The 284278-nt window shown below is 47.8% G+C and overlaps 6 protein-coding genes and 3 non-coding genes across 14 annotated transcripts in view; 2 read left to right on the forward strand and 7 right to left on the reverse strand.

The window, feature by feature from the left end:
- Positions 1-1938: 1938 nt before the first annotated feature.
- Positions 1939-25606, reverse strand: FLOT2 (flotillin 2). Of its 3 annotated transcripts, none has more exons than XM_049772121.1 (11): positions 25460-25606; positions 15587-15668; positions 10855-10945; positions 9819-9942; positions 5784-5902; positions 5581-5694; positions 5360-5479; positions 5063-5277; positions 4262-4445; positions 3196-3345; positions 1939-3098 (listed from the first exon to the last, which is right to left on the reverse strand). In XM_049772121.1, exons 1-11 carry the CDS (start codon positions 25506-25508, stop codon positions 3060-3062), a joined length of 1287 nt encoding a protein of 428 aa, XP_049628078.1. In that variant the 5' UTR covers positions 25509-25606; the 3' UTR covers positions 1939-3059. The 3 variants fall into 3 exon arrangements, with proteins under 3 accessions (XP_049628078.1, XP_049628084.1, XP_049628092.1); XM_049772127.1 differs by lacking the exon at positions 10855-10945 and adding an exon at positions 13069-13159; XM_049772135.1 differs by lacking the exon at positions 10855-10945 and having other exon boundaries at positions 25460-25486.
- On the forward strand, positions 18104-18210 carry LOC126025955 (U6 spliceosomal RNA). Its single transcript, XR_007501545.1, has one exon. It is a non-coding gene; the product is annotated as a U6 spliceosomal RNA (small nuclear RNA).
- Positions 25607-26033: 427 nt separating the features above from the next.
- Positions 26034-33716, reverse strand: DHRS13 (dehydrogenase/reductase 13). Its single transcript, XM_049772307.1, has 5 exons — positions 33500-33716; positions 33288-33406; positions 32403-32526; positions 31897-32208; positions 26034-26625 (listed from the first exon to the last, which is right to left on the reverse strand). The coding sequence occupies exons 1-5, from the start codon at positions 33624-33626 to the stop codon at positions 26186-26188; spliced, it is 1122 nt and encodes a 373-aa protein (XP_049628264.1). The 5' UTR covers positions 33627-33716; the 3' UTR covers positions 26034-26185.
- Positions 33717-35448: 1732 nt separating this feature from the next.
- LOC126027962 (U6 spliceosomal RNA) lies at positions 35449-35552 on the reverse strand. Its single transcript, XR_007502355.1, has one exon. It is a non-coding gene; the product is annotated as a U6 spliceosomal RNA (small nuclear RNA).
- A 2475-nt stretch (positions 35553-38027) lies between these two features.
- On the reverse strand, positions 38028-100689 carry PHF12 (PHD finger protein 12). Its single transcript, XM_049771405.1, has 15 exons — positions 100609-100689; positions 99866-100047; positions 73574-73646; positions 69216-69609; positions 66210-66330; positions 61548-61680; positions 55848-56012; positions 48953-49111; positions 47319-48093; positions 45105-45230; positions 44362-44505; positions 41284-41382; positions 40432-40514; positions 39596-39734; positions 38028-39313 (listed from the first exon to the last, which is right to left on the reverse strand). Exons 1-15 carry the CDS (start codon positions 100672-100674, stop codon positions 38979-38981), a joined length of 2994 nt encoding a protein of 997 aa, XP_049627362.1. The 5' UTR covers positions 100675-100689; the 3' UTR covers positions 38028-38978.
- A 5439-nt stretch (positions 100690-106128) lies between these two features.
- SEZ6 (seizure related 6 homolog) lies at positions 106129-163075 on the reverse strand. Of its 4 annotated transcripts, none has more exons than XM_049771433.1 (17): positions 162879-163075; positions 138425-139075; positions 137791-137924; positions 124371-124566; positions 116378-116563; positions 112294-112462; positions 112028-112194; positions 111038-111232; positions 110653-110791; positions 110346-110542; positions 108948-109142; positions 108388-108579; positions 108094-108291; positions 107814-107852; positions 107461-107578; positions 107274-107376; positions 106129-107100 (listed from the first exon to the last, which is right to left on the reverse strand). In XM_049771433.1, exons 1-17 carry the CDS (start codon positions 162934-162936, stop codon positions 107071-107073), a joined length of 2967 nt encoding a protein of 988 aa, XP_049627390.1. In that variant the 5' UTR covers positions 162937-163075; the 3' UTR covers positions 106129-107070. The 4 variants fall into 4 exon arrangements, with proteins under 4 accessions (XP_049627390.1, XP_049627382.1, XP_049627407.1 ...); XM_049771425.1 differs by having other exon boundaries at positions 106129-107116; XM_049771450.1 differs by lacking the exon at positions 107814-107852.
- Positions 163076-226540: 63465 nt separating this feature from the next.
- On the forward strand, positions 226541-251192 carry PIPOX (pipecolic acid and sarcosine oxidase). Its single transcript, XM_049772786.1, has 8 exons — positions 226541-226719; positions 232980-233128; positions 246178-246391; positions 246629-246798; positions 248391-248556; positions 249061-249219; positions 249775-249850; positions 250747-251192. Exons 1-8 carry the CDS (start codon positions 226561-226563, stop codon positions 250857-250859), a joined length of 1206 nt encoding a protein of 401 aa, XP_049628743.1. The 5' UTR covers positions 226541-226560; the 3' UTR covers positions 250860-251192.
- LOC126032206 (small nucleolar RNA SNORA51) lies at positions 229420-229552 on the reverse strand. The gene has a single exon (XR_007503829.1). It is a non-coding gene; the product is annotated as a small nucleolar RNA SNORA51 (small nucleolar RNA).
- A 19781-nt stretch (positions 251193-270973) lies between the features above and the next one.
- The window catches only part of MYO18A (myosin XVIIIA), a 120928-nt gene continuing 107623 nt past the window's right edge, over positions 270974-284278 (reverse strand). The window contains 5 exon segments of the mRNA XM_049789422.1: positions 270974-271666; positions 279283-279405; positions 282171-282215; positions 282918-283057; positions 283378-283563. Coding sequence (XP_049645379.1) covers positions 271522-271666; positions 279283-279405; positions 282171-282215; positions 282918-283057; positions 283378-283563 — 639 coding nt within the window. The 3' untranslated portion in view covers positions 270974-271521.

A 284278-nucleotide genomic window follows, 5' to 3' on the forward strand; every position in this document is an offset into this window, starting at 1 on the left:
CAAACAAACAAACAAAAAAAAACCCAAAAAACAAAAAACAACAAAAAGATCATAGGTAGGATAAAATAGGAAGCAAGTCTTCCTGTCACATACACTCCCAACCCGTCCCTCCTGCCCCTCCACAAGCAATGAGCTGGGGAGATGTACCAGGAGTGGTCTCTAAACAAAACAAGAAGCTGACATTTATTTTTTTTTATTTTTTATTTTTTTTGGTTTTTGGGCCACACCCGTTTGACGCTCAGGGGTTACTCCTGGCTATGTGCTCAGAAATCGCCCCTGGCTTGGGGGGACCATATGGGACGCCGGGGGATCGAACCGCGGTCCGTTCCTTGGCTAGCGCTTGTAAGGCAGACACCTTACCTCTAGCGCCACCTTCCCGGCCCCGACATTTATTTTTCTATTCAATTTTTTTTTGCCTTTTGGGCCACACCAGTTGTGCTCACGGTTTTCTCCTGCCTCTGCACTCAGGGATCACTTCTGGCAGTGTTGGGGGACCACATGAAGTCCTGGGAATGGGCTTCACACAGGGTAAGCTCCTTACTAGCTGTACTATCTCCTCAGCCCCTATTTTTTTTTTTTTGACTTTTGGACCAAATCTGGTTATCAGGAATTGCTCTTGATAGAGCTCAAAGGAGTGCTAAAATTTAAACCCTGGAAGTCTGACTCCAGAGTTTGTGCCTTTTTCTTTTTTCTGGGAGGCCCATATTGATGGTTCTGAGGATTACTGAAGGTTTTGGTCCACATCCAGAGGTACTCATGGGTTACTCCTTGCTCTGCACTCAGAAATTGCTCCTGGCAGGGTTGGAGGACCATAGGGATGCTGGTGATCAACCCAGGTCGGTTCCCAGGTAGGCTAGGTGCAAAGCAAACACCCTACCTGCTGTGCTACCACTCTGGCTCCAGGTTAATACCTTTGTGATACTGAAGGGACAATGAGGTGCAGGGATCAAACTTGGGGCAACTTTACACAAAGCCCTTTGAGCCACCTTCCCAATCCTCAGTATTGCTGACCACTCTGCTTAGGGTTGGCATAGGTACAGGAAAGTCCGTAGGTTTTGCTTGTTTCTTTTCCTCCCTCCCCCCTCCCTCCCTCCCTCCCTCCCTCCCTCCCTCCCTCCCTCCTTCCTTCCTTCCTTCCTTCCTTCCTTCCTTCCTTCCTTCCTTCCTTCCTTCCTTCCTTCCTTCCTTCCTTCCTTCCTTCCTTCCTCCCTCCCTCCCTCCCTCCCTCCCTCCCTCCCTCCCTCCTTCCTTCCTTCCTTCTTCCTTTCTTCCTTCCTGGATTTGAACCACTGACCTTCTGCATGAAAGGCAAACTCCCTACCTTCATACTATCTCTCCGGCCCCATTCTTGTTTCTTATTTATTTATTTATTTTTGCTTTTTGGGCCACACCTGGTGACGCTCAGGGGTTACTCCTGGCTATGTGCTCAGAAATCGCTCCTGGCCTGGAAGACCATATGGGGCACCGGGAGATCGAACTGCAGTCTGTCCTAGGTTAGCGCGCGCAAGGCGAATGCCCTACAGCTTGTGCCATCGCTCCGGCCCCCTATTTTCTTTTCCATTTCTTTGTTTTGTTTTGTTTTGTTTTGTTTTTGGGTTACACTCAGCGATACTTAGAAGTTGCTCCTGGCAGGCTCGGAAAACTATATATGGGCTCTGGGGTTGTCGTGTGCAAGGCAAAAGCCCTACCGCTGTGCCCCAGGTTGATTTTCTGCCTGCAACAAGCCTGGACTCCCAGAGCCTTCTGGCTGCAGTAATCTTGACCCATCACCAGTCAACACCACTATGCCATTGGGAGCAAGGCAAGTGTACTGGTGCCCTCTAGTGGCTGGTGTGGAGAGGAACAGAAAATGTGTAACCTTGAAGATGTCCAAAGCTGGGGGACCTAGTTGGTTCAAGGTTGCCAACTTCTCTCCTTAACAGAAGACACATTGCAGGGTGAGGGCATAACATATTTATTTTACCATAAGGGTCAGGCAGTGGGGCAGTGCAGCATCCAAGCCCCAGACCAGACATGCAGCATCCACATGCAGAACAGCTACATAGGCTGGGGCAAGGCCAGGGATGAGGGGCTGGGCTCAATGGCTACCCCATAACTCCCTGCCACCATGCTTGAGTCCTGGGCTCTCTGACTCCACTAGAACAAGGAGAGAGAGGACTGGCTGGAGTCCAGTGACTGGCCAGTCAACAGCACTGTGTCAGGACAGCCTTGCTCACCAGAAGGGACAGACACTTGGGAAGATGCAGTCCTAGCAGGAGGGTCTAAACACTTTCTAGTCCCCCACAGGGGTACCCCCCATTCTAGAAAGGCTGCGCAGAATTAGGACTGAGCCCCTCCCCCCGCAGGGACATGTCCATGAAGGGGACTTCCCTGAGCACATGCAGGGCCCTCGTAAGGCAGTAGTAAACCAGGGGGTGGGGGTACAGAAATTAGGAAGCCTTGCCTCCGTGCCACAGAGAATGGACAGGAAGAGGTAGGGGGTGTGAGCAGGTCTGGGCAGTACAGCTGAAGGGAAGGGGGATTCCCCTTTCTTGGCCTGCAGCTATAGCCACTTTCCCCGTAGGGATAAGACTAGGGTAGTTGGGTTCTAGGGGCTGAATTTAGGGCCAGGGAGACCGGGCCAGGAGAGAGGAGGGTGCTGACTTTCCCAGAACCCCTGGACCCAAGGTGGGTGCTGGCCAGTACGATGGGGAGAATGAGCAGATGCACAGAGAACTTCAAGGCACCAGGATTGTTAGGAGCGGCAGTGCCATCCCCCGAGACGGACAGTGATTAGAAGAAAATTCTTCAGCTTCGACTACATGATGAGTGTACAGGGTGGAAGGAAAGAGACAAACACAGGAAGAGGGGAATAAAACCCAAGGAGTTGAGGGTGGAAAAGATGAACAAGATGAACATGGCAGTGACAGAGAGGGTGTGGGCGGAGAAGAGAAGGGGAGACAGCCAGAGATGGCCTCAACATGCACTTCTGGTCCCTACAAAATAAGGCACCAGAGTCAGCAGCGCTCCGGTTGTCCCCGTGGCACAGAGACTGCTGAAGGGGGCTTCCCATGGACGTCTCACACCTGAGCACCGGTGGCCTTCTGGATCAGGGGGATCTGCAAGGATGGGAAAGGTCATGAGGCTGGGCTCTGAGGCCCATCAGGAGTCTGCCAGGCTGCCCAGAAAAGTCTCCCAGAGCTTTCGAGCACACACCTTGGACAAGTCAACGCCAGTGAGGGCATGCACGGAGGCAGGCAGCTCGGCCAGCAGCCGGTTCACTTCAGATGTCACCTTGCTGTTGTCTCCGCTGAGAACCACGATCTCATCGACTTTGGTGAGGGGGGCAGCCACTTTGGCTGCAATCTGAGAGAGAGAGGAGAGCTTGGTTGCAATCCTGATGTCCTCCAGCATCTCTCCCTCCCATGCATCCAAACCCCAAAGAGGCCAAGAGACCCTTCTTTCTATATAAACCCTAATGAGTGAGGCCCTGTGGGCCAAGGCTGAGTTTGTGCCTACTGTGGGGCTTCAACCTCCCACTTATTTTGGGGGTGGGGCTTACACCTGGCGGTGCTCAGGGTTTACTCCTGGCTCTGCACTCACAAATCACTCCTGGCAGGCTGGGGGAATCATCTGGGATGTCGGAGATTGAACCTAGGTTGGTCCTCGGTTGACCAAATGCAAGGCAAATGCCCCACTTGCTGTGCTATGGCTCTGGCCACCAACCTCCTACTTTTATTTTTTTGTTTTGTTTTTGGGCCACACCCACTGACGCTCTGGGGATCAAACCGAGGTCTGTTGTAGGCTAGCTTGAGCAAGGCAGATGCCTTACTGTTTGCACCACCGCTCTTGCCCCAACCTCCCACTTTTTATATATTTACTGGGTTTGGCCATACCTGCTCGAGGTGCCCAAGGGACCTGCTCAAGGTACCTCTCTATTTTTTTTTTTATATATTTTTTTGTGTTTTTTGAATAGGCTTAATTCTCCTATTCAATGCTTACAGCTGGTTTGCCTCAGTTCTGGTTTGCTTTGTTCTGTTTTGGCCATACCAAGCAATGCTCAAGGCTTACTCACATTTGCAGTCAGGAATTACTCCTGGCCGTGCATGGGGGGCCACATGGGATGCTGGGGATCAAACTGGGTCAGCAGTATGCAAGGCAAGTGTCCTACCTACTGTACTGTACTATCTGGCCCTGTCTCAGTTTTACTGACCAAGGTGCAGAGAAATGATGGCACAAACCTACTAGGGCCAGCCTGGGGGTGGGGTGCAGCAGGGCTCACCTGGGGCAGTGCCTCCAGCACCAAGGCCATCTTGGCAGATTCTCCATATTTCTGGTAGGCCTCAGCCTTGAGCTTCATCCGCTCGGCCTCAGCCTTGCCCATGGCCTCGATGACTGCTGCCTCCGCCTCCCCGATTTTGCGTATCTTCTCAGCTTCTGCTTGTGCCAAGAGGACCTGCTTCACCCTGGGGGAGTCCAGGCCAAGCAGGGTTGGTAAAAAGTGCCAAGGTTCTCTCACATCTTGCCTGGGGCCTAGTGAACAGGAAGCCCTCCATTCTGGCAAGTGGCAGTGGTAGGGAACCCCCAAAGGGTCTCCAACTCTGGCCATGGTCCCCCAAATGCAAGTGAGAGATGATTAATCAGGGTGTGCTCTGGGCTGCGCACATACAAGGCCCAAGAGTCTTTTTTATCTAATTTCAGGCTTCCTTACACCAGTGACAGGAGGGAAGTGGGGGGGGGGCTTTCCTCCCACAATGAGCAGGCAGGTCTGGGGGAGAGGTTGCTTTCAAGATGTGACCAGGAGTCTAGAGGGGCTGAAAAGACAGTAAAGGCCTCCTGCCTCAGCTTGGCTCCGGGGAATACTCACTTTTCTTTTTTTTTTTTTTTTTTTTTTTTTTTTTGGTTTTTGGGCCACACCCGGCGGTGCTCAGGGGTTCCTCCTGGCTGTCTGCTCAGAAACAGCTCCTGGCAGGCACGGGGGACCATATGGGACACCGGGATTCGAACCAACCACCTTAGGTGCTGGATGGGCTGCTTGCAAGGCAAATGCCGCTGTGCCATCTCTCCGGGCCCGAATACTCACTTTTCTCCCTCTGCAATCTGCTGGATGCGGTGGGCCTCAGCCTCAGCGGGGCGGCGCACAGTGGCGATGAGTTCCTTGTCTGTTCGCAGGATCTCCTGTGCCTCCACAGCAATCTGCTTCTTGCGCTGCACCACCTCGATCTCTATCTCTTCCTGACGGATCTTCTGCTGCTCTCGGGCCCCCTGGAGCTCATAGGCCAGCTGGGCTTCGGCTGTCTGAGGCAGGAATGGGTGTGAGCGGACAGTCAGAGGCCCTGAGCCAGGAACTGGCTTTGTCCCTCCCTGTAGGGCTCCTCACCTTGATGTTGACCTCCTCGCTGAAGGCTGACTTCTGTAGCTCGAAGGCCCGCTTAGAGTCAGCAATCTTGGTGTCTGCCATGAACTTTACGTCCAGCATTTCCTTCTTGCACTCGGCTTCCTAGGAAAAAGAAGGGCAGGTGCTAAGGGTTTCCTGAGCCACCAGAGGTCTCTCACCCGTAAGCTAGCAGTCCCCAAGGATAAGGGGGAAATCCTGAGTACCCGAATGCCTGCGTCCCGCTCAGCCTCAGCCACCCCAATGTCGGCATCTCTTTGCACCACAGCAGTCTGGGTCTTGCCCAAGGAGCTCAGATAGTCCACTTTGTCGTACACGTCCTGGGAAAGAAAGGGAGTGGGTTGTAAGCAGGGAGCTGCCTTCCCACCAAGAGACCCTCTCGGGCTGCAGAACTCCCCCGACACCGCACCTTGATGGTGAAGCTGAGGATCTCGATGCCCATGCGGCCAACATCGGGGGCCGCTACCTCCCGTACCAGCTTGGCAAACTGGTCCCGGTCCTGATAAATCTGCTCCACGGTCAGAGTCCCTGGGGGGAAGATTGGGGACATGTTTGGTTGCTGAGAGGAAGGGCAGAGGCATGCAAGGAGAGGTCTGAGTGTCCAGAAGGGCTGTGTACTTGAAGTGGAATCTTCTTGGTTATAGTTGGGTTTCATTTTGGACTCACTCCTGGCTCCATTCACAGAGTGTCCCCTGCATATAGTCAACCTGGCTTCATTTTTTTTTTTTTTTTTTTTTTGGATTTACTTTTTAGGGAGCCATACCTAGTGGTACTCAGGGTGTACTCCTGGCTTTGCACTTAGGAATCACCCTTGGAAGTGGTCAGGGGACCTTATGAGGTATTAGGATCAAACCCAGCTCTGCCACATGCAAGGCAGCACCTACCTGCTATACTAGAACTACAGCCCACACTCTTTTTTTTTGAAGGGGGGGTTACACCTGGCAGCGCTCAGGGGTTACTCCTGGCTCTACACTCAGAAATCATTCCTGGAAGGCTTGGGGGAAACATGGAACACCAGGATTCGAACCACTGTCCTTTTACATGCAAGGCAAACGCCCTACCTTTCCATGCTATGTTTCTGGCCCAGCCCCACACTTTTTTTATTTTTAAGGAAAGGTAGACTGCCACATGCAGTGCCTCATTTGGATGTGTCTGGAGTCATAGAAGCTTGACTACTTTATGTTCTACTACAAATAGACCCTCCCCGAGGGCTTGTTCGGAAGTTCAAAAGAGGAGCATAGCTACTTGTAAACCCTCAACCAAAAACAGTCTGGTTTGTCTATATTTAAGGAAGATTGCTGTCCTCTTTGACCCAGGGTACAGCCATGGGAAGAATGCACATGGAATAGTGAGGAGGAAGGGGACCCCTGCACAGACAACCAGATCAATTGGTAATCAATAGATGTCACAGCCTGATTATTCCTCCATATTTGTTTTGTTTTTTGAGTCACACCTGATGATTCTCAGGGATTACTCCTGGATCTATACTCAAAAATTATTCCTGGCAGTTCTTGTGGGACCATGTGGGATGCCAGGGATAGAACCCAGGTAGGTTGTATGCAAGGTAAATGCCCTACCTACTGTGTTATCAATCTGATCCTTCACTTTTTTGTTTTTGATTTTGGGTTATACTCGACTCAGAAATTACTCCTGGCAGGCTCAGTGGACCTTAAGAGATGCCAGGGATTGAACTCAGGTCGACTGTGTGCAAGGAAAATGCCCTACCCACTCTGCTATTGTTCTGACCTCTCTTTTTTGGGGGGTCAGGGGGAGGTCACACCAGCAGTGTTCAGGGGTTACTCCTGGCTCTGCACTCAGAAATTGCTCCTAGCAGACACAGGGGACCATATGAGATGCTGAGATTCATCCTGGGTTAGCTGTATGCAAGGAAAATGCCCTACTGCTGGGCCGGAGAGATAGCATGGAGGTAGTGTGTTTGCCTTGCACACAGAAGGCCAGTGGTCTGAACCTGGCATCCCATATGGTTCCCTGAGCCTGCCAGCAGCGATTTCTTAGTGGAAAGCCAGGAGTAATCCCTGAGTGATGCCGGGTGTGACCCCCCCAAAAAAAAAGAAAGAAAGAAAAAAGAAAGAAAATATCCTACTGCTGTGCTATTTCTCTGGCCCCAATTTTTGTTTTTGTTTCTTTTTTTTTTTTTTGGTTTTTGGGTCACACCCGGCGGTGCTCAGGGGTTACTCCTGGCTGTCTGCTCAGAAATAGCTCCTGGCAGGCACGGGGGACCATATGAGACACCGGGATTCGAACCAACCACCTTTGGTCCTGGATCGGCTGTTTGCAAGGCAAACACCGCTGTGCTATCTCTCCGGGCCCTTGTTTTTGTTTCTGGGTCATACCCGGCAGCTCTCAGGGGTTACTCCTGGCTTTCCACTATTTTTTGTTTTGTTTTGTTTTGTTTTTGGGCCACACCCAGCGGTGCTCAGGGGTTACTCCTGGCTGTCTGCTCAGAAATAGCTCCTGGCAGGCATGGGGGACCATATGGGACACCGGGATTCGAACCAACCACCTTAGGTCCTGGATCGGCTGCTTGCAAGGCAAACATCGCTGTGCTATCTCTCTGGGCCCTGGCATTCCACTAAGAAATCGCTGCTGGCAGGCTCAGGGGACCATATCAGATGCTAGGATTCAAACCACTATCCTTCTGCATGCAAGGCAAACACCCTACCTCCATGCCATCTCTCCAGCGCCCCCAATTTTTTTTTTTTTTTTTTTTTTTTTTTTTGGTTTTGGGTCACATCCGGCGGTGCTCAGGGGTTACTCCTGGCTGACTGCTCAGAAATAACTCCTGGCAGGCATGGGGGACCATATGGGACACCGGGATTGGAACCAACCACCTTTGGTCCTGGATAGGCTGCTTGCAAGGCAAATGCCGCTGTGCTATCTCTCCGGGCCCCAATTTATTTTTTTATGCTGTGGTGCTTGCTAAGGGTCACAGACCTTTTGGTGGTGCTTACATACCAGACTGTGGGATTGGGCGAATCACTCGCAGTTCTGAGCTTCACAGTCAGAAGAGCTGCCAGGACCATGCTCAGCACCAGTGGGGCACTGAAGAACTGAGCTCATGATGAGAAGTTTGCAAGGCAGGAGCTCTGAGTCCTTGAGCTTTCTACCTGTTTTGTTGTTGATGCATTGTCAGTGTTTTCTGCTGTGTTAGGAGGCCATGGACAGAGGTCCTGAGGCGGGGGGGGGGGGGGCGTTTTGGTTCCAGAGATTGATCCCAGGGCCTTACAGGTGAGGCATACATTTCAGGGTTGGAACTGTTCTTAAATGGATAATGGTTAAGCACCTGCCTTGCAGCCATGATACTTGGGTTCAATCCAAATCCAGCAATGCAAATGGTGGTTTTGGGGCAGGCAGAAAAGGTATGCTCTTGTCTGAGTATCCTTAGTCTTTGCTTTGGCTTATTTCAGCAGTGTTTAGTACCAAGCTTCCTCCTGAAGAATGCTGGCTGGGGAAGGAAGTTCTCAATGACTTCAGACCAAACAAGGCCCCATTTGCTGCCCCTCAACACACCTCCCTTCTTTCAAGTAACCTGAAGTTTTCATTCACTTTTGTTTTCTTTATTTTTGTTTTTGGTCACACCTGGCAGTGCTCAGGGGTTATTCCTGGCTCTGCACTCAGAAACTACTCCTGTTAGACTCAGGGGATTATATGGGATACCAGGGATCGATCCTGAACCAGGATTCATATGGCTTACTGGCTATGCTATTGCTCCAGCCCCCACTTTTGGGTTTTGAGCCACACCTGGAGGTATTCAGGGGTTATTCCTGGCTCTGTGCTCAGGAGTTACTATAGATGGTATTTGGGGGACTATATGGGATGCTGGGGATCAAACGCAGGTTGGCCGTGTGCAAACAAATGCTTTACCCACTGTACTATTTATTGTTTCAGTCGCTAAACTAGCATTTCTTTTCTTTTTTGGGGTGGTTTTTTTTTTTTTTTTTTTTTGCATTTTTTTTGTTTGTTTTTGGGCCACACCCAGCGGTGCTCAGGGGTTACTCCTGGCTGTCTGCTCAGAAATAGCTCCTGGCAGGCACTGGGGACCATATGGGACACCGGGATTCGAACCAACCACCTTTGGTCCTGGATCGGCTGCTTGCAAGGCAAACACTGCTGTGCTATCTCTCCGGGCCCTGGGGGGTGTTTTTTTGGTCATATCCAGTGGCATTCAGAGGTTACTCCTGGCTCTGTGCTCAGAAACGCTCCTGAAGGCTCGGGGAACCATGTGAGATGCTGGGAATCAAATGAGGATCTGTTCTGGGTTGGCTGCGTGCCAGGCAGATGCCCTACCACTGTGTTATTGCTCCGGCCCCTCAGCTAGCATTTTTCAAAGGCAATACCTGAGGGTGAAATTCTAGCTCTTCAGCTAGAAGCTCAAATGGAACACATGGCCCCTGGCCTGCCCACCCCTCCTGGCTGCCCTCACCAAGGATGGAGCGCAGGTGGCCCTCCAGTGTCTGCAGAACGACGTTCTTGATGTCCTGTACATTCTTGCCCAGGAACTGCTCGCAGGCCACAGCTAGGAGCTCCATCTCCGTCATGATCTTCACCTGCCAGTGATCACAGCGGTGTCTGAGCCAGGCTGGGGGAGGCAGAGAGAGCCCTGCCCACAACCGTGGAGGGGTTCTGTGCCCCCGCCTTTCTCAGACCTGGAGGCACTGGGTTGGGGTGAACCAGGGGCCTGGGAGAGAAACATAGGATTCTTACATTGGGAGATTTCACCTTTGTGGCAGCTGGACCTGACATGGTGTTTCTCCTGGGCCATGGGGCTTACCTTCTACCCCTCCAGCCCCCACTTCCCTCATTAGCCAATTCTTTCTTTACTCCCTCCACCCCCAGGAGGATGAGCTGTAGGCTGAGAGGTAGAGAGAGCAAAAGAGTCAATGAGAAAGAGGGACACAGACAAAACTAGAAAAATGAGTGCAGACAGGTAGGCGAAGGTTTGAATGGATGCCACGGAGGGTGGGCATTCTCCTGAGGGATGGAGCCAACAGGCCCTCCCCGAGGACCTACAAGGTGGCTGAACCTCGCTGCTCTGTGATGATGCTGGTAGGGGGGATAGGATGGGAAGCCCCTAAACCATGCGTCAGGTTGAACCTATAACGCAGTCTCTCCTGCCTCCATAGTCTGGAGCGTCACTGTTCCCCTTCCCCTAACCCCCCAGCCCAGCCTAGGGATCACAGCCTTTCCGACACCTGTAAAGAACGGCGTGGGGTTAGTGAGACTCTGTTCTGAGAAGAGAAGGGGTGTCAGTCAGTTAGTCCTGCCAGGAGGGCCCAGGGCGGGCCCGTTCAGTTTCTGGTTGCATGGTGATGACAAGCCTCTTCTGGAGGAAGTGGGTGAAATGGGGGGCACCGGGGAGGGTCTGCCCCTGACTGGTGTCCTCTCCTCCTCCCTCCGAAAGCCCAGCCCGGGGACGGAGCGGCTCAATGGGCATGCGTGGGGCTGCTGAGTTACTATACCTGGGCGACACCCGTCACAGTTAAAGCTACCCCCTCGGCCGTCTCTACGTCCTCGCAACGGGGCTGCAACGTCATAATCTCTAGGGAAATCCTGCCAAGAAACGCAAAACAGGGGCATGGGTCTGGGGGCCCAGGGACTCGAATGTTGGAAGAGTCCCATCTGTTACTGTTCTGGCTAGGGTGAGCTGGGGGTTCCACTGAATTTAGATGGGGCCATGGCTGGGACTGTGCAGCATAGGACGCAAGCTGGCCTCCACTGTAAGAAGGGTAAATGGGCTACCCTCGGGCACAGCCTCTGCCCTACCAGCCTCTGCAGAGAAGGCAGGAGAGAATGAGAAATGTAGGTGGGAGTCCAGGTATAGCTGCATATGTCCCCAAGAGCAGGTGAGAGCAGGCCCCTCTGTGGACACTCTATAGGGGCCTTCACCTATTTCTTGCTCAGTGACCCCAGAACACACAGAGATTACTGCCTGAAAAATGGGCCTGCTAAGAGAATGAGCCTTGCTGACCAAGATAGTGATGATTCTAAGGTGATTCTACAGCTGCTCCTTGCAGGGAGATGCCCCCCACATCCTGCCACCTGCACAGGCAGCTCACATGGAGAACCTAGGCTGAGACCATAATTCCTTCCTGGCCTCAAAAGCAGGTCACAGGTCTGCATCACATGGGTAACAGGGTGCTGGGTGCCTGTGATTGTGTAAGTAGTGAGTGTATGTGAGAGGAAGTGCAGAGGGAGGCAGGAGGCTTTCTCCATTCATAGGGTGCTCTGTGTTTTTCTCAGGTGTCCCCCCCCTAAAAGCCCACTGTCCTTTGTTTTCTGGAGCACTTGAGATAGGGTAGTGGGTATGAGGGAGAGACTGGATGCTGATTTTACCTGGGGAGCTGAAGGGCTTTTTTTGTATAGAGGGAAGGTTCAGGGTAAAGGGACAGAATTCGGCCCCGGAGAGATAGCACAGCGGCGGTTGCCTTGCAAGCAGCCGATCCAGGACCAAAGGTGGTTGGTTCAAATCCTGGTGTCCCATATGGTCCCCCATGCCTACCAGGAGCTGTTTCTGAGCAGACAGCCAGGAGTCACCCCTGAACACCGCCGGGTGTGGCCCAAAAACCAAAAAAAAAAAAAAAAAAAAGGGACAGAATTCTCCCAGTCTGGACACTTAGCAGCAAGTGAGTTCTGTGGGGTTCGTGCTACTCACGGTGGGACCCACAGGACCTGAGAGCAAGAGGAGCACCTAGAGAGCAGGTGCATGGAGACATAAATGTGGGAACCTACACCTGTAATCACCAAAGGCCCTGGCTTAGGACTGGACTTTACCAGCGATAGCATGACATTGGTCCTTTGCTATTCAAGTAGGGCTATATTTGTTCCCAAGCAAGCTTGGGCTCTTGAGCACTCCCCTTACCCCACAACTTACACTGGCCTACTGCTTTACTTGTCTGCTTTCTCTCTCTCTACAAGGCACAGAGAATGACTCTTTTCATTTCAGGGAGAGAGAAACTGAAGCTGAGACAGGGGGTAATTGGCTCAAAGGTGTTCGGGGCAGAGTGAGGGGTGGGAAATGGGCAGGCTCTGTTGTCAGTCCTGGAAGGAGATTAGAGGGGGCCACAGGGCTATGGGAACATGACAGTCCATGGAATCTATCTTGCTTGGGGCCTTGCCAAATCTGGGGTATCAGTCTGGGGAAGGGCTAGCAAGGGCTTGGTTGCGCTTGGGGTATGGGACTTAGCAGGAAGTTAGGAATAAAGGGTCCCCATTACCACAGCCCAGCTGTTATGGAAGGACTCTCAGAGGGCCTCCTCAATTTGCGATGGTCTGAAGGGTAGCATCCAAGTCACCAGCCAATCAACTGCCAACTCAGGCAGATTTATTTTTTAGGGGGGTAACACTGGCTACTGACAGTCAGTGCCTGGGGGATCATGTGGTGCCAGGGATCAAATCATCCAGGGTGACTGTATGAAAGGAATATGCTTCAGCCTTTTGAAGCCTCTCCCCAGCCCCAGAATAACCTCACTCTGTGCTCGATAATAGTTCGCCAGGAGAGGACAAGGAAGCTGGGAATCTATGGGGTCCGCCCTGGACCCCCCGAACAGCAGAGGTGTGCGCCCAGGGAGGAAGGCATACTCTCAAAGAGCATCAGTTCCATTCCGGCCTGCCAAGCCCCGAAGGGCGAGGAGAGAGGAGGTTAGACACGGAGGAGGAAGCAGGTGGGGTATTACCTGTGCAACCCCTGTTACGAATAGCGGGACCCCCTCCGACGTCTCAATATTCTCACAGCGACACAGGATGGTCATTACCTCCAGAGACAGTCTGAGGAGCAGCCAGAGGGCAGGGAGAAGGGGGGACGGGCAGGGGTAGGAGGGGACACAGCAAACACACACAGTGGTTACCAGACCAGCACAGGCTTGTGCCTGGGGTGGGGTGGGCATGCTCAGTTCTCAGGGCACCCCCAATGCCAACTTTGTAGGCTGGGAAGGGTACAGAGACACCCTCCTGCTGGCCTGACATCTCCACGTTAATTCTCGATTCCCCAAACCCTTCTCATGAGCGGGCCAGGGAAAAAGCCTGTGGAAGCCCCGGGCCATGACCTGTGCTCAACACTTAGCTTCTTCCAGAGGATCCTGGCAGGATCTGGGAGACAACTCAGTGCCACCCTTCCAGCACAAACAAAGCTGTGTTTACTGAAACTCAGGGGCCAAGGCCAGGGTCAGGGGGACACCTTCCTGGGGATTAATCAGCTATGATAAATGCTGAGTATTACTTGGAAGCACAGACCCAAGAGATATCTCACTGAGAAGGCATTTCAGGGGGCTGGAGTGATAGGACAGGAGGCAAGGCTTCGCATATGGCTTGCATACGGCTGACCTGGGTTAATTCCTGGAGCCCCACGTGGTCCCCTGAGCACTACTAGAAATGATCCCTGAGCACAGAGCCCGGAGTCAGCACTGAGCACTGCCGGAATTGACTCAAGCACCACAAAAGGCATCTTAGATCCAGAAAAGCTCATAGAATATTCTAGATTTTCTGGTTTGGGTGAGGTGACAGTGATATGGATTATGGGAGGCTGGAGGAGAAGGTATATCTCTGGAAGATAACAGAGCTCATACTGGGATCTCCAAAGTCTGGCACAGGGAGAAAAGAGAGCGGTGACACACGAAGCTTCTGTGAAGCTGAAGCTGCCTGGTCTACCTAAGCAAGCCTGCATGGACAGGGGTGTGTGCAGGATGGGGGCCAGGAGGAAGCTGGCTGTGGGCACTGGTGGAGGTTTCCTGGCACCAGAGGAAAGGACAGAGGCTGAAGCAGGTAAACTGGGGAGCAGTAGGAAATGGGGAAGCCCCACCTCCAGGCTCAGTCATGCAGAAGGGCACAGGCTGCCTTCACCTGTGATCTATCATAAGCAACTCTGGACCTGGCAAGGGCAGGAATGCACCAAACTCTCATGGGGAAGGAAAGAGGGAGTAGGAGGGGAGGACGGGGAAGGCAGGAGGCTGCAGCTCAGATGCCAGAGGGAGAAGAATTGCTCAGAAAAAGGACAGGGCTGTTGCATCAGGGCTAAGGGAAGGGCCAACAGGAGGGAATTCAGGAGCCTGCAGGGAGGGGGCTGACACGGAGCAGGGGGTGACACCTAGGATGGACTGAATGGTGCCATAAGAAGGAGGCTGAGAAGCTGGTTCTGAAGCCAGCAAAGTAAAGGTCCAGGCTGGGGGTCTATCCCCAAAGCAAGCTATGGTCCAGGGAGAAAGGACTATGTGAGATGGATTTTGGCAAGGCTCTGTCTGTTCCTCTCTCCTGAACATGTCTAGCTAGGGAGCGGCAGGGGCTGCTGCTTCAGTAAGCAGATCTTGGGAGGGAAACTAAGACTGTGAGACAGACAGGTCAGGTCTTTAGTTTAGTCATAAGCGCGCCTGCATGAGACACTTTGGCCCGAACTGTAGCATCAAGGTGGCTGTGTCTCGAGACAGGACAGCTGGGCTACTCCTATCCTAGGGGGTTAGGATAGCCTGAGAGGACAGCAGTATGGGGTAGTTCCACATGCAGTGTGTGGGTGCACAGTGAGGGGAGAGGTCAGTGAGTGCAGGGAGCCAGTGGAGTGAGGAAGCTGTGATGTGCCCCAAGAGTCTCAAATGCCAGCTGCTCAGTGCAGCCAAGATGCTATGCTGCTCTCTTTGGAGTGGTGGGGTATTTCCATGGGAATCTCCACTACTTTCCCTCAGGGACCCTGTCCTCCTGCCCCCACTGCCCCATCTGTGACTTGGCTGGGAGGATGCGAATCCTTTGCCCTGCTCTACTGTCATTAGGAGGGGTGTGGGGAATAGTTGTGGGGGTGCAGCTGCTGGCATGGCCTTTGAACAGCTCCCATTTCCCTTTCACTGTTAAGTCTTTCTGGACTGGCTGAAGAGGTGGAGACCTGTTTGGCCTGACCCCTGCACCACTTCCTCAGCTCCCACTTCAAATCTCTAACCCACTGTGGTCCCAGTACCACTAGGGATTGCACAGCCATGCTCTGCCCTGTAGCCTGTGCCAGAACCCTCCAGATGGGGCAGAGAAGTGAGGCTTTCTGGAATCAAGATATGGGGTTTTGCCCACGAGACTGAATTCTCTGGGACAGATGCGGTGATGCTTCACCCCCTGCTTCCTTGAAGCCCCTTCTCAGAAATATGGCCAGTGGGAACTACTCTTGCTGACTTTCAGGAGTAATGGGGGGAACTCAGGAACACCCCCCTTTCAGAGTCTTACCTCTGTGTGTCGGAGATGCACCACCAGGCCCAGGCCCAGCCGCCAAACACATATTGTTTATAGTCGGAACCACAACAGCCCCCTGGAGAACAAAGCAAACCACTTTGGGTCAGTCAGTTCTTTTATTTTAGGGGTGGGCCAGACCAGGTGTTGTTCAAAGGCTACTTCAGCTCTGTTCTCAGGGTCACTCTTAGCAGTGCTTAAGGGCCATGTGCTGTCAAGGCTGAAACCTGGGTGCAATGCATAAAAGTGCTCTTCCCCTCAGTGCCCTGGTCTGTTTTGGGGGCTGGTCTGAAACCCAACAGAAATCTGTTCAACAGAAGCTGTAACCCATTACCAGTTGTTATAATAATAATAAGTAATAATTTATTTTTGTTTTTTGGGTCACACCCGCCAGCACTGAGGAGTTACTCCTGACTTTGTGCTCAGAAATCACTTCTGGCAGGCTCGGGGACCACATGGGATGCCAGGATTCAAACCACCATCTGTCCTGGGTTGATGCTTACAAGGAAAACACCCTACCACTGTGCCATCTCTCCGGCCCCTAATTATTATTATTATTATTTTGGGCAATATTTGGCTTTACTCAGGTCTTACTCCTGTCTCTATGCTCAGGAATCACTTCTGGCAAAGCTTGGTGAACCATCACAGTGCCAGGAATTGAACATGGGTCAGTCGCATTCAAGGAAAGTGCCTTACCTGCTGTACTATCTCTCTGCCCCATAAACATTCATTAAAACGGAGTAAAAGAAAAAAAAAAACCAAAAAAAAAAACAATGGAGTAAAAGGCATTTTTCAGGCTTTGTGAGGTTGTACGGGGTTTAAGGCATATTAGCTTTGCATGTAGCTGGCCCTAGTTTGATCATTGGCAGCACAGATGGCTTCCCCCACCCCTTTACCCTCTGTACTACTGGATATGTCCTGCCTACCTAAACCTTCTGAGTATTTGTACTCAGAATACAGTGATAGTGACTGTATTTTGTTTGTTTTGTTCTTTTTTTTGGGGGGGCACACCCAGTGGTGCTGAGGGATTACTCCTGGCTTTGCGCTGAGAAATTGCTCCTTGCAGGTTCGGAGGACCAGATGGGATGCCGGGAACCAAACTGGAGTCAGTTCCAGATTGGCTACATGCAAGACAAATGCCCTACTGCTGTGCTGTCACTCAAGTCCCTGAATTTCTACTATGAAGGATATGAGATTAGTAGGAGCCTTTTCTCGAGATGATTGGACTATCCATGGTTTATTTGTTAGAGCTAAGCTGAGATAATGCAGGGGGCTGATAATGGAAGCCTGATGGAGCCAAGGAAAGGGAAAGAGCCTGCTCAGGCAGGGCAGGCAGATCTCAGTAAGTATATGGTTCTGTGTTCCCAAGACTCTGGAGTGGCTTTATTCAGTTTATGAGAGTGAAAGGGAAGGGAAAGGTTCAAAACAAAGCCCAAGGGCCAGAGAAATAGTACAGCAGGTAAAGCACTTGCCTTGTAGGATTTGGCACCACATATGGTCCCCTGAGCCCTGCCATGAGTGATCCCTGAGCGCAGAGCCAGGAGTAAGTCCTAAGTACAGTTTGATGTGGCTTCCAAAACAAAACAAAACAAAACAACAACAATAAAAAAACAGTAACAAGGGGCCAGAGAGATAGTATGGAGGTAAGGTGTTTGCCTTGCATACAGAAGGTTGGTGGTTTGAATCCTGACATCCCATATGGTCCCCTGAGCCTGCCAGGAGCGATTTCTGGGCATAGAGCCAGGAATAACCCTTGTGCACTGCCATGTGTGATCCAAAAACCAAAAAACAAATAAAACAAACAAAAAACAATAACAAAAAACAGGCCAAAAAATATACACTCACAAAAAACCAAAAACTAAAGTCCAAGTCATGGTATCAATGAGAAAAGGGAAAAGGTCTAAAAAGGAAATGGTAACTGGAACCTATATGAACTAAGCAGAATTATTGCATCTGGCAATGACTCAGGCTTATGCTGTAGACATGTCCAGCATGCTATACAAGAAAGGAGAAACCAGGCGCTGGATCTGTGGCATAAGTGGTAAGGCATTTGCCTTGCACGTGGCTAACCTATGACGGACTGCGTTTCGATCCCCTGGCATCCCATATGGTCCCCCTGCAAGCCAGGAGTGATTTCTGAGCGCATTGTCAGAAGTAACCCCTGTGCGTCACCAGGTGTGGCCCAAAAAGGAAAGAAAGAAAGAAAGAAAGAAAGAAAGAAAGAAAGAAAGAAAGAAAGAAAGAAAGAAATAAAGAGAGAGAGAGAGAGAGAAAGAAAGAAAGAAAGAAAGAAAGAAAGAAAGAGAGAAAGAAAGAAAGAAAGAAAGAGAAAGAGAGAGAGAAAGAAAGAAAGAGAGAAAGAGAGAGAAAGAAAAAGGAAGGAAGAAAGAAAGGAAGGAAGGAAGGAAGAAAGAAAGAGAGAGAGAGAAAGAAAGAAAGAGAGAGAGAGAAAGAAAGAAAGAAAGAAAGAAAGAAAGAAAGAAAGAAAGAAAGAAAGAAAGAAAGAAAGAAAGAGTGCTCGCTTCGGCAGCACATATACTAAAATTGGAACGATACAGAGAAGATTAGCATGGCCCCTGAGCAAGGATGATACGCAAATTCGTGAAGCCTTCCATATTAAGAAAGAAAGAAAGAAAGAAAGAAAGAAAGAAAGAAAGAAAGAAAGAAAGAAAGAAAGAAAGAAAGAAAGAAAGAAAGAAAAAGAAAGAAAGAAAGAAAGAAAGAAAGAAAGAAAGAAAGAAAGAAAGAAAGAAAGAAAGAAAGAAAGAAAGAAAGAAAGAAGAAAGAAGAAACTGATTTGGAGCAATAGCACAGCGGTAGGTTATTTGCCTTGCATGCAGATGGCCCAAGACGAACCCAGGTTTGATTCCCGGCATCTCATACGGTCCCCCACACCTGCTAGGAGTGATTTCTGAGCGCAGAGCCAGGAGTAACCCCTGAGCACCATAAGGTGTGGCCCAAAAACTAAAAATAAAACAATTAAATGGAATTATTTTGGGTTCTGGTCTACAGCAGGAGGTGGTTCAGGGCTTACTCCTAGCTCTGAGCTCAGGTATCATTCTTTTTTTTTTTTTTTTTTGGTTTTTGGGCCACACCCATTTGACGCTCAGGGTTACTCCTGGCTATGTGCTCAGAAATCGCCCCTGGCTTGGGGGGACCATATGGGACGCCGGGGGATTGAACCGCAGTCCGTGCCCAGGTATCATTCTTGAGGGCGCTCAAGGAACCATATAGGGTGCTAGGGATTGAACCTTGGTTGACTGCGTGCAAGGCAAGTGTACATACCTGTTGTACTAATATTGTTGTATATAAAAACATTTCCATAAGATTATTCACACACACACACACACACACACACACACACACACAGAAAAGTTGGTCAAAACTGGAGAGATGGGGCCAGGCGGTGGCACTAGAGATAAGGTGCCTGCCTTGCCTGCGCTAGCCTACGACGGACCGCGGTTCGATCCCCCGGCGTCCCATATGGTCCCCCAAGCCAGGAGCAACTTCTGAGCGCATAGCCAGGAGTAACCCCTGAGCATCACCGGGTGTGGCCCAAAAACCAAAAACCAAAAAAAAAAAAAAAAACACCAAAAAAAAAAACCCTAGAGAGATAGTGAACACAATGCAGAAACAAACAGGATGCACATGATTCAAGGGAAAGAAGATCTGGGACTATGATATCCCCACAAGATAGGTGCCGTCATTTCTGTGTTCACAGGCCAGAAGCAATTTTCTGAAGCTTGGTGGCTTTAGTGTCCCTGAGGACCTGTGTCAGGAGACAAGGCAGGTGGAGGGGCTAATGGTGAATTAGGAGAGCTGTGTGTACGGTGGGGTAAGCGTGGGTCACACCAGATTTTAAGGTAGAGGTAATCAAATTTCATTTGCATTTTATATTTTGATTTTTGGGTCACACTGGGCAATGCTCAAGAGTTACTTCTGAAAAAAAAAGTTACATCTGGCTCTGCACTCAGGAATTACTTCTGGGGGTGCTCAGGGACCATAAGCAGTGTAAGGGACTGAACTCAGGTCAGTCTCATGCAAGGCAAGTGCCCTATCCATTGTACTAGAAAAACCTTCCTATAGCTGACCCTAGATTGATCCCTGCCTTCACAGCCAGTACCCTAATCACTGTCAGCAGTTAGGAGTAAGCCCAGAGCACTGATAACTGTGGTCCAAACCTTCCCCTTTCCCCCCAATAAACAAAATATCACTTTGCAAGAAGAAGATACTAGAATTAGGGAAATTAGATATAACCACCCAGGTAAGATAAGAATTGAGAGGCTAACTTCTAGATTACTCTCACCCAAAAGAATATTCTGTGAAGGTGAACATGTCCAATGGCTGCACACAGTGAAAGGGGGCCACTTGTGGCTACTTAGCACTTGACATGTGGCTGGTATGGTTGCAGTTATTTTTTATTTTTTCTTTTTTTTGGTTTTTGGGTCACACCCGGCAGTGCTCAGGGGTTACCCTGGCTCTCTGCTCAGAAATCGCTCCTGGAAGGCACAGGGGACCATATGGGATGCCGGATTCGAACCACCATCCTTCTGCATGCAAGGCAAATGCCTTACCTCCATGCTATCTCTCTGGCCCCGGTTGCAGTTATTTTTTAAATTATTCTATTTTGGGGGGCTAGAGTGATAGCACAGCAGTAGGGCATTTGTCTTGCATCCTGCTGATCCAGGACGAGCCTGGTTCTATTCCCAGCATCCCATAAGGTCCCCTTGAGCCTGCTAGGAGCAATTTCTGAGCACAGAGCCAGGAGTAATCCCTGAGCACTGCTGCCAGGTGTGGCTCAAAACAAAAACAAGGGCCCGGAGAGATAGCACAGAGGCGTTTGCCTTGCAAGCAGCTGATCCAGGACCAAAGGTGGTTGGTTCGAATCCCGGTGTCCCATATGGCCCCCCGTGCCTGCCAGGAGCTGTTTCTGAGCAGACAGCCAGGAATAACCCCTGAGCAACGCCAGGTGTGGCCCAAAAACCAAAACCAAAACCAAAACCAAACAAACAAACAAAAAAACCAAAACCAAAACCAAAACCAAAACCAAAATTATTTAATTTTTTATTTTCTTGGGCCATCCCCAGTGATGCTTAGGTTTAGTTATACTGGCTTTATTTTATTTATTTATTTTTTGCTTTTTGGGCCACACCTGGTGGTGCTCAGGGGTTACTCCTGGCTACATGCAAGGCAAAAACCTTACCGCTGTGATATCTCTCCAGTCCCTATACCTTCCTGGCTTTATACTCAGAAATTCCTCCTGGCAGGGGTTGGAGTGATATAGTATAGTAGGTAGGGCATTTGCCTTGCACATAACCAAACTGGGTGCCACTGGGTGTGGCTTCCCCAAAAGAAATTACTCCTGATAGTCGTGGGGACCATATGGGAGATGGGCATTGGATTTGGGTTGGCTATGTGTAAGGCAACTGCCATACCTGCTGTACTATTGCTCTGACCCAGCTTATTTCCTCCCCCTTTTTTTTTGTCGTTGGGCCACACCTAGCAGTGCAAGGGATTGAACCTGGTTTAGCTGCATACAAGGCAAATGTCTTGCCCACTGTTCTATCACTCTGGTCCCTGACTTCAAACTTCTTATTTCTTTTTTTTGTTTGTTTGTTTTTTGTTTTTGTTTTTGGGCCACACCCGGCGGTGCTCAGGGGTTACTCCTGGCTGTCTGCTCAGAAATAGCTCCTGGCAGGCACGGGGGACCATATGGGACACCGGGATTCGAACCAACCACCTTTGGTCCTGGATCGGCTGCTTGCAAGGCAAATGCCGCTGTGCTATCTCTCCGGGCCCTGCCCTTGCAATTTTTAATACAATTGACTCTACTTTAAATAGCCACATGTAGGGGGCTGGAGTGCAAGCCTTTAATGCATTGAGGCCAAATTTTATTTCCAGCACTTTTATTTATTTATTTATGTTTGTTTTATGGGTCACACCTGGCAGCACTCAGGGGTTACTCCTGGCTCTACACTCAGAAATTGCTCCTGGCAGGCTCAAGGGACCTTTTGGTATGCCAGGATTTGAACCACCAACCTTCTGCATGTGAGGTAAACGCCTTGCCTCCATGCTATCTTTCTGGCCCCGATTTCCAGCACTTTATGGCTCCCAAACATTGTACTGCTGCTCCTGCCCCGCTACACCTGACCTTTGGCTGGTGGCTTCGGTATCAGACAGTGTAGTTCAAGTCTGCTCTGGATGTTGTAGGCTGTGAGGCCAATAGCCAGAACAAACCAGGCAAGTCCTAAGTAGGCAGAAGAATGGAACTAAGACTCCAAGAGTGTGGCGGGCGATCAGTTTAGAGATGGGCCTCTGAGAAGGCTTATTGGGAGCCCCAGAGAGCACCAAGCAGTGTGAGGAGCATCAAGAGGCAGGCTCAGTATCTGCTGGATTTTCTCGGGTAGAAGTACCTGAGGGGAGGCTAAAATGAAGCTTATGGGAAGCCACTGCAGGCTTCTTTGCTCTGGGAAGCACAGGCAGGTGGCCACTAAGGACAACACAGTCAGTCTGAAACCTAAACTACCTCAGGAGTTATGAAACTGGAAGAGGGACAAAAAACATTGCAGGTTCCGCTTCTCGCCTGGTGGGGGCTGAGGCATGGTTGGCTTCTCAAGGCCAGGCAGGAGTGGTGTGGGTCTCAGGTGGGTGTCCATCTCTTATCTTCAGTTTACTCTTTGACCTTTAGAGCAGGCTGTCACGACTCAAGTTGAGCCTTGGCACATCGTCATATGGCCTGGTTCCTGGGGGCAGCAACAGGAAACTGAGCCTGCCAGTCTGCTCCACCCCAGCAGCCTCTTTCCCCGAAAGGCATTTCGTCAAAACTTCCTGGTTACCATTCCATTCCTAGCAGAGGGCAATTCACTGCCTTTTCCCTGACCTTCCTATCTCTCATTGTCTTGAGACTCACAAGTTTCTCTTATTTTTATCTGGCCTTTTCCTTTTTGAAGGGGTTTGCTTTATTTATTTATTATATATTATTTATTACTAGGAGTAATTCATAAGTGCACAGCCAGGAGTAACCTCTGTACACTGGGTAGCCCCAAAACAAAAACAAAAAAGTATTTTTTTTTTTTTTTTGTTACACTTGGATCTTGCTCAGGGATCACTCCTGGAGTATTGGGAAATTAAATAACACATCAAGGATAAAATCTGGGCTGGCCATTTGCAAGGCAAGTACCCTACCTGCAGTACTATCGCTCCAGCCCTGTAACATATATCAATTAAATCACTGCAAATGATAAATTTATTCATGATTTCATTTTTGGTGTACATGCTTTATACCAATTCTTTTACCAATGTCCACTGTCCTCTACCAGTGTCCCGATTTTCATGTGCCCTCAACAATTCTTTTTTTTTTGTTTGTTTTTGTTTTTTTTTTTTGGCCACACCAGTTTGATGCTCAGGGATTACTCCTGGCTGTTGGGGGGACCATATGGGATGCCAGGGGATCGAACCATGGTCCTTCCTTGGCTAGCGCTTGCAAGGCAGACACCTTACCTCTAGCACCACCTCACCGGCCCCACCCTCAACAATTCTTTCTTTTGTTTTGCCACACCCTGCAAGTCTCAGGGGTTACTTTTGGCTCAGGAATCAATCACTCAGGGGGTCATATGGGATGCTGGGAATAGAATCTGGGTTGGCCACATGCAAGGCAAGCGCCCTAACATGTTGTGCTATTGCTCCGCCCCCTCACAACAATTCTTGATAGTATTACCAGATATATTTTTCCTACCTTACTGAAGGGTTGTGTTTTATTTGCTTCTTTGTTTTGGCTGGGAAACACACTCAGCGCTGTACTGTAATCAGCCTGTAGCTCTCACATACAAAGCATGTGCTTTAACGCTTTGAACTATCATCCCAGCTATACAGCAATTTTATAGGTACCCTAAAAATAATTTGTTATTAACGATTTTGAGGTTAAGCTTCTGTTTATGGCCACACCTTGAACATGTCTATCTTGTCTGAAATTAAACTAGTTATTATAGCTATCATTATATTTTATTTGATATGTTAATAAAAGGCATATATTACTTACTGTTTGTCACATAAAGTAATTTTATAATTGATAACTTTTGGGCCAATCATGTAACTACATCCCAGATTAATTTATAAGTGCCAGGAGTAGACCTCTGTGTACTGCATAGCCCAAAAGCAAAGGAAAAAAATGTGTATATGGGGCTGGAGAGATAGCTAGAGGTAAAGCATTTGGCTTGCATGCAGAAGGTCATTAGTTTGAATCCCGGCATCCCATATGGTCCCTCTAGCTGGCCAGGAGCGATTTCTCAGCGTGGAGCCAGTAGTAATCCCTGAGTGCTGCTGGGTGTGACCCAAAAACCAAAAAACCCCCCAAAAATGTATATAACAGAGAAAAAAAAAAAAGAACCATTACCTGTGTTCACAATCACACAATCAGAAAATGTCTACATTTCAGTTAAGGGTAGTGAAAATAAAAATGTGCCTCTCCATCTGAATTCAGATCTCTTAAATTCCAACCACAGATCCTCAGGATACAGCTCAGTGATAGAGCACTTGCCTCATCAGTTAAGAGTGAAGTCCTGGGTTAGATTAGATCTCTGGCACTAGGGGAATAAAAACTGGGGCTGTAGAAACAGTTCCAAGGATTAAACATGTGGGAAGCCTAGGTCTATTCCCAGCCACAGAGTTCCCAGAGCTGGGTGTGACCCAGAAAAACAAGGGTTGGGAGCCAATAGTACCAACGGTTAGGCTCCCCTTATCTGGCTGACCCAGGTTAGATCCCTGGCATCCCTTATATTCCCCAGAGAAAGGCCAGGGGTGATCCGTGAGTGCAGAGCCAGGAGTAAGCCCAGAACAGCCCTGGGTATGACCCGAAACAAAACAGACCTTCAGAACCTTCCCTAGGCCTAGAGGGGCGGGGACAAGCTCTGCTGACCTCAAAACTAGCCCGATTCTGGTAAGTGAAGTATCTAATTTCTCTCGAAGGCGTCCAAGTCAGTGAGAGAACTGGGATTTCCCAAGCCATTGATTTTTCGATGCAAGCAAGGTTCTGGGATTAAAAAGTTCCCAGGGAGGCTGGTCATCCCTTTCAAGGGTGGGCAGCTCTGAGGTCGGGCCTAGCCCAGGGCCACCTCCCCACCCAGCGGCCAGCCCTTAGAGACTCAGCCAGCACACTGCTGCAGAGCAAGCAGCTCCCGGGGGTGGGGGTGGGGGGAACCGAACAGAAGGGGTGCAGGCGGGTAGGAAGAGTGGGGCCCCTCCCCAGCACCTGTGAGCTGGGGCTTGCACGTCTATGTGGGGGTCTGGCAAGACTGCAGCCATCTTCCAGAGACCCAAATAATCCCATAATCATCCTCAGGCAGCTGGATCTAAGGCCACAGAATGTGTGTGTGTGTGTGGGGAATGTCTCTCGCCCCTTCCCCAGAGTGCTGCATCCCACGAGCACCCCCACAAGATCCCTGGGAAATTCTCGGTGCCTGAAGCGTTTTGCAAAACCCAAGACCCAGCCCTGGAGCCTGGTTTCCCAACCTGTAGAGGCCGCGCCCGTGTGTGTCTTCCCGGACGTTCGTGCCAGGCAAGCCCCGCCTGCGTGGAATTAACGGGTCTGAAGGCCAGTCTTTGGGAACGGTTCCAGGACCTTTAGGGACCCCCCAAAGTCACAGAGGGGGTCGAGAGGAAGACAGCCTGATCTGGCCAGGGAGGGAGGCGGTGGAAAGGGGGGGAGTCAACAAGCGCCCGAGCCGCAGCAGGAGGGGACAATCCCGGGGCTTGGGGGTGCAGGGCAATGCCTGCAAAGGTGCGGGGCAGGAGCAGGAGGGTCCCTCCTAGAAAGGGGGGCTCTGGGTGGGGTCCCAAACACCCCGCATGCCCTCCCTCTACCCGGCCCCTCACCTGAGACCACCAGCGCCTCGTTGGGCCCCACGGTGTGGCAGTTCCCCATGGCGCCGCGGGCCGGAGCTTGGTTCCGAATGGGGCGCGTGGAGACCCGACTCGAGCCGCGGGCCGCGCCCAGCCCCAAGCCGACACCCGCCCGACCGCCCGCCCGCACCCCTCGGCCGCCGCAGCCCCGCCGGAAGTGTGCGCTGGAAGGCGGGGCCGCGCAGGAACGACGCGAGCCGGGCAGTCCCCGCACGCTTTATTCCGGGGTCCCCCCTCCTGCGCCCAAGGCCGCCTCCTGGGTCCGGCCCCCCAGGCCCCGAGCCCCCCGCAGTCCGATCAGGCCCCTGAGAAATCAGAGATTTTTTTTTTCACCTCCCTACCCTGGTCGCTCAGGGCCAGGCATGGCCAAGTGTTGGCAGCGCCTTCCACGACTCATTCCCAGGCCCTTTGACAACTGAAAGCAACGCTCAGGGGTCTAAGGAAGGTCTAGGTAGGAAATAGAACTCAGAAGCAGCGCTTGGCACTGCCCACCTGTCAGATTGGGGTGGCTGAGTCTCTCTCTTAGGGTTAAATCACTCTCCATTAGTTCCTTCTATCCAGAAAAGAATGGTCCAGGGCTCACCTTTCTGCACAGCACCAGGGAGGAACTATGGAGGTAAAAATGACAAATGCCCAGGGTAAGAGGCTGGCACCCTACACACCCTTGGTTTCCAAGTGCTTCCAAGGGCAATGGGATATTTAGGAGGATTGGGGCTCAGGTTCAGCTTTCGTCACATTCCGGTGTGTGACTTTAGTTAAGATGGGGCTGTGGTGGGATTCAGAAACTGTGGGTTCCTCAGAGTGGGGTATCCTGAGAGAAGATGAGGATTCTGTGTCTTCAGGTTCTGAATCTTCATCCATTTCAGTCTCTTCCCCAGTCTCAAGCCCTGCCAGCTTTTTGCTGGCTTCCCACAGTCGGTGGGCTGCCCGGTCATCTCTGGCTGCTGGGGACACCTCCTCCACATGGCAGTTAGCAAAGTATCTTCCGCTGAGGGGCTCAATGCCTTCCTGGAGAGCACAGTACAAGGGTGTCTGGGCTCCGCCTCTTGGTGCCCTCAGCACCAGCCAAGCCAGGGGACACAAAAGTGGGCGCAGCCATCCAGGAACGTGGCGCAGGAACAGATCCGAATTTACAGGCCCTGTGAATAGGAAGAAAAGAGAATGGGGAGGACAGTATATAAGGTCCCAAAATAAGAGTGACAAGAGGGCCAGGGAGATGGAGAGATGGCCAAAGGGCCCTGCTTATAGATTTTGCATGACAGAGTCCTGAGTTCCATCTCTGGCACTGCATGGCCCCTCACTAAATTGGGAATAGCCCCTGAGCATGGTCAGGTATGTCCCCAAAACTGAAACCTTAAAAAAAAAAAAAAAAAAAAGGCAAGCAAACAAGCAAACAAAACCAGGGTTAGGTGCCGGAGAGATAGTACAGCAGGTATAGTATAGTGCTTGTCTTGCAAGCAGCTGACCTGGGTTCAAACCTTACCACATCTGGTCCCACCAATAATGGTTTCTAAACAGAGCAGGAGTAAGTCCTGACCTGAGCAGAGCGAGGCGTGGCCCCCAAACAAACAAAGCATAACAGGGCTAGAGGGGAGTAGAGAACACAATTGGGTTCCAGGGAAAGCAGAGTAATATTTAGTGCTTAGCATCCAGTGCTTCCACAGACGACCTCATTCATTCTTTTTTCTTTGTTTTTTATTTTTATTTTTTTGTTTTTGTTTTTGGGTCACACCAGGCAGTGCTCAGGAGTTGCTCCTGGCTCTATGCTCAGAAATTGCTCCTGGCAGGCTCAGGGGACCATATAGGATGCTGGGATTCGAACCACTGACCTTCTGTTTGCAAGGCAAATGCCTTACCTTCCTGCTATCTCTCCAGCCCCCTCATTTATTCCTAATAGCAAACCACTGCCTCTCCATCCAAACTGCTTGTAATCTCTACCTCCACTTCCACAGTTACTCAGTTACTCAGGACACTCAGGCAGTGCCCCTGCCAAAAACAATGTTCTCGGGGCTGGAGGTATAGCACAGTGGCAGGACATTCGCCTTGCACGCGGTCAACACAGGATGGAGCCTGGTTCGATTCCCGGCATTCCATATAGTCTTCCGAGCCTGCCAGGAGTGATTTCTGAGTGCAGAGCCAGGATTAACCCCTGAGTGCCATCTGGTATGACCCAAAAATAAAAAAAGAGGGGCCGGGAAGGTAGCGCTAGAGGTAAGGTGTCTGCCTTGCAAGTCCCCGGCGTCCCATATGGTCCCCCAAGCCAGGGGCGATTTCTGAGCGCACAGCCAGGAGTAACCCCTGAGCATCAAATGGGTGTGGCCCAAAAACCAAAAAAAAAAAAAAAGAAAAAAGAAAAACAAAAAACAATTCTCTCTCGAACTTTTTTTTTTTTTTTTTTTTGGTTTTTGGGCCACACCCGGTGACGCTCAGGGGTTACTCCTGGCTATGCGCTCAGAAGTCGCTCCTGGCTTGGGGGACCATATGGGACGCCGGGGGATCGAACCGCGGTCCGTCCTATGCTAGCGCAGGCAAGGCAGGCACCTTACCTCCAGCGCCACCGCCCGGCCCCTTCTCTCTCGAACTTAACTTTTCTCTCTCTCTTTTTGTTTTTGGTCCACATCTGGTGATGCACAGGGGTTACTCATGCATATTTGCTCAGAAATTGCTCCTGGCTTGGGGGATCATATGGGACACTGGGGATCGAACCCAGGTCTGTCCTGGGTCAGCTATGTGCAAGGCAAATGCCCTACCACTGTGCTATTGCTCTGGCCCCACTCCAATTTTTTATTTTATTTTTAAAACTTTATATCTTTATTTATTGATTGATTTCTGGCCCACACCCAGCGGCGCTCAGGGGTTACTCCTAGCTCTGCACTCAGAAATTGTCCCTGGCAGGCTTGGGGGCCATATGGGATGCTGGTAATCAAACCAGATCCCTCTTGGGTCAGCCTCATTCAAGGCAAATGCCCTATTGCTGTGCCATCTCTCCAGCCCCCAACTTTTTTTGTTTTTGTTTTTGTTTTTGGGTCACAGCCGGCAGTACTCAGGGGTTACTCCTAGCTCTACGCTCAGAAATCACCCCTGGCAGGCACAGCGGACCATATGGGATGCAGGGATTCAAACCACTGTCCTTCTGCATGAAAGGCAAACACCCTACCTCCATGCTATCTCCCCAGTCCAAGGATATTTCTTTCTTCTTCCTTCCTTCCTTCCTTCCTTCCTTCCTTCCTTCCTTCCTTCCTTCCTTCCTTCCTTCCTTCCTTCCTTCCTTCCTTCCTTCCTTCCTTCCTTCCTTCCTTCCTTCTTTCCTTCTTTTTTTTTTTTTTTTTTTTTTTTTGGTTTTTGGGTCATACCCGGCTGCGCTCAGGGGTTACTCCTGGCTGTCTGCTCAGAAATAGCTCCTGGCAGGCACGGGTGACCATATGGGACACCGGGATTTGAACCAACCACCTTTGGTCCTGGATCGGCTGCTTGCAAGGCAAACACCTCTGTGCTATCTCTCCGGGCCCCCTTCTTTCCTTCTTTTCTTCCTTTTTGTTTTATTTTGGTCACACCCAGCAGCACTCAGGGATCATTCCTGGCTCCACGCTCAGAATTCACTCCTGGCAGTCTCGGGGGACCATATAGGATACTGGGATTCGAACCACCAACTTTCTGCACGCAAGGCAAATGCCTTACCTCCAAGCTATCACTATGGCCCAACTTTTCTTTTTAAAAAATTTTTTTGTGGTTTTTGGGTCACACCCGGCAGTGCTCAGGGGTTATTCCTGGCTCCATGCTCAGAAATTGCTCCTGGTGGGGCCGGGCGGTGGCGCTGGAGGTAAGGTGCCTGCCTTGCCTGCGCTAGCCTAGGACGGACCGCGGTTCGATCCCCCGGCGTCCCATATGGTCCCCCAAGAAGCCAGGAGCAACTTCTGAGCGCATAGCCAGGAGTAACCCCTGAGCGTCACAGGGTGTGGCCCAAAAACCAAAAAAAAAAAAAAAAAAAAAGAAGTTGCTCCTGGCAGGCACGGGGGACCATATGGGGCGCCGGGATTCGAACCGATGACCTCCTGCATGAAGGGCAAACGCCTTACCTCCATGCTATCTCTCCGGCCCCTCTTTTTAAAATTTTTTGCTTGGTTTGGTTTTGGGCCAACCCTGGCAATACCCAGCGGTCACTCATGGTTCTGCACTCAGGTATCTTGTGAATGTGCATGTTTAGTGGATGCTGAGGATCGAATCTGGATCAGCCATGTCTAAGGCAAGGGCCTTTTCTTTGTTTTTGTTTGTGTTTTTGTTTTTTTGGGCACACCCAGTGACGCTCAGGGGTTACTCCTGGCTATGCTCTCAGAAGTCGCTCCAGGCTTGGGGGACCATATGGGACGCTGGGGGATTGAACTGCAGTCTGTCCTAGGCTAGCGCTGGCAAGTCAGACACCTTACCACTAGCACCACCACGACGGGCAAGGGCCTTTTCTTTTCTTTTCTTTTCTTTTTTTTGTTGTTTTGTTTTTGTTTTTGTTTTTTAGGTCACACCCAGCAGCACTCTGGGGTTACTCATGGCTCTACGCTCAGAAATCACTCCTGGCAGGCTCATTTGGAGGACCATAAGGATGCCGGGATTCGAACTAATGACCTTCTGCATGAAAGGCAAATGCCTTACCTCCATGCTATCTCTCCGGCCTAAGGGAAGGGCCTTTTCTGATGTACCATCTCTCCAACCTTAGCTCTCTCCAACTTTTCTTCTTGTTCAAGTATGTTTTCTTTGTTTAACTAGAAAACATTTATTATTTTTATCATTTTTGGTCTTGGGGTCATACCTAGCAGTGCTAGGAGCTTTTCTTGGCTAAGATCAGTGGGGATGGGTAGAGCTGGTGATCTAGCTATGGGCTTCTGCTTGTTTTTGTTTTTGTTTTTGTTTTTGGGCCACACCCGGCTGTGCTCAGGGGTTACTCCTGGCTGTCTGCTCAGAAATAGCTCCTGGCAGGCACGGGGGACCATATGGGACACCGGGATTTGAACCAACCACCTTTGGTCCTGGATCGGCTGCTTGCAAGGCAAACGCCGCTGTGCTATCTCTCCGGGCCCGGGCTTCTGCTTGTATAGTATGCAGTCCAACTCTTTGAGACAATTCCTCATGCCTCATGCCAGCAAATATTTATTAACATCTATGGCACAGGAGGTAAGGCATATACTACACATGTTGTCATCCTCAGTTCAATCGCTAGCACCTCATATGGCCCTCTAAGCTCTGCCAGAGTCCACTAAGCACAGAGGCAGGAAGAACCCAAGTACTGACAGGTACTAATTTCCCTGCTCTGACAAAACAAAGAATACCTATTCATTTATGGTAGACCAACCACTGTCTTTTTTTTTTTTTTTTTCCTTTTGATTTTGGGCTATACCTGATGGTGCTCAGGGCTTACTGCTAGCTCTGTGCTCAAGAATCACTCTTAGCAGAGTTTGGGGACATGAGGGATGCTAGGGATCAAATGATCAAACCTGAATTGGCTGCATATAATACAAACACCCTACTTGAACTATTGCTCTGGAACCAGACCAATTGTTATTCTCTCTCTCTCTCTCTCTCTCTCTCTCTCTCTCTCTCTCTCTCTCTCTCTCTCTCTCTCTCTCTTTCTCATTCTTAGTTCAGTACTTAGTCCTGATTCTGTATTCAGGGCAGACTTGGGGTATGGCACTATTCAGCCATATGCAAGGCAAATGCTTTCCTGCTGTACTATCTCTCCAGTCCATAGATGCTTCTTGACTGATGGGTCATTAGTTGCCATCATGTTATAGACATTTTAGTCATCTAGATGGCTCCTTAAAGTGAGAATTTGACCCTGATTTATTGCCACAGTCACCCAAAGCTTGTCATGTGACAGAAGAATAATCTAGACAAAGTCAGGATCAAATAACAGCAAGAGTAAACAGGGTGGGTCAGAGAGATAGCATGGAGGTAAGGCGTTTGCCTTGCATGCAGAAGGACAGTGGTTCGAATCCCGGCATCCCATATGGTCCCCCGAGCCTGCCAGGAGCGATTTCTGAGCATAGAGCTAGGAGTAACCCCTGAGCACTGCCTGATGTGACCCAAACACAAACAAACAAACAAAAAAGTAAACAGGGGGACAGTTCCAAGTTACCCATATTTAGAGATCCCTATGGTCTGTGCCTGGTGTACACAAAATCCTGCTTTGATCTCTGGCACTGGAAGGCCTAGGGAGCACTGCAAGGTGCCCTAGTAGGCCCCAGAATCTCGGAAAAGACCCCCTCAAAATATGGATCCAGTATCAGCCAAGAAATAGATCTTTTCTTGAACCATGCAGCCTTCCTATGAAATTATAAGAGGTTGGGGGTGAAAGAATGGGGATGGGGAGGTGAGAAGAAAGACAAAGCCAAGCCAAGCTGTCAAGGTGAGCCAGGTCTCACCTGGGTGGGCTGCATAGCAGGTAATGCCAGTGCCTTCGATCTGGTTGGCGAGCTCCCGGACAAACAATACGTTGGCCAGCTTACTATCAGCATACGCCCGCAGCTCCTGCTGCCAGCCCACCACCGGACGGTCCAGGCGTTTGAAGTCGAGGCGTCCACGCCGGTGTGCCGCAGAGGAGACCACTACCACTCGGCTGGGGGTACATGTCTTCAGCCGAGGCAGCAACAGATGTGTGAGCAGGAAGGGGCTGACATGGTTCACTCGCAGCAGCAGATTAAAGGGTTCACGGGTCCGGCCACAAGAACTGATCCCTGAGGCAGGGGGGCAGGCCAGGTGTGAGTACTGCTCCAGGGGGAGCCCCACAGGCCTGTGTTTCTCCATCTGTGAGATGGAAGTAGGGGGTATCCTTCCCACATGTCCATTGGCCCCCGCAAGACCTGGCTAAAGGGGATGGCTGCCCCTGGCCACCCGCCAACCCCCTGCAGGCCTGCTGCCCTTCCCTCACCGGCATTGTGGATGAGGATGTCCAGCCGTGGCTCAGAGCTCAGGAAGGCAGTGGCAAAGGACCGCACGGAGGCCAGACTGGCCAAGTCCAAGGCCATGAAGATGACCTCATTGTTCCCACTCTCCTGTGGAGTGGCAAGGGCTGGGCTTATCACCTGGCCTTTCTCTTCCTTCTCCCCAGGCACCACATTCTAAGAGACCAGATCCTCTTACCAAGAACGCCCCTGTGCACAGTAAGGAGTAGATACATTGGACGCTGGATGCAAATCTTGACTCGGCCTTGATACTACTAATGTGTGACCCTTTAGCAAGAAATTTGGTCTTTCTGGGACTCAGTCCTCTCGCTATTAATTGGGAATAATCCTTACAATAACAGCTTTACAGATCTGTTGTAAGGACAAGTCAGCCACTATCTGCTACCTAAAGTCAGAAACAGTTGGCGCTTTCTAGCATCATTCATGCTGCCGATAAAGGCTGACTCTAAAACATACAACAGGCTTCTCTCTAGTCTCTTCTCATCCACTCTCGGCCCTTCTGTGCAGGCACTAAACTGTCATTTCAGGTTAGTTCCAAATGGCTGCCTCCTCACGGGCTCTTACTGCCCAGCCTCTAAAACCTAAGGGTTTTTCACATTTTATATTATATTTTTATTATATTCTTTCATTCTTTTGTACGGTCCAGTCTCTTGGAAACTTTTTATCTTTTCGCTTTCTTTAATCCTAGCAACTCTCTTGCCCACATGCTGTTCCTATTCCTCTCCAGCAGCACCTCCCAACGAAACGCCCCTCTGTGCTGTCCAGCGCTGGAGCCTCCCTGCTCATGCCCAGCTCCAGTCCGCCGTGCTCCTCCTCCCGCTCCCGCTCCCGCTCCCCGTCGCGGCTCTCACCCGGCGGAGATCGAAGGCCGCCGCCTCCCCGCGCTCCCGGCTCCGGCAGGCCAGCACCACGCGCGCGCCCCGGCGTGCCAGCTCCAGCGCCGTCATCTTCCCGATGCCGCTGTTGGCGCCTGCGGGAGGGCGGGCGGGCGGGCGCCGAGCTGAGCCAGCCACCCCGAGCGATCGCGGCCCCGCCCGCCCGCCCGTCGCCCCCCATCACTCACCCGTCACCACGGCCGTGCGGCCCCGGAGGCTGGCGAGGCCTCCGCACAGCGGGGCCTTCACCAGGTTGTAGTAGATGAGCACGTAGGCGCCCAGCAGCAAGCCCGCGCCCAGCAGCAGCGCTTCCATGGCGGCCCAGGCTCCGCGGGGCCCGCGATGGCTCCGGATTCGCTCCGCTCCGACCTGGAAGGAAGCCGACAGCCGGCTCGGCCTCCCCGGAGCGGGGCTGGGAGCGGGTGTGTGTGTGCGGATGAGGGCGCGGGGGACCTTCGCGAGCGCCCCCTAGGCGCGCGTCTGTCTCGGGCTGAGCTGGTGCCAGGGGTGTGTGCGTTGGCGACCTGGGAGCGCCCTCTAGGTTGGTGCTGGCCTGATTGACTGCCAGGGCGGCCTAGGTGTGTCCTGTCTAGCTATACACTCCATGTACTGTAGGTAATTGTTGGCAAGGTGCCTGGCATTGCTTTTTCAACCGACTCCCCCGGGCATGCCTGTGTTAGCCCCCTTCTGTTCGTGCCCAAGGTGGGCTGAGTTCCCATCGTGTAGATCTGCAGAGTCTTGAATGAACATCTTTGAGTCCTTTGGGCTTGCTGGAGTGAAGAGGTGGGTGTGTTGGAGCCATCTGGGTGTCGGCATTTAAATCCGTTTTTGGAAACGTGTCCATGAGTGCTCCTCAGAGTTTGGATGCTTTATACTATATAAAGACTTGCCATTTTTTATTCTAGTCTCCGGCTTCTAAATTCTTCCCCATTCTTCCTTCAGAGCCAGCTCACCATCAGGGAAGGAGCTTACAGGACTCACACTCCTTCACTGCTATTTTCCAGCCTGTAACCTCACTTCTTCCATCTCTGGAAAGCGGGAGAAAGTAAGAACCTGTCACCTAAGCTTCAAGAAGAATTGTATCTGGAATGGAACTCACAAGTGGTAGCAAAATGATTAGATGACAGATTCATAGGTTGGGATAGCTAGGAGGTATGGGTAAAGTATTCCTCCGGATGCCTAGCTTGAAGAGTCTAGCCTCAAATCCAAGACAAATTAGCACCTGTTTTTTTTTTTTTTTTTTTTTTTTTTTGGTTTTTGGGCCACACCCGGCGGTGCTCAGGGGTTACTCCTGGCTGTCTGCTCAGAAATAGCTCCTGGCAGGCACGGGGGACCATATGGGACACTGGGATTCGAACCAACCACCTTAGGTCCTGGATCGGCTGCTTGCAAGGCAAACACCGCTGTGCTATCTCTCCGAGCACCTGTTGTTTGGCTCTTAAGGTGTGCTAACTGTGGTTAGCATGAAACAGTAGAAAAATATAAGGTTGTGCAGTAGGGAGTTCACGGGGCCTGTCAGGGCAGGGGAGCATTAGAATGGCGGAGACAAAGCGAGACAAGTCTGTTTCCTGGGGAAGTAATGAATATATTAACAAAACAGATGCATTTCTACCTTAAGGCAAATCCTGACACAAACAGTTACTAACTTGAACAATGCTAGGAGTGATACAGGTGCTTTCTAAGAACAGGAGACTTAGGAAAAACCCTAAAAAATTACTCCCACCTATGTGGAAAGTGTGGTTTAATAAGGTTCTCATGGTTTTAGAGAATAATGATAAACTCATCTTCTAAAGGAAGGAACTGCCGTTGTAGAAACTGTGATTTCATGTTTTTTTTTTAGTTTTTGGGCCACACCTGTTTGACGCTCAGGGGTTACTCCTGGCTATGCGCTCAGAAATCGCCCCTGGCTTGGGGGGACCATATGGGACGCTGGGGGATCGAACCGCGGTCCGTCCTACGCTAGTGCTTGCAAGGCAGACACCTTACCTCTAGCGCCACCTTCCCGGCCCCTCATGTTTTATTTTTTATTTATTTCTTTATTTTGTTTTTTGGTCACACCCGGCAGCGCTCAGGGGTTACTCCTGGCTCTCTGCTCAGAAATCGCTCCTGGCAGACTCGGTGGACCATGTTTTATTTTTTAAATATGGAACACTTCACAAATTTGCATGTCATCCTTGCGCAGGGGCCATGCTAATTTCTGTATCACTCCAATTTTAGTATATGTGCTATCAAAGCGAGCACTCATGTGTTTTGTACTTTGACTGGGCCTAGTTTAATTTTCTTGAATTGGGGATATGGCACAAAGGGTTAGGGTGCATACCTTGCATATTGTGGCTCAGGGTTTGAGTTCTAGCACTATATGGTCCTTTAAACATTGCTGTGTGGGGCACAAAAACAAAAAACAAGAGATCAGAAATTATTGCTTCCCCTACCCCCCAGTAAGGGCCAGCTATAGCTCCATTGACTGATTACTGGAGTGATTTAGCCTTAAACTCTAGCACAGGCTGGACAAAGGAGGTATTCAGATGAAACTAATGCTCCATATTTGGCCAAGGCTTATAGGGAAAGAACAAAACTAAGTGTTAGAAATTTTCCAAAATCAATGAATGCAATAGCAAACAACTGAAACCTAAAGAAGCCCTAAGGGGCTGGAGAGATAGCATGGAAGTAGGGCATTTGCCTTGCATGCAGGACAGGTTCGAATCCTGGCATCCTTTATGGTTCCCAGAGCCTGCCAGGAGCGATTTCTTAGCATAGACCCAGGAGTGACTGACCCCTGAGTGCTGCTGGGTGTGACTCCCCACCAAAATAAAAGACCTCAATTCCTTAGGTTAAATCTTTTAGACAGGGGCTGGAGAGATAGCCTGGAGGTAAGGTATTTACCTTTCATGCAGGTCATCTGTTCGAATCCCAGCGTCCCATATGGTCCCCTGTGCCTGCCAGGAGCAATTTCTGAGCACGGAGCCAGGAAAAACCCGAGCACTGCCAGGTGTGACCCAAAAACCACACACACACACACACAAAAAAATATTTTAGGGGCCAGGCGGTGGCGCTAGAGGTAAGGTGCCTGCATTGCCTGCGCTAGCCTAGGATGGACCGCGGTTCGATCCCCTGGTGTCCCATATGGTCCCCCAAGCCAGGAGCGACTTCTGAGCACATAGCCAGGAGTAACCCCTGAGCGTCACCGGTGTGGCCCAAAAACAAAAAAAAACAAAAAAAATCTTTTAGATCAGATTGCAGATGCCATGCCAGTTCCAAAGAACTTTTGGGAGGAGAGCAGGGGTTTGTACTCTTGGACTCTTTTTGTTTCATTTTTTGTTTTCTTTTTTTAAAAACTAGGATCTTGTGACTGGAGAGATAGCATAGAGGTAAGGCATTTGCCTTGCATGCAGAAGGACGGTGGTTAGAATCCAGCATCCCATATGCCCCCCCCCCCCCAGTCTGCTAGGAGTTATTTCTGAGCTTTGAGCCAGGAGTAACCCGAGTGCTGCTGGGTGTGACCCCCAAAAAATAACTTTATTTAAGCACCCTGATCACAAACATTTGTAGTTGGGTTTTCAATTATAAAAAAGAACACCCCCCTTCACCACCAATGCCCTTCCCACCACCAATGCCCCAATTTCCTTCCTCCACCCCTTGCCCGTATCTGAGACAGGCATATTACTATATTGTCATGATAGTTGTTAGTGTAGTTATTTAACTGCACTCACCACTTTGTGGTAGCTTCATATTGTGGTCTGTCCTTCCAGCCCTCATCTCTATTATCTCTGGGTATTATTACGATGTCTTTTATTTTTCTTAAAACCCATAGATGAGACTATTCTATCTCTCTCCCTCTGACTTATTTCACTCAGCCTAAGTTTCCATGTCCATCCATGTATAGGAAAATTTCATGATGCCATTTCTCCCGATAGCTACATAATATTCCATCATGTATATGTAACAGTTTTTTAGCCACTCATCTGTTGTTGGGCATTTGTTTCTATTCTGTAATTCTATTCTGTAAATAACACTGCAATGAATATAGGTGTGCAGAAGGCATTTGTGTTCCTGGGCATATAACCCTAGGAGTGGTATTTCTGGGTCATATGGGAGCTCAATTTCCAGTTTTCTGAGGAATCTCTATATTATTTTCCATAAAGGATGGACTAGACGGCATTCCCATCACCAATGATAGTTCCTTTCTCCCCACATCCCCACCAGCACTGATTGGTCTTGTTGTTTGTGATGTGTGCCAGATCTCACGGCTAATTTTGTTTTGGGGCCACATCACTTCTTGCAGGCTCGGGACCATATGGGATGCTGGGGCACGAACCCAGGTTGGCCACATACAAGGCAAACAATGCCCTATCCACTGTACTATTGCTCTGGCCCCCAACGTGGACTCTTACAGAATTATTAAATGCCAAATAATCAAGTCCTTTGTAGCAATGGTTTCCAACTACCACTAAGCGGGTACAAATGTTGAAAACCATGGCTCTACCCCTCTCAAGTAGTAGTACAAAGCTGTATACACCAGCTTCCCCTGCAGGTATTCCCCTTCCATGTTCTTTCACCCATCTTCAGTTTTCTCCCCAAACTCCTATTCTCCTGACCTCTCTGGGGGATTAAGACTTACTCAATGAGATTGTGGAAGCAGGAACTGGGGGGTGCGGGTAGGACCCCTCGAAGGGTGATGACAGGTAGGACAGACAGGCAGAAAACATAATTTGAAGTATTTTTGCTTTTTATATACAGAATACAGGAAAGTTTCTGTAAAGTCTAAAACATTACAATTACTATGTACATTGGTACTAGTTGTTGGGGTGGGAGAAAAGGAAGGAGTCAGGGTGGGAGGAAGAGAAGTGGCAAGAGAACAAAAAAGGAGACAAAACAGGTTTACGACAAAAACATTTTTGCTACAATAGACAATTTGAAGAAAACGCTCTACCACGTGTAGTACTGTACAGTTCTTAAAAACATTGAAAAAATGTCATCACTAGATGTATTTACACAAAAATCCAAATACACTTTTCCTTATTTGAAATAAAATAGATGGACAGCCAGAAAAAAAATTCATTTTCTCATTTGTCCATAATACACAGTAGCTACCTGTAGTGCAACCGTTGCAGAAGGGAAAATAACTTGGAGGAAAATAACGGGATCTATGGAAAGAGGGTGGGAAGCGATCTTTATATTAAATAAAACAATGATATTGTATAGAGTTTGCTGTATGAAAACTGTATTTCTTTTAATATAAAACTATTGTCACTGCCACAAAATAGAACAAGTTTCTGATTATTTACAACGGCGGGCGAGGGGGCGGGAGCAGGAGGTGGATGGGGTGCGGGATTTGTATTGGAGGAAATGCCCAGACCATCGGCCTTCCCCTCCCTGCCCACTCTGTTCCACAGAACAGCTCGGGTCTGCCGCTTTCCCATGAAATGTTGAGTACAAATATATGTGCAAATGCCCCCTAGAACTTGAGAAAAGGAAAAAAAAAAAAAAAAAAGGATTAAAAAAAAAAACAGTCAAAAGGTTTTCTTCATTTCATGCAAAGATTGTAGTTGAAGGGTTTCTGGTGGAGTTGAGAATAAAAAAAACAAACCCAGGTTTAGTTTGTGTACATTTTTGCATTGTAGGAGTCTTGGGTTGGGTGGACAGCAGGTGACAGGGCAGCCACCAGTCCTAGGGAACGGAGTTCGAGCGCAGCACAGGGCCCTGGTGGGGCTTCAGAGAGAGCTTCTCGGCCAAAACCCCATCCTGCAGCAGGCCAGCATCACCTTTGGGCTGTTTGGTCGCAAACTCAGTTATGCTGAAGACAAACTGCAGGCACCCCAGCTTGATGTAGCTGCCGTGGTGCAGTAAGGCTGTGCCTTCCCAGCCAGCCCCACTGCCCCCAATCAAGCTTGAGCTGCTGGCTTTGCAATTGCAGGGTCTCCGCTGTGGCCCCTGGGCCTGGGAGCTCATCATGATGGTCTCCTCACTTGGCTCTTCATCTTGTTTCTGGTGCCTGCGGCGCCCTGGGAAAAAGAGGATGGTCACTGGAAAGGAACAAGGGTGGAGTGGCTGAGTTCCCAGCCCCTCCCCAACTGACTGCTGCACGATGAGGGCTAACGAATGCTCAGAAAGGACTTGCAGAGCTGAAGACCCCAAGTAGGTGTAAATAGACCTGGTGGGTGGATATACTTCACTTGCCCTGGACTCATGAGCAAGCAGAGCACTGCCAAAGGGACTGGGAAGGAAGGTTAAGAGAGGACAGGCAGCCGTGGACTACATGGCCACAGGCCTCTGCTCCAACTTACTGATGACACTCTGCACTTTGGCAACAATACTGCTGGGGGGTGTTGGCGGGGTCTTCTCAGAGAAGTCACATGAATACAGCACATTGTCCACCGTTGTCCCGTGCTCACTGTAGTTTAACAGCTCATAATGTTTGGTATTCTGAGGAGGAGGAGGGAAGGTAAGATGTGTGGTCTGCTGCGTGGGGCCTGGGCTAAGGGGAGAGAGGACATTTGGAGAAGGCTGTGCTACTCTACCTGGGGCTACTCCCCCATTTCCCCATCATGCCTCTCCTTCCCTCACCTTTAAGAATTGGATCTGAGGGAAACTTTAGTTTCTAATCCCGTCCCTACCCACTCCTTTGCTTTGCTTTGCTTTCTCAACACTGGATTCCCTGGAAATAATTTTCACCGGTCTACCACAATGATGAACCTCACTGGGGCAAAACCCAGATTTCAATCCTTTTATTTTTTGGAGGTGTGGGAGGGCACATACCCAAGGATGCTCACAGGTTGTTCCTGACCCTGTCTGTACTCAAGATTGACTACTGGGGAACCTGGGGGACCATATGCCTGGGATTGAAACTGGGTCAGCCAAGTGCAACAAAAGCTCCCCACCAACTGTATTGTTCCTTGAATTCTGTCTCTGATGATCATCTTCCGATTTTGGATGACAGCCCCTGCTGTGTCCATGTTAGCCCTGTACCTGGGGAATAGCTAGCTAGGGAGGGAAGACAAGGATCCTCACTACTTTTCTCTTTAGGACAAACTGAAAAAAAAAAAAAAAAAAAACACCACCAAACAAACCAACCCAGGGCCTAGAGGTTAGTAGTTTCCCTCAATCCCATTCTCACCCTCACCTCATCATAGAATATGCAGGCATGCTTCCCAGACACGTAGTTACAGTGACCATAGTTTGTAAGGCACACATCCATGTCAGCTCCTACAGGGCAGCAGGAATAGAGAGAAGGAACAGATGGTAAGCCGTCTGTCTGTGGGGAGAGCGGATGGAGTTAGCTGTTGGGTGGGCACTAGCATAAAACCCAAGGAGTGGGGGTAACCTATTGTCTCTTTGTTTTTTGGGTCACACCCGGCAGCGCTCAGGGGTTACTCCTGGCTGTGCTCAGAAATCACTCCTGGCAGGCATGGGGGACCATATGGGATGCTGGGTTTTGAATCACTGTCCATCCTGGATCAGCTGCGTGCAAGGCAAACGCTGTGCTATCTCTCCAACCCCTATTTCTGGCATACAACATAGCACATATCTAGTGGTGCTCCAGGTCTCCTAGAGGTCCGGGAGGATCAGGGATGGAGGGGTATGTGTATGTACATGTCTGTGCATGTCTCTAAGCTTCTGCACTGCAGAGCATGCCCTTGACTCCTTTCAGCTTTTTAAGCTGACCTGCTTAAAAACATACTTGTGCCCAGACAGGAATAGTGAGCTTCTAAAAATGATGGACTATTTCAAGAACAAAATTTCTAGGACTAATCCTTTTTTCTCTGTATGAGAAGGCCAACTAAAGTTCAGGTAGATTTGACTTCCAGATAATTTCCAAATAAATAACATAATTTTCAAACAAATAATTTTCCCGTCTGCATGATTAAATATCTCACTGGAGTAAGGGAGGTGCTCATGCCTCTTTTCTTGGTTACTCTTTGTCCAAGATACCTGCTGAATTGAAAATGTAGGGTTGAATACGCTGGCCACTCACCTGTCCCGATGTAGAGGGTTCGATAGCACATATTCACAGCTCCTCCCAATCCCAGGAGAGGGTAAAACACAGCTCGGGCCTGTACCTCCCTTTTCTGCACTACAAAACAAATGGAATAAGATCATTCAGAAATTCAGAACCTATGTATGATAATCTTCCCAAACTGTTATCTGACATTGAATTGCTTCTGGTGAAGCCTTTTTGTCCCACTTACAGCATTTTTCAAGTGGGCAAGAGGGACTTAATAAACATTAAAAAAATTTAGTCACCATGATTTAAGAGTTACATATTATTATTATTATTATTACTATTATTTTTGGTTTTTGGGCCATACCCGGCGATGCTCAGGGGTTACTCCTGGCTGTCTGCTCAGAAATAGCTCCTGGCAGGCACGGGGGATCATATGGGACACCGGGATTCGAACCAATCACCTTTGGTCTTGGATCGGCTGCTTGATAGGCAAACGCCACTGTGCTATCTCTCCGGGCCTGAGTTACATATTATTAATTATTGGGGTCGGAGCGGTGGCACATGTGGTAAGGTGTCTGCCTTGCATACACTAACCTAGGATGGACCGCGGTTTGATCCTCCTGTATTCCATATGGTTCCCCAAGCAAAGAGCGATTTCTGAGCGCATAGCCAGGAGTAACCCTTAAGCGTCACCAGTGTGTGGCCCCCCCAAAATTATTATTTATTAATTTTTTTTTTGGTTTTTGGGCCACACCCGGCGATGCTCAGGGGTTACTCCTGGCTGTCTGCTCAGAAATAGCTCCTGGCAGGCACGGGGGATCATATGGGACACGGGGATTCGAACCAACCACCTTTGGTCTTGGATCGGCTGCTTGCAAGGCAAACACCACTGTGCTATCTCTCCGAAATTATTAATTCTTAAGTTTCAAGTATATAATATACAAAATCAATCCCATAACTGGCCACTTCCTTCTACCAAGAGGGACTTTTTTTTGGGGGTTTTGGGGTACACCCGGTGGTGCTCAGGGGACCATTTGGGATGCCAGGGATTGAACCTGGGTCAACCCCAGTTGGCCACGTGCAAGGCGAATACCTTGCCATTGTGCTATCACTCTGGCCCCCAAAGGGATTACCTTTGAAGGTGGTCACAGAATTAAAGCTCCTGGGGTGCTTGCTGTGGATGAACTTTTTATTTTTTTTTGGTTTTTGGGTCACACCTGGAAGCACTCCTGGCTCTACGCTCAGAAGTCACTGCTGGCAGGCTCGGGGGACCATATGGGATGTCGGGATTCGAACCACCATCCTTCTGCATGCAAATCAAACACCCTACCTATGTCCTATTTCTCTGGCCCGCTGTGGATGAACTTAAATGAACCCATTAACCCTAGAATCTAGTTAAATAAAGATCTTAATGTGGTCTTTTGTTTGTTTGTTTTTGGGTCACACCGGGTGGTGCTTAAAGGTTACTCCTGGCCCAAAGGACCATATGAGATTCTGGGATTTGTCTGTCTTGGGTTGGACATGTACAAGGCAAACATCCTACAACTGTGCTATCTCTCCAGCTCCAATGTGGTCTTTTTTTTTTTTGGCCACTCCCAGCAGTGCTCAGGGATCACTCCTGAAGATGTTTGGGGATTGGGTCAGCCTTATTTGAGGCAAGTATTTTATCAACTGTACTATCTTTCTGGCCTATAGAATCTTTCTTTCTTTTTTTTTTTTTTTTTTGGGGGGGGGGACGACACCCGGCAACACTCAAGGGCTACTCCTGGCTCTACACTCAGATTCCGATTCTGTAGGTCCAATGTGGAGCCCGAATACGGCACTTCTTCTTTTGGATAGGGCAGGGCTACACTCAGAGGTGCAGTTCTGGAGGTAGACTGGGGCTGATTCTAAGCAGTACTCTAACACCTATCTGTACCTGGATCTTTGTATTTGCGGGAGTGGGGTGAAACACATACATCTAGCAGTGCTCTCAGAACTTAATCATAGTTCTCTGCTCAGGGATCATTTTTACAGATGCTTGGGGAATCATATGCATGATACAATCCTGTGGGGATTAGTCAGATGCAAGATATGCAAGACAAATGTCTTGAGTATCTCTGTAGCCCTTTCGATTTCTGAGTGTATGGGATGCCGGAATTCGAACCACCATCCTTCTGCATGCAAGACAAATGCTCTACCTCCATGGTATCTCTTCAGCCCCTGGTCTTTGCTTTAATGGGCCACTCAGTGGTGCTCAGGGCTTACTCTTGGTGGGGTCAGGAGATCCATATCATGTGCCAGGGGTCAAATCTGGGTCTGCTGCATGAAGGCAAGTGCCTTTGGGCCACACCCAGCGGTGCTCAGGGGTTATTCCTGGCTGTCTGCTCAGAAATAGCTCCTGGCAGGCACGGGGGACCATATGGGACACCGGGATTCGAACCAACCACCTTTGGTCCTGGATCGGCTGCTTGCAAGGCAAACACCGCTGTGCTATCTCTCCGGGCCCAAAAAGCTTTTCTAATTCAACTGTTTAGAAGCATCTAAACAGAAAGCATGCCATGTACACTCCAAAGTACTCAGAGCAGTTTTCAAGGTAAATATGGAATGGATGAAAGAAAGTTACAGACTTCTGTGTCTGATCTGAAAGTTACAGTTGACATTTTGTCCCCCCACCTCTTTGTGGGCCCTTCTGATAATAATCTGGGCTTACTTATTCCTGGCTCTCTAAGGAGTCACTCCTGGCTATGCTCAGGGTACTATATGGGATGTTGGGATCAAACCCAAGTTAGCTGCATGTAAGGCAAGTGCCCTATCTGCAGTACTATAGCTCTGGCTCCTTGCTCCTGCCTTTTTGTTTTGTTTTGTTTTGTTTTTTTTTGGGTCACACTCGGGGGTTACTCCTGACAGGCTCAGGGGACCATCCAGGGTTGGCTGCATGCAAGGCAAACACCCTACCGCTTTGCTATTGCTCTGGTCCTGTTCCTGCTTTTTGAGGGAAAACAAAAAAATCTAATGCTCTAAGGAATTCACGTGAACAACTGAGATATTGAAAGTTGAGATTCCTCATAGAAGGGAGCCAGCTGTTGATCATAGAACAAAGATGTAATAGGATGTGTCCATGCATACCTTCTGTGTGGTGCCCTCCAGAAGACAATGGATGTGCCCCAACACTGCCCGGTGACATTTGGACCCGGGAGGGGAAAAGCTGATGTATTCTCTGCAAGGCCAGAAACTTGATCAGCTTCTCGTCCAGCATATTTATCTCGATTTCTATAAGCAAAAGAAAAGATTAAAAAATAGTGAAAGTAGGCGGGGATCATAGAACAAATAGTTCAAAATTTCTAAAATTCAGACAGGTGATTTTTTTCAAATTGTTGATAATCGAGGCTTGGAATTCTAATCTTCCTCTTCTGCTCCATTTCTTAATTTTGGGGTTTCCCACAGAAGATTGATTCTTCCTTTAGTTCAATTCTTAGGCCTCACCTGATGATATCAGGATCAAACCTAGGTTGGCTTTGCACAGGGCAAATGCCTTATCTACTAGGCTATCTCTTTGGCCCCTCAATCCTCCCTTTGGGAAAGAGGTTTCTTTCCCTCAGCAGGTTCCAGAGCTCTGTGTAGTTTTGTTCTCTCATTGGTTACATGTGGCTCTGCTCTCCCTTAATTTCTAATTATGTAAACATGATAGCATAGGTGAAACTAGATACTTGGCTATCTTACTCTTACTAGTTTTATGCTACCTCCAGAATTATTCTGGAGAATAATAATAAATAAAAAAATATCTTTTTTTGAAAGGAACCAAATGCTGTATAGAGGCAGCACTGACCAGAATATAGAAGTGGTGTACAAACAGCTGTTTACTCACTCACCTCCATTGACATCCATAAATGCTCGAAGTGAGTTGGTGAGGTCCACCATGGCAGTAGAGTTGGCTGGGAAAGAGGGTACGGTTAAAGCGCTTCCTATGGATAACGTGCCGGGGCTGACCTTGCCATCTGGGGACGGAGCAGGAAGACGGTTACTTACGTCGCCTGAGGGAAACCCACGGGTCCAATCCCCCATTGATGACAGGTCTGGGTTTCGGACCCAAGGTGATGTTCCCTTCTTGATTCTCACCCCATAGGCTCTGGAACTCCTAGAGCTAAAAACGTGTGGTGAAGAAGGGTAGATGGAATGATACTATACCCGGGCACACAGGAGTCTCCAGAGCAAAAGCAGTGACATCTATAGCTCTGGGAACAGAGTGAGGTCACTTCCTTCTTTGAATCTAGATGACTACTTCCCTGTGGTATCATTCAGTCCCGGAAGTAACTCCTGTCCCTGCAATGCCTGTCTACTCCTTATGAGTGAGAAATCTGGGGCTGGGGCGATACACAGGGGGCAGGGCATTTGCTTTTCAAGTGGCTGACCAGGCTCAATCCCTGAGTGCAGAGACAGGAGTAACTCGAGCGCCAGGTGTGGCCTCAAAACAAACAAAAAGGATGAAAAAATCGATCCACATTGGTACTTTGAAAGGAAGAGTGAGAGCAGGGATCATCCTGGGACTAGGGCTCCAGACAGACAAGTCTCATGGTTTCAGAGAGAACCCAAGTAACTGATCAGGAGGATAGATGGCTTCAGCTCGGAGAGAGTGATCACAGAGGGTATGATTCCAGCAGGGTCTGAAGCCTAGTTCAGATGCTGAGGTCAGCAACCTGGAGACCCTGAGTGCTAACTGAGGAGAGTGGAGAGCAAGTTCAGGCCATGTATGAAGTAAGGGCCATTCTGATGGCACGTGGCCTGAAGACAAGTTTGGGGCATACCAACATCAGTGGGCATCCCACTTCCAGCTATTTTGAAAGACAGTGTTTGTAACTCTGTTTTCCCTGACCTGAAAGTCCTTTCAAATGAGCTTGCTCCGAAGTTCAGAACACTGACTTCCTTTAAGGTAATGAAACTAAACAGGCACAAAATTAAGTCTACAGCAGGTGTGGGAAGGTGGAATCATGAGACTCTGGTAATAGTTCTTTTTTTTTTTTTTTTGGTTTTTGGGCCACACCCGTTTGACGCTCAGGGGTTACTCCTGGCTATGTGCTCAGAAATCGCCCCTGGCTTGGGGGGACCATATGGGACGCCGGGGAATCGAACCGCGGTCCTTCCTTGGCTAGCGCTTGCAAGGCAGACACCTTACCTCCAGCGCCACCTACCCGGCCCCTCTGGTAATAGTTCTAATCCTGCTGGTGACCTGGTAAGTCATCTTAAGACAACTACTTGGGGGCCCGGAGAGATAGCACAGCGGCGTTTGCCTTGCAAGCAGCCGATCCAGGACCAAAGGTGGTTGGTTCAAATCCCGGTGTCCCATATGGTCCCCCGTGCCTGCCAGGAGCTATTTCTGAGCAGACAGCCAGGAGTAACCCCTGAGCACCGCCGGGTATGGCCCAAAAATCAAAAAAAAAAAAAAAAAAAAAAGAAAACTACTTGGGGAAAAAAAAAAAGAAAAAAGAAAAAAAAGAAAACTACTTGGGGGCCAGAGAGATAGTATAGTGGTAGGGCATTTGCCTTGTACGAGGCCGACCCAGGATGGACCTGGGTTTGATTCCTGGCATCCCAAATGGTCCCCCCAGCCTGCCAGGAGTGATTCTGAGCGTAGAGCCAGGTGTAACCCCTGAGCGCCGATGGGTCTGGCCCCCCCAAAAAAACTGCACACACACAAAAGAAAACCACTTGGAGCCATAGCAATAGTAGTGGGTAAGGGACTTGCCTTGCACACTTGGGTTCAATCCACTGCACCTATATGCTCCTTCAAGCAGTCAGGACTTATATCTGAGCACCGCTGGGCATGACCCCAAATCCAAAATAACAACAATAACAACAAACCCAAAACCACATAAGTTCTCAGACCTGAAACAGAACTACTAGAAAGAGGGAGGCAAGTTATTGTGTTTTCTTCTATCACAGGGACGAGGGAGAACAAATAATATAGAGATCAAAGTCCCTTGAAATTTTCATGGGGATAGTAAAAAAAAAATTTCCCCCTGAATCTAGCATTTGCCAGGAAGAGCACAGAATTAGTGCAAATCATCCTGAGTCTGAGCAGCACTTACCTGATGATGGTGCTGGTGAGCAGAATCGTTGGTTGGTTCCCGTGGTCAAGACACCATCTCCTGCAGCTTGGGGGGGAGTAAGCACCCGGGTGGCACTTGGGGGTGAGCCCAATGGCCTTGAATCTGTCAATGGAGGTCCTATCTGTGATTGAACAGTCTTTCTTTGCAAAGTGCTGGTGTTCTCGATGCTGGCACAAGAGCTGGGAATGGAAGGGGGCAGGCTTGGGACTGAAACCAAACTCCTCTGGGGGCAAGAGCTGGTGCCAGTAACGTTTTCTGTCTTCACAATGATGCCAACTGTGTGGTTCTGGAGCCCCCCAGCCGCTGGAGGCGTGAGGGGTCGAGGCCAGCCTTGCCGGTGTGAGAAGCCTGGAAGTCGCCGGGGGTCTGTGGAATCAGTGGGGCTGCTGTAGAAGTGTGGGCCATTAGCTTTCACCTCTGTGTTCACTGGCCCGTTGGCAGTCCCACAGGGGGCTCTCTTGGATTTTTCCGCACAAGAACTGCAGCTGATGTCCTCTAGGGCTGGGGGCTGGTGGGGTGGAGAGCAGCTCAAGGAATTTTGGGAGCTAATCCCGGAGGGGCAGGACAAGGGGTAGTGGGAAGGTATAGGTGACTTGTCAGTTGTTTGCAAGGAGGTGGTGATTGAGCTGTCAGTCACAATAACAGGCTTAATATCAGCCTTCTCTGTCTGTTCAGAGTCCCAATGCGAAGGCATCTGCTTAGCAGATAAATGTTTCAATATGCTGCACTGGAGCGCAACAACACTACAGAGCCACTGCAACGGAAGGAAAGGAGAGGAGAGGAGGGTGAGGAGGTGAGAGGTCTGGGAGGCCGCAGGTCCTTCCTGTCACAGCAGCCAGGGCTACAGCAGAGCTGACAAGCACTGTCTCCAAGGTCCTACTGAGAATGCCCAGAGAAAGAAAGTGCTTGACTCTTTTTTTTTTTTTTTTTTTTTTTTTTTTTTTTTTTTTTTTGGTTTTTGGGCCACACCCTGTGACGCTCAGGGGTTACTCCTGGCTATGCGCTCAGAAGTTGCTCCTGGCTTCTTGGGAGACCATATGGGACACCGGGGGATCGAACCGCGGTCCGTCCTAGGCTAGCGCAGGCAAGGCAGGCACCTTACCTCCAGCGCCACCGCCCGGCCCGAAAGTGCTTGACTCTTGATAGGATTCCATTTCCAAACCCTCCCACCAAGTAAGACTTGTTGATATACTTAGCAGACAGTACCCTTATCAGCAGACCTTGGATTCCCATTTTAGCTTTGCCCTTAAGGCTCACCTTGACCAAATATACCAATTACCCTATACACATTCGGTGTCTCGGGCACTATCTCCTAACCTCTATATGGGTTTGTTGGTCTTTCTATAAGAAAAACTGCCCATCTCACAGCACACTGGCATACTGACGGAGAGAAGCATGCTGGTTGACTTTGCAGTTCTCCCCTAATTGATCTCCGGATCTGATCCAGAGGTTCTCTCTGGAATGTTCAACTCCTGGAGCTGGGAGAAGGGCAAGGCTGTAGGATTAGGTGGGGCTGTACAAGATGGGGATGAGAGTGACTGAGATCTCTTCCAGTAATAACTGTAAGATGGAAGGAAAATTGGATTTGGAATTGAAGCCCTGCCTTTACTTACCTCTTGCTGCTCTGCCTGGGTGGCTAAGTGCTCAGAGTTCAATAGGTGCAACTGTGATTCCTCGGGGATCCCGTTGCAGATCAGCTCCCCATCCCGAATGGCCGCAGGTGCAATGAGAGGGGGTGGAAATTGGTACTGAGATTTGATAGCATCCGGAACCTGTTTAGGATACAATATAAAGAAGGAGACTGTAACAACACGGTGAGTTGATTCTGTCTGGACATACTCTTCTGTCCATGGTGCTGATGCCAAGGGACCATCATATACACTGGGGTACACTGAAAACAAGAAGGCTCGGTGGGCCACATCAGTACTGTGCTCTAATCTCCCAAACCCTGACACACATAGAGGACCAAAAAGACACAGCAATCATGAGAGAAGGCACATTCTTCACTTTCCTTCACCAAAGTCAAAGGCCTACAGGAGCCAGAAACCAAAGCTGTTTTCTGCTTGGCTTAAAATGTGTTAAGACTCGGGGCCCGGAGAGATAGCACAGCGTCGTTTGCCTTGCAAGCAGCCGATCCAGGACCAAAGGTGGTTGGTTCGAATCCCGGTGTCCCATATGGTCCCCCGTGCCTGCCAAGAGCTATTTCTGAGCAGAGTCAGGAGTGACCCCTGAGCACTGCCGGGTGTGGCCCCCCCCCCCCAAAAAAAAAGTATTAAGACTCACACTAGACAGGGATTAAGAATAGAAATCTAGGCGCTTGTAGTTCTGCATCAAGTTTGGGAGATGGATGTGCAGTGCCTGAAAACTACAATGCAAAAAAAGTCACATCCAGGGGCTGGAGCAGTGATAGCACAGTGGCAGGACATTTGCCTTGCATGCATATCTAGGACAGAACTGGGTTCGGTTCCTGGCATTCCATATGGTACCCTGAGTCTGCCAAGAAGCAATTTCTAAATGCAGAGCCAGGAGTAAGACCTGAGCACTGCCTGGTGTTGCCCCCCCAAAAACAAAACAAAGACGTCAAATTCATTTTGGAGAGATTTACTCAATAGGCTGAGTGTCTTCTTTGTATTCCCAAGGATTGCCAGGAATATCCTGCAAGCAGTCATTCAACCAGGACTAGTCCCAGAGCATCACCGAGTATAGCCTCCCCATGTCCCATCCCCAACAAAATAAGACCAAAAAGAGGTCACTTTCTGTTGTTGTTTTTTTTTTTTTGGTTTTCGGGTCACACCTGGCAGCGCTCAGGGGTCCCTCCTGGCTCTATGCTCAGAAATCGTCCCTGGCAGGCTCGGGAGATCATATGGGATGCCAGGATTCGAACCACCGACCTTCTGCATGCAAGCAAATGTCCTACCTCCATGCTATCTCTCCAGCCCAAGAGGTTACTTTCATAATGGAAATCCTTGGGTGTGGCCAGGTTCATGAAAAAAACAACCAGTATCACTTATTTTTATTCGTTCATGTGTTGATTTATTAAACAATTAAAGACTTCTTTGTTACATAAGTACAGAGACAGACTCTGAATCACACCATATAAGAATAGAAGAGCCACACAGCAAAGAATCATTAATACATTCAACCAACTTTTACTGAGTGCTTCCTGAGACTGGGCACTGTGCCAAATCCAAGAGATTCAGAGAAGTCATATTTAAGCCTTGCCAGCAAGGAGAACACAGGCTACAGGCAAGACAAATGGAAAACATTTTAAAACAAGATGATGGGTCCTAGAAAAAAAGGCATGTTGAAGAAGTTATTTAAAAAAAAAAATCATGGGCCAGAGATAGCACAGTGGTAGGGGGTTTGCCTTGCATGCAGCAGATTCAGGACAGACTGCTGATTCAAATCCTGGCATCCCATATAGTATCTATCCTGTGGCTGCCAGGAGCTATTTCTGAGTGCAGAGCCAGGAATAACCCCTGAGCACCAATGAATGTGACCAAAAAAAAAGGGGGGGGAGGGGTAGAGAGATAGCATGGAGGTAAAGCTTTTGTCTTGCATGCAGAAGGTCAATGGTTCAAATCCCAGCATCCCATATGGTCCCCCGAGCCTGCCAGAAGCGATCTGAGCATAGAACCAGGAGTAACCCCTGAGTTGCCGGGTGTGACCCCAAAACAAAACCAATAAAAAAAGGGAAGAAATCAGAGTGGTGTCAAAGAGAAACTCTAAGGGCTAGTGCATATGCTTTGTAAATAGATGGTAGAAATTCAATCTCCAGCACTTAGTTCCCTGAGCACCACCAGAAGTAGCCCTCAAGCAACAAACCCCTGACAACTGCTCAGTGTGGCTGAAATTGCAATCCCTGCCCCTCCAACTCCCTCCTCCCAGAGAATACTTAATTCCAGGTTACTTTCCCCAGAAAGGAATAAGGAAGAATCTGTGTTGAAATTCAGATATTGACAAGCAATTTCCAGGAGAAAAAGGAGTAACAGGAATGAGAAATAGTACCACCACGTAAGGCATAGAGGCAAGAAGATACTGATTTTGGAAAACATTTATGGAACCAATAAATTTGGTTAACAAAGTCCTTAGAGAAAGACTGAAAATAGTTCCCAGACCTTTGGCTTGGGATATTGTCTGGAGATAGCTGTTATGCACTGAAATCAATAACATAGAGGAAGAAAGATTTGGAAGCCAAGGATTTTGATATTGGGTAGGTAGACACCGGAGAATGTGGGACAAAATGTGGATTCATGAGGAGGGAGAGAAGAAATATGGATTTTAAGAATCATCACCATTTATAGTGCTGGCCAAGTACTATAGGCTTCTCCGAGGTCACTCAGAAATGAGAAGAGGAAGGAGTGGTGGGTTATTTTATGCTTAGGTGAGCTATGAAGAAGTGAAGAAATTCACTCCCACACAGAGGCCATGTGCTTCACAAGATCCTGACCAGGGAGCAAAAATGGGGATCCCAAGTAAAAAAATAGGGTCCTGTTGCTGTGACACCTTAGTTTCTTGGGACCAAGGTAAGTTAAATTTATTTTTATTTTTATTTTTTTGGGTTTTGGGCCACACCCAGCGATGCTCAGGGGTTACTCCTGGCTTTCTGCTCAGAAATAGCTCCTGGCAGGCATGGGGGATCATATGGAACACCGGGATTCGAACCAACCACCTTTGGTCCTGGATCAGCTGCTTGCAAGGCAAACGCCACTGTGCTATTTCTCTGGGCCTGGTAAGTTAAATTTAAAGGTGAACCAAGAGGAACCAGCAATGAAGATACAAAGTTTTTATGTTTGTTTGTTTTTTAGTTTTTTGGGTCACACCGAGCAGTGCTCAGGGGTTACTTCTGGCTCTACGCTCAGAAATCACTCCTGGCAGGCTTGGCGGATGATATGGGATGCTGGGATTCGAACCACCATCCTTCTGCATGAAGGGCAAATACCCTACCTCCATGCTATCTCTCTGGCTCTGATATGAAGTTAACATATTGTGCACTACTATATATCAAAGGTAAAGACTTAAGTATTAGGAGAGTTGAAGCAATTTTCCATCCCTGTTCTCTGAGGTTATAGTCCATATTTGTGTTTTATTTAGTTTTTAATTTTATACCACATCCAGCATTGCTCAGGGGACCATATGCAGTACCAAGAATCAAAAAGAATTGGTGGGCCGGGTCGGTGGCACTAAGGGTGAGGTGTCTGCCTTGCCCGCACTAGCCTAGGACAGACCATGGTTCGATCCTTTGGCATCCCATATGGTCCCCCAAGCCAGGAGCAAATTCTGAGTGCAGAGCCAGGAGTAACCCGAGCATCACTGGGTGTGGCCCAAAAACAAAAATAAAAACAAAAAAAGAATTGGCCATGTCCAAGGCAAGCACCTTAACCTCTAAACTAGTTCTGTGGTCCTTGTAGTCTTTATTTTACTTACAAATTGTCCAAGGACAAAATTCAGGTAACTCATGACCTTGGATTTTCCTCAGGAATTGGAGAAACGTTATTAAAGAGATGGAGGTTGGGTTGGAGAGACACCTCAATAGACTAATTGCATGCTTTGCACGCAGTGTGTCTGAGTCCTGTACGGACCACGTACAATACCAGAAGTACCACTAGGAGTGAACCCTGAGCAGAGCCAGGAATTGCCTAAGCACTACTGGTCATAACCCCACCAAAAAAATAAAGGCGGTGGGGTAAGGGGGAGACCTGCCCATCGTTAAAAAAATGATTTGTCAAGGCATCCAGGTTTGCTCACTTTAGCAGCCAGACTCTAGCAAATCTACAATGCATATCTATTTTTAAACCTGTTTCATTAAGAAAAGAGGCATGCCACCACTAACATATTGTACCTGCCACTGAAAACACCTTAAGTTTAATTTTGGAAAACTGGTGTTTCCACTGAAGTATAAATATTTACACAGAAGTTTGTCATACAAATTTCTACAGTTAACATCTTGCTAGAGCTGACACCCATTGAAATGATGGAAGCTGTGAATGACTGTAAAGTGTGGCTGCCACCTAGTGGCCTCATCTGAGAATTGCTTATTTCTATTGGTACAAAATACTGTCATCATTCGTGAGAAAAATCCCAACTCCACCAAATACAATTATTAATTTATTTTTGGGCCACACTCTGCTATGCTCAGGGTTAACTCCTGAGTTCAAGAAGTATTCCTGGGGGCCGGAGAGATAGCATGGAGGTAAGGCGCTTGCCTTTCATGCAGGAGGTCATCGGTTTGAATTCCGGTGTCCCATATGGTCCCCCGTGCCCGCCAGGAGCAATTTCTGAGCCTGGAGCCAGGATTAACACCTGAGCACTGCCGGGTGTGACCCAAAAACCACACACACACACACAAAAATATTCCTGAAGATGCTCAGGGGACTATATGGGGAGCAATGGATTGAACCTAGGTTAGCTGTGAACAAAGTTGCTGTGAACAGTGGCTGCTGCACTGTTTCAGCCCTTTCCCTGGAATGCTTTTTTTTTTTTTTTGGGTTTTCGCACCACACCCATTTGATGCTCAGGGGTTACTCCTGCTCAGAAATTTGCCCCTGGCTTGGGGGGAACATATGGAATGCCGGGGGATCGAACTGCGGGATCGAACTGCGGTCCTTCCTTGGCTAGAGATTGCAAGGCAGACACCTTACCTCTAGCGCCACCTCACCAGCTCCCCCTGGAATGCTTTTTACTGAAGCATTTCTTTTCTTTTTTTGGCTTTTGGGCCACACATGGTGATGTTCAGAGTTTGCTCCTGGCTATGTGGTCAGAAATCAGGTTCCTGGGGGCCAGAGATAGCATGGAGGTAGGGCATTTGCCTCGCATGCTAGAAGAATGGTGGTTGGAATCCTGACATCCCATATGGTCCCTGGAGCCTGCCAGGAGTGATTTCTGAGTGTAGAGCCAGGAGTAACCCCTGAGTGCAGGCGGGTGTGACCCAAAAACCAAAAAAGAAAAAAAAAAAAAAAAAAGAAATTGTTCCTGGCTAGGGGATCGAACCAGGTTTGTTGTCCTGGATCTGCCGTGCAAGGAAAACACCCTACCACTATGCTATCGCTCTGGTCCCTAATGAAGCTTTTTTTTCTTTTTTTTTTTTTTGGTTTTGGGTCACATGCTCAGGGGTTACTCCTGGCTCTATGCTCAGAAATCACTCCTGGCAGGTTCAGGGGACCATATGGGCTGCCAGGATTCGAACCACTGTCCTTCTGCATGCAAGGCAAATGCCTTATTGCTGTGCTATCTCTCTGGCTCCCTAATGAAGCTTTTTTTTTTTGGTTTTTGGGCCACACCTGGCGATGCTCAGGGGTTACTACTGGCTGTCTGCTCAGAAATAGCTCCTGCCAGGCACAGGGGACCATATGGGACACTGGGATTCGAACCAACCACCTTAGGTCCTGGATCGGCTGCTTGCAAGGCAAACACTGCTGTGCTATCTCTCTCCAGGCCCTAATGAAGCATTTTTTTTTTTCTTTTGGTTTTTGGGCCACACCCAGTAATGCTCAGGGGTTACTCCTGGCTATGTGCTCAGAAGTTGCTCCTGGCTTGGGGGACCATATGGGACACCAGGGGATCGAACCGCGGTTCGTCCAAGGCTAGTGCAGGCAAGGCAGGCACCTTACCTTTAGCGCCACCGCCCGGCCCCCCTAATGAAGCATTTTTAATAAAATAAATAATCCACCTCATTTATTTTTTTATTTTATTTTATTTTTTTTTTTGGTTTTTGGGCCACACCCGGCGGTGCTCAGGGGTTACTCCTGGCTGTCTGCTCAGAAATAGCTCCTGGCAGGCACGAGGGACCATATGGGACACCGGCATTTGAACCAACCATCTTTGGTCCTAGATCGGCTGCTTGCAAGGTTAACGCCGCTGTGCTATCTCTCCGGGCATTGTCAATCTCTATGGAAGCACTTTTGCAAATGTCAAGGGCACACAAATAGTAGATATAATTATAGCAATGTCACAATTTTGGGTATTGGTGATATAGTATAAACCTGGAAAAATTGATGTTTTGTTTTTCACAACAATCAGTGGTGCTCAGGGATTATTCCTGGCTTTGGGCCCAAGAATCATTCCTAGGTGTCTCAGGGAATCATATGTGATATGGGGGCTGGCAATGTGCAAGGCACACTGCTTGGAAAAATAGATGTGATGCTCCTTTAAACATTTTCCTTCTAAGTGATTCAGTTGGGATAGCTTTTCACATGACTCTCTGCTTAATCAACCCCAGATTTACCTCACCAGTTGGCTAATAGTATGAGTGCGAGAGTTCTATGCATGTGCTCAGGTGAAATTAAAACATCCCAAGGAGAACTAAAAGCATGCAGAGTTAAGGTTTGGCCTTGACATACTAAATCACATCCTCAAGTATTAACATGCATGGGTCACATTCATCACTTGCTGAAGCAGCACAGACAAATCCCAGGCTTCTACTTCCCTAATTTATAAAACTGGTAACACGATCCTTATCTGTTCCAGGAAGACAAACAAGAGACTCTATCTTGCCTAATTATGACTTACCTTCAAACTTCTTCTTTTGACTGACTGAAGCACTCGGCGGTTAGGAGGGTGTTTCTTATGAATCCGGTTTAGAAAGTCCACTTTAACCACGTGCTGGGAAATGGCATCCTGGAAACGGTCAAACACCTGGCACCGATTGCTCAGAGTCATATTCTTCTGGTTCAGCTGGGGAAAAACAGATGCACTCTTGTGGTGAGCTTCAAAAGTCCATCTCTACTCCTCAACTAATCTCTACCAAAAAAGGCTTTAGATAAAATGGTTTCCCTCTGCCAGAGGTACACTTGGTCAGCAGGAATTTATACCACTTTTCTCCTCAGGCCACCCCAATCCAGCAAATGAGAAAAAATTAGTATGTTCCCACTTCCAAAAGAAATTGAGGTGCAGACTCTGTTTCTAGTAAGGGGGTCTCTCCCACAGGAAGCAGAGAAGTTTGTCTCACAACTAGACGCAGAACCAGAACCGTATGTGTTCTGCCTATTCCTTCCAGATAGAAAGTTTTAGTGAAACCAAGTGTTAGTAAACCATCCAGATATCGTTCTTCCTTTAGGGCAGACACAAAGCCCTGCATTGATTTGTTCTTTTTAAGGACCACATCCAGTAGCACTCAGGGCTTACTCCTGGCTCTCTATCTCTGGGATCACTATTGGCAGGCTTAGGGAACCCTTTAGGATGCTGGGGATCAAACCAGGGTTGGCTGCTTGCAAAGTAAGCGCCCTACCTGCTGCACTATAGTCCTGGCCAATCCTGTATTGCTCTTAGGGTCAAAGAGAAGTGTCTGCAGCACCATACACAAGACAACGGCACTTCTTTTTTTTTTTTCTTCTGTTTTTTGGGCCATACCCAGTGGTGCTCAGGGGTTATTCCTAGCTCTGCACTCAGAAATCACTCCTGGCAGAATCAGAGGACCGACCATATGGGATGCAGGGAATTGAACTGGGATCTGTCCTGTGTTGGTCGCATGCAAGGCAAATGCCCTGCCGATGTGCTATTGCTATTGCTTCGCCCCCAACAAGGGCACTTTTCTTTTTTTGGTTTTTGGGCCACACCTGGCAATGCTCAGCGGTTACTCCTGGCTGTCTGCTCAGACATAGCTCCTGGCAGGCACGGGGACCATATGGGACGGCCGCTGTGCTATCTCTCTGGGCCCAAGGGCACTTTTCTAAGTGGCTAATATAAACCTTCCTATTTGGATTCTTCCTGGTTAAGGAATAACTCCTGGTGGTGCTTGGAAGACCATAGAGTGTATTAGGGATCAAACTTGGGTTGATTGTGTGCAAGGCAAGCACCCCAACTATTGTACTACCTCTCCAGCCCCTAATAGGTTACTTTTTCATCAGCTGGTAAGCTGTTCTTTTATTTGTGTTTGGGGGCTAGAGATGCACTGTTGGGTGTGGCCCCAACAACTCCTGCCTTGAACCCAGAAATATCTGGGTAGACTTTCCTGTTTGCCTTTTTGTTTCAGAAGGCAAAATGAGACAATCTAGGGAGGGGCACTTTCTCCTAGATAAGGCTTTTTTCATGGCATTGGTCCACAAAGAGGCAAAGTAATCTATTTCACATGCAATATTCAGTGTATGGCAATTAGCAGGTTGTCAACATGGAGGGTCAACAGTCAGTGTGTGGTGACTAGCAATCATTTATTTTATTTTATTTTTTTTATTTTATTTATTATATAAATCATGTATTTAAGCAATCATTTTTGTTTGTTTGTTTTTGGGCCACACCTGGTGACACTGGGGGATCGAACCGAGGTCCAACCGAGGTCCGACCTAGGCTAGTGTCTGCAAAGTGAAGTGCAAAGCAAACACCCTACCGCTTTGTGCCACCACTCCGGCCCCTTAAGCAAACCTTTTCTTCCTTTTTTGTACTGCCAGGAATTAAATCCAGGGTATCACACACGCAAAGCATATTTTCTACCATTGAACCACACCCCTAGTGTTGAAGCAATGATCTTGGGTGTATACAGGAGAGCTATATGAAAGGGGATGGTATTTTTGGCTACCCTTCAGTAGTTCATAGACCAGGGATTAAACTTGGGTTTTTACTTGCAAAACATGTGTTCAGCCCTTTGAGCTATCTACTTGATCTCAGCAGTAATTCTTTTTTTTTTTGGGGGGGGGGGGAGGTGGAGGGCCTATTCCTGGTGGCATGCAGGGATTATTTCTGGCTCTGTGCTCAAAAATTGCTCCTGGCAGGCTTGGGGGACCCTATGGGATGTCAGAAATCCAACAGGGATCTGTTCTGTGTCAGCTGCATGCAAGGCAAATGCCTAGTGCTGTGCTATCGTTCTGGTCCCCAGCAATAACCTATTAATTTATTTATTGTGAGAGGGCACACCCGATGATGCTCAGGGGTTAGTCCTGGCTATGCGCTCAGAAATTGCTCCTGGCTTGAGGGACCATATGGGATGCCAGGGATCACATCAAGGTCCATCCTAGATCGGCCACATGCAAGGCAAATGCCCTACTGCTGTGCTATCACTCCAGCCCCAATAACTCTTTTATTCTTATTTATTTATTTATTTATTTATTTATTTATTTATTTATTTGTTGTCTTAATTTTGGGGGCCCACATTTGGTAGTGCTAAGGTCTTATTCCTGGCTCTGCATTAAGGATCACTCCGGACAGGGCTTGGGATACCATATGGAATACTGGGTTAAAAATTAAAGAAGGCAGGGGCCGAAGAGATAGCATGGAGGTAAGGCGTTTGCCTCTCATGCAGGAGGTCATCGGTTCGAATCCCGGCGTCCCATATATGGTCCTCCCGTGCCTGCCAGGAGCAATTTCTGAGCCTGGAGCCAGGAATAACCCCTGAGCACTGCTGGGTGTGACCCAAAAAAAAAAAAACCACAAAAAAAAAAAAAAAAAAAAAAAATTAAAGAAGGCAGGGGCCGGGCAGTGGCTCTAGAGGTAAGGTGCCTGCCTTGCCTGCGCTAGCCTTGGACGGACCGCGGTTCGATTCCCCTGGCGTCCCTTATGGTCCCCCAGGCCAGGAGCGACTTCTGAGCGCATAGCTAGGAGTAACCCCTGAGCGTCACTGGTTGTGGCCCAAAAACCAAAAAAAAAAAAAAAAAAAAGAAGGCCATGTGCAAAGCAAGCACCCTGCCTTACCATCACTGTAGCCCCACAATAACTTTTTAAAAACTATACTTTTTATTTTGGGCCACACCTGGTGATGCTCAGGGGTTACTCCTGGCTATGTGCTCAGAAATTGCTCCTGGCTTGGGGGACCATATGGGACGCTGGGGGATTGAATCAAGGTCAGTCCTAGGGTAGCGCCACCACGCCGGCTGTCTTCCTTCCTTCCTTCCGACCATATGGAATCACCATTCCTTCTGCATGTGAGGCAAATGCCCTACACCTCCATGCTATCTCTATACTTTTTATTTTTTGGGGTACATAGCTGGCAGTGTAGGGGGAAGGACAGCGTGTTTAACTCCTGATGACACTTGAGGGATACAGTGTTGGGGATTAAACTTGGAGCTACATGGGCCCGGAGAGATAGCACAGCGGCGTTTGCCTTGCAAGCAGCCGATCCAGGACCAAAGGTGGTTGGTTCGAATCCCGGTGTCCCATATGGTCCCCCGTGCCTGCCAGGAGCTATTTCTGAGCACACAGCCAGGAGTAACCCCTAAGCACCGCCGGGTGTGGCCCAAAAACCAAAAACAAAAAAACAAAAAAACAAAAAAAAAAAAACTTGGAGCTACAGCATGCAAAACGTGTGCACTAAAGGCTTTGATCTCCCTTTCTCCTTATATATATATATTTTTTTGTTTGTTTTTAGAGTCAGGCCTGTAGAGCTCTGAGTTACTGCGCTGCTTGGGTCTTCTACTATCTTATTTTATTTTTTTTTTTTTTTTTTTTTTTTTTTTTTTTTTTAGGTCTCACCCGGCAGTGCTCAGGAGTTACTCCTGGCTCCATGCTCAGAAGTCGCTCCTGGCGAGCACGGGGGACCATATGGGACGCCGGGATTCGAACCGATGACCTTTTGCATGAGAGGCAAACGCCTTACCTCCATGCTATCTCTCCGGCCCCTACTATCTTATTTTAAAAAATAACCTTCTATTGTCACTATGTACCTTAAATATTACCATGAAAAATTCATGATTCACTTTGGTCAGGATAAAATTATTAAAAACAAAAACAAAATAACCTTCTAAGAGCAGAATGATATAGTACAGTGGGTAGGGCACTTGCCCTCACACCACTAATCCTGGTTTGATCTCTGGCATCGCCTAAGATCCGTGCACCACCAGAAGTGACTGCGAGTGCAGAGCAAAAAATAAGATCTAAGCACTTACTTGAATAATTTGCAAGTGTGACTCAAAAAGGTGGTGATGAGGAAGCCAAACACCCAAACAAACATAAAAACCCTTTTAAGTTTATTTTTGCTTAATCTTTGGTTTAAATCTTTTTTTTTTTTTTTTTTTTTTTAGTTTTTGGGTCACACCCGGCAGTGCTCAGGGGTTACTCCTGGCTCTCTGCTCAGAAATAGCTCCTGGCAGGCACGGGGGACCATATGGGACACCGGGATTTGAACCAACCACCTTTGGTCCTGGATCGGCTGCTTCCAAGGCAAACGCCACTGTGCTATCTCTCCGGGCCCAATCTTTGGTTTAAATCTTTTTTTTTTTTTTTTTTTTTTGGGGGGGCCACACCCGTTTGACGCTCAGGGGTTATTCCTGGCTATGTGCTCAGAAATCGCCCCTGGCTTGGGGGGACCATATGGGACGTCGGGGGATCGAACCGCAGTCCGTTCCTTGGTAGCACTTACAAGGCAGACACCTTATCTCTAGCGCCACCTTCCCGGGCCCCTGGTTTAAATCTTAAGTTTATTTTTGCTTAATCTTTTGGCCACAGCACACGGCTCAGGGGGCCAGGTGTTGTCCTAGGGATTCAAACTGGGGTCCACAGCATATAAAGCAAGAGTCTTATTAAATAACCATTTAAATTGGGAAAGGCTGCTCTCATAAAGTGCCTGCATATGGAACTTTGTGAGTCATTATTTTAACTGCTAATAAGGAAATGTCCTTAAACTCCTTTGAAAATGAGATAGCAAACTAAATCTCTGTTCTCGTCCCAGGAAGCAGTCTGGAAAATGCAACTAAGATACCTAGGAGATAAAGTAACAGCATCTTCATACTATTTATTCAATTCAACAATTACTTATTGAACATCTATCATATGCCACAATTAGATAATTATGAATTTAAGTAAGAGGCACAAACTGGTGTTCAACAAAAGGTTGAGTATCTGAAATACTGTTGTCAAATTTTCAATCCTCCAAAGTTATGGACCTTTAACTGACAATGATAACTCCTGAAATATGAGGATAAACATTTTAGAATTTTGTCAGTTTGTCCCCTCAAAAGTAAGTGGCAGGAAAATATGGAAGCAATTATCATGACAACAGATATTTCCTTAAGGTTGGACCTAACCAATTCCCCTTTAGGGGCTGTAATGAACCATCATTTGCTTAACTCACTGTGACAGAAATTCACGAACAATCAAGTAACAATGGTTTAACTGCCGATAAAGCCAAAACAAGGTATCAAGAGAAAAGAAAAAAGGTAACTGAGGTACAGCAAAATAACAGCCATCCAATCAAATAGTATTACCTGTAGAACATAACATCTGAGAGACCAGAGAACCTTGGAATAAAGCGAACTTAATGTGCTTTCTGCTCCCATCAGTACCTACCGCCACATGTTCAATATGATTTGGGCACATCCATCTGCCCAGGGGCATGGCAGTGAGTGGTGGCTCGAGGCAGTCCATGTGGAACAGGAGGGGACAATAGTCACACTGGATGAGAGGGGCTACACGGCAACTCCTGAGAAAAAGAAACGCAGGTCATTTCTGTGTCAAGATGGAACTTTCTTTTTTTTTTTTTTTTGGTTTTTGGTTTTTGGGCCACACCCGGTAACGCTCAGGGGTTACTCCTGGCTATGCGCTCAGAAGTTGCTCCTGGCTTGGGGGACCATATGGGACACCGGGGGATCGAACCGTGGTCCATCCAAGGCTAGCGCAGGCAAGGCAGGCACCTTACCTTTAGCGCCACCGCCCGGCCCCAAGATGGAACTTTCAACCAACAATTCACTAAGGAACAGCCTTTTCCCTTCTGGCCTAACAACCTTTTCCCCATCTCCCACAATGATTCAGTTATATTCACATTAGGAAGGAACAAGTGGTGGTTTACCACCAGACTCTCCTTTATCTTTATTATGTTGTTGTTATTATTATTATTATTATTCAGGGGAAGCAGTGCTAGGGATTGAACCCTCAACATATGCAAAGTAAGTGCTCTTTTTGCTGAGCCATATCTTGGTCCCCATTATTCTGTCTTCTAAGAGGAATGGGTCTAAGAGCAGAAGTGGATGTTTATTTGGAGAATAGCTAAAGTGGCTGTCAAGAATTGGAAAAATCAATGTTCAATGCCAACTAGGGGAAGGCTGCCCTATTTATTTCCTTAAAGAAAAACTATCTTATTAAGAAGAAGGTGAAAAGAAAAATGTGGGCTGGAGAGATAGTACAAGCAAGTAGGGCTCTTGTCATGACTTTGGCAAAACCGGGTTTAATCATATTCCATATGGTCCCTCCAGGAATGACGCCTGACCAGAGAGTCTGGAGTAAGTCCCAAGAACTACTAGGTGTGGCCCCAAAACCAACCAACCAATCAAAAAAATCATTAGCACCTTTTTGGAAATTATATTACAGCAAGAAAAGATTTCTCTTCATGAAGCACACTACAAACTGACAAGACAGAGATGTGATAAAAATGTCTTTTGTGGGGCCAGGTAGGTGGCACTGGAGGTAAGGTGTCTGCCTTGCAAGCGCTAGCCAAGGAAGGACCGCGGTTCGATCCCCCGGCGTCCCATATGGTCCCCCCAAGCCAGGGGCAATTTCTGAGCACATAGCCAGGAGTAACCCCTGAGCGTCAAACGGGTGTGGCCCAAAAACCAAAAAAAAAAAAAAAAAGTCTTTTGTAAAGTACTCAAGGAAGTATATTATTGAGGGAGGTGGCTGCAGCAAATGCAAATCAGGAATTCTAACTATACTTCTTTTCTTTTTATTTGCTCAGGGGTTACTCCTTGCTCTAGGCTCAGAAATCGCTCCTGGCAAGCATGGGGGACCATGTGGGATGCTGGGATTCAAACCACTGTCTGTCCTGGATCGGCTGTGTGCAAGGCAAAAGCCCTACCGCTGTGCTATCTCTCCGACCCCATAACTATATTTCTTGGAGTACCGAAGATAGTTCCAGTGATCCTGAACCAGTTTGAACATGACTCAGAATTCTGCTAGTCTATCATCTACTTCTCTATAGTTTTGCTGTGAAACATTTTGGAGAGGAGAGAGGGTTTGATCATTGGGGGTTAGACCATATCCAATGGTGCCCAGGGAAATCATATGGGGTACACCAAGGACAGGAGGTGGTTAGGGTAGGCTGGGACCAAACCAATAGCTCAGTAGTGTTATACCTTGCTGATGTTCAGGGGACCATATAATTCTGAGACTAAAATCCAGGGTTCCTGTATGCAAAACATGCACTCTGCCTGCAAACCTGAAATATATATGTATGTATTTGTTTGTTTGTTTGTTTTTGGGTCACACTTGGTGGCTCTTAGGGGTAACTTCTGCTCTGTGCTCAGAAATTGCTCCTGGCAGGCACAGGGGACCATATGGGGTGCTGGGATTCAAATCACCATCAGTCCTGGATCGGCTGCATGCAAGGCAAAAGCCCTGCTGCTGTGCTATCTCTCTGACCCTGGAATATATATTTTGGATAGTTTCCCTCCCTGCTCTCCTGTTCCTCTAAAAAGTCTAAGCCAGTAAATCTAGATTCAGTGAGTGAAGTAACTGGTTACTGTCACTGAACAGATATTTTGTTTGTTTGTTTTTGGGTCACACCCGGCAGTGCTCAAGAAACCATATGGGATGCCAGGATTCGAACCATCGTTCTGTACACAAGGCAAATGCCCTACACCTCCATGCTATCTCTCCGGCCCCTGAACAGATATTTAAAGGAAAGTAGTCCAGACAGTTTCTTCACTGAGGCCCCTATTAAAATTTTTTGAGGATACAGTATTTGCTTAAGAAATGTGGGGCTGGGCCCGGAGAGATAGCACAGCGGTGTTTGCCTTGCAAGCAGCTGAACCAGGACCTAAGGTGGTTGGTTCGAATCCCGGTGTCCCATATGGTCCCCCATGCCTGCCAGGAGCTATTTCTGAGCAGACAGCCAGGAGTAACCCCTGAGCACCGCCGGGTGTGGCCCCCCCCAAAAAAAACAAAACAAAAAAAAAAAAAAAAGAAAGAAAGAAAGAAAAAAGGGCCCGGAGAGATAGCACAGTGGCGTTTGCCTTGCAAGCAGCCGATCCAGGACCAAAGGTGATTGGTTCGGATCCCGGTGTCCCATAGGGTCCCCCGTGCCTGCCAGGAGCTATTTCTGAGCAGACAGCCAGGAGTAACCCCTGAGCAACGCCAGGTGTGGCCCAAAAAACCAAAAAAAAAAAAAAAAAAAAAAAAAAAAAAAAAAAAAAAGAAACGTGGGGCCATGAGGCCGGAGAGATAGCACAGTGGTAGAGCATTTGCCTTGCACATGGCCAACACTGAACAAACCCTGGTTTGATTCCTGGGATCCCATATGGTCCCATGAGCCTGTCAGGAATGATTTCTGAGCACAGAGCCAGGAGTAACCCCTGAGAGCCACCGGTGAGACCCTAAAAAACAAACAAACAAACAAAAAACAAAGCAAAACAAAACAAAAAAAACGGAAAAAGAAAAGAAAAGAAGGGGCTGGGCGGTGGCGCTAAAGGTAAGGTGCCTGCCTTGCCTGCGCTAGCCTTGGACGGATCGCGGTTTGATCCCCCGGTGTCCCATATGGTCCCCCCAAGCCAGGGGCGATTTCTGAGCGCATAGCCAGGAATAACCCCTGAGCGTTACCGGGTGTGGCCCAAAAACCAAAAAAAAAAAAAAAATAAATAAATAAAAAAAAAAATAAAAAAAAGAAAAGAATAGAAGAGGCTGGAGTTATAGCACAGTAGTAGGGCATTTGCCTTGCATGCGGCCGATCTGGTATGGACCCATTGGATTCCCAGCACTTCATATGGCCCCGAACCTGCCAGGAGGGATTTCTACAACTCCTGAGTGCAGCTGGGTGTGGTCCAAAAACAAAATAAAAAAGAAACAAATAGGGGAATAGGAGACCGGAGAGATAGCATGGAGGTAAGGCATTTGCCTTGCATGCAGTTGTTTGCATTCCCCTGAACCTGTCAGGAGTGATTTATGAGCACAGAGCCAGGAGTAGCTCCTGAGTGTCACCAGGTGTGGCCCAAAAAACAAAAACAAAAACAAATCACAGCCGAAGCAATAGCACAGCAGTAGAGTGTTTGCCTTGCATACAGCTGACCCAGGATAGACCTCAGTTTGATCCCCCAAACCACGAGCGATTTCTGAGCACATAGCCAGGAGTAACCCCTGAGCATCAACCAGTATGGCCCTAGAGGTAAAGCGTCTGCCCGCAAGCACTAGCCTAGGATGGACCACAGTTCGATCCCCCCCCACATCCCATATAGTCCTCCCAAGCCAGGAGCGATTTCTGGGCACATAGCCAGGAGTAACCCCTAAGTGTCAACAGGTATGGCCCAAAAACAAAACAAACAAAACAATTCATGGGCTGAATAAATAAAATAGTACAGTGCTTATGGTGCTTGCCCTGCACACTGCTATGAGTTTAAATATCTCAAGCTTTCAAATCTAATTCTTATTGATCCAACATCTAAAAACATAGTTATGGGCCAGAGAGATAGTTCAATGAGTAGAGGGCATGCTTTGCATATGAGAGGCTAGGGTTTCATTCCTGACATTGCAGAGCCCTCTTAACTCTAGTGGGAGCAACCTCCCTCATCTCACCTGCAAGAGTTCCTGAGCACTGCAAGGTTTGACCCTCAATACCCAAATGGTTCCCCAAACCCTTCCAGGAGTGATCTATGAAAACAGAGCTTGGACTAAGTCCCAAACACCAACACTTCCCCCTCTCTCCCCTCTGCAACTCCTCTTTAAAAAAGGATAGTTAAGATTGGCCATTTAGTCACTTGGACTTACATCATCAGTGTATGGATCATCACACTTATAGAGTTTAAAAAACTGATAGAAAAAAAGGGAGTATGGGCCGGAGAGATAGCATGGAGGTAAGGCATTTGCATTGCATGCAGAAGGTCGATGATTCAAATCCCGGCATCCCTTATGGTCCCCTGAACCTGCCAGGAGCAATTTCTGAGCATAGAGCCATGAGTAGCCCCTCAGTGCTGCCGGGTGTGACCCAAAAACCAAAAAAAACAGTCTTTCATCATAGAAGAAAAATACCTGTTACATGTGAAGCAGACTTTGACTGGTAAGGGGACGAGACCATTGTGATCCAACTCATGTTGTGCTTTCTTAACGTTTTTCCCTGTTGTTTCCTCCTTTCTTCTTCTCTTGCTAGAACCTAGAAGAGAAATTGGTGGTATTGAACTAGTTTTGGATACAGCAGTTCCTCGCCTTATATACATAAAACAACAGTTAAATAAAGGAATAGATCTTAGTTAAAAATCTATACCATGGTAGACAAAGGATTTTTCTTCTTCTGTTGTGGGATCAAACCCGTTGATGCTCAGATAACTTCTGGCTTGAGAGACCATATGTGGTGTCTCAAGCCCAGGTGCACATGTGCAAGGAGAGCCTAACCTGCTATGCTATATCTCTGGCTTCAATAAAAAACCTTTTATGAGGCTGCATAGGCTAATTTCATGTGAGAAAAAAATATAAGAAGGGAGAAAAGGTTAAGACATGCAGAACCATGGCAGAAACATATAAAAATGTTCTGCGTGACAGAAACAACAGTACAGTGGTAGGGTACTTGTCTTGTTTGTAGCCAACCCTGGTTTGGGCCCTGAGCACTGCCTGGAGTGATTCCTGAGCACAAAGCCAGGAGTTATCCCAAAGTATCGCTGGGTGTGGCACAAAACCAAAACCAAAAGGTTTTTAAAACATAAAATGGTTGAGAATCTATATTAGATACTAGGCAAACTTAAAACACAAACGTCCGCGTTAAAAGATAAAAAGACTATTTTGGAGGTGGCTGAGAAAAATATGCTACAACATTTTTTATAGAAATAAGTTTTGATTCTATATGTAAGACCAGTAGTGACCATGCTTCTCATACTGGTTAATTTAATTTTTTCCCCTTAAAAAACATAAAGCACAATAGGATTTAGAATCCTTGTAGTCGGGGCTGTAGCACAGTGGTAGGGCATTTTGCCTTGTAAGTAGTCGACCCAGGACCGACGTTGGTTCAAATCTCAGCATCCCATATGCTCCCCCCTCCCGCCTACACCAGGAACGATTTCTGAGCACAGAGCCAGGAAGCCAGGAGTACGTAACCCCTGAGCACCAATGGGTGTGGCCCAAAACCAAAACAAACAAACAAAAAAGAATCCTTGTAGTATCAAGTAGAAAACATAAATGTATCTGACGTGGGTTCTATCCCTGGCACCATATATGGTTCCCCAAGTCCTGCCAGGAATGGTTCCTGACTGGAGACCAGGATTAAGCCCTGAGTATGGCCAAGCATGGTCCCAAGACCAAAACAAATCCCCCCCGCAAATACACATACACGCTCTAATTTAAAAAGTAAAAAGGTTAATTTGTTAATTTAAAGTTATATTTTTTGTTTTATATCCCATATATAGCTCCATACACAATGATGTAGTTCTAAAGTTATGATATTAATGGAAGATTAGGAACCTGAATGTCCATCAACAACTGATTAAATGAAATACAGATATTCCTCGCTTAAAGACCAAGTTCCGTTAAGCGAACTGGTAGTTAAGTGAGGAACTGCATGTACTGTATACAGTAGTACAGTATATGCATAGTACTTGACAATACAGTATTCTGAATAAGTAAAATAACGAGAAAGATCAAACTGAAACTTCCACTTGTTTTAATTTGCATAGGTTGTGTAATTTACACAGTACTGCAATGTATTACAGAACATAAAGTTAGTAAAGTAGGTAATCAAAGCACCAAAAACCACAGTACTGTACTGTAGAGTGTACAAGATGGAGAAAGGATATTTAAAATAACAGTGAAGAGATGGTCGTAAGTGAGGAGTATCTGTATAACATATTTATAAAATAGACTATGCAACCATTTAAAAACATAAATGTCTGCATTAAGTAGGAAGTTCTCTGACATACTGTGCAGCAATAAAAGCAAGGTATAGAAGACTGCAATAATTACTCCTTATCTGCAGGGATTAATGTTCTGAGCTTCCCGGTTTATGCTTGGTATCCCAGAGTACTGAGCTCAATATTCTTTTATCCTAGATAATACACCCATGATAAAACTATTAAGAACAATAAATGATTAATAGCTAATTATAATAGAATAATCATGACAAATCTCTCAAAATAATTTACTGTACATAGTTTTAAATTGTAGCTGATTGTGGGTAACTAAAAACACTGAAATTAAACTGACATTCGGGGGTGTGACAATAGGGGGTCAGAAGAGTCAAAAAGGTTAGAAAGCATGTCTGGTAAGCTCAAAGACCTGAGTGTTGAGTTTGATTCCCGGCACCACACATGTCACTCTGCCCCAAAAGGGCTGGGTGTAGCTTGGTGATCCAATATCGCCAGGCCTGACTTACACATCAAGTTTGGCACAGTCAGCCCGTGCATTACCAAGTGGCCCTAGGTACTTAAGGAGGAACAAATGGGGGAAATGCCACCTCCCAAAACAAAAACCTATCAGTGAGAAAAATGGAGAGGGTTAGGTTACGGGATGAGAAGTCTATTTGTGTATATCAGAGGAAAATAACGAGTATGTCTAGATTAACCTATACATGTAGACAAATTTCTATAAGGGGATACATAGAACCAAACAGTAGTTATATTTGTGAGGAACTGAAACTGCAGGGTAAAGACAGGCAAAAGGCAGACAGAACTGGGAGGGGAGGAATAATTTTCACTGTTAGTCTTTGTAAATTTTAATTTTCAAACCATATGGTAGTTTGATTAAAAAAAAGTAATACTACGAAGAGTGGAACGTGGAAAACTGAGAAACATTGTAATAGCAAAAATCTCGAGGAAGGGCTGAGGATATGGCTCAATAGTAAATTGTTATTTCCTACATCCATGAAACTTGGGTTTAATCCCCAGCACTACAAACCCCGCCACCACCACCCACCAAAACCAAAACAAAAAAGATTTGAAGAGTTATAAACCAAGACAGCGCCACACAAAGGGTTCCACAGGTGGCACTGCCCTTTGGCTGGGCAATAATCCTTTGGGAAAGCCAGGTGGGAGAAAATATGATAGTTTGGCTAACCTGGTAGTGCAGTGGTACATGTCAGTTCATTGGGCAACTGAAATTGGGTGGGATTCCGCTCCATGGCAGCAGCAATCAGCAGCTCAAAGGGCCGCTTTAGTTGGGGCTGCACATAGTCCGGCTCTGATGCCACTGGCTCCTCATCCACGTCAATGATGTCCTCATCAACATCATTCTGCTCAGAGGTGGGGGTCTCTGTGCTGGCATTGGATGTGGGTGTGCCAGGCCGACTGGCTCTCCTCTCCAGGATCCGGGTATGAGCAATGGCCTTGAGTTCAGTTTTGCTAGCTGGTCTGTCCAACAAGTCAGTGTCACTGCTGGGGGATGTAGTCCGTTTGCCAGATTTGTCCACCAGTCCATTGACATGTCCCAGCTCCTTTTTCTGCTCTCGTTTCTGTGCAAGTGAACAGTGGACCCATCACATAAAGTACCACAAAAATAGAAAGATGAATACTACAAAGTCCTGGTGCTGTGACTCAAATAGCAGAATAAATGCCTAGTATAAGTGAGGCCCTGAGCTCAATCTCTGGCACTGCATGGATCCCCCCACCCCAAACATAGCCAAGAATGGATAAGGGTCCCAAAGTACCACCAACTGTACCTCTTAAACAAATAGAAAGTCTTGTCAGACACTAGCTAAATTACAAGTCTAACAAACCATTCTCATCCACTGGGGTCCTAGAACTATTAGACAAAATTGTAATAAATGATACAGCAGGAAATCGTGAAAAGCAAAGGAAGCTAGAAATTTATGTAAATTACTGTCACCCTATGGTTTATGATAACTATAAAAATAAAGGAACAGGGCCCGGAAAGATAGCACAGTGGCGTTTGCCTTGCAAGCAGCCGATCCAGGACCAAAGGTGGTTGGTTCGAATCCCGGTGTCCCATATAGTCCCCCGTGCCTGCCAGGAGCTATTTCTGAACAGGAGTAACCCCTGAGCACCGCCAGGTGTGACCCAAAAACCAAAACCAAAAACAAACAAACAAACGAACAAAAAAATATATATAGGAACAAAGTAATAAAGTTATCAACAGTAAAAATAATGATGGAGAACAGTGAGAATTGATGAAATCACTGTAATTCAGAGAAACAAAGGTGAAAAGTAAAACCAGCAAGTACTGTGGGCACTGGTATAAAAAGTAAACTCCAATTTAGGGAGGAGAGGTGGTACATGACAGGTAATAATCCAATAATGTATTCAAGAACAGAGCCTTGTTTTTCTTTCCTTTTTTTTGGAGCTATAATCAATGGTACTCAGGGATTACTCCTGGTAATGCTGGGGGCCATATGTGGTGCCAGGGATCAAATCAAGATCAGCTGAATGCAAGCTATCTCTTTGGCCCCAAGAACAGTGCCTTTCGATACATTAACTTTACCTTGAATTCTCAAAGTAACACTTCTTCAAATGAGAGACAGGCAAAAAGAGAAAAAAAACTAAGGGATGTCTGGATACCGTATTTTTTCCCAGGACCCCAAATAAGTGGTCAAATGGAAGATTTAACATTGGACTTCTGTTAGAAGACCTGATATCTTGTCTTAGTTCTGTCACTGATTCCTTATGAACTTGGGTGGTTTAGGCTAAAAGGACAGTTCTTTGAGAAGTGAGATTAGTAAAACTTCTCTTCCTTTCAGGATATGTTAAAGAAAAAGAGGGTCACATGAATAAAAGGAATAGCTCCGTGTTGGGGAAGTTCTGGCTTACACTAAGAATAGGTTCTAAATAGTGGTTGCAGAGGTCCAGAGGATGTCCTTGTTATTTTCTTTTAACCACATCTGGCTTAGTGCCTAGGCAACCAGGTGGTGGGACTCGGGCTCAAACCCAGAGTTTGACATGCATGACATGTGTGCCAGTCCTTTGGTCCATCTTCTAGTACAAGATGTATCACTGTAACTATAGGAGTATAAAGGAGGTAGCAATGAAAAGGCAGACTTTACACAGGTTCATCTTTGAGCAGGTTAGCGTGGCATCTCAGGAGAAACACACTGTTAGAAAAGGCAATGTTGCGATAATTCCTAGCAAGAGGAATTTCTATGAAGTTCCAAAAAAGAGAAAAACAATTTTGGAATGCAACTATTTGATTCAAATTTTGGCTCTGTCAATTCCTTTGAATCCTTGGTAACATTATTCTGCAATTATTTAGTGAGCTTCAATTCATTCCTTCCTTTTCTTTTTCCAGTGAGTTGGGGGGTTTGGTCCATACCCAGCTGTGCTCAAGACTTACTTGCTGGACTCTTCCTCAGAGATCATTCCTAGTGGTGGCATCAATATGGAGTGCTGGGGATCAAACCTGGGTCAGCCTCATGCAAGCAAGGCAAGCCCTACCCACCCTACCAACCCTCTGGTCTTGATCTGGCACATGATGGACAGTAAAGTGTTAGTTCTTCTTTTCTGCCTATTCCCCTTGGCTTCTTTTTTTTCCCTCAAACTGCTTCCAAAACTTTTCAGCTTCAAGCTTCAAAAAGGCGCTCCCTGCTGGCAGATGCATGACTGGCTTTGCTCTAATTTAACTGGAGATACACAAGAAAACATTCTGGTAAGCAGGAAAGGTGAGAGGCTGCGAACTTGAGGTATGCGAACTTGAGGAGAATGATCAAACTACAGCTGTGGCTAGGTGACTTGGGCCCTTCCTTGGCTTTCAAACCTTTATTTATTTTTGGTCACACCCAATGGTTCTCAGGCAATCATGTAGATCCCATAGAACCTAAGGTCAAAACATGCACTCCAGTCCTTTGAGCCATTCTCCTGGCTTTTCGACTTGCTTTTTAATAGGAACTCTAGTGAAAATGTCTACCTATTTACCCTCTTCTTAAAGGCTGAAAAGTTACACATAAACCACAATCTCTGAATCATCACATCCTGTTTCTGCAACCAAGAAAGCCATCATTCATTATGACATCATGTTTGGGGGCTAGGAAAAATAAGAGGTGATGTCATAGAAAATGAAAAGCTGGGTCTGGAGAGATTGCACAGCAGTGTTTGCCTTGCAAACAGCCGATCCAAGACCTAAGGTGGTTGGTTCAATCCCGGTGTCCCATAAGGTCCCCCGTGCCTGCCAGGAGCTATTTCTGAACAGACAGCCAGGAGTAACCCCTGAGTACCCCGGGTGTGGCCCCAAAACAAAACAAAACAAAACAAAAAAAAAAGAAAAGCTGTATGGTGTATTATTTTGTCTGTGTGGGAGGGATAGAGTGTGGTTTAGATCTCACAGAACGAATTTCAATTTATTAGTCTATAATTTGAGTATTGGGTAACTTCACATTCTGGATAGAAACATAACCACTTCCTTTTTTTTGATAAGGAAGAAAAAATTAGCTTTTACACCCCATAGAAGTTCTTAAAAACAATGAACCAGGTTTTCTCCCTCTAGAGAGGCCTGTGTTCTCCCAATGACACATATTTCTCTTTCTCTCGCCCTCCCTCTTCACATTTCTCCTAAGTATGTATGTATATATATATATATATTTCTTTTTGGGTCATATCCAGACACTCATGAGTTATGACTATGCGCTCAGAAATCACCCCTGGGATGTCAGGGGATTGAACCAAGGTCCATCCTAGGTTAGCGCGTGCAAGGCAGATGCCCTACTGCTTGCACCACTGCTCTGGCCCCAAGCATATTTCTTTCTTTCTTTCTTTTTTTGGGGGGGGGGGGGTTTTGGGCCACACCCTGCGGTGCTCAGGGGTTACTCCTGGCTGTCTGCTCAGAAATAGCTCCTGGCAGGCACGGGGGACCATATGGGACACCGGAATTCGAACCAACCACCTTTGGTCCTGGATCAGCTGCTTGCAAGGCAAACTCCGCTGTGCTATCTCTCTGGGCCCAGCATATTTCTTTAAATAAAACTATTCTACTCTGCTAAAAACCAAACCGTATTTTCAAAGCCAGGACTGAACTGTCAAAGTTGGTGGGAGAGGAGCTATAAATCTTGGGTAGAAGCAGGCTATCCCTGTCAGTACCTGATCAAACCTCTAAATATAAGTAATTTATTTGCCTTGAATAAGGAAGATCCTTTTTCCATAAAGCTGTTTCCTTTTTCATTAGCCACTTTCAAGTTATGCTACTGTGGTGGCATTTATCAAGTGGTCTGTATGAAAGGCAGACTATTTCTACAACTACAAACATAGCCCAGTAAATCAATACCTTTCTATCCATTTTAGCAGCCCATATTTGGATTTTAGGCCCTGCCACATTCTAAGCCAACAGGGTGGAGGTGGAGTGGGAAAAGTACGAGGTCCATATCCAGAGCTGGAAGACAACATATAAAATGCTTTGAGGGACACCTTGAGTCTAGACTATTAGTGCTCTACATCCTTTGCATTCTATGCAAAGCCTGCAGAAAGTAGCATTATTACCTTTCGGCGGACCGTGCATCGGTGACACATCCACTCCCCTGGAGGCAACATCTCTTCACTTAGTGGAGGATTACTGCAGGGAAAAAAACAAGAGCAACACTAAATAACCGACCATTTGAAGCAGCAGGATAAAGGTTAACTAGAACATGTGTCTTTCAACTACTATTGCTCAGTGTTGTACTGCTAGAAAATCCTATATGATGCTTATTTGGCATCATTTCCATTACCACATCTTTAGAAGAGAAGCCAAACCCAGAGCTATTAATACTGGTTTTTACAGATGTTTAAACAAGTTTGGAGTATTGAGAATCATCCTTATTTTTACTGCGCCTTGCTAATAAATAATCACCTATAAGTCCTCCATATCACTTCCTGTGATAAATTAAGATGGCCATAAACTGCTGCTCTTTCCATCTAGATGTAGTCCATTTCCTTTTTCCTTGAATTGGAACTTGCCTTGTGACTCATTTTGCAATTGGGATGCAATAGTAGTGACATTGTAATTTCCTTTAAAACACCTCCAGAGTCCACTTTTTTTTGGGGGGGGGGTGGGAGGGCGCATCATTGGGATGCTAGGAATCTACCCTGTGGTCTGTCCGCTGGTCAACAAGCATGCAAAGGAATGCCCTAACACTGTGCTATCCTTCTGGCTCCTGCAGATTCCACTTTTACGTGCTTGGTGTTCTAACCTTAAGCTCTGCTGTCATTTCACACTGAGGAGACTTAAACTGCTTAAGCTGAATTCCAAGTTAATGACAACCAGCAGCAGATCAGAATGTGGTTCAGTGATAGCCCATGTCTCCCATGTCTTGGGCCCTGTATTTGATCCCTAAAACTAGAAATACGAAAACTAACAAGCCCCAGTATGATAGGAGCCATGATGGATGTTAGGTTGGTTGAATTTCCAAATAAATGCAGTATCAAGCAATACATCATACAGGAAACCACCCGGCAGTAGCAAATCAACTCTTAGGTGTGTAAAATTAAAATTAGTTTGAATTCAGTAAGATTTGAAATAGTTTGATATGTAGCCCACAGATAACTGGCCAAAGCTACTCAATGCACTCTTCCCAGATTATTAAGATATTCTGAATCTATCACTATTCAGTTCTCTTTGGGCACTTTTTTTTTTTCTCTTTGGCCATACCCTGTGATGCTCAAGGGGTTACTTCAGGCCATGAGCTCGCTAGGGGGACCATATGGGACACCAGGGATTGAAACAAGAGGTCTGTCCTGGATGGGCCACGTGCAAGGCAAACACCCTCCTTGCTGTGCTATTACTCTGGGTCCCTCTCTTTGGGCCCTTTTATATCCTTTTCCTGTGTGATGGTTCTCTTATTTCTTTCTCTCATTGCAGGATCAAGATAATAACTTCACTTCACTTTTGTTTTATTTTTGGGTCACACCCTGTGATGCTCAGGTGTTGCTCCTGGCTATGTGCTCAGAAATAGCTCCTGGCTTGGGGGACCATATGGGACACTTTACCTCTTTGCACCACCGCTCAGGCCCACTTCACATTTTTTTGGGGGGGGGTTGTTTGGGTCACACCCAACTATGCTCAGGGGTTACTACTGGCTCTATGCTCAGAAATTGTTCCTGGCAGGCTCGGGGGACCATATGGGATTATGGGATGCTGGGATTCGAACCACCATCCTTTTGCATGCAAAAGCAAACGCCCTACCTCCATGCTATCTCTCTGGTCCCACTTCACTTTCTTTTATTTTCTTTTTAGAACATAAAGGTTATACACAGTCACTCAGTAAGTCAATTATAAATGAAAATTTGAACTGCACTGGACTGATCATCCAGATCAATTGATTTCCATTAAGGTCACTCCAGGGCCACATGAGACCATTAAATCCTTGATAGGGTCACATTAGTAGTATCTATACAGTAGTGGTTCTGAAACAGTGGTTCCCAATGCAGGTACATCAGCATCTGGGAATCATAAATACAAATTCAGAGATCCCTTTCTAGGAAACTCAGGGTTTCTGATGGTATTCAAACACTTCTTTTTGTCTATAGGCCACACAGCCAGTGCTCAGATATCATTCCTGGAAGATTTGGAGACCTTATGGGGTGACAGAGATCACTCTACCCACTTTACTATCGTTGTGACCATCCTTAATGCAAAGATATATGAAAACTATTGCTATACAGATAACATTTTATTTATACTTAAATATTTCCTAGAACGCTAGGGAGATAGATCTAATGGCTAGAGCACATTGTGAGGGAGGCCTGGGTCAGAATTCCAGCATCACATAGTCCCAGAGCAACACCAAGAACAACCTGTGAGCAATTCACTGGGATTTTTGTTGTGGTACCCAAACAGGGGTGCATGTGGTGGGAATAAATGCCTAAATTAGGTTCCTAGTTAGAAACTACGTGAATACTTGAAGAGCAAGAAGAAAAAAAAAAATTTGGGGGGAGTCCCACACCTGGTGATGCTTAGGGGTTCCTCCTGGCTCTGTGCTCAGAAATCACTCCTGGCAGGCTAGGGGGACCATATAGGATGCTAGGATTTGAACCAGCAGTCTTGTGTTGGCCGTGTGCAATCAAACACCTTACTGCTGTACTATGGCCCTGCTGTACTATGGCCCCTGAGAAAAAAAATTTTTTTTAAATGAAAAATGACCTTGGGATAACAGGGAGAGATATTGACACTTTGGTGGTAGGGGTAGTACTATAGAGCATTGCAAGTATAAAAAGTAATACTACTGTAAACCTCAATAAATAATGGAGGGGCCACAGCAACAGTACAAGTACAGAGCAATGGAGTGGGTAGGGTGTTTGCCTTACATGTGGCCAACCTGAATTCAATCCCTGGTATCTCATTTGGTGCCCCAAATGAAGTAGATTCCCAAATTTTTTTTTTCCTTCTTGCTCTTCAAGTATTCACGTAGTTTCTAACTAGGAACCTAATTTAGGCATTTATTCCCACCACATGCACCCCTGTTTGGGTACCCAAGTCCTCTCAAGACCCTTACCAACAAGCAAATAAACTAAAGGCGCTGTGGCATATTGAAGAGGTCCCCAGGCTCTGGGACTGTAGGTGAATGACACTTATAACGTGTTCCCTCGTTCCTTCTCTCCAATGTATTTCTGTATTGGCCACAATCAAACTAATGAAACATGCATGTAATTTGCAAAAGGTCTATGCCTCTATCTTTCAAAAACTCATGTTAAAATTACTCCTGAAAAGGATGTCATTTCTGATTTTGGTTTTCATGATTTCTTTTCATTTGCCCATTGGCTTTCTACCAAGAAACCATACATCAAATGCATAAAGCACAAAAAGACAAAAGCAAAGTGATAGGAGCTCACAGGTTTACCAACCTATAAAGGGCTCCTAGTTACCCTTCATGCTTTTCTCTATTCCCAAACCCGCTAATAGAACGTTTTGTTTTATTTTATTTTATTCTCTCCGTCTCTCTTACAATAAGCAGCAACACTAAGTGGTGCTAGGGTACTTTGGGGTGAGTGATGTGACAAGGATCGAGCGCAAGACCTCAGGACCTCATGTTAGACATCTTTGTTTTTTTTTTTTGTTTTTTTTTTTTTACCACCTGAGCTATACCCCTGACCGCAGAATAATTTTATTTTAACAGTCTGATTGCTATCAGGCTATTTTAAACTATTTAAATTACTATTTTAAACTCTAGTTTAAAAGTCTTTCAATATCCTTACTACATCCACTAAGATTCAAACCTCCCAATATTAAATATTATCTGAAAAATTATTATTGGTATTCAGTTAAAGACTCCTCTGGCCTGGGTTTGGTTGAAGAATGGTACAGAGATTAAACACATCTGGAGACCTGATGGCCTTCAGGGGCTATTTTTGGCTCTGCGCTTAGAAATTTTTCCTCGCAGGCTTGAGGAACCATATGGGATGCCATGGATTAAACCTGGGTCAGCTGTGTGCAAGTTAAATGTCCTACTCTTTGTACTATCTATTGCTCTGGCCTCTGAAGACTCAATTTGATTCTCAATACATTATAGTTCCCCAAACCCCACCAGGAAGGATCCCTGAGAAAAAAACATGACTATCTTAAGCACTGCTGGGTGTAGCCACCAAACAAACAAAACCATACTTCTCTCTATTGTTTTGAGGTCACATCCAGTCAGGGTATAACCCAGAAATCACTCCTGGTGGCATTGGATAATCACACTGGGGTGATACTTCTACTAATGAGCTACAATCTTGTATGTGCACTTGAAATAAATCTGATAATGTGATGTTATGAGAGAAGGTGGTAATATCTAAGAAAGGATGACCAGAAAAGAAAAGTTTCTGGAAAATGATCAACGTAGTATAGGTGCAACTCAGGAATCTTGCATCAGAGTTTCCTCATGCTTTCTTTTTGCTCCTAGCAATTCCTTTCAAGCTATTTAGAAGGTGGCTTTTCAACTCAAATACCTACAGGGAAAGGATTCATAAATAGCTGCAGGAAAGGCACACAAGTTTGAAGTAATATACTTAGAAACTTATCTCAAAAGAGGCTATTTTGCAGTCTAGTTTTGCTCCACATAAGTAATGGCAATAATGAAAAAATTCCAGGATAGAGTAACCTCGGGGAAATTATGGACACATTCAGTGACTTCATTTCAGTTGTACAGCTTAAAGCTCTGTCAGCTGTCCATCTTAAAATATTATTAGTGGGAACAGAGAGTACAACGGATAAGGCTGTCGACCCTGGTTTAATCTCCTGTACCTCCTTTGGTCCCCTGAGCATCACCAGGAGTAATACCTTAGAGCAGAACCAGAAGTAACTCCTGAGCGTTGTTGGATATGACCCTCCCCTCAATCATTAGAATAGTGTTTCAGAGGCTGGAGCTATAGTGCAGCGGTAGGGCATTTGACTTCCACATGGCTGATCCAGGACGGACCTGGGTTCGATCCTCAGCATCCCATATGGTCCCCCAAGCCAGGAGCAATTTCTGAGCGCATAGCCAGGAGTAACTCCTGGCCTACAATAAAAAACAAACAAAAAAGAATAGTGTTCCTATAAATTAAGTAGGCAATTCAGAAACAATTATACATGCAGATTTTTCTTCACAAAACTTTTTTGGATCATAACAAGTGATGCTGGGGATTGAATCTGGCCTCCCACAAGCAAAGCTTAGTCCACTGAACTATCTCTGGCTCAGGTTAGTCTGTCTGTCTATCTGTCTGTCTCTCTTTCTTTTTTCTTTTTGGCCACACCTGGCAGCGCTCAGGGGTCACTCCTGGCTATCTGCTTAGAAATCGCTCCTGGCAGGCTCGGTAGACCATATGGGATGCTGGGATTCGAACCACTGTCCTTCTGTGTGCAAGACAAACGCTCTGCCTCTGTGCTAGTTCTCCGGCCCCAGTCTTTATTTTTAAAAGCAATTATTTATCTATTGATTTTTGGGCCATACCCGGCAGCGCTCAGGGGTTACTTTTGGCTTTGTAGGCACTCACAATACAGATAAGGTGATTGATTGCTTTGTAGTTGACTGAGGCTCGATCCATCCCCAGAGCACCACCAGAAGTGAGATCCTTGAGCACTGCTGGGTGTGGTCCCAAATAGAAAACTAAAACCTCAAACCAAAAGAACCAGTGCTGCTTTGCAAAGACATCAAAATGCTTTCTGATCACTAAAGCAAAGTTACATGGTGGTATAATCTCATTTTAGTGTATAACAACTCACAAAGTGTCTCTCAGATGGTTTTTGGGTTACTCTCGGCAGTGCTCAGGGGTTACTCCTGGCTCTGTGCTCAGAAATCGCCCCTGGCAGGCTTGGGGGACCTTATGGGATTCAAACCACCATCCATGCATGCAAGGCAAATAAATGCCTTATCACTGTGCTTCTCTTTGGATCCTACAGATGCTTTTATCTCATGATAATGATACAGTGATAATTCTCATTCCCATCAGTTAGGTGGGGAAACAAAGTTATCTAAAGCCATGATACCAATAAGTAGCAAAACTGGAATAAAATAATGTTCTCAGCTCTTTCAAATCTTAAACTTCCTTATTTCTAAGGAGAAAAACAGACTATTAGGCTTCCCTTAAAGTTATTTTATTTTGAATCAGTCGGTATTTACTGAATTCCCAACTGCTTATTAAATGCTTATCCCAGAGGTACCATGATAAAGGGACACAGGCATGTAATCTATGGACCTATCTTTCTCCAAAATATACAAGGCCATTAGGGAGAGGGGACCAAAGTAAATACTAAACTCAAGCATGTATCAGCCTGTTTGGCGCTTAGACCCTTTGCTGCAGGGAGCCACCAAGGTCACACTCAGTAGTGCACAGGGGAATGAATAGGTGGTGCTCGGATAGAACCTAGCCAGGGATGATTTCTTTTTCTTTTCTCCTTCCTTCTTTCCTCCCTCCCTCCCTCCCTCCCTCTTTTCTTTTCTTTTCTTTTCTTTTTTTTGGTGTTTGGATTACACCCAGCAGCGCTCAGGGGTTCAGAAATTGCCCCTGGCAGGTACAGGGAACCATATGGGATGCCAGGATTCGAATCACTGTCCTTCTAAATGCAAGGCAAATGCCCTACCTCCATGCCATCTCTCCGGCCCCAGCGAGGGGTGATTTCTGAGTGCAGAGCCAGGAGTAACCCCTGAGCACCACTGGGTGTGGCCCAGAAACCAATCAGTAAATAAATAGTTAAAAAATGTTTTATTTTCTAAATTCAAAGAACATGGCTTTGTAATGGTGTAAGACAAGTACTTTTTATTCCGGGGGAACGTGGGTAGGGTTTTGGGCCTCATCTATCAGTGCTCAGTGACTGTGCAGTGGCAGGAATCAAACTCAGGCCTCTTATATATAAAATCTGCATTTAGCTCATAATCTCAGCATACTGAGCAATCTTTCTGGCACCAGCATTCCTTTTTACAGTCAAAAAGAGGTGCTTTGTGATGATGAAGCTCCTATGAAGTACTTCCCCATTTTTACTACAGAGGATGTTGCTTTGTAGATCACTGATAAAAAGAGCCCTGCCCTTGGGGTCAGGGAAATAGTTCAAAGGGTTGGAGAACATATTTTGCAAATTGGAACCCTGGATTCAATCTCAATTCAAGGTGCCATTGGGAGTAAGTCCAGGCACTAAATCAGAAGAAGGTACTATCTCTCCTGCACCACCAAGTGTGGCCTCAAAACAAACAAAAAACCATACAACAACCTCCCATGAGGCCAGAGTGAAAGCATAGCAGTAGGGGCAATTGCCTGGCATGTAGCCGACCCAGGACAGAGGACAGAAGTTGGTTTGATTCCCGCCATCCCATATGGTCTACCAAGCCTGTCAGGAGAGATTTCTGAGAGCAGAGACAGGAGGATCCTCTAAGTGCAGCCAGGTATGGCCCAAAACATAAACAAACAAACAAACAAAAAACCAACAACCACCCACCATAGAGGCTGAGAGATAGTTTATAGAACTGGAGTGCAATTCTTGCATTGTATGTTCCCAGAGTTCTATCCCAGGCACTACATGAATCTGTGAACACAATGAGGATAGCTCTGGTGTTGAACGTGCTCCTAAGTACCACTGGGGAAGCACCGTCTTCTCAACCCAAACAAAACCTGGGTTTGGTCCCAACATGATTGGGGTGGGGTGGGGTAGAGATACACATGTAGGAGATGAGGATGGAAAAACCAACCAACCACCCAATCCTGTCCTATAATATAATCCTTAGCCAGAAAGTAATTTTGCTGTTTTCCATACACCATTTTAACCACTACTTAGTCTTAAAGACATCTGTGAACCATAAAACAGTTCATAATACAGTTCAAAATCTTTTATTTGGGGGTGCTTGGACCACATGGGAGGTATGGTGAACAAACATGCTGGGCATGTTTGAGTCTGTAGCATTGCTGGAAAAACACTTTAAAAGTCTCTGTACTGGGGACGGAGAGATAGCATAGCGGTAAGGCGTTTGCCTTGCATGCAGAAGGACGGTGGTTAGAATCCTGGCATCCCATAAGGTCCCTCGAGCCTGCCGGGGGGCGATTTCTGAGCTTAGAGCCAGGAGTAAGTAACCCGAGTGCTGCCGGGTGTGACCCAAAAACCAAAAGAAAAAAAAAAAAGTTCTCTGTACTGAAGCTGGTTAATTTTTAAAGAGCTTTATCACTCGATAAAGTTTTACCAAAAAAAAAAAAAGTCTCTGTACTATCTGTTTTGCCCTAGAGCTATACATTTTTATAGAGATAAATTTGATAATTTGATGTAATTTTCTTTCATTATTTTTATTTTGGGGTTACACCTGGCGATGCTCAGGGATTACTACTTCTGACTGCACTCAGGAATGAACTACTCCTGGAGGTGCTTGGGGAAGCTATATGGGATGCCAGGGATTGAACCTAGGTTGGGTGTTTCAAGGCAAACACCTTACTAACTGCAGGATCTCTCCTGCTTCAAGTTTGATGTAATTTTCTTTTTTGTTTGTTTTTTTGGGTCATACCCAGCAGCGCTCAGGGGTTACTCCTGGCTCTATGCTCAGAAATTGCTTCTGGCAGGCTTGGGAGACCATATGGGATGCCGGGACTCAAACCACCATCCTTCTGCATGCAAGGCAAACATTCTATCTCCATGCTATCTCTCTGGCCCTGATGTAATTTTCTAAGGCCTGATAGAGAGCCAGTCAACTGTCAACAGCTACATCTGTATCAAATCAAGTGGAAAACTGGTCTAACGTTTAAAAATACTTTGTTTTTGGGCTATCCACGGTGGTGCTCAATGAATATTCCTGATTCTGTGCTCAGAAATTACTCCTGGCAGGCTCTGGGGACTGTATGAGATGCCGGGGATCAAACCCAAATCAGCCTAAAACTTCTAAAAGCCAATCTTTCCAGCAGGAGTCCAGTATTGAGACTGCCATAAACAAATTCAGATATCCCACCTCTATTGCTGATGAGTGTCTATTCTGGCCTATTCTTAGAGCCTTCAAAGAGAAAACCACAAACATACATCCTAAGTGTAATGCCTATACCGTCAGACTTCTTGTCAGTGTCAAAGATTAAAGCGTGGATCCAGAAGATCCCAACTCAGCCAAATTACATAGTTTCATTTAGAATGTCTCCTTCATTCACTAATGAGTCTGCAGCTCATCACTGCAGGTGGAAGATGTTGGTTTAGTTGTCATGGTTCTTGGCTCTCTGATTATGAGGATCTATTTCAAGTCATATACCAGTGTGGCTGCTCTGAGTTTTAACCTCACTCATCTCTTCTGCCTATTAATACATGTGAACCGGCATGACATTAACATTTACTTCAGATTTAGGCCTCACCAGTGGGACCTGTTGCTCCATAGCTCAGCGTTAATTATCCATCCAGAGCAAGCGGTTTTTCAATATGGAAGTGGAAGAGAGAAGGGGGAGGGGAACAAGAGAACAAAGGGAGGAGGGAGACATGGAGACAGAGAGCAGAAAGGCTGCCTTTCATTTCAGAGACCTATTTTTTTGCACTACAATAAGCAGATAAAAAATGGTGTTGGGTTCTGGGCTTAAAAAAAAAGGTTATTGATGTATACTTTGCAAATGCCCATTTACTTAAGTGACAATGACTTGAGCTAAAGGCAGACTATTAGACTGAAAGACAAAAATCTCACTTAACAAAATTAAAAGCTTTGGTCTGTATTAGGACAAAAAGAAACAAGAGGGAAAAAACTAATACTCTATTTTCTCTTGCTGAACTGACAATATCTTATTTAACCCAACCATTTAACAGGACTGCTATGCATACGGCGTGTCTCTACAATAAACCAACAGACTTCCACTTAGGTTCTTATAGAAAAGAGGTCAGGCGAGTGAACTGGTATAGTTCCTGTTGTCAGAACTCATGATTTCCCAAGAACCACAACTAGTCAGATATGATGGTTTTGGTTGAAATAAAATATCAGACCAATAAAGATTTTACAGTTCCCCACCATCATCTGTATGACCCTCCCCCCCTTTTGGTGCTGGTAGGGGGAGGTGATCGGCAAGCAAACAATAGCACTGAGCAGTTTTGATTTTTAATTTCACAGTTCATGGGCCTCATCCATCCATCTGAGGTCCACTACCAGATAAAAATCCTGCAATTAAATTTAGTAGTGGGCCAGAGCAATAGCACAGCAGATAGGGTGTTTGCCTTGCACGTGGCAAACCTAGGTTCGATTTCTAGTATTCCATATAATTCCCAAGTCTGCCAGGAGTAACTCAAGTGCCGCTAGGTGTGGCCCAGAAACAAAATACACACAAAGAAATCTAGTAGCATTGTGTAAAACCAACTGTAAAATATAATGTATGCTCAGAACAGCTACTCTTTCCTTCAGAATGGTTTAGCTGCTCAACCTGCCTAGGAAATGTGTTGGTACTAGCCAAAAATGGGAGCAAAGCTGGCTGCTGGAAGGACCACAATCATGTCCCAGACTCCCTGAGCAGCCATTTTGATCTATAAAATGGCATATGAACACAAAAAAGCCTTTACCGTTAAAAGAACTTTTGCCCTGCAGCAGCTAAGAGATGCCAGGTAATGTTTGATTTAAAGATTTTTTTTTGTTTTGTTTTGTTTTTGGGCCTCACCTGGCAGTGCTCAGGGGTTACTCCTTGCTGTCTGCTCAGAAATAGCTCATGTCAGGCATGGGGGACCATATGGGACACTGGGATTCGAACCAACCACCTTTGGTCCTGGATCGGCTGCTTGCAAGGCAAATGCTGCTGTGCTATCTCTCTGGGCCCCAGAGTTGTTTTTTTTAGTAAGTTGTGTTCTACCCAAATTTAGCTATGTATATTTTGACAGAACATAATTTAATGAATTTAAATGTCAGCATAAAGATTGTTTTTCCTGGACACTTGTGTGAGCATCAGCTTTTATCTTCAATTACTATGACTGCCTTCCAAAGACAGGATACTGGAGATCAAAGTAGAGATAAAGATCACAGGGTGCCAACACCTTAATCCTTTACCCTCTTCATCCCTGCTACGAAGTCTAATACAGCTAACGTCACAAAGTACATAAAAAGTACAGGGACTGCTGATTTTTTTCATCAAAGCCTCAGTAGTGGCAGTTTTAACAAGAAAGCCAATGAAATGCCAGGCCATTATAAATGCCCTATTGAGAAACTAAACCACATCACTTCTACAGGCATTCATTTCTTTCTGACTGTCCCCTCCAATTTCATCACCTTCTATGTGAAACTAGCTTGAGGGGCACCTGGAGAAGAGGTTTATAAATCAGTGTTAAGATATAAGCCGGAGCTACAGTACACATGCCTTAATGTGGTCAACCCAGGTTCAATTCCCAGAACCTCATGTAGTCTGCTGAGCCTGCCAGGAGTGATTCCTGAGCACAGAGGCAGAAATAAGCAATGAACACTTCCAGGTGTGGTGTATGTCCCCTAGCCCCCCAAAAGATCAGTGATGGGAAAAGAGGTACAGAACAGTTACACCAAAACACCAGATGTGCCTCTGCTAACTCACTTCTTTACAAGATGAGTCTGGTACCATAAGCCTCATCTATCACTGTTCGGAACCATTCTTTGGAAATCAGGTTCAGAGATATGGGAAACTGGTCTACTGTTCTATGGCCAAAATTTAGTGAATAGTACAGTGGGTAGAGCACATGCAAGGAAAACTGAGCAGAGTCAAGACCACACAGCTGGGTGTGGTCCCTAAACTAACACCGCCCACACACAAATTTAGTAAACTATCAAAAACAAAGAAAGCCACTCCACACTTCGTTTATTTTGCAGACAGCTCAGGCAATCTGGGCCATATTAGACTTCGGAAATATTGGACATAAGATTCTATAAAGACTAGGGAAACAAAAAAGTGCTCTAAATGTTTAATTAAAATCCAACACAACACTGAAAGTAGATTTTATAACTTAAAATTCAGCTACTTTTCCCTTACAACAATTTCTGCTTCATTTATTCTCCTCTGATGGTCTCTTAATAAACTATAAGTAAATAAAGAGCAAATAATATTCTGATATGGGTCCAGAAAAGTACAGGGCTTACTGTCTTCTATTTTACCTTTACTCTCCTCCCACCACCCCCCTTTCCCCAATTTTACTCATAAACCTCAAAGCTCCCTGTCCTACATGACTGAAGTAATCTCCTGGGCATGCTGTCAAACTGTGCTGTCGTGGTTTGATGCAACAGCTAAATGCTGACTTGGGCTTCCGAAGCTTCCAGTTATACCCCCAGTGACCTATTTAGGAGTTTAACACACTTCTCTGTGACAGAGTGCTATGATTCCCAGTTTTGGCCCATTTTATCCTTCAGATGGTCCCTAAGCAAAGAGTGATGATCCTCAAGGCCTAAACCTGTGCACACATAAATAGAAAATCTTGATGAAGGCATGTAGGCAACAATAAAAGCCTTGGACATGAGCTTCCCCTAACTTAAATGAACTATAGACTTCAACAAGATGTCTGCTATCAAGAATTTGTGCTCACTTCGGCAGCACATATACTAAAAAATAAAAAGAATTAGGTGTTAGAATAAAGTTAGAATGGCTGTGGGGGGGGGGGGTATACCGGGCAGCGCTCAGGGGTTACTCCTGCCTCTGCGCTCAGAAATTGCTCCTGGCAGGCTGCCAGGGATTGAATCCGGGTCCGTCCTGGGTCAGCAGCATGAAGGCAAATGCCCTACTGCTGTGCTATCGTTCTGGCCCCAAAGTTGGAATGACTGCCATTTTTGACAGGCAAAACCAGTACCACAGAGGTAGGATAAAACAAAATAATGTTTATCAAAAGGCTTAGTGATAGACTATTCCCTCCACTCAAGTATTTGAAAAAAATAATAATTAGTGAAACATAGTCATCCAGGGTACCAAAGTATAATTTCTCACAACTGTATTTTGATCAGCAGTTGATGACTGTTAATTGAAGTAATCAATTAACAGTACTTTTCCTTGAATGTTTCTAGATCTTTGTTAATGACAGTTCAGTGAATGTGAGAATTAAGCAGCTCCCGGTTCACAGGAGTAGAAAAGGACGGTGGAAAGAATGAGTGGCTCTGTGCTGGGGCCCAGAGCATTAGAGTACAGCAGGTAAATTCAAATCCAGCATATACCAATATGGTCCTCTGAATCCACCAGGAATGATTCCTAAATGCAGAGCCAGGAGCTAAGTCCTGAGCACTAGTGGGTCAAGTGGCTCTGCACTGCCCAGTTGTTTTTTTGCCATACCAACCAGCACTCGGAGGTTACTCCTGGCAGAGTTGGGGAAGCATAAGAGATTGAATCCAGGTTGGCTGCATGCAAGGAAAACGACTTATCTGTTGAGCTATTGCTCTGTCCCCTACACTGCCCAGTTTTTGTAATGCTGAGTCTAAGCTAAATTCCTTTAAAACTTTATGCATTTCATTAGCTTTTCTGCTCTGTTCTCTGTACAAATACAGAAAGGAAAAAGAATAATATTTAACATTCCTCTGAGGATAGCAGCTGGATACAAGCCTATAAAAGTTCCTATGATGTCACAGTCAGAGTTCTATCCTAGAACTCAAGTTCACTAATAATTCTGAGAGGTTCCCTCACCTTTGCCTGGCCTGAAGGTAAAGAAATGAGTTTGGGTTGTGGTTAAATTCAAACCCCGGGGAAAGTCCTCTCTTGCTCACTCAAGCTTATTTCACAAAGAGCCTCACGCAGAGCCCAGAGCAGTGGGAAAGGCGGATGTGAGGCTCAGGCAAAGAGTTTCTTCCTATCCTGCTGTTATTCTATATATCTTTTGTTCTTTTGAGACTGAGAAAGGTTTTCTGGGAAGATATGCTATAAAATTTGTCAGAAAACAGGGAAAGAATAAAGATTATAAAGACCAAAAAATATTAACATACAGAAGAGCAAATGTACTGAAGGGAAAGGAATAGGTACTATTTGTATTAACAAAAGGGCCATCCACTTGGAAGAACCCAGACACTATTTCTGTTCCACAACCAGTGTTTTATCTTTGTACATCTCTCATTTGTAACACCTCTAGATATTACGTAACAGTGAGCAGAGGAAGCGGATCACTCCTACTTTCAAGTAGTTCAGTAAGCATTTAGTACATGATTGCAAAAGGGAAAAGTAGTTTTCTGATGAGTCAGTCACTCTCCAACACCAAGAAAAATTTCATCTATCTACAAGTTATAATGTGGAATTTGTGTATTATGAATAGAACAGCTCAATGTGAGTCAAGTTTCTTTTATGCTGATGGGTAAAATGCTTTTATCAGAGTCAACTGTACCCCTCAGTCTCTCATCTCCTATATTAATGTATTAAAACTTAGTTTCTTTCTGGCTGAGGCCTGGTTTTCAAAATACCTTTAGGGGTCAAAGCAATAGTACAATACAACAGGTAGAGTACTTTTCTTGCGCATGGCCCATCAAGGTTTGATCCCCAAGCAGAGTCAGGAGTAAGCCCGGGCACCGCTCTGTATGGGCAAAAAAAACCAATACAAGTTTCTTTAGGCTCAAGGACAATGATTCTGATATCTGAAAACGACAGGCAAGCAAAGAAGTCACCTTCTTATTCTTAACTGGTCTCCAGTCAGAAAAAGCAACCATTGAGTGACCTGTGCAGGCGTCCTGGGCATGGTGACAAAGATGCAATACCAAAGAGCTTTCTGAAATTTGGTCTAGTGCTTGCACGGAATACAATGTCCTCCTCTATCAAGAAACTGGCAAGAGGACAGCTATACTCCTGCCGGGTCTCTTGGGAGACTAGTATTATGCAGAGGTGTCTTTTAAGTGTCACTCACAGAATGACATCTCGGCTGACATGCTGAACTTCTTGAAACTCTAGTCTAAAAGGAAGAGCACAGTGAAGGAATGGGACTTAAGTTCCAGAATCTTCAAACAATAATGCATTTCTAGGAGTTTACAATGTAATACAATGTATTGACATCGTGAGTGCCATAAGAACCCTAACAAGAATTTCCTATCAAGGTAGCCTGCTTTACTAAATAGGCAAGGAATTGTTTAGGTATTAAGAGCCATGACATAAAAAGTGCAGAGAGATTTCAATATTCCTACACATAACCAAGAGCACATAATATTTAGCTTCATCTATTTTTCATTGCTGAAGGAAAGATGCACCCATGTTTAGTAAGAAGCAGAGTATCTGCATTTTTAAATAGCAAAAATCCTCCTGGGAACATCAAAGCAGACTGTTTCCTTTTTATGAGCAATATAAAACCTGCAGGCAACTATTCTGTGCACTGTCTCATTATTATTACTATGTGAGCTTACTAAACACATAAACAGGTGAGTTCACCGTCATGTACGGACAACCTATTATTCTTATTAACTGGTTCAAAATTGAACTGGAGTAATTTCACCTCAAGCTGTGGTTAACAATCAAACTGAGGCAATTAAAATCTGCCTTCTTAAACTAGGGGCCTTTAGGTATAAATGCCAACATAGAAATTTTGTTGTGGCTGGTCAGTGCTGGATGGGAACACTGCCTAAAGGTAAATAGGACTTAAAATATCTTGTAGAATAACAAACCAACCTTAGGTGTCTTGGCTGGGAAGTGTCATTCAGAAGTTGAAATGGCAACATACTAAAATCCTACCAGAACACTTTCCCCACTGAGAGGCATCATCACTAGAACTCATAGAAGTAACCCATAAATTACTGTCACTATACTGAAAACATACATATTCAAGTGTGTTTAACTCAACAGTCCTTTTCTAGGTAAAACAAAACCTAAAGTCAACAAATGCGGTGGCGCTAGAGATAAGGTGCCTGCCTTGCCTGCGCTAGCCTTGGACGGACCACAGTTCGATCCCCCGGTGCCCCATATGGTCCCCCAAGCCAGGAGCAACTTCTGAGCGCATAGCCAGGAGTAACCCCTGAGCGTTACCGGGTGTGACCCAAAAACCAAAAAAAAAAAAAAAAAAAAAAAAAAAAAGAAATTTCTCCAGGTATCAACGCTATCAGGTTAAAACAAATCAAAACGGCAATAAAAGCCTATTTTGTTGTTGTTGTTGTTATTTTGGGGCCATACCTAGAGGTGGCAGGGTTTGGGGGGACCATAAGGGATGTCAAGGATTAACCCCATGTCAGCTGCATACAAGGTAAAACTGCCTTTGCTGTACTATTGCTCAGGATCTGCTCCTTCACGTCTATTAAGGATTTACTTTTAATGGGGGGTGGTGGTGGTGGTGGTAGGGGCAGGGTAGTAAAGAGATAGTAAAGCAGGCAAGAAGACACTTGCCTTGCACAAGGCCAAACTGGTTGTGATATCTAGCATCCTATAAAGTTCTTCAAGCCCTGCTGGGAGTGATCCCAGTGGCAGTAGAAAGCCCTGGACACCACTGGGTATGGTCCCCAAACAAAATAAAACAAAGAAATTGAAGGGGTAGGGCTCAGTTCCAGGAGTCAAATTCAGGGACTCACACATATCAAGCCAAATGTTCTACCACTGAGCGACATTTACATTCCCAGCCTCTATGAGATGGTATTTTTTTGTTTGTTTTTGGGCCACACCCCACGGGTGCTCAGGGGTTACTCCTGGCTGTCTGCTCAGAAATAGCTCCTGGCAGGCACGGGGGACCATATGGGACACTGGGATTCAAACCAACCACCTTTGGTCCTGGATCGGCTGCTTGCGAGGCAAAAGCCGCTGTGCTATCTCTCCGGGCTCCGAGATGGTATTTTTTTAATGTTTTTTTTGTTTTGTTTGTTTGTTTTTTGGGTCATACCCGGCAGTGCTCAGGGGTTACTCCTGGCTCTAGGCTTAGAAATCACCTCTGGCAGGCACAGGGGACCATATGGGATGCCAGGATTCAAACCACCATCCTTCTGCATGGAGGGCAAACGCCTTACCTCCATGCTATCTCACCGGCACAAAGATGGTATTTTTTTAACCCCTCCGGCAGCCAGCACTATGAAATGTTTTTAAGCCAAGACGACAAGACAAAAAGCACGGATGAACACTTGCAAAAATAGAGATCCTCACAAATTGCTGATTGGAAAAAAAAATTGATGCAGTCACTTTGGAAAACATTCCAACAGGTCTTTAAAGTTAAAGGTAAACATCTTTATTATTTTATTGGGGGGGGCACACCCAGCAACACTCAGGGGTTACTCCTGGATCTGTGCTCAGAAATCGTGCCTGGCTAGGGGGACCATATGGGATGCCAAGGTCAGCTGCGTGCAAGACAGATGCCCTATCAGCCACTGTGCTACCACTCCAGCCCCAGGTATGTATCTTTAATGGTTTAAATGTCAAAGGTTAATATGACCCAGGGATTCGATTACTAGGTACACATTTAAGAGAAATGAAAACATGTTGATACAAAATCCTGAAATTTTTTTCAGTTTATTTATTAACTGATTGATTTTTGGACCACACCCAGCGATGCTCAGAGTTTCCTCCTGGCTCTGTGCTTAGAAATTACTCTTGGCAAGCTAGGGGACCATATGGGATGCCAAGAACCAACCGCGTCCATCCTGGGCCGGCCACATGCAAGGCAAATGCCTTCCACTGTGCTATCTCTCCAGCCCCAAAACCCTTTAAAAAAATAATTTTTTTTTTTTTTTTTTTTTGCTTTTTGGGCCACACCCAGTGCTCAGGGGTTACTTCTGGCAAAGCGCTCAGAAATTGCTCCTGGCTTGGGGGACCATACGAGACACCAGGGGATCGAACCAAGGTCCATTCTAGGTTAGTGTGTGCAAGGCAAACACCCTAGTGCTTGCGCCACTGCTCTGCCCCCTTGAAAGTATTTTACAAAATAATTAACGACAACAAAAAGTGGAAACTTAGGAACTAGAGTCATATTTTCTCTAGTGGTAGAGCAAATGCCTCATTATGTCAGGCACTGGTCTTGATTCCTGGCATCATATTTCACTCCACACCCCCAATATCATTGGGTACAGCTCCTACAATGACACAAAAAGGCACAAAACTCAAAATACACATCAACTGATAAATGGACTTACAAAATATGGTGGTCATATCTGGAACAGTAACAAAAGTTTAACCATATAAAAGAATGAAGTATTGATAAGCTCTACAAAGATAAAAATCTTGAAAACTGGGGCCGGAGTGGTGGCGCAAGTGGTAAAGCATTTGTCTGCCTTGTGCGCGCTAGACTAAGACGTACCAAGACTCGATCCCCGGCATCCCATATGGTCCCCCAAGTCAGGAGTGACTTTCTGAGCGCATAGCCAGGAGTGGTTCCTGAGCATCACTGGGTGTGGCCAAACAAACAAACAAATCTTGAAAACTCACTGAAGGTTTTAGATCTTTTTTTTTTTTTTTTTTTTTTTAGTTTTTGGGGCCACACCCTTTTGATGCTCAGGGGTTACTCCTGACTAAGCGCTCAGAAATTGCTCCTGGCTTGGGGGGACCATATGGGACGCCGGGTATCCAACCGTGGTCCTTCCTTGGCTAGCGCTTGCAAGGCAGACACCTTACCTCTAGCGCCACCTCACCAGCCCCAGGTTTTAGATCTTATTTGAAAACTCTGGGGTTAAATTGGATATTATGTCTTTTATTTTTGTAATTTGGTCTTATAAAAAATTCTAAGAGAATTCTAAGAAGAGACACTAAAGGGTACGGGTTTGCCTAGTTCTCAACTAACCTGGGTTGAATCCCCAGCACCCCATGTGGTCTCCTGAGCCCACCAAGTAGTAATCCATGAATGCAAGGAGTAAGCCTGAATATTGTTGGGTGCGGTGCTGTCCCCAGCATATGAAAATTTGCATGTGAAAGATACATAAACTATTTGGTGTTGGGGGTTGCTGTGGCGCTACCAAGTATGCTCAGGGATCTCTTAACTGTTCAAGGTTCATCTGGTGCTGAGGAGTCAGTCACATGCAAGGTAAGCACCCCTGTACTATTTCTGCGGTCCTGCACACTTTCTAAAAAAAATCTGGGCCACGCCTTTTAAGATTTATTCCTGGTTCTATGCTAGGAAACTATATGTAAGTTAGCTGCATGTATGGCAAGTATTAACCTGCTACCCCCTTTTATTTATTTATTTGGTTTTTGGGTCACACCCGTAGCGCCGCAGGGGTTACTCCTGGCTCTACGCTCAGAAATCGCTCCTGGCAGGCACAGGGGGGAACCATATGGGACACCGAAATTTGAACCACCATCCTTCTGTGTGCAAGGCAAATGCCCTATCGCTGTGCTCTCTCTCTGGCCTTCTCCCTTTCTATTTTTGGGTGTTGGGGTCATACTTGGCAGTGCTCAGATCATTCCTGGTTCAGTACTCAAGGATCACATCTGACAACAAGTGGTGATGGGGACTGAACTGCTTTGGGCTGCATGGAAGGCAAGCATCTGATCTATTTTGTACCATCTATCTGCTTCCTACACACTATATTTATTTTTATTTATTTATTTATTTATTTATTTTTCCTACACTATTTTTAAAGGCCAAAAATGGTTCTAAAATACTAGTTGATGGTATAAAGTACTTTCAAAGCCTTTAGAAGCTGCATAAAATTGATTAGACTATAACTGCAGCCCATCTTTCACTGAGTATAGTCATTTTTTTTTTTACAAATCCCAAATTAATCATTTCTCAATAGTAATACTTCCCATAATTACACAAAACTGTTATCTCCTTTCCACCCATATTTTTGAAATCTTTGTTGTTGTTGTTGTTAGTTTTTGGGCTACACCTGGTGCTCAGAGGAGTTACTCCTTGCTTAGGAATCACTTCTGATGGGGTGTGAAAGACCATATAGGATGCTGAAGATTGAACCTGAGTCAGCTGTGTTTAAGGCAAGTACCTGTTGTACTATCACCGACTTCAAAACCTCTTTTCTTAGCCAAAGCCATTGGGTCAAAAATATTTTGTAAGCAATAATTCACAACAAATATCATTCAAATTTTTTTTTTTTGTCTTGGCCCACACCAGGCAGTGAATTGGGAACTATGTAACACTAGGAAATGAACCCTAGTTTCTGGTATGCTGAAGCATGCACTCTATCATTGGAATTACCACTTCAGACCCTCAAATATTATTATATTCTTAGAGAGTAACTATTTTATATCTTTGAACTAAAACACTCATCTCATATGAGTCATTTTCACCAAGCAAAGAGCTAGACTAGAGTGCATATTTTTTTTGCATATTGAGAATCCTGGATCAATCTCCAGCATCCTTCAGCAAAAACAAAACAAAACAAAACAAAAAAAAAACTCACTTAAAATAGAGAAACAAAACAAAGAATTAAGACCCATGTAAGTTTATAAAGCATGCAAGTATGTAAATCTTCCTTCCAATTTGAATGAACCATTTAAAATACCAGACACACAGATTCCAATGTAACACAACAAATGCAAAACCTCAGGGATCATTCCTGGCTCAAAGTACAGGGATCACGCCTGGCAGATCTCAAAGGATCATATGGGGCAACATGAAATGAACTCAGCTTACTCGTGTGTTAAGAGAAATAGCCTATCCTCAGTACTATCTATCTGCTCCCTAGACTTCTTTACTGTTGTCTCATTTACTATTGAGGGGTATGGTTAGGAGAGGGAGTCCAGATGCTGTCACATCTAATTCTTCAGAATCATTCTTCCAAGTCTTACGTCAGATATACAGATTCACAGTCAAAATAAACCAATTTATTTAACCACTTGCCCAATATTATTCTAAAGCTAAGCTAAACCCAAAATAAGACAAATCAATTATTTGAAACGTCAAATGATAAAGATTTTCCTTATGATAGTTTTCTTCTTTATGTGTGAAACCAGTTATTTTTTGTTTTGTTTTTGGGCCACACCTGGCAGTACTCAGGGGTTACTCCTGGCTCTGGCTTAGAAATCACTCCTGGCAGGACTGGGGGACCATACGGGTTTCTGGGGATCAAAACTGGGTCGGGCACATGTAAGGCTAATGCCCTACCCATTGCATCATTGCTCCTGTCCCTGTATGTATGTTTACCTTTATTGTTATGACTCACTAAATTAAATATGCAAAACTGCAAGCTGAGTTTAGTCTTTGCCTATGCTCAGAGACCTTTTTACTCTCATTCTTCGAAAACCCCATTTTGGATCTTGCTGCCAACACCAGAGAGGAAAGCCGGCCAACAATTCCAAATATAACATGCGGAGGCAAATGCTACAGAAATCTGTCTGACGGCGGGAAACGACCATGCTGAGGTAGATTCACTTCTCAGTCACACCATTTTGGTCTTTCAGTCTGGAGCAAAATGCAACGAGAAAGCAATCAGAGGAAATCCTCCAGTTCCTAGCCAGGTCCCTCACTAATTTTCCAGGCTGGGATGAAGGCTTTGCATGTTCCTGCCTTGCATGCAGGAGGTTCTGGTTTCATTCCCTGGCACTGTATAGTCAGTCCCTTGTTTATCACCAGGAGCAATTCCCCAGTTGAAAGTGATCCTTAGTACCACTCTAATGACCCCCAAAAGTAGTATTTTTTTAAGGACCAGCTTGTGGAAAGCAGCATTTTCAGAAAGCTCAACTTATAGCATGAATCACGATGGTCAGGTACACCAGGGAACACTTTAAAAAATTTTTTTGGGGGGCTGGAGAAATAGCATGGAGGTAAGGCGTGTGACCTTTCATGCAGAAGGTCATCGGTTAGAATCCCGGAGTCCCATATAGTCCCCCGTGCCTGCCAGGAGCAATTTCTAAGCACGGAGCCAGGAAAACCCCTGAGCACTGCCGAGTGTGACCCAAAAACCACACACACACACACACACACACACACACACACACACACACACACACACACAAATCTCTTCCCAATTCTCTAGAGTAAGTTTAGTAAATTCTACCACCACCACTCCAAATAACTAACACAACTGTTTAAATTGGACAAAATAATCACATTGTTACAAATAAAGACACAGCACCTCAAATTTAATCCATCAATAAGATCATGGTACTATGCATGGGACAATTGATGCCCGGACCTGAGGATCATTATAGAAATCCAGAAATAGGGCTCCTAGTTTAATTGGGAAGAAATGGCTGTTCCTCCTACAAAGCACTGGCCCCTGAGAAAAGACAAGACAATTAAAACAGCTTATGTGACCAGTCATTTCCTCCAGAAGTTTATCTTAGAAGATCCCCTGTGGTTATGGCTAAGTCACTAAGCCCAGGAGGTAAAGTTTGCATAGAATCACTTCTGGAACATTTTACTAGATCCCGTTCACTGTGAGGCAAGTAAGCAAGGCACACTAAACAGAAAAAGAATGGTCTCAGAGCTTTGGTGGACTCACAACATAGCAAAATCTATCTCCTGTACATTTCACACTGGAGGAAAAATACCACTACTAACCTTTAAAAAAAAGAAAGAGGGGCCAGAGCCAAAGCCCAGAGGCAGGGTGTTTATCTTGCACACGGCTGACCTGGGGTGGACGGACCCAGGTTCTGTTCTGGCACCCCTTATTGTCCCCCTAACCTGCCAGCAATGATTTCTGAATGTTGAGCCAGGAGTGACCCCTGAGTGCTGCCGAGTGTGGCCCAAAAAGAAAAAAAAAGAAAAAAGGAAGCAAATGAAAATGAGAGCTGTACTTCCTAACCTAGCTCCTATACAACACAAATAAGCAGTAACAGTACAAATAAACATGGGAACACCCAGGAATCAAATTTTTCTGAGACATTAGCTGTTTGCCCTACATATCTTGGTTGAGCTAATAGTTAATGAAGTACTTTATCATTTATTATTGGAAAACGTGTCACAGGAGAAAGGAAAAGCAGGGTAAATACCACTATAAAGAAGGCTTCCTGGGGTCGGAGAGACAGCATGGAGGTTAAGGCGCTTGCCTTGCATGCAGAAGGTTGGTCGTTCGAATCCCAGCATCCCATATGGTCCCCTGAGCCTGGCAGGAGCGATTTCCGAGTATAGAGCCATGAGTAACCCCTGAGTGCTGCCGGGTGTGATCCAAAAACCGAAAAAAAAAAAAAAAATTAAAAAGAAGAAGGCTTCTTGCCTTATATCAATATTCAGAACATTTTGTGATTTGTAATAACTTGGTGAAATCGATATATTCAGTACTGGTATCTTCAGAGGAAACTGGAGGTGTCAAACAAGCTCGTTTACTAGGACTCTTAAATCTCTGATTACCAGTTCTAATTCATGGACCCCCCCCCCCATCAATGAAAAACATTATTGGGCAAGCCTGAAAAGCACCAACAGCTAAAAGTCCCTCTCCTCTCTTCTTCCTTCCAACTAAAGTGGAAACTATTAATTACAATTTGACAAGATATAGACTCATCCAATTAAAAGATTCAGTGGCCCAATCTCAGGCAAAACCCACTGATTCTTGTATGCTTCAAATTTCCAATAAATAGTTTGCTTCATTAAAAAATGAGACCATAGATAACAAAAAGCTTTCAAAATTCCCACTCAACACGTAAATAATAATTCTTCTTTTGTTTTTGGGTCACACCCTGCAGTGCTCAGGGGTCACTCCTGGTTCTATGCTCAGAAATTGCCTCTGGCAGGCTCGGGGGAACATACGGGATGCCGGACTCAAACCACTGCCCTTCTGCATGCAAGGCAAACGCCCTACCTCCATGCTATCTCTCTGGCCCCAAAACGTATATTCTTGTTTAATACTAACTTCATCCTAAAGGTAAACTATTAACCCACATTTAAAACCAAGAAGCTTACAATACAAACGTAGTACATGTATCAAACCACATTAAAAATGCAAGCCACTGGGAGTAACTAGTAAGCAACACAAAATATCCAAGCACCAATCTCTTCCACACTTAAAAATGCACAGGAGGGGCCTGAGTAATAGTACAGTGTGGGCAGAGCACTTGCTTTGCACACTGTGGACCGAGTTCTGTTCTTGGCCCCCTGTATGCTCCCTCAAACTGGCCAGGAGTGATCCCTGAGCACAGAGCCAGGAGTGGCCCCCAAACAAAGAAAAACAAAAGAATACACAGGAAACTTAGCTAAGAAACTGTCTCCAGGTGAATTACATCTTATAGGAAACAAAAACTAAAGCATAGACACTGTTAGTCACCTCATAATAAAATTTTTTTTTTTTTTTTTGGTTTTTGGGCCACACCCGGTGACGCTCAGGGGTTACTCCTGGCTATGCGCTCAGAAGTCGCTCCTGGCTTGGGGGACCATATGGGACGCCGGGGGATCGAACCGCGGTCCGTCTCCTAGGCTAGCGCAGGTAAGGCAGGCACCTTACCTCGAGCGCCACCGCCCGGCCCCATAATAAAAGTTTTAAAGCTTGCAGCAAAGCTTCCTTTAGGATAATTTTTTTCTAGGGCCACACCTGGCGATGCTCATGGTTTTTTTCCTGGCTCTGCACTTAGATAGTGTTTAAGGAGGGAACCATATGGGATGCAGGTGATAGACCTGGGGGGGGGGGGTGAGTTCAAGGGCAAGCACCTACCCACCTTTGGCCTAGGATAATAATCTGGGGGGGGGGTGTGTGTCACACACCCCTGAGCACTGGCTCTACGCTCAGCAATAGCTCCTGTCAGTCTCTGGGGACCATATGGGATGCCGGGATTCGAACCTCCTGCATGCAAGGCAAATGCTACGTCTCCAGCCCCCCAGGATAATAATTTTGTCCTTCAACATTACAAACCAGATGAATAGTTCTCTTGGGCAAAAGTATCTTGGGAACAGTAATGGGAGCTTCCTACATAACTTCTGATCACAGATTTAATTTGCCCTGTATCAGTCATTTGTCTCCAGTATTCCAAAATCTGCAATTAGTACAAATACACAATAGGCACTATTCCATAAACTGATATGAATAGAACTGTGTCAAGTTTCAGGAATATTAAATTTTCCTCTGGAACAGAGGACCCAAACCCCCCATCAAACAGACAAAAAAGGGTGGGAACAAACAGAAGTGTCCTCTCTCCTTTCTCCAGTCCGTCCCTCATCCTATCTGAAAGGCCTGCCTAAGTCAACTGTTGCTGAACCAACCAAGACCCGTCAGAACAAAACACCAACTGAGCCCAAGTGGGGTTTTCTTGTTGTTGTTGTTGAGGACAGAGATGAATTCCCGCCTAGGCAGAAGCTGGAGTTTAGATTCTTCGGGACCGGATTGCTCAGGGTTGAGCTGCTGCTGAGGAGGATAAAGCAGCGGGGCGATCAACTCGCTCAGGTCCCTCCCAGTTCTCTCTTCCAGTCTTTGGCCTCTCGCGTTTAGCGAGAAGAGGTGGTGGAGAGGGGGAGAAGGAAGCGCCCAGCTTTCCAGCTCTGCACTTCTTTTTTTTTTTTTTTTTTTTTTTTTTTGGTTTTTTGGGTCACACCCGGCGGTGCTCAGGGGTTACTCCTGGCTGTCTGCTCAGAAATAGCTCCTGGCAGGCTCAGGGGACCATATGGGACACCGGGATTCGAACCAACCACCTTTGGTCCTGGATCGGCTGCTTGCAAGGCAAACACCGCTGTGCTATCTCTCCGGGCCCTGCACTTCTTAAATATATGTCTTCGCGGAGCCACGCCACACAATCCGGCCCCGGCAGCGAAGAATTTCGCAGCGAAGGCTTAGACGAGCCAGTTCGGAGGAGGGAAATCAGCGCCCAAGGGCAATTTTAATTGTCTAACCCGGCCCGATTTCCTAAGAGGCGGCAGCGCGGGGAGGGGAGGAGCGGGGAGGGGAGGAGAGGAGAGGAAAGCGGGAGGCCAGCTCCGAGAGGCAACAGGGGGCAAGCGGGAGGCAGAGAAAGGGACCCAGGCGGCGAGCTCCGGGCCCCGGCCTCCGACGCGCTCCTGCATCGAGGGCTCCGGGGCTCCCCGTCCCCCGAGAGGCGTTCGCAAATCATATATGCAGCCAAAATGGCGCTGAGAATAAAAATATAATTTAAAGGCAGGTCGCCATATTGTAAACAGAACGGCAGAGGGGAGGACTCGAGAGACGCCCTCGCGCGCTCCTCCGGCGCCCCACGCCGCCGAGCCCGCGGCCTCCACCCCGGCCCCACGCTTCGGCCGGGCGCTGGACGGCGCAGGCTGGGCCCCGGGCTGCGCGCACCCACCCGCGGAGGAGCCCGGCGGGGCAGCAAGCCGAGGGCGGCGGGCGGGCGGGCGGGCGCGCGGCCCCGAGCCCGGAGCTCCTCCCCTTCCTCCCCCGCCACCGCCACCGCGGGCCGGGCCCAGTCGGCTCGGTCCCGTCTCCCCAGCGACTTCCAGTCCCCGAGGGGGCTCCTTCCCTCGCTTCCCCTCCCCACCGCACCCGGGGGTCCAGGCCCCCCGCCGCTCCTCCCCCCAAACGGCCGGATCCCAGCAGACACCTGGGGGCGGGGAGGCGCTCGCCCCAGCCGCTGCAGCAAGTCAGCTAGCGGCTGCAAGCGCCCGTTATTCCGGCTGGCTAGCTCGGGGTAGGCCGGGTGAAGGAATGCGCCGACGAGGGGCTGCCCGGGGGCTGGGGGCGCCCCCGGCCTTACCAGCACTGGAGGTGGAAGGCGGCCGGGCAGTGGTCGCAGCACAGGAGATCCCCGCCTTCCTTGCAGCTATCGCAGCTGTCGTGGTTGGTGGCCCGGCCGCTTCTCCGGGGCTCCTTCTCGGGCTTCCGACTCCGCTTCTCGGCCTCATCGGTCTTGGGGGGAGCCAGCAGAGCTTGGATTTGCTGCACACACAGACAAGCGGCGTGTGTGCGCACGGGGGTGGGGTGGGGGAGCGCCCCGGCGGGGCTCGGCCGTCGCAGAAACCCTTCTGCCCGCTTTTGTCCTTCCTCACTCGCAGCCGGGCTGGTGAGGGCCCCGAACCCCTCTGCCCCGGGAGCCTGGGCAAGGAGCCCCCCATTCCTAGCCGCGGTCCGGGCTCGGCGCGCACCCCCAGGAGGGATGGGGAGAGGGTGCGCGAACGGTTCCCTGCTCCACCACTTCCTTGTATGGACAGTGGGGGGGACTCCAAAGTCAGGCCTGGAGAAGAGGCCTGAAGCCCGGGTCCCCACCCGGGCCGTGCCGGGGGAAAAGCACAAAGGGGCCGGGGAGAAGGGGGTGGGGAGGCCCCGCCGGTGCAAAAGGAGATGGGAGGCGGAGAGGGCCGGGGGTGCCTCGGTGGAGGGAATCTGTGTTGGTGCAGAAACGTCCGCGAAGGTTGGGCTCAGCAGAGCCCCGAATTGCACAGAAGGGCGGGCGAAGCGAACCCCCTCCCCCGGCTTTGTGGGGGGCCCGGCCGCTCTTACCTCCATCAGCCCCCCCGACGTGTCCAAGTCGTACACGATCGTCTTGGTCTCCATTTTCTCCCACATTCATCCACCGCCCGGGCTGGGCGCGCTCGGCTCCGGCCCCCCCAGCCCCGGGGGGAGGGGGTGGCGGGGGCAGGGGGCGCCCCGGGCCCCGCTGCCTCCTCTTCTTCCTCGGCACGGGCTGCGACGTCCTCGGCCGGGCTCCCCCCCACCCCCCGGCCCCCGGCCCCCGGGACGGCAGCGTCCTCTCCGCCGATCGCGAGGCGGGGGAGCGGCCCCTCGGTCCCCCACCGGCGGCTGGCGAGCTGGCTGGCTGGGCCGACGGCACGGTGGAGGGTCCGGCTCCGGGGCGGGCCACGGTCGGGCCTCGGCGGGGCCTAGTCCCGAGGCTAGGGCCGGCGCCGCCGCTCGCTGGTCCGGCCGGGCGGGCTGGTGGGCGCTGCCATCCCGGGGCTGGGCTGGGCCGGGCCGGGGGGCCCGGAGGTGGGGGCGAGGGGTTAGGTGAGGTGGTGGTACGTGAGGTGACTGGGGGGGAGGGAGGGTGCTGGGGGGTGGTCCCCGGGCTCCGCCTCTCGCCGCCGCCGCCGTCTGCGTCCCGGCTGCCGCGCACTTGGCGCAAACTTACCGCGAGCGCCCGCAAAGCCACCCGCGCAGGCGCCCCGGGATCGCCGCTCGGCGCGCGCAACCGCAGTGACAGCCGGCGGCGGGGCTCTCGCGCAGGCGCCGTCGGGGCCTACCCCCCAGCGCGCAGCCGCGCTGGCATTCGTCTGGAGCGCCGGAGCCCCGCCTTCCCGCCGTGCGCCTGCGCAGTAAAACGACAAGGCGGGCCCTGAGGGGTCACGCAGGCGCCCGGAGGCGCGCCTAAAGGTCACGGCGCAGCCGCAGTCGCGCGGAGACGCTTCCTCCCGGGGTGTTTGTGTGCGGAGCGAGAGCTGTTCCCGCGCAGGCGTGGTGGCTCGCTCCCCCCGCCCTCCCCTCCCGCCCCGGCGCGTTCACAGAGCCGAGTCCGGCGCAGGCGTATTGGTGTCATCGCCAGGGCCCTCCCAAGAACGCTGCTGGTTTCGCCATTTTGGTAACGGGAGAAAGGCTGCCATGTCCTTGGAGTCCTCAGGCCTGAGCACGAAGGAGCGAGGGTGGTGGTTGTGGACTAGAGCTGGAAGGCTGTCGGGGACAGCAGTACTCAGAGGGATGCTGTATATAGCACTGTGTCGTTCCAGAGTTAGGTGTGGCTTGCCCAGCCGCCATATTAGTAAATTGAAGCCATTGCGACGAGGGAAAACAAAATAACCACGGTGCTTTTGCTGCTAGCTACAGTTCCTGCTTCCTTTTGCGATCATTAGACATAGCCTGACCGTCTCTGTTTTACTATAGGACGGTCGCCTGCTCTAGGCTGCCTTCTCTACCTCGGCGTCCCCGAGAACCGCTCAATTAAGAGGGAGCCAAGAAGTTGGTCATGCTGACAACGCCCAAGCTAGCTGACTAACTGCCCGTAGCGGACTTCAAGTCCCAGTTTTCAATTCCCAAAGCGAGGGGGGAGGGGAAGGGAGCGGGAGCTGTCCGAATCGAACGAGAACGCGTTGCATCCTGGGAGCAAATGTCGCGATGATTCGGATGCATTATGGGAGTTGTGGTCGTTCGTGCGACGGACGGACGAATTCGGGCGAGAGATTTTTTTTTTTTTTTGGCCTGCCCGGAAGGAATCCTTTTGCGAGCTGCCGAAGTGCACCATGGGATTTGTAGTTTGAAGGGCTCGTCTCGCCTTCTGGGCGGGTCCTTCAGCTCCTCTTTGGTATTTTGCCTGCGGTGATAACCCGTTTTCTTTGCCTCGTTGTAGGGGAGGTACATGTGTCAAACTTTAAGGCGTTGAGTTGTGACTGTTACCAGTTGTTACTGGTGTTTAGTTGTTACCATTATGTCCGGCTCACTTTTGATGTTAAGGTAAACTGGAGTATTCTCAGAGACATAAAATTCTATAGGGCTTGGGGACTTTCGGTATTAATGTTCAGACTTGCTGATGAACAGAGAGGAGCAGTGATTTTCCTGGCGCTTCTAGTGAGCTTATGGAAAGATGTAAGGCTATTTCTTGGTTCCCGGGTCAGAACATTGCCTGTGAATCATTCCTCTTTGGAGGAAGAAGTAGATAAGGTGAGGGTGTCAGTGTGTGGTCTTCATTTCCTAGTTTTTCTCTTTTTTTTGCCTTTTTTTTTTTTTTTTTTTTTTTTTATTCTCGGACTTTTCTGCCGATTCTCTTGGTGCTAGGAAGAATGATTAAGGTCATGAACAGTATTGTTCTGGATAGGGGGTGGAGAGAGGAAATGTCACGTTAGGCTTCTGTTCTTTGTCCTCTGTCAGCTTTGGCAAACAAATCTCAGTGGCTATGAATCAGAGAGTTTTTTTGAGTTTTGGTTTGGGGCCCACATAATACACCTCCCTCCTGAGTGCAAAGTATGTGCTAAGCTCATTGAGCTATTTCTCTGGTCCTGGGTTAAAGATTTTTTGCTTTTATTTTAATCCCAAACTGCTTGGGGTTACTCCTGGCATCACTCCTAGTAGACTTGGGAGACCATATTAAGTGCTAGAGATTGAAGTCAGGTTGGCTGCATGTAGGGCAAGTGTCCTATCTGCTGTACTAGCTCTCCAATCCTGGGTCAGGGTTTTGACCCCCCAAAAGGGAGATAGATCTATGACTGTATGTACTTCATATCTTAGGCCCTCAGAAATGGATACCTCATGTGCCTTCTTTGACTAGCTCCTTAATAGTGCTTAGGGTCCCACTCTATTTCTGTGTCAGCGTGAACAGCGGGACAGATAATTGAACCTTGAGCACATGCACAATGAGCAAGGCTTTGCTTTGCTCTGCTCATTGACATTAGGTGTAGCTGACAAGAGTTTTTAGTGGGCTAAGAAGGGTAACATGCTACTTTTGACAAGGAACCAAGGAATCACTCCTTACGCCTTCCTCTTGGAACTTAAAGAGGCTGAGGTCATCTCAGAGGGACCTGGAGTTGGTTGTCACCTTGGCAATTACAGCCCCAGATATGTAAGGTAGATTAAGGAAGGCAGATGGGATACATAAACCTTTAGAAGTGACCTCTTGTGGTTCATCTAGGTACTGCACTCTGCAAGAACACTGGATTCTATCCTTTAGGGTGCCAGAGGCTGAAGGTAGGCAACCATGTGCAATCAACACCTCTCTACTGGAAGTCTGTAGATGCAGATTATGCCAATCGTTGCTATGATTTCCATCAGGGATGTGTCTTCTGCATTCCACAATTTCCCTGTTACTTTTACCTGGAAAGTAGCCATGTACACCTTTTGAATGGATATAGCTCAGCAGTAGAGCCCTTGCCCTGCATGTGTGAAACCTTGTATTTAATCCCTGGCACCACACAAAAAAATATGTGTGTGCTGTGGGCCAAGGGTAGGCAAACATATCTTGGGAGATGTTGGCTTCCAGAGGGCAGGGGAATGAACACTGGAAGTAAGTAGCCAGTCTTTCTGGAGCTCATGGAAATGAATTTGGGGGGGGGGGGACAGCATCTTCCAGATGATACTCAGGAGGCCCCAGAGCCCTTCTGGCAATTCTTGGCCAGTGAGACTAGTGGTCAAGATAAGAGTCTGAGGATCTTGGGCCCTGTGGTACTGGCAGTGTTCAGAGGCCTCGGGCTATACCTAGTGATGCAGCCCAGTACTATCCCTCTGGCCCCTGTAAGTAGATATTTTATTAGAAGGGAAACTAACCTTCTATATTCTGTTGCCCTTGCTCTGGGCAGCCTATTCTTTTTTGTTTGTTTGTTTTTGTTTTGGGGCCACACCCAGTGATGCTCAGGGGTTACTCCCGGCTATTCACTCAAAAATCACTCCTAGGGGCCGGGCGGTGGCGCTGGAGGTAAGGTGCCTGCCTTGCCTGCGCTAGCCTAGGACGGACCGCGGTTCGATCCCCCGGCGTCCCAGATGGTCCCCCAAGAAGCCAGGAGCAACTTCTGAGCGCATAGCCAGGAGTAACCCCTGAGCGTCACAGGGTGTGGCCCAAAAACCAAAAAAAAAAAAACCACTCCTAGCTTGGGGGACCATATGGGACACTGAGGGATCGAACTGCAGTCCGTCCCTAGGCTAGTGCGGGCAAGGCAGATGCCTTACGCCTTGTGCCACCAATCCAGCCCCAATGAGCAGCCTATTCTTCTTGAGGCCAAGACCTCAGGTTTCAGATCAGGTTTTGTTTCTGATATCTGTTCTATTTTTCTGAACCTCACTGAAGAGGGAAATGGGAAATGTATCAATCTTCCTGGGCCTTGGTAGCAGTACAGAGGCATTGAGAAGAACCTGGGTAATATTTTAGTCCTGGAGCTAGTTGAGAGGAGGAAATAAGGCACTTGAGTTGAATGAGCAATTGGCTTCCTGGGATTTTAGACCTGCTGAGGTAGAAGTTATTAGGCTTCTCTTTTTTTGGGTGGAGATTCTGGGGACATACCCAACAATGCCTGGCTCTGCATTCAGGAATTACTCCTAGTGGTGTTTTGGGAATCATTTGGGATGCTGAGGATGGAACTTGGGTCGGCTTCGTGCAAGATGAGTGCCCTACTTGCTTTACTATTTCTCTGGTCCTGGGCTTCTGTTTTCATCTGTCACCTGTTACACTAAGTTTGTTGATTCACATCCAGTGCTAACTCCTGGTTCTGTGCTCAGGGATCACTTTTTTTGAGGGGGGTTTGGACCATACCCAGTGATGCTCAGGGGTTACTCCTAGCTATGTGCTCAGAAATCGCTCCTGGCTTAGGGGACCATATGGAACGCTGGAGATAGAACCCAGGTCCGTCCTGGGTCAGCCACGTGCAGGGCAAATGCTCTACTGCTGTGCTATCACTCTGGCCCCCAGGGATCACTTTTGATTCTGTACTCAGAGATTACTCCAGCTAGTAGGGGTGGGGTTTGGGGGACATCTATGGTGCTCAGGATCAGACCAGGGTCAAATGTGTACAAAGCAAGCTCCTTACTTTTTTTTTTTCTTTCAGTTTTTGGGTCACACCCTGCGGTGCTCCGAGGTTACTCCTGGCTCTGTGCTCAGAAATCATTCCTGACAGGCACAGGGGTCCATATGGGATACCGGGATTCGAACCACTGTCCCTCCTGTATTGGCTGCTTGTAAGGCTAACACTCTACCGCTGTGCTATCTTTCTAGCCCCCGCAAGCTCCTTGTTTGTTGTATCTATTCATTTTGTTTTGTTCTGAGGTCATATATAGCAGTGCTCAAGGTCACTCTTGGTATGAGGTTCTAGGGATCAAACTTGGGCCTCCTGAATGGAAAGCCTGCCCTTAGTCCACTGAACAATCCCTCAGACCCTGTTATACTCACATTGTTGGGACAGTGATCCTGTCACATGCATGTTACTTGTTTTTGATAAAATTGGGGGGTGGGGAATCTCTTGGCTGGTCTAGCATGGCCCTGGTCTTAAAATCCACATTCAGTTTATCCCCCACCTCTCTTCCCATTGAGACAGCCACCATCTTATGGGCTAATTCATGTTTTTTCAAAAACACCTTTTTAATAAGGAAACAACAGAAATAGAAGATTGTTCTCTGGTTGGAGTCCACATCCCGTATAATACATTACAGGTTCTATGGGGCCTGTAGCTAGTTCCTGGACTGCTTTGGAGTACTTTCTGATTCCCTCCAGTGCCAAATTCCTTGGACCTCTGCTCCTTTCTAAACTGTGCCTGCTCACATCCCTTATTCCAAAACACATTGGCCAGGAGTAGAACCTGGCAAGTAGCTGGGGTGGGTGGAGAACCTCGTGGGAAAGAGAATGTAACAGCCCCTCTGATATCAAAGAAAATGGCTCATGCCCAGGAGGCAGGTGGCAGCCAGCAGAGAAGGGAGCAACCTGCCTAAGAATGGCATATACGTGCCTAGGGAAGCCCAACCTGAGCTTCATATAGGGGCCCTAAACCTCTGAGAGTCCATTAAAATAATTGACTCTACTTAAAGGAGCAGGAGGCAGAACTGTCTGTTCCCAGGTCCTTAAAATGAGGAGCAAGGAGCAGAGATCTTTGCGGGAAGGACTGGGGGTGTCAAGCTCCTAGATCACTGTTGAGAGCAGTAGTGGCCACTGGCAATGGTGCCATGGGGTGCACCATGGTGTGGTCCCCATTACTGTCAATCCTGCTGCAGAATGTCATCAGCCAGGAGAGGATTCCATGAAGAGGTACTCCCCACACCATGAATTTCAGGTTGGAGGTTGGGGTGTGATGGAGAGGCAGGAGGATGCTGGTTGTGAATGTGCACAATCTGGCTGTGTTCTATCTTGGGCCCTGGTATCCAAGAGCACAGGCCTTAGAGGGCACTGCAGGTGTGGACGGGCACGGCTCCATGGGGGTTGGTGGCATCTCTTCCCCAGTGGTATGTACAGGAGGCAGCGGAAGAGCAGGAGGCTGGGAACTCTGGCCATTCTGGCCACCCCAGCTAGATGGAGACTTCATATTCTCTCGTCTCCTGCAAAGGAAAGAGACTGCTGGGAGTTGGAAACTTGTAGAAAGTCTGTCAGCCTGTCATCCACCTACCCAAGAAGGGACAGTGAGTGGGCTGGGATGAACCCACAGGGTTCCTGCCCAGAGAACCACAGAACTGTTCCCAGAGAGGGTGTCTGAGTTGGCCTAGGGACTTACTCCAGACTCATAAGTTGGATTGTCAAATGCCGACTCCACGGTGATGCGGTCATAGGGACGTGGGTGTGCATGGGGCAGCTGCAGGGGGCTTTTCCCTTGGAGCCTATGGAGCAGAGAAATTAGGGGTGCAGGGCTGGAGTGAGGCAGGTCAACTAGATAGGAAGGTGTGTGTGAGAACCAGACTCACCTGGAGAAGTAAAGGTACAAACCTCCCACCAAGAGTGTCATTGCCACCAGTGGCAGGAAGATGGCAGCAGCAATGTGAGCAGCATCCAGAGTGCTAGAGGCAGCAGGTGCCTTGGCAACTGAAAACAGAAGGGGGCACTGGGGTAGAGGTCCCTGTCACCAGGAGCCCACGTCTTTCCCACTTTCTGCAAGGAGTCTGGGTACAGAGAAAAAACCCTCTTTCCCTGTGTGTCCTGGGCCACCCCTTCCCTTTGTGCTCTCTCTGTCCTCCCTCCTTTGGGAGCCCAGGGCCTGTGAGCTAGAAGAACCAGGGACCGGGAGATTACGTCCCTGGCCCTAGGCATGGGGGCTCACCATCCAGGCTGCGGCCATTGTAGAACCCATCCAGAGAGGCTGGAACAAGAGGAGGGGCCAAGGGCAGTGGGTAAGCCCAAAAGGCTGAAGGGCAAGGTATGTCCCAGTTAAGCCCACCCCAGCCTTTGTCTTGCTGCCACCAGGTCAGAAAGACCTGAGCAGACCCAGAGAAGCATGAAGGAGGTATAGATAGGGGCTCTTATTTTCAACATGGGGCATCTTTGCTATAGAACTCCTCAGGCTGGGCAGGAGTAGTTGTGGGGGGAGGTAGGGCACTCACCAGCCCTGCAGATGGGTGGGGGGTCACTCCAGTGTGAGGGGTGCCCAGGTACACACTTGAGGTTGGCCTGCCCCTTTAGCACATAGCCCGGGGCACATGAGAAGTGGACAGTTGTCCCCGCAAGGTGTAACCGCTTCTCAGGGCTACGGGCACCGTTCTCAGGGGCACTGAGGCCATGGCATGGCTTGAACTGCTCCACTGCAAAACAAGAGTCCCAGGAGTGTGATAGGCTCTTAGCCTAGAGACAACCTTTGATCTCCCAGAAGCCTTCTTTGTTATCCAGTAGACACTTACAGAGACATTTGGGGGCCCGGTCACTCCACTTGGGGCTGCTGGCATGGCGGTCATGACAGGTGAGGGTGGCACTTCCTGTCAGCACGAACCCCTGGTCACAGATATACTTCACAGTGGTCCCCACAGGAAATTTGGGGCTGGATATGAGGCGGCGGCTATGTTCCACGTCCCCAGGGTCATGGCAGGAAGTCACTAGGGCAAAAGGTGATAGGGGAAGTAATTTGGGGGGTAAAACCACCAAGGCCTGTCCCTCTTGGCTTTGTTCCCCATCAACCAGTATCTTTGTGCCATTCTACCCCTTTCCCATTGGATTGGTAATCCTTGGTTCCATCCTTAGTGTCAGCACTAACTGGCCATTTACCAGGACCAAAATTCATTTTGAGTACTCAGTGGATGACCACATAACAAGGTCTTGTCCCATTTCACAGATAAGGAAATCGAGGCTCTGAAAGGGGAAGCTTTGTCAAAGATGCCCTCCAGTAACAGTCAGAATCTGGTTTGGAATCTGAGAGGCTTGTAGGTTATGTTGGGAGGAACTCATGGGGAACTGGCACACTTACCTCTTTGGCAGGAGGGCAGGTCCTCACTCCAAGTTAGGTCCCATTGACACATGAGGACACTGGATCCCACCACCTGGTAGCCTGGGTAGCACTGATAAGTGACCACAGTGCCGTGCACCAGCTCAGGTTGCGACGGGTTCTTCCAGCCATTGGGGATCTCAGGCAGGTCTGGACATGTGTCATTGCGGGGCACCTCTGGAGGCACAGAGCAGCAAGACATACATGACACAGCTCTGAGCTAGCACCTAAGTGCCTATGCTCACCTCCCACACTTGGGGAGCACTCTAGCTCCTGACATTTTCAGGGCTACCTACCATCTAGGCTTTTGGCCTTACATTCAAAAGCATAATGGGGCCAGTGAGATGACTTAAAGGACTAGAATATGCTTTACATACATGGATTTAATCCCCAGCACTGTATTGCTTCAAGTATTGCCTGATGTGACCCCAAACAGACAGACAAAACACCCACCCACCCCAAAGCATGCTGGTTGTTTGCCTAGTCCTGAGAGAGGGTCTATGGACAATTATCAGATTAAAGAAAGAAAGGTAGAGGGGCCAGGAGAGATAGCATGGAGGTAAGGCATTTGCCTTGCATGCAGACGGATGGTGGTTCAAATCCCAGCATCCCATATGGTCCCCCATGCCTGCTGGGGCAATTTCTGAGCATAGAGCCAGGAGTGACCCCTTAGCGCTGCCAGGTGTGACCCAAAATGGGAAAAAAAAAAGAGAGAGAGAAAGGTAGAGGGGTCGGAGAGATAGCATGGAGGTAAGGCATCTGTCTTGCATGCAGAAGGAGGTGGTTCGAATCCTGGCATCCCATATTATCCCCTGAGCCTGCCAGGAGTGATTTCTGAGTGTAGAGCCAGGAGCAACCTCTGAGCACTGCTGAGTGTGACCCCTCCAACTCCCCCCCCCAAACAAAAGAGAAAGGTAGAAATGAAGACTTTTTTTTTTTTGGAGGATTATAGGTAAGTGGGGGAGCTGAACTATGCCTGTCAGTGCTCAGGGTGTAGTACTGGCTCTGTGCTAAGGGATAACTCTTAGTGGTCCAGGGATCAAATCAAGTTCAGCTGTATACAAAGCAGGCATCTTATCCTCAGCACTATCTCTCCAGCTGCATTTTTTTATTTTAAGTGCAATGTTCTTTCTGTTGTTGACCCAAGCCCTTACTTTATAGAAGGCTCTGTTATGTCTCAAGGAAGGAGAACTAAATCAACTGCCTTCCTTCAGTTGAGACCTCCACTCCTTGGCTTTCCTTCTAGTAGGAACATTCGGGCTCCTTCCCAAAACCAGGCCACTCTGACTTGCTCTGGTTTGGAATCTGTACTGGGCAGCCTTAATGCTCTCCCTATCCTCCCCACTCCCACAGCAATCAGATGGGCAGAAGTGAGCTTACCAAAGAAGTGGATGACAAAGCCTTGCTGGTAACCCATCATGGAGGCCCCAGGGTCTGACTGAAACTGGATGGTGACATCCGCCATAGAAGTAAAGAGCTTGAAGTGGCCCCGGGGCCCTGAGTACTGGCCAAGAACCCTGGCTGTGAGGTCGTCCCCGTCATAGAAGGTGAGAACGTCACCAAGGCCTATGCGCAGCCTGTGGAATAAGACTGTCAGGGAGGGCAGGCCTGGCCACCCATGGCAGGTTGGGCAAGAAACAACCCCAGAGCCCTAGAGCTGACTGGGTTAAATTAGGTGAACACTCACACTCGGACATCTAGCATGATGCGCTTGTCCTCTTCCACGTGCACACCCCAGATGCAATCCTGCCCACGGCCATAGGGCTCCGGCCAGTTGGGGGAGAGTACGACCCCTGCTGAGTCGGTGATCTCCCCGCTGCACACGGCTGGAAGGCAGGGGAGGCCCGGGAGGCGCGTCCCCTCCGCGTTCCCCCCAGTGCCATGTCCTTGGGGCTGTCACCTGCCCACAGAGTGCCTATCCATCGCTGGGGGGGGGGGGTCCCCACCTTCTCTGAGGGCTTCTTGGATCATACAAGTCAGTGGGCCCCTACGGCCTCTGGCTCTATGGTTAGTTTTTTGGTGCCCACCCTGCTCCCTGCTCCTGGCAGGCCCATCCACAGGGATGTACTGACCTCGGCAGGCTGGCTCCGTCTCATTCCACTGTGGGTCATGGGGGTCAACACACTCAATGATGATAGAGCCCTGCTCCAAGGTGTAGCCCGGATCACAGCTGAACTCCACGGTGGTACCCACAGGGTAGGAGGGTGCGCTACTGCTGAAGTTGCCGTATTTGACAAAGGGCTCATAGCAGTGGCCTTGCTGGAAGGCTGCAAACCACAGGGCCCAGCCCAACTCAGCCCTAACTAGGGCAAACACAGAGGCAGAGGCTTCCTCTCTGCCTCCTGGGGCCTTGCTCTTCCTGACTATAGAGGTGTGTTCAGTCTTAGAGTTAACCTCAAAGACAGCCCTGGATCCATTCCTACTGTGCTTGCTCTTTACCACCTTGTTCCTAGTGCCTAGTTTTGTGCTCAGTACATAGAAGATGCTCAACCAATGCCTTTTAGAATGAGGAAATACATGCATGCATGGAGGAATGTTTTAGAACAGGGGTCTCAAACTCGCGGCCCACGGGCCGTTTGCGGCCCTCCGTACAACATTTTGTGGCCCTGCCCTAGAGGAATCTTTTTTTGTTTTGTTTTGTTTTAGTTGTTTGGGTCACATCCCCCAGTGTTCAAGGCTTACTACTGACTTTGCACTCAAGGATCACCCCGACCTTGCCTCCTGCGGCCCGCAGGTAAATTGAGTTTGAGACCCCTGTTTTAGAATATCACTCAGTCATTTGTCCTTAAGGTCCTTTATATTTCTCTCTGAGTGCTAGAGAAGTCATTCTTTTGGGCCAGAGAACATAGGACTTAAGGGGTCCTGCAAATTTAGGATTGGAATCTTGGACTTCAGGGGACAGGGCAAGGCAAGGGGCCCCAATAATCAGACAAGGAAGCACTAAATTGGAAGGAGTAAAGTGGGTGCAGAAGGATGGAGGGTGTGAAGAGAGCCTCTAGGCCCAGGACTGCCCCCCCACCCCCGCCAGAGCCCCAGTTCCTGGACAGGTCCTACAGGCTCACCCTCATAGCGCAGGGCCATGCCTGCAGCTGCCCCACTGCTGTCAGTAGTGAGCTCCACAAAGAAGTGTCTAGCGGAGCTGATCAGGCCTTCAATGGGCAGGTACTCCACCTCATACGAATCATACACGGGCGGGGCCTCCACGTTGTCCCCATTGCGAATGATGAGCCTGGTCCAGGAGACAGAGCTATATGACAGGCCACTGACCTGGGTGGGGTGTGGCCTCCTAATAGGGTTCCCATCCCTCCCATGTCATGTCTCCTCTCACCTGTCATCATCCTCAGCCAGGGAGACCTTCTCAAAGTGTAGGTGCAACCGCTGGCCCTGAGGAGCCTCAAGCAGCCAGTGGCAGGTGAGGTTGTTGCTGTAGTTGCCGGGGAAGCCAGGAGAGACAATGCGCCCCGTGGTGGCATTACGGATCACTCCTCCACAGGCAGCTGTGGGACAGGAGGAGCAAGACTACAGGCTGGCCCCTGATTCCATTCCAGAGAGCCCAGTAGCACCCCATGAAGCACCAAGGACCTTTGCCTTCATGATATAAAGGACACCCTTGTGCCCCCACAGCTCTTGGTAGCCTGGACTGCAGAATTGCTTCCTCCTCTTTCCCACCTTGGGGCCTATTCATAGCCTCTCCCACAACTGCCAGCAGATCTGCTTGTTTCTATTGCCCTAGCCACTAGCCACTGCCCTCTCTATGGGCTCCTTTGAGGGACTTTTTGACTTTCTTGGGGGACTTTATTAAATCCTCTCTTACTCTGGCTCCAACCTTTTGTTTTATTCTTTTTGGTTTTTGCCAGCAATATGTAGGTATGACTTCTGACTCTGTATTTGGTGGGACTCAGGACCATATGTGCTGCTGGAGATGGAATCCAGGTTGATCACATGCAAGGAAAGTGACCCTACTCACTGAACTATCTCTTTGTCCCTCCAACTTTCTTTCTTTTTTTTTGGGGGGGGGCCACACCCGGCGCTGCTCAGGGGTTATTCCTGGCTGTCTGCTCAGAAATAGCTCCTGGCAGGCATGGGGGACCATATGGGACACCGGGATTCGAACCAACCACCTTAGGTCCTGGATCGGCTGCTTGCAAGGCAAACACCGCTGTGCTATTTCTCCGGCCCCCCCCTCCAACCTTCTTGAATACATCTGTTATCTTTACTAAAGACACTTCTTTTTTTTGTTTTGTTTTGTTTTTGGGTCACACCCGGCATCGCTCAGGGGTTACTCCTGGCTCTACGCTCAGAAATCGCTCCTGACGGGCTCAGGGGACCATATGGGATGCCAGGATTCGAATCACCATCCTTCTGCATGCAAGACAAATGCCCCACCTCCATGCTATCTCTCCGGCCCAGAAAGACACTTACTTTTTTTTTTTTTGGTTTTTGGGCTTCACCCACGTGCTCCAGGGTTACTCCTGGCTAACTGCTCAGAAATAGCTCCTGGCAGGCACGGGGGACCATATGGGATACCAGAATTCGAACCAATCACCTTAGGTCCTGGGTCGGCTGCTTGCAAGGCAAACGGTGCTGTGCTATCTCTCTGGCCCCCAGAAAGACACTTTCTTAAAACCAGCTGTTTGTGGCTAGGTCCCTAACAATATGCCCTGAGGCAGGGTCTTTGCTGAGCAGGCACAAAGTTGTTATCCAATGTTTTCTGAATAAAATGAATGAATAAATGTCAGAATTGGTAAGGTGGATAGGGATGGAAAATAGAAGATGTGTGTCTCTTCCATTCCCACAGATGGGATATATTCTAGAATTATCAAAGATAATTCAAAGGTCTTGAACCTTTCCTGTAATAGTGTTTCTGCTAATTTCACCCCCATCTGGCCTAGTCCTGACTCCTGTGATCTAGATCTGTTTCTTCTCTCCAGGGAGACACTGACACAGGGACAGTTGGCCAAAAGCTCTTGGCAGGCAGGTGGGACAGAGAAGAGATCTCAGGCAGGGGAGTGGCTGCTTTCTGGCAGTACTGTTCTCTCCTGGACGCTCAGTTCTGAGCTCTGGCAGTTTGCAAGACCAGCCTGCTCTGGCCAGTGTACACCTGTCTGTACATTTTCTAGTAGACTGAACTTAATATAGGTCCTGGAGGGGAGTTCTTTCTCTGCGGAAAATCAGTCCCAGTTTTCTGCTGGGTCTCAGATTGGAGCAGCCCTTTAGATCTGATGATCCCCACCTTTTGCTTGGATAGCTCAGCATCTACCAAGATAATGTCCAACCGCACAATGGCAGCCTGTCATTTTGTGACCCTGACTTGCCTCACTTGGCCCTGCTTACCCAAAGCCCCCTCTTTTTGAGGCACCCTCACCCTGTGCTCACTCTTCCATGTGCCTTCCAGCCTCCACACATCTCCACAGTGGTTACAGGAGACCTCTCCACTTTATTGAGTCAACAACCTCATTCCCTCCTGCTGGAGTAGTTCCCCCAATCCCCACTGTGCCCCAAGTCCATCCCATCATATGGCTGTCTGCACTGAACTAGCTTGTGATTTTAGGGGGATTTTTTTTGCTTTGTTTTTGGGTCACAACTGGCGTCACTCAGGTTACTTCTGGCTGTAGGCTCAGAAATCACTCTTTGAGGCCAGTATGGTGGTGCAAGTGGAAGGGCATTTGCCTTGCAAAGGCTAACCTAGGACGGACCACAGTTCAATTTCTTGGCGTCCCATATGCCCCCCTCCCCCCAAGCCAGGAAGGATTTCTGAGCGCATACCCAGGAGTAACCCCTGAGCATCACTGAGTGTGGTCCCAAAAACAAAACAAGAGATTGCTTCTGGCAGACTCGGGGGACCATATAGTATGCTGAGAATCAAACCAGGGTCTGTCTGCTGTTAGCTGCGTGCAAGGCAAATGCCCTACAGCTGTGCTATCTCTCCGGCTATTTAGCTTGTGATTTCTTGAACTCAGAGCTCACATCTGACTCAATTCGCTGTGTGCTTGCTACCAGGAGGGTTATAGAATGAAGTAAGATGCAATAGTTCAGCTTGTTTCTACACTGCAAACTCAGCCCTGCATCTTATTTTTAGCGTCAGGACCCTCTCCTTGGGCAGGAGCTGGACTGATACTTTGTTTTGTTTTGTTTTTGGGTCACACCCAGCAGTGCTCAGGGGTTACTCCTGGCTTTACACTCAGAAATCGCTCTTGACAGGCTCGGGGGACCATATGGGATGCCGGGATTCGAACCACCATCCTCCTGCATGCAAGACAAACGCCTTACCTCCATGCTATCTCTCCAGCCCTTAGACTGATACTTTGGATTAGAAACTTGGAGTTTGGGGGCCGGGAAGGTGGCGCTAGAGGTAAGGTGTCTGCCTTGCAAGCGCTAGCCAAGGAACGGACCACGGTTCAATCCCCCGGCGTCCCATATGGTCCCCCCAAGCCAGGGGCAATTTCTGAGCACATAGCCAGGAGTAACCCCTGAGCGTCAAACGGGTGTGGCCCAAAAACCAAAAAAAAAAAAAAAAAAAAGAAACTTGGAGTTTCTTTTTCCTTTCTTCTTTGCCTCTGGAACCTCTTTCTTCTCTTCATTCCCTACTTCAAACCCTTTTCATTGGTTGACTCCCCAACCCAGACAACTGCCTAGTTGGTTTCTTTAAGCAAGAATTCTGAGCTCCAGGGCCAGAGTGATACAGGGGGAGGTCACCTGCCTTGCACATGGCCCACCCAGGTTCAATCACCAGCACTCCATATAGTTCCCCAAGTCCCTCCAGGAGGGATTCCTGAGTGCTGAGCCAAGAGTAAGCTCTAAGCACCACAAAGTATGATCCCTCCTCCAAGTAAAATGTCTGAACTTCTCTTTCTCTCCCCTCTTCTCCCTCACCCTCTCCCTGACATCTCTCTCCAAAGCTTCAAGGGCTTCCCATCCTGTAGCTTACCCTTCAAGGCCCCCTTGCTTAACCCAAATCACTCAGGTTGCATCGAACTTAGTTGTCTTCTGGGTGCCAGCACATTTCCTCTTCTTGCCTCTATGTCACCGTCCAGGCTGGATCCCCTCATTGAAATGTGTTAGAGCCATTTCCCCAGGAAACCCTATCAATGCCTCATGAATCTCATAGGTTTCTTCACTAGTTCTTTATACTTCTTGTTCTAAATGCTTGTAACTCCTGTGCTCCCCCTTTACTTCCCACTGTTTCCTGGAGCTGCAGGTTCATTGAGAACACAGTCCCCACTTAATGCAGCTCTGTATACCCAAGGTGCCTCCAGAGTATAGGTGCTCAGGAAGTGTGGCAGACTGGGGGCCAGCAAAGCCCAGGGCCCATTTCCTGGCTTCCTTATAGAGAACAAACGATGGTGTCCACCAGCAAAACATAGAGCTGGGATGAGCCCCATATCACCACCTCAGTTTTCTGGGCTACTCACCAATGCAGACAGGCTCCTGAGAATCCCAGAAGGGCTGGGTGGCATTCAGACAGGTAAGGAACCTGGCACCCTTCAGCTGGTAGCCAGTGATACAGCTGAAACGGGCACTGCCCCCTGGATGAAGGCTGGTGACAGTCACAATTCCATAAGCTGGACGTCGGGGAAAGCGACAGCTTAGGAGATAGGCTGTAGAGAGAGAAAGGGTGACTGTGTGTGTGTGTGTGTGTGTGTGTGTGTGTGTGTGTGTGTGTGTGAGCTGTAGAATGACTTCCAGTCTCCAGATGGTGCCCATGATACTTCAGCAACCTAATTAGGGCAGGCATAGAGCAGTAAGTCAGGAGGCTTGAGTTCTAGCCCATGATTTGGGACATGTCAGAAAATGGTTTCACCTCCCTGCATCTTAATTTCCACCTTTTTTGAATGAGGTGGAAATGGAAGCCTCTGAACCAGAACAGTAGTACAATAGGTAGGAAAGATGCTTGCACATGGTCAGCCTGGATTCAGTTCACAGCATCCCATATGGACCCATGAACAAAGTAATCCCTGAGCACTGAGCCAAGAGTATGCTCGGAGCACTGCCATGTGTTGCACTCTCCCAAAAAAACACAAGAAAATGCCAGTTCACCTATAAGAATGGATATAGGATGGAATGGGGAATATGACTCAATAGGCTATAACACTTGTATTGCATGTTGGTTGAAGACGTGGGTTCAATCCCCAGCACTACATGGTCCCCTTCAGCATCGCCAGGAGTGATTCAAGTATAGTGCCCCAAACACCACTGTGTATGGAAAAATAAAGAATAAACGAGGACTGTGAACTTGACTCACTTGTCTTGTATGAGGCTCTGGGTTTACTCCCTGGCATTAAAAATAAAAAAAGAAATGGGATAATATTTTGATTAAGTTATTTTTTTTTTTTTGGTTTTTGGGTCACACCCGGCATTGCTCAGGGGTTACTCCTGGCTGTCTGCTCAGAAATAGCTCCTGGCAGGCACGGGGGACCATATGGGACACCGGGATTCGAACCAACCACCTTTGGTCCTGGATCTGCCGTTTGCAAGGCAAACGCCGCTGTACTATCTCTCCGGGCCCGATTAAGTTATTTTTTGTGGGGATCACACCCAGCGGCACTCAGAGGTTACTCCTGGTTCTGTGCTCAGAAATTGCTCCTGGCAGGCTCAGGGGACCATATGGGATGCCAGGAATCAAATCAGTGTCTGTCCGGTGTTGACTGCATGCAAGGCAAATGCCCTGTCGCTGTGCTATCGCTCTGGCCTGTTTTGGTAACAGCTGCTGGATCTCAGAGTTTACTCCTAGCTTTGTGCTCAGACACATAAAAGCTTACCAGGCTTGATTCCCGGCATCCCATATGGTCCCCCAAGCCTTGAATATAGCCAACCTGGGTTCAGTCCTCTGTAACACATATTTAAGGCAAGGGTTCTACCCACTGTACTATTTCTCTGGGCCCAATTAAGTTCTTGGGAGCTTTGAGATCACACTTGGTGGTTCTTAGGGGCTACTCATGCCTTGAAAAAATGGGTTCACTCTTGTTGGTATGACTGTGATGTTGAGAGATTGACCCCAGGCTTTCTGCGTGAATATTTCATTTGAACCATCTCTCTAGCCCTTCTTAATAATGTGATAATTTATTTTGTTGTGGTTTGGTTTGGTTTGGTTTTGGTGCTGCTCTTAATGGTCTTACAAATTGAAAATAAGTGCTCTACCAATGTGCTGTTATTTCCTGCTGGAAAAGTGTTTTATTCAGCTTAGTACCCTGGAACCCAACTGATAGTTCAGCTTCAAGAAATGATTTACTGGGGCCGGAGAGATAGCATGGAGGTAAGGCATTTGCCTTTCATGCAGGAGGTCATCCGTTCGAATCCTGGTGTCCCATTTGGTCCCCGGTGCCTGCCAGGAGTAATTTCTGAGCCTGGAGCCAGAAATGACCCTTGAGCACTGCCAGGTGTGACACAAAAAAACAAAAACAAAACAAAACAAAAAAAAAGAAATGATTTACTGGGGCTGGAGTGGTGGCGCTAGAGGTAAGGCATCTGCCTTGCAAGCGCTAGCCTAAGATGGACCTGGGTTCGATCCCTGGTGTCCTATATGGTCCCTGGAGCCAGGAGTGATTTCTGAGTGCATAGTCAGGAGTAACCCCTGAGCATCATTGGGTGTGGCCCAAAAATGAGAGAGAGAGAGAATGAGAGGAGAGAGAGAGAGAGAGAGAGAGAGAGAGAGAGAGAGAGAGAGAGAGAGAGAGAGAGAGAATGAGAGGTTTACTGAAAGCCCCGGATGTGGTAGAGCACCTGTCTTTAGGCATAAGAGTTTCCTCCCCAGCACTGCCCCTCCTCATTGAGTGCTATTCCAGTGGTATTATAATTATGTGGTCGTGGTTTTATGTCATTGTGATTGCTAGCGTCACAAGTGAATGAACACTGAAGCAATAATATCAGAGTGGAAAAGGTGAAGGTGGGAAAGAAATCTTTTTATTTGTTTTTGGGTCATACCTGAGGTGTTCAGAATTTATTCCTGCTTCTTTACTCAGGGTCACTCTTGGCAGGGCTCAGAGGACCACGTGGACTTCTGGGAATCAAAACCCAGATCAGAAGCATGCTAAGTAGGCAACTTATCTGCTGTACTATCTCTCCAGCCCCCAGAAATCTTTAGTGAATAACTTGCATATTTGAAAACACTTGAAATGGAACGGTCTACTGGTGTGATAAATTACTGTTCCTCCAATAATTACAACTGGAAAGACTGAGCTCAGATAGTAAACGCCCAGCTGGGGTGGTAGAGCTCATGTCTTGTTTGTGAGGGCCCAAGTTTGACATTTGTCATCCCCCAAAAGTGCGAAGCAGTAAATGTTATGTTAAAAAGCATGATGTGGATCCAAGTAGATCGCTTGTCTTACACATGGCCAGTGGTTTAATTTCCAGCATCACCTATGGACCCCAAGGATCGCCAGAATTGGCTCAAGAATAACATAGAAAATAAAATTAAGAAAAGAGAGGGGTTCAGATAAGTCTTCATGGAAGTTGCTCTGGGAAACATGATAGCTTTTGAATTGTTATACCAAATACGGCCAAATGGTGGCAGCAAATCCTGATAAATCCCATCTATAGAAGAAGGAGGTGGCTAAATATGGGGGTCAAAGCTTACTTATTTGGTCTGACAGGGAGGGAGGACTGTAATTTAAAGAGCAGGGAGAAAAGTTACGAAAAGTTTTTGTTTTTGATTGAGGGACCATACCTACTGTTGCTTAGGCTCTGCACTCAGGAATCACTCCTAGTGGGCTCTGGCGACCATAAGGGATGCCAGGAATCAAACCTGGGTCGTCCAGATGCAAGATAAGTGCCCTACCTGCTGTACTATTACTCCAGCCTGGCTAAAGGAAGGTTTAAGCTACAGCATCTGAAAAACTCTGGAGTTGATGGGAAAACTAGATCTATGGATTGAAGAATCAGTTCTTTTTTTAGGAGAGGGGTTGGATCAAGGGTTATTCCTGGTTCTATGCTCAGAAATTACTCCTGGAGGGGCTGGAGAGATAGCATGGAGGTAAGGCATTTGCCTTGCATGCAGAAGGTCAGTGATTTGAATTCCAGTATCCCATATGGTCCCCCAAGCCTGCCAGGAGCGATTTCTGAGCATAGAGCCAGGAGTAACCCCTGAGCGCTGCTGGGTATGACCCCCCCAAAAAATACAAAAAAAAGAAATTATTCCTCCTGAGGGGGCTATAGAGATGGCACAGTGGTAGGGCATTTGCCTTGTATGCAGCCAATCCAGGATGGACAGTAGTTCGAATCCCAGCATCCCATATGGTCCCCTTTGCCTGCCAGGAGCAATTTTTGAGTACAGAGCCAGGAGTAACCCCTGAGCACTGCCAGATGTGACCCAAAAAAAAAAAAAAAATTACTCCTGGGGCCAGAGAGAAAGCATATTGGTAAGACGTTTGCCTTGCACGTGGTCAACCCAGAGCAGAACAGAGACCCAGGTTTAATTCCTGGCATCCCATATGGTCCCCTGAGCCTGCTGGGGGAGATTTCTGAGCTAGGAGTAAAACCTGAGCGCTGCTGGGTGTGACACAAAAACAAAAACAAAAACAAAAAAGGAAAAAAGGAAAAAGAAAAGCAAATGCCTTACCCACTGTGCTATTGCTCCAGTCCCTGAGGAACCAGTTTTTGATTTTAGGATGTGGGGGCAGGAAGCTACTAAGTAGCTTTGTATTCTACTAAGTAGGATACAAAGAAGGGAAGAACTCAGGCCAGAGAGATAGCATGGAGGTAAGGCGTTTGCCTTTCATGCAGGAGGTCATCGGTTTGAATCCTGGTGTCCCATATGGTCCCCCGTGCCTGCCAGGAGCAATTTCTGAGTCTGGAGCCAGGAATAACCCCTGAGCACTGCTGGGTGTGACCCAAAAACCACAAAAAAAAAAAAAAAAAAAAAAAAAGGGAAGAACTCTGCTGGACTCAGCATCAGTTTCTACCTACTGCCAGTAGACGAGGAAGATGACCTGGAAATAAATTTTGTGATTTTTACCCATTCCTAGGTCTGTGAAAGAAGAGATGAACCCTGTTTTTCACTCTCTCAGGGATACTAAGGGAATGAGAAATGCAGAAGTCACTGTGGTTGGCAGACAGTACCGGCAGGATCTAGGCTAGGGGGTGACTTCTGGGCTCATACTGCCTGGATTTGAACATAGGCTCCCTTACTTCTTGTGCTTTCCTGGGCAAATCACCTAACTTCTCTGGGTCTCCGTTTCCTCCTTGGTGCACTTATTTAATGTATTGCAGGGAATGTTGTGATATGCAAAGTCATGTGTGTATCTGACACAGAACAGACAGGAAACATCTCAGTCCGTGATTATTTGCTATCTCAGGGGATAAAAGCCACTCACAGCACATGAGGCCTAGCACCTTTGGGGCTACTGCCCACTTCCTACCTGATGTCCCACAGGTGAATGGGGAATGAAGGTCATGAATCATTTTCTGTGTTTTCTTTTTGTTCTTGAGCCACACCCTCCAATGCTAGGGATTACTCCTGTCTCTGCACCCAGGAATCGTTCCTGGCAGTGCTCGGGGACCATATGGAATACCAGGGATCAAACCTGGTCAGCCTCATGCAAGGTAAGTGCCCTACCCATTGTACTATTGCTCCCATCCAGGAATCATTTTCGGATGAGGAATACTAAGGTTTCGAGAGGTAGCGGGGGCCATCCTGACATAGCAGCCAGTGATTGGTTAAAGCTCCTGGCTCCAACCACTTGCTGACCATGGCCGCTTTCCCACCTGTTGCCCATGGAAGGTATAAAGTGGGGTCAAGAACCAAGGGAGCTGGAGAGTAATGGACAGTGCTGCTGCCCAGATTGGCTACTCCAAATGACCTGGGAAAGATTCCAGGACAGGAGTGGGTGCAGAGAAGGGTAGGGGCAATCTCCACAGAATGGAGGGGTATTAACACCAGGGAAGGGGTAGGCCAGGAGCTAGGCAGATGCCGTGGCACGCACACATCATCCCCCAGAGTTCTCTGTGGAACCGGGGAGGGAGCCCCCCAATTTATGGAATCTGAAATTAGGCTGGGGTGTGGGGAAAGCAGGCGGCTGGGGCAGATGCTAAAACCCCCAGAATCCATAGTGGGTAAAGTGCCACTTCCTAGGACGCGCTTCCTCCTGTTGCCATGACAACCGTTCTGGGGAGCCTGCAACACTGCAATCTGTCAAGCTATTTTCTCACTATTTTCTCACTGGCGTCTGTTTCCTGGGCCAAGTCCAGTGCCAGGAATATTCACGAGGGAGGAGGGCGATGCCTGGCAGGGTCCTGGGCTCCTTCTCCATGTCTGAGGTCACCTGTGTTGGGGGATTTGGACCCTCTCATGTTTAAGGAGCCAATTTTGGGAGGGTTCGTTCCTGTGACCTCCCACTGCAAACTGGGAGGCTCTGGCAGGATGAAGGGTTTAGGCCCTTCCCCTCCTCTTCTGGCACCCTCTTTCTACAGCACACAGCACGGGGAGACGAGCATGTGAGCACACGCTCCTCTGTTCCCATCTCTGGGATCAGGACTAATTACAGTCTATAATTAGGGGAATTACACTCATTAAGGAAAGAGCTGATCATTGACAAAAACTGGGCCGAGGAAGGATGGCTTCTGGAGATGAGAAGGAGGCAAGATGGGAGAGTTCCCTAGCCCCTCCTTGGGCGGGTCTACACCCCTTATCCAGCCTCCAACTTGCTGCCTTTCAACCACTTTTGTCTGGCCAAGAGAAAGGAGGTCCAGGAATTTTGTGTAAAGGAATTTGCCAAAGGGAGGAGGTTACCATGGCGTGAAATTATGCTGCTGTTAGGGAGGATTGACGAGCCATTAGGGAGGCCAGTCAGGCCACCTAAACACTCACCCTTGTCTCTGCTGGCCCCTGTCCCTGCTGAGCTTCTGTCCCCCACCAGGTTCCCTGCAGAGACATGCCATATCTCTTCTCCTGAGCTCTGGGTGAAGAGGCCAAAAGGAAGCAAGCGTTCCCATTGGGGAATTCCAAGCAGCCCCATCTCCAGAGTGGCCACCCTCCCTAAGCTGTGGCCACCACAGGGGCCAAGGAAGCAGTCCGTGACAATGCAAGGCAAAATGATCATTGTTCACACTAATTTCCCCATTAGCACTCCCCTCTGAACTGGTTACCCTGTTGCAGCAGCTCAAAGGATCAAGAAGACAAGAAGACTTATACATGGGTATAAGTACACTGTACCCCACCTGCCAGCACTTTGATTCTATCCTATTTCCTTATGGAAGTGTGTACTAAGCACTTGAGATATGGTCCTTTATTTACTCTTCAGCTTGACTTTGGGGAATAGGATTTTGGGTCTCATAATAGCAGATAGGGAAATTACAATAGTCAGATGACCTCTCCAAGGTCAATAACTTATAGCATGGAGATTTAAGCACAGATTCCACCCGAATCTGATTTTCCACAATACCAGGCTGCTTCCCAACATCCAATGATATAGTCAGTTCACCAGTGCATGGGGTAAGATAGTTTAGGAAGGCCAGGCTTGTAGCTAAGGTCCTCTTTGTAAAACCCCTTTGACCTTGACATCTTTGTATCTGGGGAGCAGATTTCTATTGCTAAGGTGATCAAAGCTAATTGCCCAGAGCTTCAAAACTCAAAACTCAAAGGTAAGGATTTGGTTTCTTTGTAGGTTTGTGTGTGTGTGTGTGTGTGTGTATGTGCACTGCTAAGGGCTTACCCTAGCTGCTGTGCTCAGGGATCCTAGAGGGCTCAGGGTCCATACAGGGTGCTGGGGATGAAATCCAGGTCAGCGTGTACAAGGCAAATGTTGTACCAAGTCTTGGCCCCAAGACTTGGCTATTCTCTCTCTCTCTCTCTCTCTCTCTCTCTCTCTCTCTCTCTCTCTCTCTCTCTCTCTCTCCCTCCTCTCTCTCTCTCTCTCCTCTCTCTCTCTCTTTTTTTTATTTTCTCTTTTTTTTTCTTCTTTTCTCTCTCTCTCTCTCTCTCACACACACACACACACACACACACACACACACACACACCTGGTAATGCTCAGGGATTACTCCTGGCTATGCACTCAGAAATTGTCCCAGGCTTGGGGGACCACTGGGGGATCAAACAAACGTCCTAGGTTAGCATGTGCAAGGCAAACACCCTATTGCCTTTGCCACTGCTCCAGCCCCAAGACTTGGCTATTTCATCTTTATCTTGCTAATGTCTAGCACAACCTGATGGAGCAGAGGCTTGGGGAAAGTTTACTGAATGAATGAGTGACTGTACACATGTATGAAATTCCTGACTGTCACTCTTTTCTGGACTTAAACACTGCTGGTGGTGGAGGGGAGGTCCAATAGATATCAGATATTCAAAACTCACCTCCAGTTGTACAGAGCTTCCCAGCAGCTCTGTGCCATGAGCTACTAGTCCCGCCCAGTACCCTTCAGATTCTAAACAGCCAGCCTGAGCTGGTTCTTCCCTGAGCTGCACAGGCCTACCTTGATAGTGGAAATGGAAGGTGCCATGCCCGGCAGCAGGTGGAAGACTCTGGAACCTCAGTGCTGCTTGGTGGGTGGGGCTGCGGATGACCTGGCCCCTTAGTAAGAAAGTCTGGTTGGCCAGGGGCAATGGGTCAGGCCCCCCAAGCCCTTCCACAGTCACTGTCTCCCCCTCCCGGAGACTGATATTCTGGACCTGCCGGTGGAAGGTGGAAGAGAGAGAGAGCAAAACAGAGATTCAGGCTTCTTCCTGCTGATGGAGTCCTGTTGCCCTCAGGCTCCTGCCAGCCTCAGGCATGACCAATTCTCAGGGTCTCTAGAGCACTGGAACCCCCAGGCCCTGTGCAAGGGACTTGAGTACAGGAGATGTTGGTTCCCTGGGCAGTGTGACCTAAAATTCAGAGATGTTATGTAAATTATCCAAGGGCACATGAAGATTATTCACAGAACTGTGATTTGTAAGCATGGCTCTTGTCTCCAAAGCTCCTCAGCTACACCAGCTGCTTCTGGCACTTTCTATTTTCTGGGTTTAGTTTTCTACCCTGTAAAGTTGTGTGGAACTAGATGGGGTGGGGGGATTGGGCAGCAGTGTTAAGAGCATAACCATTAGACCCTATGCCCAGCTCCCTCTGTGAGCTCCCTGGTCAGAGGCTTCATGGGCATCTCACACTCAATCTGACACTCTTTTACCTTATGCTCATCCTTCCCACTGCCAGCTCCCCATCTTGAAATTTCTTCCCACTCACCTGCATGCCCAAGTCAGACTCTGGCCTCTTGCCTCCTCCCTCAGACCTTATATCCAGCAATCTCTTGAGTTTGTCACATGGACCCCAAGTCTGTTGACTTGTTATTACCACTTACCAGCTCCTCACCATTGTCACTCACCTAGGGGCTGAGGGCAAAGTCCTGGCCAGTCCTCTGCCTGCAGGTGGCACCCCCTCCTCACTTCACAACAATAGTCTCAGAACTGCCCCCAGTGGAGAACCTCAACCTGTTACTATTCTTGGTGCTTTCTTGTTTCAATCCGCTAGGAGCCCACAACCCAGAGTTTTCAGTATAAGTCCTTGCTGTGCCCTCAAGGTCTGTCCATCCTGGTTCTCTGTCCTTGGAATATCCTTTTAGTCAGGTGGGGCAGAATGACAGCCAATTCTGCCACACACGAAATTAGGTGGACAGAATGCAGAATTGGAGTCCTGACACGTGGGACCTCGTGAACATGGCCAATCTAAGTTTCTGTTTTCTCTTTTTCAAGTAGCCTGGCATACATGTCTGTTACTCAAAATGGCATCCCTGGACCCATGGTGTGATCCTGGTAACACAAAACATAGAGCTCAGCACAGATCTGCTTACCTGTGCACTGCAATTTTTTCCCCTACACCCAGCAGTGCTCAGGGCTTACTCCTGGTTCTGTATTTAGTGACTAGTCCTGGTGGGCTCCAGGGACTGTATGAGATGCTGGGGTTCAAACCCCAATAGAATGACAGCAAGGCAGGCACCCTACTCCCCTGCACTTTCTTTTCAGCTTGCGCTTTTAACAAGTGCTCTGGGTAGATAAGACGTACTCACCTACCTTGCCTCTGAGTCCGAACTGTGGTGTATTGAGCAAGATCTTCAAGGATAACCTGGACTTGGTAAGTGGCATCCAGGGAGGTGCCACTTAGTTTTTTGGAAGGGGGCATACTCTGAGTGGTGCTCAGGGGTGACCCCTGGGTCTGTGCTCCAGTTGGGTGACTGGAGTGCTGGAATGGTGTGCTGGAGATGGAAACCAGGTTGGCCACATACAAGAGAAGTGCACTAGCCACTATACTATTCTAGTCCTCTGGGTCCACACTTTTATCCATCTGCTCTCCCAGATATTCTACTTGGTCACTCTTCTCTGTCCTTGTGTCTTGGTCTTGGCTCTAATGAGCCATACACAATGTTTCTCACCTGATAAATGGCCTTCAGTTCTCCTATCCCCAACTCATCTTCAGGTCCTGCAGTCTCAGGTTGGATAACTCTCATACCTGACCCTATTGAAGACCCAGATTTTCCAAAGACAAAGGTCCAAATGACCCGGGTTGGCCAGGGGCAATGGGTCAGGTCCCCCAAGCCCTTCCATAGTCACTGTCTCCCCTTGCAGTTGGTACCAGTTGCTTGGTCAGTTGCTTGCAGTTCCAGGGACTCTCAGTCCTACCCCTTACATAGAGGACTCTGTCCTGAGAATGTCTTAATTTCCTCCTCCTTGTTTATAGGTCATATGGCCACCCCCACTTCTGTCTTTTCCCCATCTCTCCAAGTAAAGTCCAGGGTTGCCTTTTGGATTGTGAAGCTCTCTTCTCTGGCCAGTCCAATAAAGACATGTGGAGAGTCAATGTACCATTTGCCCAGCAGACATTTCTTGCTTAAACCCTGTGAGTTAAGCACAGTGAGGTGCCAGAAAGATAGTATGGTGATTAGGGCACTTGTTTTGTATGTAGCCAATCCCAGTTCAATCCCTGGCTCTACATACAGTCCCCCCAGGCATCTCTGGATCAACCTGTAGCACGGAGCCAGCAATAACCCCCAAGCACACCATGTATGACCCTCAAACCAAGAAATAAGGGGCTGGAGCGATAGCACAGTAGTATGGTGTTTGCCTTGCATGTGGCTTACCCGAACAGACCCGGGTTCAATCCCCGGCATCCTATATGGCCCCCTGAGCCTGCCAGGAATGATTTCTGAGCACAGAGCCAGGAGTAGCCCAAAAACAACAACAACAAAATAAAAAGAAGCACAGAGGATGCTGAGTGCAGACAAATTCAAGGACACAACGGGGCTAGTCTCTGGGCCTTGCTGATAGTGGATGTTGAGTATAGATATGTTTGTGACTCTCTTTGAAAGAAAAGATCTGTGGGTCCTTGGGTGCCAAGAGAAGACATGAGGCAGCAGGCAGGGACAAAAGTGGCACCTCTCTCTGAGGAGCTCCCTGTGGGGGCACTTTGGGTAGAGACTGCCTGACCATCTGCCGGGGACAGTCCCTGGGGAATTCCTGCAGCAGGCAGAGGCTGGATGAGGTCCCTTCAAACTCAGAGATTCTGTGATTCTAGAGTTGGGCAAACAAGACTCACACACGTGGAATCTGTAATTATCGAGAGATGCCAGGCAGCATGTAATTCCTCCTTAAGTGGCACTGAATGCGTATAGCAGGAATCCTCAAAGGGGGGAGCAGCAGCGCTATGAGCTGAGGGAATGTATGAGCAGGTGGGTCTTTGAGCATGGTGAAGGGGGGCCCTGGCTGGCAGGAGGAAGGGAGGCCGGTGCAGCAGAGAAATTCTCAAGAAAACCACGGCCAGCTGAGAAGTAGAATGAACTTAGCAGTTTTTCTAAGTTCCCATAAACACCCTTTTGACTTCTTGCTTCCGGTTCCTGACCCTGCCGCTTTGCAGGAGTGGCATAGCAGCGGCAGCAGTAATAACAATTTCATTTGCAGAGCCCTGACAGTGTGTCAAGTCTTGTACCATTTATGGGTATGATTTCATTCTCACCATGGTTCCATAAGGAAAGTGGTAAAGCCCCATAAGTAAACAGACTCAGAGAGGCTCTGGAACTTGCAAGAGGTCACACAAGAGTTAAACGGGACAGTTGTGACTAGCTGAAGGCCAAGGCAGCTCCTTCCCCACCATCCTCATGAGATGTCACCTGCAAAAACAGACCTTTTCATTTACAATCTCCAGATCACAAATTTATCTGGAGGTGGATCTTGGCCTGACCTGGCTTTTCCCACAGCACTGAGACTTATTTCCCACCAGCCATCTTTCCCCTCAGAAGCCTAGAAAACTGGAGAAACAGAACTGAGGACTGTGGCCTTCTCTAATTTTGGGAAAGTGTAATCCCCTCAAATTCAAATTGGTCTGACTCACAGCCCAGACTGGCAGAGAGGGTTGGGCTGAGTGCAGAGATGGAATGGGCCTCGGTTACCTATGATTTACATTCATAAGGTACCCTGGCCTTCCCTTCTCAGCACCAGGCTGTCTGCACAGCTCTGGTCCCTGGGGTTTCAAGCACCCACTTGCAGGCTTGAGGCAGTGGCTGGAATGCAATTTGTCACTTGTTTGAGGACCAGGGCTGACAGGGGCCAGACAGGGCTGGGTGTTAGACAAGGGAGGTGATGAAGTCTTGATGCAATTTGCAGGCATCTGAAGAGCTTGGGAGACAGATTGAAATGTCAGCTCTGCTCATGAGGGCTGTCTTCTCACACCCATAGCCACTGACAGGAGGACCCAGGGCCAGACAGGGGGAAGCAGAGGGAGTGAGGAAGATAATTCCCATAGGTCCCACAGGCTGCTTCACACTTCCTTGTTTCCAGCAAACCATGGGGTCAGTCCAAGGAAGGAAATGGGTGGGGGTTGACTCCTTCTTGGAAGTGGGGAGTTAGGTTCCCTCTGCTAACTTGACTATCCCCAGGGAAGTCTCTGGAACATGTCCTAGTGATGTGACTCAGTCTTCTCACACAGCTGCCTGGTATAACCCCATTTAAAAATGACGTGTGTGTGAGCTCCAACCCCAGAGCCCTCATGAGGCCTTGCTCCACTCCATTATCAGCATGCAGCCTCTGCCCCAGACTTATCAAATGCACACAGTGGCCCCCTTAAACCAGGTCCCACCCTGTTCTCCTATACATGTGCTTGTCCATGTGTTCCCTTGTGACAACAACCATATAGTGTCACCCTCTCCCCCCTTCACCCCCAGAGATTCTTGCTAGTTTTCCAAGTTCTTTCAGATCTATTATCTTCTCAGCTTTCACAAAACCTCTGTCAGGAATTCTGGGGCCTTCTTAGAATGAGGGCAGGCAGACTCCCCTTTCTGCCTGAAGGCACAGCAGCCCGAAGCCACACCTAACTCCCTCTGGCAGAGAAATGGCTCAGCTCTACCAGAAACCAAATCAAAAAGAATCTTCCCCTGTAGGACCAGTCTACAGTAAAAACTCTGGGGTGAAAACTCATTATGGGAGCAGGCCAAATACCTTCCAACCCTGCCACTAGAAAACCCAGCAACACACTGCCTACACTTGCCATCTTTCTGGCAGAAAAGCCACACAGCTCCACTACTAAGTTCCAAAAGAATGTGATGCTGCCAAATCTTCCCAGGTAGGCTGGTCTGAGCTGACTACTGTGGGGCCTTCTTGGAATGGAAGGGTGAAGATTCCCCTTTCTGCGTAAAGCCACAGCAGCCCACATCTACATCTGATACCTTCCCACTAAAATGACCCAGCTCCATAACTGAACCTTATCCAACTGACAAGCTACCAAATTGTTCAAAAATCTATAGATCCTGGATCATGGGCCTCATACACCTCCAAATTTCATTCTAGTAGAATGACAGCAAATTAGGTAAGAAAGTTGCTTAACCACCCAGCTCAGTAAGCCTGAACAGCAACACAGAAGACTCAGCACCAACCACAACCCAGTTAAACATTCACACTAGTAACACCAGTGAGAGATATAGCAGTTATTACAAAATGACTTACTGATTTATGTTTTGATAATCCCATTTGTCTTTGTGTTGTAACAAACAATATGAAGTCAATTTGTGTCTGCAGGGGAGCCTGCTGGGGTAGTGGGTGGGAAATTGGGGATATTGGTGAAGAGAAGGTCACACTGGTTGTGGGATTGGTGTTTGAACATTGACTACTTGAAACAACTGAATTATGAACAATTGGTAAATCACAGTGTCATAATAAAAAATAAAAAAATATAAAAACAAACAAAAAATCCTTGACTGGGTTTTGCTCTGTGCTCTAGGCAAACACAGCTTGTAATTGGAAAAGGTGAGTGTTTCTCCTGCCTTTCATACAGAAGGACAGTGGTTCGAATCCCCGCATCCCATATGGTCTCCTGTGCCTGCCAGGGGTGATTTCTGAGCATAGAGCCAGGAGAAACTTTTTTTTTTTGTTTTTTGGGCCACACCCATTTGATGCTCAGGGGTTACTCCTGGCTATGCTCAGAAATCGCCCCTGGCTTGGGGGGACCATATGGGACGCTGGGGGATGGAACAGCAAGCGGTCTGTCTACGCTAGCGCTTGCAAGGCAGACACCTTACCTCTAGTGCCACCTTCCCGGCCCCAGGAGTAACTCTTGAGCTGTGACAGGTGTGACCCAAAAAAAAAAAAAAAAAAAAAAAAAGACACCAGCCCAGAGCTCCTGATTCTGGTTCCAGTTCTAGTTTGAGAGTTTTTACACCCTCATAGCCTCTGGGCCCTGTCCCTAAATGGCAGTCCTACAGGTACCCTACAGATGAAGACAGGGCTAAGCAGAGTTTGGGGGTACAGCCCTATCTCATACTGTGGCCAAACTCCTGGGTCAGGGAAGAATATAGGCTCATCTGTGGGGTGTGTGTGGTTCCACCCAGTGGTCTTAGGGATTACTCTTAGCTCTACTCAGAGAGCTTATTTTTTGGGGGGGGGTTAAGTTTTGGGTCACACCCAGCAGTGCTCAGGGGTTACTCCTGGCTCTGCACTCAAAAATCGCTCCTGGAAGGCATGGGGGACCATATGGGATGCCGGGATTCGAACCATTGTCCATCCTGGATCTGCTGCTTGCAAGGTAAATGCCCTATCGCTGTGCTATTTCTCTGGTCCACAAGAGCATTTTTGATAGTGCTCAGAGGACCATATGGAATGCTAATGATTGGACCCAGGTCAACTTTGTGCAAGGCAAGTATCTTACCTGCTGTACTCTCTGGCCTCAAGTACATAGACTTGAATTCAATCAAGTCCCTGCTCCATAGCCACTGGGATAAAGCTCATGCCTAGCATGCATAAAACACTGAGTTTGATTCCTTAGCCATACTGTATGGGGTCTCTATATAAAAAAGAAAGTAAGTGGCTGAGAGTTGGCTTAAAGGGCTGAAGTACATGCTGTGTGGTATGTATGTCCATGTGTGTGTCTGTGATCCTTGACAGTACATGGTTTCCTGAATACTGCCAGGTTTGATCTACAGAAGTACAAAGAGGGGGCAGGAGTGATAGATTGTGTCATTTGCTTTCATGTGACTGATCCATGTTCAATCTCCAACATCCCATATGGTTCCCCCAAGCCTTTCAGGAGTAATTTCTGAGTGCAGAGCCAGGACTAACCTCTGAGCACCATTGGGTGTGGTTCAAAAATGGAAAATATATTGGGGCCAGAGAGATAGCACAGTGGCGTTTGCCTTGCAAGCAGCCGATCCAGGACCTAAAGTGGTTGGTTCAAATCCCGGCATCCTGTATGGTTTCCTGTGCCTGCCAGGAGCTGTTTCTGAGCAGATAGCCAGGAGTAATTCCTGAGCACCACCGGGTGTGGCCTAAAAACAAACAACAACAACAACAAAAAGGAAAATATAAATTAAATAAGGACTAGGAGACATCTAAAGGGCTGGAGCACAATCCTGCTTGTAATGCACAAGGTTCCGAGTTCCATCTTCAGCATTTCATGACCCCTGAGCATCATGATGTGTAACTCCCAATCCTTGCATGGCTGGGCTGAGTATCAATGAGAGTTGCCTCTACCCACTAAGCACTGCTGAGAAGGCCCCTCAAAAATCATAAGTGGGGCTATTACTAGAATTGGTATAAATAATTTTCTTTTAAGAACCAGGTCTATTGAAGCTGGAGAGATAGCATGGAGGTAAGGCGTTTGCCTTTCATGCAGAAGGTCATTGGTTTGAATCGTGGCATCCCATATGGTCCTCCAAGCATGCCAGGAGTGATTTCTGAGTGTGGAGCAAGGAGTAACTCCTGAGCGCTGCCGGGTGTGACCCAAAAGGAAAACAAAACAAAAGAACCAGGTCCATCATTGAGTAGTTGAAAGGCCTGGTCTTTCTGGGCTCCCAACCCCATCACATCAGTGAAATGGAATAATCCATCTGTCCTGAGGCATGAAGATTAAATTAGATCCCAAATGCAAGAGGCTCTGCACTGAGGGGCCATGGCATTAGTCATTCTCTTTCCCTTTCTTGATGAGAACTGGTATAAACCCTGGTACTTGGGAGCCTGACAGATAGCATAGGCATTAAGGCCTTTAGTGCAACTGTAGTGGCATCAAATGTGATTTTAATCCCCTCACTACTACATGGTCTCCTGAGCATGGTCAGGGGCCCCTCTGCAGCACAATGCCAGGAATAGCTCCTAGGCACCTCTCAGTATGGCAGCAAACCTCCCAAACAAATGAAAGCCCTGGCATTTATCATGGTGACAGTTGCCTGTGAACCTAGTCGCTCCTTATGATTCACCCTGGCCTGTGTTCTGCAGCTGCTGGAAGTGAGAAACCGAGGCAGGGGTGTTGGTGCCTAGGGCAACCAACAAGCAAACTTCATCATCCCCAAAGAGGAGGAGGGAACTTCTGCATCATCTGGTTTAATCAGAGAAGGAAACTGAGGCCCAGAGAAGGGTAGGTGCTTTTGCCCAGGAATCAAAATGTAACCCATAGAGTAAGAAGTGGAACCCCAGTTTCCAGTGCAAGCCTTGGCTCTTCTCTGAGCTACTCCATGTCCATAAACTGTTAAAGGGTGTGGTCTGCTTTACAGCTGGGAAGTGGGCCCATCTCTATGGCATTAGAACAGCTTATTTCCCTGGGATCCCCTCATATGGGGAGTGGGGAGGCTCTGGGAGATAGTGAAGAGGAGGCTCCCCAGGAAACTCACCCCACTGAACTCCACCCCACCCCTACTCCTAATGCTTGCCTCCAGCCTGATTCTGACCCGACCTGGAAGGGCAGTGTGTTCTGGCTTTCAAGTTGGCAGTTGGCCTGGCCTGGAGAACTGTGAGCCAGTGCAACTCTAGGGCAGGCTGTTGGGCATCTGTGCCCAGACTTTTGATGATGGAGCAAAGGCAAGCCAAGATGGAGGCTGGCAGGGGAAAGGATCTTGGAATGCCAAGCACAGTGAGAGGCAAGTGCCAGGCCAGAAAGGATTGGAACTCTCAGGGAAGACCAGCTGCCTGCAGAGGGGAGAGGAGCTCACTCACTTGGACCATGGGGCTCAGGCCCATCTAGCTTAAAAGTGATTTTCTGGGTCTTTCCAGAAAAAGCCTTTCTATCCAGCAATCAAGTCCCTTCTGGTCATTAAGGGTCTGGTCTGATCTTCCTACAGCAGAGTAAACTCTCAGTCTTGGAGTCACCCTTGGGGAGGTGGGAAGTAGAGGATGAAGAAGCAAGCAGTGTAGCACAGTGGGGAGATCTGGGCTTTTAGGAATTTGAGATTCCCTGGGGTTGTTCCTTACAAAAAAAGGAATGGTGGGGTGTCTCTAGGCCTCTTACTCTCACAAGCTTTACTTTCATGCAGTGGCATGGCAAGGGCTCAGCATGCTGTCATCACAGGTCTGTTTGGGTTTCTTTAGAAGGTCCTCTCTGGGCTGGAGAGATAGTACAGTGGGTAGAGTGCTTGCCTTGCATGTAGCTGACCTGGGTTCAATCCCCAATACCCCATATAGTTTCCTGAGCCGACCAGGAGTGATCCCTGAGTGCAAAGCCAGGAAAAGCCCTGAGCACCACTGGATGTGGCCCCAAAAAACAAAAATTAGTCCTCCCTCCCATCCCCCATCTCCCTTGTCCAGAGCCATCTTGTGAATTTGGGGAGGAGGTAGGCAGGAAGTTACCTGCAATAGGGAGATACCATAAACCATTTCACAACTCACAGGAGCAATAGGACGCCTCTAAGTCTTCAGCTGTCACGCCCTTACAACCCCTTTGGTCAGGCTCAAATGGGACAGGATAGTGCTGCTCTCAGGTCTGGCTGGAGAGTCCCCCAGGATAGACTATGCTGCTCCTGTGCCCCAGGTCACCTGGTCAAAAATCAGTATGCCTTGGCTACTGGCCTCTCTCCCAACAGTCTCACCTTGAATCCTGGGCTGAAGGAAGGGGCACAGATGGGAATCCCCACAGCTTCCTGTATCTCTAGCCTGTTCCTTACATCACTGAGCCTTGTGTAAACGTTCATCGCAGATAATTCCTGTCTTTCTCATTCATGTGAGCCCAACACCTAGTATAGAGCCTGGTGCTAAGGGAATCACTTCTATGTTGGCCCATCAAAAAACTTGGCATTGGGGGAGTCAGAGTGATAGCACAGCAGGTAGGGATTTTGCCTTGCACGTGGTCAACCTGGATTTGATCTCTGGCATCCCATATGGTCCCCTGAGCCTGCCACGGTAATTTCTGAGCACAGAGCCAGAAGTAGCCTCTGAGCACTGCCAGGTGTGCCCCCCAAAACCCCAAAAAAGTGTGTATGGAGTTTGTATAGCATACGGCTGAGCAGGGTTCAATTCCCAGCACCCCATATGGTCCCCTGAGCACTGCCAGGAGTAATTCCTTAGTGCAGAGCCAGGAGTAATCCTGAGCACTACCTGGTGTGACCCAAAAATAAAACAAACAAAAAAAATAAAAAAGCTTGGCAGATAAAACAACAGGTAGGGCTCTTGGCCTGCAAGGAGATAATCTGGATTTGATCTCCAGCATCCCACATGTTCCTCTTTCCCTCATATCATTCTCAGAAATGATCCCTGAGTACAGAGTCGGAACTAGGGATTAAAAGCAACCAGCCAAGCAAACAATCAAAACAAGACCAAAAAACATTAATAGGGACTGGAGAGATAATACAGAGAATAAGGCATTTGCCTTACATGTGGCTGATACTGATTCGATCTCTGGCATTTCTTTTGATACCCCACCATCATGAGTGATTCCTGAGTCCAGACCTAGGAATACACCCTGAGCACTGCTGGGTGTGCCCTCAAATAAAAACAAACCATTAGTTAATGAGTGACCTTGAACCACTCCCTTCTCTGCCTGGCTCAGCCTCCAACCCATGCAACAGGGATGAATTTGCAGCATCACTGACCCCTCAGGTTCTGCATAGCCTGTGAGATGCGACCAGGAGCCCAGATAGAGAGTAAAGGCTGCAGAGAGTAGAGATTGCTTCACCCTACTCTATTCTATGTCCTCTCTCCTTGCGTGGTTTCACCTCAAAGACAGACCCACAGGGTTGACGGTGTCCTCCAAGAACTCTGGCTCCACAGGGCCACAGAGTGGGCCAGTATCTGCCAGCCTGATCCCTGATAGTATCCAGGGCTGTGGCAGAGCTTCATCTCAAGGTTGCCTGGTAACAGCGAACACATTCTGATGAAAAACTGTGACGGCAACAGACAATAGACACAGGTTTTGGATGGACTGGGAGGGATCAGAATCCAGAGGGAGCTTGTGCTTAGGCTGAGCTGGCTAGGTTAAGTCAGCATCTTGTCCTAGATAACAGGGTTGGGCCCAGACTGTTCTGTGAGCTTTAGGGGGGATGAAAGAATGAGAATGGGGTGCTAAGCAGTGCCGGACTTCAGTAGGGACTCCCAGCCCAGCATCTGCCCCTTCCCATTTCCTTTCTCACACCTGCAGCTGGCACCTACTACCCAGTGAGCCACAGCGGGTGCCACCTCTCATTAGGTGATGATTTTACATTAATTACTTTAATTAAGCGGCACTGAGTGCTAATGGCTTGTGTGTATGGGGGGGGTGACTGTTCCTAATTACCCTCCCAGTCAGCCCCAAGAGAGGGGCATAGGGCCTCACAGACTGGGAACAAATGGTTGTGGAAAGAAAGGAAGGGGTTCACCCATGATGGGAGACCATCCCTCTCTGCAAAGTCTAGATCAAGTACCTGGGGCCTGACACTGGGGCTGCAGGACATGCTGCCCATAGATGGGTGACATTGACTTCAAGCCCATATTCAGGGTCATTGGGAGTATAAGGGCAGGTCGGGAGTGAGAAGGTCACAGGTTCCTGTGACTCTGGATTTAACTGACCCCTTTCCTCTGCCCAATTTTCTTAAGCACCCTGAATTCCTCTCTCTCTCTCCCCCAGTCTTCAAATTCAGGTCCAATGGTCTCCTTTCCTGGCTGCCTCCACTCACCAGTCTCCTTTTTCCCTCAGAACACTCTAGGCCCCTGCTCCAGGCAACCCTCAATCAACTCCTAGACTGAGCAGTGGAAGGTAGAAGAAGCCCTTAGATGTCCCTGAAGCCTCTGACTTTGAGCACCAGGTGAAAATTTCCAGAGAAAGTGAAGGAGAATAGAGGGAGCCTCTTTCAGACAGACAAATGGATGCAGTTGGGGCTTGTGGGAAGGTAACTTGGCCCATACCCTTTGCTGCAAACTCTTCAGGGCAAAGGGGAGCAGAAAATAGGGAGGAAGAGGCTAGAGATGGGCCCTGAGTGACAGGCATTGATTCAGGCCCCTGGAGAGATAGGAGAATAGGAGTCTGTCACCAGAAAAAACCCTCCAGTCATTAGAGGAGCTAGAGTGGACCCCATGTGAAAATAGGGGTGCAGGTCCCAGGAGAGATGCTGGCTATGTTTGTGGGGATGGAGAGAATAGGTAGATCTGAGTTTGGGATACCAAAAGTTGGACGTGCCTGTTGGGACTGAATGGAGGAGGAGCTAATTTGACTTCAGAACTCAGGGCATCATTCCTGTGCTTGATGGTGGCCAGGCTTCGAAGAAAGAGTCGGTTTTGAAATCTGTGTAGAAGTGTGTGGAGGATGGCCATGAAGACCTGCAGGCTCAGGTTCGGGGATGAAGAGTTGATGGCTCAATGGGTCAAGCACTTGCTTTGCATGCTGGGTTCCTTCATTTGATGGCTGGTACCACATAGACTGTTGAGTACCATTGAGAGCAAGCCCTGAGTATGGGTATAGGAACAGCCTCCAGGTACTGCTAGGTATGATTCCAAAGCCAAAAAGAGAGAGAAGGTTTAAAAGGCTGGAGCTGAATGTCACTCCTCTTAGGAAGTAAAGCTTACTGAACAAATGCTCAGGAAAAATTGTTGGAACAATGAATGAGTGACTGGATGGCTGGGGCCCCTGGCTTGCTCAGGCCCTAGTGGGCAGACAGTCCTGCATTCTCTCTGCTCTGGCACAGAGATAAAAAAAACACTGACCTGGGCCCGGAGAGATAGCACAGCGGTGTTTGCCTTGCAAGAAGCTGATCCAGGACCAAAAGTGGTTGGTTCGAATCCCGGTGTCCCATATGGTCCCCTGTGCCTGCCAGGAGCTATTTCTGAGCAGACAGCCAGGAGTAACCCCTGAGCACCGCCGGGTATGGCCCAAAAACCAACAAAATAAAACACTGACCTATTTCCCTGCCATTCAAGGCTGATCCCTCTCATGCTCTCCTGAGAGCCAGCTTATATTAGAGGATAGGGAGGATGAGCATCCTGGGGAGGAAGGATGTATAAGTGTTCCCTTTCTACAGTTCCAGCATTCTGGGGATGGGGACCACAGACCCATTACACCTCTGGAGCACCAGGCAGATACTGTTTTAGATCTATGCGTAATTCTGACCTAGGCCTTCCTCCAACTGGTGCTCCTGACATCCCCTCCATGGAGCCTCTCTGAGAAAATGGAGCCAACCCCAATGCTGTCCCAACTGGAGCCAGGTCACTCACCTTGATTTCCACACCATAGCCCGGGTAGACAGAGATGTAGTAGAAACAGTCCAGGCCAACATCAGGGAGCGCATTAGGAATTGTGGGAGAATTCAGAGAGCCCTCTGGGCCTGAGAAATTCCAACTACAAGGGCCTGGGAGACAGAAAGAGGCACAAAGGTAAGCCAGCTCAATAAGAAGGTCCAGGGCCCGGAGAGATGGCACAGTGGTAGGGCATTTATTTGCCTTGCAAGTGGCCAACCCAGGACCAATGGTGGTTTGAATCCTGGCATTCCATGTAGATCCCCATGTCTGCCAGGAGCAATTTCTGAGCAGAGAGCCAGGAGTAACCTTTGAGTGCCACCAGGTGTGACCCCAAAACAAAACAAAACAAAACAAAAAGAAGTCCAACTGGGGCTGGAATGTGTGTCTCAGTTCTCACAGCCACTCAATGGTCTTCGTAGCACTATTTTTCAGAGTCTGTTTTAGTTGCTTAGGATTTGAACCCGGATCTATCTCGTTCCAACCCACATGCCTCTCAGATCCTAGTCCTTGCTACCAATGTGTCACCTTGCACATTGACAAGGAAGAAGTTTAGGGGTCCCCATAGTTCTCCTCCCCCATTCCCAGATATGCAAACCAGTAAGTAGCTTACCAGGTGGCTGGATGGTGGTGATGGTGGTTGTGATGATGGTGGTGGTGGTGGTTGTCTCCTCATCATCCCCTGAAGCTGTTGAAGTGGCAACAGTACCCTCGATCCCCAACCCTGTGGTCTGGGACATGACCTCTGGAGCCCAGGGTCTGCCCATGTCTCCAGGACCCTCTTGGGTTGGAGTCCATGCTCTACTAGTGGGGGTAGCATTGGATTTCTCCCTGGGGCCCAGGGTGGGCACTGCCATGCTGGGCCCTGGAGGGAGGGGAGCTGTGAGATGGAGCATAGGAGACGCTGACCCGGGGCTCCAGGGTCCCTCCTGAGTGGGCACTGCTGCCACAGCTGGAGTGGGGCTGGTGAAGACAGGGCGGCTATCCTGGTTGGTTAGGCGGGGAAGGGGACTCGGGGTAAATGGTGTCGAAGGGTCAGGCTGAAAGGGCAGTGCCGGCCTCAGCTCGCCCCTCTCCAGCCCCTCTTGTAGGAATTCCTCAAGCAGCGGATGGTGGTTGAGCAGCTTCAGGGTAGGGGCTGTTGTGACAAAGTGGACGCCGTGTTGGGGCTGCTCCGGTGTGGGGGCTGCGGTCAGCTCCCTATCTGCCTCCTCGAGGCCTGGGGCCTGTCCTTCCCCCATGGTTGGAGCCTCAGAGAAGAGTCCTGAAATAATAATGGAGGGTCAGTTCTCTCCTCTGCCCCACAATATGGCTACATGCCCAGTGCAAGCAACAGGACTATCTTTCTTAGACAGAAAGCCATGGGGATGGGGGTAGAGTTCACTTGAAAATCATGGAGCCAGAGAATCTTACTTTATTTTAAAATAATTTTTAGTTTGGGGGCCACAACTGGGGAACTCAGGGCTTACTTCTGGCTCTGAGCTCAGGGATCACTCCTGGAGGGGCTGGGAAACCATGTGTGGTGCTGGGATTGGAACTTTGGTCAGTCAACCATGTGAAGGCAAGTGTCCTCACCACTGTATTATTTCTCTAGCCTGGAGCCAGTGGATTTTAGACCTGAAGAGAGGCTTTGACTTAATTCCAGGGTGACCCATCAGTTAGTCCTTCCCTTCTGACACTCCAGGCAAATGTGCTTCATCTTATTATAGTTCCTGCTAATCTCAAATCTGACTTCAGAATCCTTCCCAACAGAGCATTCTAGGTCTGATTCCTCGGACCCATGACCCGTGAGAATGTACCGTCCTTTGTATAGTCAGTCCAAAGCCTTTACTCAGAGGCTCCAAAAAGGGAACAACTTGCTCAAAGTCATGTGACCAGTCATTCCTGAAGATCCGAGATGAGATTCTTTGCAAGATTCCTTTGTCCCCCTCCCACAACCGTCCTGCCAAAGGTTGGATTCAGTCATTTGTTTTCTTTTCTCAGGGAACTTCCTGAAAATGCTTTCTGCTTGGGATTTTATTCTATATTCCCTCCTATGTACATGAGTTCTTTGTTCAAGTTCCATTAAGTTATTTTTCTTTTCCTTTTTTTTATTTTTTTTTTTTGCGGGAACATATACGATGGTGTATGGGTTTACTTCCTACTCTGATTTGAGGGTCAGTCTATGTAATACTGGCAGACCATGTGGTACCAGAGGTTGAACTCAAGGGTCTTACATACAAAGCATGTACTACAACTTTTTCAGCCATCAACTCAGAAAATAATTTCCTTTGACTCTGTTTTTGTTTTGACCCTTTTAGAATTGTAATAAATATAATGGAGGAAAGCCATGTTCTGTCTGGAGTAAGGTAGGTGGGGTCTTCAAGTCTCAAATCCATTACTTAGGGATTCTATGACTTTGACAAATAAGCTAAGCTCTCTCTGAATCTTAGTTTACTCACTTGTAAAATGGAGTTTCCTTTTAAGGGTTGAGAGAGAAAGAGAGAGAAGAGAGAATATTACTCTCCTTCCCTATTTGATAAGTCTTTTCAATTTTCTTTAAATTCTCTTAAATTCCTTTAAATTTTTCTAACCTTAGTCAGGGTTCAGTGAGGGCACAGGTAAACCACACAACATCCCTGCTACTCACAGCAGATATTGTTAACCAAGTTCAATTTTTTCTAATATTGAAATTTTAGAATCTTTCTCAACAGTTATGCAAGCAGCTCCTGTCAATTGATGAGATAAACTATGAAGGATGACAGTTATTTGTTGATGCTGGTCTGAGGTGGCTCTGCTATTGATTATGTTCTTATTCAACCACATAGCTGGGGAGATGATGCATTTTCCGCTTGTGGTCCACTAGCTTCCCCAGATCCTTCATTGCCAGGAAAAAGTCAATGGATCCTGGCTCCAAGTTCTGTTCATGCAGAATTTTGCCAACTCTGAGAAGCCCAAGAGGATATTCTGGTTCTGACAGCTCTCAAAATGGCTGCCTGAAGACTTGGAGGGAAACCCAATCCGGGCGAAACGGCAGCATTCACTGGGGGAAGGTGATAGGGCTGTCATTCCACAGACTCACACTACCCCAAGGACTGGCATGTGAGGAAGCAGCAGATGGCCTACATTCTGTTCAGGAGACCATGGGAGCTCTGATGTGTCAGACAAAGAGGAGGAGGGAGAAAACGGGTAGAGGAGATGGGCATGGGTCAGGGGACCCGCCATTCTTCTGGGTCAGAGGGACCTTGAAGTCCCACAGTCCTAAGAAACAGGACCATCCCCTCTCTCCTTAGATGCCCACTCTAGCCACCGATCTATGCCTTGATATCCTGCGCCAGACCATGACAACACAGTGCCCAAATTAGATGCCCAGCCAGGCCCATGCTCCCCAGCCCCAGCAGATGGCCAGCCAGTGTCTGAGTCAGCAATGGTGCGTCCAGGCAGTGCTTGCCACATGCCCGATCAGGGAGGCAGAGTTTTTGCTCACCCCCGAGAGGCAGTGGCACAGAGTCTTTGCCAGATGACTAGATCTCAATCCAGAGATTGATACTGGAAGGACTTTTCTCTTCCCTCAGCCAAACTTCTCCAGGGTTGCCCAACGAGAACCCTGACTCAGTACTGCCAGGGCTGGCACCACAGGGCAACTGCATTGGGAAAGGCCTTCAGAGCTTCTCGGGAAGGGACCACAGTGGGCACAGTTTCTTCTCCTGCTGGCTGCCAGGTGGGTGCTGGGCAATGGAGCAGAGCTAATGGGCACCTCCTGTCACTGTCGATTGCACTGATTGTGTTATCTGGGGGGACTGAGCACTTGGTTAAATGGGATCGAGATAGCATATCAAAGGAGCAAATTGATTCTGCAATCAGCTGCCACTTGGCCCTGGAGGGTGCCACCCACAGACAGGGAGGGGAAAGTAATCTCCAGGAGACAAGCCCTTTCTGGGGAGAAGGCATCTCTAGATCCCTGGGGTGAGGACATTCCTCCCAGTCCAATTCCTAAAATTCTCTTTGCCTGGGTTGACAGAGTGCTACAAAACTGATAAAGGGGACAGGACAAAGCAGGGGAACATGGAGACGGGGTAAGGGACCCATATGCTCATTCTTATCAGGTCCTACAGTGTGCCTGCCAGAGTCAGGTTATGTCCAAACCATGTGTGATTTCATTCGCACTGAACTCTATGAGATGGGAATTTTCTTTCCACATGACAGAAACTGGGAATCTCTGAGGAGACTAGGGGATCAGCCCCTTCTCACAGCAGTGAAACTGGGATTCCAAATTCTCACAGTCTTGTGTCGAAGTCTTTGCTCTGGGTGTGGACTATGATTCTAGGGATAAAACTCATACCTGTTCGTGTAAGGCACAAGGCACTGGGTTCAATCACTGGCATTTTGCCTTGTCTTGCTCCAATTCCCCACATCCCATCACCGTGCAAAGTGCTTCACCAGAGCAAAATGAAAAAAAAAAAAAAAAAAAAAAAAAAAAAACCTTTGTTCTTCTACATAGGCTTATCTCACTGAAGGGAGAGAATGAAGCTACCAGCAGGGAACCCCAGCTCATTGCAGAAGCAAAGACTAAGAGAGAGGGATGGTCTTGTCCAAAGTCTTACTTGGGTGGGAGGTGGATCTGGGACCAAAGTTTCTGACCATGGCTACCTGAGTTGAGTTTGAGCTGAGCTGAGCCCCCAGAAAGTCCTCTACAGAGACCTATCAAAAACCACAACAACGGGCCCGGAGAGATAGCACAGCGGCGTTTGCCTTGCAAGCAGCCGATCCAGGACCAAAGGTGGTTGGTTCGAATCCCGGTGTCCCATATGGTCCCCCGTGCCTGCCAGGAGCTATTTCTGAGCAGACAGCCAGGAGTAACCCCTGAGCACCGCCGGGTGTGGCCCAAAAACCAAAACCAAAACAAAACAAAACAAAAAAACCACAACAACACAGCTCTGCAGCATAGAGGTGCTTGACTTTCTATGCCCCTCTGGGGTCCTGGCCCAGTGGCAGAGGCCTTGGAGCTGCAAAACCAAACAAAGCCACGAAAACAAAAGCCCCAGCAAAATCCCTCATCCCCGAATTCACCCATCTGTTCTACCAACTAAAGGTCACATAAGGCGGGTAGATCTCAAAGGGCTGAGTTTAGAATGTCCAGAGTCCATTCCCAACTCTGTATGGGCAGAGAGCACTGCTGGGAGAGACTCTCAAGCGCAAAGTCCTGTACAACACAGGGTGAGATCTCAGACTCCAGTAATATTGATGATAATAGGATTATTAAAGGTCATGTGAGTTTGAGCAAATCCTCCCAGTGTTCTCAGCTGTACATAGGGCCTTCTGGTGGGTGGGATGCACGGTCCCCATGCAGGAAAATTTATATCTGATCCAGGGTACTATCTCTAACACCAACCAAACACGAGGTATAGCCTTCCAGAGGGGTAACATTAGATCTTGAATATTCTAAATCCAGCTTTCTGGGCCTGAGAGAGAGAAGAGAGGCAGCTACCGAACTGGGATGGTGCGGGGGATGGGGGTGGGATTGTGAAGCTGGGTGCCCCTGCAACAAAGCACTGTCAAGACTTCACACCCTTCATCCACCCACCCCCAACCGCGTGCAAAGGGCACCTCGAGGCCTGCAGGTCCTTTTGGAGCGGGCTTTGGCCCTCCAGGCAGTGAGTGCAGCTGGACGGGACTGAGCGCGGGGAAAGCGCTCCCTCAAATCCGGGAAACACCCTCCCTTCCCCCGCCGCGGAGGCGGCCCCGAGCTTCCCGCCAGCCCCCCCAGCCTCCGCGTGGCCCCGGCTCCCCGGCCCTCCCCCGCATTAGCTCTTAAGCTATGCAAATAGACATCGGAGGGAGCCCTGTTTAAAGTATTTAGACGAAATGAAAAAAGGCTTTCATCGGCACTAATGAGCCATTCAGGATGCCTCCCCGGTGGATTCTCTCCCGCCTCCCGGTGGCCCCCCTGGGGACTGGAACCCCTCCTCCCCCATCGGCAGCCTGGGTCTCCCCGGGAAGGCCCGCCAGGCTCGCCCGCTCTTGCCCGGGCCCCTGTAGCCCCCTCGCCGGCCACAAACATCCTTGGAGAAAGGGTGTCCAGCTTGCATTTACAGGGGATTTGCTAATCCCCGGGACCCAGGTCGGATCTGGTCTCCTACAGATGAGAACAGGCCTGGAGGCAGTTGGGGTCCAGGGCAGTTAGGAGGAGACATAGACCCTGATCTGTGCGGAGGCCGCACCCCGGGATGTCGGTGGATGCAGTTAGAGAGTGGGTACCGGCCCAGCCGACCTACCAACCGCGGTGCTGCTATTTCTGCTGCTCTGGCTGCCCAGCCTCTGCCTGCCTCACTAGGCCTGGCTTGGCGGTTGCTCTCCCTGTTTCTCCAGCAGTAGGGGACAGTTCTAGTCTTGAGAGGGGCCATCCAAGGGCAGGCCTCTGCTCCCCCCAAACCCGTTCTCTGAAAGGCGAGAGGGGCTTCTTGTACCCTGGAGCCTGCACAGGTGCTAGGCAAGCCAGCCTGGGGGTCCTGGTAGGCTGGCACAAGCCAGGGTGGGACAGTGGAGGGAAGGAGGAGGGATCCCCAATACTGAGATGAAATCAGACTTGATCCCCCCTCCCCCGTGAGAGCAGAAACTCTCATGGGGGTGTGTGAGCAAGTGGGTGCATGGACATGGGGGTGATCTCATGAGCAGGGAGCCCCATGGGGGTGGCAGAGGTTAAGCTAGCCCAGCATAGGGAGAATGAGAATTTAATGGGATCCATTTATTATCCCATAAAAGTTAATGAGTTTATTCTGGAGGTTCCCTGGCCCCTTTCAAGTTTTAATAGGGGATTAGTGAGGGTCTGGCCCCTCACAGACCCCCATTATTTCAAGCCCTGAGGGAGGAAAGGGGGTCCTGGGAGTGATAATTCCTGCCCCCGCCGCCCACAGTCAGTGCCTGGTCTCCACAGGATAGTTGCACTGGGCCTAGATGTGTCCCTTTAACTGGAGGTTCCAGCTAGTGGGTGACAGGCCACACAGAAGTCCTGAGGGCTAGTTCTACTGACTTATTCCATGTGCTAATGAAGTAATGACCCCAGCATGTCTTGAATCTCAGGTTAGTTTACTACCATCTCTCCATTTATTTGTATTAACGGGGAAGACAGGAGAGTTGGTGAAATTGAATCTCATAGCTGAAGTGTGGCATCTTTGGGGTTGCTCAAAGGTTGTCAAAACCACGGTGGATACGTGGTGTCCAGGTGACGTCCAGGGCCAGAAACAGCTGCAGCACTCAGCACTTAGTATCTGTGCCAAGCCCTCAGCACCCTCTGGTATTCTGTTTTGGGGCCATATCTGGTGGTGCTCAGAGGCTACTCCTAGCCCTGAGCTCAGGAATCACTTCGGACCATATGGGATGCTGGGATTGAACCGAGTCTGCCATATGCAAGGCAAAACGCCTACATACTGTACTATTGCTCTACCTTTGCACACTCACATCTTACCTCTTTTGTTGGTCTTTTTGGTTTTTGGACCATACTCATCAATGCTTAGGGTCTACTCCTTGTTTGGTATTTGGGGTTGTTTCTGACTGTGTTTTGGGGATCATGTGGTACTGGGATCAAACCTGAGGCAATAGCCTGTAAAATATGTGCTCCAGTCCTTAGAACTCTCTCCCTACCTCACACACTTTCTTTCCTCACTCTTGGGAAGTTTGACACAAAATCCTGAAAGATAAAGAACCAAGACCCAGAGTGCTTTAGTAATTTGTCATGGTCACCCAGCTCATGAGTGGCAAGCCTAGAAAAAAACCTAGAACCCTGCCCTGAACTTTGTCCATTACTCCTAGCAGCGTTTCACTGCATTGCTGTATCTACTGTTTCCCATCTCACGGATCAACTACCCAAGGGCACTGGTGCTGGAAGCCATGCAGTGGGGTCATGGGGAAGCCTTGGTAGGGTCCCAGAGTGTGGTTTGGGGAATGGTTATAGAGATATTCATAAAGGTTTCTGCTCTGCCTTCCCCCCTGCCCTTTTGTTCACTATGCTGTCTCTCCAGATTCTCCTTATACTATCAGACCCTCTAGGACTCAATCCCCATGGGGAGGCAAAGAAGGGAGGAGAGGTCGCCTGCCTAATAAGAATGACTCCTTGCTGACTTCCTGGGGGCACTTCCCAGTGAGTCCTCATTAATGTATCCAGGAACAAGGACCCAGAGGGACTCAGCTCTCTACCTGTACATGTGCCTGGCACAGGGGGTGCTCTGGGCACATGAAAGGCTTCTGCTTTCCAAAGCCTGAGGTTAGCAGGGGTGGACAGGACAGAGTAGGGGCAGGGAGGAGATGGGGAGCTCTCCCAGACAGTGCTTCAGTTCAGCCCCAATTGGCAAGTTCAGAGTATACTGGGACAAGCTAGTGGGTGTCTCAGCCCCAGACCACCCCACTCATTTTTCCAACTCTCCGCCTCCTACTTTTTCACTACTTGCTCTTACTCAATTCCTGGTAGGCCAGCTGAATGTGGGGCATCTCCTTTTAGACAGGTCAGGGTCCAGGCAAGGCAGTATCTGGGACCAGATACTTTATCTCCCATGCGTAATAATATACAGAGAAAACCAAAGCCTGGAGGGGGGCTCCTAAGTCATGCAGCAAACTTGGAGCCAGGCTCAAATGCTGAATGCTGGGCTCAGAAGCATCAGTTTGAACTCTTCTAAAGAGCAACCCCTCCAATACTTTTGGGATTATCACGTGTGCGTGCACCTTCAGGGGTCAGGAGATGGTCTCTCCCACCACCAGTGCAGGAGAGGGTAGAGGTGACCCTGACTTTGGCCTCCCCTGGGCTAGAATCATCTTTTGTTTTGGGGACCACATCAAGCATTACTCAGAGCTGACTCCTGACTCTGTGCTGAAGGACAACTTCTGGGGCTTGAGGAACCATGTGGTGCTGGGCATGGAACTGGGGTTGACTCTGTGCCAGGCAAATATCCTACCCACTTTACTATCTCTTCTGTCCAGGATCTTGCCAGAGAAATAGATACTGAGTGGGCACACTGGGCATCAACCAGGAGTTGGACACCTGCTGTTGGTCCTGCCCAAGTAGGTTGAGCATGTCATGAGTGATTCCCCATATCACCCTCCACCAAAGCCTCCATCTTTCTCATCAGTAATTTAGGAAAAGTAGCTCAAGACTGGGCTAGCTCAGGCCAGACCCTAGGAACCAGAGAGAGTCCTGAGTGTGAATAAGACTTAAATATCACTATTTTTTGCTTTTGTTTTGTTTGGTTTTTTGTTTTGGAACCATACTCGGTAATGTTAAGGTATTACTGCTGGCTATGTACTCAGGGATCACTACTGGTGCTCAGGAGACCATATGGGATGCCATGGATCAAACCTAAGTTGTCACATGCAAAGCAAATGTCCTACCCACTTTGGCCTCTGTTTTTTTTTTTTTTTTTTGGTTTTTTGGGCCACACCCTGTGACGCTCAGGGGTTACTCCTGGCTATGCGCTCAGAAGTTGCTCCTGGCTTCTTGGGGGACCATATGGGACGCCGGGGGATCGAACCGCGGTCCGTCCTAGGCTAGCGCAGGCAAGGCAGGCACCTTACCTCCAGCGCCACCGCCCGGCCCCTTGGCCTCTGTTTTTAATGTTCTTTTTTTGTTTTGTTTTTGGGTCACACCCAGCAGCACTCAGGGGTCACTCCTGGCTCTATGTTCAGAAATCGCTCCTGGCATGCATGGGGGAGCATATGGGATGCCGGGATTCGAACCACCTTCTGCATGAAAAGCAAATGCCTTACCTCCATGCTATCTCTCCGGCCCCTGTTTTTTATGTTTTTTTCAAAATTTTTTTGTGCTACACCAAGCATTTTTCAGAGCTTACCCCTGGTACTGTATTCAGGAATCACTCCTGGTGGGCTCAGGGAATGAATCCAGGTCAGTCACATACAAGGCAAACATCATACTCCTGACTGAGAAGTTGCCACCTGCCAGCACAACGTTGAGTTGCCAAAATGATTGTCATTTTCCCAAATGATGTCATTGCCAAAATGATTGAATATAGTCCCTGAGAACTCTATGGGATAGAAACTTGTCTTTTCTCTTCACTAGATGAGGCCACCAGGCCTCAGGAAAGTGCAGCCCCAAAAGCTGCCAGCTTGGTGTGTCTGAATAAAACCCAGAGGATGGATTAGTCCCAGGGTAAGAGCATGGAGCAGAACTTTCTGTGATGTTGAAAATAGCCAAGTCTTTGAGTCTCAATAGAGCTGCTGGGTTCTTGAAGTGGGGGGAGGGCATGAAGGAGCATGGTCCTTCAAGCCAGGAGCGATTTCTGAGCACACAGCCAGGAGTAACCCCTGAGAATCACTGGGTGTGGCCCAAAAATCCAATTGAGAGAGAGAGAGAGAGAGAGAGAGAGAGAGAGAGAGAGAGAGAGAGAGAGAGAGAGAGAGAAAGAGAGAGAGAGAGAGAGAGAACACTACGTGTGCTTGTGTCAGGTTCAGGTCCTATACAGCCTTTGTCCTTTGTCCATGAATGACATGACCCGGTCCTGTCTTCCCACTGTCCTCCAGCTACTTGTCCTCCAGGACTACTCTGGAAAGTGAAGGCGTTGCTCCCTCTTTTTCACTCGGTCACCTCATTTGATCATTCCCTGGGTCAGGTGTTCTGGACAGGTTCAGGGCCTGAGTGTGGGGAAGCAGGCCTGTGCTCTGAGTGCTGGCTGAGCTGGCCCTCTCTCTCCTCCTTGGAGACCAGGGCCAGAGGCCCAGGGTAGAAGGAGCTCGCGGCTAACTGCCACGTTCTCCGCTTTCCAATTTAAAATCTAATATGGTCTCACTGCTGCAACACTGGGGGCTGGAGAGGTGATTAATGAGGCTCTGCTGCAGTGTCACCTGCTGTGCGCTACACCTTCCCCTGTGGCCCTTTTCTCCCCTCCTGCCTGCCTGCGGGGCCCTCAGGTCCTTGGGACTGGGCCTGGGCAATGGCCCTGCCTGCATTTCCTGGGTCTAGGCAGAGAAGAGGGGTGGGAGGGAGGGGAGCTGACTGCTCAGGCCAGGCAAAGGCAGTAGAATTGATCTCCCACTCCTGGAAGTGCTGCAGGACACTTCTGGTTATCACTGGCAATCGTGTGGTCAGAGCAAGGAAGGGACTTGGCTCTAAGCACCTGAGCTGGTTGCTTAGACTGAGCTCAGTGCCTGAGGCTCTCAAAGGGATTGTTTCTGGAACTGGAAACCCTTGGAAATGTCAACTGGGATGGGCTGTTCTCGCCTCCTCCAGAGTCAGCTCAGTCCAGCCTGAGGATGAAGCTGATGGTCAGGGATCTGGATCTAGGAGAAGAATGCAGCCCCTCTGCCTACTCTAGGCACCTGCCAAGGTCAGTTACCCTGAGCCACTGAGTCCAGCAAGACACGGTGACGGAGATGAGGGACACAGAGCAGTGCCTTCCTAGAAACCAGACCTGCATCTCAGGCTGCTGCCCCTCTCAGCTTCTCCCTGAAGCTCCAAAGCTAACATTGCCCACCTCTGCACTGAGTGAGTTGCCTAGAAGCCACCCCTTTAGGTCTGCTGAAGAACTAGTCTGGGCAGCATGACCCAAGTGTCCCCCACCCCTACCTGTATGATCTCTGCCCCATGGCTGCTTCTGACAGCTATGACTAGGGATATTGATTGGGGAGTTGGTTAGGGATGGAGGGGAATGGAGAGGCCCTGAGCCCAGACTCTCAGGCTGCCCTGGCTCTTTCTGCTGAGGTGTTCTGGCCATTTTTCTCCTAAAAGGCTCCAGAATCTGTTCTACTGGTCAGAGCTGAGGAGCCTCAGGGGACTCCACTTTGGAGGTGATTTTGCACTGCCATAAGCTGGCCTTCCCCCTGGACCTGCCAGCACAGCACAGTGCTCTGTTCCTTCAGAGCCTTTTCCTTTTCCAGTCTTTGGGTGGATGGTGCAGAGTCATTCTCAGTCATTCTCAGCCCCACTCTAGGGACTGATGGGGTGTCCTAGTAGACAGGGAACCCTGCTTTGTTGACTTGCTGTAGGTCCATGTCCTTGTGTCCTGGTCAACATTAATTAGTTCAGCATCTGTGGCTTAGGCTGTGTGTGGGTACACAGGAGGCTGTTTTTAAGCCTGTATATGTGTAGATATGAGTGTGAGATCAAAGGGGGTACAGGGGCATTAGATGTGAAAGGATAAAAGGAGGCTGTTAACTCTTGGGACCAACTAGATGATGTGACCTGGGCTGTCCTTTTCCTGCTGAGCATGTTGGTGAGTGGAGCAAGGGCAGAGAGCCTGAGCTTTGAACCTGAACCCTAGAGAGCTGAGTCGCCCCCCCCTCTGGGGTACCAGGGTTCAGTTCCTAGAACTGTTCTACCTTCCCCCACTGTGGGGCAGTTTCCAAGCATGAGTAGGATATGGGGGTTGGTCCTGGAGCCCCAACAACTCGAAGGCAAGAGCTGTGTACACCTGGTCACAAAGCTGAACTTCAGGAGGAGACCCTTTGGGAAGTGGCAGAGGTTGGGAAGGGGGTGAACTTATCTAGGTGTGCCTCCCTTCTCAGCCTCCCTTACCCTAGAATTCCCTCCCGGCCTCTCAGGTTCAAAAACTGAGATCCAGGAGCTTGACTTTATGGGAGAGTTTGGGCCAGGTTCTGCCCAAGGGCTCCTCATTCCTTCTCCCTTCCTTATAGATAGATGGAAGCTAACCTGCTTTGAGGGGATCTGCCCAGCCTGTGGGAACTGGTGGGAAAGGGTCTCTCCAGCCCTGCACCTCCCCAGTAAGCCACTCTCTTTTTTTGTCCCCCTCCCCAATCCTTCCCACTTCCCCAGCAAGCTTGAGTGGCTGGGGGAGGGGAGGGGTGCAGTGATGCTAAAAATAGCAGCAGCAGTTCCAGTTCTAAGTCTCCTTGAGGGATCAGTGGAGCCCAAGATTGGTGGGGAAGAGAGTGGAGGGGCCTGCTTGCAGGGTGAAGGGATCAGAGTGAATGGGGTCTACTGGACCTACACCTCAGGCCTAGGCTCAGGAAGAAATGAGAGAAGGGCCCAGCTGTGTAGACACCCAGGAGAAAAGCCAGCTGAGAGGACCACAGAGGATGCTATTGCCCACATGGGCTGCTTCTTCTCAGACCCCTAGGAGCACAAGATGGACTTTGCTGTGAACCCTTGACTCCTCTGACTTCTATTGCTCCAACTGGGTCTGGACCTCCCAGTTGGGAGGGGCTGTATTCACCTCCCTAGTCTCCTCTGTCTTCCTTCACTTCCTGGGAAGGAAGTGCCCAGGAGAGTAGGGCAAGGCACAACCAGGAGATGGGCAATGGCTGAGAAGCAGAGGTGGGAGGGGAAGAATGAGATGCACAAGTGACCGCTCTTGTGCAGGCCTTGCATGGTCCCACCATGGTCTGGACATGCCCCGGGCTCGTCTGTCCTCCAGAGAAGGTGCCCCTGGTTGGATGAGGGTGGTAGTGGCAGAGTGCCTGTCTCAAATGTGTCCTGGGTTTGATTTCCAGCACCATACACAGGAAAGCAAGCAAGCAAGCAAGAAGGTGCCTCCATCTCCCTCACTTCTTTCAACCAGCCAGCTAAGAAGCTTTCTCACAGGAGGGGGCCTGCCAGCTGTCAGACCAGATGTTTCAAATCACCAGTGCTTCCCTTGCTGGATATAAATGAGGTCTAAGATGGGGTCCATCAAAGCAGGGAACTAAACCCTTCGTTCCTCTGAGCCCTGGTTTCTCCCTTTCCTGCTTGGGGAGCTTCTGTGCTTACTTCTCACCCCATGTGAGTCCAGCCCCAGAAACCAGTTTCTCTTGGAGCACCCCTCCACCCCTGCTTGCAAGCCAGCCCTTCCCTGCTGAGGGAGGGGTTTTCTAGGTTTTCCCAGCCACTACCCCTCCCTCAGGTTTCCTTTTACTCCTTGTCTTTCAGCACAAGAGGAAGGAATCTGCAGGTGCTGCCATCCAAGGTCATGAAGCCTGCAAGAGCAGATACTGAATTTAAACCCTGGGGTCCCAGTTCCCCAACCACACTCTTCTGCTACCACACTCTCCTCCTTGAGGCCCCTCTTGGCTCCCTGATCAACCCTCACACTCCCTCCTTCCCAGGCACTGGGCCTCCCTAGGCACCTGCTGGCTGGTGGGACCCAGGCCAGACACTCAGCAGGTGGCTGCTTGGGGCACAAAGAAGCTGGCACTCAGCTGCTGGGCTGGGAGGGAGGCGGTCCTGAGGGAGAGCGAAGCTGAGAGCTTGCAGAGGGATCTGGGCTGGGAAGGGGCAGAGCCTGCTTCTATGCCTTTAATAAGGAGCCAACAGCAAAGGGGGCTAGTTGGCATTCAAATGAGCGTCTGTGGGGGGGTTGCCTAGTGGTTGGGGCACTTTTCACAGGGGCCCTGTAGTTCTACCCTCCTCAGCCTGATGATGACAGCTGGAAGGAGGGTCTTGAGTGTAGAGAGAAATGTGCATGACTGCAGGAGAGGGGGATGGCAGTATTTGAGGGAGGTGGAGAAGTTGGGATCAGGGTGTAAGATTCTGGTTGAGGGACTTCAGGGACTTCTTTAGGGACTACTCAAGGGAGAGGAGAGGCCCGGCTTGGATATTGTGTTTGGGTACAAGGAGGGGTCCTGCATATCAGATCTGAAAAGTGAAACCTGTTACATGGAATAAAGAACACGGAGAAATAGCACAGCAGCGTTTGCCTTGCAAGCAGCCGATCCAGGACCTAAGGTGGTTGGTTCAAATCCCGGTGTCCCATATGGTCCCCCGTGCCTGCCAGGAGCTATTTCTGAGCAGACAGCTAGGAGTAACCCCTGAGCAATGCCGGGTGTGGCCCAAAAACCAAAAAAAAAAAAAAAAAAAAAAAGAATAGGGCCTCACCCCCAGGAGTTTAGGAGTTTCTTGTCCCCCCTTCTTTATTTTTCATGTTTTGGGCCCCACTCAATCCTCTAGGGATTACTCCTGGCTCTGCACTCAGGAATCACTCCTGTCTGGCTCTGGGGACCTGTATGGGATGTCAGGGATTGAACCCGGGTGGGTGGCTTGCAAGGTAAACACCCTACCCTCTGTGCTACTGCTTTGGCTATTGCTTTTTCTTTCATTATTTTTGTTTCTTTTGGGGGGTCACACCCAGCAGCACTCAGGGGTTACTCCTGGCTCCGTACAAGGCAAATGCCCTACCACTGTGCCATCTCTCCAAGGGGCCTCCCTTTTTCTTTTTACCTTTTCAAGCATGCTCAGAGGCTACTCCTGGTGATATCCAGTCAAGTAGGCTAGACAGTTCAGTGCTAGGGCCTTGGGCCCAGTAGTGCTGGGGTATACACCATGGCTACAACTGGCTGTAGAATAGGTCACTTCTAGCAGTGCACAGAGGACCAAGCATGCTAGGAATTGAACCTGGGCCTCCTGCATGCAAAGCATGCACAGCAGCCCTCTGAGCCATCTTCCAGTACCTCCTGTCCTATAAAAAGCATGAGTGCTTGAATTATGTGGGTACTGTTTGACATCTCATTTGTATCGCGAATAATTAATATCAGAGGGCCCGGGTCTAGCTGGAAAGCTGTCACTGCTGAGTTTATTAAGAAGGCAGCAGCTCCCCTTCTGAGCTGGGGTCCAAAGTGGCTAAGATTTTGTTGTATTCATGCCTATCAAAGCGCCTGATAGGTGCTGACTAGAAGCTGGTGTAGAATGGATGGGTGGCTGAGGGACGGGCAGGTTGAGCTGTTGATAGATGGCAGTGTTTAAAAGAGACAGAGCCCAATGGGCTGGATGATCAGGAAAAGGGTGGGAGAACTGAAGCAATCAGAAGGACCCTTGCTTGGCTCTCTGGGTTTGGAATGAACAGAATGGTTTAGCCATAGAGCAGAAGTTGGAGCCAATAAGGAATGCACAGCATTGACCCAGCATCTCCACCCATTCCCTGCTGCCCCCCTTACCTTACAGTGCACTTGATGCCTTTACATCTGTGACACTTGGCCCTGCTGGGCCCAGTGAGGACCTCCACCCCAGTCTTTTCCTCCAGCCTGCCAACTGACAAGGCTGCAAACTCTGCAGCTATAAACTCAGCTTGTTGTTAGAGAAGCAGCAGGTTTGTTTGCTCCAGAGCCCTCGAGAAATCGCAACAATCAATGGCCAACAACACAGCCGGCGGCTGCAGCATCGATCCTCCCCTCCCAGGCCTGGCAGCAGGTAGGCAGGTGGGGGAAACTAAAGCAGATGCCCCAGGCTTGCTGCCTAGCCCTGCTCATGAGCATCATGCAGGTATAGGTTTGCCCATTTGGAGATTAGGGCTGAGAGGGGGCTGAGGGGATTGACTGGACAGCCCTAGATAGCTGGACTAGAGGACTAATCACCTCATTCAGCAAAGTTCCAAAGGGTGGGAGAATAAGAATCAGGGGAGGTTACTGGCTGAGACATCAGGCATTACTCAACTCCCAGGTTCACACTTTTCCAAGGGTCAGACAAGATGTTTTATTCATTTGCCACAAAGAACTGAGCAAGAGAAAATGTCTTTTTTCGGGGTAGGGCATACCTGGTGGTATTCAGGAGCTCTTCCTGACTGTGCTCAGAGATTACTTCAGGCAGTACGTGGGGACCATATACAGTGCCATGAATCAAACCAGGGTCAGCTGCAAGTAAGGCAAGTACCTTATCTCCTGTCTGGGCCTGATAAAATATCTTTAATCTCCAATAGTAAAGACCATTATATACCAGGAATCATCAGAGATGGTTAGAGGAATGAGAGATAATACAGTGAGTAAGGGACTTGCCTTTCGTGTAGTCAACCAAGATTTAATGTCTGGAATCCCAAGCACTATGAGTGACCCTTGAGTGCAGAGTAAGCCCTGAACACAGCCAGGTATGGCCACCAAACAAACAAATAGCCACTTCCAAAATCAGAAATATGCTAGAAATAAGTATGGTTTGAGTCTGAGAGACATAGCTTGAATTTGGCCTATGAAATGTGGATAAATAATAGTTTTTTATCTTAAAGAAATTATATGCATACTAAATGAATGAATACATATAGCACTTAGTACAATGTTCTCATAGGTACTTGGTACTTTATAAATGCCTTCTGTATTACCACTTTTTTTTTTTCCCCACACCTGGCAGTTCTCAGGTCAGTTCCTCCTGACTCTGTGCTTCGGGATCACTCCTGGCGGATTGTAGTGTGAGAGATCAAATCCGAGTTGGCCATGTACAAGGCAAGCACCCTACCTGTTATACTAATGTTCTGGCCCACAATGTTTCCTTTTATTATTATTAGAATAATGACATTTGGGACCCGGAGAGATAGCACAGCGGCGTTTGCCTTGCAAGCAGCCGATCCAGGACCAAAGGTGGTTGGTTTGAATCCCGGTGTCCCATATGGTCCCCCGTGCCTGCCAGGAGCTATTTCTGAGCAGACAGCCAGGAGTCACCCCTGAGCACCGCTGAGTGTGGCCCAAAAACCAAAAAAAAAAAAAAAAAAAAAAAAAAAAGAATAATAACATTTGGGCTGGAGAGATAGCATGGAGGTAATGCATTTGCCTTGCATGTAGAATGTCAGTGGTTCGAATCCCGGCATCCCATATGGTCCCCCGAGCCTGCCAGGAGTGATTTCTGAGTGTAGAGCCAGTAATAACCCCTGAGTGTTGCCAGATGTGACCCAAAAGCCAAAAAAAGAATAATGGTATTTTTTGGGATCTCCATATCCCTATTCTGAAACTTTGGCTTAAGCTGGGAGGATGCAGTCTATGCTGATTGTAGGCTAGTTTTGCGAAGTTGCAGGTTCTTTGGAGTAGCATCATATAGCCATGAAAACCAGAGAAGTTGAGTCTCTGAGACTCAGTCTTCCCATCTGTAAAGTAAGGGTAACTAGTCTATTGCTATACCAATCTAGTTTGTATAGAAAATGCGTGTGAAAGGCTTAGTTCCTGAGATTCTGGGCCAGGTTTTATACCTTGGTATCTATTTTTTGTGTGTGGGGGTTGGGGTTTTGGGCAACACCCAGTGAAACTCAGGGCTTACTTCTGGCTTTGCACTCAGAAATCGCTCCTGGGGGCCAGAGAAATAGCATGGAGGTAGGGCGTTTGCCTTGCATGCAGAAGGACGGTGTTTGGAATCCCAGCATCCCATATAGTCCCCAAGCCTGCCAGGAGCAATTTCTGAGAGTAGAGCCAGGAGTAATCCCTGAGCACTGCTGGGTGTGACCCAAAAACAAAACAAAAAAAATTGTTCTTGGCTTGGGGGACCATATGGGACGCTGGGGATCAAACCCAGGTCTGTTCTGGGTCAGCCACGTGCAAGGCAAACACCCTACCGCTGTGCTCTTGCTCTGGCCCCTGTTGTTTGTTTTTTTGTAGTGCCAGAGATTAAACCTAGGGCCTCACACATGCAAGACACATGCTCTACAGGTGAGCTACATCTCCAGCCCTCACCTCAGACATTGATGAAATGAATGAATCAACAGTAGATAGATGTACCCCAATACTTGTTCTTTAGGAGTTGTGGAGAGTTCATGGCTATGAATCCTGTAGTCCTGAATCACACTTCAATCTCCACAGTTCTACACAAGGACATTCCAAACTTGGGCTGCCCCTAAGGTTTTTTGTTGGTTCCTCCAAGCTTGGTGAGTGTGTCTGAAGCTGCCATAAAAAAGGAGTGGCTACGAAGGTTACTGTTATCTGAGGCTGCCTCTGCATTAAATCTCAGTCCCTGAGACACCTCTGCCCCCAGCAGAAGTCAAGGAATCAAAACACCTGGGCTTTGGATTCACATTGCCAATGCACTTTTGCTACTTTGAATCTATTCAACATGTTTGTTTTTCTTTTCTTTTTTTTTTGGGGGGGGGGTCACACCTGGCAGCGCTCTGGGGTTACTCCTGGCTCTACGCTCAGAAATCGCTTCTGGCAGGCTCGGGGGATCATATGGAATGTCGGGATTCGAACCACTGTCCTTCTACATCCAAGGCAAATGCCTTACCTCCATGATATCTCTCCGGCCCATTTGTTTTCCTTTCATTTGGAGGCCACACCCGGTGGTGCTGGTGGTCATTCTTGGTATTATGCTTGGGGGATGACTCTGTAGCAGTGCAGGGATCTAACCAGAACTTTGGGGATCAAATCCAGACCCCCTAGGGGCAAAGCATGTGCTCAGACCTATGAGTCAGCTCCTCCACATGTATTTAATGTCTACTCTGTGTCTACCCTACTCAGGACAAAAGGATTGATGGCATTAAGGGGTGACTGGACAGGCTTTACTCTCTCAGAATGGCCATCACGCCCAGCCCCCAGCCACCTCAGGCTGACGGCATGACAGCTTAATTTGTGGAAGGGAAAAACTAAGTAAAGGCTATAATTTACAGTTGGGATAATTGGCCAACCGTTAGGAGAGGAAAAAAAATCCTAACATACAATCTATGTAAAAATAGTGTGCTTGCTACGCAAACTCAGCTTGAAGACGTCCCAGCTGCCACGCACCCACCTCTCCTTTTGAAACAGGCAGCTGACCCTAAACTTCCTCCAAATAGGAAGACTGGCGCTGGCCCAAAATAGAGGGACTGAGGCAAGCAAACTTCTGTCCTCTTTTTAGAGTTCAGTCTTGCTCCTGGAGAGGAACATTAAGCACTCAGGTGCTTATAATCATTCTCTCGCACCACCACCCCCCTCCAGATGGGGAACTTGGTGATAGAAGGCAGGTGGATGGTAGAAGCATAGAGAACCCAATATAAACTAATCAACTGAGGTTTCATGAAGAATTGTATGGGATCAGAGAAATAAAGTTAAGGCACTTTTCTTGCATGCGGCCATCCCTGGTTCAATCCCTAGCCCTGTATGTGGTCCCCTGAGCAACACCAGGAGTGGTCCCTAAGAACAAAGCCAGCGGTAAGCCCTGGCTTACTCAGAGTGGCCCAACAGGAAAAAGAAATAAATAAAAAAGATTTTCAGGAAGATGGGCAGGCAGAAGTCCAGATGTTGAGAACATGGTTTATTTGGGGGAACTGATTGGTCTGGTGAGTTGATTTCCTGCTACAATTAGCCTGGAAGGAGTGTTGGAGATTCCCGGGTACCTGCTTTCTATTCCCCAGAGACTGGCTATATTGTCTTTCCCCTGATTTGCTTATTCAGTGTAGATCCTTGTTTCTTCCTCCCCAACAGCATTCCAGTAGCTGTACACCAAGATATCTGTATGGCTTGTCCAGCTCTGGGAGGGTTGGGGAGTGCCCACCTGTTGGTATTTAGGGCATTTTCCTGGCTCTCTATTTAGGGATCACTTCTGGTGGACTCAAGTGATCATATGGGGGTACCAAGGATTGAACCCCGGCCAGCTGTGTGCAAGGCAAGCCTCCTATTCACTGTACTATTCTCCAACCTTCCTTCCTTCCTTCCTTCCTTCCTTCCTTCCTTCCTTCCTTCCTTCCTTCCTTCCTTCCTTCCTTCCTTCCTTCCTTCCTTCCTTCCTCCCTTCCTTCTTTCTTTCTCTCTTTCTTTCTTTCTTTCTTTCTTTCTTTCTTTCTTTCTTTCTTTCTTTGTTTCTTTCTTTGTTTGTTTCTTTGTTTGCTTCGTTCGTTCGTGCTTTGGTTCTTGCTTTCTGTCTTTCTTTCTTTTCACTCATTCTTCCCTTCCCTTTCCTTTCCTTTCCTTTCGTTTCCTTTCCTTTGCTTTCCTGTCGTTTCCTTTCCTTTGCTTTCCTTTCCTTTCCTTTCCTTTCCTTTCCTTTCCTTTCCTGTCCTGTCCTGTCCTGTCCTTTCCTTTCCTTTAACATGGCAGTGTTCAGGGGTTACTCTTGACTTGCTCAGGGGATCATATGGCATGTTGGGGATCAAATCCAGGTCAGCTATGCAAAGGCTTTACCTGCTTTACTATCTCTCCATCCTTGGGATTCCTTTTATTTATTTATTTTTTTTTTTTGAGCCACACTCTGTGGTACTCAGGGGTTACTCCTGGTTCTGAGCTCAGAAATCACTCCTAGCAGACTCAGGGACCATATGGGATGCCAGCGATCAGACCTGAGTTGGACCCAGGTCAGCTGCATGTAAGGCAAATGCCCTATCCTCTGTGCTATCACTCTGACCCTGAATTCTTCTTTTGAGGGTTAGGCTACTATCAGCTCTATGCTCTGGGATCACTCCTGAAAATGCATGGGGCAGAGAGAAATATGTGGTGCTGAGGATCAAACCAGGTTGGACTACATGCAAGGCAAGAGCCTTACCTGCTATGCTGATTCTAGGTTCTAAAAACCTATGTTGAGAGATTTGTTTATTTTTATTATTTATTTATTTTTGGTTTTTGGGTCACACCCAGCAGCGCTCAGGGGTTACTCCTGGCTTTACATTCAGAAATCGCTCCTGGCAGGCTCAGGGACCATATGGGATGCCGGGATTCGAACCACCGACCTTCTGCATGCAAGGCAAATACCTTACCTCCATGCTATCTCTTCGGCCCTGAAATTTGTTTATTAAACTAACCCTACGTATAGACCCTTTCTTTGTAGAGTGCTTGGGGGATGATGCAGTGTTAGATATTGAACCTGGGACATCTACATGCAAAGTATGCATCCTGCTCCTTTGATCCATCTTTCCAGCTCTCTACCCCATTTGTCTTTTGAGCGGCTTTGGTGTATTAAGCTCTGATAGCTCTCTTCCAGGCTGGAAATGGGGGTGTAGAATCCATGCACTGAGCCCAGTCTGGCAAATGGAGTCTTGAAAGAGAGGTGAGACAAGAAGGGTGAGAGGAGGCTGGAGAGCTTGGGGCCTGGGCTGAGAAGTGGGACTGAGGAAATGGTGCAGATACCCCTGCACCATTCCAGTATTCTTGCTGCAGAGAAGACAGAAGTTCTTAATAAACCCAGCACCTGTGTCTCTCTACGCACCCTGCAGTGTCCCCAGGGCATTTTTAAGCTGCCACCTTGTTGAGAAGGCTGGGATTGCTGCCAGGGCCTGCGAAGCCTCAAGAGTTGGGGCCAGTGAGGGACAAAAAGCCAACCTGACTTCTGCAGTTCATGGCAGTCTTGGGGTTCTCCATCTTCCCCCAGAAGCTCAGGGGAGCTTTTTGCTCACCATGCTAACTGCTGGGACTGAGAAGAATCCAGACTGTCTCCTTGTCTCTAGTATCCACTTCCTGATCCAAAATGCCAGGCTTAGGGACAGGAGTAGGGCCTAAAGCCAACACACACACACACACACACACACACACACACACACACACACACACACACACACACACACCCCTCTTGTATTCCCAACTCAGGATTAGCCAGCCAGCTAAGGCTTATCTGCAGGAAACCCTATTATTGCTTGCCAAGGTCCCTATTTGTTCACTAGTGGCACAAGGGGCTCTCAGAAACCAAACCCCTCTTTCCTTCCTCCTCCAAATCTGGCCTCCCAAGTCCCAGTCCCTCAGTTCTCCATAAAGCAAGCCACTCATTTGTTATATCCGGCTTCTCCCTTCCATTGCATGGACATTCTTGAAGAGTTCAGGGAATGGAGTCTAGGGTCCAAGGTCACACATCCATCAAAACAGCCTCCCTTCAGCCCCAACCCCACCCTAGTCTCTGTTGCTTTTACCTTCACAATCTCCCCAGGCCATGTTCACACATGCAGAGTTTAATTAACTTTATTGATATTCAGAAATTAGGAGAATGACTAAAGGTAATTGCTCATTAAAAATCATTAAACTGACACAGCAGGACTGGCAGGAGCTACCACCCCCCCATTGCTTTACTCCCCTCTTGTGGCAGGATCACACCCTCCAGCTGGGAGGATCCTTGGTGGTTTTACAGAGCCCCACAGTTGGAGATCTACTACATATTCCCATCCCCACTCCCCTGACTGCTGGGGAATAGGAGACTGAGGCTGAGTTTGAGCCAGATCCAGCAAGATCTGGTCCTGCCCTGTGTTCTCCACCTCTCTCAGCCTTTGGCTGTTCCTGGCCGCATCCTAGGGTCACATCTAGGCCTGTGTATGTGCAAAGCTTTTACCAAGGCAAAGCCATAGTGTTGAGAGATGCACAGCCCAAGATGCTGAAGCTGATAGTCCAAAGCCCCTACTTCTCAAAGTGAAAACCTCTACAAGCTCACAGAGGCAGCACCCCAATGAATGGGACCCTGGGCTGACTATGGTTGGTTCAGATCTTCTGTCCCCAGCTTTGGCATTGCAGGACTGCTGCTGCTTCTTTGGAATAAAAAAATAAAGGATTTCCCTGCTGCAGTACCCACTCCACACACTCTTATGGTGAGTGGTCCATGGCTATGAGGGAGGCCAGGGAGGGACACTGGCGGGAGATACACAGGGTCTTGATCTCAGAGTGTACAGAGTCCTCCCAACACTCACACCCCACGTCCTAGCAGTTTCTCTGGTCCTACCAGCAGCCATCCTGGGGTGGTGGGGGTGGTGGCTGGATATAGTCCCAGAGGGCCTAGCGGAAATGCTCTGGTTGAAGCTGCACGACGCATCCCTGGCCTTCCATGCTTCTCGTCCAGAGCCCTTGATCCATAGATATACAAGAGCAGCTACTCCAGACACCTTGGACCTTGATTACAGTCACCCACAACTCCAGGATTCAGACTTCAGGGAGCAGGGAATCACCTGATCCTCCCTGTATCCTGGGAGCTGTCCAGCGCACGGAGATGGAACCACCCCAGAACAATGCTCCAGCTTGGCTAGCAGGCTCAGATACCGGCATTCCCTCCCCTTCTTTCCTATCCATGCCTTTGATGGGATTACGGGACTCCCTCTTACTCTCCTGGTTCTCTCCAAAGAACACAGGCTTTGAGTTCTTGGTAACACCACAGAGACCTGGTATAGACAGCCAGAGGCTATCTACCTAGCCTGAGGACCTCATGACGTGTGGAACTGGAGCTGGAAGCTGGGGATGGGACTTCCTTGGCCCCAGATCTAAGAAAACTATAAGCCCCAGCCCCTGCTCCAGCCAGCTGCCTCGATCACTGGTGCAGCCTGGAAAGATGGAACCAGCAGGGTCGACATTTCCACCTCTCCCCCTTCCATGTCAGGCTCTACCCAGGGACCTCCAACTAGTCCCAACTCTGAGCAGGGTCCAAGGGACCCCGTCAGCCAGTGACTTGAGAGGAAGGACCTGAGCACGGTAGCTTTGGTGAGTGCTCGTCTGAACCAGGCGGGTGGATTCCGCAGGGACTCAGACATACTCTTTCACCAGACAGAGCCCCAGTTTTCTCCACAACATTCGCTTGTTGCCCACCCCTTGGCTAAGCTTTCCTCAGCCCGGGGAAGATGAAGCTTTAGATTGGGACAGAGCCGGAGCGGGATTCAGGATGGGGATCTGGGCTCGGATGAAGCGGTTGCTGCCGTCCCGTCGAGTAGACGGGGACCCGGCCGGACTGCAATCAGCGGGGAGGGAGGCAGAATGCGGGGAGGTTGGAAAGGGAGAATTGGGGTGGCCAGCGTGGTCATCCCGGAACCTGAACTGCTGCAGCCGAGGGCCGAGAGAGGCACCGATCAGCACCCCCTTCTTTAGCCCCCATGATTGGGAGTTTCTCCCTGGAATTGAATCCTAAGTTGGAATCGACTCCCAGCGTGGCAGCGCCCGAGCAGAGCGAAGTAAACGACTTGCCCATCCCGGGGTCGTCCAGCCGCCGGCCGCGTCGCAGGCGGAGAGGACACGAGAGGCCCCGGGACCCCAAAGGCAAAGTGGAAGGAAGTTTGGCGAGCAGCAGGAGTAGGGGCACGGGACCGAGGGCCTCGGATCGGATCGGACGGGCCTCCCTACCCCACGCTCGCAGCCCGGACGGAGCCTCCCCTCGCGACCCTGCACGCGCCCCGGCGCTCCGAGACTCGCGGAGTGTTGGCGAGGCAGCGCGCGCGGGAGAGCGCGTGAGTGTATGTGTGTGCGGGGAGGGGGTGGCGTGATGAATTGCAGCAGAGAAATCCCATTAGATCCGGGGAGATGATTAAAGGCGAGGTCCTCCGCCGGGCGCGAATGGCGGGAGGGAGCCTCGGCAGCTTCCCGCCTGCCCGCCCGGCCCGGTCGGTCGGCGAGGGGCACCAGCGGAGCCGGCGGAGCGCGGAGCCCGAGCTGGGCGGCCGGGTGCGCGGAGCCGGGAGCCTCCCCGGACGGTCCGATCGGCCGTCTGGAACCTCCTCCCCAGGACCCTGCTCCCCTGGCCCCGTCCTACCGCCAGATGCCCGCTGGTGCCTTACCGTTAGCCAAGAGCGCCAGCAGCGAGGGCAGAAGCAGCAGCAGGGCTGCCGGGCGCATGGTGCTTGCCGGTGGTGGCCGCGCCCCGCCCGGGGCCGCGGCGGGAGGGCAGGGGGCTCGACGGGGCGTGGACGCGGGGAGACCGAGCGGGATCCGGCTGGGGAGCAGGAGCGCGGCCGCCGCCACCGCCGCCGCCGCCAGCGCCTGGCAGAATCAGCACCACGGCCAGCGCCTGGCGTCGGCGCCCGGGATCGCCGCGCGGGGCTGGGGGCGGGGGCGCGGGAGGAGCGGCTGGCTTACCGTAAAGTCTCCAGCACAGGCGCAGCACGCCCGGCGGCCAGAGGAAGGGCTCCCGGGAAGGACCGACCCACAGTGTCCATGGGCACGCGGCCCCCCGCCCATCGGCGCTGGCCCACGCCCACCCAGCCCAGCCCGGCCCAGCCCGGCCACCTTCTCTCTCTCCTCATTAGCAGCCCGCCCAAGAGGTGGGTTTCCCCACTCGATTCTCTCTCGGTGCTTTCCCCATCTCTCCCCCACCCCATCCTGGTACCTGAGGTTTCCAAGGCTGAGCTGGGAAGACTGTCGTCTTCTCCCAGCGAGGGAGACAGCTGGCCAGGCCCCGGGTGCCCTTGTGGCAGCAGCTCCGTCCTGGGCCGATAATGAAGATGGCTTTTGAGCGTACAAAGGACAATAAATTATTACTTTGCGCTCAATAAATGCCAGGGCTCCAGGCAGCTGCATCAGCGGCAAACTGTGCTCACAGAAAAAGCTTAATTATCCTGCTATTATAGTTAAAAGCTAGTGGTACTCATGTCCTGGGAAGACATTCTTCGCTTGGCAGGAGGTAACCTGGGCCAAGCTGTGGGCAGTTGAAGGTAATAGGCTCGGGTTCTTGGGCGGTCCTGGATGCCCACGACTGACTGTGCCTTAGCCTGGCTATAGGACAAGAGAAGCCGCGGTGCCAGCTCTTCAGGCTCTCCCTGCTCGTAATTCTAGGAGACAATGGTACAGGCATAGAGGATATGGCCATTTCTCTAGGACTATTTTATTTATTTATTATTATTCTTACTTTTTAAAATTTTGGACACACACCTGATTGTGCTCAGGGGCACAATCCTAAATGCTTTTTTAGTGTTCAGGGCTTTCTCCCAGAGGTCCCAGGGGGTGGGGGGAATCGAACCTCGAACTTCTGAATGCAAAGCCTTTTGCTCAACCCATTGAGTCATCTCCCCAGTCTTCTTAAGGCTAATTTAGATAGACCTGTGGGGTGGTGGGGTGGGGAGAGAAGCAAGGGAACTAGCAAAAGACTTGTATGTGGCAAAATAATTCTGCAGGACTCTCTAGAGGCTGAAAAATTCCAGTGAATTACAGGGCAGTGAAGAGGGCAGTTACAGCTGCATTATGTCTAAAGCTGATGTCTAGACCAAGGGAGTTTGGCTTCATGGAAACTAAAAAAAAATCCTCAGTGGACATATGGGACATGACCCATGACAGATGAAGGAGGGCTGAACTTCCTGGCCCTAGGGAATGGACAGCTTCCTTTCACATGAACTTGTCTCCTCTGCAAAGCTTCTACACCAGTGTCCTCATCCTGTGAAGCAGTCGCAAGCATTCGGCTCTTAATTTTCTTTCCTCCCAGAATCTTTTGGTCCTTTTCACCACCATAATCTTCCAGCTTTGCTCATAGGATTCTTTCTAGAACCCTACCTGTAGACTCTGGGGAGCCTCCTCTACTGCTATGAAGAATTTCAAGCATTGGTCAGAGAGATAATATGGTGGGTAAAGTGTTTATCTTACAGACACCCTACCTGGATTTGATCCCTGGTATCACATATGGTCCCCTGAGCCCCACTAGGAGTGATCCCCAAGTTGAGGAATTAGTCCTGAACATAGATAGCCCAATACCCTCCCCACAACACACACTAAAAAATAATTCCAGACAGGGTCAGAGATATTGTATGCAAGATATGGTGCTTATTTTCTTTACATTGATTGATCAGGTTTAACTCCCAGTATCACCTAAGTCCCCTAAGCATTGTGAGGTGTCTCTCATAAGCACAGAATGAGGAGCAGTTCCTGAGCACCATGGTGTACGTGCCTCCAAACTGCCCTTCCCCCCTTCAATATATAAAGAATTCTAGGAGACATTGGGGTGGTGACTCAGGTGATAGATGTGCACATACCTGCATGCTTGAGTCTCTGAGTTTAATCCTTGGAACTCCACCCCCTTCCCTCCAGCACTGCAAGATGTTGTCCTGATAGTCCCAGAGCCCTACAAGGCCTGAGACAAACACCTCTAGGAGTGACCCCTATTTGAAAAATAAAGAGTCCCAGTATCTGGCAGCAGGTAGATGGCATGTGGAATTAGATGAGGGGATGAGGGAGAGGATTTATGAGAGGATTTCTGCACAGCCGTTCCGGGAATCTGAGCAAAAAGAGGGCAGCAGCAGAAAGATGACTGAAAAGGGGGGAGTTGACAAAAGGATCAAAAGCAAGGAAAGGAAGCAGAAAGGAGGTGCAGAGGGAGGGAAGAGGCCCAGAGGTAGAAGGTTCTGCGGCTGAGGGAAATTCAAGAGAAATACTGGTAACTGGGGGCTGGCGAGGTGGCGCTAGAGGTAAGGTGTCTGCCTTGCAAGTGCTAGCCAAGGAATGGACCGAGGTTCGATCCCCTGGCATCCCATATGGTCCCCCAAGCCAGGGGCGATTTCTGAGTGCGTAGCCAGGAGTAACCCCTGAGCATCAAACAGGTGTGGCCCCCCAAAAAAAAGTAAAAAAAAAAAAAAGAAATACTGGTAACTGGCATGAGAAGGTATCTTTCCTTAAAAAGATCCCTGAACATCATCTTGTTCTGGCCACCCCTAGACAAAGCAGCTTGGGTAGAGGTGGGTGAGTTATGGCCCAGTGATGAACTTCGCATGCCAGGATGATTTATGGGGATTTGAAGGCTGGTGGAAGGCTTGTCTGACTCCTGACAATTGGGCTTCTTCTTTTTTTCTTGGGGGGGGGAAGGTGGTCACACCGGCAGTGCTCAGGGGTTACTCCTGGCTCTACACTCAGAAATTGCTCCTGGCAGGCACGGGGGACCATATGGGATGTCGGGATTCCAACCACTGTCCTTCTGCATGCAAGGCAAACACACTACCTCCATGCTATCTCTCCAGCACCCACAATTGGGCTTCTTAATTGGTTGGGCACTACTCACAAGGATGAAAGTGACAGTAAGCCCCCCAGAAACTTGCTATATTATCCTTTCTTCTACCCCAACTCACCTAGGAGGAGGCAGCAGGTAGACTACAAATCCCAGACAACAGCACTGTGCCCTGAGACCAGAGGATGGGTTTGTAGTGCATGATGGGAAGAATCGTGCACCTGGGTTGTCCCTGCCTTTTAAAGATAGACAATGTGGCCACTAAGCAATGGGTTCCTACTTAGGTTGGGGAGAGCCCAGGCCTAGGTGGGAAACTGTAGAGTTTCTATCACTTTGTCTCCAAAAGGCTCACTCTAACCAGACTTTTTTGTATTACCCACAAACTGGGACAATAAGATGCCCTAGGGGACATTCTGTAGCATGCTGCCGACTCAAGTTGAAACTACATCTGAAAGTGGTAACCTGTAGAGATGCTTGAGGTTCCCTACATTTGTCTAATTTCTCTCTCTCTCTCTCTCTCTCTCTCTCTCTCTCTCTCTCTCTCTCTCTCTCTCTCTCTCTCTCTCTCTCTCTCTCATGTGTCTCCCACTACCTCTTCCCTTTTCTCTCAGATGACTGGGTGTTCCCTGCCTGTGACAGCTTACTGAGTTCTGTCTTTTCTACTAGTTGTGAGCTCTGTGAAGGCACAGATCATGTATACCTTCTCCACTCCTGGACTCACTCAGTGTCTGACACCTGGTAGATTCATAATAAATACTTCTGAATAAATGATGGGTAGGTGGTGGGTGGGAGACTGCCTAAAGCCCAGGTAGCCCATTGGTGCCAAATGAGTCCTGTGAGATAAGGGAGAAAGAGACAGTTGCTTCTTTAGGGGCTCAGGGATGTGATTAAAGGCTCATGCAGCAGATGGGTGATCTGAAACCAAGTCTTAAGTATGCTTTAGGTTTTAGTCAGTGGAGAGGAAGAAGAAAGCCATCCAAAGTTGGGTGAGTGTACTATTCAAGGCAAAATGGTGGAAAATGCTAGGCTGTCTAGGGTAATGAGAAGAATTGCATTTTACTTTTTTTTCTAAATTTGTTCCCATCTCAAATTAATTTGGGGGGTTGGGGATTTTAGACCACATCCAGTGGTACAGGAAAGTGACTTCTGGGGTCACTCCTGATATTTCGGGGACCATGTGATGGTGAGTCAGGGTTGGTCACATGTAAGACATCTTTTAACTCATGTACCATCTGTCTGGCCTGTCTCCCAAATTCAGTTTTTGGGCAGGGAATGGAAGATTGGACCATTCCTGGTGGTGATCAGGACTCTGTGCTCCGGGATTACTCCTGGCAGTGCTTGGGGATCATGTGTAATGGCATGGTTTCAGTCAAGTGGGTCACATGCAAGGCAAGTGGCCTTAACCTTTGTACTATCTTTCCAGCAATGAGAGAGAGAGAAAGAAAGAGAGAGAGAGAGAAAAGAAAATTATTTGACATAGAGGCTGTGGGCAGGGGAGAACAGGAAATAAACTGGGGAAATTGGTAGTGGGAAATTAACAGTGTTGGAACATTGTATGACTGACACTCAATATCAACAACTTTTAAACTCTGTATTTCACAGTGATTTAATAAAAAATTTTAATGTGACAGGAATTGGGGAAGGACCCTTGGGAGGTAATTAGAATTATATAAGGACTCATGGGGTGACAGTGAGAGGATTAGTGGCATTGTAAGAAGAGACACCAGGATATTCTCACTCCCATCCTCTTTTTTTTTTTTTTGAAGAGCAGTTTGTGGGAAATATAGAGATCCAGAGAGACTTGGAGGAAGGATTGAAATAGGCAGAGCCCAGGCTTTGTGGTCATCTGAGTCACAGGATATTCATGGAATTACTGATGGCTTATCCCCTCACAAAAATGTGTGTGTGTGTGTGTGTGTGTGTGTGTGTGTGTGTGTGTGTGTGTGTGTGTGTGTGTGTGTGTGAGAGAGAGAGAGCAAAAAAAAAATTATCGAGATAGGTTTCCAAGCACCCTGGCAAGCTGTAGGAACGGAGGGCTTCATGACTGCCTCAGGAAGAGGCAGGGTTTGAGACACTAGATTGCTTTAGGACTGAGATTCAGAGAGGCAAGTAGAGGCTTCTCTGCCCAGACAGTGCCAGACGTCCAGCCCACATCCCTAGACACACCAGCTTCACCCCCTACTTCCAAACAGCCTTGCAATCTGCAGGATCACAGGCACATTGGTGGCTTATTTTGAAGTCTCTGCCAGATGACACTTGCTTTCTGAGCAAGAAGAGAAAATTATTCTCCTCCAAAACAGCTTTCAACCCACAGCTATATCTCTGTGGAGCCAAGAGGATTTGGAGGTTTCAGGAAACAGGAGCTGTCCCTCTTACTCCAGAGACTCCTAGGAACACAAAGCTACCTATTCATCCCAACCCACTCCTCAGGAGACCTAGCAGCATCTGGTACTGTCCAGTAAACCAATGCTCCAGCCAGGCTTTCTGGAATACCTTATGCCAATGCTTTGTTTTTTAGAGCCAGTAGGAGAATCTTACTGTGGTATATAGGGAGTTCCAGCCCCTGAACACTGGTTCTGGTTTCAGTGGCTGAACAAATAAATCTACTGTATATAGCATGAGTGCAGGTGAATGGAGATGGCAGAAAATGTGGTTTGATAGGAGCTGCTTCCCAGTTTCAAACCAAGGCTTCCAGCCTGCCCACCATCCCAGCCAAGGCCTTTGATCTTTCATAGAGCCATAAATGTTTAATGCCACCGGCTGTGCAGAAATGCAGCAGGTGCTGAAGCAGAGAGACGGGTGAAGACTTCAGCGCCACCATGTTGGCTAAAAGGTTTTCACTCAGGAGTCCTAGGATGGGTGGGAGGAAGCCTGTTCCTGCCCCCAACCCTGTGACAGAAGTCTCAGGGTTCAAATCGTGACATTACTAAAGGGAACTCTGAAAACCCACTAAGGGTCTAAAAATAAAATTAATAATTACAAAACCCCAGTCCCCTCATTTTGATTGAAGGAGAAAGATGGAAAGTTAAGTGACAATCAAATGCAAATACAGTTCAACAAACACCAGAGCAATTACCAGACTCAGGAACCACATGGTGTTTGCAGGCAGCAGGGGTTGGCAATTTGGAAGCCTGGGTCTGCGCAGAGGTGATGGGCACAGGGCCATCTTAATGGACAGTTAAATAGATGTAAAAAATCCCTGCATTCACTTTGCATATACTGCTAATGAGTGCGGGATCTGAAATTGTGGCATTGGAGGGAGGGGCTATGCCATCTTTTGTGGCTGTGATCAGCACATCATTTCGGAGACTCTGAATGCCTGGGGGGTGATGTCTGAGTGGACAAGGGGATCGGAGGACCTTGAGAGAGCATGCCAGTCTGATTCTTTGAGCAGCTGGTGTTGAAGAGGTGACAGGGAGGAGATGAAGTGAGCCCCTGGGGTCCCTCCAGCAAAGGGCTCAAGGCGCTGGCCTTCTAACAACCCAAAGGTCTGGAGAGATGGCCTTCTCCTCTATATTTGCATAATGCTTTGCATCTAATTTGAATGCTATTAATTTGATGTCAGGCTAGGTTGGCATGGTGTCGGGAAGAGAACAGCTGGTCTTCTCCTTCCCTTCTCCACCCTGAGGCTCACTCAATATGATTCCCCTCCCCCACACACCTTGGGGCATGAGACCTCCTTCTACACCCCCTCAATGTTCCCTGGACCTTGGAGAGTCTCTTGGTGAGGTTAGCTCCTAAAAGTCTAGGCTGCTGAGGCTGTGTGACCATCTGCAGAACTGTACTGAAGGAAGAAGAAAGGGTCCCACAAGGTCACTCAGCAGACCATGGTAGGATGCTGGCAGCCTTTTCTCTAAGCAATCAAGGCGGCTTGGCTTGGAAAGGGTCCAAAGATAATAACCAGGAAAGGGAGGGAACAAAGACAGGTGATAATCCTGGAGAAATATAGAGGACTCAAGAAATAAAATTCTCTGAACTCAGTATTTCTACTGCTTGAACTTACATCAAATACATCTGTCCAGAGACATTAGATTTATGAGGGAGCAATTCTTGGGCTGGGCATCTGTAGCCAGGATCATAGACAGGTGATAAGGAGTGGGTCTTTAGATGGATGAACTCCTGAGAAAGGGAGAGGGTCATCCCTGGGTAAATTTTGTGGACTGCCTGTGGCTGGGGGACCTCCAGAGCTACAGAGAACTAGGGAGCTGAGGGTGAGAATGGGGGAACAAAGCTTCCTAGCTGTCTGGGAGACCCCTACAAAGATTCTTTTTCTTCCCCTCCCCTCTTTTTTATTTTTTGAAGCTCTGGATCAAGCCCAAGGCTTTGGGCATGGGAGACATGAGCTCTGTTGAACTACATCCCTGGCTTTCATTGTCTCCTATGTGGAGCATTTGGGATGCCCAAGCTTTTCACTTGGGTGGTCTGACCTTGAATCTTAGTCAATAGACTTGGGAGGATTTCCTTTTTCTTTCTCTTTTTTTGGTGGTTGTGGGATGGATTTGAGCCATACTTGAAAGTGCTCAAGGCTCCTGCCTCTGCTTTCAGAAATCACTCCTGTCAGGTTCAGGGGACCACATGGGATGATAGGGACCAAACCCAGGTTGGTTGCAGATTGGCCACTTGCAAGGCAAATGCCCTACCCACTGTGCTATCACTGGCCTCTTGGGAGTATTTCTGTGACAAGGCGGAGGTACCAGAACCAAACTCTCTTTTTGTCAGAGAGAAACCCTCTCCCCTACAGAATTTGAAGTCCAACTCCACCCACCTTTGGGAAGTAGGGCAGAATAGAGAAGGCTGTAACTCAGCAGTAGAGCACTTGCCTTGCTTGTAGTATTCCTGGGTGTGATCCCAGGAATCAAACAAACAAAATATTCCAGCCTGAGTGGGCTCTTGCGCCTCTCCTGACCCCCTCACCTTGGGACCAGTCATGACAGAATGCAAAAGATTTTTTCCCCAGGAATTAGGTTACTTCAAGCCTAGTGCTCAGGGGACTGTGTGGTGTTAAGAATGGAACCCTGGGGCCGGGCGGTGGCGCTAAAGGTAAGGTGCCTGCCTTGCCTTCGCTAGCCTTGGACGGACCGCGGTTCGATCCCCCGGTGTCCCATATGGTCCCCCAAGCCAGGAGCAACTTCTGAGCACATAGCCAGGAGTAACCCCTGAGCGTTACCGGGTATGGCCCAAAAACAAAAACAAAACAAAAAAAAGAATGGAACCCAGGGCACCAGTATGCAAAGCATGTGCTCTAGCCCATTGAGCTGTCCTTCAGGCCAGGCCAGAAGTTTTTTGTGCCCAAAACAAGATTGGAGGTTTGTCTGAATAATGTAAGAGGTTAATTGAGTTTTCTCCTTTAAACAAACTTAGGCATAAAGTTTTGGGAGTTATAAAAAAATGGATGCATTGATGAATTATATTTTACAGAAGAAGAGCTTTACATATAGCCTCTTAAAAATTACTACATGCGGGGCTGGAGAGTTAGCATGGAGGTAAGGCATTTGCCTTTCATGCAGAAGGATGGTGGTTCGAATCCCGGCATCCCATAAGGTCCCCTATGCCTGCCAGGGGCGATTTCTGAGCATAGAGCCAGGAGTAACCCCTGAGCACTGCTGGGTGTGACCCAAAAACCAAAAAAAAAAAAATTACAACATGTTTGTGCCAGAGAGATAGCATGGAGGTAGGGCATTTGCCTTGCATGCAGAAGGATAGTGGTTCGAATCCTGGCATCCCATATGGTCCCCCGAGCCTGCCAGGAGGAATTTCTGAGTGTAGAGCCAGGAATAACCCCTAAGCGCTGCCAGGTGTGATCCCCCCCCAAAAAAGTAAATAAATAAATAAACTGCTATATGTTGGGGCTGGAACAATAGCACAGTAGTAGAGCTTTTGCCTTGCATGTAGCCAACCCAAGATGGATCCCGGTTTGGATCCCGCCATCCTATGTGGTCCCCCGAGCCTGCCAGGAATGATTTCTGAGTGCAGAGCCAGGAGTAACCCTTGAGCACCACCTGGTGTGACCCAAAAAACAAACAAAAAAAGAAATTATTACATGTTGGGGTCAGAGTGATAACACAATGGGTTAGCCTTGCATGCTACTGACTCAGGTAGATCCCCCAGAATCTTATATAGTCCCCTGAGCCTGCCAAGAATAATTTCTGAGTGCAGATCCAGTAGCAACCCCTGAGTACTGCCAGGTGTGGTCCCCCCAAATTATTATATGAGTTTAAAACAAATTCAAGGGGCAGGATATAGCTCAGCAGTAGAGGACTTGCCATGTCTATATGAGACCTTATATTCAATTCCCCAACACTGAAAAAAATAAATAAAAAGAAAGAAAACAAAACAGAATGACAAGATATCAGTGCATTATCTGCTATTTATTTTTATTTTGAGGGCCACACCTTATGGTGCTCAGAGATCACTACTAGTGGTGTTCAGGGGACCATATGGAGTGCCAGGGATCAAATCTGAGTTGGTCACATGCAAAGCAAACACCCTGTCCATTATACTCTCTCTGGCCCTCAATATTCATTTTTGAGGGGGCTGAAGTGATAGCACAGTGGTAGGGCATTTGCCTTGTATGAGGCCAACCTGGGACAGACCCAGGTTCAATTCCCAGCATCTCATATGGTCCTCTGAGCCTGCCAGGAGCAAGTTTTGAACTCGGAAGCAGGAGTAACCCCTGAGCACTGCTGAGTGTGGCCCTAAAACAAAAACAAAAACAAAATGTTTTTGAAAATGATTATTTTGTGGGGTCCAAGTTCAGAAGTACTCAGGGATTACTTCCAGGCTTTTACTCAGGGATCATTCCTGGCAGTGATCAGGAGACAATAAGTAATACTGAAGACTGACTAAGGTGGCCATGTGCAGGGCAAATTCCTTACCTGCTTGTTCTCTCTCTCCAACCCTGTTGAGAATATATAAAGGTGAGTGGAAACAACACAGCCCCTGCCAGCTCAGTGCATGTTGTCTAGAATGGGAGAACTAGCAGGGACTTACCTGACCAAAAGCAAAATAAAAACAGCAGGTATGTGGGGGCCGGCATGGTGGCGCTAGAGGTAAGGTGTCTGCCTTGAGAGCGCTAGCCTAGGATGGACCTCGGTACTATCCCCCGGCGTCCCATATGGTCTCCCAAGCCAGGAGCGACTTCTGAGCGCATAGCCAGGAGTAACCCCTGAGCATCACCGGTTGTGGACCAAAAACCAAAAAAAAAAAAAAAACAATAACAATAACAACAACAACAACAACAACAACAAAACCCCAGCAGGTATGTGGGAGGAGAGGCTCATATGGGTGTGGGGCTATGCTGGGGATCTCTTCATGCCACTAGGGATCTCCCCTACTCAGGGAAGTCTCCTCTGTAGAGGAGGCAGAAAGCCAGTGGAAAACCAAAGGAGCTGTTTGATGGAAGAGAAAATGGAAATGAATTCCTTCAAGAGAGAACAGCACTCGGGGCGGAGAGATAGCATGGAGGTAAGGCATTTGCCTTTCATGCAGAAGAACGGTGGTTCAAATCTCGGCATCCCCTGTGCCTGCCAGAGGCGATTTCTGAGCATAAAGCCAGGAGTAACCCCTGAGCGCTGCCGGGTGTGACCCCAAAACCAAAAAAAAAAAAAGAGAGAGAGAGAGAGAGAGAGAACAACACTTGGGTTAGAGTAATAGTACAGTGGGTTTGAGTCAACCTGGCATCCTACATGGTCCCCTGAGTGCCACCAGGAGGGATCGCTGAGCAGAGCCAAATGTAAGTCTTGAGCACTACTGGATGTGTTCCAAAAATGAAGGAGGAGGGGTGGGAAAATAAAATGAAGGAGGAGGAGGAACAGCACATGTGAAGATTGAGAGAGTATCTGTGTCCCAGAGAACAAAGAGGTTGAGTTGGAACATAAAGTAAAAGTTGGGATGCAGGTAAAAAAATGCAAAGCTGGGATGTGAGGGAAATCTGGCTTTCCCCATTGATCTCCCCATTCATCTCCAGGTTGATTCAGCTGATCTGGCTGGGTAACTGTCCCCTTCTTTCCTCACAGTTCCATATGCAAAATGTTTCGAGAAGCTGTGTGTTCCTTCACTGAAAGAGACTGTATTTTGGTTGGAGGTTTATGAGGAGCTGCTTGCTCCTGCTCAAACTTCCAAATATCAAAACTTAGAAAATTATTTTGGGGGCCAGACCCGGCGACACTCAGGGTTATTCCTGGATATGTGCTCAGAAATCGCTCCTGGCTTAGGGGACTATATGGGACACCAAGGGAGTGAATCACAGTCTGTTCTAGATTAGCGCATGTAAGGCAGATGCCCTACCACTTGTGCCACCGCTCTGGCCCCCAAAACTTAGAGAATTATACATACACTTCCACTTCTCCCTCCACCATGATAGTCATCTGTTCATACCTTCAGTCATTTTTCTCCTACTTGTCCTGTGTGTGTCTTTTGCTCACTCATTTATTTATGAGATAAGGAAACATTTATTGAGCATCTTGTGCATACCAGAATTTGAGCTAACTTCTGGAGAGGCAGAGCCCCGCAGTGTGACCCAAGCAGGGATGGAAGTGTCTCACCTAGCTCAGCCTGCCTTCTAGGGGAATGGTTTCCTGGTTCTTTTGTGGCAGGGTTGGGTTTTGGGGCTATACCTGGCGATGCTCAGATTTACTCCAGTCTCTATGTTCAGGGATCTCTCTAACAGGGCTCTAGAGACGACATGGGATGCAAGGGAATGAAACTAGATTGGCCACGTGCAAAGCAAGAGTCTTCCCCCACTATTCTATCATCCTAGCTCCTTCTTCCCTTGTTCTTTCTTTCCTAGAGTACAGCAAGATTGGCCCTCCAAGGAGACTGAGAGAAGCTTCCCATGGTTCCTCCTGGTATCTTCTCTCATTCCTTCCCTCAAAATGCCCAGGTGGGGGGTGTTTTCAATGAATGTTCTTTGGGGTTTCAAAGCTTCTCAGTCCTAGGAACCCACAGGAAAGCGTCATCAGGGTGGGGAAAGCCACCAAAATGTCCACTAAGAAGGAAGAAGATGCCACTTTTCACCCTTCTGCCAATAAGGTTAAAAAGCAGCTTCTCATGGTCCTCTGAGCCCCACCATTAATGATTGATCCCTGAGCACAGAGCCTGGAGTAAACCCTGAGTACAGACAGCCTTTTACTTTTCATATTTACTCACCCCATGAATGTCTTCTCTCTACTTCTCACCCACCCCCCTACTTTCAGCTGAAGCTGGACCCTATGCAGACCAATAAATGCAAATTTCCACCCCCTTCTCAGCCATTTACCTCTCCCTTTGTGGAAATAAAGCTGCGGCTGGCTGCAGCTGTCACCTCCACAGCCGAAACCACCGCTGGATCGCTCGCTTATTTCAAGTCCTCTGAAAGCTTGTTGAGTTCTTAACTTATTAAAGATAAGCACATGGAAATAGGGAGCAAATCTCTTTATTTATGACATAATCTCCAGCCCAGAAAAGCGGCAGGAACAGTGTTGCCTATATTAGGGAACCAATAAGAAAGAAATCAATTAGATCCGCCAGAGCATTTTGCTATTAGCTTTCTTCTGATGTTTCTCTTAAGGTGACCAAGGGGGTCTCTGCCAAAGCTGGGTTGGAAGAGACAGGAGAGAGCTGTGGGAACAGAGGAGAAGTGTTGCTGGGAAGGCAGCAGACAGTCCTCTCAGGTAACACTGGAGTTTCTTTAGCCCTGACTATGGTCCCTTTACAGCTTTCTGAACTTCAGACAGGAAATCCTGGTAATTACTTAACATCTATGTTTCATGTTCCAGTTTTAGGGGCCTTGGGCCTGAGCTGCTCTTTTGAAGACCTGAAGCCCAAATTGGGTCAGATGTTTGCTATTTCTTTTGAGGATAAGATCCTCTTTTTCCTGCAAAGGAAAATAAATTAGTTATTCTAGGGCCCGAGAGATGGCTCAATGGGCTGAACATATGCTTTATATGCAGGAGGCGTAGTTCAATCCACAGACTGTATGGTTCCCTGAACATAGAGACAGGAGTAGACTCAGAGCACTGCTGGAAGGTAGCTCCTCAAAAAAGCAAAGGAAAGGGCCCGGAGAGATAGCACAGCGGTGTTTGCCTTGCAAGCAGCCGATCCAGGACCAAAGGTGGTTGGTTCAAATCCCGGTGTCCCATATGGTCCCCCGTGCCTGCCAGGAGCTATTTCTGAGCAGACAGCCAGGAGTACCCTTGAGCACCGCCGGGTGTGACCCAAAAACCAAAAACCAAAAAAAACAAAAGCAAAGGAAAGGGGCCGGAGAGATAGCATGGAGGTAGGGCATTTGCCTTGCATGCTGAAGGACAGTGGTTAGAATCTCGGTATCCCATATAGTCCCCTGAGCCAGCCAGGACCTATTTCTGATCATAGAGCCAGGAGTAACCCTGAGTGCTGCTGAGTGTGACCCCCCCCAAAAAAAAAGGCAAAAGAAAGTTATTTGGAGGGTTTCTTTATTCCTAGTAGGGTGTCATCTGCTGGGTAACACTGGGACATACAGCCACCTACTAAGATCCTCATGCTCTTTAGCCTTCCAGAAGCTGCCTCCAAGCAGACAGGACTCCTCTTTATTCCCTAGGGTATCCAACAAGGGGATGACACCCCTCCTTAGTAGCATGGATGTTATCTCATAGGCAGAGGATCATGGCTTGTTCATCCCTTTTTTCATCAGGACCAGGCATATCATAAATATTCATTGAATTGATAATTATTTTAGTAATAACAGTTATATTGATTACATGCTCACTTTGTATATTATCTAAAATAGAGCCCCTCTGCTTCTCCTTAAAAGACAGTCCAGGGCCCGGAGAGATAGCTCAGCGGCGTTTGCCTTGCAAGCAGCTGATCCAGGACCAAAGGTGATTGGTTCAAATCCCGGTGTCCCATATAGTCCCCTGTGCCTGTCAGGAGCTATTTCTGAGCAGACAGCCAGGAGTAACCCCTGAACAACGCCGGATGTGGCCCAAAAACCAAAAAAAAAAAAAAAAAGACAGTCCAGAAGAAGTCTCTAATTTGGGGGCCAGAGAGATAACATAGTGGTTAGGGCACTTACTTTGCATCAACTTGACTGGTTTTTTTTGTTTTTGTTTTTGTTTTTGATTTTGGGTCACACTCGGCAGTGCTCAGGGGTTACTCCTGGCTCTACGCCCAGAAATCACTCCAGGCAAGCTCAGGGGACCATATGGGATGCCAAGATTCGAATCACCGTCCTTCTGCATGCAAGGCAAATGCCTTACCTCCATGCTATCTCTCTGGCCCCCATCTTGACTGGGTTTGATTCCTGGCACTCCACATGGTCTCCCAAGCCTGAGCCCCAGTAGGAGTGATCCCTGAACCAGGAGGAAGCCTTGAGCATAGGTTGGGCCTAAACAACAACAACAAAAAATCATTTCCTGTTTTCTCCTCCTCCTCCTTCTCTTTTTTCTCTTTTTCTTCTCCTCCTCCTCCTTTTCCTCCTCTTCCTCCTTTGATAAGTAGTACTATTCAAGAGCATAAGATGTTCTGTATCCCTTCAAAAAGAAAGTTCTTGCAGTCTAGTGGACAAGGGAGATCATACAGCTGGTAAGGTGCTTGCCTTGCATGTAGCCGAACTATTTTTGATTCCTGGCATCCTATATGATTCATTGAGCACCTCCAGGAGTGATTTCTATGTGCAGAGTCAGGTGTAACCTCTAACAATTGGTTTGGTATGGCCTCCAAACAAAAAAGATAAAGTTCTTGCAGTTTAATATAAGCTACTCATTTCAGCACCACCAATTCCCTCTCTCCTATGAAAAAAGGACACAGCAGCCCAGCACCTCACCATAGGAACACCCCAAGCTCTTTTTATGGGTTGGCCAGCAATGAATATTAAACACCTAACCTTACAGAGGCCAGCCCTTCAGGGCAGGCAATGAACCAACCCTCCTCATGCCTGTTCATTATTATAATTAATATCGAGCTAGGGTTGGTGGCAACTTTGCCCTCATCAGGTATTTGGGCTATTTTAGAAGCTTATTCAGATCAATGACAGACAGCTCCGAATAGATAAACTCCCCGCCATCCAGACGAATCAATTGCAACACCGCCGTCACAACAAGCCCAAAAAAATCAATCTGATTTCAAGCGACATGGTAACTCAGCGCTGGGCAAGCTGGTTTTAATTTCCGAGTGGCTGAGACCCAGCTTCCCCTGCTCACTGACTGGTGAAATGCCTATTTCCTGGTAGGTGTTCTCAGCACACAGATGCCCAGGGCCCTTGGAGGGCTCAGGCCAACATGCAGTCACATGGTAGATGGGGGAATGGGGAGACTGGTGCGACTTTCAGAAAGGCTCAAACCCCCAGACTCAGGAGGAGCTGATTCAGACCCGCTGTTAGGAGCTATGTTTTGCTGGCTTCAGCTCTGATTTATTTTTTCGCTGCCCTCTGCAAAAAAACAAGCCTGGGAGGCTTTTCTGGGCTGCCTCCCAAATTAGGGCATCGCAGAGGTAGTCTGCCTACCTCAGGCACTGAGACTCTAGCCCTTCTTGGTCTTAGAGATGGTGTTTATCTTGTTGGGTAGGAAAGAAATGCACTAGGACAGATTTATGGACGCTTTTTTGGGCAGGCTTTATGCTAAGTACTTGAAGCATCTCATCATAATCCTTATACCAAAGAGATAGATACCTTTTTTTTGGTTTGTTTTGAGTCACTCCTGGTAGTTCTCAGTGATTACTCCTGGCTCTATATCAGAGGTCACTCTCGGTGGGCTCAAGGGACCATAAAGGGTGCTGGGAATCGAACTCAGTTTACCCAGATCAGCTGTGTGCAAGGCAAGCACCATATCTCTCTAGCACCAAAAGGTAGCTTATGGAGTTCATCTATGGTTTGCAGAGGACAACACTAAAGTTCAGAGAAGTTAGATCCCTGGTCTACTTCTCATCTTGTATAAGGTGGAGCTAGATTTGAACTTAGTCTATTAGATGCTTGTCCCTAAGCCTCAGGGACCAACTGACCTGGAGGTGCAGAGCTGCAGCCCTCTTTCCCTTTGCTTGGCTCCAGGTGGGTTCAGTGAAGTTTTTGTTTTGTCTCCAGGCTTCAAAGAGAAGAGCAACTGCTACTGCTCCCTGACCTTTCACTTCTCACCTTTCACTTTGATGCTTCAGGTATGTGAGAGTGGTGAGATGAGCTGGCAGGTGCCACCTCCCCCAGTTTATCAAGAGGGATATCTTTGGAGTCATCTGATCCTGCTCTAGCTTTTGGCCCAGTCTCTTAAGGCTTGAGTATCCTGAGCAAGTGCCTCACCTCTTAGAATCTCTCTTCTCTGTACTAGGCAGTAGGGGATACTTATATTGTTGTCCAAATTGCAGAAGGCACAAATCAAGATGAGTCACTGCATGTGTTGTATGTAGGTTAGTTAGTGTTGGGTGGCAGCTACTGCTTATTGTGGGGGGAAATAAAGGGGTCCTTTCCTTCTCTTCAGTCCCTGTTTTTATGTAATCCCATCTTAGGCTTTATCTTGAAGGCTTTATCAAATTTATCTGGATTTATCAAATATATTTTAGTCGGGGCCGGAGAGATAGCACAGTGGCGTTTGCCTTGCAAGCAGCCGATTCAGCTACCTAAGGTAGTTGGTTCGAATCCCGGGGTCCCATATGGTCCCCCGTGCCTGCCAGGAGAGATTTCTGAGCAGATAGCCAGGAGTAACCTCTGAGTGCTGCCGGGTGTGCCAAACCCAATATGTGTGTGTGTGTGTGTGTGTGTGTGTATACATACATACATACATACATATATATATATATATATATATATATATTAGCAGGGCTAGAGGAATAATATAGGGGATAGAGTGCTTGCTTTGCACCAGGCTCATCCAGGTTTGATTCCCAGTATTCCACATAGTCCTCTGAACCCTGCTTAGGAGTGATCCCTGAACACAGAGCCAAGAGTAAGTCCTGAGCACGGCTGGGGTATGACCACAAAACAACAACAAGAACAATAAATATATTTTTATATTTTAGTGAAGAAACTTCTTTTTGGTCAAGTCTGGGGAAGGGATGTTGGGCTATCCCTGATGGTGCTCAGGGTCTCCTGACTATGTGTTCACAAACTCCTGGTGATGTTCAGGTGACCATAGACAGTGCTGGGGATTAAATCAAAGTAAGTGGGAAGTAAGGTAAGTATCTTAACCCTTGTTCTTTTTTTTGTTTTTTTGGGCCACACCATTTGATGCTCAGGGGTCACTCCTGGCTAAGCGCTCAGAAATTGTCCCTGGCTTGGGGGGACCATATGGGACTCGGAGGGTCGAACCGCAGTCCTTCCTTGGCTAGCGCTTGCAAGGCAGACACCTTACCTCTAGCACCACCTCGCCGGTCCCACCCTTGTTCTTTTTCTTTTCTTTTTTTTTTTTTTGGGGGGGTCACACCTGGCATCGCTCAGGGGTTACTCCTGGCTCTATGCTCAGAAATCGTTCCTGGCAGGCACATCTTGCATCTAAGGCAAATGCCTTATTGCTGTGCTATCTCTCCGGCCCCGCTTGTTCTATCTTTTCAGTCAGAATTAGAAAGTATCAGGGGGCCGGAGAGATAGCATGGAGGTAAGGCATTTGCCTTTCATGCAGAAAGTCATCAGTTCAAATCCCAGCGTCCCATATGGTCCCCCATGCCTGCCAGGAGCAATTTCTGATCATGGAGCCAGGAGTAACCCCTGAGCACTGCCGGGTGTGACCCAAAAACCACAAAAATAAGTAAATAAATAAAAAAAGTATCAGGAATTATCACAGGAAGACAAGGGTGTAAATAAACAGGAGTCGGTGAGTTGGTTAGATGGTAAGAGGGAGCTTAAATGCTTAGCTTAATTTCTCTCCTGCAGCCCTGCCACAATCTTCGGGCTCTTCATGGAGCCTGGCTGAGTCCCTAACTCCTGCACTGTCTCCATGAACAGCTACCTTAAGCCTGTTCTAGTTTTCAAGCATGACCATCTATTTGTTTATTGGCTGGTTGGTGTATTGGCTTTTGAACTACACCTGACAGTCCTAACTGCTTACTCCTGGATCTGTGCTCAGGGTTCAGTCCTTTCAGGGCTCAGAAAACCATCGACAATGCTGGGGATCAAACTAGAGCTTGTTGCTTGCAAGACAAGCACATTAACCCCTATAATATAACTCCTCAGTCCTTCAAGCATGACACTTTAGGTGCTAAATGGACAAACTATCTCTCTAGCTAGAGAAAGCACCATATTCAACTCCTTTGGGAGGTGGAGTTGGACTTTATGGCTTGAGAGGCATAAATTTTGGTTTGGGACTTCCTGCCTGTCTTTGAGGAGCAATGGTTTGGCCGTCTTAAGGGAAGTGGGTCCCTATTATTTAGGTTCAACACCTGCTTCCTCGTCCTCTAGGGCTCCAGAAGGGTAGAGTGGCCCATGGTGATCTTGCCTCCTTATAGTATCTTCCCCAGCCCCTTCCCCATTCTACACAAAACTATCAGCCCATTCACTCACCAAATCCACAACATGAAAAGAGAAACCAGTGATAGCTGGGGTGAATAAAATGAAAATCAAAATCAGGTAAGGGGACTGGAGTAATAGTATAGGGTAGGGCTTTTGCCTTGCATGCAGCCCACGCTGGATCCCCAGCATCACATATGGTCTCCAGAGATCACCAAGAGTGATCCCTCAGTGCAGAGTCAGGGGTAAATGTTAAACATAGTTGGGTGTGGCCCCAAAACAAAAACAAAACAAAATATGTCCTTTTTGAGGCTGGAGAGATAGTATATCTGGTAAGATGCTTGACTTGCATGCACCAACTAGGGCTCGATCCTCGATATCCCATATGGTCCCTGAGCACTTGCCAGGAGCAATTCCTGAGAGCAGAACCAGGGAAAAAACCCTAAGTATTGTCAATGTGATCATAACCTAAAAAAAATTAAATAAATCAAGGAATATTTTATTGGCTCTTGGTTCTGAATAGCTTCCTGGAGAGACTGTGTGTTTTCCAGAGTCAGCTGGGATGGAGTCTCCGTGATGCCCAAGTAAGTTTCCAAAAGCAAGGGAAGGAAAGCTTATTCAGTGCAGCCTCCTTCACGTCTGAATTCTCCTCCCCAGAGGGGAAAATGTTATTCATTTCCTGTCTAGACATACAACAAATAGGGGCACATGCTTGCTTTCTTTAGTGCTATTTTTTGGGGGAGGGATGTGGTCAGACCTGGTGGTGATCAGGGCTTTGCACTCAGGGATCACTACTATTATTCTCCGGAAGCATAGATGACAAGGGTCGAACCTGGGTCAGCCTGTGAAAGGCAAGCGCCCTGCCCGCTGTACTATTGCTCAGGTTCTTCTTTAGTCCTATTTTTAATACACTAGACACAGCGTCCCCGGCATGCTCTTTCTTCTGTGCCTTGCTTTTGTCACCTGACAATATATCTTGGAGATTACTCTGAATCAGTACATAAAGAGCTGCCTTCCTCTTAGGTGTCTTTTTATGGGCACAGGCTTCTCTGGAGCTCAGAAGTAATCACATCGGGTTTGATTAGCTGCACATTTTCATTTACAACATCCCCGCCCAGAGAGGCCAGGAAAGCGCTCCAAGGTCACGCAGCCCGGGCTGGGGATGGGGGTGCTTCTTCTCTACATCCTCTCTAAAGGTCCTTACACCCCACTAGAGCCTGAGGACTGCTGAGGAGCTGTGGAGGGGCTTCTGGAATAGAATTGCTCTCGGAGCCACTCTCTGCATCTGGGGGGAGGGAGGGCGCGCGCGGGGCGCAGGGCACAGGGCGCAGGGCGCAACTCTGCCCGGGCCCAGGACGCGTGCACCGACAGGTCAGCAGGCGGCGGCCCAGAGCCAGGGTGGGAGCTGGCGAGATCCCCGGGCCGGGAAAGCCGCCGTGTGCTTCCTGGTAATGAGCACCGGCCCGAGGTGAGGTTCTCGGCTGCTCACACGCCAGCCGCGTGGCACCGAAGAAACGGGCACGTTTTTTCTTCCGTGGCTGACAGCTCATTAGAAGAATTAATTTACTCCAGCGTTTGCAGTTTAAAGGACATTATTTACTGGTTAATTGTTGTTATTACAAAATGTTAAATATCATTATTTATTTCCCAGGCCCTGACAGCTCCTCTGACGGGAATTTATTAGGTGAGACGGTATCACGGTTGCCGCCCCTGGGCTGGCAGAGAGAAGATGGGAGGTTGCTCCTTCTGGGCCTTGGTCTATGGATTGAGCAGGCTAGGATGGCTCTCACCCTCTGGCCTACCCAGGACTCTGGACCACTGGCACCTCCTCTCCATTAGTTCATGCTCTTCTCCACCACCATTTACCCCCACCCCACCCCACCCTCCAGCATTGTTGCCAGCTGACCTGCATGGGGCGGGTAGGAGGTACAGGCTGGAGACAGCCCTTGTATAAAGGTGCAGTTTGGACCCAAAAAGGGAGTTGCCAGAGGCCTGGAAGCCAGCACGAGCCTGAACATTGTCTCGCCCTTAAAAGGCTACCCTGAGAAGGTAATTCTCCACATCCACTCACAGAATTGAACAGCAGGAAGGGAAGTGAATGGACAGCTGATCTTCATTCAGGTCAGAAACCTGGGGCTTCCAGGCTATTGGCATATGGATTTGAGTTTGACCTGATCAGGAGACTGCTTGTGCTCTCTCTCTCTCTCCCTCTCTCTCTCCCTCTCTCCCTCTCTCTCTCTCCCTCTCTCTCCCCCCCTCTCCTCTCTCTCTCCTCTCTCTCTCCTCTCTCTCTCCTCTCTCTCTCTCTCTCTCTCTCTCTCCTCTCTCTCTCTCTCTCTCTCTCTCTCTCTCTCTCTCTCTCTCTCTCTCTCCTCTCTCTCCTCTCTCTCTCATTCTAGATTCTAGCATCTTTTGTAACTCACACTCTTGTTTCAGTTACCAATGCCACTTTGTGGACAATGCCTGCTCCCTAACTTTGAGGGTACCTCTCCCTTTTCCTTGCGTCTCCATATTATTTTCTGAGTTTCTGAAAGTGGTTTTTTGTTTTGTTTTATTTTGTTTTTGAGACACATCTGGTGGCATTCAGGGGTAATTCCTGACTCTACACTCAGAAATTACTCCTGACAGGCTTTGGGAACTATATGGATGCCAGGGATCAAACCTGAGTCGGCTGTGTGCTGGGCAAATGCTCTACTGGTGGCTGTGCTCCAGGATATTTATTTTTTTTATTGAAATTTTGGAGTGTTTTTATTTGGGGGGCACACTTGGCTGTGCTCAGGGACTCAGTGCTCAATAGTTACTCCTAGCATTGCTGATCGGGGGTGGAGGGACATATACAGTGCTAAGACTAGAACCTGGAGGGCCATATGACAGGAAGTGTCTTACTTCCTGTATCATCTCTCTGCCCAACATTTGAAGGTTGTTTTTTTTTTTGTTTTTGTTTTTGTTTTTGTTTTTGAGTTGTTTTTGAGTCACATCCAGTGATACTCAGACTTTACTTTCTTTTTTTTTTTTGGTTTTTGGGCCACACCCAGTTATGCTCAGGGGTTACTCCTGGCTGTCTGCTCAGAAATAGTCCCTGGCAGGCACAGGAGACCATATGGGACGCCGGGATTCGAACCAACCACCTTAGGTCTTGGATCGGCTGCTTGCAAGGCAAACACTGCTGTGCTATCTCTCTGGCCCTCAGGCTTTACTCTTGACTTTGAACTCAGGACTTACTGAGCAGAACTTTAGGGACCCTCTGGCATGCCAGGGATTAAACCTGGATCAGCTGCATGCAAGACAAGTGCCCAATCAGCCAAATAGCATACTTCCAGCTCCACATTTGAATTTTTTTGGGGGGAGGACCACACCAACAGTGCTCAGGAGTTACTCCTAGCTCTGCTCTCAGATATCGCTCCTGGCAGGCTAAGGGGACCATATGGGATGCAAGGAATTGATCCTGGGTCTGTCCTGGACCAGCCACTTGCAAAGCAAACGTCATACCGCTGTGCTATTGCTCCAACACACATTTGAATTTTTTTTTGTTTTTGTTTCTTTGGGTTACACCTGGCAGTGCTCAGGGGTTACTCCTGGCTCTATGCTCAGAAATTGCCCCTGGCAGGAACAGGGGACCATATGGGATGTCAGGATTTGAACCGCTATCCTTGAACCTCCATGCTATCTCTCCGGCCCACATTTGAATTTTTAACTCTTGATCTGTTCTAATGCTCACATAAAGAAAGTGACCCCAGAATTTTTAAGTCTCTGATGCCAAAATCACTTCCCCCACACCATGTTGTGCTCTAAATCTTTTGCCCCACCTCCTCTGGATTCAATTTGGAGAGAATGCAGGCATAGGACTCAGGTCTCCAAGAAGCCTCTTGGAAGGGGAGAAAAATGTATAAGAAATGTTGGCTCTGTGCATAACATTCAGTCAACAAATCATTTTTGAGGACCTACTATGTGCCACATTAAATTATTTGGTGCAGAGTGAAATGAACCATAGGAAGAGGGACAGACATAGAATGATCAAACTCATTTGTAGGACATAAAGATACACTGTAGGAGAATAATATCTAAAGACAATAGAAAGGGAGGTCAAAAGGACTGGTCCTTAGTAGAGAGCTTTCCACATGGGGAGAGGGTGGTTAGGTCAGAGAAGAGACCACTATAACAATGATAGTGGAAAATGATCACTCTGGACAAGAACCGGGTGCTGAAAGGAAGTAAAGTGATATGCATGATACCCTTTCAGTAATAGTACTGCAAAAACAGTGCCTAAAAGAAAAAATAATGAAGTGTCTATCATAGAGGTAGGCGGGGGGTGGTGGTGAGAGGGAAACTGGGGATATAGGTGGAGGGAAATAGACACCAGTGAAGGGATGGGCGTTGGGACTTAGTTTTGTTTTGTTTTGTTTTTGGGTAACACACGGCAGCGCTCAGGGTTACTCCTGGGCAGGCTTGGGGGACCATATGGGATGCCTGATTTTGAACCATCATCCTTTTGCATGCAAGGCAAATGCCCTACCTCCATGCTATCTCTCCAGCCCTGGCTGTTGGGACTTTGTAAGACTAAAACTCAATTAAGAACAACTTTGTATCTCATGATGATTCAATAATTTTTCAAATTATTAAAATATGGAAATAAAAGTCTTATAACCTTCCCCCACCCCACCCCACAGAGTGACAGGCTTAAGTATTTTATGTTTGTGAACTACTCAGAACAGCATTAGAACTTCAGTTATAGAAAAATGATGAATTTTCTATGCTTACTTCGTCTTTCTACATGTTTGGTTCCATAGGTGTGTTTAATCAATTATTTAAAGTTTTATCGCTGTGGCTTTGATGTCTAATTTTTCTACTTTTACAACCTATTCACTTTAAAGTATTTGTATTTGAACACGTATATTAGCGTAATTTTTCCTACAGAGTTTATTGTTGCTAAATTATCAGTTATTTTACAACAAAATCATTATGGTTCATACAGGAATTTTTGTTGTTTTGTTTTGGGGCCAGGGCAGTGCTCAGGGGTTACTCCTAACTCAGGAATCATTCGTGGCAGGCTCAAGGACCATTTGGAATGCCAGGGATTGAACCCAGATCAGTTGCATGCAAGGCAAGTGCCCTCCACTGTATTATCCCTTTGGCTCCAAGAATTTTATTTTAATAAATTATTTTGTCTAGGGGCCCGGAGAGATAGCACAGCGGCGTTTGCCTTGCAAGCAGCCAATCCAGGACCAAAGGTGGTTGGTTCGAATCCTGGTGTCCCATATGGTCCCCCGTGCCAGCCAGGAGCTATTTCTGAGCAGACAGCCAGGAGTCACCCCTGAGCAATGCCGGGTGTGGCCCCCCCCAAAAAAATTTATTTTGTCTAAAACCAGAAAAAAAATATTTGGACACAAATATAAGTAAGAACTTGCTCTGCTTGTTTTTTTCATTTATTTTATTTTAATATTTGATTTAGGGTCATACCTAGCCGTGCTCAACGGTGTTCATTCCTGGCTCTGTGAACTCTTGTCTTGTTCAGTGCTGGGATGGGATTGGGGAGAACCATGTGTGGTGCTGGCCCCATGAACATGCAAGGCAAGACCCTTAGCTCCAGCTAAGTGTGTTTTGACATGAGCACTTGATTACAGTTCTGGGAGAGGCATGAGTGATGGAGAGACCTCCCAGGGGCCAATGGTGAGGTGATTGGTAGGACCCATGGGATCTGGAAAACGGTGTTCCAGGGTTAAGAAACTGGTATTTTATGGAGCATGATCTAACTTGGGTGGATTGCCCACTCCTCAAACACGATGTACATTGTATTTCATTCTCACAGCATGGCAGGGTGAACATATGGTTTATCAGTTACCTAGGCCTCAAGGGGCCCTCTCTAGCCAATGTTTAGACCTATCCCCTCCCTCCAGAGTAGATCTGCAAACATTGTCAATTTTAGGACCTTCTCTTCTGACAGGGCAGTGCAGTTCATTGCTGTATGGTCCATCAACTGACATCCACACCTCACAGCCAGTCTATAGGGCAAGTTTTAGTCCTTCTTTTCCTAAGTTAGGAATGTGAGGCTCAGAGATACACAATAGGAACAATAGTGGAGGGGATAGAATCAAGGAAGGAGTGAGGGGACTATTGTCTGAGACACAAATCAATCCCCAATCTTGTGAGTATGGATCTTTCTGGCTCAGAGTTCACACAAGAAACCATCCCATAATCTTCTACTATTCTTTCCTGACCAGGAACTTGACAGCAGCTGGACAGCCTCAGAATTTGGAGAACCAAAAGGAGATAAAAAGCCTGGGGCTAGAGAGATAGTACAGTGGGTAGGGTGCTTTCCTAGCATCAGGCTCATTCATATTTAGTCCTGGGCAACCCATAAAGTCCCCTGAACACTGAACCACAAGTAAGCCCTCAGCCCCACCAAGGCTTTTTGTGGTCCCAAAATGAAACAAAACCAAAGAAGGGAGATTAAAAAAAGTCCTTTGAAAAAGACTGAAAATGAGCCCAACAGAGCTATTTTACTATTGCTGGGCTGTAAATTATTATAAAGTTATTTCTGGCTGGCAGCCTGGTTTTAGACCCTACCTCATTTCTCTCAGGTTATAGGTCCTAATTCCTTGCCTGGTGAGACAAAGAAACTTGCATGGATGGCATGAATTCTGAGTCGGTTCAGAAACTGTAGCCACAGCTGGAGGGGTTTTAGAGTCCCAGAGTAACCCGGCTCCTCGTCCTCTGGACGTCTTCTCCACCATGCCCTCATTTTCTTTTATTGCCATATTAAATTTAAACATTTTTATTCTTTTTTTTTTTGTGAATCGGTAATCCATGCCCAAGCTACAAAATTCAAAAGACATAAAAGAGTATATGGTGAACAGTCTCTTCATTCCTCAGAGGCAGCCCATGTTATCAATGCCTTGTGTTTTTACTATTTAAGAATGATATTGTTTTCTTTTCTGTTCATGTAGAAAATATAGTCATTTCTGTGAAGGAAATAAACATCATATCCAAGCCTACTATTTAAGCTCAATACTATGAACATTTCTGTATATAATCAGCCTTTTCTCTTTGCAAAGACACACATCTCTACTTAAAAGCATGCAGAACCTGATTTTATTATTTGTTTACATTAAATGATTCTTCAGAAATAATGGTCTGATGGGAACTATGCTAAACTGCTATAATGAGAAAGGAATGGCCTTGGGTTAGGATTAGAAGGAACTTTGCTTTATTATTTGAATATTTTTGAGATTAGTTGTGGAGCTGGGCTTTTCTCTGTTGGAGGGTGTCAGGTATGACTATGAGCTGCTGTGCCTTCTAGAAAGGAGAATTTGCACCCTTCCATTCCGAGAAGGTTGCAAGGTAGTAGTCGGTCCAGACTCTGGGAATATTTGGCAGAATATTTGGCATCATGTTCTTTGCTGGATTAGTTGTCCATGGATCAATTTTTGAACATTTTCTGGAATTACAATATATTGTATTACTTTATCCCAGCATCCCAGAATCTGACTTTAAATGACTGAATAAAAAGACCATTATTTAACTGGTTCTCTCTCTCTCTCTCTCTCTCTCTCTCTCTCTCTCTCTCTCTCTCTCTCTCTCTCTGTTGTGTTGTGTAAGACATTTATAAGTTTTGCTGTTATCCCAGGATGGACATCATTTTTTGGGGAGGTCATACCCGGCAGTGCTCAGGGGTTACTCCTGGCTCTATGCTCAGAAATCTCTCCTGGCAGGCTCGGGGACCGTATGGGATGAACCGACGTCCTTCTGCATGAAAGGCAAACACCTTACCTCCACACTATCTCTCCAGCCCCAGAGAGATGATTTTTTGGCCATACCCAGCAATGCTCAGGAATTATTACTGGCTCTGCACTCAGAAATTACTCCTGGCAGGCTTGGCAGACTTTATGGGATGCCAGGATTTGAACTCCGGTCAGATGTCTGCAAGGCAAACACCCTACCACTGTACAATCGCCCCAGCCCCAAGGATGTACATTTTTGTGCATTTTTTCTTTTTTTTTTTCCGGGCCACACCCGTTTGATGCTCAGAGGTTACTCCTGGCTAAGCGCTCAGAAATTGCCCCTGGCTTGGGGGGGGGCATATGGGACCCCAGGGGATCGAACCTCAGTCCTTCCTTGGCTAGTGCTTACTTGGCAGATACCTTACCTCTAGCACCACCTGGCCGGCCCCTTTTGTGCATCTTTTCACACTACCAGTATTTCCTGAGGGTAATTTTAAAGGGAATAGCTGGGTTAAAGGGATTAAGATTTGTTAACCTGGGCAGAGAGATAGCACAGCGGCATTTGCCTTGCAAGCAGTCAATCCAGGACCAAAGGTGGTTGGTTCGAATCCCGGTGTCCCATATGGTTCCCCATGCCTGCCAGGAGCTATTTCTGGGCAGATAGCCAGGAGTAACCTCTGAGCATCGCTGGGTGTGGCCCAAAAATAAAAAATTTTTTTTTGTTAACCAGCATTTCAAATTTCCTTCCTTCTGGTCAGTTTCTTATTGCTTTCAAAGTTTAGGTTCCCCACTCCCATTTCCACCATTTCAATTGTTTGACACAGCTCCCCTTGGAAGGTTTGTGAGACAATGGGACAAATTTGTGGGAGAGTAGGGTGCTTTCTTTTCAGGGGAACACTCCAGAAGAAACTTGAGACAAGGTACAGGTCCTTCAATTCTGACCAGCTGGCAAAAACCTGAAGGCACTTTAGTGGCCAAAGGGAGAAACAGAATGAGTAGAGTACCTTTCGATAAGTGAAGCAACGGGACCCCCAACCCCAAATAGCAATGTCTGTGCAGTGAGCTCCTGAGTCTGAGTCAACAGGTTGCCTGGTGATTCTGCAGTGGCATGCAGTGCTCAAGGTGCAACCAAGATGGTGCCTCTTCCAGCCCATCAGACATTGTCTTCAAGTTCAAGGGCCATGCAAAAGACTCTTCTGAGTTGACATCATCCCCCACCTCCTCTAAGAGTATAAATTAGTCTCCTTTTTGGCTCAACCCAGTTCTTTTTTTTTTCTCTCTACCCAGTTCTTAAAGAGTTTACTTGCAGTCTGAGCTTCTCTAGCAAGAGGCCCTCCCATCTCTTGTTGTTTGTTTATTATTATTATTATTATTATTATTATTATTATTATTATTTTGGATTTTGGGTCACACCCGGCAGCGCTCAGGGGTTACTCCTGGCTCTAAGCTCAAAAATCGCCCTTGGCAGGCTCGGGGGACCATATGGGATGCTGGGGTTTGAACCACTGTCCTTCTGCATGCAAGGCAAATACCCTACCTCCATGCTATCTCTCCGGCCCCTCATTTTTGTTTTTGTTTTGGGCCATGCTCAGGGTTTACTTCTGCTGTGCTCAAGGATCACTTCCAATGGGGAATGGTGGACCATATATTATGCTGGAATGTAACCCAGGTCAGCCATGTACCAAGCAAGAGCCTTACCCACTGTACTATCACTCTGTCTCCAACTCCTTCATCTCTTGATCCACCCCGTTTGGAAAGCTCCAGGACAATCACTCAAGAGAGACAGGAAATGAACGTAGTCATTTAATATTGAAAAGATGGCATTCTGAAAGCCTTCTCCTTTCTCTGGAGCCCAGAAATCCATATTAGCTGAGGTTTCTTCTTGAAGGGGCGAAAGAGGAGACCTAAGATTGCATCTCATTGGTGAGATGAATAATACATTTGAAGCATCTCACAAACTGTGTTTGATCCGCCTAAAGCTTCAACCGTTAGCGTAGTTCTCTTTATCCCCAGCGAGGGAGGGCTGGGAAACTGTCAACATTTTCCTTTCTGCCTAATTTGTGTCTTCTCTAAAGAGAAAAGCAGGGACTGGGGTGGGAGGGAAGGTGGTAGAGAAGGAAGCAGTAACACACATTCCCTGGAACTCATGATGCAAGGAACGAAGGGAAAGTGGGGTGATTTCTGGACTGAGAAACCTCTGGGGTGACAGATTTGAACAGGAGGAGGACAGCTGTGGGGAGAGGGGCTGTGGGCATGGGGCCTCTTGGCAGGACCATGTGCCTGAGCTCCCAGGTTCAGGACTCTGCAATCCACACTTGTGAGATGAAACTTAAGTTCATAGGCTCTTACCCAAGGTCACTGCTAGTCAGGCTGTCTGGCCCGGTTCACTTTCTTGATCACAGTTCTGTTTTTTTGTTTGTTTGTTTTTGTTTGGGAGCCACACCTGGCAGCACTCAGGGGTTACTCCTGGCTCTGTGCTCAGAAATCGCTTTTGGCAGACTCTGGGAACCATATGGGATTAAACCCAGATTGGTCTGCGTCAGCCATGTGCAAGGCAAATAAATGCCCTATCCTGTTGTACTATCGCTCCAGCCTCCACAGTACTGGTTTTTTTTTTTTTTTTTTCCCCTTCCTCTCTCCTGTATTTACTTCACTGAACCTGTTTACTTTCCTTTTATTTTTTGTTTTATTTTTGAGCCACACCTGATGATGCTCAGGGCTTATTCCTAGCTCTGCTCTCAGGAATCACTCTTGGCAGTGTTTGGGGGTACCATATGGGATACCAGAGATCAAACCTGGGTCGGCCATAGGCAAAGCAATTGCCTTACATGCTGTACTATCTCTCTGGCTTAATTTTTGTATGTTTGTTTTTTTGTTTGTTTGGGACACACCTGACTAGACTCAAAGACTCCTCACAGTACCAGTATCAAATTGGGGTCACTCTAACTGCTGTTCTATCTATCTCTCCAGCCCTGAGCCTGCTTTGTGTCTGGGTTTTGCGATATTGATTCTTTCACTTCACCTCTCTCTCCCTGGGCCTCAGTTTCCTCCTGTGTAAAATGGAGATGATGGAAAAAAGAATCCCACCAACCAGAAGACTGTGTGAGGATAAGTAAGCAAGTATCCCCAGGATCTGGGAGCTTATAATTGTGCTTATTTCCTCTTTCACTTCACAGCCCCATTGCTACCCACCCCACTCACCTGGCTCTGTCTTGATTTTCCTGATTGGACAATTCCCTTCCTCCTTTGTCCATCCGTTCCCCTCACATAGATCACATTTCACTGAGCTTTTTCTTGGACAGGTTCCTCAACCCCTATCCCCCACCTCCACACCAGGGGCCTTGCAGCTTTCTCTGGCTTTTGTCTTGGTGATAGGAGTGCAATCCACGCCCACTGGCTAGGTAAGCAGCAGCTTCATTTCTACAGGAGGCTGAGCCGGCAAAAAGACTTCCCTGGGTACTAAACTGAGCGGAGAGTTTCCACTGGGGAAGGAACAAGGGTTGGAGGAGGGAGAGTGAGGCTTGTAATAACTCACAATGTTTCTCTATCCTGCGCCATTCAGTTCTGGACTTCACAGGCATCTCCCTCGCCCCATGGGGAAGCTGTTCATGGTGTCTAAGCACAATCCCTCTGACTGCAGCTGGGAACTGAGACTTAGGCACAGGAGCGTGAGCACCTCAGTATTCCCCAGAGTGGACCTGAAGAGCAGGGTTGGCCAAAGCATGGACCAAAGCCAGATTTGAGAAAAAAACAAAAACAAAAACAAAAACAAAACAACAACTCCTAAACCTTAAAGTGTGGGTGGGAAGCAAGTGGTGGGGAGAAGGTAGTGAGCTGTGGCTTCTCCCTGCAGGGCAATACATAGCCAGTAATCCCAGTAACCTGCCCTGGTACCTGCCCAGCTTCCCAAAGCCCCTGTTGAGGTTTGGCATCTAGGGAGGTGGCAATGGGCTCAGCCATGTAGACACACAGGGAGGGCTGGCTTTGCTGTGGCTTTGTTGAGAATCGATTTGCAGGACCAGCAGGGGCTTTCTTCCTCCTTCCTTCCTTGGTCTTTGATCTCCTGTCCTGCTCTGGAGTACCATTTCCCCCTCCTATTTCTCTTGATCTCTTTCTCCCCTTTCAGCACAATCACAGAGCTCCACAGGCGAGAGGGCTGGGCTGATCCTTTGTCTTCCTGGTCCCCGCACTGGGTGTGTCCTTCCTGCCCAAGGAGCTGGTCTCCCAGCCAAGTTTTGAGGGGCAGCTTCTGGCCTTGGTGGTGAAAGAACACACACACAGACACACACACAGACACAGACAGACAGACAGACAGACAGACACACACACACACACACACACACACACACACACACACACACACACACACACACACACACACACCACGAAAAGCAAGAACTGAAACAGAAAAGGAGAGAAACCATGAAAGTCCAGGCGAGTCAAAGAAAGACGAGATTCAGAGCAACAGAGGACAGTGAAAGACAGAGCTGGGGAGCGCGCTCGAGACAACGAAAAAAGAGAATTCAGCAAATTAAATTTTTTACAACCATCCAGCAAGTCTGCAAAAATGATCTTCCCCGCGGTCTTTCATTTATCTCATTATCTGACTCCTAATGTGCTTCCCCCCACCCCTTTCTTTTCTCACCACACTTGGTGCAAAATCTTATTAGCTTTTATTTTTTTTTTCTCTGGCAGGGGCTTCATATATAGTCTTTTTCATTACATTTCCTAATAAAAGCAATCACTAGGATGGCACGGCTGGAGGATTAAAAAGCCACCTCAGCAGCCTCCTGGCCAGCAGAGCTGTGACTTGCTGTAGCCTTGTCCATACTGCCAAGAGGCTGGTTGGCCCCTGCAGATCACATTAGGGAGACCCAGGAAGTGCTGTGGAATGTTCTAGGTGAGGAAGTGGCAATAGAGCATGATGTTTTTGGAGATGTGAGAAGAGAAGAGTTGGGGAGTGTTTCAGAGAGGGAGTGGGGTAACTGCTGACCCAGCACTCCAATTCGATTCCAGAGCAAAGAATAATTGAGGCCTCATAGAGTGATGAGTGCAGTTGGAGAGATGACTACACTGAAAACTATCATAACAATGTGAATGAATGAGGGAAGTAGAAAGCCTGTCTCGAGTATAGGTGTGTGTGGGGGTGGGGAGGAGGGAGATCTGGGAAATTGGTGGTGGGAATGTTGCACTGGTGAAGGGGGGTGTTCTTTACATGACTGTAATCATACAACTATAATCATATTTGTAATCACGGTGTTTAAATAAAGATAATTATTAAAAAAAAAGAAATTATACTCAGTAAAATAGCTAAGAGTTAGAATCAGGGGCCGGAGAGATAGCATGGAGGTAAGGCATTTGCCTTTCATGCAGAAGGTCATCGGTTTGAATCCCGGCGCCCCATATGGTCCCCCGTGCCTGCCAGGAGCAATTTCTGAGCCTGGAGCCAGGAATAACCTCTGAGCACTGCCAGGCGTGACCCAAAAACCACAAAAAAAAAAAAAAGAAAAAGAGTTAGAATCAACCTAGATGTCCCCCCCCCAAAAAAAACAGACAAGTGAATCATGAAGATGTAGTACATATACACAATGGCATCATAAGTAATAAAGTGATCATCCAATTTACTGCAACATGGATGAAAATGGAAGATATCATGTTAAATGAAGTAATCCAGAAGATGAAGGATAAATGCAAGATGATATAATTTATATGTGGTATTTAGAATAACTGCATTAATAAGTGTGATGACATTTCTTCATAAATGGAGTTGTCGAGTATACCCTAGGCCCAGAATACTGTGAAAAGAAGGAAAGAAATTGAGAGGGGGAGGTGAAATATACATATAAAATGTTGAGAGATAGGGGCTAAGAGATCTTAGGCTCATCAGTGGTGTTAAAAAAGGACAGAACTAATTATCCACGCCAAAGTAAATAAAAATAAAATTAGGGGACCCAAACTTAAAAACCAACTTTACAAAGGTGCTCATTAATATAATAACAGATTAGGTTAGGGGTGGTGACATGGGATGAACTCTGAAAATATTGGTGGAGGAAGGCTGGTACTGGTTATGGAACTGGTCTTGATGCATTGTATGTCTAAAACTCAACTATGAATAAGTTTGTAAATAACAATGGTTTAAATTAAAACAAATTAAAAAAAAAAAAAAGAATAGGGCCCAGAGAGATAGCACAGCGGCGTTTGCCTTGCAAACGGCTGATCCAGGACCAAAGGCGGTTGGTTCGAATCCCGGTGTCCCATATGGTCCCCCGTGCCTGCCAGGAGCTATTTCTGAGCAGACAGCCAGGAGTAACCCCTGAGCAATGCCGGGTGTGACCCAAAAACCAAAAAAAAAAAAAAAAAAGAATAATTGAGGCCTTTCTTTTTGGATCTTAGCTCACTCCCATGGTTTGTTCTGTCTCTGTCTCTCTGACTCTCTTTCTCACTCTCTTTCTCTGTCTTTGTCTCTCCATCTCTGTATCTCTCTGTCTCTTCTCAATGCAAGTGAAGGACCACTGAGATTTATCCCTAACCATCTCACATACCTTTTTTTGTTTGTTTTTGGACCACATCTGGTGGTGCTTGGGGGTTAATCTTGACTCTATGCTCAGAAATCACTCCTGGCAGGCTCAGAAGACCATCTGGGATGCCAGATCAAACTCAGGTCAACTGTGTGCAGGACAAATGTCCTACCCATTGTGCAGTATGGACCATAGCGAAGGGTAAGGGTCACCCAGGCAGTGCGTGGGGAGTCATGGGGGAAGAGCCAGGGATCGAACTTGGAGCCTCACACATGCTAGGTTTGTGACCTCTCTTGTCAAAAATCTAGCATATTCTCCTAAATTAATCAAAGGTGTTGTTGAGTCTTTGTATTTTTTTTTTTTTTTGGTTTTTGGGCCACACCCTGTGACGCTCAGGGGTTACTCCTAGCTATGCGCTCAGAAGTTGCTCCTGGCTCCTTGGGGGACCATATGGGGTGCCGGGGGATCGAACCGCGGTCCGTCCTAGGCTAGCGCAGGCAAGGCAGGCACCTTACCTCCAGCGCCACCGCCCGGCCCCGAGTCTTTGTATTTTTAGAGTAGATTTGATTTTGTTATCCACAGGTTCTTTTTTAAATAGTGGTAAAATTTATATAACCTGATATATATATATATATATATATATATATATATATATATATATATTTTTTTTTTTTTTTTTTTTTTTTTTGCCACACTTGCTGCATTCCGGTTTTATTCCTACCTCTGCACACAGGGATCCAAGGATCACTCCTATATGGTTATATAGGATACTGGTATCGAACCCAACTCAGTTGCATGAAGGCAAGTGCCTTACCTGCTGTTCTCCCACTCCAATCTAGAAATTTACCTTTTTAACCATTAAATATGACTTAATGCGATTTTAAAAAATATGAAGTTCATCATCATTAGATACATTCATCTTGGTGTGCATTCAGTGCTAACTTTATCATCTTATAAAATTAAACTCAGTAGCCATTAAAGTTTAAACAATTACTCTCTAGTCTTCCTTCCACAGATACTTGGCACCCATTATTCTACTTTTTGGGATCTGTGTATGATTTAGGTATCAGTTTTTGGGTCACACTGAAAGCTGCTCAGGGCTATTCTTATCTTTGTGCTCCGGAGTGATCCCTGCAGGTACATAGGGGACCATATGCTGGGAGTGAATCCTGTGGGCCTACATGGAAAGAAGGTGCCTTCCCCTCTGCACTATTTCTCATTGTCTCTCTGGTCTCTGTTCGTGACTTTGAATGCTCTAGGAACTTCAGAAAGGTGGACTCCAAGGAATTTGCCATTTTTTGTTACTGCCTTGTTTTAGTTAGTCCAATGTCTTTAAGATTCATCCAGAGACCAGAGCAATAATAGTACAGCCAGCAGGGCCTTTGCTTTGCACACAGACAACCCAATTTGATTCCCGGCCCTACAAATGGTTCCCCAAGTCCTGTCAGGAATAGTACCTAAGCACAAGCTGGATGTGGCCCGAAAACAGACACAAAGATTCATACATGTTATAGCATGACAGAATTTCCTTTATAGGGCCAGAAGTGGTAATACAGAGGTCAAGGGTGTTTGCTTTCATGCGACCAACTTGGGTTCAATATCTGGTTCCACATCTGGTCCCCTGTACCCCACCTGGAGTGATCTCTCATTGTAGAATCAGGAGTAAGCCCTGAGCATCATTGAGTGTGTGTTCCTTCCAAAAAAGAACTTCCTTTCTTTTAAAAAGGCAGAATAATATTTCTTTGTATAAATATATCACTTTGTTGTTATTGTTGTTTGTTTTAGTAGTACTCAAGGCTTACTTCTGGCTCTGTGCTCAGAGATCACACCTGGTGAAACTCAGGAAACCAGACATGGTGTTAAAGCTTGAACCCAGGACAGCAGTTTCCAAGGCAAGTCTTTCCCCATTGTACTATCTCTCTGTCTCTCAATTTATCACTTTTTACTTAAACTTTGAAAGGAGAAATATTTCCTTTTTGTTTTGTTTTGTCTTGGAGTCACAATCAGCGATGTTTAGGAGTTACTCTTGCTCTGAACTCAGGAATTACTCCTGGTGGTACTCAGGGGACCATATGGGATGATAGGGATCAAACCCTGGCCAGCCACCTGCAAAGCAAGTGCCCTCCCTGCTATACCCCATCTCCTCCCTCCAATCCCCCAAAAGCAGAAATATTGCTATCCACTTAAGGAAAGTGAAAAGAAAGCCTACCCAGGCTCCTAGCACATTAATTGTACAATTCTTCTTCCTTTTGTGTGTGTTTTTCTTTTGCTGATAATTATGCTTCCTCATTGAGCAATTCTTTCCTCCAAGGGCTATTCCAAACCACTCTGAGAGTACAGCTGGGCAAGTAACTTTGTGTTTGGAAAAAGGTAAAAGTTAGAAGGAAACAGGCCTGATAAATCAAATTAAGGGAAAGAAAGTTTCCCCTATTCAATAACAGGCATTTCATTGCCTGGCTTTAAATTGGGCCCCAGGTATTTTACACTAGGCCCTTCTAGATGGTTTAGGTCACATAATGAGAGAGAATACATGATATAACTCCTCAAGGGGTAATTCTTTCTTTGTCAGTTTTTTTTGTGAGGGGGCAGAGGGGGGTCACTCAGTACTGCTCAGGGGTTACTCCCCGCTCCATGCTAACCTTGATAATACTTGCGGAATCATACAGAGCTGGGGATGAAGCTTGATCCTCCAGAGTTGCAAAGATGTGCTTCAATCTTCTTTTTTTGGGGGGTGGGGCACACTTGGTGGTGCTCAGGGGGTACTCCAGGCTCCGCACTCAGAAATTATACTTCTGGCAGGCTCAGAGAACCATATGAGACACCGGGGATAGAACCAGGGTCAGTCATGTGCAAGGCAAACACTCTACCCACTGTACTATTGCTCTAGCCTCTGTGCTCCATTCAACCTTTAGAATCAGCCACAGAAGCAGGAGTAAGCGTGGAGCCCCTGAAATAAATTCCATAGATTTCACTACCTTTTATTTCTTTCTACACATACAGAAAGGATTTATTTCCCACAGGACTTGAAAAGCTGTTCCTGGGTTCAGAATGATAGCACAATAGACTGAGTGTGTGCTTTGAGGAAACCTAAATATGATCCCTGGCATCACATGATCTTTCAAATGTCACCAGCAGTGACCCCAGAACATTGAACTAGCAGTAGTTTCTGAGCACCAACAGGAGTAGTTCAAACCCTAACCGAGGCAAAACAGAATAAAACTAGTCCTTAACACTTAAGGTATTTGGTATGGCCCAAATACCACCATCAGTACTCAGTGATTACTACTGACTCTATGCTTAGGGATAACTCCTGCAGGTATTTGGTGGACCATTAGGGGTGTTAGGGATTGAACCCAGATCAGCTGCATGCAAAAAAACACCTTACTTGCTGTATTTCTCCAACCCCCAAGCCAAAAAAATTTTTTAAATTTAAAAATAGGGGCCTTTGCAAAATAGCGTTTACCTTATATGCTGCAGACCTGGAACGGGCCTGGGGTTAGATCCCCGGTATCCCATAAGGTCCCCCTAGCCTGCCAGGAGTGATTTCTGAGTGCAGAGTAACCCCTGAATGTCACTGGGTATAGCCCAAAAACAAAAAAAAAAATTTAAAAAATAGGAGCCATTTGGGGGCTGGAGCGATGGCACAGATGGTAGGATGTTTGCCTTGCACATACTAACCTAGGACACCTGGCATGGTCCCCCAAGCCAGGGGCGATTTCTGATCACATAGCCAGGAGCGTCATCAGGTGTGGCCTAAAAACAAACAAACAATCAAACAAAAAAAAGGAGCCATTTGGAAACATTTGCTTTTTCGTAGTTTAAAATAAAGGTACCTGAGGGCCAGAGCAATAGCACAGTGGGTAAGGTTCAATCCCTGGTATCCCATATTGTCTCCTGAGCCTGCCAGGAGCAATTTCTGAGCGCAGAGCCAGGAGTAACCCCTGAACACTGCTGGGTATAGCCCAATCACCCCAAAAAATTAAAATAAAGATGCCCCAAACAGGGCCAGAGTGATATACCAGGTGTGATTTCTGAGCTCAGAGTCAGGAGTAACTGCTAAGCATTGCCAGGAATGGCACAAAAACAAAAACAAAGATAACCAAAGCAACTTTTATAAAGGTACCTGAGATATCTTAGTGGTAGAGCATCTGCCCTATAAGTATAAAGCCAAGATTTTGCTCCCCCAGTACTGCCCATATATCATGTTCTATTCTAAAGCAATGCCATCTTAACCAAGATTGTTACTAACCTGCTCTCACTGCAAATAGTTTGTGCTTGAGCAGCACAACTTAAGAATGTGTGACTCCAGATCATTACAGCAACAAGGGAAAGGGAAGTAGTATAATAATAATGAAGATTCAGAGACCAAAAAAAAAAAAAAATAGTATAGTGGGAAGGATTCTTGCCTTACATGTGGCCAACCTCTGTTCAATTCCTGACACTCCATATGGTCTCTCACCACTGCCAGGAGTAATTACTGAGTGCAGAGCCAGGATTAAGCCCTGACCACCACTAGATGTGACCCAAAAAGCAAAAAATAAATAAATAAAGATAATTTAGGGGGGCCCGGAGAGATAGCACAACAGCATTTGCCTTGCAAGCAGCTGATCCAGGACCAAAGGTGGTTGGTTCGAATCCCAGTGTCCCATATGGTCCCCCGTGCCTGCCAGGAGCTATTTCTGAGCAGACAGCCAGGAGTAACCCCTGAGCACTGCCGGATGTGGCCCAAAAACAAAAAATTTAGGGGGGTGTCTTGGTCATACCTGGCAGTGCTCAGGGACTACTCCCAACTCTGTGTTTGGTGGTTGCTTGCTGCAGTGATCAGGGGACTGTGCAGCTCTGGAGAGCAAACCCAGAGCCTCTGACATGCAACTTTGTGTGCCCCAATCATTTGAGCTATCTCCCCAGTCCTACAAGTAACTTGTTGCCATGGGGACCAGTTAGTCCATTGATAATTAACCACTGTGTGTGTGTGTGTGTGTGTGTGAACAACCTGGACTGTTTGAGTGTCTACCAACCCACATTTCTTAGATAGAAAAGCTCAAATTGAGAGGTGGGAAGAACTTGGTGCCAAAGGTTCCAGAAGCTGCTCTTAGCAGGGCACCTGTGACCCATTGTGCACTGGCTCTCCCTTGGGAAATATTAACTTTAATTTCTTTCAATTCTCCTCCATGACCCCTTGGCTCCGTCTCTCCAGCCCCACACCTTGGCCCAGACCCCAGAGAATTTTCACTCAGAGAAAAGAGTCTAGGACTTACAAAGACCACAATCTCAGACTCTGTTTCTTCTGTGTCAGAGCCCCTGAAATGAATTTCATGGATTTTACTACTTTCTTCTTCCTACACACACAAAAAGAATATTAAAAATACTTTTTGAGGACTGGAGCGATAGCACAGAGGTAGGGCATTTGCCTTGCATGCAGAGGACAGTGGTTTGAATCCCGGCATTTCATAGAGTCTCCTGAGCCTGCCAGGAGCAATTTCTGAGCTTAGAGCCAGGAGTAACCCCTGAGCGCTGCTGAATGTGACCTCCCCCAAAAAATACTTTTTGAGACACATCTGGAAGTGCTCCACGCTTGCTCCTGGCTCTGTGCCCAGGGATCACTCCTGAAAGTGCTCAGGGGACTATAAGAGGGACTATACTGGGGACTGTACCTTACCCACTGTACTATTGCAATGGCACCAGAAGGTATTTTTTCCCCACAGGACTTGAAATGCTAGTCTTGAGGTCAGAAATATAATACAGGGGGCCGGGCGGTGGCGCTAAAGGTAAGGTGCCTGCCTTGCCTGCGCTAGCCTTGGACGGACCGCGGTTCGATCCCCCGGTGTCCCATATGGTCCCCCAAGCCAGGAGCAACTTCTGAGCACATAGCCAGGAGTAACCCCTGAGCGTTACCGGGTGTGGCCCAAAAACCAAAAACCAAAAACCAAAAAAAAAAAAAAAAAAGAAATATAATACAATAGACTGAGCATGTGATTTGTATGCAGAAGCCCTAAATTTGATCCCCAGTATCACATGATTGCCTCAATGTCACCAGAAGTGACCCCATAACACCAAGCCATAAGAAGTCCCTGAGTACCTCTGGAAGTGATCCAAAAGCCTAACCAAGGCAAAACAACAAAACTAGTCATAACTTGTGCATCACACACACACACACACACACACACACACACACACACACACACACACACACACACAGCTCTATTAATATCAACCTTTTCTAGATCATTCTTTCTCTCTCTCTGAGAAGCTCCCCCTCTCTTCCATCAATGCTCCAGGGGGCTTTTCTTTCTCTTCTATTCGCAGCTCTCTATCAATCAAGGGGCGGGGAAACACTGTCTCTGACCCCTTGGTGTGCAACAGCAGCTGCCAGGGCAGTAGGAACTTCATCTCGGGTGCTGACGTTTATAAATGGGGCGCAGAATACCAGGAGGGACTGGAATAAATCAAACAGCATTTCCAAAGGGCCCTAGGGGCAGCTTTAGAATTTCTCCTCATGGGAGGAGGCACAACCCCTCCCTTTCTTTGCAGCAGCAGAAGTGGAGAATGCTATTATTTTGCAACTCGGACTGAATTACATTCTCATCCTTTCTCCCTCAAAAATATCTCAGAGCCCGGGACCCAGGATGCTCTAGAAGTAGAACCTTGAGCATGAAATTCTGTTTGCTTCATCACTTACTGTCAGTTCTCCCACCTGCAAAATGGTGGTAAAAATACTTGCCCCTTTCACTTAACTGGGCATTCGTGAACATGCATGAGAAGCCTCTAAGCAACAGCCAGAAACCTATGACAAGCTGCCTGTGCCAAATAGGAGAGGGGTTACGAGAGAACAGTGATAAGGCCAGGCTTGTCCAGAGCTTTCTGTAGCAGCTCCAGGAAGACCTCCCGCAGTCCATTTCTGGAACTTTTTGGATTCAGTTCTGGGCAAGGAGCACTGGTAGCATTGGTAGCTGTTCTTAACACAGCTAGATTCTTCCTATTGTCTTTCTTTTTCTTTTTCTTATATTTTCTTTTGGTTTTTGGATCACACCCAGCAGCGCTCAGGGGTTACTCCTGGCTCTATGCTCAGAAATTGCTCCTGGCAGGCTCAGGGGACCATATGATATGCCGGGATTTGAACCACCGACTTTCTGCATGCAAGGCAAATGCCTTACCTCCATGTTATCTTTCCAGTCCCTATTGTTTGTCTGTTTTTCTTTCTTTCTTTCTTTCTTTCTTTCTTTCTTTCTTTCTTTCTTTCTTTCTTTCTTTCTTTCTTTCTTTCTTTCTTTCTTTCTTTCTTTCTTTCTTTCTTTCTTTCTTTCTTTCTTTCTTTCTTTCTTTCTTTCTTTCTTTTCTTTCTTTCTTTCTTTCTTTCTTTCTTTCTTTCTTTCTTTCTTTCTTTCTTTCTTTCTTTCATTTCTTTGTTTCTTCTCTTTCCTTCTACTCTCTCTCTCTCTCTCTCTCTCTCTCTTTCTTTCTTTCTTTCTTTCTTTCTTTCTTTCTTTTCTTTCTTTCTTTCTTTCTTTCTTTCTTTCTTCTTCTTTCTTTCTTATGTTATCTTTCCAGTCCCTATTGTCTGTCTGTCCCTTCCTTCCTTCCTTCCTTCCTTCCTTCCTTCCTTCCTTCCTTCCTTCCTTCCTTCCTTCCTTCCTTCCTTCCTTCCTTCCTTCCTTCCTTCCTTCCTTCCTTCCTTCCTTCCTTCCTTCCTTCCTTCCTTCCTTCCTTCCTTCCTTTCTTTCTTTTCTTTCCCACACCTGGCGGTGCTCAGGGGTTACTCCTGGCTGTCTGCTCAGAAATAGCTCCTGGCAGGCACGGGGGACCATATGGGACACCGGGATTTGAACCAACCACCTTTGGTCCTGGATCGGCTGCTTGCAAGGCAAATGACGCTGTGCTATCTCTCCGGGCCCCCCTATTGTCTTTTTTTTTTTTTGGGCCACACCCGGTGGTGCTCAAGAGTTACTCCTGGCTGTCTACTCAGAAATAGCTCCTGGCAGGCACAGGGGGACCATATGGGACACCGGGATTCGAACCAACCACCTTTGGTCCTGAATCGGCTGCTTGCAAGGCAAATGCCGCTGTGCTATCTCTCTGGGCCCAAGCTTTTCTTTCTGTCTCTTTTTTTTTTTTTTGGTTTTTGAGTCACACCCGGCGGTGCTCAGGGGTTACTCCTGGCTGTCTGCTCAGAAATAGCTCCTGGCAGGCACGGGGGACCATATGGGACACCGGGATTTGAACCAACCACCTTTGGTCCTGGATCGGCTGCTTGCAAGGCAAATGACACTGTGCTATCTCTCCGGGCCCCCCTATTGTCTTTTTTTTTTTTTTTGGGCCACACCCGGTGGTGCTCAAGAGTTACTCCTGGCTGTCTACTCAGAAATAGCTCCTGGCAGGCACAGGGGACCATATGGGACACCGGGATTCGAGCCAACCACCTTTGGTCCTGAATCGGCTGCTTGCAAGGCAAACGCCGCTGTGCTATCTCTCCGGGCCCAAGCTTTTCTTTCTGTCTCTTAATAAAGACAGTAAGGGGAAACAGTACAAGAAGGAGGGAGGAAGAGGAAAAGAGGCCATCAAAAGAGAAGAAAAAAGAAGGGAGGGAAGGGAAGGAAAGACAGGCCAGCAGGGATCAGGTAAGACGCCAGAGCAGTTGGCTAATATCAAACTACTGTAAACTTAGTGCTGATCCTTTCAAGGTTCAGTAAAGATGCTGACAGCAAGAGGGGTCCCAGTGTCAGCACAAAGATTCTCTCCATTCTCTAAGTTTCCAGATGTTGTATGCCACTATTCACCTCCTTGCTGGCCTCTCTGCATTTCCATTCTTCCCAAGCAGAAGCTGCAGCTCTGGTTGGGAGCTTAGGTGCAGGCAGGATGATGATGATGCCCAGAGCTCATCCCTGAGCCCCATCAAGACAGTAATGATCTGTATAGCATTTTCTTCTAAGCCCTTTTCTCTGTGTAACAAGATTCCACCCAGTTTCACTCCCCAGAGGCAACTAGTGTTGCCAGTTCCTGGCTATCCTTATAAAGGGAAAACTGATTTTCTATAAATATTTGTTCAGCACTTTATTTAAAGAGGTTAGATGCCAGACTGAGGAAGGACGAACAGAGGAGCCTATCTTCCAATTATTGTTCTGAGCTTTTTGGTTCTAGTGGGCAGTTGCACAATCCATTCATTAAAACAAAAGCTGTGGGCCAGAATGCTCAACGGGCTGAGCATATGTTTTATCTGCAGGAGGCCCAGGCTCTATCCTAACACCACATGCTTCCCTGAGCACTGTCAGGAGCAATCTCTGAGCACTGAGCACTGAGAGGGGACGCTTGAACCACTTCCACCTCTAAAACAAAATCTGTGCAGTAAGCCATATCCATGCTCAGCAAAGCCAGTTAACCTTGGGGATCACAGCCTATTTTTTTCTACCTACATAGCATCTTAGCAAAATAGTCCTCTGGGGCCAGAGAGCTATACAGGAAATAAGTAATTTTCCTTCTTTTCAATTCCTGACATCACATATTGGTCCCCTAAGAACTGATAGGAGTGATCCCTGACCACTACTGGGTATAACCCCAAACAAAACAAATGACTTCCCCCACAAAAACAGCCCTTCTCTTTTTTATTATTTCTTTCTTTTGGAATGGGACCACCCCAGGAGGCTTGAGAGATCATTTGGTATCAGGGATTGAAAACGTGGTGGCGCTAGAGGTAAGGTGTCTGCCTCGCCAGCACTAGCCTAGGATGGACCGCGGTTCGATCCCCTGTTGTCCCATATGGTCCCCCAAGCCAGGAGCGACTTCTGAGCGCATAGCCAGGAGTAACCCCTGAGCACTACCGGGTGTGGCCAAACAAACAAACAAACAAACAAACGAAAACTGGGCTCCTGCATGCAAAGCATGTGCTCCAGTCCTTTGAACCATCTCCTAGGCCCGAATTTGTTTACCTCTTTTTTGGGGGAGGGGTGTTTGGGGCCACACACCCCAGGGCTTACTTCTGGTTTTGTGTCCATGAATCATTCTTGGAGGTCAGGGACTGAACCAGGAACAGCTGAGTGCAAGGCAAATGACTTAACCCCTGTACTATCTCTCTGGCCCCATAGTCTTCTTAAATAGATCACAGTAGGGACCGGAGATAGTACAGGGAATAGGACATTTGCCTTGTATGCAACCTATTCGGGTTCAACTCTCAGAATCCCATATGTCTCTTGGTCCAGATAAGGAGTGATCCTTTAGCACAGAGCCCTGAATAAGCCCTGAATGGGTATTGCCCCAAAACAAAACCCCAGAAAAAAAACAACAACAAAAAAAGTGATTCCCAAAAAGCATTTAGTCAGCAAAATTATCTCCTTTTTTAGTGTGTGTGTGTCTGTGTGTGTGTGTGGGGGGGGGGGAATCCCAGCAGTGCTCAGTGCCTATTTCTGGCTCTGTACTCAGAAATGATCCCTGGGATGCTTGAAGGACCACATGTGCTGTCAGGGATCAAATCAGGGTCTGTGGAATGTAAGGGCTTTATCCCCAGCCCTATCTCTCTAGCCTCTTTTATCTTTTTTTTTTTATTTTTTTGAGCTGGGAAGTACAAATTTATTTTCAACAATGCCTTTTTTTTTTCAATATTGTCTCCTAAGTTACAGGTTCCTATCATTCATTTTATTTTTCTTTCTTATTTTATAAAATCTTTAAGCACCATGATTACAAGCATGAATATATATAGTTGTGGCCAGAGTGGTGGCACAAGCGGTAGGGCATTTGCCTTGCACTTGCCGACCTAGGACTGACCATAGATCGATTCCCTGGTGTCCCATATGGTCCCCAAGCCAGAAGAGATTTCTGAGCGCATAGCCAAGAGTAACCCCAAGCGTAACCAGGTGTAGCCAAAACAAACAAAACAAAACAAAACAAAAACCAGGGGCCTTGCCTGAGAGATAGCATGGAGGTAGGGAATTTGCCTTGTATGCAGAAGGGTGGTGGTTCGAATCCCAGCATCCCATATGGTCCCCCAAGCCTGCCAGGAGCGATTTCTGAGCATAGAGCCAGGAGTAACCCTTGAGCGCTGCTGGGTGTGATCCAAAAACCAAAACCAAACAACCCCCCCCAAATATATATAGTTGGGTTTCAGTCATAAACAGAACACCTTCACTAGTGCAACATTTCCACCACCAATGCTCCTCCCTCTCCCACCCCTGCCTGTATTTAAGACAGGCATTCTACTTCTCTCACTCTTTAACATTCTCATGCTAATTGTTAGTGTAGTTATTTCCCTAACTGCACTCATCACTCTTTGTGTGAGCTTCATATTGTGAGCAGGTCCTTTTGACCCTCATATCTATTGTCTCTGAGTATTATTACAATAATATCTTCATTTTTTCTTAAAACCCATAGAGGAGGGACCGGAGCAATGGCGCAGGGCATAAGGCGTTTGCTTTGCACGAGCTAGCCTATGATGAACCATGGTTCAATCCCCCGGCATGCCATATGGTCCCCCAAGCCAGTAGTGATTTCTGAGCACATAGCCAGGAGTTACCCCTGAGCATCGTTGAGTGTGGCCAAAAAAATAAACCATATGGGCCCGGAGAGATAGCACAGCACGTGTTTGCCTTGCAAGCAGCCGATCCAGGACCAAAGGTGGTTGGTTCGAATCCCGGTGTCCCATATGGTCCCCCGTGCCTGCCAGGAGCTATTTCTGAGCAGACAGCCAGGAGTAACCCCTGAGCACCGCGGGTGTGGGCCCCCCCCCCAAAAAAAAAACATTAAGGAGTGAGACTATTCTGTGTCTATCTCTCTCCCTCTGACTTATTTCACTCAGCATAATAGATTCCATGTCCATCGATGTATAGGAAATTTCATAACTTCATCTCTCCTGAGGGCTGCATAATATTCCATTGTGTATATGTACCACAGTTTCTCTCTCTCTCTCTCTCTCTCTCTCTCTCTCTCTCTCTCTCTCTGTCTTCTTTTTTCCTTTTGACACTATGTATCATGCATATCACTTTACCTCCTTTCATCACCCAGTACTTTTCCACAGTGATCTTTTCCAACTATCACCATCATAGTGATCCCTACTCTGCTCTAACGACACTCTCCTGTTATTTATGGCAAGCTCCTACCATGGACTGGTCCTTCTGGCCCTTGTCTCTATTGTCTTGGGAATTACTATCAAACTATCTTTTTTTTTTGGTCATACCCTAAAACACTCAGGAGTTACTCCTGGCTCTACACTCAGAAATTGCTCCTGGCAGGCTCGAGGGACCATATGGGGTGCCGGGATTCGAAACCACCGTTCTTCTGCATGCAAGGCAAATGCCCCCGCCTCCATGCTATCTCTCTGGCCCGTATCTTTTTTTTTTTTTATATTCCACAAATGAGTAAGATAATTCTATGTCTATTCTCCCTCTGACTCATTTTGCTCAGCATAATACTCTCCATATCTATCCATGAATAAACAAACTTCATGACTTCATTTTTCTAACAACTGCATTGTACTCTGTGGTATAGATGTACCACAGTATCTTTATCCCACTCATCTGTTCTTGGGTTTGGGTTGTTTCCAGATTTGGCTATTGTGAATAGGGCTGCAATGAACATAGGAATAGGAATGCAGATAATTTTTTTCTTTTGGTTTTTTTTTTTTTATTGCTGGGTCATATAGGAGCTCAATTTCTAGTTTTTGTTTTATTGTTGTTGTTGTTGTTGTTGTTTTTAGAAATATTTATATTGTTTTCCAGAAAGGCTGGACCAGTCTACTTCCTCCATTACACTCTGGTTTTTTTTTGTTGCTGTTGTTTGTTTGTTTTTGGGCCCACACCGGCGGTGCTCAGGGGTTACTCCTGGCTCTCTGCTCAGGAAATAGCTCCTGGCAGGCAACGGGGGGGGGGGGGCGGGGGGGGCCATATGGGACACCGGGATTCAAACCAACCGCCCTTTGGTCCTGGATCGGCTGCTTGCAAGGCAAACACCGCTGTGCTATCTCTTCGGGCCCTACACTCTGTTTTTTTTTAAAGGAGAGTTTTTTTGTTTTTTGTTTTTGTTTGTGTTTTTTCGTTTGTTTGTTTAGGGATCACACTGGGGCGCTCAGTAGTCTACTTTCTCACAAGCAGTAAATGAATCTCTTTCTCCACATACCCGGACTAGCATTTGTTGTTCTTGTTCTTTTGTTTTGTTTTGTTTTGTTTTTTGGTTTTTGGTTTTTAGGCCACACCCGGCATTGCTCAGAAATGTCTGCTCAGAAATAGCTCCTGGCTGTCTGCTCAGAAATAGCTCCTGGCAGGCACGGGAGTGTGTGGGGGGCACACCTTTGGTCCTGGATCGCCAGCTTGCAAGGCAAACACCGCTGTGCTATCTCTCTGGGCCCCTGTTCTTGTTCTTTGTGATGTAAGCCAGTCTCTGTGGTGTGAGATGGTATCTCATTGTTATTTTGATTTGCATCTTCCTGATGATTAATGATGTTGAGCACTTTTTCAGGAGTCTTTTTTAAAAAATCTCTTTTATCATTTTGGAGAGCAGGGGCACAGGGAGTATTTCTGGCTCTATGCTCAGAAGTGATTCTGGCAGTACTCAGGGGACCATATGTGGCAGGCAATCAAGCCCAGGTCAGCTACATCTGGCCCTCCATTTTTGGTGGGGAGAATTTGTTTTTTGGACCTATTCCTAGCTGTGCTCACGGGCTTATTCCTAGGTCTGTGGCTCAGGGTATGTTTCTGGTGGAGGCTGAGGACCACATTGGATACTGAGGACTGAAACTGGGTGGGCACTGTGTAGGCAAGTGTACTGTACTATCTCTCTCCTGCTCTTCTCTTGCCAGCCTACCTTTTTATTTTTTAGATATCACCAATTTTACCAGTATGACAGCCATATCCAATTGCTGCTCAGGGGACTACCAGGGTTGCTTCCAGCAGTGCTTAGGTATCCATGTGTGCTGGGATTAAGTCTTTTAGGAAAAACTACACTAACAACTATCATGACGATTTTTTTTTTGTTTTTTGTTTTTTTTTTGTTTTGGGCTCATACCCCGGCAGGGCCTCAGGGGTTACCTCCTGGCTCTATGCCTCAGAATCGCCCCTGCCAGGCACAGGGGACCATATAGGATGCCGGATTCGAGCCACCATCCTTCTGCTATGAAAGGCAAAACGCCTTACCTCTATGCTATCTCTCCGGCTCCTATCATGACAATCTTTTTTTGTTTGTTTGTTTGTTTGTTTTTGTTTTTTGGGCCACACCCAACTGTGCTCAGGGGTTACTCCTGACCTATCCGCTCAGAAATAGCTCCTGGCAGGCAACTGGGGGACCCTATGGGACGCAGGGATTTGAACCAACCACCTTAGGTCCTGGATCGGCTGCTTACAAGGCAAACACCGCTGTGCTCCTCTCCGGCCCCTATCATGACAATCTTAATGAGTAAGAGAAGCAGGATGCTCTGTCTCGAATACAGATAGGGGTTGGGAGGGGGGGCATTGGTAGTGAGAATGTTGCACTTGTGAAGGGGGAGTGTTCTGTTTATGACTGAAAACCCAAACTACAATCATGCTTGTAATCATGGTGTTAAACAAAGATTTTATACAAAAATAAATTAATAAAATAATATTTTAAAAGTATACTTCTTAAATTACTTCTATCTCTTTATTTGTTTTGGGGCCACGCCTAGCTGTGCTCTGGGGGTTACTCCTGGAGGGGCTCATGAGAACTATATGCATTGTCAAGGATCAATCTCTGGTCAACTACTAGTACTACTATGTAATGTAATCTTCGCTGTTAACTTTGCTGGGTATTTGTGAATCCAAGAACAGTCCCCAGAATGAGAAATTACTTCCATCCCCTTGTCCCTCTTCGGGAGGAAGACCCTTGGTAAAATTTATCCGCAGCAAATAATAATCCACACAGACAAGAAGGATAGGGTGTAAAAGATTGGGCAAGGAGAGCCAGAGAATCCTTCTGCAGCCAGCAGCTTTCACAGAAGGCCCCTCTCCCCTGTCCATCAAGCTATTTATTGCCAACTCCACAGCGCCCCACCTGGAAGGGCTAGGTGGGGCATAGTCACAGAACAATCCTAAGGAAACACTTTTATATACAACAATTCCAAGAATCATTTTATGGAAACTTTTTCATATACTACAATACTACTACTAACTACTAAGGCTAGTGTCTTATCCTTATACTAGCTTTCTGGCCCATGAGATTCCCACACTTGTTGCCCTTTGATGGGGCAGTCATCCTTGTTAACAATTGCTATTTCTGGGGCCTGAGAGATAGAACAGTGGTAGGGCATTTGCCTTGCATGCAGAGTGATGGTGGTTCGAATCCGTCATTCCATATGGTCCCCTAAACCTGCCGGGGGCAATTTTTGGGGGGGGGGCCACACCCGGCGGTGCTCAGGGGTTACTCCTGGCAGGCTCGGGGGACCATATGGGACACTGGGATTCGAACCAACCACCTTTGGTCCTGGATCAGCTGCTTGCAAGGCAAACGCTGCTGTGCTATCTCTCCGGGCCCACTGGGGGCGATTTTTAACACTTTAATCCGTCTGCCAACCTGATCCCCCTGGGGGCGATTTCTGAATGTAGAGCCAGGAGTGGCCCCTGAGCACTGCCAGGTGTGGCCCAAAACAAAAACAACAACAACAAAAACAAACAAACAAAAAAACCCAATTGCGGGCCTGGAGAGATAGCACAGCGGCGTTTGCCTTGCAAGCAGCCTATCCAGGACCAAAGGTGGTTGGTTCGAATCCCGGTGTCCCATATGGTCCCCCGTGCCTGCCAGGAGCTATTTCTGAGCAGACAGCCAGGAGTGACCCCTGAGCACTGGGGTGTGGCCCAAAAAACAAAAACAAACAAACAAACAAAAAAAATACCCAATTGCTATTTCTTGTTTTGGGAGTTGGAGAGCTTCAGGCCACACAAAACTGTGCTCAGAGCTTACTCTTTGTTCTGTGTTCAGATCTTCCTGGAGGTGCTCAGAGGATCATATGCTGGACTGGGAAATAGAACTCAAATCAGCTGTATGCATGGCAAGCGCCTTACCCATTATATTATTTTTCTGGTGTGATAATAATTGTAAATTTTGTCACTACTTCCAAAGGAGGAGAAGGTAGAGGCTGTAAATGGAAGAATATATTGGAGATCTGATGTTTCCTGGTACCAGTCATCTGATTGCTACTAAGGTAATGGTAGGCTGAGTTATTTAGACCAATTATTTCAGTAAAAGCAACTCAAAGTGTTAGATAAAATATCAAAAGTAAGGGTGGGAAAAAGAGTACAGCGGTCTGGTAGAGCATTTGTTTTACACGTAGCTGACCCTGTTTGATCCCGAGCACTACCTATATTCTCCCAAGCACTGCCAGGAGTGATCTCGGAGTGCAGAGCCTGGAGTAAGCCCTGAGCACTTCTGGGTGATGCCCCTGAACAAGCCAAAAAATAAGGACTGAAGAGATGCTCAAAGGGCTGAGTGAATGCTTTTGTATACGTGAGATACAGGTTCAATCCCCCTCACGTTTCTTTGAGCACTGCTGTGTTGTAACCACCACATACTGATCCTGCTGTAGCTCCTGAGCATTGCCAGATGTGACCCCCAAACATAAAACTAAGAAAAACAACTCAGAAATGTCTTAAAAGCGCCAAATAATAAGGAATTAACAAGCTAATGCGGAAAATAAAGCAGAGGCTAGAAATCACCTTTTCATGGAAGAGTTTTTGTCAGTTCTAATCCTACCTTTCATTCATTCCCTTCACTTGGGAGGAAGTGAGGCAAGAAACCCAAGGTCACAGGGAGGAATAGGGCTGCTGTAAAAAATAAAAACAAACCCAAGGTCGTATTTGCACATGATGACAGGTCTAATAGAAAGATCCATGGGGCCAGAGTGATAGAACAGCGGGTAGGGTGCTTGCCTTGCATTCGCTCGACCTGAGTTGAGTCACCCACATCCCATATGGCCCCCTGAGCATGTCAGGAAGACTTCCTGAGCAAAGCTAGGAGTAGCCCCTGAGCATTGCCGGGTGTGGCTAAAAAAAGAGACTAAAAAAAAAAAAAAAATAGTGGCCGGGAGAGATAGCACAGCGGCGTTTGCCTTGCAAGCAGCCGATCCAGGACCAAAGGTGGTTGGTTCGAATTCCGGTGTCCCATATGGTCCCCCGTGCCTGCCAGGAGCTATTTCTGAGCAGACAGCCAGGAGTAACCCCTGAGCACAGCTGGGTGTGGCCCAAAAACAAAAACAAAAACAAAAAAAAATAGTAAAAAAGAAAAAGAAAGAGCCTGGGTCCAGAGAATAGTACAGTGTGCAAAGTGCTTGTCTTGCACACTGCTGGCTGACACTGGTTCAACCACCTGCACCATCTATAGTCCTTTGAATCCCACTAGGAGTGTCCCATGAATACAGAGCTAGGAACACCATCAAGTATGTCCCCCTTCAATAAACAAAACAAAGCAAATGAAAGATCTTCCTGTTTGGTTTTGTGTCTTGGGTCATAGCTAGCTGAGCTCAGTGGTTATATTCTGCTTGGTGCATGGAGGACTCTGTAAGGTGAGATGGATACGGTCTTGTGGCATGCAAAGCATGTGCTCAGTCCTTTTACTTCTCTGGCCTTATTTTATGGTTTGTCTGGTCTGTTTGATGGTGACTCAGGGCAGTGCTCAGAGTTAACATGCACTCTGTGCTAAGGGTTGCTTTTGGGAGTGCACTGGGAACCAAAGGTCCCCCTCTTAAAATGCTGAGGCCCCGTAGGCTATCTCAGCAGGTTCCATTGCTGTGTGATCCAGAGTACCTGAACCTCAGATTCAGATTTAGATAGCTCAGGACCAGTGGGGCCCCTGCTGCTTGGTGGAAATAAGCACAGTCATCTCTAGAGGAAGGCCCCTTCATACTCACAGTGTTCCTGCAGATTCTTCGGTCAAGTGCAGTTACCAGAACATGGTTAAAAATAGCCACACTTAGAAGGGGAAAAATGCTCCATGAATGAGAATTATAGAAATGAGACAAATGGAAAATAGCTAAGACCTTACACATTAGAGTCAGACTTGGATTACAAAGCTACCATACTGTGCTGGGGAGATAGTTAAAATAGCAGCATGTATAAGGTCTTAAATTCAATTTCCAATACTCATGGCACCACTGGGTATAGCCCTGATGATTCCCAAGCATTACCAGCTGTGGCCCTAGTGGATCCTTACCTCCGAATGGTCTCTCCAGGAGTGGTCCCAGATTCCCTGAGCTCCACTGGGGGTGGCCATTTAAAAAATGAAAGCGAGATCTGGAGAGATAGTACAGCGGTAGGGCATTTGCCTTGCATGTGGCTGTCCCAAGAGGGACCAGGTTCAATTCCTGGCATCCCATATGGTTCCCGAGCCTACCAGGAGCGATTTCTGAGTGCAAAAGTCAGGAGTAAGCCTCTGAGCACCACCAGGTGTGGCCCAGAAACCAATCAATCAATCAATCAATCAATAAACCAAGTTTAAAAATATTTAAAAATAAGGGGCCCGGGCCGGAGCAATGGCGCAAGTGGTAAGGTGTCTGCCTTACCCGAGCTAGCCTAGGATGAATTGCCATTTGATCCCCTGGCATCCCATATGATTCCTCAAGCCAGGAGCAATTTCTGAGTGCATAGCCTGAGCATCACTGGGTGTGGCCCACCCAAGAAAAATGAGGGGCCAGAGAAATAGCACAGCGGTAGGGCATTTTGCCTTGCAAGCTGCCGACACAGGACCAAAGGAGGTTCAAATCCCGGCATCCCATATGGTCCCTCATGCATGCCAGGAGCAATTTCTGAGCAGATAGCCAGGAGTAACCTCAGAGCGCCACCAGGTGTGGCCCCCAAACCGAAATAAATAAATAAATAAATAAATAAATAAATAAATAAATAAATATAAATGAAAGCATATGGACAGTGGGTAAGTACAATGGGCAAGGTACTTTTTCTTGCACATGGTTGACCTGGTTTGATCTCTGGTATCCCATGTAATTCAAGCATTGCCAAGAGTGATTCATAAGTGCAGAGCTAGGAGCAAGTCCTGAGAACTATTGGGTGTGGCCCAAAATTTAAATAAATAATAAATAGATGCAGGCAACTAGAGATTATGTAAAGTTCAGAGAGAAAGTATAGCCAGTAAGGCAATTGTCATGCACACAGTGGGACCAGGTTCGATCCCAAGCAACCCCTATGGTTCTCTGAGTACTACCAGGAATGATACCTGAGTGCAGAACATTGCTGTGTGTAGCCCAAAGCAAACAAACAAACAAACAAACAAACAAAAAAGAAGTAGACCCATGGGGCTGGAGAGATAGCACAGCAGGGTAGGGTGTTTGCCTTGCACGCAGCTGACCTAGGATGGACCTGAGTTCAATTCCCAGCATTCCATATGGTCCCCCAAGCCTGCCAGGAGTGATTTCTGAGCATAGAGCCAGGAAGAACCCCTGAGCGAGGCTGGGTGTGCCCCCACCAAAAGAAGTAGGCCCTTGCGGCTATGGTTCCTGAGGTTCTTGGTTCTCATGCTTCTTTCTCTTCTATTTGGGGGTGGTGTGGGGTCACACTCAGTGATGTTCAGGGGTTACTCCTGGCTCTGCACCCAGAATTATTCCTGGCTGTGCTCAGGAGACAATATGGAATGCTGTGGACTGAATCCAGGTCAGCCATGTGCAAAGCAAACATCCTATCAAGTATTCTATTGCTCCAACCAGTTTTCTTTTCCTTCCTTCCTTCCTTCCTTCCTTCCTTCCTTCCTTCCTTCCTTCCTTCCTTCCTTCCTTCCTTCCTTCCTTCCTTCCTTCCTTCCTTCCTTCCTTCCTTCCTTCCTTCCTTCCTTCCTTCCTTCCTTCCTTCCTTCCTTCCTTCCTTCCTTTCTTCCTCTTTCTTTTTTTTTCCCTCAATGAGGGGGGCTCAAGGTAGAACCAGGAAACAGAACTGAAAAGAGAATAAGTGAGAAGACAGAATAAGAGAAGTGAGTCTTTTGGGAATATAGCTCAGGAAACCCAGCATCTGAACATAGAGCATGGAAAGGGCCTGAGCTTCCACACCTGTCACAGTTCCTAACAAAGAGCAAGTAGACCAGGGGCAGGTTAGCATGCAGAGTCAGGGGAAGGGAAGACCATACCACCAGTGATCTGGAGAATTCTGGGGACTGACTCTCTCAAGTGATTCTCTTACATGCTACTCAATTATGGTTGCTATTTGTCATTTGTCAAGCCAGCCCTAGTTGAGCAAAAGCTATTTTATTTCTCCTATCCCCAGTTCTCATTTTTATCCACAGTGCCCTGCCTGAGAGATAAGAATAGGAAGTAGGGAAAAGGTATGGATGTGAGTCTCTCCAGTAAAATGAAGGAGGCTTTTTAAATTTTCACTTGGTTTAGGTTTGGGGCCATACCCAGATGTACTCAGGGCTTATTCCTGGCTCTATACTCAGAGATCACTCCTGGTGGAGTATAGGGAATATATGGTTTGTCAAACCCTGGCTGACCAGGGGCTCAAACTCCAGATAGCAGCATGTAAGGCAAGAGCCCTACCCTCTATATTAGTGTTCTGGTCCCAGGGAAAAGACTTCTAACAGGAGAGATTCAAGGTCTTTATTCCAGACACAAACCCACCTCCACAGAGCAAATCAGGGACTCAGTTCTCAGCACTCTTCGATTTGTTGTTTCTCCAGTGTCTACTGAGCATTGGTAGGTCTTTCTCCAAAAATCCAGTGGTGGTGTGGCTAGAGGGATAGGACAGGACAGGAGGAAAGGCACTTGCCTTGCGTGCAGCTGCTTCCCCAAATCCTGGTTCAATTTCCAGCTTTGGATATGGTCCCCCAAGTAATGACAGGGGTTACTCCTGATCACAAGGCCAAGATTAGCTTATGAGCACTTATGAGTGAGCATTGCCCCTCAAAAGCCTAGTGGAAGAAATATACTCACTGAGAGAGATGTCATCTGCAAAAAGGTACTCACTTAAGCAATACCGGGAGATCATTCATATGGTACAAATTCCAACTTTGTAGAACTGGGATAGAAAGTATTATAAGAAGAGTTAAGGTCAGGGCCCAGAGAGATAGCACAGCGGAGTTTTCCTTGCAAGCAGCCGCCAATCCAGGACCAAAGGTGGTTGGTTCGAATCCCGGTGCCCCATATGGTCCCCCATGCCTGCCAGGAGCTATTTCTGAGCAGACAGCCAGGAGTAACCCCAGAGCATCGCCGGGTGTGCCCCCCCCCCAAAAAAAAGTTAAGGTCAGATAAATAATAAGTAGCTTGGATAAGGTACTTGCATGTGACTAACCTTGTCTGATCTCTGGGACCATATAACCAAGATTTGCCAGGAGTGATCGCTAAGCCATGAGTCAAGAGTAGGTCCTGAGCACTGCTGGGTGTGCCCCCAAAGCATAAGAAAGAAATGAAGGAAGAGAGAGAGAGAGAGAGAGAGAGAGAGAGAGAGAGAGAGAGAGAGAGAGAGAGAGAGAGAGAGAGGTTGGAGTGATAGCACAGCAGTAGGACATTTGCATTGCACGAAGCCAACCTGGAATGCACCTGGGCTTGATCCCTAGCATCCCATATGGTCCCCCGAGCTTGCCAGGAGTGATTTCTGAGAACAGAGCCAGGAATAACCCCTGAGTGCTGTCAGGTGGCGCCCAAAACAAACAAACAAAAAGAATAACAGAGAAAAAGAAAGAGTGAATGAATTAATGAAAAATATATATAGAAAAGCCAGCGGGACAGTGGGTCAGATGCCTGCCTTCCACACAGGTTCAATTCCTCAACATCCCAAATGATTTGCCAAGCACAGCCAGGAGTGATCCTAAGTAAAGAGCCAGAAGAAAGCTCTCCACACCAATGGGCATGGCCTACTACCCCACCCCCCACAAAAGAGCCCAGAGCCAGAAGAATAGCATAGGATAGCCTAGTGGCTAAGGCTCTTAAGCAAGAGGTCAATAATTGTTAGATCCAGAACCTTATATAGTTTCTGAAGCAGTGCTGGATTTGATCCCTGAGCACAGAAGTAAACCCTGAGCACCATCAGGTATGGCCCAAAACAAAGCAGAGAAAGAGAGAGAGAGAGAGAGAGAGAGAGAGAGAGAGAGAGAGAGAGAGAGAGAGAGAGAGTCAGAGTTCAGTCACCATCTTCAGAAAAATGGAACTTCATCATTATTTATTTATTTATAAGTAAAAAAAAATTAGGTTTTATTTGGAGACACTGAGGAAAAAGAGGGAGAAGATGAGAGAGAGAAATAGAGAGAGAGAAAGAGGGGGCCCAGAGTGATAGCACAGTGAATAGAACATTTGCCTTGCACATGGCTGACCCAGGTTCGACCCCATCATCCCATATGGTCCTTTCAGCTAGCCAGGAGTAATTCAGAGTCAAGAGTAACTCCTGAATGCCACCCTGTGTCCCTCACCCCCCAAAAAAAAATGAAAGAAAAAGAGAGAGAATAATAAGAGAGAGCACGGGCTTCTCCAGAGATAGAGTCCAGGTACACAACCCACCATCAATGGGAAGAGATGAGAGTGACACATACTCAGGCACCATGTACCCAGGCAATAGAAGTGCCCAACTTCATTATTTTAAATCTCATTTTCAAACAGGAACTGGATGGGGCCAGAGCAGTAGCACAGCGGTAGAGCATTTGCCTTGCACACCGATGACCTCGGTTCGATCCCCAGTGTCTCATATGGTCCCCCAAGCCAGGAGCGATTTTTGAGTGCATAGCCAGGGGTAACCCCTGAGCATCACCAGGTGTGGGCACCCCTCAAAAAAAAACAAAACAAACAACAAACAAAAATAAAACAGGGGCCGGAGTAATAGCATTGTGATAGGGCATTTGCCTTGCACGTGGCCAATCCAGGATAAGCCTCGGTTTGATCCCCAGCATCCCATATGGTCTCTCAAGCCAGGAGCTATTTCTGAGTGCATAGCCAGGAGAAACCCCTGAGGGTCACTGGGTATGGGCCAAAATAAATAAATAAGTAAATAAATAAATAAATAAATAAATAAAAATAAAACAATTTCATTTGAGGCAGCTGAAAAGATAGTACAGGAGGGACAGACATGATCCTAACTTGCAGATGGCATCCCATGTTGTTGGCATCCCAAATGGCCCCTCGAAGCATAGCCAGGGGTCATTCCTGAGCTGAGTAAGAAACAGCTCCTGAGCACTAATAGGTGAGGCCCAATTTCCTCCATCCCGGCCCACCTTAAATTTTTATTTGAGAGGGGCTGGAGAAATAGCATGGAGGTAAGGCATCTGTCTTTCATGCAGAAGGTCGGTGGTTCGAATCCTGGCATCCAATATGGTCCCCCGAGCCTGCAAGGAGCAATTTCTGAACATAGAGCCAGGAGTAACCCCTGAGCGCTGCCGGGTGTGAAATGAAAATTTTTTTCATTTGAGGCTGAGGAGATGGCTCACCTGGTGGGGGCATGTCTGGCATGAAGAGGGCTCTGAGCTTGATTCCTGCGCTGTGCCACAGAACCCTCAGACCTGCACCACCAAGCCATGCACAATTGGGTGCTGCATGTGGCACCAGTCATATAGTGTCACATCAGCCCCTTACCCCAGTACAGCACTGCTGAGAGGGACCCCTATTAAAAACTTGTCCTTAGAATCAATAGTGCAACAGGTAGAGCTCTTGTCTTTTAAGCAACTGACCTGGGATTAATCCCCAGGAGTGATAACTGAGCACGGAGTAAGGAACCAGGAGAAAACCATGAGCACCACTGAGTGTGACCCCAAAATAAGTGAACAAACTATCCTTAAGACAATTGAAACTCTTCCTCCTGCTTTCACTGCATTTCTGTTCTCAGTGAAGTCTGATACTTCCTCTCATGGGTGGATCCCCCATTCCCAAGCTAAAGGAAGATTGGATATTCCCAATTCCCAGAGTATGTTAATTTTCCTATCCTCTGGACACTGTTTAACAATCAAGTTCTAGTAGCTTTTGTTGTTGAAGGGTCTCTTAAGCAATGTTCAAGTGACCCAGACTCCAGTGCCTGCAATAGCACGAGGACCAGAGGTCTATGGTTAGAACAGAGAACAAAACTCAAGGCTAAGAGGGATGTGCCTGAACTCTGAGCTGTCTCCCTGACTCCAAGTCTAGTGTCTTTTTTGTCGGTTTTGAGTCATATCTGGTGGTGCTGAAGAGCTGCTTCCTGCCCAGTGCTCTGGAGTTGGTCCTAGGGGCATTGGGAGACCATGTAATGCCAAGGATCAGGCTCAGGCTTGATCTGAAATACTCTGCAGAACATTTCTCTCCAGCTCATTGAGTTCTCTCTCTCTCTCTCTCTCTAGCTCGCTCACCCCAATGCTGGCATCTTGAGCATAATTTAGCCTTAATACCTGCCACTTTATACATGCTAGAACACAGGTGTGGAGGGAAGCAGAAGACAGGCTTTCTACAAGTTCTACCCCCCCTCCCACTATGTCCAAGCCTGAAGGTGGATACTAGCTTTGGCAACTGAGAGAGCACTCTCAGTTTGCTTTGTTTTACGGTCATCCCTAGCAGTGCTCAAGGACAACTGCTGGCTTTATGCTCAGGAATGAGTCTTGCTGGTGTTGCAGGATCATATGTGGTATCAGGGATTGAACTAGGATCAGTTGCATCCAAGGCTTTATGCCTGTACTAGCTCTCTGGCTCCAGCATCCTTTAATACACCTTTCTAGGCCAGCCCAGAAGAGGTTTCTTACCTTGAATACCCAATGCTCATCAGATAGAGAGCCAAGTGTAGGGGGCTTCAAAGCCAGATAAACCCTCTGTCCTTGGAGCAGGAATGATAGAACAATGGGTTGTATGTTTGCCTTGCACTTTGCCTACCTGGGTTCAGTCCCTACCATCCCATATAGTTCTCCAAGCACCACCAGAAGTTGATTCCTAAATGCAGAGCCAGGAGTAATCGCTGAGCTTTGATGGGTATGGCCCCCAAACAAACAAAGGTAGAAGCAAAAAACAAATAACACTCTATCCTTTCAGTAAACATACATCAAATACCTTTGCATATCCTGGGATTCTACGAAGTGGCTAGGAAGTATTCAAGGCAGCCCAGGACTTGTGGAAAGCAAGCATAGGAAATGTGGAAATGATTGATAGCACAGTACTAGGGCATTTGCCTTGCTCGAAGCAGACCAGGAATGGACCCAGATTTGATCCCTTGGCATTCTATATGGTCCCTTAAACCTGCAGAAGTGATTTCTGAGCCAGGAGTAACCCCTGAGTGCTGCCCAAAATAAAAAATAAATTAAAAAAAAAAAAAGGAATGGAGGGTCCGGAGAGATAGCACAGCGGTGTTTGCCTTGCAAGCAGCCGATCCAGGACCAAAGGTGGCTGGTTCGAATCCCCTGTGCCTGCCAGGAGCTATTTCTGAGCAGACAGCCAGGAGTAACCCCTGAGCACCGCCGGGTGTGGCCCAAAAAACAAAAAAAAAAAAAAAAAAAAAAAAAAAAAAGGAATGGAAAGTGTAAGGTTCTGTAGACTACTATAGTAGTTCCTTTCTTCTTCTTCTTTTGTTTTTGTTTTGTTTTATGGATCACACCCGGCGGTACTCCTGGTTGCTCCTGGTTCTGTACTCAGAAATTGCTCCTGGCAATTTGGGGGACCATATGGGATGTTAGGATTCAAACCACTATCTGTACTGTGTTGGCTACATGCAAGGCAAATGCCCTACCGCTGTACTATTGCTCCAGCCCCAGTAGTGCCCCTCTTATCTGTGGAGGGCACATTCCAAGACCACTCTGGATCCTGAAACAAAGATAATAACATCTACTACTATGTTCTTTCCTATACACTCATACCTATGAAAGCTTTTTCTAACTTATAAATTAGAAATAGTAAGAGATTAACAACTAACAACTAAGGAGATAGAGCAATATGATCAACAATCATAATAAAAGTATGAGAATGTGATTTTTCTCAAAATAACTTTTTCCTCTTTTTTTTTCTTTTTTTTGGGTTTTGGTTTTTGGGCCACACCTGGTTACACTCAGGGGTTACTCCTGGCTATGAGCTCAGAAATCACTCCTGGCTTGGGAAACAATATGGGACGCCAGGGGATCAAACTGCTGTCCGTCCTAGGCTAGTGCAGGCAAGGCAGACACCTTACCGCTTGCGCCACTTCTTCGGCCCCTTTTCCCTCTTTTTTTTTTTTTGGACAAAGGTGCGGTCACACCCAGTGGTATTCAGGGGCTACTCCTGTCTGTCCTGGTGGACAAAAGTGGTGTCCATCTCTTGGTGGTGCTTGGGACCACACAACGCTGGCATTGAACTCCTGTACTCCAGCTCACTGAGCAATCTCTCCAGCCCTGGGTTCATTGTTATCACCGCCTGGTAGTAACAAGCAAGGACGGGAGAGAGCATATCCCGATCTGCTTGGGGTATTTGGCAATTGGCAATCACTGTAGCAAATGCTGCTAGCAAACGCTCAACTCAGTGTTGCTAGGGTCTAAAGAGCACAGTGAGAAGGGATGGGGCGGGAGAGCTGCAGAGCAGTCTGAAGCCAGGATATGAACTGCCTGTGTGCCAAGCTGAGGAGTTGCAATTTTATTCTAATGAGAAATGGGCAGCTATTAAAAATTTTCAGAGTGATAGCACAGTGGTAGGGCGATTACCTTGCATGTCACCATCCTGGAACGGACCTGGGTTCGATCCCAAGCATCCCATATAATCCCCTGAGCCTGCCAGGAGCGATTTCTGAGCACAGAGCTAGGAGTAATCCCTGAGGGCCGCTGCGTGTGGCCCAAAAACAAACAAAAAACCAAAACAAAAAAATAATCATTTTCAGCAGGGGAGTGACCTGTTCAGATATGCAGAGAAAGGACTCTGGCATAGAAGAAAGAGGAGCAAGTGTGGATGGATGGAGGTTGGGGGTGGGGGAACTGATTAGTTCTGAGATTAAGGCAATAAGGTAGATGAGAAAGGCAAATAAATGGCAACCTTGGGCAAAAAAAGCTGAGTGGAAAAAAATGAAACCCAAGTCAGCAAGGACTAGATGGAACCAATGGACCCAGCCCCTGGGCTTTGTTTATTCGGGCCACATCCTGTGCACACGGGTAGGGGGTCCTCATACCCACCTGGCAGCCTGCCGGAGGGTCAGTGCTCTGGCTGGACACTGCCCCTCACCCCAGATTCCAATCCCTGGGAATACAAAGGCAGGGCAAGCAGGCACTCTGGTTGTTCAACTCCAAGGTTTCTTTTTTATTTTGCTCCCCATTTCCCCCACTCTCTCACCGATCCGAGTTCTCATTATTTCCAAGCTGTACAGTTTGCTGCTTCCCTGGTTCTGCTCTCCCACCCCCGTCTGCAAAGTGTCAATCAAGCCATCAGATGAGCGCTGCAGCCTCACATCCTCGGTGGCTCTGCCCCAGGACATGAGCCGCAATTGCTGACACACACCAGCGGTGCTGAGACGCGGGGCTGGCGCTCCTTTAATAGTCTTCCCATCCAGAATGGGAGTTAAAACGGGATTTGAGGGGATCACTTCTCTCTGCCTGTCCCTGTCAGGACAGCCCCAAGGATAGGCAACCCTGAGAAAAGGGAAAGCCTTTTCAGAAGTCGATTCGCTTTTCATTTCAAGGTTGGCTATGGCCCGTGTCCATTTTTTGGAGGAGCCTTTTGAAATTCTTCATAAGCAGCAGAATGCTTGAGCCCAGAAATCCAGGGCAGCTTATGAAGTAGGAATAGAGAAATGAATTGACATTTTATTCCAAAAGGATATTATATTAAACAAAGGAGGGAGAAAGCAGAGCAGCTTTGTAGCTTCCCTGGGGGATGAACAATAAGAAATGTCGGGGCAGCAGAAGCAACTGAGATTAGAACAAAGAAAGAACTTCCCAGCCCAGGAGACGGTGACCAGCGAGATCTGAACCATCTGCTTCCGTGGGGAATTTCTCCTTCTTTTATAAATGGTGAATGAAGTGCAATTTTTATAGAATGTGGAAACTAATGAGCGTTAAGCTCAATTACCTGGCCAAATTCTCGTTAGATCTTCTCTAATGTGTGCAGAGGTATAACTCACGGGTGAGATGGGTGCACATCTATTTGTATTCCACCCCCCTTTCCAGTGCTAGCCCAGATTTACTTTCCTGCTCAGCCCATGGTCCTGATCCTGATGGGTTGAATCTACCTAGTTTTCCATTGTATCTCCCTGCCAATGTGTTCAGTGAGTCCTTGTGACAAGACTGTGTTCAATTATTAATTTTTTTCTTTTTGCTTTGGGGCTATGCTTGGTGATGCTTAGGTTTTACCCTAGTTCTGTGCTCAGGGATCACGCCTGGTGATGTCTGGGAAATCAGATTTGATGCCTAGGACAGACCTAGGTCAGCGGTGCAGGGCGAGTTACCTACCCACTGTACTGTCATTCAGTCCCCCTTTAACTTTTAATATTGTAATAGTTGGACCAAAGGTTGGAGTAATAGCACAGCAGGGAGTGGATTTGCCTTGCATGCAGCTGACCCAAGTTTGATTCCCTGTATGTTTGAGCCTGTGTGGTCCCCTGAGCCTGCCAGGAAGGAGTGAGTTCTGAGTTCAGAGCCAGGAGTAACTCCTGAGTGTCATGACTGGTGTGACCCAAAAACAAAACAAAATGAAAACATAAAAGTTGGGCCAAGGCAGCAATACAGTGATCAGGGCATTTGATTGGCACATAGCTAGCCCAGATTCTATCCCTAGATCCATATGGTCCCCAAGTCCATCAGGAGTGATCTCTGAGCAGAGCCAGGAATAATCCTTGAGCACTACCAGGTGTGGCCAACCCCTGACACCAAGTAAATAAATAAAATTTCAAAAAATAATAAATATATCAGGGCTGAAGAGATGGTACAGCAAATGAGGCACTTGCCTTGCATGCGCCTGACCTGGATTCAATTTCTGGCATTTCATATGGTTTTTTAGCACCGCCAAGAGTGATTCCTAAGTACAAAACCAACAAAGATCCATCAGCATGGCTGGTGTGACCCCAAAACTATAAACAAACAAGCTAAAAAGGACAGCTATGTATTTCTCCAATGTCTATTTTATTGTCTTGCTCTTTCCTGGTAAGGCGGGAAGCTATCATTGCCCAGGTTGGATTTCTAGGTCTGACCATTTGAGCATTTTGTTTTCCTTGTTCATGGCCCAGCATTTTCTGGAAAGTGACTCTCGCTTCCTTGCTCTTCTCTCAACTCCAGAGCACTGACAATGTAAGATTAAAAAAATTTTGGGGGGCTGGAGAGATAGCATGGAGGTAAGGCGTTTGCCTTTCATGAAGAAGGTCATCTCTTCGAATCCTGACATCCCATATGGTCCCCCGAGCCTGCCAGGAGCGATTTCTGAGCATAGAGCCAGGAGTAACCCCTGAGCGATGCCGGATGTGATCCAAAAACCAAAACAAAAAAAATTTTTTTTAATTTATTTTGGCTTATTTAATGGGCACATAATTGTACTATTATTTTCATTGCTGGTGAGTCTGGACACACTTTCGCGTGTGGACTTATGACCTGTTTTCCCTTGTGTATAAACTATTCATCTCTTCTGACATCTTATGAAGAGGAATCTGGGGGCTGACCTTCGATATTTATATCAAGCCTTTACATACTCAAGCAGTACATTTTTCTGTATAGCATCCACCATTTTTTACTGGAGGGGAGTCGTCCTGTTGGGAGGCAGATGCTATCTTATTCCAAGTGTCTTAGGGTTGGGCGGGATTTGGGTGATTTCTGAATTCTAAAAAGATTTTGTTTTCAGAAGGGGAAAAAAAAGCCAACCCTTTTGCATCCCTCCTTGGGCTCTTATTCTCCTGGGAGAGGAAGTCTGGGAGCAGGTGAGAGCAGCTTCCTCCCATTACAGAGCCATAAATTCCATTACTCTGGGCTCTCAGCATTTTGCTCAGAAATTACTCCTTGTGGTACTTTGCTGACCATATGCAGTGTTGGGGATATGACTGGGGTTGGTCATGTGCAATTCTTGTGTTCTCTCTCTGGCTGTTTAACCTATTAGAAGTTTGAGCATCCTGTGGGGGTCGGCAGCCACAGAGCCTGCCCAGGATAGAAGGAATGACAAATAAGGGGAACATCTTTAATGTGGAATAAAAAATAAATCCTTACTCCTGGGGATGTGAGGATTAAATGAGGTAATGCGTGCATAGACAGATTCAGCACGAAGTTAATGAAATGTCAGCCGCAGGATGCCTTAATTGTACCTCCTCCTCCCAGTTCTAGTACCTAAATTTGTGTTCATAAATTTTCTTTTCCTTTTTTTTAAAAGAGGACCCCCAAATTAAAAAAATAAAGTCTTAGGCCCTGCAAGTCACAGTTCTGTCCTGAATGCGTGTAAAAGGATGGAGTGCATGGGGTGTTTACTTCCATGTTAGTGTGGAGTGCCCTGACTGTGCCCCCCCAAAGCTCCTCCTTTTCACTCTCCATTTATTCTGGATCATTTCTTCGCCTTTAAAAAAAAAAAAGTAAGAAAGGAAAAGAAAGGAAAACATGCTGAGAATCATTTAATTATCACAAAACTGCTCTCCTAATTGGCCCCTTCGTTTACCCCTTGACCTCACCACCCACCAGGGAGGTGGGCCTTACCCTGGGCCTGGTGCCAAGTTTTTAGCTCAGCCCTCCGGAATCTTGAAGGAAATCAGGCTGGCAGCAGGGGGAGGCAGCTTTCCTGGTGCCCAGCTTGGTCTAGGAGGCATTGAAATTCCTGGGCCGAAGTCCCAAGACAAAGATCATAATGAGACAGGAAGGTGGCATAGGAAGGAGCCCATTTGCATGACAATAATTGAGCCAAGAATAGAAAGCTAGAGGGATGCAAGGGTGAGGCTGGCAGCTGAGCTGGGCTAAACCTCCTGATCTGATTCCCCAGCTCTGCTCTGCAGGGGAGGAGGAGGCGGGAGCAGAACTCAGTGCTAGGTTGAGGGAGTTAGGGGAGGGAGCCCTGGGGAAGAGGTCATGCTTCCAAGGGATTGTGGGGAACTGGCCTGGCTGGACTTTGCTTTACTCCTCCCTCTCTACTCCTGAGTCCGCCATTGTTTGCCTTCTATGCATGCAGGCTCGGTGATGGCTGCGGGTGATGGGAAGGGCACCATGACAGCTCAGCACCATCTCTATGATGCCATTGTGATAGGGGCTGGCATCCAGGGCTGCTTCACAGCATACCACCTGGCCAAACACAAGAAGAGGGTCCTTTTGCTGGAGCAGGTACTGTGTCCCCTCTGCACTCTTGAGCTCAGGGACTGTCCCTCTCTCCTCTCCTACAGAGGGCTTTCCAGAAACTGAAGACTGTAGCGTGAGGGCCAAAGAACCAGATTCATCCCAAATTCTGCGCAATTTGGAGTCTGACTGCTAGTATGTTTTGTGATAATGCAGAGCAAGTTGTCATTACCCTAAGATCCTTGTTAGGTTTCTAGGTACATTTTCTCTCTTTGCTATATTCTTCACCTACTCTTGTTTTGGTTTTTGAACCATACCTGGTAGCACTTGTGGACGAGTCCTGGCATCGCAGAGGGTAACATAAACATTGGCAGGGATCAAACCTGGATCAGTAGTGTACAAAACAAGTAAGTGCCTTGCCTGCTGTACTTTCTCTCCAGCCCCAATCTTGACCTAATCTTTTCTTTGTTTTTAATTGAGCCACTGTGATTTAAAATTAATTTTGTATGTTTTTTTTGTTTTGTTTTGTTTTTGAGCCACACCCTGAAATGCAAAGCTGACTCCTAAAGCTGTGCTCAGGGATTACTCCTGGAAGAGCTTAAGGATCCATATGGGGCACTGGGGATTAAACCCAGATTGATCAAATGCAAGGCAAGGGCCCTACTTGCTGTACTATATATCTCTGGCTCCCATGATTTTTTTGTTTTGTTTTGGGCGCACACCCTGCAGTGCACAAGCTTACTCCTGGCTCTATTCAGAGATCACTCCTGGCAGGCTCAGGGGATTACACAGGATTTTGGAGATCAAATCTGGATTGGCTGTGTGCAAGGTAAATTGTCTACCACATTATACTATTGCTCTGCCTACTATACTATCACTCTGGCCCCATAATCTTTTTTTTTTTTTTTAGTACACCTGGTAGTGCTCAGTGTATGGAGTCACTCCTGGTAGGCTCAAAGGACCATATGGAATATATGGAATACCAGGGATTAAGTCCAGATCTGCTATGTACAAACTAAGCACTTTACCTGCTATACTATCAGTTTGGCCCCGTGACCTCTTCATAACTAAGCTTTATCCTAGTTTTTTTTTCCTTCCTTCTTTCCACCCAGTTTCTTCTAGATTATCTGGCCAATGGGGGTGAGGGTGGAAGGTGGGCAGAATTTGCTCTGCCTTGAGTAATCTCTCCTGCTTGTGATTTGGAGACCACACACATCTACCACTAGTTTAGAGGGTCACTCAGGGGAGTACGTAGCTCTGGGGATCAAACCAGGGGGTCCTGCATACAAAGCAGGCACTTTAACCTTTTCTTTTCCTTACTTTTAATTTTTTTTATTTTGGTTTTTGGATCACACTCAATGATGCTCAGAGGTTACTCCTGGCTCTGTGCTCAAAAATCATTCCTGGCAGGCTTGGGGACCATATGGGATGCCAGGAATCGAACCCAGGTCCTTTGTGGGTCGGCCTCTTGCAAGGCAAACACAGGCCAGCACTTCAACTTCAACCTTTGAACCATCTCCCTGGCACCCAAGATTACTTGGGCAATCTTTATTTTTTTAATTGATTAAAGCCTTGGATAATCTTAAGTAAATATCATATGGCTCCCATGCCAAGGTCAATTTGCCAGCCTATGAGGCAGTGTTCTTCCCTCTAGGACAATGCCCAGCAGAGGTTTCTGGTTTTCTTTTCTGCCCCCCCAAATAGCAGCATCCTCCTTGCCTGAGACACATGAAATAAAACATAGGTCTTATTTTCCTGTCCAGTAAAGGTGACCCCATGTAGTGCAGGATCTAGTGAGCGTCCTGTGGGTGGACCCAAGCTAACTACAGGGTTCTTCTGAGGGCATATCTACCCAGCTCACCCCCAAACCAAAGAGCTTTCTACCTTTCTGCTCTGACTGCAGATCTACAGGTGATTCTGCTTTATTCTTTATGCTCATGAGTTAGATTGATTAGAAGCCTTTTTTATTCTCTATCAGTTTCTCAAAGCCTGAGGGAAGTCCTGGTCCAACTTTATAGGAAACTATCTTTTGCTAAACTAAATCCTACAGCTCTCCTTTGTTCTGAATGGTCTGAAACCTCAGAAAAATAGTCAGCATTAATTTCCTTGCCTATAAAATGAGGAAGCTAGACTAGAGTGATCTAGAAAATTCCATCCTTCCTTTCTTTTTTCTTCCTTTCTCTTCTTCCTTCCTTTTTCTTTTTCTTTCTTTATTTTCTTTCTTACTATCTTTCCTTCTATCCTTTTTTCTCTTTTTCTTTCTTTTTTCTTTCTTTATCTTTTCTTCCTTTTTCTTTCATTCATTATCTCTTTCTCTCTCTTCCATACTTTCTTCCTTCCTTCCTTCCTTCCTTCCTTCTTTTCTTTCTTTCTTTCTTTCTTTCTTTCTTTCTTTCTTTCTTTCTTTCTTTCTTTCTTTCTTTCTTTCTTTCTTTCTTTCTTTCTTTCCTTCTTTCTTCTTTCTTTCTTTCTTTCTCTTTCTTTCTTCCTCTCTGTTCTTCCTTTTTCTCCTTCCTTTTATACTTCATTTCTTCCTTCCTTCCTTCCTTCTTCTTTTTTTTTTTTGTTTTTGGGCCACACCCGGCGGTGCTCAGGGGTTACTCCTGGCTGTCTGCTCAGAAATAGCTCCTGGCAGGCATGGGGGACCATATGGGACACCGGGATTCGAACCAACCACCTTTGGTCCTGGATCGGCTGCTTGCAAGGCAAACGCCACTGTGCTATCTCTCCGGCCCCCCCCCTTTTTTTTTTGGTCCCCCAATTCACAATATAGACCAGGCAAAGGGCCTGTGTTGAGGTCTATATGGGATGCATTTACTGTACCTCCTCTTTCTATACAGTCAGTGTAAAGAACACAACCTGTGGTAAGAATTGGAAGGTCTTATCTTTTCTTTTCTTTTTTTTGATTTTTTAAATATATATATATATATATATATATATATATATATATTAAAAAAATCCTTCATCAGTGCAACATTTCCATGACCAATATCCCAAGTGTCCTTCCTCCCCACCCCACACTGGCCTGTACTCTAGACAGGATTTCTACTTCTCTCATTCAGTCACATTTTGTTTTGATAGTTCTCAGTGTAATTATTTCTGTGACTGCACTGAACAATCTCTGTGGTGAGCTTCATGTCAGGAGCTAGACCCTCCAGTTCTCCTCTTTTTTGTCTCTGAGAATCATTACACAAATGTTTTTCATTTTTCTCAAAACCCATAGATGAAGAAGACCATTCTGTGTTTTTCTCTCTCCCTCTGATTTATTTCATTTAGCATAATAGATTCCATATACATCCACGTATAGGAAAATTTCATGACTTCATCTCTTCTGATGGCTGCATAATATTCTATTGTGTGTATGTACCATAGTTTCTTTAATCATTCATCTATTGAGGGCATCTAGGCTGTTTCCAGAGTCTGTCTATTGCAAACAATCCTGCAATGAATATAGGTGTGAGAAAGGGATTTTTGTATTGTATTTTTGTGTTCCTAGGATATATCTCTAGGAGTGGTATAGCTGGATCGTATGGGATCTCAACTTCCAGCTTTTGGAGAAATCTCCATATCGCTTTCCACAAAGGTTGGACCAGATGGCATTCCCACCAGCAGTGAATAAGAGTTCCTTTTTCTCCACATCCCCACCAGCACTGCTTGTTCTCATTCTTTCTGATGTGTGCCAATCTCTGTGGCATGAGATGGTACCTCATAGTTGTTTTGATTTGCATCTCCCTAATGGTTAGTGATCTGGAGCATTTTTTCATGTGCCTTTTAGCCATTTGTATTTCTTTTTTGTCAAAATCTCTGTTCATTTCTTCTCCCCATTTTTTGATGGGGTTAGGTGTTTTTTCTTGTAAAGTTGTGTCAGTGCCTTGTATATATTTTGGATATTAACTCCTTATCTGATGGGTATTGGGTGAATAGTTTCTCCCACTCAGTGGGTGGTTCTTGTATTCTGGGCACTATTTCCTTTGAGGTGTAGAAGCTTCTCAGCTTAATATAGCAATACTTGGGACAAGGAATATGGGAGGCACTACTTACCCCAACTTTAAACTGTATTACAAAGCAATAGTTATTAAAACAGCATGGTATTGGAATAAAGACAGACCTTCAGATCAGTGGAACAGGCTTGAGTACTCAGATAATGTTCCCTAGATATACCGTCACATAGTTTTTGATAAAGGTGCAAGAAATCCTAAGTGAAACAGGGAAGGCCTCTTCAATAAGTGGTGTTGGCACAACTGGCTAGCCACTTGTAAAAAAGCGAACTTAGACCTCCAGTTAACATCATGTACAAAGGTAAAATCCAAATGGATTAAAGACCTTGATATCAGGGCCCAGAGAGATAGCACAGTAGCGTTTGCCTTGCAAGCAGCCGATCCAGAACCAAAGGTGGTTGGTTCAAATCCCCGTGTCCCATATGGTTCCCCGTGCCTGCCTGAAGCTATTTCTGAGCAGACAGCCAGGAGTAACCCCTGAGCATCACCGAGTGTGGCCCAAAAACAAAAACAAAAACAAAACAAAAAAAGACCTTGATATCAGACCTGAAACCATAAAGTATATAGAACAACATGTAGGTCAAACACTCCATGACATTGAGACTAAAGGTATCTTTTTTTGTTTGTTTGTTTGTTTTGTTTTGTTTTGTTTTTGGGCCACGCCCTTTTGACGCTCAGGGGTTACTCCTGGCTATTCACTCAGAAATCGTTCCTGGCTTGGGGGGACCACATGGGACGCCGGGGGATCAAACCTCGGTCCATCCTATGCTAGGGCTTGCAAGGCAGACACCTTACCTCTAGCGCCACTTTCCCGGCCCCTAAAGGTATCTTTAAAGAGGAAACAGTACTCTCCAAACAAGTGAAAGCAGAAATAAATAAATGGGAATATATTCTTTCTTCTTTCTTTCCTTCCTTCCTCTTTCTCCTTCATCCTTCTCTTTCTTTCTTTCTTTCTTTCTTTCTTCTTTCTTTCTTTCTTTCTTTCTTTCTTTCTTTCTTTCTTTCTTTCTTTCTTTCTTTCTTTCTTTCTTTCTTTCTTTCTTTCTTTCTTTTTTTCTTTTTTTTTTTTTTTTTTTTTTTTTTTTTTTTTGTGGTTTTTGGGTCACACCCGGCAGTGCTCAGGGGTTTTTCCTGGCTTCGTGCTCAGAAATTGCTCCTGGCATGCACAGGGGACCATATGGGACGCCGGGATTCGAACTGATGACCTTCTGCATGAAAGGTAAACGCCTTACCTCCATGCTATCTCTCCGGCCCCTTTTTTTCTTTTTTTCTTCCTTCCTTCCTTCCTTCTTTCTTTCTTTCTTTCTTTCTTTCTTTCTTCTTTTTTCTTTTTTTCTTCCTTCCTTCCTTCTTTCTTTCTTTCTTTCTTTCTTTCTTTCTTTCTTTCTTTCTTTCTTTCTTTCTTTCCTTCCTTCCTTCCTTCCTTCCTTTTCCTTCCTCCCTCCCTCCCTCCCTCCCTCCCTCCCTCCCTCCCTCCCTCCCTCCCTCTCTCTCTCTCTCTCTCTCTCTTTCTTTCTTTCTTTCTTTCTTTCTTTCTTTCTTTCTTTCTCTTTCTTTCTCTCCTTCCTTCTCTTTCCTTCCTTCCTCCTTTCTTCCTTTCTTTCTTCCTTTTCTTCCTTTTTCTCCTTCCTCCTTCTTTCTTTTTTCTTTCTTTCTCTCCTTTCTTCCTTTTTATCCTTCCTTCCTTCTTTCCCTCCCATTCTCCCTCCCTCTCTCCTCCCTTCCTTTCTTCCTTTGGCCTACAACCAGCTGTGCTCAGGGTTTACTTCTGGCTTTGCACTCAAGGATCACACCTGCCTAAGGTACCATATGTGTGCCAGGGATCGAACCCTAACCATAGTTCTATCACTCTAGTCCCCTCATTGAGATGATTTGAGGGGGGTTGGGTCACATTTGGTGGCACCTAGGGGTTACTACTGGCTCTGTGCTCAGAAATCACTCCTGGTGGGGCTGGAGAGATAACATGGAGATAAGGTGTTTGCCTTATATGCAGAAGGACGGTGGTTCGAATCCTGGCATCCCATATGGTCCCCTGAGCCTGCTGGGGGTGATTTCTGGGTGTAGAGCCAGGAGTGGCCCCTGAGTGCTGCTGGGTGTGACTCCCCCCCACCAAAAAAAAAAAAAAAGAATTATAAATCACTCCTGGCAGGCTCGGGGGACCAAATGGGATGCCAGAAATCAAATTGGAGAACATCCTGGGTTGGCTGATTGCAAGGCAAACGCCTTACCACTGTGCTATGAGAAGATTTTTAAAGGGGATGGCCGTGCAAGGGGAAACAACTTCTGTTGTCTCTTACTTTCTCCTTCTAGTTCTTGCTACCGCACTCCAGAGGAAGCTCTCATGGGCAGAGTCGAATAATCCGAAGGGCGTACCCTGAAGACTTTTACACCCAAATGATGGATGAGTGTTACCGAATGTGGGCACAGCTGGAGAAAGAGACTGGGACCCAACTACACAGGTTAGCAGCAGGTGGGGGAGGAATTCCTAGACTCAGGGGGCTCCCAGCAGCTAGAGGAGTTTTCAGTGTGTAATATGGTAAAGCCACAAAGATAGGAGATATAAGGTATCAGAGAGAGGCAGAGACTAAAGGCCAAAGGAAAAAAACAAGCAAGGAAAGTGCATTCTGCTCACTCTCAGATTCCCTAAAGGCTCTACTGGTTCCTTAGCACCAGGCTGAATTCCAGGGCTAGGCACAGGTCTTGTGGCCAAGGCTAATAGGCATTTTTTTGTGTGTGTATGTTTGTTTTTTTGTTTTGGGGTCAGACCCGGCAGTACTTAGGGATTACTCCTGGGTCTGTGCTCAGAAATTGCTCCTGGCAGGCATGGGGAACCATATGGGATGTCAGGATTCAAACCACTGTCCATCCTGGATTGGCTGTATGCAAGGCAAATGCCCTACCACTGTCCTATCTCTCCAGCCCTTGACAGGCGTTATTTTGAAGAAGACATTCAGAGCTAAAATTTGTACCTTCATTTGCTGTTTGTTTTTGTATTTGTGCTACACCTGGCAGTGTCCAGGGTGTACTCATGGCTCTGTGCTCAGGGTTCACTCCTGGTAGAGTTTGGGGGACCATATGGGTGCTGGGGATTGAATCCCTGTTGGATACTACTAGGAAAATGCTTTACCCATTGTACTATTATAGCTCCAGTCTGTGGGAGGGAACTTTTTGGATTTATTTTTAGAGTTGGAAAGGAAGTAGAAGAGGAGGTATTGTCTTAAGAGTTTATATTCCGGGACCAGAGAGATAGCACAGCAGTATGGCATTTGCCTTGCACTCAGCCGATCTAGGATGAACAGTGGTTCAAATCCCAGTATCCCATATGGTAGGTACCCTGTGCCTTCCAGGAATGATTTCTGAGTGCAGAGCCAGGAGTAACCCCTGAGCACTGCCGGGTGTGACCCAAAAACAAACAAAAAAGTTTATATTCCCACTAATATTTTTTTGTTTTGTTTTGTTTTGGGGCCACACCCGGCAGTGCTCAGGGGTTATCAAAAATAGCTCCTGGCAGGCACGGGGGACCATATGGGACACCGGGATTCGAACCAACCACCTTTGGTCCTGGATTGGCTGCTTGCAAGGCAAACGCCGCTGTGCTATCTCTCTGGGCCCCCCCCCACTAATATTTTAACCTCACAAGCTGGATCTTCACCCCAGAGTAACACTGTAAAATCAGTTACTCCCTCCTCCCATTGGAACAAAATGGGGGTATACTTGGGCCACATAGCTTGCTCTGACAAAATTGAGTGAGCTTGTAAAACCCCTCAGGGCTCTCTCTAACCCTTGTAACTTCTTTTTTTTTTGGGGGGGTCACACCCGGCAGAGGTTACTCCTGGCTCTACGCTCAGAAATCGCTCCTGGCAGGCTCAGGAGACCATATGGGATGCCGGGATTCGAACCACTGTCCTGCATGCAAGGCAAACGCCTTACCTCCATGTTATCTCTCCGGCCCAACCCCTGTAACTTCTGTCTTGAGGACCTGACCCTTGATCCTTCAAACACTCTGACAACAGAGTGATGCCAGGAGAACTTTAACTCTCTGTTCTAGCTCTGCCTTCTTCTCAGTGGCTCTTAACTGAACTTCCCACAAACCCCAGCTCTGCCCTACAGGATGGCAGTTATTTTAATGGCCAGGAACTAAGAGGTTACTGTTCTGTTGCAAAAACACCATTAACTTAAGAACAAAGTGAAATCCATTATGCAAATACAGCTAGGGCAGCTAATTAGAGATTTATTCCTGAGGCAGCTAATGCACCCAGCACCCAAATAAAGGAGAGAGTCTTGCTGAGGGGGTTGAAGGGGTTGCTGGCAAAGGGACCCCTCTCTGTCAGCCATCTGTGAATACTGCTGAGTTTCTTGTGCTGAAAGAATTGCCAAGGCCTTGAAGGTCTGCTTCTTCCCAGGAGACAACTAAGGGCTGTTAAGAGAGTTTCTGGAATTTTTTTAAGTTGGAAGGTGATTCAAAAGTCAGATTGACTTGACTTTGGTTTTCGGTTCTGCTGGAGCTAGGACTCAGCATAGAGCACTGTCTTACATGCGTGAGGCCCAAATTTCAATCCTTGGCATTGGCAAAACAACAGCAAAAAACAAACAAATAACTACAAATAAAAGAACTATGCTAACAGAGTCCCTGTTCTACCTCTGACCTCTGTGAACTTGTTTTGGCCTTGTTTCTTTTCTTTTCTTTTTCTGTTTTTGTTTTTTGTTTGTTTTTGGGTCACACCCAGCAGCACTCAGGGGTTACTCCTGGCTCCAGGCTCAGAAATTGCTCCTGGCAGGCTCAGGGGACCATATGGGATGCCGGAATTCGAACCAATGACCTGCTGCATGCAAGGCAAATGCTCTACCTCCATGCTATCTCTCCGACCCCAGGCCTTATGTCTCTTCAGAGATCTTTGTGTTGACTAAATAAGAACCCCTTGCCACAATGCCTCTTTTTTCTTCCCTGAGAAGCACAGCTCTGCTCACTGACTTGACCATTAACCACTAATCTCTCAGTGAAGGGAGAAGAGCAGGAGGAGACAGATGAAGTGCATCAGGGATCTCAAAGGGAACTGGAGCAAACGAGAGGGGTCCTTGGTAGAGACAATCGTATGCCCTTACACTGTTCCTCTTTGCTAAAGTATAGAGATTGAGAAAGACAGACACTCTCACCAGCCAGGCCTGCATCACCTCTAAGCTCGAACACACATAGTTAACAAGCAAGTTGTCTCACCTCTGGAAGACTCATTTTTCTCATCTATGAGTAGGGCCAATAAGGCTCCTTTTTTCTTTTTAAATCCTTTTCTATTCCCTACTCATACAGGAATTTTTTTTCTTTTTTAAAGGACATTTTTTAAAACTTTATTTATTAATTGATTCATTGATTGGTTTTTGGGCCACACCCAATGGCGCTCAGGGGTTACTCCTGACTCTGCACTCAGAAATCGCCCCTGGCAGGCTGGGTGACCATATGGGATGCTGGGAGTTGAATGAGGCTGTTGTGAGCATAAACACATACCAAGTACCTGGTGAATGATCCTCATACTCATTTTTTTTTATTGTTGGTTGGTTATTTGGGGGGGGGGGTGTTGGACCATACCTACAGGTGCACAAGGCTTTGTGTTCAGGAGTCACTCCTGGTGGTGCTTAGGGAACCATATGTGGTGCTGGGGATTGAACCCAGGTCAATTTTGTGCAAGGCAAGCACCTTGCTTGCTGTAAAATCTCTCTGGCCTACTTACTTTTTTTTTTGTTTTTGGGGAATTTTTTTTTGGGGGGGTCACACCCTGCAGCGCTCAGGGGTTACTCCTGGCTCTACGCTCAGAAATCGTACTTGGCAGACTTGGAGGACCATATGGAATGCCGGGATTCAAACCACCATCCTTCTACATACAAGGCAAATGCCCTACCTCCATGCTATCTCTCTGGCCCCTATGTTTTTTCTCCTGGCAGCACTCAGGGGTTATTCCTGGCTCTATGCTCAGAAATAGCTCCTGGAAGGCTCCGGGAACCATATGGGATGCCGGGATTTGATTTGACCCACTGTCTTTCTGCATGCAAGGCAAACAGCCTACCTCCATGCTATCTCTCCGGCCCCTTCCTTTTTTTTTTAATCCTTATCTATTCCCTACTCATGCAGGAATTTTTTTCTTTTTTAAAGGACATTTTTTTTTTGTTTTTGGGCCACACCCGGCGGTGCTTAGGGGTTACTCCTGGCTGTCTGCTCAGAAATAGCTCCTGGCAGGCACGGGGGACCATATGGGACACAGGGATTCGAACCAACCACCTTTGGTCCTGGATGGGCTGCTTGCAAGGCAAACACCGCTGTGCTATCTCTCCGGGCCCTAAAGGACATTTTTAAAAACTTTATTTATTAATTGATTCATTGATTGGTTTTTGGGCCACACCCAGTGGCACTCAGGGATTACTCCTGACTCTGCACTCAGAAATCACCCCTGGCAGGCTGGGGGACCATATGAGATGCTGGGAATTGAACTGGGTCCCTCCTGGATTGGCTGCATGCAAGGCAATGCCCTACCGCTGTGCTATCTCTCTGGCCCCGGGCCCACTTAATTTTCTAGTACTCTGAGGGAATGCATTTGGCTCAAATATACAGACATCATTTTTAGTTTTGGTGTGTGCTGTGGGTGATATTCTTTAGTTTGGGCCTTCCATACGTGTCTGATCTGAAACCAGAAATTATTTGCAGTTCTGTGTATACCAGACTGTTGAGTTTCCAGGATGCTACTCGTATGCGAGGGCAGCACCAGGGATTAATTTTGTGGCCTCAAGATTTCAAGGCAGACATTTTTGCCACTGAAGCATCTCCTGGTTCTCCAAAATGCCCTATCCTCTGTGCTATCACTTTCCTTCCTCCTTCCTTCCTTCCTTCCTTCCTTCCTTCCTTCCTTCCTTCCTTCCTTCCTTCCTTCCTTCCTTCCTTCCTCCCTCCCTCCCTCCCTCCCTCCCTCCCTGCTCCCTCCCTCCCTCCCTCCCCGCTCCCTCCCTCCCTCTCCCTCCCTCCCTCCTTCCCTCTTTCCCTTTCATTTTTGTGGTTTTGGGGATCAAACACAGGTTCTCAGTTATGCAAGATACGTAAGTTTTACCATTAACTTAAAGCTCCAAAACTCCCCCTATAATTTTAGACTAGAGATAGGGTTGGCAAATCTATTCTGTAAATGGGCACATAGTAAGTATTTTAGGCTTTGCAGGCCATATGGTCTCTGTTGCAACTATACAACTCTGCCAATTACTCAGCCCTGCCACTGTAGTGTGAAAGCAGCCCCAGATAATATGTAAACAAATGAGCATGGCTGTGTGCCAATGAAACTTTATTATGGGCTCTGAAATTTCATAAAATTATCATGCATAAAATGGAATTATTTCTTTACTTTTTTATCAACTATCTAAACATAAAAATCAGGGCTGGAGAGATAGTACAAAGGTTAATGCACTTTCCCAGCATGCACTTGGAATAGCAACCCTAATTGAATTCCAGCACTGCATATGGTCCCCAAAGCATTGACAGGAGTGATTCTAGAGCACATAAACAGGTATATGGCCCCTAAACACTGCTGGGTGTAGCTCCAAAGGGTCAGAGAGATAGTACAGCTAGTAAGGCACCTTTGCCTTGCACTTAAGCCAACTTGAGTTCAATCAATATTGGGCGGCACGTCATATGGTTCTTTGGGTCCCACCAGGAGTGATATCTGAGTGTAGACCCAGGAAAAATCCCTGAGCCCTGTCAGGTGTGGGTCAAAAAGACCAAACAAAAACAAAACAAAACAAAACGAGAGGGGGGGGCAGGCTCTTCCACTAAGCTCTAAAAGAAAATGAGAAAATAATGGCCAGTAATACTTCCCAGTCAGTCCAATCCTGGCTGATACCTCTGTGGCATCCTCAGAAAGAGCGGTGGGGGCAGATTCCCCTTTCTGCATAAACTAAAGTAGTCCAATTTCACACCTTAGACCCTCTGACGAAATGGCCCAGCTTTACAACTGAACAAACCACCAAAATTATTATTATAATTTTTTTTGTGGTTTAGACACTGACTTTAGTAACACCATGAAGAGGTGTAACAAATATTTTTATTTTTGGGTTTTTTTGGGAGGGGGTCACACCCGGCAGCGCTCAGGGGTTACTCCTGGCTCTATGCTCAGAAATAGTTTCTGGCAGGCGCATGGGACCATATGGGATGCCGGGATTCGAACCACCGTCCTTCTGCATGCAAGGCAAACGCTTTACCTCCATGCTATCTCTCCGGCCCTGTAACAAATATTTTAATTTGCCTTTGTTGATCTAAGTTTTGTTTTTGTTTTTGTTTTTGGGTCACACTCAGTGATGCTCAGGGATTACTCCTAGCTATGTGCTCAAAAATCACTCCTGGCGGGGCCGGGCAGTGGCGCTAGAGGTAAGGTGCCTGCCTTGCCTGCACTAGCCTTGGATGGACCCGAGCCAGGAGCAACTTCTGAGCGCATAGCCAGGTGTGGCCCAAAAACCAAAAAAAAACAAAACAAAACAAAAAAAAAGAATCACTCCTGGCTTGGGGGACCATATGGGATGCCAAGATTCGAACCACTGTCCATCCTGGATCGGCTTCCTGCTAAGCAAATGCTCTACCTCTGTGCTATCGCTCTGGCTCCTGTTGATCTAAGTTTTGATGATTCCATTCACCTTTGTCTTGTAACAAGCAATAGGAAGTAAATTTGTTTATGCTTGCATAGAGGCAGTTTACAGTAGTGGGTGGGAGATTGGGGACTCTGATGAAGGGAAGGGAAGGTCACACTGGTTGTGGGATTAGTGTTTGAATATTTAATGTCTCAAGGTGTATTATGAGTAATTTGGTAAATCGGTGTTATACAAAAAATTAGGGAAAAAAGGGAAAAACTCAAGCAAAGAAACAACAACCAACCAAAAACAACAACATTAACAAAAACAAACAAACAAACAAACAGGTGTAGCCCTAAGGTTTATGAGTCAAAATTTGCTTCAAAGGGTACTACACACTGGGGCCAGAGCAGTGGCCCAAGTGGCAAGGCATTTGCCTTGCACGCGCTACCTAGGATGGACTATGGTTTGATCCCCCAGCATCCCACATGGTCCCCCAAGCCAGGAGCAATTTCTGAGCGCATAGCCAGGAGTAAACCCTGAGCATCACCGGGTGTGGGCCCCCCCAAAAAAAGATACTACACACTGGTTTATTCCTTAACCATTCTTCTTTCTCTAAATAAGTTCATACCTAAATGATCCCAAGTAGACTTCTAAGTGCATTTGAAGAGGAGAAATATCAGAGGTCTTCTTAAAAGGCCATCATGGGGAAGGTGCAGAAAGATAGTACAATGGGCCCCCTGGGAGTGGTCACTGAGCATAAAATCAAGAGTCAGTCAGCCCTGAGAATTATTAGGTATGACCCAAAACCCAAACAAACAAACAAATAAAAAACGGACATAATTTTTTTTTTTTTTAGCGATGAGAGTCACATTAGGCGATACTCAAGGCTTACTCATGGCTCTGCACTCAGAATTTATTCCTAGTGGTACTAAGGGACCATATCTGGTGTTGGGAATCAAACCCAGGCCAGCTACGTGCAAGTACCTTACCTGCTGTACTATCCTTCCAGACCCACAAAGACAATTTAGACTGGAGAGTTAGTACAAGGTTTAAGATTCTTGCCCTTTTTGCATTCAGTCCCATTTCAATTTTCATTGCGCCACATGGAACCCAAACACCACCAGGTATGGGAAACAAAAAGAATGTGGTTTGAAGAAACTTTAAAGTTCTATAGGCTGTTAGGCGTTATTATATTATGAACAATTTCTTTTTTTTTTTTTTTTTTTTTTTTTTTTTGGTTTTTTGGGCCACACCTGGCGGTGCTCAGGGGTTACTCCTGGCTGTTTGCTCAGAAATAGCTCCTGGCAGGCACGGGGGACCATATGGGACACCGGGATTCGAACCAACCACCTTTGGTCCTGGATCGGCTGCTTGCAAGGCAAACGCTGCCGCTGTGCTATCTCTCAGCCTAAACAATTTCTTTTAAGGTATTTAACTCAGGCATACCAATTTACTTTATTCTTTTACTTAATAGTATAAGAACAGATAATGTCCATTTCTATTCCTTTAGCTTTGGATCTTAATTTTTATTTTCTCAACAATTCATCATCTTTGTGATGCTTATTCTCTAAGATTTTTCTGGAAGAACCAGAGAAATACCAGGATCTAAATGATATGAGAGCATTTACTTAATGCTGCATGATTTTTTTTTTTTTTAACGCACAAACCTTCAGGAATCCATAGTTAAGAGGACTGTCCAACTCTTTTTATTCTGTTCTGCCGCTTTCTGTGACAGTGGCATACTAAACACAGTGGGCTCGGAATATTTGCATATATTTTGGGAACAGGCAATGACACATGTGTCAGATCACAAGGTCTGAATCTTGTGTGATGCGTACAGTCAGGACGCTGATACCAACAGCAAATCCCAGCTCTGTGGCCTGTCTCTCCCCTGCCCCGCCTTTTCCCTTTGAGTCCTACTATCTAGCTCCTGACCCCGGCTGCCCCTGCTTAGCTGACAATATCAGACAAGATCACAGCCGTAGGCAGTACAGCTGCTGGCAGAACCTGGTGGCCCCCTCCGCAGCTGCTGCTTCCTGTGTCTGCGAAGTGTCTGGCTTGTCAGCCACATCCCCTCCCTGGAGCAGTCTTTGTTAACCAATTCCACCTCAGCCCACTGAGCAGAAGATGAAACGCCAAGCGTTGCCTGCAAACCCAACAAAGACAGCAGCCATTGCCAAAGTTGGATTCCTGTCCCTTCCCCAAGGTGACTCTGAAAGCTGACTGCCTGGTGTTTCTAAACCAGAGGAAGGAAAGAAAGCCAGAACCTGGGGTGGAGGGGTGTTGTCTCCCTGTGAGGAGCCCTCCCCACTCCTCCTTGCCTCCTGGCCTGCTGTGGAAACCAGTGGAAATCCCAGATCACCAGCTCGCTCCACCTTGTCTGAGGTTTTGTTCAGGCTAGAGAAGGTGTCAACAAGGCTCGTGGGAGGAATCTTCCATTGGCCTTGATGCTGGGTCGAGAGGGAGGTCTGCTCCTTACAAATGTTCACTTCTCAGCTGGTGAATTTCTGGGAGTTGGGAACTATACTGTGTCTAAGGTTCGCTATCTTTGCCACCTGACTTCCAGGTCAGGACTTCCAGCCCTGACAGGTCATTCCTTGGTAATTTCCCCATTCCTGGGATGTGCATGTCCCTTCTCACCTTTTTCCCCAACTTTGTAGTTGAGATCTCAGCAAAAAAAGGGAAGAGGGAGGCTTAGATCACAGGGGTGCGAAATTGATGTAGAATGAACAGCCTGTTTATTGGGATCTAGGAAAAGCCATTAAGAAAATAAGCACTTAAATGATTTTCAATCTGCCCATGGAAGTCATCTATCTTCATTCTGGGGAGGAAGCCCCATTCTCTAATCCCGGTTTTGATTGACTGATTTCCAATTCTCTAAGCATTTCCCACAGGAGCCTCTCACCTATCTCCTATAATGACAGGCCTTTGCATTTCCAGGCAGTGTTTTACATTTATTTCAGATTTGCTCATAATGGTCAGAAATCTCTCTCCAATCCAAGGCATTTCTCCAGCCGAGCACGGTTTCCCTCAGGCCAAATAGCTCAGCTGTGATCCACGGAAAATGAGAATTTCCCTTACGCATCTTCGGACGAAGGAAGGGTCCAGCATCACAAATTCAGATGGAAAATTTCCCACTGTTAGATCAATATCTGGACTAAGAAATAAATGCCACAGGGGCAGAGAGCTGGAGCAAAATGATTACAATCGGTACAATTACATTCACCGGCAGAATCAACGCACTGATTACTGCTAGGGCTGGGGACTCCCGCTTCACCCACCACAGGACAGCATGGGAATTAGAACATCACTTGGCATTTTATAATTCGACAGATTTGCCTGTTGTTTTGGTGTGAGTTCATTTTCCCCATGAACAGTCCTTTACTGGAAGAAGAGTTGGAAGAAAGGAAGGAAAGGTAGAAGGGAAAGGAAGAAGGAGATAGGGATGGAGGGAGGCAGGGAAGGACAAAGGAAAAAAGGAAAATAATGAAATTCCACAGTCTGTGAGAAAAAGACCAAGGCTGATGGCTTATAGGCAGGGAGAGAGAATATGTTGCTCTGAAATTTCAGAGCCAGGAACCTGGCATCACTATTGATGGGAAGGTTAAGCTAGGTCCTGCCCAGAATTCTACCTTGCCCTTTGTGCCATTTAAGAATGTTCCTTAGGGCACATTGTTGCCTGGGTACATGAAGTCCAAATATATGCCACCCTATCTCCCCTCTTGAGTTGTGGATTTTCCTACCTTAATTTTGGGACATGTACCAGGGTGTACTCTGTCTCTACCTATGGAGAAGCCTCACTCTCTCTCTTGAGTGTGCTACTGTTTCCTTTTACCTCTCCTCCTCTTCTTTGCTACCTCCAATAAAACCTGTTTTCTCTTTAAATAAAAAAGAATGTCAGGGCCAGAGAGATGGCAGGGAGGTAAGGTGTTTGCCTTGCATGCAGAAGGTTGGTGATTCGAATTCTGGCATCCCATATGGTCCCCTGAGCCTGCCAGGAGTGATTTCTGAGCATAGAGCCAGGAGTAACCCCTGAGCACTGTTGGGTGTGACCCCAAAACCAAAAAAAAAGAATGTATACTTGGGCTGGAGCAGGTTGGATACTTGCTTTGTATGCAACCAACCTGAATTTGATCCCCAGCACCCCATAAGGTTCCTGAGTGCAGTGCCAGGAATAACCCCTGAGCATCACTGGGTATGAGCACCCCCCAAAAAAAAGAATGTATACTTGGGTGACATTTTTTTTTGTTTTTTGGGCCACACCCATTTAATGCTCAGGGGTTACTCCTGGCTAAGGGCTCAGAAATTGCCCCTGGCTTGGGGGGACCATATGGGATGCCGGGGGATCGAACCGTGGTCCTTCCTTGGCTAGCACTTGCAAGGCAGATACCTTACCTCTAGCGCCACCTTGCTGGCCCCCTTGGGTGACATTTTAACTATCTTGTGACCAAGAGGTTTATTAGGCAATGTTTATTTTTCTTTCTTTCTTTTTTATTTATTTATTTATTTATTTATTTATTTATTTATTTATTTTTGGTTTTTGGGCCACATCCAATGATGCTCAGGGGTTACTCCTGGCTATGCACTCAGGAATTGTTCCTGGCTTGGGGGACCATATGGGACACAGGGGGGATCGAACTGCAGTCTGTCCTAGGTCAGCACGTGCAAGGCAAACGCCCTACCACTTGCGCCACTGCTCTGACCCCATACGAGGCAATTTTTCATGACCCAAGGACCAATCTGAAGCTCTTTAGAGGCCCCAGAAAGACGCTGCTGACTTGTAGGGACTTCCACCGCCTCTTTCCTTGGCTGCGCTCTGAAGCGGCAGGGAATGCAGGGCAGGCGGGGGGCCATGGAGAATGGATTGGGTGCGCTGCGTGGCTCTGTGTACTGACACCGGCCCCAGGGCTTGCTGTCTCCCTGCCCCCTCCCAATCTTCTCTTTAATCCCCACAACCAGATAATGTGGGATTTGGAAGCATGTAATATCCATGAGACTCCATTATAGGCTATTACGAGCTTTATATGCAGTACCTGGGGGATGTACCAGGCTGACACTGGTCACAGGGCAACTAAAATGGAGAAGGGGCCACAGGAATGGCCCCCAGGACCAGGGTGATCCTTCTATTGTTTAGATCTGTTTCTGCAAAACATGAGCTCTGCTCTCGTGTGCCAGAGAGACAGAGCATTCTAGAAAGAAATACCTTTCACTCTAGTAGGGAATCAGAAGCATAGCTTTTGTCTAGGGAGAAACAGAAGCTTAACATATCTGAATTCATGGCAAAAGGAAGAAAAGTCACCCATCCTGGTTTCTGCATATGAGCACTACTGACTAGGGTGGGGTCTTCTGATAGAGCAGGGGACACATCCCTAACACCTGACACAGGTGATAGTGGCAGCTCACATGATGACAGTTGAAAAATCATGGCATGACATCTCCTCATGCCTCTGGGTTGGGAATAGTACCCCTGAGGTGTGGAACCACCGAGAGTCCAGCAGACATGGTAACAGGAAGCTGGTGTCTTGCAGATAGAGGAGTGCCAGCTCCCAGCTTAGACTCTTTCCGCAAATTGGCAACCTCTAAGAAGGAACTGAGATAGCCATGCAAGAGGTGACAATGCACTCATTCAATAACAGAAGGGAAGGGTGGGGAAGAAACAGTTTGGATGGGGGAAAGTGAACAAGAACAAAGAACTCAAAATTGTCAAAAATCAGCTAGATCATAGCTCAAAGGACTGAGTGCATCTATGCAGCAGGAGACTGGGGCTCGATCTTCAGGAAACCCCACAGTTTCCCCCATACTACCGGCTAGGAGCCAAATCCAAAAACGTAAAATGACAGAGAAATCAAAACTGTGAATGGGGGGCTGGAGAGATAACATGGGAGGTAGGGCCTTCCATGCAGAAGGTTGATGGTTCGAATCCCGGCATCCCAAAAGGTCCCCTGAGCCTGCCAGGAGTGATTTCTGAGCATAGAGCCAGGAGTAACCCCTGAGCGCTGCCGGGTGTGACCCAAAAACCAAAACCAACCAACCAAACAAACAAACAAAAAACTGTGAATGGGCTCAGAAGACTTTAGGAAGCAGAAGTCTCCTCCAATCTGATGGACACCCCATCTAGGAGTGTAGATAAAAGAGAATTTAAGTTCTGGGACCAGAGCAATAGTACAGCAAGCAGGGTACTTACATCGCATATGGCCAACCTAGGTTCACTCCTTGACATCATATGGTCCCCCGCACCCTGCCAGGAATGATTTCTGAGCTCAGAGCCAGAAGGAACCCCTGTGCGCTGCCAGGTGTGACCCAAATTTCAGAGAGAAAAGAGCGTTTAGGTTCTCTGTTCTTCAGGGGAGGGTGGGTCCTAAGCAGAGAGAATAGTGAGACCAGGAAATTCTTAGGAATCTAGGAAATTCATAGTGTCAGGAGTCTTGGGGCTAACTCTAGTGACCACCCCCATGGGTTTTCTTCCTCCCACCCTCCCTTCTTTTATTTTTTTGTCTTAGTTCTTTCTACTATATCTATATATATTTTAAATTTGGGGGTCATACCTGGCAATGCTTGAAAGCTATTCTCAACTCTGTTCAGGGTCACTCCTAGAAGTGCTCAGGATATCAGGGATCAAATCCAGGCTTCCCATATACAAAGCATGCAGGGGTTTTGTTGTTGTTGTTTGGGGGTGGGGGTCAGCCCTGCAGTGCTCAGGGTGGTGCCAGGGATTGAACCTTGCTGAGCTGCATGCAAGATAAGCACCTTTACCTGCTATACTATCTCTTCATCTCCAAAGTCCCATCCTTTAAATATGAGGCTAAGGCCGAGATTCTTTCTACCTGGACCAGGTGGATTGAATAGTGAGAGCAAGTGGCCCAGAGCACTGATACTCTCTGCCCCTTCACCCAAGTGTATTGTTTATGTTTCTTAGGCAGACAGGACTCTTGCTGCTGGGAAGGAAAGAGAATCAAGAGCTGAAGACAATCCAAGCTACTCTGTCTAGGCATGGAGTGAAGCACCAGTGTCTCCAACCTGAGCAACTGAAGCAACGTTTCCCCAACATACGGCTGGCAACGGGAGAGATTGGGCTCTTGGATGAGTCTGGTGGCATCCTCTATGCTGACAAGGCACTCAGAGTCCTCCAGGTGATACTGTGTAACCTTAGGGCATCACAGCTCCTGTTGTGCCCAAGGTCCCATCAGCCTTCTCTCCTCTCAACCCCTTGACAAAAGTCTTTGTCCTGCCTGCTTTGCCCTTGACCTTCAGGACAGGGCAGTTTTACAGGTTCTGTGCTTTCTGTGCTGTATTAAGTGAAGGACTTTGTCTAGCAGGAAGAATCACGCATATAACACATTTGCCATGCTCTGCCTCTTTCACTGCAGGATGTAATTCGACAGGAAGGAGGTATAGTGCGTGATGGAGAAAAGGTGCTGGAGATCAAACCAGGACAACTGGTCATGGTAAAAACGCCTGCCGGGAGCTACCAAGCCAAGAGCTTGATCATCACAGCAGGTCCTTGGGCCAACAGACTCCTCCAGCCCTGGGGTCTGAGCTGCCTCTCAGGTAAGAGAGCCTTGAAGTGGCTGGTTAAGAGAAGAAGCTTTACAGCCCATTTGAGTCCTGGATCCTCCGATTGCTAGTGGGTAATTTGGGGCAAATTTGTTCACTTCACTGAGCCTCAATTTTATCATCTGTAAAATGGAATAAGGCAATTGGAGAATTAAATAACAGGATACCTATAAAACCCTTAAGAGTTAGCCTGGCTTGTAAAAAGTACTAAGTATCTGGTGCTAAGGGGAAAGGAAGAGTACAGGTATGAGAGGAAATGTAAGAATGAGAAATGAAGATCAGAGAGACAATACAGTGGGTAAGGTACTTGTCAATACTCAACACTGGTTATCATTCCCAGAATACCATCAAGAGTGATTCTTTTTTTTTTTTTTTTTTGGTTTTTGGGCCACACCTGGCAGTGCTCAGGGGTTACTCCTGGCTGTCTGCTCAGAAATCACTCCTGGCTGGCACGAGGGACCATATGGGACACCGGGATTCGAACCAACCACCTTAGGTCCTGGATCGGCTGCTTGCAAGGCAAACGCTGCTGTGCTATCTCTCCGGGCCCAAGAGTGATTCTTGAGCATAGAGCCAGGAGTAATCTTTGTGTACTTGTGAGTGTGACCCCAAAACAAGAGGAAGGAAGGAGGGAAGTAGGGAAGGAAGAAGAATAGAAGGAGGAAAATAAGGATGGAGGGAAAGAAGGGAAGGAAGAAGAAAGAAAGGAAAACAAAAAGGAAGGAAGGGAAGGAGGGAGGAAGGGAAGAAGAGAGGGAGAAAGGAAGGTAGAAAGAAAGGAAAGGAAGCCAGAGCATTGGCACAGCGGTAGGGCATTTGCCTTGCACGCAGCTGACCCAGACAGACTGATGTTTTAGGTTCGATCCCCCATCGTCCTATATGGTCCCCCAAGCCAGGAGTGATTTCTGAATGCATAGCCAAGTGTGGCCCAAAATAAATAAATAAATAAAAATTAAAAAAAAAAAAAAAGTAAGGAAGGAAGGGAGATGAAGGGCCAGAGAGTTAGTTCAATAGACTGAAGTATATGTTTTTCATGCAGGAGTCCTGGGTTTGCTTTCCACCATCACGTGTTTCCTGAACACTGCTAGAGAAAGCCCCAAGCACCAAGCCAAGAGGAGACCACAGATACCACCAGCTAGGGTCCCAAAACTGCTCCCCCCAAAATGGGGAGTGAAGTAGATTAAGAAATTTTTGTGGGGCCCGGAGAGATAGCACAGCGGCGTTTGCCTTGCAAGCAGCCGATCCAGGACCTAAGGTGGTTGGTTCGAATCCCGGTGTCCCATATGGTCCCCCGTGCCTGCCAGGAGCTATTTCTGAGCAGACAGCCAGGAGTCACCCCTGAGCACCGCCGGGTGTGGCCCAAAAACCAAAAATAAATAAATAAATAAATAAATAAATAAAAGACATTTTTGTGTATGCAAGAAAATAAGGCATGTAAATGACCTGAGAACTGGATGGAACAAGGATGATGAGTTAAGCAGGGCATCCAAGCTTATATTCAAGGATTAGAGACCCCAGAAGTTACTCTCCTTGTCCTTAGAGTTCCAAGAATCTCCCCTCTTCACTCCCATTCCTTCTCCCTACACAGACACTGAGGATTAATGTATGTTACTGGCGAGAGAAAGTTCCTGGGTGCTATGATGTAGCACAGGCATTTCCATGCTTCCTGAGCCTGGAAAAGAATCTGGGTTCCCACCATGTCTACGGACTGCCCTCCCGAGAGTACCCAGGACTAATGAAGGTGAGTGGAAAGATTTTAAGAAGGCAAGTAGGAGGGAGCTCATGCTGATATGGGACAGCTGCTCTTACACCACTGAACCCCCCACCAGTCTCTGTTAGAGCTAGTGGGCAGTTGCCATGAACCAGCTATACTATTAGCTTCTTGCAATTCAGAACTCCCAGCAAAGGGAACCCTTCCTTTGCAAACAGGGTTGGTGGGGGCCCAGAGGTCATTCTAGGCAACATTGTGTGGCAAGTCTCTGTGGGGACTGGGAAAGGCCCTGGAGACTGAGGGATGAAGAGATAGTTCCCAGGTAAGGGGGCAAGCTGAACCTGTTTGGATCCCAGGCATCAAATATGGCCCCCCCCAACCCCCCAGAGCATCACCAGGACTGATCCCTGAGCACAGAGCCTGGAGTAAGCCCTGAGCACATTTGGTTGTGGTCCTAAATCCAAAATACCATAAACAAAGCTGCTCTGGGCTGGGCTGGCCCTGGCAGCTCACTCTGGTCTAATTGGGAGCCAGGTCTGCTATCACCACGGCAACAAGGCGGATCCAGAGGAGCGGGACTGCCCGGCAGCCTTGTCTGACATCCTAGATGTCCAGATCCTGCGCAGCTTTGTCAGCGAACACTTACCAGACCTTGAGTCGGAACCTGCCATCATGGAGCGCTGCATGTATACGGTAGGGGCTGGGCAGAGCTCTGAACCCCTGGGAAGGGACAGGGGAGCTGGCTTAGTCCCTGCTCTCGTTGACCCGCTGGCATGGGATGTGCCTTGAAACAAACAAGCTCACTTCGGCAGTTAGTTTACCTCTCCCAGAGAGGCGCCCTGGAGGGTTATTCATATTCCTTTTCATTAAGAAACTAGGCTTATGCCTGGCAAGTCCTTCACTATGTTTCCCAGAAGAGCTCTAAAAGATTTTTTGGCAAGATGTTTTAGTTGATCAGGCCTTCGGGAGAAAGAGGAGAAGAGACAGATGTCACCAGGACTAGAGGCAGCTGAAGATAGTTTACATGCATTAGCTGAGCACCTACTGTGTTCACAGCTCTGTGGGGGAAGAGGCAGATGGACAAACAGAAAGCTGGCATTGCCTGAGGGAGCACTGGCACACATACCACATCCTGTGCCCTGTTCTTTCCCTGAAAATAAATGCAGCCCCTTTCCTTCCTTCTGGGTCTGGAGGGTTTCTGCCCCCACCCCAACCTCAGTGGACACAGGTGTAACCATTTCTTCCTAGAACACTCCAGATGAGCACTTTGTCCTTGACCGTCACCCAAAGTATGACAACATTATCATCGGTGCTGGATTTTCTGGTGAGCCTGAGGAAGGGGAGATGGGTGTCTTAAGGCTGATAGGTGTCAGGGCTGGAGTGATAGTACAGTGGGTTTGCTTGTACATGGCCAACCTGGGTTCGATCCCCAACACTACATATGGTCCCTGAGTCTACCAGAAGGATCTCTGAGTGAAGAGGTAGGAGTGAGCCCTGAGCACAGCTGGGAATGTCCCTCAACCAAAAAACAACAACAATAACAACAACAAAACTACTGATCAGAGATATGTCTCATGGGGCTGGAGAGGGAGTTCGGGGTGCAGGGCACCTGCCTTGCATGAAACCAATTTTGGTTTGATCCTTGGTACCCTTAACCCACCAGGAATGATCCCTGAATGCAGAGCCAGGAGTAAACCCTGAGCAATGCTAGATGTGACCCAAACACAAACACAAAACAAAACAAATCTGACAAAAGCATCATGTCTCTAGGGGCTGGAGAGAGTGCAAAAATAAGATTGTTGCCTTGCATGTGATCAACTCTGATTCTATCTCTGGCACCATTAATGGTTTCCCAGGAGCTAAATTCGATTCCCTGAGTACCACCAAGGGCGATTCCTGAGCACAGAGCCAGTAGTAAACCCTGAACACTATTGGGTGTGGCCCTCAACAGTCCTGTCCCCCTACACTTGTTACCAAAACTGACTGACTTTAATGCCAGGCAAAGGTGATTTTCCAACTCTTAACCAGCCAGGTGGGTGCCAAAGTATAGTCACTACATTCATAGATGGGAGGGAAAATCTGAAAAGCTCATGAAGGTAATGTTTGTTTGAGGAGGCCATGAGAAGAGAGTAAGTCCCACTCTCTGTGGGCAGTAGAGAGGACTCCCAGAGGGCCCAATCTTTCTCTGAACATGCCTGACCATCTGCTCTCCTCTCCCAGGGCATGGATTCAAACTGTCCCCTGTGGTGGGGAAGATCCTGTATGAATTAAGCATGAAATTAACACCTTCCTATGACTTGACACCTTTTCGAATCAGCCGCTTCTCCAACTAGGGAACAGCAGCCTTTGATCCTGGGCAGTAGCCTCCTTCTGTGCTGCATAGCTTGCATAGCTGAGAAGAAATCTCAGATGAAGGAAGGAAAGAAAAATATCTCAGATGGAGAGACCACATTCTTTTCTTCTGCCTCTCTTGAGCCCCCTGCAAATCCAAAACGATTGGATTTTTCTTCTTTCCCTTGCCAACTCCTCAGTTCCACTACTTTGCTTTCAGAAAGTCAATCAGATTTTCCATAATCACAGAGTAATGAAGTCCTGGGAGATTGATATATGTGTGTGTGTATGTGTGTGCGTGTGTGTGTGTGTGTGTGTGTGTGTGTGCGCGTGTGCATGTGCATGCATGTATGGTGGGGTGCGCAGTGCTCTGATTTAGTGCTTAAGAGTTGCTATCTGAGCATCAAACTGGGGGCTCCTAAAGCCAGAACAATAATACAGCACTTGCCTTGCACCATACAGTTGACCTGGCTTTGATCCTCGGCACCCATAAGGTCCCCTGAGAATCACCAAAAGTGATTCCTGAGTGCAGAGCCAGGAGTAAGACCTGAGCATTACTGGCTGTAATGCTTTAGTTTGTAAAATAACTGGTGTGTGTGTGTGTGTGTGTGTGTGTGTGTGTGTATGTGTGTGTGTGCGTGCTCCTATATGCAATTCCCTAAAGGTGAATGTCTTAAGAAGTTGCGCAAAAAAACAGAGCAGTCTGCCTAGTACAGATGAGGCCAAGAACTTGCTTCCTAGCTCTGCCAGATGCCATCCCCAGGTTGATTCCCAGTTCCAAAACCAAGGCTGTACCTCCTCAGTAAATGTTTACAACAATGGAAACAACAAAGGAAGTGGAAAACAAAGAAAAACTTCTTGGCAGGAACATTGAATGAATTGGAACAACTTTAACCATCCAGGAGAAGGTGAAGATGATCTTGCTTAGATTTTGGGGTTTCCTGGTCCTATAATGAGAGCCATCCACCATCACAACTCTCATCATGTCTGACTCATTTTGCACAAAAAATATCAGGAGAATAAAAAAAATGTTGAATGAGTGAATAAAGCCCAGAGATAGCTTAGTGGTAAAGTACCTGATTTGTAGGCAGGATGTGTCAAACAGACTCACCACCACTGCACAATAACAAAGGAAAAGGAAAGGGATAAATGAACAGTAAACAGATAAATTACTGAACAGCATTAAAGTCTATGGTGAGCTTTATTTTCCATGTGACCTTGTTTTCTTACAGACTTGGGTAAATCAGCTTCCCAGAACCCATTACCTAGGGAGTTCTGGGGGAATCTTGATCCCCTTACTGCCCTCACCCTCTTTCTTGGGGTTTCTTGTCTGTGTCTTCTCCCTTCTCTGGTTCTGTAAAGATGCTCAGCTCCCCTGTTTCTCATTAAGGTGTATTGTCAGATCCTTATGAAGATGGAGCTGTTATACCAGAAAGAAAGCGAGAGACACACTCGCTTAGAAACCCTGTTCAATGTTTGAATGTTAAATGTGCCATTTTATTATCATTAGGATTGCTCCCACTTAATGAAACGGCATTAGCACCGAGGCGGCTGGCCTCCTTGCACTAATTGCTTTGGAAGGGAATGGGCTCACGAGTCCCCTGGGAGTGGGGGGCAGAGGGCAAGGGGTGTGGGTGCAGGAAGGACCACCAGGAGGGTGTTTGGAGTGGGTAGTGTGACATGAAGAATGGGAGAGAAAGTGGTCTGGGGACAAAGAAACCTGGACTGATGGCCACCATGGGGGAATGATAGAAGAAGTCATTGGGCCCAGAGAGTGGGGAATGGGAAGAAGAGTGAGAATATTCCCAAAGGAAATACCACACAGAGGAAATTACTCTTCAATTGCCTTAGAGACATAGGTACCAGAGTTAGCACGAACTTCAGGGAATTAACAAACCAAGTCACCCCATTCCCCCAAGCCAAGCCTGCTTTTTTAGTACCTCCACTGATTCTCTGAGCCTCAACTCTGCAAAACAGGAAAAATACCACAACATGGATGAACTTTATAGATATTATGTCATCTAAAATAAGTCAGATTTCACTTATTGAACACATCTAATGAAGTCAAGTTTGTATAGGCAGGAAGTAGAATGGTGGCTGGGGAGAAAAGAATAGGGAGTTAGTTTAAAAATAAACTAAGTAAAAATACTTACTTAAAAATATTTTCCTGGGGGCCGGAGAGATAGCATGGAGGTAAGGCGTTTGCCTTTCATGCAGAAGGTCATCGGTTCGAATCCCGGCATCCCATATGGTCCCCCGTGCCTGCCAGGAGCAATTTCTGAGCATGAAGCCAGGAGTAACCCCTGAGCACTGCTGGGTGTGACCCAAAAACCACAAAAAAAAAAAAATTTCCTGGGGCCAGAGAGATAGCATGGAGGTAAGGCATTTGCCTTTCATGCAGAAGGACAGTGGTTCGAATCCCGGCATCCCATATGGTCCCCTGTGCCTGCCAGGGGCGATTTCTGAGCATAGAGCCAGGAGTAACCACTGAGAGCTGCTGGGTGTGACCTCCCCCCAAAATTTTTTTCCCAAGTCTGGAGCCATAGTACAGCAGGTAAGTCACTTACCTTGCATGCAGCAAACCTGCATTCAATCCCTGATACACTATATAGTCCCCTAAGCCCCACCATAGGTGATCCTTGAGTTCAGAGTTAGAAGTAAGCCCGGAGTATACTGCCAAGTGCACCTCCCACACACACACCAAAAAGAAAACCCTCTAAAAATCCAAGTTTTCTTCTTCCCATCCCTCTGTTGATATGGTTGTTGCAAAGCAAGCATCACACAGTATTGGTATATATATTCAGTTATGATGCTCATTGGCCAGGAGTGACAACTCTTTTGGCTGCTATGCCTGTCAACCTGGTTGCAGTGCAGTAGGAAGTCATTCATGGTGCTGGGAATCACAGGCAGCCAAGTGGCCAAGTTGTGGGCACTGGAGGTTAAACTTGAGACCTCATGCTTGCTAGGCAGAAGTTTTAGCCAGTGAGGTTTCTTCCAGGTTTGAGGAGTTAGTGATTAATAGGCATAGATTCAGGTTTGGGAAGCAGTGTTTGATCTCCAACACCAGAAATAAAAAAAAAAAACCTTAAAACAGAATATATTACACAGAGGAGGAAAAAGGGACTAATACCAACTCTACAGTGTTATCTAAGAATTCAATAAGAGAGCTAGAGAGATAGTACAGTGGGATGCTTGCTTTGTACACTGTCAATCCAGGTTTGATCCTTGGTACCCACCATTCCCTGTCCCCTGAGTATGTCTGAGTGATCACTGAGTAGAGTAAGGAGTAAACTCTGAACACCAAAAAGCAGAAAGGAAAAAAAGAGAATCAAGTAAAATCATTCACTTAGGGACTGTCAGATAAGACAGAGGTAAGGCACTTGCTTTCCATGTAGCTAACCCGGTTTCAGTCCCTAGCACCACTTTCAGTGATCCCTAAACAAAGCACCATCTGGAGTAATCCCTGAACCCAGCACTCAGTGATTCCTGAGTAGTCCCTGAGCCCCCTCCAGAAAATTTTCCCTTCATTCACCATTCAGTATGCTTGTGGAGCCTCTGCTATGTGCCTATAGTATAGACACTATCCTAGCCATCATGGGTATATTGAAAACAGAATGTACAAAAAAAAATCTCTGCTCTGCTCCTGTGGCACTTACAGTCCATTGAGAAGGCTGGTGAGAAATATTTACAAATGACTAAGTTTATAAGGTGAGAATTCCCTTGGGGAAAAATAGAGATGAGTGAGGAAGTTCCAGAATACTGGGAAAATCTCCTTTAAACAGTGGTCAGGGTAGGGCTAACAGAAGAAAGGGCATCTGGTTTGGGGGTCAAGTGGAGCTAGTCAGGGGTGAGGAAGTAGGGAAGGAAAGTGGTAGGTGGAGAAATCTCATGATTGTGGAGACAGTGAGAGAGATGTGAGGGATGGATATGAATCTAGCTCATCTCTCCGTGCCACCCTCTCCTCCAACCAGCTCAGCTCCCCTTCCTAAAGACTGGCTTATTCCACCTATTGGTGGCAGTTAAAGGGGACACTGATGTTTAGGGGAGGCCAAGGAAGAACCAGTGAGGGTACTACAAACCCTGTGTATGTTGGTAAAGTAGCTTTTCAGTGAGTCAATTTATTCTATAAACAGTACAAGGAAGGGTGGGGCTGGAGATCCTCGGGAAATGTGTGTGTGGTCAGGTATTTGTTGGGGTAGAGATAAGGGAACATGAGGTCTGAGAGAATGGAAAAAGCAAGAAATAAAGAAAAGAAAGGCAGGACCAGTCTCCTGCATTGCATGTAGATATCTCTGGTATGACATCCCCTGAGATCCCTCTGTGTGTGTGTGTGTGTGTGTGTGTGTGTGTGTGTGTGTGTAGAAAAAGAGAGAGAGAGAGATGGAGAGAGAGAAAAGATAGAGGAAAGAGAAAAGACATAGGAGATAAAAAAAAAAAGAGAGAGGGGAGAGAGAGGAAGAAAGAGAGAGTGCAAGAAAGTGCAGGGGTAAGGCACTTGCCTTCCATGCACTGACCCTGGTTTGAATCCTGGGTAGCACATCTGGTCTCCTAAGCACCCCTGGGGATCACTCTAAGTACAAAGCCAGGAATAGCTAGCTCCTGAGCACTAAGGTATGGATGGCTCAGTTTGCCCCCAAGTACAAAAAGAAAAAGTCTGGCATTTTTTGGGGGAGGAGCTTAGGGTAGACTGAAGAAGTGCCTGCTGGTCACGAGTGTGTGTATGTGTGTGTGTGGGGGGGGAGCGGAGATAAAGCATCTGCAAGGTGTTGCCTACTCTTGCTCTCTCTCTCTCTCTCTCTCTCTCCACTTCACACTAAAAGCTGGAATAAAAGGATAATTACTTTCTACCCATCTCTCTCTCCTCTTCCCCCATCCCCCAGCCCAAAGTCAAAGACAACATCTGGAAATGGCCAAGTGCTTGATACGGGGGTGGGAGGGGTAGGGGGGGGTGGAATGAGGGTGACCAGGAGATGTTGATGTTGATGTCTCTGGAAGATGGTGGAGAAGCCAAAGACAGGGGCTCCAACTAGAGGACAATTCCAGAACAGGAAAGGTTCTGCCCCAGGCACACTCTTGGTCTTCCCTCCTGCTCCCTTCCTGGCCGGCAGCTCCTTCCAGTCTGACCCTCGTCATTATTTTATTATCATGTTACCCATATCTTGAAGATGGAAGGAAATCAGAATAAACCAGGCTGAGGAGATCTCTGGCAAGACAGCCAGGGTCCGCACAGGCTGCAGGGGAGAGATAAGGGCAGCAAAGAGAAAGAGGGCTTTGTGCTTGCCAACCAGAGTCAGGAAAACAGAGGCAGGCTAAAAATAGGCTGGGGGAGGCAAGAGGAGAGCCAGACCAGAAAAGAAGGGAAAGCTGAGGCAATCAATGCCACCGAGCCTCTGACCCAATTCTTCATCCTTCAGCTGCACCAAACTGAAAATTTAGGGAGTGATGAGGACAGAGAAAGAGGCCTAAGAAGAACTTAAGGGAAAGGAACAAAGAACCAGGACAAGGGTGGAGTACAAATCTGTCACCATGATGTAGAAGAGGAGAGGAAAAAGAACTTTTTAAGTAAGGCCTGCTCAGTTTAGAATGGGAAATAAGAGATTGCCGAGGGTTCAAAATAAGCTGGAGCAAATGCTTTGCATGCAGCTAGTCTGGATTTGATCACACATGGTCCCCTAAATGACCAGGAGTGACCCCTGAGAACCAACCTCTGAGCACTGCAGGCTAGAGCTCATTTCTTATTTATTTATTTATTTGGTTTTTGGGTAACACCCGGCAGTGCTCAGGGGTCATTCCTAGGTCTACGCTAAGAAATAGTTCCTGGCAGGCTCGGGGGACCATATGGGATGCCGGGAATTGAACCATAGTCCTTCGAGCTCATTTCTTAACTTTCCTACCCACCGAAAAGAGAAAGGGAAACAGAGGCATAGAGAAGTTCATCTGGAAGCAGTAGGCAGGAAAAGGAGATGAGTTTTTCCAAAAAGTGAATAAAGAGAACTTGATGTTTGTGTATTCTATTTCTACCAGTGCAGCCGGAGGGATTTCCATAGACCTTAGGAAATCCATCCCAATAAGTAGATTTGTGAGTAAGACATGCATATAAACACCCTTTTGCTATTCTTTTATTGGAAATCTTTAAGAAACAGAGGAACCCATCTACTGGGGCCTGTATAGACTTGCCTGAAGGCTGGGCCCTCTCCACAAACCTTGGGAAGACTTCCAGCTTTAGGGGAGAGCTAGAAGTCTCACTGCCCTGGAAGGAGGATCTGAGATGGGTATCTGGGCAGAGCTACAGGCACTCCTACCACAAACACATCCAGCTGATGTGTTGGCTGATGTGAAGCCATAGAGATGGGGCAGATTCTAACACTCAGGACCCAGTGGCATTTACATAACTTTGAATAATGGATTAGCCCAGCGCTGGGGCTCCAAGTCAGCATGCTCATCTGCATCTTTATTAAGCTTTATAAATGATTCAGCTCCCTACCCCTTCCCCCCAGCCCCTGCCCAGCCTGCCCCAAGCATCAGGGTAGTTGATTGCTCATTATTTTTGACTAGATTTGTTTCACCAACATTCAGCGAGGCATGGAGTGGGGCACACGGGAGGGAGGAAAGAATCCAAAAGGCGGGCAGAGTGGAGGGCTGCAGAGGAAGAGAATCCACAGCTTCAGGAAGCAGGCAGGTGGCTATGTGCCAGGGACAGGCAGAATTCTTGAAAATGCTCCTGGGACTTGTCTCCCAAATGTACTGGGTTCAAGTCTCCCTCAAACTCCAGTTTTCCTTCTATCTGTTGCTTTCCTTTTGAGTGACTCCACTACCCCTGAAGACCCCTCATTTAGTTCAGCACAGAATAAGGCCCCCAGGGAAGTTTTCACTTTTCCCCCACAGACAGAAATTTTACATTTTCATGTAAGACAAAAAAAATTTTTTTTGCTCTCGGATTTATAAGGCCACGAACAAGCATCAAACATTTCTGGGGAAAAAAGGAGAGGAAGAAGCAAAGTTCTCCTGGATGGGAATTTATAGGCAAAGACTCTGCTCCCCACCACAGAGGACTGGAAGCCCCCAGTGGGTAGAGGTAACCAGGTGTAGGTGCCACTGTCCATGCACTGACAGCAGAGGAATAGAATAGCCAAGGAGAGTTGGCAAGAAACTGGTAGAGGAAAAGTTAGAGCTAATTTCTTAACCCTGGTGGCATTAAAACCACCCAGGGAGCTTTAAAAAATCAAATGCTTGGACCTCATCCAAGACCAATTAAATCAGAATTCCTGAGGGAGAAGGCCTTGTGTTTTTTAAAAAGCTTCTTAATGTTGTTTGGATTCTGATTTGAACAAAGCGAGGAGATATAGATGTATATCAAGTATTCTCATAGAGATGACATTTTCTTTAAGAAATGTGAGAATGAGGGTACTTTTTTTAGGTATCATAAGAATATTGTGAGTATATATATTTTGGGGACACATCTGGCAGTGCTCAGAGGCTACGCCCTCCTCTGTGCTGAGGGCGCATTCAGTACCCAGGATGGAACCAGGATCCCACATTTAGGCATACAGTCCACTCCTTGGAGCCATCTCCTGGCCCTTGTTTGGGCTTTTGCAATGCCTGGAATTCATTACTCTACCGCTGAGCCACATCTCTGGCCACTAAAGTATTTCTTAATGAAGCGATAAGGTGTCTGGGGTCTGCTTCAAAATAATCCAGAGAAGGGAATGGGGAAGTGGGAGGAGTGAAGAGGAATCACTCTGTTGTTAATTGTTGAAGAGGCTTGCTGGATACAGAAATTCTTTAAATTCTCTTCTATTTTACTTTCAATAAACAAAACAAAACACAATCAGCTCCTAGAACATTTCTAACATGCAGCAGGATGAGAACTACAGGGTGAGAACTCACCGGGACAGGAATCACACGGGCACTACCACCTCCAAGGACAGGCATGCAGGCCCCGCAATATCCCTACTGCCAGACTGCACTACTGAGACCACTCTGAGGCAAACATCTGGCAGTTGGAAACACAGTTGAGAGGGTGTAGGGGGATGTAAAGGTAGGGGTGTGTGTGTGGGCGCGCGCGCACGCGTGTGATTGCAAAAGCTCTATAGACTTCTTCCTGGATTGCAGCCCTTCTGGGGGTTGGGGGGGAGAGCACAGAGTCCCCATGCTTTGTATCAAGCAGGTGCTGCATCCAGGGCCACCCAGAGGCAGCCCCCAGTCTTGCTCTTAGCCTTTGCCTTCTCCAGACTGCCTCCACAGGAGCTGGACCCCAGCTTAGCCTAAGTGCTCCAATGCTGCTGCCATCACTCCTTCCCTGGGCTGTCACTCTCTGAGTGCCTTAGCCAGAGACATCATCAGTTCAGCTGACTTGATCAGGCAGCAAGTGGAGGGGATTCTGCCAGAAGCAAAGGCACCCAGCACCCAGCTGGGCCTGGCTACCTGTCACTGTGTGAGTGGCTGAGATCTGAGGTGACTTGTTTCCCTCTACATTCCACCTTTTTTTTTTTTTTAATTTTTTTATTTTTTTTTGGTGTTTGGGCCACATCCAGCGGTGGCACTCAGGGGTTACTACTGGATCTGTGCTCAGAAATCACTCCTGGCAGGCTTGAGAGACCACATGGGATGCCAGGATTCAAACCACCATCCGTCCTGGATCAGCTGTGTGCAAGGCAAACACCCTACCGCTGTGCTATCTCTCTGGCCCTTACATTCCACCTTTTAAAGTACACATTCAAATGAAAGTTCCCTCACTTCTCTACTGTCCTTCCATATTTGGGACCCCTCATCCTTGTCCCCTGGTCTGGGCCAGCTCTTCCCATGTTCCACATGCCCCTGAGAAAGAACTTCCTGTCTCAAGGAGTTGAATGGTTCCCCCATCTGCCCCACTGACCCCAACCCCAGAACTCCACCTGCCTTACATCCCTTAGCATCACCAGCTCCTCCACAGGTTTGTTGCTGACTCAATTAGTCTTCTCTGCTCCATTACCTTCTCCTCTAGGGGCTGGGGTGAGGCAGAGTTGGGGGGGGGGGGGCTGTTGAGAATTTTGGAATCTGTGCCTGTGCATCACCCGCTGCCATGAGTTATTTCAGCGCCGATGTTTGTCTCGAGCTGATTATTCCAGCCCGAGAACAGGTGGAGCAGCCTGCGGTGGCTTATTCGTCAGCCAAGGCCATCTGTTCCCAACAAGCTGAGATTTGTAGCTGATTTCTACTGGGGAGCAAGAACTGGGGGTGGGGAGGAAGACAAAGATCACCCCCAGTCCCAGGGACTTATTCCTCCCAGCCCTGTGATGTCCAAAGTACCAGATTTCCCCTTCAAAAAATGATACTACCTCATTTTTAGAGAAATTCACTGGTCACTTCGTTTTCAGAAAAGCACAAAGACTTTTTCCTTAAGGGTCAAAATCTTTGATGAAGCCAAGTATGAGCAACACAAATCCATCAACCAGACACACGGTCTGGCCAGTAAGCCATTCCGTGCTTGCTGAGAAAAAAATTATCTAACCATGACGCAGGTGACCTCAATGACCTTCTTCTGCACTCTTGCCTTCTCCTCACTGTCACTGTCTCCTGTGCATTTTTCAACTCCAGTTCACCAGGCCCAAAATCTGCAGGGGAAGGCAGCCTAGATGCTCTTCCCTGCCCCCTTCCCTAAATACCCTCTTCAAGTTCCACCCTTCAATCTGTTCCTCTCCCAGCTTCCACTCTGAGCCATGCCAAGAGAAGCCTGCCGCTTTAAGAATGACTTTCTCTGAGCAAGGGACCTAAGCAGTCTCCAAGCAGCGCTGCCACATGGCTTCCCCCCACGGCTACTGTTTCTATATATGAAATGCCCGGAAAGAAGGTTTTCTTACAGATACACTAATAGGACGACTTGGAGGCTGGTTTTTGTTTTTGGCTCAGTCATTCATCTGTATTACCTTTTTAATCTTAGTTTTGGGCCATACCCGGCAGTGCTTCGGGCTCCTGGGATGCTGGGAATTGAACCTGGGGTCAGCCACATGCAAGGCAAGAGCTCTAACCACTATACTTATTCTCTCTCTAGCCCCTATATTCTCTTTAAAAATTTAAAACACTTCAAAAGCACATTTTATTCACCTGTAATTTCATATCTGCAAATAAAACCAATTTTTTGTTTGTTTTTGGCCATACCCAGCAGCACTCAGAGGTTACACCTGGCTCTGCATCCAGGAATCACTCCTGGTGAGCTCTGGGGACCATATGGGATGCCACAGATTGAATCTGAGTCAGTCACATGCAAGGCAAACACCCTGCCCACTGTACTATTGTGCTGGCCCACAAATAAAATATTTTTTTTTGTTTTATTTGGGGTCACACCCAGCAGCGCTCAGGGGTTATTCCTGGCTCTACATTCAGAAATCACTCCTGGCAGGCTCAGGGGACTATATGGGATGCCGGGATTCGAACCACCGTCCTTCCGTATGCAAGGCAAACGCTTTACCCTCCATGCTATCTTTCCGGCCCCTAATAAAATAATTTCTTTTTTTTTTTTTTTTGTGGTTTTTTTGGGTCACACCCGGCAGCGCTCAGGGATTATTTCTGGCTCCAGGCTCAGAAATTGCTCCTGGCAGGCACGGGGGACCATATGGGATGCCGGGATTTGAACCGATGACCTCCTGCATGAAAGGCAAACGCCTTACCTTCATGCTATCTCTCCGGCCCCATAAAATAATTTCTAATGAAAAGATTTTCCTTAAAATATTTTATCTCTGGGCCCAGAGAGATAGCACAGCGGCGTTTGCCTTGCAAGCAGCTGATCCAGAACCTAAGGTGGTTGGTTCGAATTCCGGTGTCCCATATGGTCCCCCATGCCTGCCAGGAGCTATTTCTGAGCAGACAGCCAGGAGTAACCCCTGAGCACCGCCGGGTGTGACCCAAAAACCAAAAAAAGAAATTTTTTTTTTTATCTCTTTCTCTGTTTTCACATGTACTTAAGGACCCATTAACAGGGCTAATTCTCTGCATACAGGAGCCCAGGATTTCATTCCTAACACCCCCCACTGTCCCTTGAGCACTGCAGGAATGACCCTGAGCACTTTATCACTAGGAAGAGTCCTTGAGTTCCTCCCAAATAAAAACAAACAAAAGGACTACCTCATTTTGTTTTTGGGACATACTAAGCAGTACTCAGGGCTTACTGCTAGATCTGTCTCAGGGTGGTGCTTGTGGGAATTATGTGAGATGCTGGGCATTAAACCCAGGTCAGCTATGTGCAAGGAAAGTACCCCATCTGCTGTATCATCACTCTGACTATCTTGCTTTCTAATTGGTTCTCCCAGCTCCTGGGAACAGGCTGTACATTCTATGATTAAATCTGCCCAGAGGTTTAATGTGTGGTCTGCCAGAGAAGAGCTTCAGGACCCTCAAAACTAGGTCAGGAGGCCTGTGAAGTTGTTGGTGTAGACCTATCCAGGGCAGTGCCACTCACTCAGGTTATACTTGTAGGAGCCAGAAACAGCCCTGAAGCCAGGGTGCCAGATTCCAGGATTAAATATAAGCCCTGAAGCCTATTTCACCTCAGACAGTTTTATATTTGCCTGGTTACCTGTCACTGATATGTCTTTCAAGAGTAATGTTTCTGAAGCTATTGGTTGGATCTTTCCTCTACTAGGATTATTTTTTTTAGCTCCTTTTAAAAAAAATTATTCTCCATCTTCAAATTCCCTAGCGTCCTCTCTTCTATAAACCCATTTGCTTCTTCTCCTAATCTAGTCAGATCACAGATGTGGCACAAAACATATAAAAATTTATTAAAATGTGGAAACTCTTTGACTCTTAAGCCACCTCAAATATAATTTGCCTGGATGGTGTCAAAACTTAATATCCTTTTTGAGTTTTTTTCTTTTTCTTTTTGGGTAAAACTGTCATAGCTGACTTTTGATATCTAAAGCAAATTCTATCTGCACATTTAAGTATTCCTCAGGGAGATTTATGTCACTGACTTCAATAGCAAAGCACACATCCTTTCTGGAATCTCCCACATGTATATGACCCATTACTGGGGTTTACACTATAAAAGACTCAATTTCTCTGCAAATTCTTTCTAAGCAAATCTAGCACCCTTGTTAACTCCAAAATGGCTATAGCTCTGGAAATCACTTCTCCCAGATCAAATCTCAAATGGTCTGGATGGTCCTGTTGTAGCGTAATGAAATTAGATTGAAGTGAATATCGCTGAAAATATGGATCCTGGGCCACGTGGAACTGTGATTTACATTACTGCCATAGTGTGTGTGAAGCACAAGTGTAAAACTGTAAATGGGGGTGGAAACCAGAAAGATAGCTCAGTAGTAGGGTGTTTGCCTTGCAGCCAATTCAGGACGGATGGTGTTCGAAGCCCGGCATCCCACATGGTCCCCTGTGCCTGCCAGGAGCGATTTCTGAGTACAGACCCAGGAGTAACACCTAAGCACCACCAGGTGTGACCCAAAAACAAAAAAAAAAAAAACAAAAAAAAACAAACAAAAAAAATAGATGTATGGGAGTAACTGGAAATGGGAGTGAAGAATGCCAGCAGGGTGGGCTTTTTCTTATCCTAAGGGCAGCCTTGGTGGCTAACAGGCACACAGCCATGAGATAGAAGTGGTGGTTCTTTGCCTCCTGGCTTCTCCTTTCATCCTCTCACAAGGTTTGTCTTATCTAGTTGCTGGAACAAAGCTAAGTACCTGGCAAGGACAGGTGTCACCTCTGAGCCTCTGTTTCCTCGGGACACATAGGAGAGTTAGTAGTCAAGGTTAAATGAGATTATTAAGCAAAGTGCATACACACTAGGGACTTGCTAGGCAGTCAACAGGTGCACCACCTGAGAGCTATTAATTGGCTTCATATATTATTTACCAGTTTCATTAATCCATGGGTTACCACCAACAGGTAGAGAAGGGTCCCCTCAGGCTCAGTGCAACAGTTCAGTGCAAGAGTCCAGGGGCTCTAAAATGGACAGGAAACAGTATTTGGGGGAGTATGGTCTGCATGGCTTCATAATCCTTAAAGGACAATAGGAAGAATTCAAAACCTTTAATGGTGTCTTTTAAAGAGTAGCCTCCAGGATGACCCATCATGTAGGGGCAGGGAGAGAGATTAAGGGAGGTCAAGGCTAGCTGGGAGTGAGCTATCTGTCTGGTTGCCGAGTGGGTGCCTGGCAGAGCTAGAAAAGAAATGAATGAAAGCAGATTCTAACAGGGCAACTGAGCTGAACCAACACCAGACAGACCTCTCAGAAGGAAAAGTTGTCCCATTCCCCTCCTTGTGGAGATCTAGTGGCCACATGTGTTAGTCCCTGTTCTCCAAGATGGGCTAAGAAGTCTTATAATAGTGCAGGAACCATCCCAATAGAACCCAAAATGTGCTTGCTACTTTATCTTATAAATGGGGAAATTGAGGTCCAAGAGGTCAAGCTTGGTCTCCCAAGTTTCAGCACTAGCAGCAGAGATGCTGTTTAGATTTCTTTAAGGGGTGGGGAGAACAACACACTGGGGAGCTCTAAGGAATTATTCTTGGCTCTGTTCAGGGATCACCCCTAGAGTGCTTGGGGGACCCTTTGTGGTATCGGGAAGGGAATGGCACTCATTTTAATCTCACCCCAACTTTCTCTCTCCTAGTAAATGCTTTTATCCCACAGCTTAACTCACCCATCGGGGCCTGGGTTCCAGGATTGAATTCAGATCAGCTGATTGCAAGGCAAGTGCTATCAGCTTACCAGCTGTACTATCTTTTCAGTCCCATGTTGGACAGTTTGTCTATTTTTTGTTTTGTTTTTACTAAGGGCACCTTGCAGCTATTTCTCTGAATGAAGGCAAAATCTGGTACTTTCCCAAGCATTATCCTGGGACTGCTCACCAGGTTGGAGGGTTTATAAAAGAACATCTTTCTGGGGAAAGATGAAAAGAGTTGGGGTTGGCAGGCCAGGAGTGGGAGCAGGCAAGGACAAATTACCATGAGTTGGTGTGCAATGTGTTGCTATGTAAAAAGGTGATAAAGTGTTCCAGCTTCCCAGAGATCCCTCTGAGAGGCAATGAAAAGTGAACAGAAAGGATTAGAGCTAGATTTAAGGCAGCACTTTCTAGGGGGGGATGATAATGGGGCCCTTTATTTCAAGACTATAGAAGGGGGTGGACTCACCCCTCTGCCCTCCCACTTCTGAGGCCCTTCAGAAATCCATCTCCCTCTGGTTCCACAGGGGGACTGCTTGGAGTCTAGGAAGGAATGATTGATTGGCTTGGAAAAGTCCCCACCATTCAGGTAGGAGCCAGGCTTTGCCTCGTCCTCCCAGGCTCTTTGCTGAGGGTGCGGACAACAGACAGTTGGTTCTGGGACCCAGGGGGGAGAAGCCACAGTTATGGCATCTCTTGCACACGCCTCCCTGCCAAATTGATTCAAATTGGCTTGGATATGAACATATGATTAAAGGAGCAGCGAGATTCATTTATCAGGAGAGATTAAAGAGCGGCATCTGCACAGCCTAGCTGGGGGACAATTAAGGAGCAAATCGTTAAGTGTCTGTGCCACTAGGCATGGGGGGTGCCGGCCTGAGGGAGGAGGGACAACTGGGATCTTCTGCCAAGAGGACACAAAGACAAAAGGAGGCAGCTCAGGAGTCACCGTGTGCCCTGTCATCCCTGGGCACAGACGGGGCACTCCAGGGAGCTCCACAAAGCTCAATACTCTCCAACAAAGCTTAGTTTTATCCGGAGTTGGAACAGTGTGCTGCGGGTTGGAATTAGTGAAAAGGATCTAGAGAGGCAGCTTTAAGCCAGACCCAAGGACACACTTGCTGCTTATTTTTTCATCTTAGAGGGCAGAGCTTCCCCCGAAAGTCTAGATGAGGGCAGTTTACAGAGCTCTGAAGGCACACCCCAAATGAAGATTTTTTTTTTTGTTTGTTTGTTTTTGGGTCACACCCGGCAAGCACTCATAGGTTACTCCTGGCTCTATGCTTAGAAATCGCTCTTGGCAGGCTTGAGGGACCATATGGATGCTCGGATTCGAACCACCATCCTTCTGTATGCGAGGCAAACACCCTACCTCCATGCTATCTTTCCGGCCCCAAGAATGGGTATGTTTTGACAGCTCTGCAGGCCCCTGGAATCTCCTGAAGAGTTGGTTATAGGGGGACCTCATTTTCCCAGTCTGGTAGGGGGTTTGCCTATAACTTGGAGAAGCGGCCATGAGCAGGCCAACATTTGGCTTCCCTGGACAGCCCTTGGAACTCCACACACCACCACCTTCTCTGCCTCAAGGCCTTTTTCCCACTCTACTTTCTTCCCAGCCTGCTTGCCCTGGCAAGATTGCCTTGTAGAACTGTAGGACCAGTTCCAAACATTAGTTGTTTTGTTTTTTTTTTTTCAGCTTCCCAGTCTAACTCCCTCCCCTCAAGCTTCTCCCTCCCTAATACACTTTGTAACTTTGTCCGGATAGATTTTGGGTAATTATTTCCACATGGACCTATCCTAGTTCTAGTTCACCAGCTATGTCCCGGAGAACAAACATTATGATGTATTGCTCTTTACTCATCCCACAGCAAGTAACCCATAGGGTACAGCTAGCTCCTCCCTTTTGAAAGAGGGAAACTCATTCATCCCCAAACCTTAAAATGGTTTGCCTAGATCACGAAAGACAGGGAGTGAAATGGTCTAGCAAATGATGCCTAATTTTGAGACCAATATACCTGACAGGTTAAATCTGTGCCTGTTAGCACCATCAGCTGTGCTCAGAAGACTCCAAAGGCCCCACTGTGGTCCAGTTCAGCTGCTCAGCTCCAGAATTGGCTACCTGTCTTCTGCTCATCCTCCTCCCAGAACAGAACTAATCTATGGAAAGGCAAAAACTTCCTGTGTAAGCAGCAAACAATAAAGACTCCCATGACTGTGCTAAACGGGTTTGGGTTCTTTTTGGAGGGCCTATGCTGAGTCTGTCCGAGCTGAGCACTCTCTTTCAATAAACTTACCTTTACGCTCACCCCAACTCCTCTCTCTCTCTCTCTCTCTCTCTCTCTCTCTCTCTCTCTCTCTCTCTCTCTCTCTCTCTCTCCTCTCTCCTCTCCTCTCTTGCTCTCTCCCTTTCCCTCCCTCTCTCTCTCTCCCTCTCTCTCTCTCTCTCTCTCTCTCTCTCTCTCTCTCTCTCTCTCTCTCTCTCTCTCTCTCTCATCTCTTCAGTAAATGCTTTTATCTCACAGCTCTGCTGACCCGATGGGACCTGGGTACAGACCTCCTTCACTCTCTTCCTGAAACATTAAATGAATGAAGCAATGAATGAAAGTAGAGTGGATGAATAAATGAATAAAAGCAGGACTTTTGGGGGTTGGTGCAATAGCACAGCAATAAGGCATCTGCTTTGCACAAGGCCAACAAAGGATGGACCCTGGTTCGAATCCCGACATCCCATATGGTCCCTCGAGCCTGCCAGGAGTGACTTCTGAGCGCAGAGCCCCTGAGCACCGCCAGGTGTGAACCCACCCCCCAAAAACAGGGCAGGACTTTTATTATTTGGACTCTGCACATTCCCTCTGCCAGGCTGTGTAGGATAATGCTGAACTACCCAGTTAACCAAAGGCTGGTTCGTGTGGATGAAGAGAATCGGGAACTCATATGCAGGTGACAAGGTCTGGATCACTGAGTTCTTGGAGGCAGAAAATACACCAAGATATTTGAGAGCAGGAGTAAATGATATGATTAATAACTGAGATGAGGAATCTGTAGTTTGGGCTGAAGAGAAGTAACAGTACAGGTTGCATGCTTGCTTCATGTGCAGGAAACCCAGGTTCCATCTTAGGTACCACATGGCCCCATAAGCAACAAGCTGGAGCAGCTTCTGAGCATGGCTGACTCCAAATCAAAAATAAATACAAATTTAAAAAACAAAACCTAAAGCTTCTCTGGAGCTGGAGTGATAATGCAGTGAGCAGGGCACTTGGTTTGCATGTGGTTGAATGTGGTTGACTTAGGTTTGATGGCTGGCACCAAAGGAAATCCCATGAGTCCCACCAGGCGTGATTCCTGAGTGCAGAACCAGGAGTAAGTACTGATTATCATTGGGCATGGCCCCAAAACAAAAATAATAATAACTCTTTCACCACTGTCCCCCTTTTGGTTCCCTGGGAATGGAGGTATCTTCCATTTAAGATGGGTCTATCTTTTTTTTTTTTTTTTTTTTGGTTTTTGGGCCACACCCGGCGATGCTCAGGGATTACTCCTGGCTGTCTGCTCAGAAATAGCTCCTGGCAGGCACAGGGGACCATATGGGACACCGGGATTCGAACCAACCACCTTTGGTCCTGAATCGGCTGCTTGCAAGGCAAACGCCGCTGTGCCATCTCTCTGGGCCCAAGATGGGTCCATCTTACACTTCCTTTCCTTTTTATTTTTTTTTTTAGGGATAGTGCCCTCTCCACTGCACTCTCTCCAGCCCTCCTCCCTCCCTTCTTGACTTTTTGGGTGGACCATCACAAGAGTACCAGGATTGGCTGATAGTCCTTCTTGCCTACCTGCCCAACCCTGGGAGCCTGACGAATCAGCTGGAAGAACTTTACTGGTGCAGAAGTTCTAACTGGTCACACTAGGGAAAGTAGGCAGGCCCTTTGTTTCCTGCTCTTCTTTCTACCTGGGCAGCCTCTCACAGCTCCAGAGGGGACCAGCTAGCATTGAGCAGGACCTAGCAGGGCAGTTTCTTCAAGTTGGCCCGTGGCTGAGAGAAGGGAGTGCAACCAGGAAGACTTCTGATTAAAAAGCCAAATTTTGGGGCTGGAGAGATAGCATGGAGGTCGGACATTTGCCTTGCATGCAGAAGGTGGTGGTTTGAATCCAGCATCCCATATGGTCCCCTGAGCCTGCCAGGAGTGATTTCTGAGCACAGAGCCAGGAATAACCCCTGAGCGCTGCCGGGTTGTGACCCAAAAACAAAAACAAACAAAAAAATTTAAAAAGCCAAATTTTTATTTGGGGACGGGGGGTGGAGTTAGGGGAGGGTTAGACTACACTCAGTATTGCTCAAGGTTTGTTCCATGCATGCTCAGGGGATCATGCAGTGCCAGGGATCGAACCCAGGCTTCTCCCATGTAAAGTATGTACTCAGTCCTTAGAGCTATCTCCCTAATCCAAAACACAAGTTTTGTTTAAAAAGTTATCTTTATGGGTCTGGAGCGATAGTGCAATAGTAGAGCGTTTGCCTTACACACAGCTAATCCAGGACAGACCTGGGTTCAATCCCTGGTGTCCCATTTGGTCCTTCAAGACAGGAGTGATTTCTGAGTGCATAGCCAGGAATAACCCTTGAGCATCAGCAAATGTGGTCCCCCCAAAAAAAAACAGTTATCTTTATGGGTCCGGAGTGATAGCACAGTGGTAGGGCATTTGCCTTGCATGCAGCCAATACAGGACGGACCCCAGTTCGATCCCTGACATCCCATATAGTCCCCCAAGCCTGCCAGGAATGTTTTCTGAGTGCAGAACCAGGAGTAACCCCTGAGTGCCGCTGGGTGTGACCCAAAAACCAAAAAGAAAAAAAGTTATTGTTAGGGCTGGGGCTATTAGTTCAGTAGTGAGGCGTGGCTCTTATATATATGAGGCTCTGGGTTGGAACCCCACACTGGTACCACACCCCAAAAATGGTCACTTCTGAAATGAGTAAAATCAACAGTAAATTTTGTAAAATAAATAAATAAATAAAAATAAAATAAAATAAGAAAGGGTCAGCATCCCTCAAAACACAAGGACCAGAGAGATAGTACATAGGTGGAATAAGTGCCTTGAATGCGGCCAGCTCAGGTTGATCTCCTGCATCCTAAATGATTCTCTGAGCACCATCAGAAATAATTCCTGAGTGCAGAGCCAGGAGTAATCCCTGACTGTGACTAATGATCCAGTGACTGGTGAGATTTTGTAATCAAAGGGAACTCAAGTCCCAGGCGTGAAACCAGTGGAGGATAAAGTCCTGCCAACCAGTCTTTAACCCAGACTCTTCAAGATAAAAGATGGCTGTGTCTTCCCTAGATAATCTTGTTTTTTTTTTTTTTGTTGTTGTTATTGTTTTTGGGTCACACCCAGTAGCGCTCAGAGGTTACTCCTGGCTCTACGCTCAGAAATCGCTCCTGGCAGGCTCAGGGGACAATATGGGATGCCGGGATTCAAACCACTGTCCTTCTGCATGCAAAGTAAATTCTCTACCTCCATGCTATCTCTCTGGCCTCTAGATAATCTTCTTGTTCCTTGTCTTCTGCCTGCCAGGACTGCCAAGGTGCTCTGCATGGCCTAGGTTCATGTAGGATAGTATAGAGACCAGGGTGCCCCCCTCCCAATACTTGATTCTGATCACTACCAGCACCCTGGACTTCACCTGGACCTGAAGGAACAGGCAGAAGACAGGCAGAGCCAGGAGAAAAAGGACATTTATTTTCATACATCCGGGAAACAGGGACACGAGCACAGCCCAATGAGTATAAACCAAGTGCAGGAGTGGGACCAGGCACTGCCCTTGGGCCCCCAAGTCTGGTGGTAGGGGATGACTAGGGTTGGAGACAGGGCCTTCAGGCCACATACTGTCAGGTCTGGGATAAGTGGTGTGGGGTGCTGGGGTTGGGGGCTTGGGAGAAAAAAATGACACAGGCTCAGGACACAGGGAGAAAACGCATGTCTCACACACGCGTGCTAACCGAACCTCTATCTTGAGTCTTTCAGGTCATGGCCCTGTGGCCCTGCCCCTCCTTAGGGCAGGAAGGCAGTGCTTGGATAAGTCCTGATCAGCATAGCAGGGACGGGTTTACTCTTAAATAGCTCATTGCACTTAGCACACTGATGAGACGAAGAGGGGTGGGGGCTGGAGCTCTGGGTGGTGAGTGAGCACCCCTCTCTATGTGGTTGTATTCAACCCAAAGCCAGAAGCACCTGAAGCCCCTTCCCCATGCTCCTTAAGAACAGGATCCCGGGGCCGGGTAGGTGGCGCTGGAGGTAAGGTGTCTGCCTTGCAAGCGCTAGCCAAGGAAGGACCGCGGTTCGATCCCCCGGCGTCCCATATGGTCCCCCCAAGCCAGGGGCGATTTCTGAGCACATAGCCAGGAGTAACCCCTGAGCGTCAAACGGGTGTGGCCCAAAAACCAAAAAAAAAAAAAAAAAAAAAGAACAGGATCCCATTCTCTGAAGCATGGAGCTAGAGATGAGGTTGCCCCGTGTCCCTCCCAGCCCCACCACCCCATGCAGCTGCGATGGAGAGGTTGGATATTTAAGTTAAAAAGTAAAAAGACAGCAGGCACTGAGAAGAGAAAGCCTTTGCCCCAAGTCAGCCGGGGGACTGTGGTGCCCACATTCCCCCCATATGGACCCAGCAACCTAGAATGTCCCAGTAGGCAACCAGTCCTCGGTCCCTGAGCAGGGGGCTGAGATGAGGTCAACTTACTGGCTCCGTGCAGGGCCACACCACCCACTGCTGGCCTCAGTGGCCCAAGGGAAAAGCTGCGAGTGGTAATCCAGAGGCAAAAGGAGCAAAAGTTCTTTCAAGAAACTCCTCTTGTCCTCTCCACCACCCTCACTGCCTCCATGTGGAGATATCAGACACCTGGAAGAGGGTCAGTGTCTCCCAGGCAACTCAGCAGTCAACCTCTGCACCCCATTGTTGGGAGAGGCAGGTGGCACAGTTGCCGAGGGCTAGATGAGTGTGGATCTTGCCCCTGGGCTATGCGTGGGTCTCTGTGGGTTTTGCCTCTGTGTCGCTGTCACTCAGATAGTTGTGGGTGTAGCGGGACCTGGAGGTGCCATCCAGAGGGTCATGCTCGTCGTCGGACCGGTCAGGAGCAGGGGACTTCCAGTTGCTGGTGGGGCTGCAGAGAGAAGAAAAAGGCCATGAGGAAAAGCTGAACCCAGCCTGCAGTGATAAGGCCTTGGGTCCTGGGCAGCCCCCTACCTGACCACACCTGGTCACAGTGTGTCCTGCAAGCCCAAAATGGAAAGGCAAAACCTCCACAGCCTTCCTAAAGAGACCCAGTGGTAAGAGACAGGAGTGCCCTATTCTGTTTGGGGGTTACATCCAGTGATGTTCAGGGCTTACTCTTGGTTCTGTGCTCAGGGATCATTGCTGGTGATGCTCAGGGGACCATATGTGATGCCAGGTATCAAACCTGTGTGCAAAGCAAGGAAGTGCCCAGAGGTGCAAAAAGGAGTTTTGGGTCACCCACAATTCTGAATGAATAATCTAAGGAGATCCCTTGGTTTACTTGCTCTCTCAAAGTTCTCTCTCCAAACCCAAAGAGAAAGAAACTGGGTTTCCTCAATAGAAACTCATTCTGAGCTTTCCCAAGGAGGATTCTACTCCCAGCACATTTTATGGGCAGCAACTCGGCGATGGGGATGAGGTTCCATTCCACAGTAGCCTTGACAGTACCTGCTGTACTATTATTACTACAACCCCAGGAGCAGCCTAGTATTTTGTTTTTAGTTTTGAACCACAACCAGCAGTACTCAGGGGTTACTCCTGTTCTGCACTCCTCAGGAATCATTCCTGGCAGTGGTTGGGGGACTATAGGAGATTTTGGGCATCAAATATGAGTCAGCATTGTGCAAGGCAACATATTTTACCCACTATACAATGGCTCTAGCTCCAAGCATCCCATTTTGACTAACGCTTTGAACACTCCCAGGAAAATCACGCTGCATAGCCACAGATTGGACTGACATGGCCTAATCATCTGAGTTCATAGTGTGCTTCCAGGGACATAATTCACTAGCTCTTGGATAGGACCCAGACCTCTGTATTTTCAACTCCTGCCCCAGAAGGTCAGAGGCAGGCAAGTTTGGTGGCCACAGTGACTCAGGCTGGAGCTCATCAAGGACAACTTGTCCCAGGAAACGTGGCAATTCCTTTCAAGGAGTGGTTCTCCCTGCCCACCTTCAGCCTCTGTCCTCATCAGAACTCCTTGGACCATGGCACCACCTACTCCCAAGAAATGGAGATTCAAAAGTGGGAGCTGGAAGACATGGCGTTCACCACTACAAAGAGCTTCCAGTGACCTCCCACCAGACATGAAGTAGGACTGAGTCCTGGAGGCAGTTGCTCATGGCATTAAGCAGGGATGGAGCTCCCTTGCCAGCTTCTTTCTTTCCTTCCTTCTCCACAGCCAGTGAGCAGCCTTCCTGGCCCCTCCTATCTCGCTGCCAGACCCTAAAAGCACTCAGAGGGGCAAAAAAGGAGTTCTGGGTCACTTCCAATTCTGAATGAATAATCTAAGGAGAGCTTTTCGTTTATTTGCCCACTCAAATTTCTCTCTCCATACCCAAAGAGAAAGAAAATGGGTTTCCCCAAAAAAACCTATTTGGAGCTTTCCCAAGGATTTTACTCCTAGCAATTTTTGTGGGGACAAGTAGGCACTGGAAATGAGGTTCCATTCGACAGTAGCCCTGAGGACCAGCTCAAGGAAGGGGATCAGAGGGGTCGGCCTCTTGCCCACACTCACATGGCCACTGATGTACCATGAACCTGCAGTTCCGGACACAGTCCTTTGCTCACTTTACCAGCCCTCTAGGATTGATTGGGTGAACAAGGGGAAAGCTAGAACAAACCAGAACCCTCCTTGCCTGGGTGAATGCCCAGGGGTTCTTTAAGGGGAGGGATCTCTCTCCCTCTCTTTTCTCTCTCTCCAGGGAGAAGGAAGCGCCTGATAGAAAACATGTTCAATTTGCAAAATGGTCCAGGAGTGGGCCAGTCTGGTTAATAGTTATCACATTTCTCATGAATGAATTACCATTTTTAAAGGAATCAGAATAGCACAAAACACATTTAATACAAACTACACTGAACATAAATGAGTCTTACTTTGATGGGCCAAAGGCACTTAAGGACTCTGAGGTGTCTTCGGGATGGAATTATAAAACTCGCTGATGACTATACAACAGAGGGAAAAAAAATGAGGTGCTTTTTGCTTTGTGCTTGATTGAATTCTAAATTAGCGGGAACCTGGTCTTATTTTCATATTTTAGATAAGCCTTCTGGGGGTTAAGGTTTGCTCTTTGGCAAAGGGAAGGACAGTGGGAGCGTTCTGTGGACAGAGGGATGCAAGATAGATGCCAGGGCTGGGGCCCAGGGTATGCTGAGTGGCAGTTCCACCCTCCTTTCCATTCTCATCTCTCCCTTGATAGATCTATTGCCCCACACAGTCCCTGCCTGTTAGGCAGACACCTGGATTTCCACATATCTCCACTCAGAGACTGGCCCAGCTGCAGAGCCACTAGGGAGGTGATCATTGGCATGTCCCCACTTCTCTGCAGGGCTGCCAGCTCCCCTGCTTCTGTCTTGGGTGCTCTTTAGCCAACCTCCTTGGTGGCATCTATTGCCACAGCTGTCAGCCAGCCAGCAACAGCAGGCGCTTACCCTGTTTCCCCAGAGCAAGAGTCTGGGCCGTCAATTTGAACATTTTAACCAAATTGTTTAAAAAGCTTTTCTCCCCATAAGCCAGTGTTTCCTGCTCAACGCTGTCACAAACAATTTGGTACACAAGCTAATTCCCGCAGGGGGAGCCCAGGGTGGGGCTCCTTCCCCTGATTTTACTGTAGACTGTCGACATATTCGCTCTCCCTGTTTGCCTCCTGAATTCTGGCCCCCTCGCCAGATGGGAAGCTGAACCCTGCCCCGCTGTCCCCACTACTGGCAGCATATCTGCCCAAAGCCTGCCAAGGCCACCTCCACCTCCCTCCCCTGGCCCTTGTCTTGCCAGCTGCATATCGTTGGCTTGCCTTGGGCTTGGTGCCCACTCTACCCGCAGCAAATGTGATCCTCTTCGAGGTGGTGGTTGTATTCAGTTTCAGGACTGCTCCTGCCTTCCTGCTTGACAAAAGGAACTACCTGGAGAAGAAACTGGCCTCATGGATTTCAGTGCTTATGCTTTGAGGGCTAAGGGTACCCATGGGCTGAGAGCCCTGGGGTCTAAGATCCACCAGTTGCTGCCCTGCCTGGATCCATGATTCCTGCTTCAAGTGGTGGTGTTGGGAGGCGCAAAGGTCAGACAGGTCTGATGCAATGTTTTAAAGTTGCCCCGCGCCCAGGAAGAACTCCCTACTCCACAGAACACAGCATTCCGTTGGGCAAGAGGCAAAAGAGGGAGATACAATATTGTGACTCCTGTCTGTTGGCATCATAGGACTCTTGGCCCTTCCTGGTGTGATAGAAGACACCCTGCTCTTCCAGAGTTCCCAGTCACCACCTGCCACTTGGGGAAGGTGAGAGAGCTGGGAGGAGCCCAAGGGCTTAGGAATGGGAGTGGGACAGAAACCTGCTCCCTTTCCAACCCCTCAACTCCCATCAGTCCCCTCCAAAGAATTGCCAGAGGCCTGAACAACAAGTTCTTGTCTTCAAAGCATAGCTGCTTCCTGTTGGTCCAACCAAACCCAAGTCAGAGCCCCGTTGTTCGTGGATCCAGCACACAAGCATGCTACAGGTGTGTGTTAGTTCATGCATCGAGGAAACAAGCCAGGGCCCCAGGGGGCTGCTCTGTGGTCAGACCTCCTGGAAGGCAGCAAGCTTGCTGGGGAGGGCACGGCTGAAAACAGCTTTGCAGGCCCAGGGTGATGCAAATGTCACCACCCACCAGGGAAACTGCCAACAATGGGATTCCAGTGAGTCAGTCTTTGCTTTTCTTCCAAGGTGGGGTGTGGGCATGAAGGTCCTCCTTGCCAGCTCCCTCTCCCCTCTCCTCCCCATGGGGAGAAGGCTGGTGGAGGCAGGAGAGCCAGGAGGGGGCTGTCACTCAGCAGCTGCTAATTTCTATTCATTAAAATGTCTCAAGATGAGCAAAGACAGATGACGCCCATGAGGGGGCTGCAGGTGGGAGGGTGGCAGGCATCTCAGGGTCTGCCTCAGGGGCGGGGCTGAGGGGCTGCAGACCCAGGAGCCTCACCTCATCCAAGCCTGAAGTCTCTGCCTGGCAGGATGTTGGCTTTACTGGGACAGAGCAATAGGAAAGGGTCAGGGATGCTGCTGGCCACTGCTGTACCAGCCTAACCTGGGGGTTGGCTGAAGCGTTTCCCAGGCTAGCCTGTGGGGTCCTGAGCAAAAGCTCCTGTGTGGGTGCCGCCGGGTGCCCATCGACAGTGAGGATCCCAGCTTGCTGAGTAGACCCATTCATATTCTGGCATGATCACTTCCAGCCTATAGGACCTTGGCAAGTGATGTCACTGCCCAGCACTCAGCCAGATATTCTCTTCTGTAAAATGGGGCTAACCAATCACCTGCTTGAGAGTTAGCATGAGGACAGTTGGATAAAAATGAGGGAAATATCTAGTGGGGTTCCTGGCTCGGTAAGAGGGAGCAATGATTCCATCACAAGTGAGTTCAACTAACTGAGCTGAGAAAGACTAGCCCGCTGGGGTAGCTCTCTGAGGTGGCTGGGAAGCTCTGTGGGGCTTCCACAGAGGACTGTGGGGAAATCAGTGATGCTGGGAGGGATGGATATGTTAGTTCACACCAAGTAGCACACGCCATGCTGCTGTCCACGCCAGGTGCCACCTACTGCACTAGTCGCTCTCGGGCCGGTACAGGTACCGCATCATCAGGCTGTCCACCTCTTTCTTGCGCTTCTTCTCCTCCTTCCGAGACGGCCGACGCTGTTGGTCCGGCTCCTCACCGTCGGCAGCTGGTGGCCCCTTCTTCACGCTCGAGCGGCTGTGGCCCGAGACAGTGGAAGCGCTGGACGCTGACGAAGAGGATTCCGACTCGGTCTCGGTTTTCTTTCTTCTTGACTTGGACTTCTTTTTGCTCTTTCGGGAGCGCCCCTTCTTCCGCCGCCGCCTGTGTTCTGAGCAGTCTTCAGAGCTGGAGCTGGAGCTGGAACTGGAGCTAGAGCTGGAGCGGCTCCTTCTCTTGCTCCGGCTCTTGTGGCGTCTGTGGGACAGAGAGACATCGGCGGCAGAGGCAGAGCGGCGGATGACGGTGGCTCGTTCTAGGGGTTCCAGTTGGGTGCTCCGGGAACTTTGAAGGCTCCTGCGGTCCTCCTCATCCTCCTCAGAGTCGGGCGTCAGGCGGCTCCGCTGGAATGAGCTGGGTCTGTAGCTCAAGACCTCATTGATGGCAGCCTCCAGGTCTGGGTCGAGGTAAGAGCGTTGGCTGGCAGAACGGGTGCTGGACCCGGGAGGCTCCGGGGCAGAGGCTGGGACACGGGGCTGGGGTGGGACGGAGAGACTGCGGGCCAGCGACGATGGGTGGCTATACTGTGAGTGGGCCTCACTCAGGGCCACACTGGCACCATCATCCCACTCGTCCAGGTAGCTCCGGCCCAGGGACAGGTGGGAATTGGGGCTTTCCTCACCTAGGACAGAGGCCTGGCCTAGTGATGGACTGAAGGTCCGAGACAAGCTGTCAAGACGGGAGGCACTCCTCCGGGAACTGGGAGAGCTCGAGAGGGAGAAGCTCATGGAAGAGCGAGCCCCGTCCTCCCCAGAGCCCTGCCGAGTTGCAGATGAGGCCCGGCTGACGGGCGCTGAGACAGTAGAGGCCCGGTCCATGTCAGAACCCCACCGCTGCTTCTCCAGCGCCCGGCTGGCTCGGCTCCCACGCCCAGACAGAACGGAGCTGACCTCATCCATCTCCTGGGGTTTCCTGGCTGGGCTCAGCTCTTCTCTGGGGCCTGAGCGGGCTTTCCTGGGGGGCCTCTCTGGGGATGCTGCCCGTTCGCTCAGGGTGGTAAAGAGCGAATCCTCGTCCCCTGTGCCCCCGATGGAGTCCTTCAGAGTGAGCCGTCGCCGGTAGCTCAGGGAGCTGAGCGCTGAGGCTGGCCTCTCCTCCAGCCCCTTGGCCTCCTTCCCCAGGGTAGCCAGGGAGGCTCTGAGGGGTGGAGAGAACCCACAGGTTAGGGGCAGCACCGAGATCGCGAGGGAGAGAGAGAGAAAGAGAGGAACAAGTGTTAAGCCTGGAGAACAGAGACCCAGGGAGGGGAGGAGAAAGGAGGAATCGGCAGCAGCCGGGCAAGGTGGCAGCGAGAGCTTCTGAGGAAATGAAGCAAAATAATTTGCGTCGGTGAAAATAGCTTCATGGAGAATGTCATGTAAATTAGACTATTGTTCTATTTCATCACTTTTCCCCCCTCTAAAACGTTTAGTTCAATTTATTTCATTGTCAACTACCTGGAGCTCCATGTGGCTTGGAGCAGAGCAGCACTGGGGTGGGAAAGGCAGCATTACGGGCAATATCAAGATGTGGTTTGGCCAAATAAATTAAACCAAGGGGGTGGGACTGGAGGCTGTGACTAGGGGCTGCACTTGGGAAGGAGCCCTGGGGGGGGGGGGGGTTGGCAATGAAAATTTTTTCTGACCAGCTCCCCCACATTGCTTTGTGGGGGCATGAGTCTGAGTTGGGAGAACTAAGGATGAGGGAAGCAGCAGGGAAGGGGCTACAGAAGGGGAGGAACAGGGCTGAAGAGCTGTTTGCACATTAGGCCCTCCTTTCTTTCTTTCTTTTTTTTTTTTTTTTGGTTTTTTGGGCCACACCCGGCGGTACTCAGGGGTTACTTCTGGCTGTCTGCTCAGAAATAGCTCCTGGCAGGCACGGGGGACTATATGGGACACCGGGATTCGAACCAACCACCTTTGGTCCTGGATTGGCTGCTTGCAAGGCAAACGCCGCTGTGCTATCTCTCCGGGCCCAGGCCCTCCTTTCTGTCATTTTTGTTGCTTTTGTTTTTTTTTTTTTTTTTTTGGGGGGGAGGGGAGACACCTGGCAATGCACAGGAGGTTAGTCCTAGCTCTGCACTCAGGAATCACTCCTGGCATGTTCAGGGAATGTTGAGGATTGAACCCAGGTCGGCTGCATATGCGGCAAGTTCTCTACCTGCTGTGCTGTCATTACAGTCCCTCCCTCTGTCATTTCTTTTTTTGTTTTGTTTTGTTTTTGGGTCACACCTAGTGGTGCTCAGGGGTTATATTCCTGGCTCCATGCTCAGAAGTCACTCCTGGCAGGCTCAGGGGACCATATGGGATGCCGGAAACCTAACCCAGGTTCATCCTGGGTTGGTCACATGCAAGGCAAATGCCCTACCACTGTGTTATTTCTCTGGCCCTCCCTCTGTCATTTCTACAGACCTCAAGAACCCTTAGCGGATCCAGGCTGTCCCTGTCTTCAGTGTGGGATAGTGAGTCCCTGGTGTGTGTGTGTGTGTGTGTGTGTGTGTGTGTGTGTGTGTGTGTGTGTGTGTGTGTGATCATTCTGGTTTAAATTCCAAAGTCTCAAGCAGCTCTGTTAAAATGGGGATGAAGCAAAACCTACACCGACGCAAAGCCCTAACCTGGGAGGAGACACGTCTTGGAACAATTTGGTGGTTCACACCCTCACTCTGAACACAGAGACCTCCTGGGCCAGGGGAATGTTTTGCCCATCACACACATGTCAGGCACAAGACACAGGGGTCTGTCCCCTGGGATCAGGCTGCTGCTCACCCAGCTCACGGCTCTCACTTACCTGGAACTCTTCAGGCTGCCATCATCAGAAGCAGCTTTGGAAGATCCCTTGTTTTTCGACAGCCACGACTTGACCCCATCAACCCGGTCTTCTAGCTCCAAGTCCACATCTGAGTCACCCTCGCTGTGGGATGAGGAGCACAAAGGTAGGCATGGCAGAGATGGCAGCAAGTGGGTCTGCATGGGGTGTGTGTGAGGTTGCATGCACATCCGTGAGTCAGGGAGGCGAAGAGAGGTTAAACAATGCACCCCATTCACCAGGACCCCTTCCCGCCTCAGCAGGCCACACTCTGGTAAAGTCAGTCACTTAGAAGGCTACAAGGGGTACCAGGCACCCCTCAACCCCCACTTTCTGGGACAGGCAGCTGTTTGATCAACCAATTGGACAAGAATGACAGAGAAAAAAAGGCCTCATGAGCTGGAATCTCCCATCATCCTACAACTTCCCTGGCATTAGAAAAGGAGGGGCAAGTGGCACTTCCTTGGGTCCTGGCAACAATTCTGGCAGCACTTGGCACCCTGGGGACACAGAGGAGTCCAGGATGTCGCCAGCAAACCTTTGGTTCTGCTGGTTGCGCTTCATTGCTCAGGCAGCGCCACGCTGGCAGGAGACCCCAAGGAGACAGTCTGAGTTAGAGTCATGGAGACCCCTTCCCTAAGCAGTGGGGATGCAGTTTCTATATGAGAATGCTTTGAAAATTCTGCAAGATGTCTGCTTGCCACACTCCCCTGCTACTGATATGCTCAGATTTCTCCTTGACATAAATTCCCTTTCATCTGTGTCAACAGGAACAGCCCCGATCCTGAATCATGTTCTTGAATAAATAGTCACATAGCCATGCGTGTGTGTACATGCTACACGCACACACGTCCACACACACACACACTCAGAGCCACGAGATTCTCTTCTGGGGATTGTGAGAGAACATGACTCGTGGGGAGGGGAATAAAGAGGCAGACTTTATGGGCTTCCACAAAATACAGAATTATAACAAAGACGAGGTTGGCTGATGCCACGGGTAAACAGGAGTTTAGCAGACAGCTCCACAACTGCTAATGCAAACCCTTGCCTGTCCAAGCCTGGCAGATTTACTATGGTGGATGGGCCCCATGGAACGCCAATACCAGCTGATTTATACACCCATGCAAAAAACCTCCTTCTCTAGCTTCAGAGCCTGTAATTTATCACCCCTGTTCATAACCATATTGATTGCCTTTAGAAAGGAGGTGCTGTATGCATCGCAAAATCTATGTCTACATGTTAAAAGCGTTTCTGTATAAATCTCCCTTAATACTGTGCTGTTTACTGCTTTCATTAAGGTTATGGCAATAACAACTGTATCTCTAAGTAAATCGAAACATTATTTTTCTGCCCGCCTTAGCACGGCTCGCTCGATAACTTGGAGCCGGGGCCAGAGCTGCTGAGGAAGGAGCCATACCACCTCTCTGTCATCGCCAGGAACCCAGCAAGGACGGTACGCCTCCACGCGCCTGCACGGTGTACTCCGGGGTGTGGGTGCCGTGTGTGCATGCGCGCCTGGCAATGGCTTGGAATATGATCTTAAATGCGCATTTTATCAGCCCTGGAAGCTCCTACAGCTCAAGGATGGCAGGGCTGGAACACACAGGGGACAGATGGTTGTGGGCCCAGAATACGAATTTCCTTCTTACATTCACAGCGGCAAATGGGTTGAGAAGCTGGCCTGTCTGCCCTCGCCTTCCCTTCGGTTTCCAGCATATAGATGATGTTTGGGTTCCTTTCCTTAAATAATCAGCCCCGTAAACAAACTCCAGGGGCAGGCAGGCTCAGGGGGCAGTTGAAATTTTAAATGGTCGGAATTAAACCTCGTGTCAAATACAATTTATGTCCAGGCTCGTGTGCTATTAGTTAACTGGGAGCCGAATCGCGGGGGAACAAACAAACGGAGACAGAACGGCGGGGGATATTAATTGTGTGTGACAACTGGGCTCCAGCGGCCCTCTATCACTGTTATACACTATTACATTTATCATTAGCTCTCACAGAGTCCTGTGCACTGCCACCACCCCATCTGGGCCGGGGGAGGAGGCCTGCCTGGCATGAGAGTGTTTGTGTGTGTATGTGTGTGTGGGAGGGGCAGCACCCAACTCTCAACGCTGGCCTCCTGCCGCTAAGAAACAGCCCTGGTCAAATTGGTGGCGGTGGTGGCATCCGCATCTATACCTGCATATCTGCAGCCCCTGCCCAGTTTCCCCAAGAAACAAGAGGGAGAGAGAGGATGATGATTGGGCTTCTGCCCCAGCTCCCTGGGTCCAAGGTGCTGCAGGGAGCAGAATAAACACATCTGGCGAGTTCCCTTCCCTGGCACGATTAAGAACTGCCTGATGCTCTCTGCAAATGAGGAACTGACAGAGGGACCTCATCATCTCCCCACACCGCTGCTTTAAAAATAGCCCCCACCCACCCCACCTTTATCTCCAGCTACCAGCCCCAGAGGCGAAGCATGGGGACACATCTGCTTCAAAGACACCCCTCCATCCCCGAATTATAAGAACTACACCAGGGGCCGGCTTGGCACTTGCAAGAGGAGAAAGCTGGAGCTCAGGAGCAGACTGTGGGTGCCCTGGAATGCAACAGAGCCTTCCTTTCTGATGGACCCCCTCCTGCCACTGTAGAGGTGAGGGCAGCTGAGGGCACAACTCCCTGGCACCTGTCCTCTCCATCAAATATTGGGGTGGCCTACTGCCCTGCCTCCCTCTGACAGAATCAGCCTTGTTAGTGTGAGACTAGCTGTAGGGGCAGGCTGTGGGGCCACGTGCGCATGCAGCAGGGCCGTGGGGGAGCCCAGAGTTAGGGGCGGTTAGACAACACGCCAGGAGAGACAAGAGCAAAAGCGCTCCGATCCTCACGGTTTATTCTTTCTTTTCTGATATTTTGTCACCATGTCCTGCAAACTGGAAACAGAAAGAAAATGGTGGGCAAGGGGACAGATGAAGACAGAAAAAACTGTGGGTGAACCACCAATAGAGCACATGGCTTCCCTGAGCAGAAGGCTCTGTTGGCTAAGACTGGAGTGTAGGACGGGGTATTGTCCTCAAAGGAACAATCTTTGCCTTACCCTAATCAAGCAGGCATCCTGGGCAGCACAGGCTAGGGTCCCAGCCCTCAAGTAGGCAGGAATGGGAGTAGGGGGAGTGTCTGCCCTGGGCAGCCATGGATGTCTCTCCAGGTTCTGAACCTACATCTGCTCTAGTGGTCTCCTGGCTTCCTCTGAGAGAGACTACAAATCTCTCTCTCTCTCTCTGGTTCCTCAGCCATTTCCTGGGTGGGTTTTATGAGAGGAAATCTCCAGCACAGTAACGAGGCACCACAGCCCTTAAATCTCTGCTGTCCCTGGAGTAGGGCAGGCACCATCGGAAATGCAGCTAAATGGGGAAATAGCTCATCTTGAACAGACAGAGCTGGCGAGCCAGGTCCCCGGGAGGGGCAATCGTACCTAGGTGGTCTCTAGCTGTTCCAGAGTGGGATCTGACAACAAGGATGGAGATAATTGGTGGTTCACTGAAGGGGACACAGAGGTGGCAGTTGTTCTAGCTGGTAGTCAGTTCAGAGAGCCTCCGAGTGACCTCCAGAAGCATTAGTGGGGTTCACCTCACCTGTTAATGAGGTCCTCATTCTCATCACTCTCCATCTCATCCTCGATGGCGGCCTGCAGGTCCCCAATGCGCTTGAACGCCAGCTTGAGATCGGCCTGCAGGCTCTGGTTAGCAGCCTCCAGACTTTCCAGATCCATCTCCTAGGAGGGAGAGAGGGCAATGCAGGTCACAGCGGGGCTAGACTCCTACTAGTCACCTCAAGAAAAGCCTGATGCTCTCTGGCTCTCCTGAGCAACCGGGAGTGACATGGGAGCAGCTAGCAACCTGCAGAGGTTTTTGCCTTGGGACTGATTGCTGGGCAGGTGGGGTTTGGCCTTGCTTAACAGAAACTCTGTAACATGGAGCCCCACTCAGCCCTTAGAACTCCTTTGCCTGTCTTTATCTGACTTCCTCCTTTTGAGTCTCTATAAACTATAGCTTCTGTGTTCTGAGGACTCAGGTCCCGTGGCAGGGTCTTTACCAGCTCATGCTTCTTGCGGCTAGCCTCGGTCTCTTTTCTGGCCAGCTCGCCCATCTCTTCCTTGGTGTCCCGGAGCTGCCTCTGGAGCCGTTTGTTTTGTTCCTTCTCTCGGTTCTCAGCAGCAGTGCGCTGGTCCCGCTCCTCGGTCAGCTTCTCCATGTTTTCCTTGAGTCGACTGGCCAGGCCCTGAACAGGGTAGTAGGGAAGAATCCCATCAACAAGCCAGGAGGGGTGTCAGGGCTCTGGGATGGAGCTGGCTCACTCTCGTTGATTCTGTGGGGGAAATGACTGAACCCACAGGCAGCTTCATGGGCTTCTTTGTAAAATGGGGAGAATATCTATTCCCTCAATGATTAAATTTATTTATTTTTGTGTGTGTTTTTGTTTGTTTGTTTGGTTTGGTTTTTGGGCCACACCCGTTTGATGCTCAGGGGTTACTCCTGGCTAAGCGCTCAGAAATTGCCCCTGGTTTGGGGGGACCATATGGGACACCGGGGGATCGAACTGCGGTTGCGATCTTTCCTTGGCTAGCGCTTGCAAGGCAGACACCTTACCTCTAGCGCCACCTCGCCGGCCCCAATGATTAAATTTATTTTATTTCTTTATACTTTAGTTTGGGGGCATACCCAGCAATAATCAGGGCTCTGTGCTCAGGGATCGATCACTTCTGATGGTCTCAGGGGACCAAACGGGATATAAGAATTGAACCAGGTCAGCTGCACGTAAGGCAAATGCTTCACCTGCTGTAGCCTTGGTCTTTTCCCCTCATCTCCAAGAATTTTTTAAAACAGAAGCCAGAGAGAAAGCACAGCAGTAAGGCATTTGCCTTGCAAGCAGCCAACCCAGGATGGACGGTGCTTCGAATCCCGGCATCCCATATGGTCCCCTGAGCCTGCCAGGA

Source organism: Suncus etruscus, chromosome 1 (assembly GCF_024139225.1).
Source record: "Suncus etruscus isolate mSunEtr1 chromosome 1, mSunEtr1.pri.cur, whole genome shotgun sequence".
Lineage (NCBI taxonomy): Eukaryota > Metazoa > Chordata > Mammalia > Eulipotyphla > Soricidae > Suncus > Suncus etruscus.

Bases quoted from the DNA above. Each gene is read 5' to 3' on its own strand.
- PIPOX (XM_049772786.1), top strand. From the start codon at position 226,561: ATGCATGCAGGCTCGGTGATGGCTGCGGGTGATGGGAAGGGCACCATG. The intron at 246,799-248,390 runs CTGCCTCTCAGG...ACTCCCATTCCT, and splicing joins CTCCAGCCCTGGGGTCTGAG to TCTCCCTACACAGACACTGA. The intron at 249,220-249,774 runs GTAGGGGCTGGG...ATTTCTTCCTAG, and splicing joins TGGAGCGCTGCATGTATACG to AACACTCCAGATGAGCACTT.
- PHF12 (XM_049771405.1), bottom strand. From the start codon at position 100,674: ATGTGGGAGAAAATGGAGACCAAGACGATCGTGTACGACTTGGACACG. The intron at 44,506-45,104 runs GTGAGTGAGTAA...TTTTGCTTATAG, and splicing joins ATTTATGGATGTCAATGGAG to AAATCGAGATAAATATGCTG. The intron at 40,515-41,283 runs GTGAGTGGCCAG...GCTGCCCTGTAG, and splicing joins AACCCTCTACATCGGGACAG to GAGCTGACATGGATGTGTGC.
- DHRS13 (XM_049772307.1), bottom strand. From the start codon at position 33,626: ATGGAAGCGCTGCTGCTGGGCGCGGGCTTGCTGCTGGGCGCCTACGTG. The intron at 32,209-32,402 runs GTGAGGGAAGGG...CCCCTGCCTCAG, and splicing joins CATCCTCATCCACAATGCCG to GGATCAGTTCTTGTGGCCGG. The intron at 26,626-31,896 runs GTGAGACCTGGC...TCCTATTCACAG, and splicing joins CTGCTATGCAGCCCACCCAG to GGCCTGTAAATTCGGATCTG.
- FLOT2 (XM_049772121.1), bottom strand. From the start codon at position 25,508: ATGGGGAACTGCCACACCGTGGGGCCCAACGAGGCGCTGGTGGTCTCA. The intron at 5,903-9,818 runs GTGAGGGCAGCC...TCTTCCCCCCAG, and splicing joins CCACCTGCGCTCCATCCTTG to GGACTCTGACCGTGGAGCAG. The intron at 3,346-4,261 runs GTGAGCCCTGCT...TCTCTCTCTCAG, and splicing joins TGCTGGAGGCACTGCCCCAG to ATTGCAGCCAAAGTGGCTGC.
- SEZ6 (XM_049771425.1), bottom strand. From the start codon at position 162,936: ATGCGCCCGGCAGCCCTGCTGCTGCTTCTGCCCTCGCTGCTGGCGCTC. The intron at 139,076-162,878 runs GTAAGGCACCAG...TTATTATTTCAG, and splicing joins GCTGGCGCTCTTGGCTAACG to GACTCTTCTCTGAGGCTCCA. The intron at 107,853-108,093 runs GTGAGTGCCCTA...CTCTTGTTCCAG, and splicing joins CCCACCCATCTGCAGGGCTG to CCTCTCTGGATGGGTTCTAC.